Raw genomic sequence first — 259,190 nt, 5'->3', positions numbered from 1 at the left:
AGCTGTACGCGGCTCGCATTTTTTTCCCATCGAAAGCGAAACGATGCACGATCGGAGTGTCACCGACGCCGCGCCGCGGCCGCCACGGTTCCGCTACTTCCGGCTGGCGAGAGGCGAGGGCGAGAGAGAGCGGAGGGCGAGAGCCCGCCGAAAATCGCGTTAGCGCGCGTGTTTTCGCGCGATCCAATCCGCGGCGGATTAACCAACCGAGGGAAACCTCGTTACTCTTCGAGCCGACGATACCGCTCTGTTCATGCTCTCTTTATCCGATTCCGTTCCCACTTTCTCGAGATAACGCGCGCAACCGCGCCGTTTGCGAAGAGCAGCTACCGTTCAGGCGGCTACTGTCGGAGCGTCGAAAATACATTTGCGAAGAAGTATATAAAACACAGAATCGGGGTATATATTTGCATATATGTATTTAGTGATCCTTCACTTAATAGAGATAACGATTAACTGATTAACAAGTTAATTAATAATGCTGATTAATAAGTTTTACCAACACGTAAATTATTTAAATTTATATTAAAATTAATTTGATAAGAATAATTAATTAACTTTCTCTTTACAAAAAGATTTATTGAATTTTATAATTATTTCAAGAATTATTCATATCTGTATTTTGAATCCTGCAAATTATATTTTAGGAATTATATAATACACTTTTCTATTAGATATTATTCTTACATTTATTTTCAATATTTCATTCTAAAGGTGTGAAATTGCGTAGCCTTAATAAGTCGAAATAATCAAAGTAATATTAAGAAATTAGGGAAAAACAAGAGTTAATCTCATTCTTAATCGATATGTTCGGATCGTCGAATCGAACGAGTAACGGAGAGCCGTTGTAGCGGATCGTTCATTAGCAATTAGTACGAGACTCAAGCTATAGAATAGAAGATACATACAATATTTTATATTTTATAACGTTTTAAATGTTTTGTAACGGTATCGATACACGTCACCTGTTTCTCGCGACGCGCCGCGAGGCTTTGTTTACCCAAGGTCGCCGCGCTAGCATTCGTACGTCGGAGCTCGAGCGGACAAGTCGCGATGCGCGACGCGTTCCGTACATCGTCGAATTCCATGTCGAGCCCGTATTGGGAATCGAAGCCATCTAAAAGAAGAAGAAGAAGTACATCGTCAGATCGACCGTATACATTACGCTTCGAGACACGATTGCGATCGCGCAATTGATTCTTACAACGATTAACTGTAGGGGCCGGTATCATAGTCTCCGATTAACGTGATCCTCCGATTAAACTCACTCTTCGTCTCTTTCTAGGGGGACAGTTAGAAAGAGATGCAGAGTGAGTTTAATCGGAGGATCACGTTAATCGGAGACATGTGATACCGGCCCTTAGGACTGATCATTTCAGAATTGGAAATTCGGGTAAACGTATTAAAACGACGGCTATTTATTGGAGCAAATATCTCGCGCAGTTTATCAATTCGAAGGAGAAAATTTACAGATTGTTGTGTTTCATCGTGATTTTTACGGACGCGCGATAACCATTTCCTTAAATTTCCTTAGTCGGTTGGCTCGAGATACCCCTCGCGCTTTGAAATTCGCGCTGACGCTGAGACGCAACTCGCCCCTCATTTCAGATCAATAGATCATATAAGCGTGAAGTGATACGCAAATCGCCGTATCGAACGCGAGTTCAAGGAGAGTCGTTGTGCCCGTAGCGCATCGTTCATTATGCCCGTTCTAGACTGGAGGATGAGCTGACTCTCGGCTCATCCGAGTGAGTGGTGTAGACGGGTAAAAATCTATAGTTTATGTATAGTTTATGTCACGTACACTATAGAAGGCGGATGAGCCGAGAGTCGGCTCATCCTCCAGTCTAGAACGGGCATTAGCAATCAGTGCGAGACGCAAGGTATAGAAGGTACTTATACGCGACAAATATTTCGTAACGGTTTTGATACCCGTCGCCCGTTTCTCGCGACGCACCGCGCGGTTTACTTCACACTTCACAGTAAGGTCGCCGTGCAAATCATTCGCGTGACGAGACTCGAGTCGGCGGATGGCACGCGACGCGCGACGTTCCGTGTCATTATTCTTGGAGACGCGATACGCGATCGTGGTGAACGCCTTTCGGTAGACGGTATTAATCTAATAGCGTTTTTCACTGGCAGAACTGGTGCGCACTCAGTGCACATTAAAGCCGTTGTACACTGATTTAATCTCTAATATTTAAAGTAAAATGCAAATATTTCGACTGATAAAATACCCAATGGATCCGTTACCTAGAAATAAATAGGCTGGAGCAGATGAAATTAAATATTTAATCCTGAATGAAACCTATATGATTATTGATCGATTTATTGCGCGCTCGCGAGGATGCATATTTCATGTAAACAATAAAGATTAGAACGAAATATTTAAGTGCGTATATATAATTGTGGGCAATATTGATAAGCATATTGTCTGGATAGGGAAAATAAGTTATTAAATTAGCTTGGTATACGTTTTGTCTTTTCTCCTATTTTCTCTCAAATGTATTGCCAGGGTTAAATATTTTATAAATCAGGACAAGAAAGCGATACTCAAATATTCTTTCGAAAGATATGCATGTATTATACATATAAATAATACATATATTAAATAAATGAAAAAAGAAAGAGGAATATAATGAAAATGATTATTGTATAATTTATTGCATTTACTCTTATACATATTTAATTCGTCCATTTTATCTTAATCTTGCCTATCCATGCATCCATATTTATCAATAATTTAACGTTGCAATACTCGAAACAAGAAGTAGAAGATTTGAGATCGAATAAACATTTTATCACGGGACACAGAATTTTGTTATTATATATACGCGTTACGTTTTATAATTACTAAATTATATTAAAATACTTAATATATCAAAATACCATATACGAATAACAATAATTCTGGTAGAGCGTGCAAAACGCCAGCAAGATATTTACAGGCATCAATATAAAAATGTATTAGAGAAAAAAATCATATTGACAGAAAATCTTGATAGGAAAGTTTATTATCCGTTTTCAATCTCGCGTCATCTCTCTTGTCGAGCGTTATCAACTGTGTTATAATTATATAAAACTTTAGACGTTATACGAGAAGTAACGGAGTAAAGTTTTTCTCTCGCGGGCCTGCTTGTCGAGCATAATTCGACACTTTTGTCATTATCATTCGCCGCATTCATTATTTCCGGTAAACGATCTCGCGTCAATTGGCCGCGAATCAATATTAGCTGCATATAATACATTTTAGCGTTGATTATTAACCTGAATCAGAAATTCCCGAATTTATCTTGCGGCATAAAAAAATATCATTTAATCGTGCGCACACAAACCGTCCAATTTTGATTAAAAAGCTTTCGGTTGATACAGCATGTGCAGTATTTATATAATTGGTTACATCGGGTATTTTATTATATTTTAATTATGCAACATTGCGATACTACAGTATACTATATATAATACAATTATAATTTAATTATTACGTAATTGAATTTAATTATATGATACTGTAGTGTTGCGCACACAAAGCACTTAAAACATTATATTTACTGAAATTTAACGGACATTTTGAAATAGCATAACGTTTACTTTCTTATAAATAATTTTATAATAATCAGTAGTTAATATTTAATATTTGAAGACAATTTCGTATCAACACGATAGTGTAAAAATGTATGCGTAGAGAAAGAGGTATATATCAATGAAATATAAACGGCGATAGACGTGACAGAAATGATCGAAGAAATGATCAAAGTTGAGCAAAGTATAATTTCTGCATTCGTATAAGTAAAGGACACGATATTCTTTTTGACTATAATAAGAAGTAATAAAAGGGCAGATACAGTTCTCATATCCATATAAATTATATTACGTATAAATTATAACAAAATTACAAATTATTGTTAGACGATAATTCAGTCGCCGTGAATTTATCGGTGTCAATGGAAAGAGCATTAGGAAAATCATCGCGAATAGGCGGTCTCCGCTTATTTTCTTATCTATAATTAAAATCCGATAAGTAAAGAAGCGGAAACAATTACGCGATACATCTAGGTCAAACTTATTTAAAAAATATATATATGAAAAGAGCAGGGGGGGGAAAAGTTTCTCCGCAATATCCGAGTAAGATTAAAATTGCGCACTGAGATTACGTCGCGCGAATTAATAGGATCGCGTGTCACGTGTAGGAATATTCTATCGTTGTTAATTTAATATATTACATGTATTTAACACAATCAACTCAAATCAATTTCAAAAACGAAAGATCCGTTACCTCAGTATAAAATAAAAAATTATTCACTCACCGAAACGATGTGCAGCAGCGGAGTTGTAACTATATAGTTGTAACAACGTCGATCTGTAACACATAAGCATAGGAATTCGAATTATAACGGCGTCCAGAATATTTAAACATTATTGCATATCGAATTCCACATTCATCTTTCAAACAGGTGCTCGCGACGAGATTATGTACAATTTTTTCTACAAATTTCTTTCTTTGATAAATTAGATTTAGTTAAGGGTAAGATGCTGAGGAAATTACGAAAGGAGAGGGACAAAAAATTGAAAAAGAGGAAGGAATTAAATTAATGCCAAAGATAAAGCTGTGTGATAGGTTATGTATAAGTTTTGTAAATGTAAGCAGATAGTAGATTAGAAAGGTATGGATGGACGTGTATGGGAAAGGATTTATTTTGTAAACCAAGTCCCTTCCTGGCAATTGTAAGCTGAAGTAATGAATTCTAGAAATCTCTTTCTTTCGAGCTTTCGTAAGATTTCGTACATAAAATTCCTCTCCTCTTTAACTCTCATTCATGCCGAATTAACAGTTCGTATAAATCGGAAGAGACCAATAATAAATAATGTGATAAATGATTGAATGACACTTACCCCGAGGTTGCTCCGCCGTTGCCCGACGCCTCCCAGGCCTCCTCCTCCTCCTCTCAGGAGATCCCTCAGGTTGCACGATTACGCAGCACAGACAGCAGTCAGCACGGCACGGCACGGCACTCGCGAGAAAACACGCTCGATTATGTCACCATTCATCTGTAATACCTTTCTATCGTTGGAAACAATTACGCGATACATCTAGGTCGAACTTATTTAAAAAAAAAAATATGGAAAGAGCAGGGGGAAAAATTTCTCCGCAATATCCGAGTAAGATTAAAATTGCGCACTGAGATTGCGTCGCGCGAATTAATAGGATCGCGCGTTACGTGTAGGAATAGATAATTAAACAATTAAACGCTAATACTGGTCCTTCCGACACGATCCGTTCGGTCTATCCGGCGGTTCTTTAGAAATATCGGTGGTCGCTAAATGAATAATGGGTCGAGATATCTTTTGATAATCAAGATCGAATCTTCGATCAGAATTCTCGATCGAGCAAGCAATGACAATCCCCTTCGATAAATTTCGCGCGCTACTCCGCATTTGGAGAACCGGTCAGGCGAGACCGCGATAATCGATCGAAAGAGCGAGTTAATTAATATCTCGATCACGTCGACAACGGGCGTTTTTCCGCGGATAACCCGAAAAATGCGCGTAACGATATACTCATTATAACACTTTCGTCGCAACTTTCGGCATTTTATATCGTGCAATGCGGCCGAGCGACAAATGAAGCGAGCGATCTGCCCGATTACTTTCCGCCGGAAAACGTTTCGTGAGGAGAGGGGGAGGGGCAGAGGGGAAATTGGGGAGGGAAAACGGGAAGGGTTATCGGGAGCGTTAATGCGCTCCCGACATAGTAACGGGCTGGGAAAAACGCGGCCGGCGGTAATATCGTATACGCAACAATTTTTTATAAGTTTTGATTTATAAACCGTTTGATGTGTGTATCGCGCGTTGCGCGAACGAGCGGGCATTTTATATACCGGGATGCATTACTAACGTTTTATGTGCACCCTCTCACGTCTCCCCACGCGCCCCTGTCCCGCGCGCGCGCGCGCTCTTTGATCGACGGGAGAGAGGCAGAGCTGATGGAAAAATGCGGCGTGCATAACTTGATTATAGACTGTACACACACACGTCGACGTGTACGCGAGCAGCGTTTTTACGCATCCCCGACGACGGTGTCGGTGTGGCGGCCGGCGCGGCGGTGGCGATGCCGGGGGTTGGGCGCGGGAGGGAGAGAGAGGGAACAGATATTATACCGGTATCTGACGTCACGATGAAAACACTCGTTTCATTTGCTCGCCGTAAATACCGGACGGATTAAATCAATTAGCATCAATTTCGCATGAGGATCTTAATCGCCGGCGGCGACGCCCTTTGACGCTTTGAGGCCGGATTTGTTACACAGCGATCCGATCTTCTCTTTTTACTCGTTTTTTTTTTATATATTTATACAGCTCCGCGTCAAATTTATCCGCGCGATGTCGATGCGAAATCCGTGGAAACGCGGATGCCAGCGGGGCGGAGGGGCGAGGGGAAACGAAAAAAGCGTGCGGAAGTTCGAGTCTCGAGCGATGTAAATGTTTGAAGAGTTAATTGATATAATTGAAAAATTGCGTTACTAGTGGAGCGTATATGTTTTAAAACACGCGTAATATTTTCAGAGTCAGCGGGAAATTGAACGATACGCGCGTTCTATAAAAGTATTTATTATAGAATCCCGTCGTGTATAAAAAATATATTTTTAATTTAATATTGCAGAAAATATGGCAGGAATACCGTAGTTTCAACATAGATTTTTTAAGTCTTGATTTTTTTTATTTATTATTATTATTTTTAATAAAACGTGATATCGGCCATCACTTTTCGTTTATCTTTGCCCTCTATGCTTTATCGGCAACATTTTACGGACACCTTGTGGAGCAAGTTGCTCGCAATTCGGAAAAATTGTTACGGTAATTTTTGTCATTGCTGCAGCATCCTCTCTTTTTTTCCCATCGTCTTTCTGTTTTATCTTTATATTATCTTCTTGTTCTACCTCATAACACATTACTCGCACTTTTTCCATCGTGCCGCTATATTATTCTTCATAAATTATCTTAACTGCGTTGTGTCGCGATATTGATCTCGTCTCGAAATTTCCCTGCTCTATAGTTTAAGTTTCGTCGCTCTTGTTCTCTTTTCTTTTCTGCTTATCTCTCGCCGACACTTTTTCGAAAAGTGTCGAGTTAAATCGCGATATTTATCACATTTAACGAACGAAGATACCAATAAATTAAATATTATTTTACTTGTCCATCGTGTCGACAAGTACAAGAAAGGAGCGAGAGAGAGAGAGAGAGACGAGAAAAACTAGCCGTCATTGACGGCGCTCGTGAACGTCACTGCAAAATAACGGACTAGCCTTTTAGAGTTTACCACTACCACCGCCGCCACCATCACCACCACCACCACCACCACCACTTCCGCAAAATTTATTAAATGATTTATTTGATGTTTGCCATGCCGCGCGCGTGTACGCACATACGTGTGCGCGCGTATATGTGTGTGCGTGTGCGTGCGTGTGTGCGCGCGTATCGAGCGGGTGCCACACAACCACCCACACACCCCGACTGTCCTCCCTCACCCCCGCTGTCCCTTTCAGCCACCTCTGCGTATATACCCTGTGTGCCGGCCTGCACCATCGGCAGGCGCAGCCGAGCGTCCGCCAATTATTCAGCAAATGTTATAATTGGCGCATTCCATTACGCGTAATGGATCGCACTTAGCGGCTGCCGGTGTGATTGGGGCTACAGAACCGTAGAGAGGGAGAGAGAGAGAGAGAGAGAGAGAGAGAGAGAGAGAGAGAGAGAGAGAGGGTGATGGCCGGTTGGCAAGGAGGGTGAGCGGGGGGGAGCAGAAGGAGGTGAGCCCAATCTCGATAATACGACCGTAGTGAAGGATACGACCTGACGCGTGCGAGATACCTGAGGATAGGGGTGTACCGCTCGGGATTGATTTGCCACGAGCAACAAGATAGCGATGATCAATTTTCAAGTAAGCCGATGTACTCGAATGCTTCAATTCGGCTTGGTGAATATGTTAAAACGATCAGGACAAAAAGAATACGTTGAATGCAATAGTGTTGGACCAATTCCATCGTTTGCATGACGTTCTGACTAAAAGGGAGAAGACAGATTTTGATAAGACTTTACATTTTTAAAAGAGATCTCTTTATTCGTTGGTGAGATTTGCAAAATTGATCGTGTACATAGAAGCCCGCGTGATTTTTCTTACATTTTTAATTGGTGTAATGCGACTCGATTATTTTAGGGGTTTACCGACAGTTATTTGCTCTACTAACTCTAATAATATTCACATTCCCATATTCGTTACACCCAACGAGTTTATCAAGTATCTAATAATTCACATGATTTTATGTAATAATATGTAATAGTAATGAATATGCAGTATATAGTAGTGAATTAACAAGTTCGCTAATTTTCTTCTTCACTCACATCGCCGCGTAATCGTGTAATAAGTATTCAATTATCCAACATCAGCGTGAATTCTTTACCTATAACAAAAGCTGCAACACGAATCTTCTCTCCTCCGATTTTCAACATGCTCGAGACGCACATTTTTCTCAAAAAGTTTAGGTTTGGGAGAATAAAAAAAAAGTATCTTTTTTCTCGTACAGAGAAAATCTGAGTGAAATTAGTTTCGCTAAATGCGGAACCATTTCATCAATTCTCCATATCCCAGATAGATCTCGCGCGCGGTAATAATATCCGCAATTAGAAACGTCACGCGAGTGATTCATGCGATCGTATATACATACACGCGCGTAACGCTCTCACACGTACGCGACTAATCTTCGGCCGGTTACGCGGTTTCGTCCGATGAACGTAGATTGGATAGCGGGCCATCATTTACCCGGAAACACACACGGCGCAGGAGCGCGCCGCCGCTGCGGTACGCGCCCGTACACCGTGACAATTATTAGGATGGCAATTACGGTGGCGGCGGCGATACATGCGCGAGGCAGCTACCTACCTACGTTTTGCACACACATACCCACGCGAGCGCGGCGCGCATACATTCCGCGTGCACCCAGAGCGAGAAAATCTACCCGAATACCAGGAAACAGACTCAGGTGCGCTGCGCCGGCCGGTATTGAATTTATAATTCCATTAGGGACCGCGCCGTTCCCCGATCATTTTCGCGTCTTCGCCTTTCACGGCACCGACCGCCACGTGCCGCCGCCGCCGCCGTGCCGATCGAACCGGTCGTTTAGCATCTCGCACTATTTTCGGCCTCGCTGCGCAAGTAGAATTTGAAAATTCCACGTCTCTCCGCTGCTCCGCGGTTGACTCCTTCTTTCGAACTCGATTAAAAACGTAATTTTAAATCACGTAAAAAGAGACAACTGTCTAAAAACAACTTATTATTATTATTTTATATTATTATGTTCTACAGTCATACTTTTTAAAAACAATATTGCCGATTACATAGTTTCTTTTATTTCTCTTCTATCCGTTCTTCTATCAGTTATGCGTAAAAAGTCTGTAGTTTCCATAAAATAACAATCTTCTGATGCTTTCTGTATTTTACGCTTTTGATATTTTAATTGAAGAATCTGTTCTCAAATTATTTTGTTATTCGTAACACGTAATATCTCAAGTTTTTGACGATACGTATTTTAGACAGTTTGGAAATAAACTTCTTCGTTTCCGCGCAATCGGGATACAAAAGGATTATAGAAAATAAATTAGAGACCAACGGGATAAATGAGATCGATGGCAGTCGAACCGATATACCGTCGCGCTTCTAACAAGCACGCGAACGCAATCCCCGCGTCCGGGGGGGGGGGGATGAAACGGGGGCAAAGCGAGAGGGAACGAGTTTTTCCCGCGGGCGGGATTACGTCTATCCTGTATACGTTACACGTGAACCAGATATGTCGATCCGATCTCCCCGCCGGAGTCGGAAGAGAACGAAGGAACGGCCGCGAAGTGGATTCGAAAATTGAAAATCATTGCGGCTCCTGATCCCCTTAGTTTCGCCAGACAACCTCAATAAATTCTTCGCTCGCCCTCGCCGCCCGTGGCTTTATTCTTTATAAGGCGTTATATCGGGGGAGGATCCAAGGAGGGTCTCTCCTCCCTTCGGCTCTCTCCACCCGCGTCCTCCTCTTTGTCCGGCGGGTTGAACCTTTGCATCTCTCATTTTAACGACGCATACGTTATTACCGTCGCAAATTGCGTAAACGTTAATGTAATTTATACCATTCAAGTTTTATCGAGAAGAGTGGTTGTATCGCTTCATTTTTTACTTATGCCGAGATAAATGATAGAACCGTACATTAAGACAGAGAATACTAAGCTAAAGAGGTCGAGCATCGATGAATAAAACAATAGAAGAGAAATATATGTTATCCATTGAAAGCTTGCAAGAAAGTTTTCTCCCTTTTTTTTTTATTTTGGAGCTTTAATCACGTTAAAACGTTTTCTTTTGAGAGGGAATAAGAGAGTCTGCGGAAAAGTTAAGAAAGATACTGGAGAGCTTTTAAGATGAAAATTGGAACATCAATTTTTTAATATTCTTCTTCGTCTGTTAAAAAATAATAGAAGTATGTGATTAAGTTGTTCAGCATATTAAAAGCAAACGTAGAAGAGATCCATCGACGTAATCTGAATTATTATTATCATATTTGTTATTTTACAATTAGCGCGCAACATTTCTCGATAATCAAAGATGCCGTCATTAGCGCGGAACTTTAATATCACGGGTGGCCCGAAGCGAAAGATCGAGCAGTCTAATAAACAATTGTCTTCGTTCGCGGCGTCGCGCGCGCAAAGTGGCCTTATTTTTCCCCTAATTCCATCAGACTGAAAGTGGCGACGCGGCGGCGCGGCGAAGCCCAAGAAGAGTAGAGACAGACACTCGACGGTAGCATAGAGCTGCTGCTGCTGCTGGTGCCTCTGCCTCTGCCTCTGCTACTGCTGCCGCCCCTGCTGCTGTTGCTGCTGCCGAGTCCTGGAGCGCCACGTTTCTCAGCGGCTTTGACATGCAAATTGCCTGACAATGAATTTCGTAAAACCTTTTACCGCGGAGTGCGCGCTTCGGGGGTGGCGCAGGGGCGAGACGGGACGAGAGAGAGGTGAAACGGAGCACGCCCTCTTGTGCACGACCCTACGCATACATCGGCGGGGGTAGGGGGAGGAGAGAGGGATGGCACGGGAGAGAGACGCCAGACGACGTCGCGGTATTAATCACTGTCTACCGGCGTCAGGCAGCTTCAACCATCTTCTCTCTGTTAAGCGTGAATCTCGTGATGCTCGAAAATCAGTTACTCGTGCCCGATTAAAACGAACCCTCCTTCTCTCCCCCCCCCGCGCGCGGTCGGATTGAGATTGATCCCGGTATCGCACAGCGAAATGTCATTTTATCAGAGATACCGATTATAAAGAAAAAAAAAGGAATAAATCTTAATCTGTTGTACTGTGTGCTTAACTGCATAGTCTTCATTTAATATCGAAGACTGTGAACTCAATTTCAAGATTGCGCGAAGTAATAGAATCTTATTTGCGGTCGTCCTAATTAACTATTCCATGCTGATTCCGATATTTAAATAAAATGAAAAGGGGGCGTCTCTTCTTTTCCATATATATATATTAGGATCTATTATTTTCTTTTGTCAAATATTTTTCGAACATATCGTTCGATCGATCTGTACCCGCACGCGTAGGGATTCAATTTTATTCGCTTTCCTTCCTCGATAAAATATCACAACGAATCTTCGCAGGAACCGTCTTTCGCGTCAACAGCTATTTTATTCGCATGGCCGCGAAGATCGTGTTCGCCGTAAAAGAGATACTCCGCGCACGTTGTCTGAATTGTAAAAGGACCACTAAGCGGTAGCGCGCGGAGAAGGAAAGACGGAGTATCCGCAAAATCCGCCCATCCCGTTCCGGCGAGTTACGAGGAAGGAACGTATCGGGATAGGGTACGAGGGACGGGGGGAGGGGGAGGGATCAATCGGATTTTTCTGCGAAACGCCAGTCCGCTCTCTCCGCGCACAATGACGCGAGAGCGACGGTACCGGCTCGTTGAATCCCGGCTAGCCGCGTAATGGGTATCGAGAGACATCGTTAAGCGTCGATCGCCTCTCCCAAAGTGGCCCGGCGCCTTGATTCACCCTCCCCTGTCCTCCTGACCTTCCTCACCCGCCGCTTTCTCTGTCTCGTCTTTCTATCTCGCGCCACCACTGGGCAAGGGTGCTGTAAGACTATGTCGGTGCGCGTTGGCTATAGATCGCGATGGAATCCGCGGAGATGGTAGTGAAGGGGGATAAGGAGGGGAGGAGGAAGTGAGGAAGGAGCCAAGAGCGAGAGACGGTGCGGAGGCGGAGAAGGGAGAGGAGGTTAAGGAAGGTAGATGCGCGGAGGCGGAGAGGAATGGGGGATAAACCATGATGTCGTTGATTAATACGGTTTACCAGTAAGTGTAACGGAGTGTGCAGAACACGCGCGTCCGCCACCCTCTTGCGCGCCCCCTCCCCCCTTCCCCCGCAGCGGCCGCTCTTCCGTCTTCCAGCGGGGCGGCTGCTGCCTTTCCTCTCTCTATCCACCATCCCCGTCTCCTTCGCCATCGCCACCACCACCTCCGTCGCCGCCGCCGCGGAAGCAGAAGAGCTGCCCTCCCTTCCACCCCCGGCGGAATTCGTTGCACCAACCGGGAGCCACGTGCCGATCAATGGCGTCTTGCCGCTGGTTGGTCGAGCCGGGAACAACCCCCTCGCTCGCTTCTCCGTCTCGCCCTCCCGCGCCACCGCCATCCTCTCTCATCTCCTTCCTCCACCGCTACCTTCTCCTATACCCCTCCGCGTACTTTCTCTCCTTTCTTTTTACTCCGCGAGAAGACTCGGCATGTACCCTCGAGGAGGGTTGATCCCATAAGAGAGGGCGAGCTTTTCTTATGAGGAGCATTGATTGCCAACACCCCCCCTTCGCCCTCCGTCGTCCTCCCCTCGCCCCTTGCCGCTACCTTCGCTGACTCGCGCCCCTTTACCTTCTTTCGCCCTTCTACCGCGATTCGTTTCCACTTCCGCGAGGGCCGCGTCTTTTCTCTCTCTCTCTCTCTCTCTCTCTCTCTCTCTTTCTCTCTTCTTCTCTCGCGCCGTTGCATTATTTCTTCCACCTCCTATGTTTTTACTTGGTTTCTACTCGTCGCGGGTCGGTCCTCGGCTGTTCTCAGTTATGGCACAATTATTTGTCTATACGGAATCGAAGGAGAGCGCTTCTTGATGCTCCGATGCCATTGGCGGACGCGAGGATGGGGAACTTATTGCGCCGAGATCGAATCGCGGAGCGATATCCGCGATATGCAATCTTGCGGTAACGTGCTATACAGCAGCAAAATAAGTTACGGAATCGGAATTTTCGGGACGGAAAATCGGACGGATGGAGCGAGATGCCGGGATAACTGAGTTCGGATACCCTTACGGGAGCTCACGTATATGGGGAGGAGACGGCTAAAATAATTATGCGAACGAATGATTTATATACATCAGGATTCATCACATGAGAGAACAAGTTTATTCGATATATCGCTACCACAGTTCTACACAGTTAATCCGCTACCTTATACTATACTTCTCATTAGACTATCTTTGATTAGCACTGGCTATTTATCGGGAGGTAATATACAGGTCTCTACAAACAACTACGTCCGTTTCGCTTCTACGCTTTCCTTTCGCTTCGCGAAAATCCAGTGGGATTACGACATAAATGGAATTATCGTTATCTCGTCGAATTTATCGCGTAATTATCAAACCAAATCCGTTCCGTGATCATTCCGCCTTCTCTTCTGCTCGTTCCTTGATCCTTGCGCCAAAACGACGGATTTTATTTGATGAATTACGATACTCGCAAACGTAGCAAAGATCTGAAATCGGTTAATATTGCCGGGCGATCGACGAATTTTTTTTTTATAAGGCATATAAGAGTAGTAGCCAACTCGAAACGAGTTTCTTCGCTTTACCTATAGCCGGGGATTAAAACCCACATAATCTCCGTGAGATTAATTAAATTCAAGGGATATCCAAGACGTTTTCTCATTTTCTGACAGAGCAGTATCGAAATCTGAACCGAGATTACATCGGTTTCAACTCCCGCACGTAGGAATTTTACGATGAATGCACACTCGAACCTGTCCGCGTGGCTTGAACGAATCGACTGGTCGAGTATGTCGAGCAATTGAATATACAGCGCATCAGGCACGTGTTGGTCCGTCGCGTCTTCTTACTCGCGTGGAAAGAAACGAAACCATCCGTAAACACTTTGCTACACAGTCTCCGCACAAGTCGTTCTCGTCCTTGTTCTCGCCGCGCGCACGCGCGCGCATTTGTTCTCATTATGTACAATACAAACGTATCGCGACGCGTATTAGCCATTCCAAATTCAGAAAGTCAGTCAGAAATCTGGCTCCCTCCTCTCGCAGAATTTTTCTTAAATGCTCCTCGCTATGATTAACGGATTCGCCAAACTTGTTACGATACATCTGGAACTCAACGATTTTCATACGTTGTAGATAGTGAATAGTGGCGATACAAACTATGTCTGGGTCGCAAGTTAGGGCAATAAATAAAATATAAGTTTCTGCATAATATGGAGATTTTAGACGCTATTGCTGATTACATATGTGAGAAAAAGTTTTATGTGTCTGAGAATACTACGGAAGATTATTGTAATGCACCCCCGCCTATTTACATCGCTCGCGGATATAACAAAGTAATCTGCAAATTGATAGTGCTGCATTATTCAACGGTTTATTGCATATGCAATGAGTATTAATGGTATCTTGTTTGTTTTCCATTTTTATTAAAATCCAAAAACGATAGAGAGCCGATTAACATCGGGAGTAATCACAAACAATCAATTGGTAACTTTTAAAGAGAGAGAAGCGCAAATTAAACGGCACTTTATAGAAAACTTTGCAAAATCGATCCCGTCTTCTATTATATAACTAAAAATAAAGTTGTTTGTCAAATTTGTCGTAAATGGAAATTTCTTCTAATAATCAACGCGTTGTGTGAGCTGAAATAAGTTTTCATCAGGATTGCGCAAGTTCTTAACAGAATTTGCGCCATGTTTATTTTAACAAGTCGCAATCGAAGACAATATGAATATACAGTTTGCAGTGTTTGCACGAGCCGCCTTACCGAGCCAAAGTTATCACCTCGTAGCATTGTGGTTCGTTAATTCTTCGTCGTCTTCCGGAATTGGGACCCTTAAACTCGCCTGAACTATCACAACGTCGAAACTCAGAAAAGACTTTTTTTCCGTTTAAAAAAATACGAGAAGATTAAAATGCAATTATAATAAGGAAAGCACTTACACAAAGATTGGCGGTGTAACATCGATGAGTTCAATTTTCGACGCTGTACTCTCGAAGAATTTAAATCATTATTAACTCAATGAAATCAACAACTTAGAGGGACTAAATTTCGTTAAATCTAATTTTGAAAGACTACTTCTCCCGGTAGTATTTACTTCAAAGAAGTTAGAAAAATAATTCTCCTTATATGAAAAAACACAGAAACATATAACATTCTATATAAATATATTTATAACATCCTATACAACATTCTTCAGCTTCTACATAGCATCGAGATCCGAACTCACCGAGATTGCTATATCGCTGTCTAGCTTCGACTTTGCGACCGTCCGATACGCGTGGAATATCCTTTTGCGACTTATATCTCGCGTCTACGAGACGATTCCGGCATTCGTGGAGGCGATCCTAGGGATCTTCCTTGGTGGTGGGTTGTATTTGATGCACCACGCCAGGCAGGTGATGATGGTGGTGATGCTCCGGCCGCCTGGAGAGACCCAACAGGGGCGGGAGCAGCGGCAAGGGCAGAGGCAGGGGTAACCCTCCGGGGAAGCCGGCGAGGCCGCCGAGGAGAGCCGAGGCGGTCGAGTGTTCCTGAGCTTTCCTCCGGAGCTCGGCCAGACTGTTACTTCGATGGAGATCGGTGGCGCCGGTGCCGGCGGCGCCGGGTTTGCAACAGCCGCAAATTGAACCGGGCCAGCCGGTCGGCGACCAAGACAACATTTCCTGAAGGCTGCTCGGCCGATGCTGGTCGCTGGTGGTCCACAACGATGGCGTCGTCGAGGTCAGCGATGTCGACGCGCTGCTGACGACTTTGTTACCGAAGAGCGGTGGCGAGAACTGGGCGGCCAGGTGAGGCGAGAAGAAGATGGACGTCGGCGGTTCCACCGGCCTGAAGCCCGCGCCTATCCCCGTGGTACTGAAAGTTCGACGAGAGGGAAAAATGAATATAAATGGAACATAAAAACATAAAAGGACATAAAGGTAGCGTTAAGAACACGTAATATACGAAACATACGACAAAGTACAAATTTAATTTTTAAATTTAAAAATGGTTTCGAGTCGAATGCGCTTCTCTCGTGTTTAATATTAGAATCGCTGACTGGATGAATTTTTAAACCTGGCAAGAATAGGAATAATTTTCCACCACATTGAAATGTTCTCGTTTTATTATCGAAAGTCATATACTTCAATGGGGAATTTAATGCAAAAATGTAATGGAGTTTGATTAAACATTTCGATGTAAGAGCTTAATTTTTTTTTAAGATTAGAACAAAGCGATCTCGTCCTCGACTGATATTTTAAAAATACGATATACTTTTTGTTTCAAAGTGACAAAAGTATATTATTCCGTCTTTCTTATTTCGTAATTTCTTAAAGTAACAATAATAGCACAATTGACGCGCACTGATACACGTAGACACAGAAACATCTCAATCGTCACGCCGGAAACGATCCTTAACTCGTCCGCGAATTAACGCTATTTCAAGCGGTGCGATTATCGCCAAAAGGACGTCGCAATTTCGCGCGATTCCAACTACCGGCGTATCAGCGTAGCGAAAGCAAGAGACAGACAGGCAGACGCGAATGAAGTGCGAGAGAAAGACGGAAACCGAGAACGGATGGGGTAGGGAGAGAGAGAGAGAGAGAAAGAGAGAAGGAGCCGCAGCCTCACAAGCGCTAATCCGATTAGCACGCGCGATGTTCCGCATCCTCCGAGAGGAGCGGAGGCTGCTTTGAGGCGCTGATGATTATCTCAAATATTAATCGCAAATATTGTTTAATTAATGTAACGAGCTCGAGTCGGTACTCGAGTCGGAGCCGAGATCAGGGAGAGGGGGCGGGGAGGGAAGGAGGAGGAGAGGATGGCGGAGGACGCGCGGGGGCGGGCAGGAGTTAGGGCAGGCAGCCCACGGCATTTAGGTCGTTAGTGGGGTGTGCGGGGCGACGGGGGCAGGAAAGACGCAGTTCGTCGGCAGGCCAGAGTAACGGATTTCAGGTGGTTGCCTGGGGGGAGGGGTTGAATCGGGGAAGAGGGAAAGGGGAAGGGAAAGGGGTGGTAAACCGCAACGCGCGCGGGGGCGACGGCGACGGCGACGGCGGCGGCGAGAGGAAGAGCCGAACCGCGGTAAGCGCGATAATTAGCGGCAATTAGCCGCGTAGTCTACCGTGCGCCTTGCTTACGTGCGCTCGTTTACTTGCCGCGCGCGCGCGCACACACATGCAAATGCATACGTGCACACCGGTGCCACGCGCTGACGTGATGGACGAAGCGCGACTTAGTATATCCTCCTATGTTATCGACGCGTTTGCCTCGGCACTGAGTTACGGTGTCGAGTTACGGTGTACGAGGGGTGACGGCTGAAACGCAGATTACCTCTCGCAGAAACGACGTAAGATTAGCATCCGCGCGCCCCTTTGGGACGCAAAAAATTATTGCGAGAAAAAAAAGAAACGCTAATCATTTTTAAGAGAAAACAATAATAACTTAAGATAGAATGAGATTTTTAGACAATCAATTTTGCATTAATTTTACTATATTCTCTATTTATAAAATCAAACATGGACATTATCAATTACGACTGTGATATTATTCGGCTATAAAAACAAATTGTACATATACGAGCTACATATTAAATGCAAATTTAAATTCTTACATCTTTCTAAGTGGAAAACATCAAATCGATAATTTAAAATATTTTTTTCTATTTTCATTATCGAGCCCGTTATTCAGTCGAACACGTGTGATCACTTTAGTTATTTTATTTAATATTTATGTGCTCCATTTTACTTATCTAGTTTTTGTATCCTATAATCGCTTCTAGATAAGTAACGACGTCGATAACTACGATATTACCTAGACGAGGTCGCGTTTCCCGCGTAATAAGACTCCATTAAAATCTTTATTTAAAATTCAATAACATTAAACGCTTTCAGCTCCGGCGGTAGCGAATATAGCGTGGGAGTTAAAGCGAGTAATAAAAGTGATAGGGCACGATTCCGAGACGAATGTATTATCGTGATATCGTTTACACACATTGCAATTAACTAGTTTTTAAAATACAAATTTTAATGGATAGAGTGACGAACTCTTTTGCATTCGTATTATGACCACCTCAGCTGAGTCGATCTTTTGATTCGGAAGGGTTGCGCGTCGTTTTATCAGTTGAATACCAGGTGCAATTTCTGAAACAAAGTACCTGCTTCGCACCGGGCTAACAAGAGTAACGCGTAATCAATTCTTACGCAACCTCCTAAGAGAATCGCGAGACAAAAGAGCGATCTGGCGACGAGACAACGTCTTTGCGACGCGGATCCGCCCCTATACAGTAGCACGAAGTCAGTCGCTCTTAAAGTAGCTAGGTAGAACTAAGGTAAGAAGGAACGCAGAGCTTACACCCTCCTCTCCCCCGTCCTCCGCCCCCTTCGCCCGCGACCCCCAGCAGGAGCTTCGCCGTTCATCTGAATAAATGATGGGGATATATTTACGGCGAGCGGTTTTAAATAAATTACAACTGCGGGGACGACGAAGGAGTATCTTCCTGCCGTTTCTTCTTTACCTTTTCCCTCGACCTCGGTACCAGTCCCACCGTCCCCCCTTGAACCCTCCCGCCTACGCTCTTCGTCGTTCTTGTCGACATCTAACGTGCCCTCCTCTCGCAAGTATTACGCGTATCTGCTATACGCGTGTGTTTTTCGGCATTTTTTGTTCCCGGCCTCCACGTCGATCCGCAGAGAGAGAGAGAGAGAGAGAGAGAGAGAGAGCGAGAGAGGGAGAGCCCACCGTCGTCGTCTCGGGGATTATAAACGAATGCTCCGTCCCCGCGGAAAGAGAGAATCGCGAGCGGGATAAATCGCCCCTTTTCGATTCTTCGGACTCGTGCTCCGGCTCCCTTATGCACGCGGCCGATGAAACGCGTCTCTCGTAGAAATATTTTATGTGGTACAAATATTTTTCTATATTTTCTGTGCACACACTTACATCGAACTTTCCTTTATAATATCTCAAACATTGATAAAATAAATAGATATTTATACAAACAGATATTTTCGTAGAACATAAGAAGAGAGATATCAAAATGCGTTTTATCATGGAAAATTGTTTTATTTATTTATTTATAAGTAAATTATTACCTATAGCATTTATAGAATATTTATGTAAAATCATGTAAGTCCATAGACGAAAGAAACATATGAAGTTATTGCTCTTCCATAATACGAAATTATATATTAATGTGACTGGCAATTTGCACATTTGCAAAAGTCAATAATTTCGAAACACGTTAATCCGCTTGCTGCCGGTGCTTCCGCGAAATTTCCGCGAAAAACCGTCGCCAGCTCTTTAACCTTTTTATCCGTTGCAAACTCTTTAGCTCGTCGTCTCGACGTTTCTTTCCGTTGACATGCGGAGTCGTAAACGCGAGACGCCATTTAGTTTCACGAGACAAAAGTCCAGAGCGAAAAGCGGCGCGTAACGCCTCGCCACCCCCGCCACTATCGCCGTCGCTGACTCCCGTGGAAGCTGCAGTTTAACGAGGCGACGATTATCGCGATTATACGAGTGGCTATATGATGACGACGCGCGGGAGAGGTGAAGGGGGAGCCGCTGCCGGGAGAAGAAGCGGCTTAACCGGTGGCAGCGTCGGGGGCAGCGATGCCGTCACGTAGAGTGGTTTAATGGCGCGTATCGAGCATCCGGCCGGCGATGTTCAGCGGCGCTTGCACCCACTTATTCGTTGAAATCGTCCGAGAGTTTATAAGGGGTTGGGGAGGGGAGGTAGAGAGAGAGGAGCTCAGGAAGGAGGAGGAAGATATTTCCTAAAGACGTAAATACAAACGAAGCTAAGAGCTCACCTCTCGGCGGGTGGTCCGAGGCCCCCCACGGTGCTCGGCGGCGGCGGCGGCGCCCTTATGGGGGTCGGCGGTGGCGTCGAGACGCCACCCAGGGACGGCTGACTTGGCTGGGGCCGGGGACTGACCGAGGCGGAAGTCGTGCTGGGGCTCCTGGAGCCGCCGCCGCCGCCACCGCCCCCGGTCCCCTCCGCCACGGCGTCCTCCGTGTCGGCAGCGCTGCTGCTCGTCGTGGTGCCCTCCGGATCGTTCCCCGTGGGACTCGGGCCCGCCGACGAGGACGTCGGCGCGGCCAAAGCGGAAGATTCTATGTTACCGCTGCCGCCACCGCTGCCGCCGCCACCGCCACTACTCCCGTTTCCACCCTCGCGTTTGCGTTGCTCCTCCTTCAGTCGTTCACTCTTACGCCATTTCGCCCGCCGATTTTGGAACCATACCTGAAAATTACGATCGCCGCCGTTAAAATAGATTAACCTTATGCTTAAGCTTCAAGGAATCGATAGTGGGAAGTGGAAAGCGTAACTTTGATGCAGAAGTTTCTGCTTTATAAGTAAAGTTACTGAATTAACTTTTTTTTTAAATGAGTCGATAAATTTTTTTTACACAAAAAATATATTGCTAATATTCAGTTCGTCGTTAATTGATACATAAATGTAGAAGAAATATACATTCAAATCTGTTACATTATCTGTTACACACTCACCCCCTAATATAACAACTTTTGCCCCGCGCTTTTATTTTGTATCTTTAATATATGTTTTATGTCTTCCATAATACAATTTTAGGATTACACTAAATATGAATAAATATATCATATCGCGATATACGTGCATCCAGGGAAGTTAAACTTCTCAAAAGCCAACTTCGCGGAAGTTTGCATAATTCTCTGATTCAATTCTCGACATCTCAGTCATCTGACTGTACCGCGCGCGCGGACGAGAGGGTTAAGTCTCGCGAAAGTCACAGAAACGACGGACGAGAGGCAGACGGGTGATGGAGAAAAATGAGACGGACGGTCGTACCTACGGCACTCCGCAACGTCCGCAAATGTGCAAGGATAATTGCATGCGCGGGGGAGATGGCATTCTGAGGCAGAGAAAAGCACGAGGGTGCGGCAGGTTGGTTGGGCGAATGTGTGGGGGGAGGGGAGGGGGTCGTTGTGGGAGGCCGGGGGCACTTTCCGTCGTGCATGTTCAACGAGCCGACAGCAACCACGGCGGCCGAGTGTTTTTTAAAAAGCTCGAGTTCCGCTAACGAGGCTAACTTGACATAATACCGGCTGAAATAGACTTTATTACACCCAGCGGTTCTCCGCCGCTGACTTTTGTCCCGACAATGGGTGTACGATAACTTGGTACTGGCGCGGAATCCTCATTCGGCGTGCCGGATACGTCAACTAGTAAGTAAAACGTTATTTGTAATCAGAGCTATGTTTTATAGGACGTAAAAATTAGTTGATTCGAAAAATTCGTTGCCCAGAAAATATCCGATGTGCCATATAAAGTGATATTGCGTTGAAAAATATAGCGTAAATTTCATTGGACAACTGCACGGTTTTCGAGGAAAATTATTTTGAAAGGGAAAGATTGTGCAAAATATATTTAAGAAAAGAACAAACTACGGATTTCATAAAAAATAGTCCTTAGTAGGAAGAGCTGAAATAGGATTGGCACATCCTATCCTGTGTAATGGGTCTGGAAAATGATTATCTTACATTCGAGCACGGAACTTTCGCAGGAGGAAGCTCGGAAAATGGTTTAATAAAATAAATACGATGGGCACGACTCTTCACCGCCACCTCGAGCATCGCGGGAGGATGGAGGATAGGGCGGCAGCCGGGGAGATATAATAATATCCTAAGGGTTACGGGGGAGGAGGGGCGAATAATAGCTGGGAACAAAAGCCATGGTTCCGTAGGGATCACCGTCGTTTTCTCTTCCACCCTCGCGCGATATTTCCTCTCTCCACTTTTTTTTCAATACAAATTTAATCTGAAATTCGTTGATAATGGGCGTAAAATGTTTTTAATCGGCCGCACCCTCGTTAAACGAATGTGCAATGTCGCTCTTTGTCGCGGGATTACCGATCGCACGTATCATTGTGATACGCTTTTTAAAACGGTGACAACGATAACTACTGATTAATTCACGGAAAGCTGTTTTTTCAACAGCTTGTAAATTGAAAAATGTTCGCTCTTTAATAAATTCACGTTTACAAAAATTTCCTTCTCGTTTCTCAATTCCCGAACGCAATTCGTGGATTCAAATAATTTCGTCAAAACTGTCGTACACAGATAGAGATACTAATATTTTCATACTGATTCATACTGATAAACTACTTTTCTCGAGGCACTCGATCCGCGGTTCGTAAAAATGTTCTGCATTTTATAACTCCAAAGTAGCGTAGATAACTACGTGAAGAGAAGTGAAGAGTTTCGCGAAATCCAATCGCCGAAAATAGGAGAGCCAATGTAATCGGCGGTGCCCAGCATCCCCGGTCCAGGGATCGCGTCGCGTCGCACGAGCGCAGGTGCGAGCGGCGTTTGACGCGGCGCGGCGCGGCGCGTCTAATTCACGCACGCCGGTAATTGCCGCCTCGCACATGCATGCACGTACGTGTGCGAGCAAACGTTACGCACACACGTACACGCGTTGCGTGTGCGAGGAGATATATACGCACGCCCGCCGTATGTGACGAGATGTCGTATGGTACGTGCCTCGACGATACAATGGACCCTCCTTCAACCCTCCCCCGCCCGTCGCCCCTCTAGGAGGTTCTAATTGGAGCCTGGAGAAGAGGACGGGCGCTACGTAAACGCGCCTATTTGTCCATTATTCCAGATTCCCTTTGTCTTCGCTAATGAAACAATGAGTCTGCGCCGTAATTGCGTCACAGTCAGACCAACCGCCTCTCTCTCTCTCTCTCTCTCTCGCTCCCCCTCTGTTCCTCATCCGCCTCCCTTCTGTCTCTTTCATTGTCATGTGTACACACCGTCGTCTCTCTCGTAAAGATTGCAGCCTTCTCGGCTTCGTAAATCCGCACAATGCACGCCAGGCTGCCTCTTAGACTTTGTGATCGAGGATCCTTCGCGAGTCAGGATATTAATGACGGAAGGGCGAAAGCGCCGAGATACAACTCTTTCGGGTTTGTCAGAACACACGAGCTATGTTCTACACTATGTGTAATTATTAAAAAAAAAAAAAAAAACGTTTCGTGAAATATAATTATAATAGAAAATCGAATTGATAGTGTTACAAATACAGCCGGAGTTTTGATTATCGAGGTATATTTGAGTTGGAAATTGCGAAAGCTGTCAAAAGGTATCGTCCGAAACTCAACGGAGATGCATGTTGGCGTCTGCCGAGAAATCAAAAGCCCGCCATTGGTAATCAGATATCCTCTGCAGATGTTCCGACAGGATTTTAGGCTGGAATCGCTGTTACGCTGCAGGGATTCTCAGCGCGAATTACCGCGGCGTGAGTAAATATGGCCGTGAGGACGTAGTCGGGAGTACAAAGTAATCCCGGAGATTACCGGCTTACTCTGTCAGAAGATTACGTCAGGTCGAGGGTGTCAGCGCGCCTCTTGGGGGTCCAGGGCTCCTCCTCCGTCCTCCCATTCTGTCCGATTCGCCCCTCTGTACACATACGCTCTCGCTTTTGCGGCAACACACCGTACCAGCCGCAGACAATCGATCATAATCGCGAACTTTTACAGATTTTCTTTTTAATTTTCAATCAGTTACTGAAGCCCCAAAACATTTTCATCCTGCGACTAAATCTCGCGTGTTTCCCGTCGCGTAACATCATGCATAAAATATACGACGCGTTATTTTTCGTACGATAAATTATAAATATGGCAAATTTTTAAAACCCGGGAGTGGCAAAGGACAAAAATCGATAAAAAAAAAAATTGTCGAAATTTCGCTTTGAATCGCGGAAATCCGGTTTACGCATATTTTTCGCGATATAATCATTTGGATACTAATGGATACGTAGGCGGGTAATATACATTCTATTGTGCGCTCCCTGTGCGGAAATATTACGCGAAAAACGTAAAGCGCGAAAAATGTTCTCGGAATTTCTCTACTTAGCGCTCTACGAAGGCGGACAAAAAATTACCGGGTTGCCGCGCGTAATTTTCTCATCGCATTAAAACGCGGAATCCAATCTCAATGCGCTGAGACGCATTAAAAGATTAAGCTCGCTGCTGCCAATGCTCGGGACGCGAGCATGCGAACATTCTGTGAAGTTTTAATGCACGTGCTTTCATGTTATCGAATAAACGTGATTATACAACGTGATTAGCATACTTTCAAGTAACCTGTTTTAATATATCTTTAAATATAATGCACAGTGCTTCTGATGCCATAAATTTATTCGTCTCCCTTATTCTAATGGATCCTTCTTTTTTTTATAATTTTCACCGGATTATAGACATTATTACATTACATGCAGCAAGATACTTTATGAGAACTGAGAAAATAAAAGTGAACAAAGTAAATAATTATGTTAATGATAATTCAGCAACGCACCCGGCTGCTTTTTGTGTACTTGAAAAATATTCATAATCCGAAAAAAGAATCTAATTCAGGTTGTAGGATCGCGAGACTTTATGGGATAGTTGTAGGACAATTGGATTGAAAAGTTCGGCGGTGAAAGAGAGATCTCCACGTGTATCATTATCATGCTCACCTGCACTCTAGCCTCCGTGAGATTAATCTTCATGGCCAGATCTTCCCTCGTGAAGACGTCCGGATAGTGAGTCTGCGCGAAGGCGGACTCGAGTTCCTCCAGTTGCTGGAGGGTGAAAGTTGTCCTGTTTCGGCGCTGCTTCCTCCGCACGAAGGAATCCTCGCCAACTCCGTGCAGTGCTGGGTGATAGGCGGAGTAACTAGTATCTGTAACAAATCCGGAGAGTACTGCAAAGCAGTTGTTTATTTCGTATACGTTTGTAGAATATCGCTTCTGTAATTCCTAATTGCTAATTTGCGCGAATTTCGTTTTCCACGCGAGGATCCCGAAACACAGTTAGTGTCGATGAAACAAGTGATAACGACTACACGAGTCGAGCGATAGTAAATCGATATAGGTACCAATATAAATATCAAAAATATTTCGAATTAATTTTTATTTCAATTATATAATACGTTAATTATATAGCGTTAATAGATTAATTATATAACACGTTTTTATAATTAATGTTAATGATACGTGTTGCGACGATATAAAGAAAGTATTTTCACTTCAGAGGGACGAGTTCGACGAAGTTTCGCCTTTTAATTCTTGATAGATTCGAATTTGCGAAGTTCCAGGAGAACTTAGTTCGGTACTCCGCATATTTGCCTGTGCTTGACTAGGGTTTGCGAAACTCGGTAACTTCGAGAAACTTGTGAGTTACTGACAATCTCGCGGAATTTTCAAATTTATACGGCAAGCGTTATTGCAAAATAAAATGATCAACATAATTTCGTGCTTTTTCGCAGGGAATTTGGGATAGTTTACATTATTGCTTATTAATGCAAATAAGTTGTACCATTGGATAATAGAAGAGCCGTACACGGTAAACGTAAATTAATTCAATTTAATTGAATTCAATTTAGCAAGCGTATAATAATTGAATTCTTCGTATCGAAACATCTTTCTCAACATCTTTCTGCCGTTCGGAACTATTAATATAGAAATTCGGATATTTCATCAGAAAGGTCATAGTATGATCATTTCATATTCGATTTGACATTTCAACAGAAATTTATTAATACGTAATTATATTGCCTCTGCGTATTATTTTGGTACGACCCCAGCACGCATATTTTGTCTCGCCGTTGCAATTACGCGAGCAGACAGGGCGCATATTAATTAAAAATGTTCAGGGAAACGTGGTTAACTGTGATCGCGCGCGCGCACACGAAGGATCGAAAAGTGTAGCGCCGATATAAAGGCATCGGTCGGGATACACGCGCATACAACGAGACGCGAAGTGGGAGCAGACGTTACGAAGCGCGGCCGGAACCGCTCATCAATGATGCAGAGCAATCAGCGCAATTAATTACCGCGGCGCTAAGCCCCGGCTTAGCGAAAAACACAAATTAATTTCCTAAGCTCATAAAAATTCATGCCACTCTCTCTCCGGCCGTCTCTCTTTCGCTCGCGCGCACAATGTCTCCTCTTCCTCCTCTCTTTTACCCTCTTCCCTTTATGTCTCTCTTTTGCTCTTTCTCTCTTTCTCTTTCCCTCTCTCCCTTTCATCCTTTCGACACAGAGGATGATAACGGCGATAGAAGGAGAGAGAAAGCGAGATAGGGATAACGACGCATGATGGTGTTGCGCCATCAACGGTTGCAGAGCCACATGGTTGCATCCACAGAGGCGCATCGAGATGCTTCGCCCCGATGCCGCTGAACTTTCATAACTGTCACGGACGCGCAATTATACGCTACGGTCGCCGCGATCTCCCGTAACGTTTGCAAGATTAATATCAAGGATCCGCGAGGATTTTCGCTCTAAACCACGCACGCGAAAATAAACGATTCGGGCTTTCCGGACCGCCGGTATTTTATCAGGGCGTTTAACGACGTTGCGGACTCGCGGATGCACTTAAAACTTTGTTTCCGCTCGCGCTCCCGTCTGCATGATTATCGTGCCCGATACGGATTTGTTGTAATATACGAACGGTGTTGTGTTTGTTTGTCGCGTAATTGCCTGGAGAATCGCCGTTTCCAATCAAGAAACGACAATTATATAATACACATGATCCGATAATATAATTTTACTCGGCATATTTTGCACGCATGTGGAATATCTTTTAAACGACACTATTTGATTGTAAAAGATAGAAGAGAAGTTCTTTCGTGCGTAATGTCGAATTGACGAACCACGAAGCTGTACAGTTATCTTGCGAAGTATACACCGTAATATAAAAAAAATTTTTCCCGATTCTCGGTGTATCGATAAGCAACGACCGTCGTTGTTGCCGCGGCTGCAAAGAAAATGAAGATAGAGAAGCGAATCGGGTGACGACCGCGGTGGCTAAATAAATTTGCCGGTGCCCCAAACTGAAATCCACTCAAGATCTTAGATTAGAGTCGGTCCGAAGAAAAGCCCGGATCCAGACAACTCGTACAACTCATCGGGAGTCGGTCTGATCCAATTTATTAGTAGTATCCCGAGTACAGAGGAGAAAGAGTGAAAAAGAGAAAGGGGGGGAGAAGGAGAGAGAAAGACCTGGCGACTTTTGCACTCGGGACGCACGTGCAATTTCTTTTCGCGACACGCTTCGTTGTTGTTGATTTTGCCTACAGAGAACGTGAAGGAAACGATCAATTTTTCGCGCAAGGAAAGCATGGGACATCATTAATTCACGCGTTTTTTACAAGAAGCAAAATCTCATATCTTTTCTAGAGATAAGATTATAAGATTTAATAAACTCTTAATGTATAGAAATCATTGCATAAGATTGCTGGATTTCATTCCCTACGTGTAGCTTTTATTTTTTTAAATTTACTTATTTAAATTTTTTAGCATAACATATATGACATAGATATTTGCACGTGTAATCAGTTGTTTTATAAATTAATTTAAAATAAGTTGAAATATATAATATAAAAGGATTTCAATATATGTGTAAAGATAAATCAAAGATGTAAAAATCAGGCTCCTTTAAACAGGAGCTTCGTCTTCGAGAAGAGATCGAGTTAGACTCAAAATTTAATTCTGAAACTTAATTCTAATTTTATTTGCTCCGTCTACGTTGACTTTGTATTTTTACATGCGTAGGCGAGCAATTCAAAATTATTCCAAACGCGCGTCACGATCCTCCATGATCGCCCGTATCCGTTGCACTTGCGGACTGCAGGTCTCGAAGGCACCCAGAGAAGAAGGGGGGGGGAGACCGGTGGTGGACCCGTGGAAAAACTACACGTAGAGAACGAAATCTAATGACACCCCGACCGTTACTAATGACGCTAACGAGGTAGTTAGATGTTAGAGCGAATGTCGGTGGGTCTGGACCGTGGGCCGAGGGAACCCACTTACCGACTTATCACGTAGTTACCTAATCTGTTTATCCCAACGGGGGGTAGAGGAGGCCAGAGAGAGAGAGAGAGAACGGAGAGATAGAGAGCTACGAGCCAGCGGGGACCGGGGGAGACAGACGAGGGGGCAATCGGGAGCTGGAAGGGTGCCCGGACGTCCCTGAGGACACCCGTTCCCCCGGACCCCCAATTTCCCCCTGTCTACCTCGACGCCCTGTTCGATCATCTACCGGAGAGAGACCGCTGCGCCTCCCACATTTATGAGCCTCAATGGGTATTGTGTTTTAAAGAGAATATAGAGAATAGGGCGCGCGTCACACTTCCCACGTTCTTGGATTTGCTAATAGCGATTTGGGCACAGAGTGAAATAAATGGTAATGATTTTTGGGATATTTATGTATATTTTATGACAGCATAAAATTGATAGAATAGCGAAAATTGATTTTTGATCAAACTCCCTTCGTTGCTTTTGTTAGATTTGCTCGGATGTCAAAGTCAGAATTGTAATATGCTACTGCATCATTGAGCTAAAACAAATACTATATTCCTACGAATAATGTGTGTGTGTTGATAATGAAAAAAATAATTAAAACAATATAAGAGGACGAGAAAAAATCTCTTCTTGTTGGTATATAAATTTTTGATAACACATATAGCGCTATTTTTATCGAAATTACAAGTCGCTCCGTATAATCATAAAGTCGTAATTAATAATAATTTATAAAGCCTGATATTGTATTTCGTCGTGATTAAAAATGAAATTTTCGAAATCAGATACTTTCCGTTTCAGTGAAATCCGGAATTAGCGAAATAAATTTTGCAACCATAATTCGATAACGATAAATCACCATCGCTGGCCGGAGACACGTCGAGAGAACATCAGGTTGCTTGACAGATCGCGCTGAAATTCGTCATCGGGAATGGGACGCGACTTGGAAAACGATCGGTGAATAGGCAAACTGTCGTCAAAGTTCTGGGTAGTGACTCGGCTCGACTGCCGGCGGGACGCGGTTTAACTGGAAGTTGGCTCGAAGTGCAAATTAAGTTTAGCGGCCGTCCAGTTTGTAGCGTCCACTTTGCGTAACTCGGTCTAGTCGGTAATGTAACTTCATCGATGTGTTCCGCTAGAGCAAGTGCCAGTACAATCAGTCTGCTCCCCCTCACCTTCCCCCGAGCCTCTTTCCTTGCTGTATACCCGGTGTCTCTTTCTGTCTCGATTACGCTGTTCTCTCCATCATGTTTTCTTCCCAGGATTTGTTTTCGCGTTTCTTCCTTCGCCTCTTTCGTGAAAATAATCTCAATAACGTAGAAATCTTTTAACAATTTATCAATGTGAAAGTGAAGAAGTTGAAAGAGAAAAATGATCGATTATTTGTATATTGATTCGATTTACGTATATAATATCTAGACACTTCTCTCCATCTTTATATTATTTGTCCCTAAAGTTTTACATGAAAGTTTTACATATAATTTTACATAATTTTACATAATTTTACATAATTTTTCGAAAGATTGCTGTTCGAAACTGCCTCCTTGTTTTCCTTACTCAGCGCATAAATCTAAAAATTTCCCTGTAACATTTTACAGCGATTTCGCACGGTATGCCTTTCGCGATCGAAAGTCGACGAGGGGGCGAGTCGCGAGGTAAAAAAGAAGAAGATATCGCGTGTGTGCGCGCGCCCGCAGCAGAAGAAATCGAATTTTTACTTACAGGGGTGAGTCGGGGCGAAAGGATACTCCAGGGATGGTGGTAATCGCGGCGCTGGGAGGCCCGGGGGGCAGTGGTAGCAGAACATGCCTCCGGCCCTGGCCACGCCGCCCCCCGGCCCGCCGGCCCCTCCCGCGCCAGCACCCGACACCTGCGGTTGACTCGACGGCTGTTGTTGCTGTTGCTGCTGTTGCTGGTGGTGGTTATTGTTCGGCTGGTGGGCGTGGACCGCGCCAATCTGCAACCACCCGTCAGTGTCAGTTGATTTCATGATCTCTTCCGTGGTAAAAAAAAGAGAGAGAGAGGAAGATCGCCACAATCGGAGGTTCAAGCGAGCTTTTTTTCCCCACAATTGCTCCCTTTTACATCACAAAATAATATTTTCAGGAATGCGCTTCAATTTAAACGTTACTCCTGCTTATCTTAATAGATCGCTAGGATAGAGTTCTTTGCCTTCAGTGGGGTTTATTAAAATTTAAATATTAGATCCAAGGAAGAAATCGGTAATTTGCGATATGTACTGGCGTAAATAAGGCTGTTGTTAGATCAGGCTTGTGAAGAATTACTGACAAATTCTCCTTTCCTAAAATAAGTTAAAATATAAAAGGAATTTAATATGAAAAGACCAATCAGAGATGTGTAAAAATCAAACTCCTTTATACAGAGCTTCGTCTTCGAGAAGAGATCGAGTTAGACTCAAATTTAATTCTGAAACTTAACTCCAGTTTCACTTGCTCTGTCTACATTGACTTGATAAAAATTCTAAACATTTGAAATTAAATAATGGACACGTCTCTAATCGTCTTATGTCATGCCCACCCTTCCATCCGGTCAGATTTTTCTGGACCCGCCGGGGGAGTATCGCGATGGCCCTCGAAAAGCGCAGCATCGGGAGCCACTTCCGATTTCGCCGTGCGACGCGCGGATTTTCGAAAGCGGGGTGAAACATGATTAAGAGGGAGCGCGACAGCGGCGTGCTGCAGCGGGGTGGGCGGTTATACGAGGGGGGCAGGCGGGATGCTGGGGAGGGCAAGGGCGCGGAGGGGAACGGATGGGTGGCCGATTACGCCAATCCCCATTAGAGGGATTGTAAACTCGCGTAAATAAATAATGTATATATCGGCGAGAGAGGAGCGCTGCACGCGGGATGAGAGAGAGAGAGAGGGAGGGAGAGAGAGAAGCGGCGCGACGCGTAGAGGGCTCTTTGCCTAAGCAGGCATCGGTCGTGGAACTTAATAAACGGCGGAGTTATCAATTTATAATGGGTCGGCATGTCGCGCATGCGCGTGCCTACGGGGCCCCGCCGTTTCTCTCTCGTTATATAACGGCGTGCACGCGAGTGGCTTTAGAGAACCGGTGTACACTAACTATACCCCCGGTCCCCCTCATCACCAACGACCACCCTCCCGCCCCCGGCCGCCCGCGCCCGCCGTTAGCCCCCCTCCCGTTATCTCTATGCGGCTGTTTATCTCGCTCGCTCCATCACGGCGTCTCCCCTTCAACTCTCGCTTCTCCCTTTATCCGCCACTGCTGCACTGTCTCTCCTCCTCTCTTTGCGGCTCTCCGGTACGAAGGGACAAATTGAATTTTAGATCATGGCGTGTTCCTGTGGGGTCCGCGAATAGAGAGGGACAGAGGGAAAGAGAGAGAGAGAGAGAAGGGGAGAGAGAAGCGCAGAGGCGGACGTCGAGATGATACTAATTGAAATTTGAAATTGATATTAGCGAATTATTACCCCTCTCCCGTCGTTCTGCTTGGCCCAACGCAATTACGGCCGCGTGTCGGGTATCAAAAGTAATTGCTGCCAAACTTAACAAAATTCGAGCAATTCTCGTTTCGGCCGTCTGACCTCCGGCGAAAACGACGCGTCGACTGTAGTCAGACCCTTCCCTGATACATATACGCTCATACGTACTGCTACGGAATATACTTTTAACGTGATACCAAATCGTGTTAGTTGTCCGCGCTAGTAGGTTCCCAATAAAAGCAGACACTATTGACGCATCCAGCTCAAAATCAGATAATAAAGCGCGCCCTTCAATGCGCAATTTCAAACAGTTGCATTATTTTCTCGTCTTAATTTGGCAAATTTTAGATATTTAGATACCGGAAGTATATTACGAAAAATTAAATTATTGGAAGGAACGGGCTAATTATGAGCCGAGCGTCATAATTCGCTCGACTCATAATTATCATTACTGGAGCCTCTACTTCGATTTAATTAAATTATTATTTACATATGTAGTATAAATATATTTTTTTCAGTTACCATTCGTGATTATATATTAATGGAATAAAGCATATATTTCTCGTCGAATCTAGGACTCTAAAAATTAAAGAAGATATATATTTGTTATCTTAAAAAAATCCTGGGTACTTTATACGGGTGTCACTTCTAATTCTATATTTTATATGTGTATATAATACATATATAATTATATACTATTAAATATATAATATATACATTATATATCTATATATAGGGCCCGTATATAATGAATAAGTATCAAATCCTGTGAAAAACGTGTGCCAATATGTTTGAAAAAATTATAAACATTTCATCAAAAGTACCCGACAATTAATGGCGAACAAGTAACCGATTTATCGCAATACCAATAGCTCGAGGAAACAATCGCGATCTGTTCATTCTTCGTGCCCCATAAATTCGTCCGCTGTGGGTGGCGGTGCTATTGGTTTTGCGTTTGCCGAGAGTTAGAGGCATAATGACGGGACATACGCACCGACAGAAGGGACGAAATGTAGCGAGGCTAATCCGCGAGGGGGAACATGGGGCCCGCGGGTGTCCCCGCGGCACGCGATGGAACCTCGCGGGGGCTTGCGCTCGCCGATCTCACCCTCGCTATAGCGCCCTGGCATACGCGTCTTCCTCTCGCCCCCCCTCTTCCCACCTCGTCTCTTCTCACCCCGCGCGAAATAGGGTCGGCATGTGGTCCTAGAGTGTATTTGCGGTGTTCAACCAGCCGGGCGAAATATTATGCCAGTGTTTTATTGTGCGATCATCCCGACGGCGGTGCCCCACTGCGCGCGAGGGCGAAGGGATTGCGGCTACGAGTGTTGCGGTGAGTGTTTACACGTTGGCACACGCTGTCGGATTTGTTACACGCTCGTTATGCGAGGCGCGTTCGCGTTTACCGGAGCCGATTCTGAAGGAGGCTACAACGGCATTTAGAATGAAGAGCGACCGATTACGAAATAGAATGGAGAACTCTTGCGCTGACCCCCTCACTAATTTGTCGCTGTAACACGATATTATTCTGAAATTCCATTACATAAATATTTAATGAGTTGCAGTTTAGAACATCGCGAAAGGCACAAATTAAACATTACGTAAGGTAGGCTCCAGATTAATTAAAAACTGCAGACGAAAGCAGCTGATTCAAGACACGCGATAATTAATAGTCCAATTTGCGTATGTATTTGTGTTGGAGCATTAAACGCACGTCATCCGGGGAATAATCTTACGAGTTAGTATCGTTCGTGATAATATATAATGCGTTAATGAAAGTTAAACCGGATAGGGGCGTATCGCGCTTTAGGGGTGAACAAAGACACGGTTCGGTGTGCCGCGCGCCGAGTGGGTGTCGGATAGCCGGGTGTTTAGATTCCGCGCGTATAACACTGCGCGCTCATTAGAGCGCGGCGCTAATTGCATAATTGGTGCCGGCAATTACGAGCAAAGCGGTGCCGCATCGGGGCTCGTCGGCAGCGGCGGCGGTCGGTGACGTCAACATCCAATAATTCGGCACGCGACGACAATCGCACGCTTCCACCGCGCCATTGCGCAAATAGCGGGAATCGCAATTAAAAGCGATAATTCTGTAATTAGCTTCCCGTCGGCGTCGGGTTCTCTTTCCTCTTCCCGCTTCCATGCCAACGCGAACGCGAGAGACACTCGATCTGCACGCAATCAAATATTCAGGGATGCTTGATTCTAATAGAATTTTAAACACTGTTACTCAGTTAGTGTCAAGTAAAACAAATATACGTATTCTTTTCTTTGAAAGGCTGATACTTTGAAACGACGCTGTTGTACGCTGTAATAAATTAAGGATAAAATCTTTTGCACTAACACAACAGTGTACATAATATTAAAAGATATTTCTGGCCAAGCCGGTAATAGTAAAAAAAGTATAATGCCATGCAGCAATAAATTTTAAATTATTACTTTCGTGATAGTTAAACGACGGACGAACACAGAATAACTCGACAAATAATATTTTTCAGATTTTTTATTATTTTATAAAAAATAATTCGGAGGAACTGGAAGACAGCGTGGCATATTCACGAGAGCAAATAAACTTCAGTTTCCGCGAAAATAGCGCTAACTAATATGTTGTTCCGTGTAGTTGCCCGTTCTCTTTTTTCTCGAACCGAGAAACGGCGGATGATGGTATCAATGCAACATCGTGCGCATCATTGTGCATCGCGTGCGACGCGGCTGGCCGAGCGGCCGAGCAGCCGCGCGAGAAATTCGTGGAGCATGGCTGCAACAATTGACGTCGCAAGTTACGTTGGAAAACTCGCCGGCGAAGAGTCTCTCTCTCTCTCTCTCTCTCTCTCTCTCGCGATTAACGAAGATTTCATTAGGGACAATATTGCGGTGGCATCGGCGGCGCTCGTTGACCGGCGAGCGACGCGGGTCCCGGGTTTCTTTATTGGCCGGTCTCGGGGAATAAATTGGAGGGAATTAATTAAGCGGCACAAATTGGATGCAGCGCGTTAGCCCTTATTCGTGGATGACACAATTTAATAAGTATCTTCTAACGTGAACCGAGAGGCGTGGAGAAAGAGAACCGCGGGCTCCGCTCCGGCCCGCGGGCCCTTCAAAACGAACGAGAGCATGCGGGACGGAGATGTCGTTGAAGAGATGATGGATGTCATCATCAAAATTATGATGCGACATTAACATATTTAATAAGATTTAATACGAAGCGACTAGAGTCGAAATTCTTGTAATCTTAATTATACAATAACGTATACAATGTATGTCTATACAAAAAAAAAACATATTGGAAAGATAATTTGCAAAGTATAGTATGTCTATATAAGTATAGTTTGTATATATAAAATTGAACTAAAATATTTATTTGTCAGTTTATTACACGACTCAGTTTTTGTGCAAAGTTCGCAAAGTGTTCTCGTGCTGAAAGATGTAGAAAAGCGTGTATTCTCTTGCTCATCTTCTTCTCTCTCTCTCTCTCTCTCTCTCTCTCTCTCTCTTTCGTTTTTATTCGCGCATAGCTACCATCAGCGAATCGTCTTCAACGAAAGGAACTTTAATGCTCATACAGCAACAGCAGCAGCAGCAACAATGCGTCGATCGCCGCGGGTCAAGAGGGAAGAGCGTGTCCCAGAATGTAATATCGTGTCATCCACGATATGATTGTACATTGGCTCCTTCGATAATATTACGGCATGGACGGTCGCGGGGTTAACGGGCCGCATTGTCGTCTCGTCAAAAAGAAATCGAGGACGAAACGAGCTGTGGGTAAATACGCCGCGGCCGCCTTCTCGTCTCAGCGAGAGCAATTAAAGGCGAGTGACGTAGACACACAGGGTATCATAGGCTGATATTCGATTTTCTTTTCAATTATATGAGCTATATATAATATATAAATATATAGCATATACATATAATAATAATAAATAATAAAATAATTAATTATAATAATAAATAATAATAAATAATATATAATTGTTGTGTAAAATATTTTATAAAATTCCTCAAATTTTGTTTGTCATTCCGATTACGTGTATATTGATCTTGAAAAATTTCTGATCTTGGAAAAAAGAGGAAAACGTTAAGTCCAATATTCAGTCGGAGAACCCACGAACGACGTGAGAGAAACGCCACGGGACATCCTGTGCAGAGAAACGAGCTCTCGCTCGCTCGTTCTCCACGCGACGGGATCGCTCTCGCATCGAGCATCGGTGTAATGTACTTTGGTTAAGCGCATCGGAGCATGCTCGTCGCCGAGTTAACGCATTTAATGGAGGTTAACTTTGCATATGGTATTGCTCCCCCGTGCCGTAACCCCTTTACTGGCGCGGCGCACTCGACGGTATCGAACGCGCGACGCCGGCGTCCAAACTAACCGGGAATTATGCGATACAAAGCGGATAATTACGAGGCGGCTTGATCGATCTTACGTACCCTTCCCCTCCCTCTCCCTCCTCCTTCTGCCGCCCTTTCCCGCCTTCTCTCAGTAGCTTCTTCGCCTCATCTCCTTCCCCACGCATGTAATAATGTAAAACTATTCGCGCCGCTGTACGTAAACTTTCGTAAGTGCGCCCTGAGCTTGCTTCTCTCGTCCTCATCCTCCTCCTATTCCTCCTCCTCCTCGAAGATAGCTTCTTCGGTATATCACTTTGCGAACATCGCGGCAGACACGCTCCTCGCGCAGAGACGTGCATGCTTAACATCGGAAAACGTTGTGAACGTTTCCGTGGCATTTTATACTCCGTCAGTATATGCAAAGCGTTCGATAATAGAATCTACTATCGCGCGTTTGGCGAACAGGCCGCTATTTCTGCTGCTGAAAAAAATGGAAATAATTTCTTTTTTTTTTTCGTTAAAATTTAATCGTGCTTTTCCGCGGTTCTTGGAGCTCCGAGAGAGTTAATCATTAAAGAAAGCTTAAAGAAAACGCTGCAGTTGCTCTCAGATTAAACGGATTTGTTTGCATAAGACAAAGCGTATATGTGATTCCAATTGAAATCGCTGGGCCGGGAAGGGTTAAGCGGATTACCAAGCGACGTGATATTATTGTACTATCAAATTGTACGCCTTGATTTAATCCGTTCATTACCGACGGTATAATGCTGAACAGTCACTGGCTAATAAAATTATTATTACTTTATCATTGAATCTAATCTACCTAAAAAAATATGAAGTTCCTTTTAAGCAGTGTTGAAATAAGAGTTTGTCGCGTAACTCTGAAAGAAAGTTGAGAAGAACCGATCGGAGGCGGAAGAAGAAGGACCATGGTGGCTTTTAATAAATTTTTAAACCTAAATTAGGAGCGATTTAAAATAACGCCACGCATATATATCGGCGATGTAAAATCGTTTTCGGCAAGGCCGAAGCGTGAAAGCCGCAAATATAGAATCCGGGTATCGTTATAACTCCCATGTTAAATGTGTAAATAAATTAATTCGACCGAATTGAATAACTGATTATAAATTAATAGCATGTAATGAGCGAACCGTAGCGACGCGATCCCTATGCCATTTGGAACGACGGGCGGTTATGTGATACCAACAACAACAGCATTAAATAATAAATACGGCCGTTAAACAGCAATCATTATCTCGTGCATTACGCAGGGATCCGTGAAATCTCCGAAAATAGTTATTGCAATGCGCCCGCAGATTAAAAATAAGAAGAACCGGCGGCGGTCTGCGTGCAGATATCGCGGTAGAGAGATAATTGGAGTAACGTAATATACGTAATTAGCGGTGATATTAATTTAAGAAAATAAAATCGCGCCGCTCTCATCAAAATTCCGAGATATTCCCTTATCGGATTTTAATATTTACCGAACAATATAAATACGGCTCATAATGAGATAGAAGTAAAATACGTAAGTCGGGTAGTAACGGCAAGTTTGTTTAGGAATACAGAATTAAAACCGTTAAAGTTTGCGAGCTGATCTACTTCTAGATTGGAACGAAGACGGGAGAGGAGGGGTAAGGCGACTTCATTATAAGTATGATGTAAGCATCACAAGAGATTCTCGTTATCGAGTAAGAAAATGGAACTCATCGCCGCGATTGAATTTGAACTGATTATTGATTTACATTGACTCTGCTTTATACCGCGTCGCTTCCTCCTCCGAGCGCTGGTCTGTAAAGACAAGTTTTAATTGAAAGTTGATTAAGACTGCGCCGCACCGTAAGTTTTACAGTCTTAACTTAACTTGCGGTCCCGAGATCGTAACTGAATCTCTTTATTCGGGCCAATTGCCGATTCCAAGTTTAATCTCTTCGGAGACGGCACTTTTAAATCGTCGTAGATGAAAAGACAAGTTAATTCTAATTGATTTCGATTTATCGTATCTTTAATAGAAAATGAGGCGCTATTAGAAAACGCGTTTTAATATAACAAATATGCAAAAATATTATAAAGTTGGGTCGAATAAAAAATCTTTATTGTTAATTAATTACTGGCGAAGTAAAAGTTTCTGACTTGATATGTAAAAATATATTTTTAAAAAGAGTAAGTGCAGGTATGGAGCGTCGTTGGGCGGTTTAAAAGATTAATATTATTTTCATACACTGTATCACACCCAGTGGCAGTCAATCACGAAGAGCTTTTTGTGCTGGCCTCTCCCGATCTACAAGGACCATAAATGCATGCCACGGCATCCGGAAACGGAACCTTTCGACCCATTCACCAGGACAAAATCACGTCCGGTCGCCCTTTCTGCAGGGATATAAAAGCGCCATTCTCTCTCTCATTGAAACGAGGGTATCGGTACATGACGAATACATGCATGAATACGGAAACAATCACGGCGAATATAACACTCCGCGATTATCCGACGTAATTATTTCATTATAATTCTATTTATGTAATTATTTCGTTATAATTCTATATTATAATTCTACCGTAATTATCCAAAAATATTTTATCGCAATTATTCCATTGTGATGATTCATAAACGTTTCAATTATCCGCGATTGTAATTTCGACGACGCAAAAATCGTCTTCGTTCCCGATGATTTCGTCGTGAAAAGGGCGACACGTACGTCTCTCGGAAGTTGCAAGCGGTGAGAGATGTCGAAAAGGGTAGCTAATTCAAAATCGCGCTTGTGCGCCCACTTTATCCGATAGCACTCTCTTCTTCTGCTCGTCTATCTCTTTCTTCTCCCCCCTCTCTCTCTCTCTTTTTCTTTCTTTCTCTCGTCTCTCCCGACACACCGCAGCGCAGGTCGACTCCATTTGACTTTTCGCTCCACTCGATTCCACCGCATTGCACACGCCCTTCTCGACGTGCACACTCGAGAGAACACTCTCCGTCCCCCCCAATCTCTCTTTTTGTCGCCCTTTTTACAGAAAGGGGAGAGAAGCGACCCGTGTTTATATCCTTCACTCGCACGTTCTCGCCGTTCTCTCATTGCCTCTGCCTCTTTCTCTCCTTTTAGCTCTCTCTGCTCTCGATTTACAGAGCGACCGGCGGTTTTCGGTTTATTTCCCGCTTATCCACTCGACATTTGATTTATTCCGTCTATCGCGCACCGCGCTGCGGGTGGTGCGCTTCGATTATCACACCACCGATTGTGGAAAGAAACGTATCGGCAGCGCAGCCTGATGAGATTATAGCTGGACGCAAATAGGCACAATAAAATGATAGTTATTATTCTAACATTTCCCCCAATACTGTTAAACTTTTTCGACACATGTTGTCTTGGTATTCGAGAGATGTTGCTTTTACCTTACAAAAAAAAGAAGAGTATTATTAAAACGCAGAACAAATATCTTCACACAAAAGGTTCTTGTCAGAGTTAACAGAAGTTCCATTTTATTTTGTATTACATAAAACAGCGATTTGATAAAATCCGACGAAATATACGAGCCAATGATGGGGCGGAAATGACGGGGGCGTCTGCTGGTCGGCGGAACACATTAACACGGTGCCGAGCCGAAAGCGGACGAGCGCGAGCACCGAGACGAAGAAGCAGCATCGACGGTGTGATTGAATTAATCTGTCAATTTGCCAATTACACGGATGAGTTTGTTTGGTGGCCGCGGCACGCGGGCGCGTCTCATCCGTTCATCGATCGCGAGCGGATCGGCGGATTGGTTGGATTCAGGGTTCTCCGCGCGCGTGTGCGCAGCGTGAAGTCGCACGGTGGCGTGCGACGCACGTGCGTGCACACCCGCGCGTGCACCACACCAAGTCCTGCGTGCGTGCGTGCGTGCACACGTACGCGTGCACTCGCGCGCCATACGTAACCGCGTGGCTCGGTGCACAGATTCAACGAGCTCAATTGGCGCAGCCGAACGCAGAAGAGGAGGAAGAGAAGGAGGATCGTATTGATTCTCTGGTTACGCAGACCCGCGACAGAGCTACGACGAGCCTGACTTCTGCCTCGAGCAAGAATCCCCGTCGGCCTCCGCTCGAGACGCTGTATGCGCGCGAAAAATAAAGCCTTCACAATCGCTCCGACTGGATGCCGCGAGAAGAGGCAGGAGCAAACGTCAGGTTCACCGATATTGAATCAGGAGCGCGGTCTGATTTCCCATTCTTTCCGTAAATCACATTCGTCCAGATGAAAATTGTCACCAACGCTAATCTTTTTCCTTAGAAAAAAACACGAATATTCGAACGTTCAATCACCTGTATAATTTATCTCTTATATATTGCAAAAACTTGTATTTAGATTACCGACTTTTGCGAGCGAGCGTGAGATACACCAAAAGATGCCACGGATCATCGCCACCCTATTGTAGGTCATTGCACGCAAGCACGCGGCATTATTGCATTTGCCGCGGCAAAGTTATATCAAGCCAAAGTTAGGTTTGTTCCGAGACGAGTATCGTCGGTCTCGCGCACGTCTGCGTTAGAAAGAGACCGAGCGGATAGACTCCTAGGCGGTGTAATATCACTCGATGCGCGAAGGGGGGAGAAGGAGGAGGAGGAGGAGGCCCGAAGCCGCGGGCTGCGAGAGGGAATAGGGGATGCGCAGTCGAGGGTTTCGTTTCCGAGCCCGGCTTCGAGCCCCGAGGGCACCATTTCCAGCGGAACCGAGAGCGCGCGCGAGCCGCGGGGACGCGGGGATCCCCGGATCCCGCCGCTATTCCAATTGCTTCCCTGTTTGATATGCGCCAATTTCATCCAATATGTCGCGCCCCTTAGACGACTCGATTCACCCGTACTCTCTGTACCGGCGAGCTTGCGGTCGCAACGTCTTTCTCCTTCGCCCGGTCCAAGTATAAAGGGTAAAAATATACGGGACACCCATTCTTGCGTCGATCTGATGAAATCGGTGAAATTAAGCATCAAATTAAAATCAAATTATATAAACTATTACACGTATATTTTTATACATTTTTATATCTCTTTTCCTTAGCTTTATTTTTCTATCTGACAGTTTCCCCGTTTAAAAAATTTTTTATACATGTAAGATTTTTTTTGTTATTTGAATCTTTTTCTTCCCCCTTTACTTCTTTGTTTCTTTTTCTTTCTGATGTGGGCCGTACCCTTACTTACGGTATCTCCGGCCGGCCGTACGCGAGGGAATCCCCGGCGTGCGGGATGATCGCGGGTGGTCACGTGCTGCCGAGTGACCACTCGCTCTCTTCCTCGATGATACTTGTCGCGTCGTCACGTTTGAGGTCCATTTATATTATTTATCGCCCGGCTTTTCCGCGCGGGAAGGATCCGGCGAAAGGCGTCGGCGAGATGTCCGGCGCGTGTTTATACTCGGCGCTCTCTAACGCAAACGGATGGCTACGGGGCGACTGGCTGATCCGATTGCGTACGGTGGACGGTGGCGTTTGAGGTAAATTATTAATTTCACGCTTGACGATTGCGTCTTATGAGATATATCTTTTCACTATTTAGATCTTCCGAATCGTTTTTTATCGTCAAACGTGTCCTCTTAAGTTCTTTCGAGCCAACTTATTAATGCGTAATCATTTTCTATGGTACAAGTACAATACATTTAGAAAAATTAAAATTTTCAATCTGTCGTCATGTATTTTATCCGTGATTATTTTTTCGTCTCTCAACGCGATAAAGCTTTAAGCTCGCTTTCTCAGTTTCAGCCATTAGACCGTTAAAAAGACAGAAATCAGGTAACTGTAAACAAATAAGCATTTGCCGATACATTCGCTAATAGCCCTCATGAATCATGCATCAGATATACCATTGTCGTGCATACATTATTCAACAGAATCGAGCGACTCCGCGCCATATTTCCGTGAGATTCATTTTTACGAATCTGCGGCGCGCGGGAAAGCACGTGGAATTATCGTTCGTTCAACCGCCCGTGCAATCGTCCACTTGCATGCGCGCGCGCACGTGGACGTGTGTATACGCGTACGACTCCTCGTATTTGTATCTTATAAACCGCTACTGCGGATTTGGCGCTTGTCCCGAACGTGCAGTTTCAGTCAATCCCGGACGGCGTGCCGGATAGATGATAAAGTTGCGCCGAGACGAGAACTGACACAATAATGTGCACGAGCGTGTTACACCATTTGAAAGAGGAACGGTCCTGCGTCTCCGCATCGCGGCCAAGTTGCCAAATTCGCGACGCGCTTACAACTTTGCCGCATAGCGCATAAACCTCGTTTCCGAGTAATCTCATATTCCGCGAACTACCCCGAGACTCGCGAGGATCGTTATGCAGTAAACATTTTTCCGCATCTTCCGAGAGCGTACCGGAATTTACGTCGTTATTCTTATCTTTCTCTGAAATTTCTGTAGCTGTTCTTTACAGAGCTACAGAGGCACCGCCGTGTATTTTCGTACGACTGACGCGCGTTGTGGAGTATGAATAATTGCTACATTAAATTTCGAATGTCGAAAGCTTAAAAATCGTCAAAAGATCGTTCATTCTTATTTATTTTAATATTTCTACATTAACGTGTTCGATGCATTTTGTATAAGAAATTCCATGACAATACGTCTAAGGCTACGGTCAACGTGACGCTACAAATGCTTCGAAGCATTCCTCTTCTCTTTTCTTTCAATGAAGAAAGAAAGAGAAGAAGAACGCTCCAAAGCATTTGTAGCGTCACGTTGACCGTAGCCTAAATTTTACGTGAAATTTTAACGTTACTATCATCGAAGCCTTGCGTCGGTGTTTGCTCAAAGTTGACGATGACTATTGCCGAAGCATACGAAAATACTACGTTAAATCCTTCGCAAAATCACGGGCACTACGGCGACGACACGCCGAACGATCATAGCCACCCCCGGAGGCGCGGAATGGATCCGGTCGAGAGGAACGGCGCGCGCGGGGGTTAGATAGGGTAAAGAGGAAGCTCGTAAAGAAAGCGCGCGAGGTAACCGGAGAGGGGGATGGAAGCAGTCAGTCAGGTAGAGAAGAAGCCGGGAACGTGCCGGGAATGTATGTGGGATCCCCGTTACTCGACTGGACGGCCGTAGAGAGCCCGGGTTCTTCGCTCCTTCCTGCACCCCCGCCCTCCCCCCGTTCGCCCCTTATACACCATCGCGGACTGTGTGCAACTCGCCCGGGCTCGCTTCTCCTGTATTATTGCCCGACCGTAAATTTCGCCCGGAAAGCGATTTAGCGAGGAAGCGGTAAGGATAAATCTTGAAAAAGTCGAAAAGCGTAAAACAGGAGCCGCCACCGCCGCCGCCGCCGTCGCCCGCAGCCGCCGGAGGCTGAGGGGCAACGGGGAGAAACGAGAGGAAGGCAAAGGGGGGCGAAAAGAGGAGTCTCGCGCTCCTTACCCCGATATATATACCGGGTAAACCCTCGCGATCCTTGCTCTCTTCTCACCTACCTGTCCCTCACCGCCACTGCAACCGCCCTATGCCCGTATACTCCCCCGCGGTTCCCTCTCTTTACCCCCCTCTCCCCCCTCGTACGTTCGGCGCCGCCGTGCCCCCGCATCTCCTTTCTCTCGGTCGTTTTCTGCCCCCGTGCACCTCAGGAAAAGGATGAAAAGGAGGCGTGTCCGCGCGCGCGAAAAGCGCGTGTGTGCATTTCTCGTCCGTAAGCGCTCCTCCGCATTACATTACGCTCCTTCTCGCTGTCTCTCTTTTTTTTTCTTTTTCTCTAGTCTCTGTCGCGCCTCCTCGCCCCCAAAGAAAATTCCCTTTAATCATAAGAATGCGCGTTATTTATTTACATCACGTTTAATACGTGGCCCGTCGACGCGAGAATTTCGATTCGCGGGCCATGGTTTCCTCCGTTATTGCCACCTTTATATCTCGAACGTCGTCCTCGCGATTAAATAAAAAAAACAGCGTCCCAGCATGATCCCAGACTCTGGGATCACCCTTCTTCTGCGGATCCTCCGCCACGAACGAAAAAGTTACAGATATTTCTGCATGAATCCGTTCTTATTGTCACATTTGTATGAAAATAAAATTATATAAAGATCTTTATGTCTCGGACAATTTCGGCGCGGAATATCCGGGAAACGCTCGCGCGCGCGGTGCGCCGATCGAAAAACAGCGGTCGGTGGGAAGCAGCGACGGATTGCGGGAGTCACACCGGCGGCGGAATGCCGTTGGCGGTAAGTGAAAATTGCGGGCACTTTGATCCTCGCGAAACGGAGAGTCCTCTCTCTTTCGCCGTATTTTTTCTCTCCCTGTCCCTCTCTTTTTTTTTCATCTTTTTTCCTTCCTTTTTTTTTCGTCCCCACGCGCAGCTTAATGCGATTTGCAAATTCGCGGCTCGGCCATCGCGGCATCGTCGGCCCGGCGCGGCGCGGCGCGGCCGGCCGGCCGAATGAATAAATGATACGCGCCGATTCGGCCTATTGCGGCATTATCCGTCGTCGAATTCGCTCCTGACGCGGCCAATTATTCATGTTCGCGTGGCGCCACTGCGATTAAAGGTCAATTTCGATCCCGACGTTCATGAGAGAGCGCGCGCGCGCGCGCTGCAGAAGATTCCTCTCGCACAAACATTCCTTCCATTAAATCTGCCGGATTCGCGAACGGCGACGGTGGCGGCGGCTCGCGACGACGGCCGCCATGATTCACGGCCGTAATTAGATCTTTCTTCCTTTCCGCTCGCCTTTCGTATACTATGTCGACAATCGGTTGGTTTATACGCGCGTTAGATTGCGGTTAATCGAATTCGATCGCGATCAATATCTTAGGGGAAATATTCGCGGGCGAATCTGATTGCGGTATAAATAACGTGCTTTATGTATTGCTTTATTATGTATTGTTAAATCGATTGCATATACCAGCAGATATCAATAAATATACTGTTCATTATTCATTGAAGGCTATATTAGAATTGAGGAAAAATTTAATATGATAATTTTCTGGGTGAGACGAAGAGTAGAAAGAAAAGAGAGAAGTATCTTAATTGTGAAAGGATCGTTAAGTAGGGGAATGAAGATTTATATATTTAATATTGTATAAATAATAATTACTCTTTTATTTAATGATAATTGATAAATTTATTACTTTATTGTCACAGCTAACATTTAAATAATTTAAGAAAACAAACAATGCGCGTAAAACTATTTACTTTTAAATACATAAAAATATGTATGTACAATTTTCCAAATTTATTTACGAGATTTTTCTGAAATAATTGATTGAAAAAATATATGATACGAAAGATAAAAAATAAACAGAAAATATAGACAATTTTTACGATCGATTAACACTACATTAATATATTAACTATTAACAAATTCTTAATTCGATAAAAAATAAAAGTCTGCATCGAGATGCGCGTAACGTATATCGAAACGAGAAAACCGATGGAATATTTTTTCGCCAAGAAGGTGAAGTTTCTATATTCTCAAGACGGGCAGAATCGTTTTCTTCGCCCCGCAAGAGAGATCGGCCGCTAAAATAAAGGCGAGCGATCACGCTGAATTGACATTGATATCGAAAGGTGAATCACGCATGTAGAGAATGCACGATCCAGCGGGCGGCGCGGCGGCCTCGCGAGCGTCCTCATCCTCCGTTTATCGCCAGGCATACATATGCGCGTCTAGAGGAAGTCACCGCACGGCGTAGAATAAACGGTCAGTGACGCGCGGTAATGGCCGACATCCTAATCCTGGCCCCCTACAGCTTAATGCCATACACTCCGCAATGATAATGCCGCGTGTGCTTTTTGTCATTACCAGTACGAGCCGTGCTATCCCGTAATGAGCGCCGCCGACCGTCCGGGCTCCTTGGGTAGCGCGCTAGAAATTACGAAAAGGGTCCTCTCTCTCTCTCTCGCGCACGCGCGCTTCTCACGATCTTAAAATTATATTTCACGCTTTACATAACTCGGAATAGAATTCCGTTTTCTAATCCAACGTCTCTTCTCCTCTCCGGGTGAAAGACCGCGTCGAGAAAATATTTTCGCGGAATTAGACACGCAAGGTGTTTCCCAGAACCAACCTGCTCTTTACATTTCTTTAATTACAGCCGGAGGTAAAGTTTCCTTTTCGTACGTATCTTTTTCTAAGAGCTTAGCGCGCCTTCTCGATCTTAAATCTAGTGCATCGTGGAAATAAAGTTTCAGATAAAACTTTTATTTTAAAATTAGAATCTGTGGAAATCTCTCGTTGGAGAATCGAAAATGAAAATTTTATCACGGGGTTTATAAAAAACCGTGAAAACTGGAGGAAAGACACCGCGTGGATGGTCATTGATCGGTCGCTCGAAGACTCCGCGTCAGGAAAAAAAAATGTGCGGGTAGCGAGCGAGCGGTTATAACACGCATTTTGTCATCGTAAGAAGTGACGTCACGGGTCCTGACCCCCCTCACTCTCCCTTCCCCCGTTGCCGTATTCGAGAGCGAGAAGACGGCAGAAGAAAGAAGGAGAGGGAGATCAGGGAGGACGAGGAAAGCGTACCCGCAGCTGCCGCCCCGTGGCTTCCAACACAATAATATCTAATTAATTTATTAATGAGGTTAACTTGGCAGGATTGGACTGGCAGACAGCGCAAGCCGGCGAGCGCTCTTGGAGCAGTTTAGCGTTAACGTCTTCTCCTCTGCCTCGCTCCACGTCGGCGGAATGAATTAAGCTTAATCGGAGCGAAAGTGTCGGGCGCGTGTGCGAGCGTCCTCGAGCAGGGCCGCACGGCCCTTCACCCTTCTCCCTTCTCACGTTCTAGGCTAACAATTCCGTATCGCGCATTAAGGCCGCTTATCGCGAATAGAAATGTCGGAAGCAGCGTATAGATAACGTTCCGTCTCGTTGATAATGCTCCGCGAGCCCATGCATAATTCGTAATAATAGCATGCACGTCTCATTTTTTTTTTAGATGTAATCACGGGACATTTAGTGCTAAAACGGATCAAGTCCGGATCTCGTAAGATCAGCTTTAAATATGAAAGCGCGTATACCTAAAATATACTTCGTAGATTACGGACCAGATTCATTCTAACATCGGATGCGTCGTCTATCTTTTTCCCCCTATCCACTCTTTTTCTTTTTATTTTTTTATTAATTCAGAAATGATATCATAAACGCGCGGTTCAACGGAGCAGGGCACGGACCAGGAATCGTTCCACGTTAAGTTTCGACCGGGGCTTCTCCAACGGCAGTCCGTAGACAGCTGCCGCGCGGAGTCCCCAGAGGGATTCACGGCGGCGGCTGACGAAAACGAGCTCGGACAGCCGCCCTTACACCCATCATCATCGTCGGCCTCTTTTTCTTCGTCTATCCCACTGCTTCTCTCTCTCTCTCTCTCTCTTTCTCTCTTGCTTCCTCGCTCTCTCCACCTCCGTTCCTCCCTTTGCCTCCCTTACGGTTCGCGAAACCGTTCCCCGCCATTCCCGCTTCCCCGCTCGGCGGCAGTCCCACGCAGTTATTACGTGACCATAAAGAGCAGTCGCTTTTCCGAGGACGATATCGTATTGCGCTTGTCGCGTCAAATTCCGAGATCGCACTTGATTCCGGAAGTAACGCCGAGAGGGAGGGAGAGAGAAAATCCGGGACATGTCGGATAATGGGGCTGAAAGTCGCCGATAAAACGAAGAAGGAGCGAACGCTCGGTTGGGTAACGACGAACGTAAGTTGATATTTCATTTATTTAGGCGGATTTAAAGAGTTACAAAAGCATATGTGATATAACCCAGTTTTTCTTCATTCTGACATTTAGACGTTTATCAAAACAAGAAAGAGAATAAAGTCTTAAGTACAGAACAATTGTACAAGTTTTACGAAAACTGACTCACATTATTTTGCCATTAAGGTCTTTCATTTAATAGTGATTGATCGAAAGAGAAATATATTGTTGGTGATTCGATCTTGATTCAATGAAACTATTATCTCATGTTGGAGAAAGAAATCGACTTCAAATTAGTATTCACGGGATTAAATGCAGCTGATAGCTTGCAGGGTAGGTTGGAGGGTGCGCGTCTAGAATAGACGGTCACCTGAACGTGCCGCAAATTCTAATCCTATTACGGCAAAGTCTAGTTCAAACCTAAAACGGAATTATCGGCTATTCGGGTCTAATGCCGTAATTGCCACATATATCCCTGGATTATAATGTGATCGCTGACAAGTTTCCGCCGTGACAATTTAAGCGCGTAACTCTCAACAGATGCCGTGGGGTCTTACAGTTAACAATGTAGACTACGGAGACGGATTTGTATTGGTACATTGGTAGGCAATTATAGCTGTCGTTTGAGATCGACATCGTCTCTTCTTAACGTTAAAAATAATGCACGACAATACACTGAATGTTGCCAACTTCTATTTGTCGCCACGTTTGTAAAAATGAACTTAAATGGCAAAGTAATCTGTTTAATTTCAGTGTACAATACAATATTTAAGGCATTCTATCGTATATTTTTTAATAACTTCCGACTTCACTTCGAGATATTATATAATTTCTGAAGTTATGAAGAGAAGAACAGAACATCGAGATTATTTTTTCCTCCATTCACAGAATGAGAAACATAGTTATTACTACTATTCTCTTCCTATTTTTTTTATCACGTTTAAGATCGAATATCCCGGTACTTTCCGTTCTTTAGATATCCTAATACATTAATGCATATTATACGCTGATCGCATCGCGAACTATTTATGGAAAATAGAACGGGGAACAAATCGCACCAATTTTCTACTCAAAGCTTTATTACGTCACGTACTAGTTCGCATACGGTACTTAATAGTTAATTTTAAATTAATTCGATGATCGTCGAAAGTTATTTTTAACATAATTTTTTCTGACTCATGTGACAGTCGAATGCTACGCGAGTCCCGCGCGATCGTACACGATATGAAATAATGATAATAATAAATCTTTTTACACAAAGGATTTTTTAAAAGACGATATAAAATGATAACAATAAATTTGTTTACAAAGAACCGTTAAAAAAACGAAATTTATACATAAAAGTAAAAATATATAAAAAAGAATGAATAATATAAGTCTCACAAATGTAATAAAAAATATCAGATTTGCCAGGGAGAAGCAATCTTGAGCGAAGCGAAAAGCACAAAGGAAATCTATCGATATCACATTTGTCTCCATTATTTAACGTGACGACATAAATGTGTTTTATGGCATTCATTACGTTCGTCCACTCTACCCTAGCAGGCCACTTATGTGACAGAATAATTCCGATCGACTTTGAAACAGCGATCGAATTTAAACCTCTGACGCATTAATAATTTCTCAGCGCGATTATCGTTAGGCGTTACATGTAAAATGTAATCGCGCGCGCACCCGTGTTGTTAAGCCAAAATGAACAAGGTGCGCTTAATAACAAAGCCATTTAATTTAACTCAACGATTTATGTGAAATAATTAGTTGTTATCCGGATAAACGTTCTCGTTCTTTTTTCCTAAAACAAGATTTTCCACTTAGAATTTGAATTACATTTTTCAACGCGTCTCCCCGTGTCGTAAAAACACGTTGAACAACATTGCTTATCGCAAAAACTTTGTCAATATGTAAATGCGCGGACGGGATTTAAGTACGTATATTACTTCAAAAGCCGGACGTCCGAAATGCGTTAGTTACAGATAAAACAGTGCTCTTGCTTGTAATCATGCCACTATTATTCAATTGTTTCAATCTCTTCGTTATCTGTCACGCTGACAAAATGAATAATTTAATAAATAGCGCTCGTGTTTCATTTATTTATTTCAAGTATTCCCGAGACCGGTCGAGAGTGATTTAATAGGTATACATGGTAATGAAAGCGTCAGAATACGTACAGCATTTAACAGTGCGCCGACAAGCTATTACTTCGTCGCATAATTATAAATTGCATATATATATATATATATATATATATATATATATATATATATATAGATCGTATATATATTTAGGATTGCAAAACACATCTTTTCGTTAAAAAATCATAGCTATATAAACTCAACAATCGGGCGGAAAAATAATTATAATTAACCATTACTTTCGAAAATGTCGCAATCGGCATCATTTACCGATGAAAAAATTCATGTTACTGACCAATTTAATTATAATTATCGAATAAAAATATATATTATTGCATTAGTAATGATATAAATTAATGCAACAGTTTCTTCGGTCGACTTCGTACTCGTTCAAGCGCACTTTGGGCCAGTTTCATTCACGAACCGATGTTTGTTTTTCGATATCCCCGATGAAAACAAGGGGCTTACCTTGACCAGGGGCGGACTGTGCGCAGGGGGATGATAGTGTCCCGGCGATGGGCTCGCGGGTGGCCCCGCGCCCCCGGGCGAGATGGCACTGCCTCCGGGGGTGAGAATCCTGGACTCGTGGCTGAACAACACCTTCCCGATCTCTTCCGCACCGCCGCGGATCCCCTCTCCCCGCGAATATCAGCCGGTCGACGGACGCTCTGGAGAGTGCCCGTCTGATCTCCGATTGATACGCCGATCCCGCCACTTCCCGCCACACTTTCCCGACCTCGTGTCGTACTGTTTCGACTTTGTCCTTAACTCCGCATGCGTGTGCTTCCGCAAATCTCGTTCGGGGGTTCAACTTGCGGGATCACGTTGGCGATACCTTCCGGGTGTATCGCGGCGTTTAGATCACTGTTCCGCGCTTGTCGTAACCAACAATTTGGAGTAACGAAAAGAAACACTTGACGTGCCCTGTGCAAAGACGAATTAGGCGTATTTCTTTTTATCTAATATTTATTGATAAAATGATCACGAGATCGTCGATCTCGGTGAATTCTCGCGAGTTCCGAACGATGAAGCGAGGCGACCTGTCGCGTACGAATACGTCGGACTTCTGCCAAGAGTATAAACAGCCGAGAGTTTCGCTTCTGTCATGTGTATATTTGACAGTCACACGCGATAGGAACTTAACGAAGATCACGATGTTCTTTCGAGCGACATTGACGGATGGCGAAAAAACTTATCGTCAGTATATGTTAAATCAGGACGAAGCGTATCGTAGGAATCCTGACGAAGGCGCGACGTTGATAGAAACACTTGTAGGGAGAAACCGAAGGAACGTTTTTCTCTCTCTCTCTTCGAGTAACACTTCCGCGTAAGAGGAGAACAAGTGAACGAATTCCTACGTGTGTTTGAGACAAACCGTGACTGGATCTTCACGGAATCCTCTTCGGAGCGACAGCTCAATGGGTATCCACGCGACCAAGGCGGAATCCAGGGTGAAATTCCGATGCATCAGCCGGGTCGAGTAGGAGTCAGCTTCACGTGGTGCTTGATCTCGTCGTTTCTCGTGGATGAGCACGCGGGGAGCACTGCGACAGCGAATGACAGGACGGGGACTTCTTTTCTTTCCCTTTCTCTCTCTCTCCTCTCTTTCTCTCTTTGCCTGCTCCGAATACCGACACGCGAGCCGCAAGGCGACAGGACCTCCAAGCCGATAGTGCGTCGCGTGACGACGACGTGTCGCGGCCGCGGTGGAGTCGCGGACGGTCGCCGTTACGTCGCGGGCCGCGACGGGAAGCGTGCACGGCGAATAGGCGGAACCACGCGTGCGCCGAGCACGCGGCGAGGCGTGGTCTACGCACCGTCGTGTGCACCGCTACCCATCTCTTTCTTCCGCGCGCGCCCTTCGCACCCTCCGCCGTCGTCGCTTCGGCGGCGGCCGGCGCGCCTCTCCCCGACGATCGTCTATTCCGCGAACGGCGGCGCGACGCCCGATGCCCTCCGTGCGCCGCCACGTGGTTTTATTGGCCAAATAACGCGTACGACAAACATCCCTACTTTCATCCCTCTCGCCCTCCCGTCCTCCCCGCTATCCCCGGCCCCGTCCTCCCGCGGAGCAGAATCTCCTGTCAGTCCTGTCACCCGCCGGTGTGTCGTAACAACTCTCCCTCCCTCCCTCTCTCTCCTTCTCTCTCTCTCTCTCTCTCGCTCCTTCTCTCCACCTCGCGCCCTTTCGCGGCTGCACGTAGGCACTTTGCGCGAGAAGAGAGGCGATAGTCGTCATGGTGTAAATCGCGTTTACCCCAGCCTCCTCTTTGCCCCTCACAAGTCCATGGCGATCCTTGGCAGAGCGCGTGTTAGCCGCGCGCGGCTTCTCGTTCTCTACGCGTTCACACGCTCACTCGTCCTTCGCGACCACCGCCGCCCTTGACAATAACATCCACTTTTTTTAACGCGATTTGAAATGCGACTGGGCACGGATTTAGAATCGTGCAGACGATTAGACTCTGGCCTGATCATTATTCTTTATAAGATAAAAGTAATATTGGTGTAATTGTTTCTTTCAATTTCCGTGAGTTTGTATTAAAAGTGAAGGGAAGAAGTAGAGGAGGGATGGATTTTTTGAGATGTTAATAAAATTTTTCTTCCGCGATGTTGCGTTAGAACATCGAGGGGAATTAGAATTATCGATTAATAGCTCACAAATCCTCGTATAGCCACCGTCTGACGGGACTACTATACGATTCACTTTATGCGGGCGACGCACAGGAGTAACGTAATTTCGGTTTACATTGCCCGTACAAAGTATCCTTTCCAGCTTGATCTCCCCCCTTTGCATCGTCTTCCCCTTTTCCACGTCTGCGCCGATTCTGATATCATTCGTTATGTAATATCTTTTTTTCTTGGTAGCCCGTTTCGATTCTTCTCGACTCGAATGACTCGATAATTTACGAAAATTATTAAATCGCCGCCAGGGACCAGTAATTATAATAAATATATTAATCTCGGTATTATCTGCATCTTTATAACCGCCTTCCTTTCGAGTTGAAAAATATATAAAAAATATTTGACCGCGCGTTTCCTTATATTTCTTTTTAATTTATTTCATTTTTATTTCACGCCCTACGTAGCGTAATTTTAAGTACAGTTTTAAAGAGTGATTAATTACTCCAGTTGTCTTAAAAATTACGAGAACGGCTGCTTAAAAATAGATTCAACGCTAATGGAGAATTACGATGAATTTTCCCGTTATGGACGGCGGAGAGCGATCTTTTTTTCAAAAGTATAAAAATAATGAAATAATGAAATAAAACAACGTGTGTACGTGCGTTTATACCGAAACGATCTGTGTAACAGATATCTATTTTGTAACCGATTAAAATTAATCGAGAGCATCCAGAAATATCCCTCTCAAAATATACATAGGTGTATAAATGCTGCAAATGTCGGTGGGGCTTTTGCAACGTTAATGTCAAAATTAATCTTAAATCAAGCCTCCGTCGCGCGTTACGAACGGCGGGCGAGGCGATAATAGACGTTTCCATTATCCAGGGGGGGAAAAATAACGACACCCGCGCGCCGAAGATTTCCTCCAACCCGTTATTAATGCCACGTAACTACCCGCATACCCACTACTACAGCTTCCCGTCCTGCTGGTTCCGCGTTACTCGGCCTCCAGGGATGGCCGAGAGTTGCGACAGGAGGTGAGACTGCGAGCGATGGGAAGAAGAGAAAGAGGGAGAACTCTGAAAAAGCGAGAGAGAGAGAGAGAGAGAGAGCAGAGAGAGAGACAAAGCGACAGGCTGAGTTAGGAGAGTAATCGCGTTACGTGGTGACTGGATTACACCGCGCCACGTTTGCGAATTGCACGCCGCGAACACACGTGCATCCCCCTCCGGTATAAGTAACCACCCCGGGACGTCCAGCCCGTTTGACGTGGAGAAAGGAAGAGGGCAAGAGAATGCCGTAAAAAATAAATCTTTTATCCTAGGATATTTCTTTCTTCTCATTATTCACTGGCAGCTTTCTTTCGCGCGGCTATAAAGCGCGCTGCGAGGACATTTCCGCGCGAAGCGCATTAAGCGAATTCCCGTCGTTTCACGCGGCCGGAACCGCAACGGACGCGGCAAACTTTCGCGGGGGGGAAGGGAATGACGCGTGTCGTAAAAGAGAGAGCGGGGGGAGAGAGAGAGAGAGAGAGAGCATACGCGGGAGAGACGTAAACGCGTTATTCGTTTACGTGAAAAATAGATTTCATTCTCGCGAGTTTACAGAGAGCACCGCTCCTATCGCGTTAAATTTTCACGACGGGCCCTTTGACGAATTTGGAAGTCGACTTTTTTTTCCCTCGTCGCGGTGTCGCGGTGTCGCGCGAGTGAATTTAGGGCCTCGACAAAAATTAATTAACGCTCTGATCGGTTTCTATTCTTATCGGCGGTAGTCATAAGAAGAAATATTTTCCAAATGAAATTTATATGCACGGTTGAAAGCCATCTACGACAGGTTTGTAAAAAGCACTTTTTAAAACGGGCGACTGAATTAACGAATCGAGTTTCGTCATTCGACTTCGTCCATTTTTTCCGCTTCTCTCGCTCAACGTCTCTTGCGGGAACAAAGATGAGTGATTCAAATTAATGAATCGCTCTTTCCCTCCACGTCCTATTTTTCCTACAACCTAATTTAGTATCCTCGTTGCTTCACACCGCGCGAAGGAGAGCACTTGCTCTCCCCACTCCCGTTCCCTTTGCAAGGACTACGGTGTTCCTCGCTCGCGGTTAGACGAGCTGCTGCGCGTCTCGAATTCCGGCGACGTTGGCGAGCGGGCGGTGCGGAGGTTCGTTTAATAAAATAACCTTGTTACCAGTCCCGTGCTAGGGGGTGGTGATGGTAGCCTGGTTGGCGGAAGGACGGAGCGGAGGTAAGGAGGGGACCAAAGAGAGGGCGCGAGAGAGGGATCCGAGACAGAAGAGCAACGCTGCGAAGCCGCCGGTGTGACGGGCACTGACATAACGCGGGGGTGACGGGAGAGAGGGTACTGCGCGCCGTCGACGAGAAACGAGAGGGACGGGGGAGAGACACGGCGGGGGTACTAATACATAAAGTAGCTTAAAGTAGAAAATTGTGGAAGCGTCGTGATGCCTGGTGATTGCGTTACCTCCGAGGCTTTGATTTAAAATGCATCGGGGGGGGGGGGGGAGACTGGCACCGGTGGAGGGAGGAAAGAAGCGAGGAAGAGGAAGGGAAGTGTCCGGGGGGAAAGAGGGGGGGATCGCGCGGGGTTGCTGCGAGAGCGAGGGTGTGGACGGACGGATCTCCTGCCTGGGAGCCATGTTCCTCCTGCGAGGAACGGAAGGGGACACAGTGGAGGGTGGCGAGGACGGGGGAGGGAGGAAGAAAACGAAGAAGAGTAGAAGGTGGCGGCGTCGGCGGCGGTGGCGGCGACGACGATGATGGTGGTGGTGCCCACCGATGCCGTAGAAAGCTTCCACACATCCACGAGGAGGGTGCTCCGGAGGCTGAAGGGGGAGATAGTGGGAAACGACGGGGGCGAAATTCTTTCGCGGACGATCCTGCAACGTGCCGCATCGACTGGCAACTTTGGCCCTCCGATGTCTACTTTGTTGTTGCTCTTTCCATTCTTTCCCGTTGCGATGCCTCGGCCCTTCCCTTCCACTGTCGGAGGCGCAATAATCTCTTATTAGGTCAACCCTCTCAGCTCTCTCGCCCGCGATCTCTTTTTTTTTTCGTCGCGAGAGCGAAGACTCTCCCTTGCGTAAATTTGATCGTTAGCACGCTGCTGAATCTCTGCTCGAAGCACTTTATCATATCTCTAAAATGTAGCTATAATTTAATTATTTAATAGAACTGTAAAATTATATACATATAGTAGTAACAATGCCGAAGATTAGCGAAAATATTCGTATGTATCTTATAACGTAATTAAAGTAAACATTGAATTTTCTCTATATTTTAGCCGATAAACTGAAAGCGTGACTGAAAGAGATTGAAATAATCGAACTTTAGACGACGTCGATTTTATTTTAATGCGAAACTTACTAATAATGTAATCACCAGATTTATGCGAAAACGAATTATTATTACGTAAGGATAGTTATATTATGTAAATAATATAATGTGTACCAAAATATCAAATCCTAAATTTTGTAGGGATGCGACGGCGCGGCGCTTCGCGTTTGATCGCCCGATAAATTCGAGTAGCCCAACAATATATCCGATAACTCGATAAATTCTAGAACTTGCGAACTCATGCGCTTTAGATTACTCGATAAGTCCAGATTACCTGCTAATCGTTTCGGACAAATTGAATTACATCGGGTGCTCTTATAGAGAAAGAGAGAAAGAGACTGATTGTGAGAGAGAAAGAGAGAGGAGGAGAAAGAAGAGCGAAATAACGTAAACTTCGTGATAAACTAATTTGGTCGAGACGGCGCCGGTGAGAGATAAAGTCATCGCGCTTTAAAGTAACGGATTGTTTAGGATTTCCGTGAAATCGGTTTTAACAAACGCCATCCGTGAAAAGTCGATGTTAAAATGGCTCGTCAAGTCGGACGGCGTCTTTTTAATAAATTGAACCCTCGAAATGCGATTACGTGTAAACACCCTGTTTTAAGGGAGGAAGGGCACGCGAGGGGACGATGCCTCGTAACACGGCGCGAGGGCTTTCGTGAGTGACGGCAGATAGACAGCCGGAGACTTCGGAGTTTCCCGGGTGATGTTACGGGGGCGAACTCGGGGGTGACAGATGATTTAGCGCCGATATTCCCCGTGTCAATATAACATCGTAGACGGGGAATTACCCGCTCGAAGTGGGCCACACGAATGTCCTCGTTTTCCCATCGTCCCGTTCTTAATCCAGATACAAGAGCGACGTGAGTTAATGATAATTTGATCTTAATTAAATTAATTTCCTTTCGTGCAGCACGTTAAAAAGCAACGCGTGAATGCTTCTAGAAACGATAGATACGACATATTTTAATATACCTATATCTTAACGTAGGTATACATATATTTATATAATATAATTAAATTAAATAAATATGGTATAATTATAAATTTAATTAATATTATATCCTTGCGTTTTTAATTTATATGTATATATATATAGTCAAAATGTTTTCTCTCTCTCTTAGATTCTTTCTTTCTCAAAATTAATAAATAATGCATCGTTTGAAATACAAATTGCAAATGAATTAGGATCTTTCGCGGGAAATATTCCCACGTAAAAAAATTTCGCTGCGCTGACAAGTTACGCTATTCCTATCGCGCTGTATGGGACCTGACGGACGCGAAATCCAGAACGAGAAATCGACCGACCGGCGGATGGACGATCGGTGTCGAATTTGATGAATCTAGTTTGTTAAACCGCGAGCGGGATTCGAGCCGGGTCGAGGGTGTGGGGTGGGGCTCGCGAGGGGTGTGACGAGGGTAAGAAAAATGACCGGCCGGAAGAGGGAGATCCTTTACCGGTGGAATTCGAGTGTCAATCCATATCCCCCTTTTTCCTCTGATCCCTTTTATCCTCGGGGACTTGGTCATAGGCGGGCGAGGGCGGGCCGATAGGAAACGGAAAAGAAAAGTGGCGTCTGATCTCGGAAGAGGATGTAACGCGCGAGGAGTAACAAGATCGTGAAGGATGAAGACGAGAGCGAAATTACATCCGGGAAACCAGGCGACGTCATCGATATTGACTTCGCCGTTTACTTATTGAATTCACTTTGACGCGTTGCTAAATATCTGATAAAAAATAAGCGAAATATCAAAATGGCTTAAAGTTTGTTTAAAAAATTTTGAGAATTATAATAAATCCTAAATTATATAGTATTATATTATATATAACACACTATATATAAATCTTGATGTTTATAATAGATATTAATTCTTTATTTTTTTATATTCCCGCGATTGAATTTGCGCTTAAATTTTACGACAAAATAAATTCCGGCCTCGAAAGTGTATCGCGAAGACCAGATATATTGCGAATCTCGTTGCGCGCCTCGCGAAGCGAGCTTGAATCAGGATCAAATGGAGATTTTCGGAGCCTGCCGGGCGCGTCTAACATCCGCATCGATATTGCGGCGCAACGTCGAAGAGGGTAATTGATATCGTTGAATCCGATCGGGGGTGCGTTTTCGAGGTTTGACGCGGAGGAAGATCAGTGCGCGGGTTCGATGCATTCGCGTTAATCTCGATAACTCGATCACGTCTTTCTTCTCCTCGTTGTCTGTCCGGGGATTATTTCAGGCTCGATTTTCCGCCGAAATCGCGTACACTTCGACTCTCGCCTCGATTACACTACGTTCTTCCGTTCTTTTTTTATTTTTTTCGCCGACGAATACGCTGCTCGCGTACAATACTTCCCCAACTCCGATCGGGATAGATCTACATTATTATTTTTTGTAACGTGTAAACGCGTCTCGGAAAATGTAACCCGCGACAAAGTTCCTAATTCGTTTTTTATTAGTGGTGCTTTCGATAAGGATGACTTCTTATTCGCCGAGAATGGGTTCAAACTTTATAATCACCGTTCTTTGTAGCGCATTTTACACACGAATGATTGTCCTCGTCACTTTTTCTTAAAGATATCGTATCGGATATGATAATCTCGCGGAGTTTGAGGGCCCTTCTATCGCCAATCCAAGCACTTTCCGCGCCCTATGCACGCCCGCCCCTTGCTGTCTCATGGGCGATGCAGACCGGCTCCGCGGAATTCTTTGAAAAACTACTTCGTAAAATTGGGGACGCGGCACGAGAAGGGAAAGGAACGAGAGGCGGCCGAATGAATAATAAATACGGTTATCGTTTAGTTGATATTTTGAAGAGGGGGCGCGGACGGAAATTCCCCGCCTGCCTTTCCTCTCCTCGCCGAGGGATCGGAGTGAGAAAGGGATCAAAGCGGATCGGAGATGAAGGCCAGGGGAGATCCGTCCTCTCGTTACATTTCTGCGCTTCAATTGCTCGAGATAGCCCGGCCGCGAATCACACGGGCGGCGCGGCGCCGCGCCGGCGTATCGATAAGCGCAACAATATCAATCACAATATTATTAAACCTTTTAGTGTAATCATATTACGAGCATTGTTGCGAGGTCGGAATGTTTCGTTGTTTCTCGCGGAAAAAACAATTAAACAATTCGCGAAAGAAGAGCGAAAACAAGATGGAAATAGTTATAAAATCATTATAATGAATATCATGACAATATCCGAACTTATTATAGCATTAAAGAAAATCATTAGGGATGTTGGATTAGTGGAACTTGAGCAAGATGAAAGAAACGCATAAAGTCCTACCAAACATTTTGTTTTCATTGAAGTATAATATTGAAGAAAATCATTAGGGATGCTAGGTGAATAGAACTGACTGGGCGAGATGAAAGAAACGCGTAAAGAGCTGCTGAACATTTCGTCTTAATTTTTTTCGGTATTAGACTTATTAATATGGAGTTTTATATGTATATAACTCTATATTAAATTTATGTGTATAGTATTATATTTATATTATATTTAATAGAGTTATATAAAACAATATACTAAATAATATATTAAATTATATCGACTATGTATCTTAATTCGTGAGCCTCGAGATCCATAACGAAAACGCATCGGGGGTAGTTTCGCTCTCTCCGGTGTATAGGATGGCCGGGCGATGGAGCGGCTAATAACGATAACGATGCCAGAAACGATAATAGAGTTGGGGGTTTCCGCGGTTTCCACGGCTCTCCCAGGGCGCTGATTGCTGGTACTGGTGCGGCACTCGGTTTCGCCGTCGGGATGCATGCGAATGCATTCAGGCATTCAGCGCGACGGCGAAAGCCGCTGTCTCTCGGCAATCGCTACCGCGCTGCCGCCCGCCGAAATGCAAACCCCCGATGCGCTAATTTAAATACAGGACATCCCAACCCCAATCAAATCAGTCTGAGGTCAATTTTTATTTTACGTAACAAACCCGCCCCATCCTTCTCCTCTCTCCGTTTAATTCTTGGAGCAATTTCCAGACAATCCTTTTTAAAAAATTAACATTTTAAATTTAAAGAAATATATTTGTTTCATAATTTTCTGGAAGTTGTATTTAAGAAGAAAAATACGTAATGTGGAAAAATACTAAAGTAACGAGATGATAATAATTAAAAATGTAAATGTCCGTTAAGAGAAGAAAAGAAAAGTAGGGAACGTTAATGAAAGGAAAGGAGGTCCAAAGGCCTCCCCGTCGCCGTCGTCTCGGCCTCGGCCTCGGCGATGTATGCGCGCGAGCGCGGGCGCAGATGGAGGCCGTAACGAGTACACAATGCGATGCAAATTGGTTAGACTCGGTATGCCGCGCCGGGCCAGTCAATCGCCCGGTCGGTTGCCTCCAGTCGCGGCGGTATCGCGCGATGGTATTACTAACATCGCTATTCTATTATGACGTTACGACTACCCGAGCAGCAGCAGCAGCAGCCAGCAGCGGCAGCAGCAGCCCATTACGATGCCGGCTCCCTCCCCCAGGCACTCGATTCGCGATAACTCGTTAACTATAGCGGTCATCGAGACTCTCGCCGGAGAGAGAGACAATACTGGAATGCCCGCCCGCGGCCGACTTCCCGATTGATTCTCGTTACACCGCGTTCGACCGATTCTCCCGCTTCAATTGGCGGTCCCAAGTTGGAAACTCGGCGCTTTTTAACGTCCCTGACGATACCCCCTTCGAGATATATTCTAATTATAAAGCTCCGATAGTATTATTTACATTCACGGCAATTTGGTATAAAAATAAATTGTATAAAAATTTTTTTAAAATCTTGTGGAAATATTAAATGTCACGTTTGTGATATGAATCATCACGTCAATTAGAAAAAATCTACGGTTCTTCTTTTAATGATTCAATTGAGACGCAAGAAAATGTCGAATTCTATTGTAATCAGATGCAAAAAGTCAACACTTCTCGAGCATGCCAAATGTTACTCCAAATTTAAAATCCAAATATTTTCTTTCTTTATCTCGGCTCATTATATTAATTTCCTTGAGAAATCTTTCTTGTGCGATTTCTTTGTATAATAGTCGTATAATTGCACTATAACTATATTTAAATATTAATATTAATTTAAAACAGCAATATTTTTGAAGAACACGAGACTTATAATAACATATACAATTCAATATCATCTGAAAATTAAATTTATTTAATAACCAACACTACATCTCCTTCGGAGTAATTACAAAATAATTTTCATGTTCTTATCATATTACTTGAGGTATTTTTAGCACATATAACTTTTGTTTGGTTATTTCTTTCACAATACACACTAACATGTTACGAATATACTGTATCAATTACAGGAACATTATCATATAAAAAATAAAATATATATTATATAAAAAAATACATACAATGTATATATGTATGTATGTTATATAAACGAAATATATGTTTGGTATAAAAAACGGAACGTGTATTTTAAATTACTAGGTGAAGCAATACTTCTTTTTAGCTGGCGGTCTATTATCTTCGTTGTCATCCAGATTGTATCTCTTTTTACTCGATGTATCTCTAGATGTACCACTGGTCGACTCTTGAATCTCATTAGCTCGCTCTTCATCGTCGGATTCATCTTCATCCTTAATGTGCAATAGAGAACTCATAGGCTCGTTGAAGGCAGAGAGCTTTATCGCGGTCATCCCGCTATGAAAAAGAGTTCAGCTCTTTATTTCTAACAGTCTAATTTCTTACAAACAAACAAAAACACGTGTTCTCATATTACGTACTTGTGTTTACGATAAAGCTCGTGGAATTGCTTGTAATTATTCAAATTGGCAAGCTTCTGTAGGAACTTTTCATCGTGGCTGATTATAATCAACTGGAAATTCTTCTGATGTTTTGCTCGCAACTCGACCACTCTGCAACACATATGCGTTACATTACGTCATTTATAGTTATTCAATTATTTTAATCAATTGTTCCTAACAAAAATGCATACGTACTTAGTTAACGTATCCGCTAAACTGTTCGCGTTTTCTTCATCCAGATTTGTCGTTGGTTCATCTAACGCGAGAATGCCGCAATTCTTGCAGAACGTTTCTGCCAAAGCGAGTCTTATAATTATCGACGCCAATACCTGTGAAAAATTCGGATATTAATTGTAATGTGTGTGTGCATTTCACTGATCATGTGTGTGCTAATTGCCCGAATTCCAATTACCTTCTGTCCAGCACTGCAACGTCCTCTCATATCCATTTTACATCCGTGTTTAGTTTGAATCAATTTGTAGTTGTAGTTCCTTTTGTTGGCTCCTTGTTCTGTAGGTTCCGTGCAGATCTCTATGCTGCTTGTATCCGTGCCCTTGTAAACGTGCTTCCACAGCTTTCTCATTATCGTATTGACCGTCGACATACGCTCCTCGTGGTATTCGATCATCGCGGTATCCAATATTTTGTTGTAAGCTTTCAGATTAGTTATAGTATCTTCTTGAACCTAGTAAAAGAAATTATGCAAGGCAGATTTAATATTCAAAATCACAATTAGGATTTTCAATCACTGTAACAAGCCGATATGAAAGATATTATAACGTATATTATATTTCGCATATAAAATAACACTTACTGTTAATTCAATGCACTTTTTAGTATAATTCTGACGAGCTGATCGGTATTCCTCTTTTCGTAATTCATGCGTGTACTGTTTGATTACTCTCTCCAACTCTTCCTGATTTCCCACCGCTACATTCCTCTAAAAATGCGATTGAGCAAATCGTTAATTAATATAAATGTATAAATCTTAAAAACAAGTTATAACATGTTACTTACTTGTCGAAGTAATGTTTGCTTCTCGTTTTCCAATTGCTCCCATTTCTTCATCATTTCCTTATAATCCATATTTTTCAGTTTTTCGTTCAATTTTCTGTATTGCTCTCTCAAGGTTTCTAGCGTTTCCTTAATTTTACGTAACGTAAAATTGTCAAGTAACTCTCGCTTTTTAATTTCTTGAGAGGCAATGTCCTCCTTCAACTTGCTTATCGTTTGCTCTACGTCGTTTTTCTTGTCCATAAGTTCCGTTAGCGAGTTCTTGTAAGTCTCTATCTCGCGCTCGTAGTTTGCGAGTTTCTCGAGTACATTGCTATTGACAAAAGAATTGACCTCGTCCGATATTTTATCCAAATCAGACAAACGTTTGGCATTTTCGGACACTGATTTCCTATCGGCTTCTTGCTTTTGCCAGTTCTCAGTCTGTAAAAAAAAGAAAAAAATTTTTATCTTTTATGTTCCAAATGCTCGCGTACGATATTCTTAATTTATTTTATTAACAATTATCCCATTCGTAGATATTATGAAAATTAAAACTTGGGCCGGTATTTATAAGTCAGATTTTATTTCTAGATCGTCTTAAGTAATATCTTAAAATGTTAACACGACTCTGATTGGTTTATGACATCTCAAGATTGTACTTAAGACAGTCTTTAATGTAAGAACCGACTATGAATACCTTGGTCTTTTCCAACTGCCGACTTCTGGAATCCAATTGAGTCTCAGCATGTGCCAAATCCTTCCGTAGTTTCTCCACCGTTTCTCCTACGGTAATTTCTCGCGCGTACAAGTCGTCCTGCTTATCCTTCAAATGTTTCAATTTCTGCATATCAGAATGTATTTTTAATTGCTCCTCGTGTAAACCATTATACGTCGCTCTAGCGTCCTGCAATCTCTCGGTATGCTTGCTCAATTTGATTTGCAATGCATCAACATTATTACGAATTTCTTTAAGAGATGTTTTCAAAGACTCTCGCTGTGCCTGCGCTTCTTCTATAGTCCTTTCGGTCTTAACTCCTACATATAGAAAGAAACATCAATTGATAATCGTAAATTATTGAAATATCAAAACAACATTACCAGCATTGGCCATTTGAATTTCCAAGTTTCTGACTACTCTCTTCGATTGCTGTATTTCATCTATGCACCGATCCCAGAATTTAATATCACCGATCATATTTTTATACAGTAACAACTTCTTCTCAGGCTCTGCCTTCGACGCTTCTAGATCCTTAACGGCCATTTTCGACTGCGCCACGCCGTTCTTCATCTTCTTCAACTTTTCCCTAATTGAACGAAAAGTATATTAAAATTTATAACTTTCAAGTCTCAAGTTTTATTAATATAATATACAATTAAGCTCGCTCACTCTAATACTTTCAAGTCATTTTCTTCACATTGAATAACTTTTTCAACAATAGGTTTCAATTGCAACATATTATCATATTTTTCCTGTTCTGTCGCTAGTTCCCGCTCACACAGCTTTAAACGATCAGGTTGATTACGTATTATGTCGCTTTCGATTTCTTTTATTAAATCTGCAACTTTATTTTGCTCCTCAAAATTTCTATGACACAAAGGGCAACAAGGATCCTTAACGGATAATTTTTTGACATATTCCTTGTAGGCTGTAGCTTGATAAGCATAGATTCCTCTCTTGTCCTGAAGATCCTTTACTTTAGTAGATTGCAGTAACAAAGTCTCATCGAAATCTTTATAATCGCATACTGTAGATATTTTCTCTTTATCGTCTAAAAAAGAACAAAATTTTATGTTACAATTAATTAGAAAAATTTTATAATTTATTACGATTATAAAAAGTATATATATATATAGAATTTCTTACTGCGCAGTTCTATCGTCTTTTTCTTAATGTCGGATTCTATGTGCCGTACTGTTGTCTCAAGAGCAGTAGTTTTACGTTCTTGCGCTTGAATCTCTCGCGTTAACAAATTTGTTTCTTTTTCCTGAAATTTACGATCACAGTAAGATTTCACAAACACACAACATACATAAGTGAAAAATTAATCACATACCAATTTCTGATGAACACGTTCCAAAGTATCTTTCAATTTCGTTTCTGCTAATTCTTGAATATTTAACAATACTTTGATGCTATCTCCGTGCTTTTTCTTCAAATTCTCCAGCTCATCTTCCTTAGCTTGTAATGCCGACTTTTTTAATTCAAATTCCGCCGTTAACGAGCTTAATTTATGCAAAGAAGAAATTTCGTCGTCGATCGCGCTTAAACTTGCTTCAATCTTATCCCTGGATTTTATCTTGTCTCCAATATCAGCTTTAACGGAATTTACATCCAGTGCGTTGCTAAGTTCGTCAATTCGTTGCTTTGCCGTTTGAAGTTTTTGTTCGAGGGACTTTAACTTATTTCCCGCTGCACCAATCTAAAGTAAAAAAATCGATATAAATTACTTCTTTAGAAACTAAATATTTCAATTATAAGAATTCTTAATGAGATATTATTAACCTGTGTTATCTGCTTTCGAATTGCGTCTATTTCGTCTCTTATCTCTGTTACTTCGTTTTCTTTAAGAACTTTCTCCGATTCGATCTTCGAATAATTGCTACGCAGCTTATCAACTTCCTTCTGTAATTCTTTTTCCTCTCTTTGCATGGTCAATCTATTTTCCTCTACCTGTTTCTCTAATGTCCGCATCTTTTCTTCCAATCTTTTTGTACGAGCCTTCACCTCTGCACAAAAATATTTTTGCATGATTTAGCAATACAGAGAGAAAAAGAACGAAGCAATTTAATTTCGACAAATTATTTGAAATTGAGCTTATAAGTACCTATTTCAGATACATCTGATTCCACCGCATCAAAATTCCAAGCTTTCAGTGCGTCATTTAGCAATTGATTGCGACGAATCATTCTTTTTTCATGATCTTTTACTTGTTGTTTCAATGTGCCTACCGTTTCCCTTCGTGTCGCTAAAATATTCGAGATCCTATTTCCCTTCTCGGAGATACCTTTGACCTCGGCTTCATTCTGGAAGCAATAAACCAATATGTAATATATACGAAGATACTAATAGCCATAGTATCTATTTATATGTACAAAGATACTAGTAGCCATAGAATTTATTTATACCTCTGTAATTTCGAAGTTTTTTTCCTTCAGTGTAGAGTCATATGATTCCACGAGCTCCTTCAATTCCTCTGTCGTCCCATCAAAGATGTTTTTTATGGTTTCCTTCAGTTTGTCATATCGATCCTTATGCATATTGTATTCCATCTTCTTTTTCTCTGGAGAAAAAAAAAAGAACGGTTTTGTCTCTTTATCTGTATATTAACGAATTTTTGTTTAACTTACCTTCCTCACTCTGGACATTCTTATATTCCGAATGAAATTGCTGCACTTCTTCAAGCTTTTGTTTCACGGGGTCGAGTTGTTTATCAATATCGCTTATTTTCTCCTTTGCGGTATCCAACCTTTTCTTTTGATCCTTGAGTTTATTCTCTTTATCCTCTACTTCGGCTACTAATACTTGGGAAGTCTTTTTCTCTGCCGTTAGACTTCGAATATCGCTTTGTAACTCTTTTTGAAGCTTTAAAATAGTATCCAAGGCTTTGCTATATCTAGTACTGTTAAATATATCATCAAATCTCTGCTTTAACGTTTGCCCCGAGTCAAATGGCCAATTAAGCTCGTCTTGGTGGCAAAATATGACATAATTCAAGATCGATTTTGAAACGCCCAACGCCACACCAATTTCCTCATCAACGTTAGCACATCGACTGGTTATCGAGGCTTTCTGATGGGCAAATAAAATAATTGAAATAAAAGAATTCAAATAAAACAATCTACAAAACTAGTAGACAGTAAATATTCCAAAGCAGACCATTCACCTTTTTCTTATCTCTGCTTATTGTAGTCAAAGTACTGTCGAGAGTTTTAAAATTATTCCTTTTCCCTCCTTTCGACAATTCAATTGTTCTGGCTACTATATAGCTTTTACCTTCAGAATCGACTATTTCAGCCTTGACCATGCCTCTCACCTACGACAATAAATCTGTCTTTATTCCTAACACCCTTTAGAATATTCAAATAATAAGAAATACTTAATGATCACAAAAGTAAAAAATCCCAAAAGATAGAAGGCTCACTCAAGCCGAATAATTGAAGATTTAATATGTATTCTAAAAGAGCAATAATGGTTCCAATCTAAATTCTTATATATATATCCAAATTATTTGATTATCTAACATTATATGCTAAAGATAGAGTAAATATAAGAAGCAAGTAAGATCCAACGCCAAACGTGAAACAAAAGTTATATTATATAGTAAGGTAAATCTCTTAAAATAATTACAAATGTTTCGAGCATAAAGTTTAGACTCTGTTCAGTCATAATGCTAGAGTAGAATAACTGCATTCATAATTTTGTACACACTGAAGACAGTCTAAACTTTAAGACTAAAAATGTTTGTAATTAGAATTTCAAATAATTTATCTTACTGTGTAATATAACTTTTGCTTTACCATCGACGTTGGTTCTTACTTGTTTCTCATATTTACTTTGATTGTACATCTCTTTGATTGTATATCTGAAGAGCTTTAATTTTTGTATAATTATCATTTGTATATTATCTGTATATTGTATATTATCATTATTATTTGTATATTGTATATATTATTTTGTATGATATATATATATAATTATGAATATATCACTTAGAGCCGGTTGTTCCAACTTGTTGGTCAGCTAACTAATAGTTAAATCATATGTCCATCTTTGTCTAATGTAATGGATAAACAAAGACATATATATGATTTAACTATTAGGTAGTTTACCAACAGGTTGGAACAACCGGCCCTTAGTATATATAGTAATATCGCAATCATAATGCAACCGAGAGAGTAGACAAATCATTGTATAATTGCAGCTGTCGTACCGAGCCGGTCGTCGTCAGCATAGGATCATGTATGAAGGACTTCCCTTTGTCCGAGCCCGGTGGAAACTCGCTGGTCATAGCATACTTGAGTGCCTCTATGATGGTCGTCTTCCCCGTGCCGTTTGGGCCCAGGATAAGAGTCAACGGGCAGGAGAAGCGTATCAACGCGTCATCGTTATCGTCGCCGAAATTACGTATGCCGCGAACCGACAACCGCCGTATTTTGGACATGTTGGTCGGCGGTTGCCTTCCCTAATCGAGCGGCGCAGTTCAGCCGCGCCCGATATTCTTCGAAATGGCCTCTGACGCGATTCCCCGTTCCTGCAACTAGAATCGACGTTCGTTTTACGTCTAATCGGACGTTGAGGTGACGACACACGCGCGAGAAGTGGAATAACGATTTTACGTGTGCGAGAGACGACTGACGACTCCCGAAGGTTCGAAGGTACTCGAGATAAAACGCGCCAAATGCATACGCAGCACGAAGCACGTGTGGAAGGGATGCGCTACGGTGCGTTCCGAAATATCCTGAAATCCTACTTCCTACTGAAAATCTATAGCATACGTAACGTGAACTATAGATTTTCAGCCTTGTCGGCTAGATTTTGGAACGCAAATGTGTTCGTTTGTCCTCCACTTCCGACCGTCTCGTCCTCATTTGTCGAATGGCCGAAGTTTGATTGGCCGCAAGAAAACAAGGACTCTTGAGAAAATGAAGAAGAACAGACCAGTCTAATAACACATCCACGGACGATTACGTCATTTCCGACCCGGCGTTCTGCGGCATATTCAGCCCCCGCCTCCGATGCTGCGTGCTGTTCCGCGCGGTCGTCCGAGTCTCGTGTTCCGACGAGGAGGCCACAGTTTTCAAATTGTCTTGACAAAATGATAGACTTTCGCATGAATTCGGGGAGTGCCGACGCCGACAATGGGGGATACAGCAACACCAATATACCAGGTAAGTAAAAGGGTCTCGGAGTACCGCACGGATATTTTTGGAGCCGTTCCAAACTTTTTCATCGCGCAGTCTTGTCGACCTTTTTCTTTTCTTCGTGAATAACAGAAAGTTTCTTTGGACATTGATAAGCGGGGCGTCGACTACAATATAATTGTGTATCGCCTAAAATTGTATCGCGGATGATTATTCGCTCATTTAATTATTTGAACCCACAACGAGGTGCGTTCCTAACCTCATTGTTGCCTACGAATCTACAGTCATAGTTTCTTTTTTTAAATATCAATGACAATTATAATTATAAGACTGTCGAGAAGGTATACATTGCGTCAATGTAAGTCGATGAAGAATGAAGGCCGGCACCTGTTTCAGAAAAGTAAAAATAATCTTTCTCGTTACATAAAAGATGCGTGCGAGAGCAGTTTAAATAATAATTGCAGTTGATGAGATACAAACGTATTATGAAGGATAAATAAGTTCACATTTTACGTTGCTTATACATTAAGATACTTTTAATTTTATTTTTTTAGTTACCTCGCAACAGGGTTTGGCTTCGCTCAGCCCGTATTTGAATTTTGACCCATCATACCTTCCCGTCAGTCAACCGGAATTTATATTTCCCGACGGCGCCGTGAAGCAGAGGGGCCGCTTCGAGTTAGCTTTCAGTCAAATTGGAGCTGCGTGCATAGCGGGGGCAGGGATCGGCGGCGCGTCGGGTTTGTACAGAGGCATCAAGGCAACGTCTATCGCTGGCGAGACAGGCAAACTCAGGAGAACACAGTGCGTCTTCGTCTTTTGCATTCCTATTTTTTGATGACTTAAAAAATTGTACATTGTGTTGTATCTTTTCCTTCTAGATTGATCAATTATGTTATGAAGGGTGGTGCCAGTATGGCAAATTCGCTCGGTGTGATAATGATAATGTATACCTGCGCTGGAATAGGTCTGACTTGGTTAAGAGGAACCGACGACAGTTTGAATACAGTAGCTGCAGCTGCCACGAGCGCTACGATATTTAGATCGCCTGGTATGAAGCGTTGATTCTATGCATGTACATGTTATTGAATTTATTAGAATAAAGTATGACGTATATTGATTTTTATTTTAGCCGGTATCAGGAAAGCTGGTATCGCCGGTGCTGTCGCGGCAGGAGTTGCAGTGATGTACTGTGCCTGGAATAACGGAGGCTTACCGTTGCATCGTGTGAATAGATGGAAACATGCGGCGTAAGAGTGTGTACATATTTTAGCAAAAGGTTTAGCTAAATTACAATTATTTCAAATATTTTTGCCGTATATTTCATTGCTGCTACTGCTGCAGCAGTCAGTCACATAGACACACAGCATTGGTATAATGTTTAAAAAGTTGGATTTTACATATTTACAAGCTACATTTATATATCTAAAAGGTACCGCGATAAGAGCACATACTAAAAACATGTATATTATTTAAAATGTTAAGATTTGAAGTAAAATTGTACAGAAAGATATAATTTACAAAATGCTGTCTTACTGAATTTAGATAATGCAACGTGAAATTAAAATGTTCAACATGTACAAATGTTCATTCATTAAGAGTTTCATTTACTTCTGTTGATACTGGTGTCTTCTCTATAGAATTTTATAGTTTTAATATACATATACATATATACATATTTTTTAGTATATGTATATAATATATTTAAATATATATATAATATATATATATATATGTATATATATGTGTAATGAATAAATATATGTAGGCCCTACATTGCGTAAAAGTATTTTAAGCAGGAACTTATAATGGAATTCTAGAAATAGATAATTATTAAATTCAATAAGAGGTTAGATAACTATAAGGTAATTTAAATTGATCAAATTAGACTTAAAATACTGTTACTAATTTATGATATTTTATCACTGCATACATTAAATTTTATAATTTAAAATATATAATAAGAACAATATTTTATATGATTTATATATTAAATGTTATAATTGAATAATGCGATAATTTTAAATTTTGTTGATTGAGATCGAGATTTATAACTGTTACTATACATAACTACATAACAATATCTTTTTACAAAGTAAAAAATATCGTTATTGTATGAAAAATATGTATACTACACATGTACAACACACACATTAGATTAATAATAGTGAAGTGAAATGATTTGAGAATTTTATTTGCTCAAGTTTAGAGAAATCTCCCTTGTCTCCAATTCATTCAGTACGGTGCTTTTGCAAATAAATTGTTTTCCAACATGAACTGAGGCCAAGCTTCTATTTTTGCAAGTTAGTTTCAATGCGCGCTATAAATGAGGTGTAAAGTGGCAGTTAATTTCGCACAGGAGTACCAAGTTTAGTAAATAGTCTAATGTTATTTCTCGTTCTTTCTTTTTGCAGGTTATAACAAATTGACCTCCATAAAAGACCTCATAAAAGATCTCCGATGCGTTTTCATACCTTCACGTTACCTTGTACATAGAAAAACTTATCGACGCAAATAAATTATTGAAGCCAACACCGCATGTGTACCTTTAAATAAACGGACTGATGTAACATATGCGTACATTTACGATATTATATCGAATAACGGTAAACTTTACTTGCAAATACGAATACTTTTCGATACCGGATACACGTACACTTCTGCGAGATCAACAGTGGTTTTATTTATTATGTGGACAATGATTCCCAGAAAGGCGTTAATCTTATCAAGGTTTATCTCACTATCAGGTCTCCGCATGTTACGGAAACGGGAATTTCTATGCCGATCAGAGCGTATTCGATCGTGTATATGCGCATACGTATCGGACAACTCGGAATATCTATCTATAATTTATCAGCGGTTGAAAAAGCGAAAAGTTATTCAATAGAACAAAATTAGAGAAAATTATTTATGTGATCAGCATAACGGCGTCGAGGAATAAAGAGTGTTGCACATATCGATAACTAGAGAGAATAATGCGAGTTTCGTGGACACTGTTTGCAAGGTGATTTACGCGTGGCCGATATACGTTGCGCAGGTAAGAAAATTAATGCAATAGGCGGTTGTCTCTATTTAAATGCACACTCTTATCTATCTAACATTGCGAATGCATCTGTTAATTTCAATGCATTCCGATGTAAGTATTGGATCTCTCCTGATAGTTGTGATGTGCTCGAAGCGCGTGATTCATTTTATACATAATCATTTTCTCGTATTTCAAAAGTGAGAAAAATATTTGAGGATTAGTCGAACCGAGAAATCTCAGACCAAGGAAGATAACAGGAGTCACTTCACTTATATCGGGATAAAAATTTCTTCATTTACCGAACAAAGGGTGTGCGCGATTTTCAGAGCGACGTGTTAAGTCGGCAATAATTGGTTACCTAATTAACGAATTAATTATCTGTGAAAAGGGAAAGAGAGATAGTACTCGTTGCTCGTGGGACGTTGGTAATAGGAGACTGAGCTCACACCCGCGCATTGAGTCAATATTTGACCCGTGGGATCCACGACCGTTGTCGAACATCGTCGAGCCGCGATGACGAAAGAATATTTATGAAAATGTGCGTTCTTGTTCAAACAAGAACACACGTGCGCACGTAAACGCTTGCGTATACAATGTGTTATTGCACGGAGGAACGCAAGAGATATCCAACGAAAGTAGTCGCTTCGGATTCTCCGACGCCGATGGACGTGTGATTCCGCGTGAGATTTGAGAAGAGTTAAGTTTCAGAATTAAAAAATCACAATTGTCGAAGCTTCCTAACTCTCTAACAAGTTTCCTTATTTTTACAATCGTTAACTTATATCTGTTCCTCGTCATCGAGAACAAATTTGATATCGAATTAGAAAAAAAAACAAGGAATTAAATATCTCTAATATTTTTTTCAGAAATTTAAATATAAATATCGCCTCGTTTATAATTCTGTCTGTAGAGCGCGGATCGAAAGGACTTATTCTGTTTGCTTTGAATCTCAAGGGAAAAAGAGAAATTAAATTTCTCTGTTACTAGAAAATTAATAATCTTTATTACTTTCTTATCTTCCTCTCTCATTAAATTCACAAAACACCGCTATATGTATTCTCAAATCGCATGCATACTGCATACCGTCTGCGTCCTGCAATGTCGTCGGAATGTTCAGTGTTCGATTGCATCCCATAAAAGAGGTGATGCTAATTAATCCTAATTAACACCTCCGAGTCTAGCGCCGGCTAAAACTAGCCAGATGGAGAATGAGGAGAGTTTTATCACCTCCGATCGGCGCTAATCAACGTAAGTGCGGTCGGTCTTTCAGTCAGTCTGTTATCTTCGATCCTCGCAGGTGCACATTGCATATTCGAATTGTTCTCTATCGTTTACGTGCGTTTGGTTCCGCCATTTATTTACAGTGCTCAAGTGTGATTAATGGCCCGACGAGGGTACACCTCCCAAGCCTCGTCATCCGCTTATCATAACAACTCGCGTTGGGAACTAGGGCAACGAATTAATGTTCCCGCTAAGTAACGTGTTTTTTTTTTTTTTTTTTACTTTATTCTCTTAAGTTTTTAACTTGAGTTTTGAAAACTTGCGTTCTACGAAAATCGTGCTTCTTTTAATATCTTGTGAAGTAAAGCATATACAAGAAGAAAGCAAATTTATTCTTGAGATAATTCATATGTTACCCAGTTTGCAAGTCTCGTCTTCAAGCCAGTTCTAGTGATATTAATTTTAACGTTTTTAGCTATGTTTAACTAATTTTACGTTTTTTCCAGATTCGTAATATCAGCTGTAATAAAATGTGGACAGTGTTGAATAATTCAGTCAATTATCGATAAGCGTTAATTAGCATAGTATATGGGACTGATGGATGATCTTTAGTCTGGCAGTGAAGGTACTACTGGGTACTACTGCGAAAGCAAAATACAGAAGGTACTACTATACAATAGATTTACATTTATTATATCAGTATCAAATTTTTGTATGATAAGGGCTTTTTGATCTACCGCGATATCGGAAGAAAGTGAAGAATATCGTTAACAGACACAACACTGATCTGAAGACGATATATTAATTTCGGAGTTGCGGAGTTTAACACACGAGACGTTATATAATGTTTTTCACGTTATTTGCAACGCTAATATCGCGGAATCTACAATGAAAACACTGCTGCGTCAATGATGGAAAACTGGACGCGCGAAGTTCCAGGCGTGCGCACGATGGAGGTAGATGAAATTGAGAGGCCCTAATCCGCTGAAAATAGATCTGTCGAACATGGAGATAGCTTCCCCAAAATATTTATGCCGTTCTCAAGTTATTTTGCGTGTTTTACAAGATTCCTACGTGAATCTTTGCGTCATGTGTTTTCTGTCTGCGCGCACTGACGAATCGCGATCGTTACGTTCCGGTTTCTTGACGAGCTCGAAGCTCAATTAAATAAACTCGATTAAATAAAGTTGAACACGAAAGCAGGAATCAAAATTAGCAATCGTTGAGTCGGTCTAAAATTATATGATTATAATATAATAATAATAATTTTAATTTAAAAATCTATAATTTATTTTTTGGATATATATAATTCGTCGATCGTAATATTTTCATCGATGATGGTCGTGTCTTTTTTATCACTCCATGCGATTATTAATTGCTAGCTAACAAAATTAATTGTCTTCTTCCGTGGTAGAAGTATGCATCATTATCCTCCATGTTTTGGAATAAAAATTCATTCTAATTTGGGATTAGGATGATGTAAGAAAAAATGACGTTTTTAACTCTGATAGATCCATAAATCTGTAAATAAAAAAACCGGACGAAGATCAGGCTCGTAAAAATTTATTTTCTCAATCTTCCAGGTAAACTCATCCCACACGTCATATACAAAGCTATAATCACATTAAAATATGAATAGAGGAAGAATTTCTTTTCATGGAGGTGAATAAGATGGATGCTGTGCCAAGTTGCTTCTTCTGACTATCAACAACATTTTTCAACGACGAGCAAGTGGACGGAGAATTCTTTCCTATTGACAATCTGGAGGCCCGAATTAAGGAGCAACTATGAATTCGAAGCAAGCGGAAACGTGGCTGGCGATATTGTACACCGCATCCATGGTGTTCTCCGTCACGTCTGTCGTATCGCTGGTGGTCACATGGCAGAATTGGCTATTGACGCTAGACGGTTGCATCGATGTCAATTGCGGCTGCATACTCTACGGCATCAATACATTTCGCACGTTCCTCGGCGGCGACGAGAAGCTGTGCCACTTCGCCGCGTACGGTCTCGTACCGGTCATCGTGATCACCCTGTGTCTAAGCGCCTATCACGGATACAGGTGTTGCATACATAAAAATCTGGATGATCCTAAGCGAATTAACCGCGGACGAGTGTACGATGACGACAGGTGCTTATCCCTCTCATTTGTCATCTATGCAAATTTCTATAAAAATTGATTCGCTCGAAGTGATGATTAAGAAATCCTGTTCAGATTCAGATAAAGTAAAAAAAAGCAAACATTTATTTTTCTCTTAAAATACGAGACTGAAGGCTAAATTTTAATTAAAGTAGAATCTTGTTAAAATATATCACGTTATCTCGAAATTAAAAAAAAACTTGGTTCGGAGAGGGAACAGAGTAAAACTTTAAGTCACATATGTATCACTTCTCGTTTTTAATTCACAATTATACGTGTATGTTTCTTTAATTAAATTGTTTTAATAGAAGAAACCTTAACGGACACGTCGTAGTGGTTATAAAAAAAAGAGTTGCCTTTAAATGGTGGATGCCTATCGGTTTCCTCGCAGCGTTCGTCTGCTGCCTGTCGCTCGCCCATGCGGTCGTGATAACTGACGGCTACTACAAAACTTGCGAACAATACAGACGAAATCTCATTCAACTCTTGGGTTCAGGAGGCCGGGAAATTCAAGTAAGATGAGCATCTTACTTTTCCTCCAATGTTAAATAATTTTAACGGCTGGTATATTTAAAACAAAAAAAATGCAATTTTTGAAGATTAGGACTATTTATCTACTGTAATTTGTATTTTGTTGTATAGGCAATCCATAACAGGCTTCCGTGCGGTGCGATTTTCGATTTCATGGATTATGTTCAGCCAGATAGGAATCACTGGAGTCGCAGCGAGATGAATACCGCGATCGCGCTTCAGCTCGCGATATGCACGAGCTGGTTCAATTTCTTCGCTTGGCTGACCGCGTGCTCGATAAACTTCATCATGGCGAGGAAGAGGCAGCGCAATTTAGGAGAAAAACTCTGCTGTTGCTGATTCCGAGTGACATCCTCGGTAAAATGAGCCGAACGCGACAAACTTGACAGTATTTTTGTGAGAAACGTAATAGAGATTTCTCTTTAAAGAAATGTGACAGGACGCGGGCGTATATGATTAATGCTCGTGTTAATAGCATACATTTTATTTATGTATTTTATACAGAGATAGTGTCTTCAATAATTATTTTCCTCGTATGTCAAAAAATTAAAGACTCATCCGCTCTGCCGTGGAAAATAATCGCGTCCCTCTCATATATATTCTATGTAATCGCATTCTCTTTATACATTTTTACACAATTTTCATGACTATATTATACATAACATTGTGTACACATTGGAACAATATTTTTGATCATCCTAAGAGTAAAAGTCCTGTTAAACTTAGCATAAACGAGGGAGAATGCATGATCTCTTTTATACCGTACACCTTTTCCGAAACACAATAATTACGTTATTAGTTACTCATGATAGATGGTAAAGGAAAATACTGTAACACACCTGTTAGTGCAGGCAGTGAAATTCAAGTATTAACTAGTCAAGTATCCGTAAAACTTTCCAACACACACGATTAGGACATTTACTTTATCTCCTGCGCATGTACACACGAGAAAACACGTAGAGAAAAGAACCTACAAACCAACGATATAATAAATAACAATATATGAAAATTTAAAGGAGGAATGTATCGTATCTACACTACGCACGTAGACTCGTAAGAATTTATATGTATAATCAAATAATATTCTTCTTAGGATGTTAAATTAAAAATGCTCTCGGCTTTCTTAGCACCCTAGTTCGTTCTATTTTATACACGGTGCACAGAATGATGGAGTATATTATTTTAAGGCTTGGAATAACAACGAGGTTCTCCCGTATGTTCAACAAACACACTCAAAATTATACTTCTCGCCGAATTCGTCGCGTTTCTCATATCGGTTCGCCGGAAATTTAACGTTTAATTTTCTATATGCATAGATCACTCTGACTTCTGTGATGGCGGCATTAAAAATCGCTTTTAACTTCCTATAGATTAGATCTCACCGTTACGTGATAGGAACTAAACAGAAGAAACAATTTCTCAGATACACTATCCCTTACATATACAAATACAATTGACTCTGTTTATCTTATAATACTATCAGCTTTTATGCTACAAAACAGCAAAGACTTTGCAAGCTTGAACGCTACTCGATAAAGGAAGGCACCTAATTATATAAACTAATATCTACAAATTATGTTACATCTTTATATATATGTATATGCGTGTGCATAAAAACACGTAGATTATAAACATTGTTTTTTTTTTTAATAATATTGTCACATCTTTTTACACTGAATTAGATCCTGTCTGTTGATTAAAAAGGCGCAGTATATTAGCAGTATATAAAATTTGATTAAAATAATTTCCAAAGTTATGTAAAACGTATTAAAATTCAGTTGTTGAAATCGAATAATTTAACAAATACAAATGCTCTCTCAATGTGAGATAAAAATTAATATTAATATTCCTACTAGTACTGATACACTAAGTACTAGTATCACGTCTACTTTTCATACATTTTATTTAACAGTCTCGATCGTGATGACAATCGCGATTATTAGTGTTCGTTTTTGAATAATGTGTCGATGAACCGTGACGTTGTCGGATTATAAGCGATTACTTAAAAAGAGACATAGCCATTTTACACAATGTATATGTTAATCGAGACTGTTAAACAATAAGTCAGTCTTACACGATAAGGCCAATTCTTTAGGCGAGCCTGTGTTTGCTTCTTTACGATAAATATTACAAATCACTTCAATGCTATTATCTGCGCCTTTGTAACACTGATTTCTGTAAATGATCCATTATGTTAATTCTTCGTAAGGAATACTCTGTTATAATCTCTTCCCCGTGAGACCATAAATATACGATAAAAATTTCTCCTCCTTTCATCAACGTTAGACTTTGCGACGAATTGCGTTGACAGATACATATATGTATATAGTGTACAGTGTATGTATATATGTATATAGTGTACACACATATATAATACAGATTAACTTTCTTAGAAAAATTGCTTTGTATGAACTAGTAGATTGTACTAGTAGAAATCTACAAATTTTTAAAGTACAAACGTAGTGAAAAGACTTAGCTGCAAAAATAGATGCACGAGCTTTCTTTACCTACTTTTATTTCATTTTTGGTATCGAGCTGCCAAGTTCCACAACCTGGTTTTATGTTAAAACGTAAGTTGGGAAGTGTCTGTGTCTCTCCCTTTCTCTCTTTCTTTCTTTCTTCCTTTCAACATTTCAAAAATCAACAGTTTTCTTTAATATAATGTCTTTTTTCCCATCAATTTCTTATGGCTATCTGTCTTGTTTGTGTAAATCTTCTAAAAATGCAAAAAAGTAATTAAAAAGTGGTAGTATATGAATTAATACTTTCCGACATTAGTGTAAATCACGTTTTATACAATCCCATCCACACGTTTGTCAGTTAGGCATGTGTATGTATAAATATATCTGCTCATGCTGTATGCCTTCTGATATAAACATGCGCAGCTACTTGCTGCTATCACATCACATTGTAGACGTTTGTGAAAAAAAAAAACGCACAAGCGCCAAAAAGACGTTGATCGTGTTCCACATAATTTAGTTTAATCAATTCAAGGACAATTTAAGCGTTTAAAAAAACGGCTTCTAATAAATATTGTAGCATTAGATATTTGGTCTAATCGTAGAGCAGAAAGCGTTAGAATATTGATTTTTGTAATCCTCCATAAGAGATCTAAATAAATTACATTCCTCTGTCTTATATCTTTTCACAAACGCGCATTCCGAAAACAAGTGAAACAGGCATAACTTTTATTCACTCGGAATTTCACTCTGACGTATTTGCGCGTCCGAAAAGCTCTTAAACGCAAAGGTCTTCTGTGTATATGTACAACCTGTATATTGATTTTCTAATTGGAGATTTATTATGTGTGTCATTTTTACTGAGATTTTTTAAAGAGTTAATTAATCTCTTGCTAACGCTATAGTGTGTATGTATGTATGTGTGTGTCGGTGTGTGTGCACGCATTCACAATATACACATAATAAAACTCTAATCAATTAAATTAAATTTTGCGGTGTTTACCGGTGTTTATCGGTATCTCTACGATATACACAACGAATCAATCAACTATATCATATCGATGCTCTATTTGTTCCTGCGTCGCTAACAAACGGCATTGTTGTCGACTAGCTGCTAACGGGAACCATCTCATTTCAGGTGAACGGATTGCTCCGCCTCTTCAACGATCCGAATCGCTTCTCCGACGCCTCGCGGATCACCTCGAAGGGCGCTACCTTCGCCCGTCCCGCCTGCTTCTCCTCGTTCTCATCGCTGGGGAAATCCTCGAAGCTCATGTTGCTGAAACCGGCGGTCGCGGCCGTGCTCTTCTTACCCTTGGGCGTTTTCTTGTGGCTCACCGACTTGGTCTTGTGGGACGCCTTGTACGTCGGCAACACGTCGACGGCGTCACCGTGGTTCTCGTTGATCAGGTGATACTTGGACTTGTCCGCCTTGGATTTATCTTTCTTGTTGTGCTTCGGCGTGTCGTCGTCCGCGACGACCAGCGGCTCGGGCGACATGGGCGATATCATGTCGGACGTGATGTCCACCTTGGAGACGCTGTTGACCGCGTGCACGGTGATCCTGGCGGTATGCGTGGTCGTTTGAATCGCGTAGACGGACGGTGGTTGCGGCTGCGACGGCGGTGTGGGTGTCAAGTGAACGACGCTGTTCTTTGGGGACTGCACGACGCCGCTGACCGGCAACACCGTCGTTAACGCGACGTTGTCCACGTAGCTCGGCGACTGCGATTGTGACAGCGACAGCGACTGCGACAGCGACAGGGACGTTGGACGTTGCTGCTGTTGTTGTTGCTGCTGCTCGTTGAGCTTCAGCGAGGCGAACTCCTCGAACGGGATCGACCCGAAGAGGTCCTTGGACGGTTCCGCGCTGACCGTTGGCTCGGAGTTCACCGTCACCATGCCGTACTTGGACGTGCACGCGATCGTGCTCGAGTGACTAGCGTAATAATTGTCTGGTACCGCGTTGTGGGACTGCAGCGGAGCGCAGTTAGCGTAATCGATGTACGAGCAAGGGCCCACCGGGCTCAGGAGCGACACGGGCTGAGTCGACGTGGGATCGACGCTCGTGAAATTAGCCTGGGCGCTGTTGAAGGGATTGGTGAACCCGCTGGGGCTGAACGGGGAAGAGCCGAAAAGGTCCCTCTCGGTGTTCTCTTCCTCCTCGGCAATGCTGACGTGAGGGCTGCTCTTGATCGGCGACGACGCTTGGACCGGTTGATGGAACGACGCCGGTTCCTCGAAGATGGTCTTGCTGTTCGCGATTACAATGCTCTTGGGATATTTGCAGGGCAACGGGGCGGGCTTGACTGGCGCGGGTGTGGGCTTGCTCTCCGTCACGTCCACGAACACCTCCGTCGGTATCGGCGAGCTCGAGATCGGCGTCACCAGGTTCGAGTTGTGAGGCGAGTTCTTCGCGCTGCCGGCCGGATCGACATTCCTCGGTTCGCTCTCGCGACTGTCGCTGCTCTTCCGCGAGCTGCTGGACCTCGGGAAGGGCGCCAGGGCGAACACGTCGTCCTCCACCTTCCAGATGCCGTTGTTGAGCGATTTGGACTTGGACTTGTCGTTGTCGTTGTCAGACGAGCTGTCGCCGTTGTTGAACAGCAGCGGCTTCGAGCCGTACTGATGCCGCACGAAGGGATCGCCGTGCGACTGCTCCGGCTTAGACTCGGGGTCCAGCTCGTCGTCCAGCAGCAGTGGCTTCTCGCCGTACTGATGGCCGACGATCGGGTCCGCGTCGATCGTCGGCAGCTGTTGCTCCTGCTGCCGATAGTGATGCCTCCTCGGCCTCTTCATCCTGTAGTCGTCCTCGTGCGTCGCCACGGATTCGCATTCCGCGTGATACGCGGAACTACCGCACGTACGCACGCTCTCGGAGATGGTCTCGTCGTGCTTGCCGCGCACTCGGCCCCCGTCCTCGTCGTCCTCGTCGTCGTTCACCTCGCCGTCGTTGCCCTCCTCGTCGTTCATCGCCCGCAGGTCGCTGGCCGAGCCGATCGAGTCGTCCGACTCGTACTCCACGTTCGTCGCTTTATCCGCGTTGCTGTCGTGTTGCTGGGCGGCCACTCGCCTCCTGCGGTTCAGCACGTTCTTCACGCGCCGCCTCTTCGTCTTCTTCGCCCGTTCCTTCGCCTCCTTCGCGCCTTTGTCGCTGTCGCTCGACACCTCGTCGGCGTTGAACGCCAGCTTCTCATACTTGGACCGATCCTCCGCCGGCGCGCGAACGAACGGCGGCGAGACCGGGCTGGATTCTGTGATCAGGGACGCCTCGTCGTCCACGCCACCGCCTTGCTCGACCCCGGAGTTCCACTGCGCCAGCGGCACCTTCGGCCTACCGTTCGTCGGTTTGCCTGCAAAACAGAGGGTCGCGTTACGTTAGTACGATCATCTGGAAGACGTTTCTTTAATCATAAGTATTTTCTGTTAACTTTAGAACTAGACTAGCACTGAAAGTTATCACTGAACCTCCGTTATCACTGTAAAGCGTTACTTACCTATATTCTTTTACTTTGCAAAACATCATCAGAAATATACGACTCGGTCTATGATAGGAAATATCGACCGTTTCACAATTTGAGAAACTTTTTCTTATGCTATGCAGAGTATCCCAAATCTTATAATGAAGAGGCGCAAACTGCAAATTCGCCGGGAAATTTTCAGCATAGTCTGGGATACTCTGTACATATTTAGAAGATTTTAATACACGCGTTTTAATGGTCCGTATATTAATACGATAAAAAAGCTAAAATTACATATGCATTTGACTCTCAATAAGAAATTATATTAATATTCTCCCTAAGGTCATTTCCTTAATTTACTCAACTCTCTAGTTCTGTTAGTAATTCTGTAGTATTATAAAAAATAATTTCCGTGAACTGTAGTTGTATTACAAATTTTGCTTTCAATACTTTTAGATTATTTGAGACCTCCTGATATAACTGATATGACTGACTTTTATAAAGCATGATATCGTTATCTACAGAAGAAAAAAGAATCAGAAGAAACGGGAAATGTCTGATTAGGTCTGTTGCAGACAGTGCACTTTACTGAGTATGATGTGCATTGATACTTGCAGTTTTACCGTAATGAGCTTCCAGAAAAAGGCAATGTTGTATTCCTCGACGTGGAGAAAGTAGCACAATATACATATTTTAGGACAAGCTATTGTTAGTACCGCCACCAATAGGTCTGGAACAGTCCTAATCAGGTTCAGAGGATTGAGGATGAGTGTTTTGAAAAACGCAGTAATGCTCTGAGTGACAGGTTCGCCTTTAAAGCCACCACGAGAATGCACCCGTATCCCTTGGCGAATTGCATTCAGATCGTTCCCGTGTCTCGCACAAAGGGGCAAAGTATTGCTGCGTTTTCTGCCAGTAGCGTTCAGAAAAAAACAAATACTCCGTATGCTAATTTACATTTTATTGCTGCAACATTATTTGTCTTAATACAGCGAGAAAGGTATTGTCCAGAGATGTTTGTCGGCCCCCTATAGTGCTCTCAATTCGCAAAACGGATTTCTCTCTCTTTTTCACACGAGTCTCGCTATAGACGAAGGAGAAGCGTGCTTGTATTCGATGATGACTGATGTGATAACAAGTTCTTTTTCTTTTTGCATGACATATCAAACTTAATTCACCGTAATTAGGGTTCTCCGAGATAGTACATTGTCAGAGACACTATGGGAGGCAAACAAAGCAGGACAAGATTGATAAAGAAAGATTTTTCGTAAACAAACGATTCGAAACGGAAGAAGGGCTTGTGCCTCCCAAACTCATTAGGTTGTTCCAGACATTGGACAGACAAGAGTACAATTTCTCGTAAGCCTTTCTCTCACAGAGAAACAAGCGCGTTTATCAATTGTCGTCAATTGTCTCCGCCTTGCCGTACCTTGATAGGATTTGTGACACACACGCTCAAGGAAGAATTAACATTACGGCGATTCTGGTAATACTACTAGCGCCAGTGAGAAAAAGATACTCCTAAGTTCGTTGGACTTTTTGCATAAAATTAATTCTCCCCGATATAATTTTTTAAAAAATATATATATATGTCGTTATATATCTGGATTTATTACTCTGCTATGTAGAAACTCTATTAGGAGGTATAACAATTATAACAAGTACGTACAATATTGATTAATACCTATAGCACTTGTTACAATATATAAGATATGTTATTTGATATAGACATTAACGCATTTTGGACAGATACATAGGACGAGTATGCAAAGTACGAAGAGTACACAACACAGACTGTAATTTTTACACTTTTGAAGAAGATAAAATGATGTAATTTGGCGGTCCTGCTTTTTTCAATTATTTCTCTTCCAAGTTACAGATATTATACAATGCTAAATTACATCATCTTATCCTGAAATTTTGTATACAGGCCAAACAGATACAGTTGAAGAAATATTAGTTGTACCAAAAAGAAACCCAAATTAACGAATACCGTGTGAAAGCGGTGTAATTGAGATCCGATGAAAAGAAACGAACAGAGAAGAAAAGGAGAAAAAGAGTCGTGATGAGAGAAATGAGGACGAGGAAGAAGAGCGAGAAATGAAAATAATCGCTAAATATTATTTGCCAGCCACTGTAGTATTACCATCGCGCGAAGCAGATACAATCTTGTGATTTTTTTTTAAATATAATTACCCTTAATGTACGTCTGTATGTATATATTCACGCATAGCGCAGAGAATCGTCATTTTTTCTGTGGGAAGGAAAGGTTCGCGCCGATACTTCCGCGCACAAAAATAAATCTTCGTACTCGACAATATATTCTAAAATAAACGATCTTTCCGAGTCCCATTATCTTTGCGTTAATACGCCACGTTTCGTATTAATCGCGTTGCGTATAATTCTCTTGGAAATACTTGAAACCTATTCTTCCCACGTTCTTCCTCTTTCATATATGCTATATAATACAATCATTATGACACATAATACGTTTGCACGTATATGTATATGAGTAGGACAAAATAGTGTACCTAAATTTTGTATATCACATAATATATAACATAATTTTTCATATATATATATATATTGCATTATTTATATATATGTATGTATGTGTGTGTTTATTTATTTATATTTATATCTATATGCATATGTAATATGTAATTTGTTCCTCCTTTTTATCGATACATTCACTGTTCCGTACGGAAACACTAAAAATAAAAGCTAATTCCGTTTTGTGCACTACATATCATAGGAACATCTATTGTAAAGACAAAATTTGTTTTATCCTATATGTTCATCATATTTTCAACAATATTTAATAATTACACTTTTTATAACATAATCAATATATAGCATATTTTTCGTGTCTAATGTTCGATGTATTATCCTTACGCTGTAACTTACTATTTGAGGTAAGTAGAAGTTAATATGTAATTCACTAGTAATAATCTACCATCCCTTTCTCATTTAATTGAGCATAACTGAGCAGATTTGCATCACAATCTCTTTTCATGTCGTTCATATCGTTTTATCAAAACAGTAACGAAGCGTTTTAACAAGTGTCAACGTAAAAGTAAATATTTTGTGAATTATGAATGCTATTAAGCATAAAAAAAATGATTCAGATAAACAATTATGCATGTATTGCATATGCGTGAAAAATTTTAAATAATTACACGACAATCTTTCGTGAATGATATTATGAGTAGATATACATAAAAATAAAGTTAGATCTATTTCCTTTCGAAAGAATAATTTGTGCATAGATTACACTTTTATCAATGATCTATCCTATTATATTTAAAAGATAAGATTTGTTCAAAATAACGAGAGCGCATATAATGAGTTTTTGAAGTTCATTAGTTAACTAAGGCATTTTTTCATTTCCATTTATACGAATAGCAACTTTAAGCTTAGTAACTTATCACACGTCTTTGGTAGATCAGACGGTAGTAGAAACCCACGATTCTTTTATTTATCTAAATAAACATTCTTAAAAAAAAGACATTAGTTCCTTTTAATTAATGAAGCAGTGCAACAATATGATCAACAATATTATCAATAACTGATTATGTATTATATCACAAATCAAGTTTCACATGTAATACTAATTAAAAATTGAGAGAGGAAACATTTATTTTATACAGTACTTTGAAACGTTACTTCTTGCATTGCGTTACTTCAAAATTCTATTAATGAAAATTAAGAATTATGTACATGGAAGTGCAGAAAAGCGTAACATGCTGATAAATCGTCATTTCAGCATTTATCTACATCTATTGTCCACAAACATTTTGTATAAATACATTGCTATTTATAGATGATCTTATTCAACGATCATTCCAATTGTGAGCAATCGAAATAATTAAATTCAAAGATGAAAAAGAATTGGAAAAAAGAGCAATTATAACAGATATTATTTTCTATAACTGTAGGAATAACACTTTTCTAATTTTAGCTGAATCGTTCTTCATTTCTGTCATTGACCTATATTCTCACATGTGTTATTGTGATTCAAAGGCATATCCATTTTATAATCTCCGTTGAACGTCTCATAATTTTTACTATTTAAAGATTTTGTCAAATATACAAAATTAAGCTAGAAAAGAAAACAAATATTGTAACGTAATTAAAATAAAACTAATTAAGTCTAATTCTGTTACTGAACGGAACTATAATGTTCTAAATTCGTGATCATCAAACATATCTAGCATTTCTGATCTTTTCATATTTATATTCTGTATATAAAGCTAAGGTATGAAATTTTGGAGATAGTGGTGTCTTAGTTGTATAACAAGATTACTTCTAGTACTTTGTTTCTTACAAAGTAATTCGATAATGAATTAAATGTAATAAAGTATTCGAAAAATTAAATGACCGAATTACAATATCTATATTGTAAATTACATCTATAAAACTTTACTTATTCATCGATATATAGAAAATGAATGTCACGTTAGATTAAAATAAAGCTATACATATTCAACAATTTATATATACAATATATATATATAAAGAAATCTCTTCAGAATTTTAAATGAGCATTTTTTTAGAACTTGTCACTTGATAAACTAAGTATCGAATTTTATAAATGCCTTGATATATTTGATATACAACTGAGACTGACCGAAACCGATGAAAGACAATGGTCACAACTACAGCTTAAAACCTGCTACCTCACGTAGCGACGATAGCAAAAGTAAGAAACCAAGTATTAAGACAGCGAGCAAATGGCTTTCAAATCAAGTATAGATTAATAGATTAATGTAGGAACAAGTGGAAGAAAGATGATGAGAAGGACAGAGTGTAAGAGGATTTTATGCATTACCTCCAGCAATAGCAGCAGTCTTTGACCCGATTTTACTCTTCTTCCCTGCTAAGAAAGAATTAAAACGTTAATAGATACTTCAGTCTTGTGATGACATATATACGTTTGTATTAATTTCTCAGACGTAGAACTTTAACGAGAGCTTACTTGGCAGGCTAAAGGGTGCAGATTCAAAGGGATCTTCCGGTAACTCTGTATACGTCATAACAAGGCTTTCGCGACTTTTCACCCCACTGATACTGGTATTGCTCCCTCTTCTTATTTTGTCAAATTCAGCACCGAAGATATGATCTTCCGTTAACTGATTAAAAGGTTGTACATCCTCAAACGGATTCCATGCCGCCACATCCGCACTCAACGATCTCCCTTCTGATCCCATTAGGCTTGAAAGTTCGCCCTGATAAAAATGTAGGCAAGTTTTTAAGTATTAATTGTTCCCAAGCGACACTCAATATTTTAGTAGTTACTTGAAGATGAGGGAGTATTACTAATGATAGAGTGCAGTGCATAAAATATAATAATATATAAATATATATATAAACGAGATTCTAAATATAAGAATAAAATCAAATTTCACATCTCTTGTAATTTACTTTATTTTATCCAAAGAAATTTTCATTTTACCTGTATTACGAATAATTTTTCTATAAAAAAAAACTTCGTTATCTTTTCGCGTATAATACTAGACACAATTTTAAACTATAGAAAATAGAGAAGTCAAAACAGAAGTCTGTCTCAATAATATAAATATGATTCGTATTTTGTAGGTAACCAATACCGTTCAACAAAAATAAACATAAAATTGTGCGCTTTATGTACTTACAACACGTACATGCGAGGCACTAGTTGCTATACAAGGCCTTGTATCACTTGAAAGTTCCGGTGGTGTAGTCGTATCATTGGAACGTGGCTTGACCGAAGCCTCATATGGCGCCAAGAATTGAGTGGTTTCAGTTGCGAATGCTCTGTAAACATCGAAATATAGTCACTATAATATAAATAACTGTGTCTTGACGCAAAAGAAGATTCTGATCTCTTAAATCTTTCGTACACGTCGGCGCTAATTTAAAAGAAATTTGTCGAACATTCAAGTCTCGTAAGTATCGACTTTTCGTATCGAATTTTCGTAAAAAACCTGCGAATACAATGTAAAGAGAAGAAATAAATTTAAATAGGTCTTACTTGTTAAAAGCGCTCGTGTCACTGACGTTTCTCCTGTGACGCGAGGACGACAATGTCGGACTGTCAGGCGGAGATATGCTCGAACTTATATTCTGACTCAAACTTTCTGTCTTATTAACCGGCTTCGGCAAAGCCGGCGGCGTCACCGTCGGTGGAGTCGCCTTGTTAGGCCCCGTCGAAATGGACAATTTCGACGGTAATGAGGTGACTGGCGGATATTTGGATGACGATGGATAACTAGGGTTGGACAGTTTCGGAAGAATCTTGCCGGGCTTAGGTGCAACGGGAGGTGGTATCTTGGCGGGCGGCGGCATCGCTCTCGTGTCGTCTTTGAACGGATCCGGATACCCTGGAAAAGCAGCAATGTGATAAAAAGATCACTCTCGATCATTCTTGCTTTTACTCCGTGGAACTTAAGCGTGCCATTATTTAGGATTACCTGACGGCGGAAATAGAGCCTCCAAATTCTTCTCGTTTACGTTCGTTGTAGCTCTCGGTGCCTCGTGCTGCCTCGAATCGAAGTAAAACGCATTTTTATCTTGAACGGTAACGGGTGACTGCTGAGTTAGAGGAGAGTGACTGATCATCGGGCTCTGCGATTGACCGTACTGCGACGGTTGTGCTTGCGACTGACCGAAAGGAACACTTTGACTGGGGGTGCAAACATGTGGCGATACCTGACAGAACGAAATGATTACGTTAATCAAGCATTTGTGCCAAAAATATCTAAATGTTTTCGTATATTTCAAGCGGAGTGTGCTCGCGACTTGTTGACCTTACTTGAACGTAAGAGACAGAATTTGCCGGTGTAGTTTGCGTTTGATTTCCTTGGCCCGATATTTGTCCCACGATTTGACCACTCAAACTGATCGGTCCCGTGCTAACGGCTTGCCCCTTCGGTCTTTGTCTCGGCGTCACGGACGTACCCTCGACCGTCGTCGCTATAGGCGTGGGTTTCGGCGTTTTTACAGATGCTGCTCTTTTAATATTCTCGGATTCCATGGGTGGACATGGCAATGATTCTATCGTCGGGGTTGGGACTTTCTGTAAAGATAAGATCGAGAGAACAGTCGTTACGAAACGGCATGTAAGAGACGCATTTCGTATAAATTTGCTAGTATATATGTAAAAATATTATAATCTACGTACATGTAAATTTTGCACAGGACATTCTTTGCCTTGAATTTGAAAAGCAACTGCGGAAACTTGATAAATATCAGGGCGTATGTCAGGATCTGGCTCAAGCATGTACCGAATTAAACAATGGAGAGCTTTACTATATCTATAACATAAAAATATTTTATGTACACATCTAATCTACTTAACTACTTAACACACATATATAAGGCTAAATCATATTGTTCTTCTATCATTTTATTCGTTCGTTAAATAGCTAAAGATTCGGGCAATTTGTATCGGCTACGTGACTTTTCACATACCTCGAATTATCCGGTATAGTGAAATTCCCAGATTGTATAGCAAGCGTGCTCTCGCCAAACGGTAGTGTAAAAAAGCAGAGTTTATATAACAGACATCCTAAAGCCTGAAAGACAGGATTCTGTGTAAAAAGACTCGCAATGCTGATAAAATTTTTCAATTTTATTTATATATTGCGATCGTACGTGTGTGCGACGTATATAAAAACACGTAAGTGATATACGTTACCCATATATCCGCTTTCGTAGTAATAGGTTTTCCGCAGTACATGTCAACCATTTCAGGTGCTCTGTAGCTTAAAGTGGTATATTTCTTTATCTCCTCCTCAACCACCGCGGCGCCGTGGACATTGGGATTGAGAACTTTTCCCGTCGCGGACCCAAAATCACACAGAACGTAATGACCGCTGTCAGCGAGCAGTATATTTTCCACCTGTCGCGAGACAATTAAATGTAGATCAAGATATTTCTGACGGCGTTATGTAATGCCCATTAAAGTAGTTCACCTTGAGATCTCTATGAATTATGGGAGTTTGACAATGATGCAATCTTGATACGGCTTCGCAAACGTCACAAAAAATTTGTAGAACTTCTGATTCACTGAAACCTGTTTGCAACCTAGAAATAGGAATAGGAAATTGCTAATGTATGCCATAAATTTTCATATCGTTAGATAAGCAATTGGCAATATTTTGCAATTAAACAGAAGTGTGACATTATATATATGCACATATGTATATACAGATATATAGGAGTAAAATTGTCTTAATATTATAAAAAAGTGTGATAAAGAGAATTATTTCTAACCTGTTATTCATCATTTGGAGAACTTGGGATTTACAGTAAGGCATTAAAAGCAGAAGTTCGTGTATTCCTCCAGTGGTGTGAGTTATGCTACTATCTACATATCCTATGATATTTTTATGACCGCTCAGGTTGCTCTGTAAATAGAAGGAATTCATTCAGTCTTTAATCTATGTAACCAAGATATTACATTTCTGTAAAAAAGGGGCATTAACTTAGCGCCACTAATTATCACTAGCATTTCATTATTCACGAAGATACTTACAGCAATTTGTATTTCCCTCTTGCACACATTGAGATCATGTTCATTGTTGACATACATCCGTTTAAGTGCATATCGTCCACCTGAGGATTTGACCAAAAATACAATCGCAAATCCTCCTGTAAAATAACAATTGCGCTATATGAGGCGAGTGCACAGCAGAAAGGGACAGAGAAAAAAAAGAAATATGCTAATGTTCATCACTTAATTATGTAATCGATATATGTATATTAAAAATTAGATTAAAGAAAGCAAATTAATAATGACTAGAACGAAAAAAAAATGAAAGCTGTAGGATTACTGTGGAACACTTTGCCGCGTTGTAACTTGAACACAGATACAATTACAAGCGTGGCAATAAAAGATATGATATCCGTGTTTCCAGTATTTGAGCTTTATCTCAAAGTAAATTTACTGATTGGACAATCAATTTCTATTTGCCAGCTTCGGATATATCGACACGTAACAATAAAACTTTATCGTCCGATATTCCAGTGCACTGTTTCACAAAAACATTTCTTGAACAAATCCTGAGGCCGCAGCATTAGCTAGCCAAAAAAACGGAGCAACAAAGCTGATGTTCCTTGAGAAATGCGCACTTCACCGTCAACGTATCAACGACTCCTGAGAACTAACGAGCTCAATGATGCCTATCAAAGTATCTCAGGAGATCTCTTCAGCAAATCTCGCAGCATTGACTGTCTGGAAGATGATCGACCGTTCATTCCAGGGTGGCAAAGGACTCCTGGGAGCTACCTAGCTTAACGATGTCCACCAACCACCCACTGTCGGTGCTTATCCATGCTCACGAGGACGACCGGGACGGAGAGGAGAGGAAAAAAGCGGAACCGACCAGGCGGGGCGGAGAGGGCGTTCTAGGTTGCGGTGCAAAATAGAACGGAAAACAGAGAGGGAGGGGGGCGGGATCCACGTCCACCGGAGGCTGAAACAGGAGCACGAGGGCGGGAACGAGAAAAGTATGGTACTTGGGATCGAGAAACGATCCCCCCCCCCCCACCGAGACCGCGTACCTTCCGCCAGGACCTCCTCGACGGTGACCGTGTGGCGGCCCACGACGAACACCTTCCCCAGGTAGCTGTTGGGCTCCTTCGACGTGTTGTCGATCTTGGAGAATAGCTTCTTCATGCTGGCGCGCTACGTCCTCGTCGCCGACGTCGATTTGACATAGGGGACCCCTCGCGCCGCGCTGCGCTCCGCTCCGCCGAGCCCGCCGATCACCGCCCCCGGAACGGCACGGCACGGTACGGTACGATACGGTACGACGGCACGGCGATCTGGCGCGGCGCTCTCTCGCGCGGCTGGACCTCTCCTCCTCCTACTCCTCCTCGGCCACCACTGTCCCCCTCGAGAGAGAGAGGGAGCGAGAAAGAGAGCGCGAAAGAGGGAAAGAGCGAAGGCCCGTTCTCGATTTCTCGCGAACGGCGCACGTCGCCGGGCAACGCGGTCTCCTTCCTCGCGATCGTCAGCAGGTCGGCTCGCACCGGGGCGCACCTCAGCCGAAGGATATCGCCGCGACGGTGGTCATGATAACGGTGGTCGTCTGCGTGTCATACATCAACTCCGCCGCCGCTCCTCGGTCGACATATTCGGGCCGCGGGCCGACTGCGCAGCCGCGCCTCCGCAGCGGCGACGTCGGAAACATATGTGCGCTACTTCCGGCCGAATGTCAAAACGCCGTGGTCCGTTGCTCCGGTTCCTCGCCGCTCGGCGTCGCGCGCCAACCGGCTACCGTGGCGCCGTCGTCCGCGAGATCGGGCCGCGCGCGGAAAGCTCGGATCGCGTCGTACGAGGATCCTTCCCTCTCATCGGCGTCGAGATCGTCGGATAGAGAAGCAAAACGAGGGAACGGGCGTTGAAAAACCCTCGAGACGAGTCCTCGACTCGAAAACGCCGCGTTCCCTTCACCTTCTGGACGGCGTTACGTCACCGCGGGACCACGTGACCGAGCTTCGCACGCTCGTGTTTTGTATCTGCGACGCAGCAGAACGTTCACCTTTATTCGGAAGCTCCCCCGAGTCCCCGAGACTGCCAAGTATGAATTTTCAGTGTTCCCGCTCTGGATCACTTCTCCACGCCGGCGATAGCGCGCGTCGGGACCGTTAAATTTCCGTTCGCGATGTTCACATATCAATTTTTCCGTAGGAACCGGAAGAACGAGCCGTTTGAAGCGAGTCACCCGCGAGACGCCGACGAATTAACGCGACGAGCGTCTCTCGAACGGCGTCCCGTCCATCTCCCGATGTTTCTTTGTTTTGTCGATAAACCGCACCACCTGGACAACAATCACGGTCGACCGGGCGTCGACACGGTCTCGCTGGACTCGCTGTGACGAGACGTGTATACGCGACTGAGCGACCAACCACGGCGTCTGCTACACCTGCGCCGCTTGGCGTGCGCGTGATTTGTTGCCCTGCAACGGCTGCAACGTGTGACCTGTGACCTGCGAGCGACGCTTCGCTGTGCCTGCTTCGTCTGGAGGAAAAATAGTGGGATGAGGAGAGATGGGTGTTCAACGTGTTCGTTAGAGCGGAAGGAAGAGAGACATTCGTGCTTCTGTTCTGTCACGGTGACTCGTAGCTACGAGCGAGCAAGCGCTAATGAAGTGAGGCGATGAAGTGGGGCGATGACTCTGGGATCTCGTTTCGTTTGACAATATCGTTATATTGTTATAATTGTTGCGCGACGCGCAAGGAGACTCTCTGAGGATAGCAACGGTACTTTGTCTTCTCGCTCAATTGAGAGCTAGGTAAGTTCGTCCTTTAACTCTTTCAATTTTATTAAACGGCATATTAGATTGTCAATTTTCAATGTCTATTGTTGTTTTCCACAGTGTGGGAGAGGCACAAAAGAGAAACGTTTGCTTTTGTTCGTCGATTTTTCTTATGATGCATCCGGTGTTGCTGTTTCATAGTTCAACGTTGCATGAGAGAACTTTTCGAGGACTCGGACCTTATTCCTTTGGGCATTTGTGATTGTAGGAATCTGTATATGTAAGTCTCTATATTTTGTCTGCCAAATCTCTAATCTGATACATTGTATATCGTTTGATTTATTTGCCACAGCAATCGAAAGGTAGATAAGAAGCATACATCTTCATTCATCATGAGCGAAGGTGACGACTTGGATATTCTGGCCGATATCAAGGCTCTGGATGAAGCTTTAGCCTTGTCCGCGAGAGAGAAATTGCAACAATGTGTTAGCAACCAGCAATCTGACGCGTCATCGGACGCCGAGGACTCTAACAACGATGACTACGTCGACTATCTCTGTACGAATCGGCATATCGACAAATCTCTGAACGCTTACGAGATTAATACGAAGTTGATCACGGGCTTGACAATAACCAAGAGGAAATTGACCGCATTGTTGGAGGAGTGCGAGCAGAAAATAAAGCTGTTGGACGAGAAAATAACGAAGGCCAAGGATGAGTCGAGCTACGGTAACAAATTGACGATCATCAACGCCGGTATGCCATATTTCAAGGACAAGAATTACTTCAGCGCTCCCAAGAATTACGACACCAAGTTGAAGGAGGCCCGTGGCGAGTTGTTCCTGCCGTCTTTGAGCAGGACGTGCCGTTGGTCAGGAAAGGACAGAGAAACGCTTTTAAACGCCATAAACAATCAAGCTATCGAATCGGTACTGTGCGGAGAATTCAACGAAGAGATCGACGATAAAACTAAATTGGTGATCCCCAGAAATTTTAACGAGATGGTGGGAGCGGTCGGCGAGAGAGAGTTCGACTGGTATAAAATCTCTGTCATGGATTTCGACAATAGGCATACACCGGTTGAATGCCGAGCTATGTGGAATGTCTACCTGCATCCCGAGTTCAGGAAGGATGAATGGACGAGCGCGGAGGATGGTAAACTACTGAAGTATACGAGAGAATTTAAGTGTCAAGATTGGGACGCTATTACGCGGAAGCTAGGGACAAATCGTAGCGCGTACCAATGTTTCATTAGATATAACACTATTAAGAAAGTGCCGTCGTCCGGGCGTCCTTGGACCAAGCAGGAGGATAGACATATCGCAAAAGTTATAGAAGCGGTCCGCGTCGGTGACTACATTCCCTGGTTCGAGCTCGCCAATCACATGCGGCACAGAACCAAGCAACAAATTTACGTACGGTGGATGTACAGGAAATCGCCGCATTTGAGAAAAGGTAGATTCACCGTCGTGGAAACGTCGACTCTCATGAAAGCGGTGCAGAGATACGGCACGGACTTCCCTAAAATCTCAAGCGCCGTAATGCCGCATCGAACCTCGATACAACTCCAACAGCGTTACCGCACGGTGTTGGAAAAATGTTCAAATCTATGGACGGTCAACGATGACGTGGCGTTAATTAATCTGTACATAAAATACAATAACAATTGGTCCAAGATAGCCACGTATTTTTCCGACAAGTCAAGAACACAAGTGCGACATCGATATACCGCGTTACTGAAATACGTACAGAAAGGTGTCAGTCTCGAAAGTATACCTAGACCGTATATTATGTTCCCCGGCAGGAAAATATCAATAAATAATAAAAATAAGATGTCCAGTAGTATGTTAAAAATGCACAATAAACTCGCATACAGGAAATACTTACAGGACAGGCAACAACACACTGTACAGATTTATGATATTCAATTAAGACTGTATGAAACTTTTTGTCTGCCACTTTCAATTAAATGTAATAATTCTGAAGAACTTGACGATACCGAACAGCTTGCGCGCGACACGAAAAAATTATACAACACATTGACATTGTTAAACGCCAATCTTGATATGCCGGATCTTAATTTTCTGAATTATGTACAATTGAATAACAGAGAAAAACAATATTTAGTTTCTTTAAAAGAACACATGAACATGGTAAATAACAGACTGCAGAATGATGAACTAATAGAAAAATTTAGAACGCAAATGTTCGGTCAATCAGAAGATAGTGAAAATGATTTCTTTATACCGCCACTTCCATTTGAAGGATACGTAAGGACACTAAAGACCAAAAAGAGTAAAATTAAAAACACATCTATAGACTACGATTTAGGTTTCAACGAAAAATTTCTTATTGATATCCCTACACATTTCTCTGTAACTAACTCTATACTTCCTTTTCTCAGTGTCGAGGAAGAGATGCAATTTTACAAATTTGGTCAGTTTTTAATAAGTGATTACCATGATTGTGACCAACAAGATGTGGATTTATATAAATCATTGAAGTGCATCTTCTCGTTTGCTAAAGAAAGCCCTTCAAGTAAAGCTTCACCGGAATGTAGTAGACCGAATGCGAGTTTGGAAGATCACGAACAATCGAATAAGTCGAAGGAAACTACCAGTGTTAATGAAGACGCTGAAAAAGGGGACACGAGTAATGTAATTCTGCCGAATCAAGCGACTTTATTAGGTTGGAAGAATTTGCTCCTTTGGAAATTACTGTACGACTATCAGAACGAATCTGGTCAACAATATGAGTTCGGAAATGAGCAAAACCCAGAACCAACAACGACAAATTCTCGACCTGCGCAAACGGAGAGCGCCGAATACCAGCTACTGCGAACTCGCCTACTGCAATTATTTAAATTTCCCATTAGTTTGTCGAACACTATATTGCAAGTGCAAGGGCCAGAAACGATATTTGTAGCAAAGTCGACCACAAAGCCGACTGTCGTTCCGACTGTTTCAACTGTTTCAAGGAAAAGAAAACATAATAGTGCAAAGTCTGTGCTTAGTCTGCAACTAAATAAAAATGATAGCTTAGACGTTCCGGCTGATAGCGATTCTCAACTCAATTCAGGCGTCACAACGCAAAAGAATTTTGAAGTATGTAGCTGCAGAACGACTCGCAAAAAATACAAAATCACGAAATAACGCTTATTCTCGAGATCTTCAAGTGAATACGGAATCAATATAGGAAGCATTAAAGTTTTATTTGTCTGCAAACATGGTACATTTTTTTTACTTAACATTTTCGTTTACAGTTTCTTTTATATTAAAGTAAATGGGCGTAGAAAAAAAAAGACTAGCTTTTATTTATTACAAATATAATCTTCTGAAAATAACTCGTAATGTATTACACAACTGTGATAATTAACAACAGTGATCTGGAAAGTTTAGAATATATATATATATATATATATATATATATATATATATATATATATATATATATATATGCATGCGTACAAACACATTATCTATAATTTGTAAGTAGGTTATAAAATTACATTTATAGATTTTACGAAGGCCATAAGAACGGCTACTGACAAGTGTAGTTTAGACAAATACGTGTAACGTAGAAAAATGTTTTGTTTTGTTTTCTTTTTTAAACAAATGCATGTTTGTCGCGACCTATTTACAACCTGTGTAAATAATATCGAGAAACTTGTACTATTTGTAAAAGACGTTAGAAAAAATGTAGCAATGAGGTTTATATAAGAAAATATGTTTTGTATATACCGAAGTGTCTCCTTTTTTTTTTCGTTTTTACCATAACACAGATGTATTTTCTTTTGTTTCATTATAAATACTCAATATCGTTTCTTAAAATCAGCGAAACTAACGCTAATAAAGCGATGCAATAGCATGAAATGAGAGATCCAATTTATACATACATACGACATATATATGTACTGAACATTACAAATCACATACCACATACTTTTTGTAACGAGTGAACATGAAATATAGATTACTAACAGTGTAAATGGGACACATAATATACTTTGAATGTATTCGTTCATTGCACACGTTAAATCCTCTAGTAATTTTACGTAAAATGATATGCCTTTCCTTTTTCTCTTTTTATAAGTTTTCTCAGTAGATTTATTTTAAATGCATCATCATATTATTATACACGACATGATGGTTAATATTGTCTAACAGACATCTATTGGAAGAAATGGTTTTATTAAGAGACACAGCACAGCAGTGTCTCGCGCCAATGTTATTATACACGACATGATGGTTAATATTATCTAACAGAGATCTATTAGATGGAAAGGAGAAATGCAGATTTATATATCTCACATGCAAAAAGTATCTTGTGTCTCTAAGTTACACTGTATGCAAATAATTCTCATTTAGCTGATATACATATAGATTACAGCTTACATTTTATATTTTGTTAATATCCAATACCTTGCAGCTTTGTGTAACTTATCAAGTTTTTATAATGATTATCGCTCAGAAACTATTTCTTTTTCGATACTGCCGAACTGCTGTAACCTGTCACGATTACCGTGCAACCGGCTGTAAAAACGCCCCATAAAATTAGACTCGGTTCTATTTTACTGACTAAAGACCTAAGGTTGTCCAGAATCAATTTGACTGGTTCATTTGTGACTTTGAAGCCCGACTTCTCCTGAAGAATCTTCATTTTTGTCAGATATTCGAGAAGCGGAGGATGAGTTTGGCTGAATATTGGGAAATACTCTCCTATTTTTTCTCTAGTCCACCAAGCACGAGTCGATCTGTATGCACGAGAACAGTAGGAATAAATTAATACTATTCTAGTCTATAAATCCAATCACACGCAATCACATACATTTGAAGCACATATACGTTATATGTATATATTTTATTTATAACAGATTGTACTCACGTTTGACTCCATGACGTGTAACGATAATAATAAAGACTAGCCCTAACATACTTCGGCGGTTTGTCTCGAAATGGATTCTCGACAGTATTCATTAAAGCCAGTACCTCGGGCTGTCCGCTCAATAAACGATAGGCTAGTGACATTAACCATGGATTTTGATGATATGTACCTAAAGCAGCGAACCACATTTGCCAATCGAGACGAGGTTGGTGAGGTGCTGCAAGAAAGAAACATTGTTAAAGAATTTGTATCTTTTACAACGTGTTAGCTTATTAACAAGCTAAAATAATGTATTAACATAAAGAGAAACGCTTAATACATAAATATGTGAAAATATCTCACCGACAAATGGTAGTGAGTTGTTAACATTTCCTGGTTTATATAAAAACTCATATTCCTTCCAGGGCCCGTCAATGCTGTCGCTCCCTTCTATCACAACTTCAGGTCTACCATCGACTCCCGTCATACGACGAAATAATCCGTAACTATTTGCTATATGAAGATGATCCACTTTCGCATGTATCTGCTTTAGGTCATGAAGCATTGTCAAGTTGGTAGATTGATGCAAAGTGGAATACGGTACCTGCGAGCACATTTACCTCACACTTTATATCCATGTAACATCTTACGTATTGCGCTGAGCTTTTAGTAATTATAAACTCGGGCACGCTTAAAGCTGCCTGATGTACTTACAATACTTATAACAAAGATCCAGGCTATAGTTTTGATATATAAAATCGTGGTTATCACTGTTATTGTTGTATCAAGTGTGCCTCGGTGAGAAGCTATAGCAGTGACTATCGATTCGAATGACGCTAATGTGAAAATTGCTGCACTGATGTAAATAGAAATTGGTATCGCGTGAAGTAGAACATAATCAAATTGCTCTGGTGTAAATGCTATAAAAAAAAGATGCAATTATGCAAACGATCAATACAAACGCTAATTGTAAGACGACACAAATTATTACTGGTTATTAATAGGATAGATACGTACTGATATTAGATTCAATGGTCCAGTTCTCTGTTATCTTAAGACCGTAGTAAATATATGCTTGATACAGCACTCCTCCGTAAATAAATATAGTTACAAATGTAGAAAAATAATTCATAATAGAGGATTCATTGTCTTTAGATTTTTGTTTGTAAAAGAACTGATCGTCCAGCAAGGATATGCATAGACAAATGGTAAGGAAATTAAAGAAATTGTAGTTTCCAGTAGCGATAATGCAAACTTGTAGAAGCACCTAGAACAGTAACATTAAAGTATTGTTAAAAAAAAAAGCCAACCAATTGACCAATCGACATAAGTCTGTAGATGTTCTGTTACAGCCTATTGTAGGCAATTATTACATACCTGTAAGTAAAATGCTACTATTCTCACTTTTCTGTGCGTGAAGAAAAATAAAATTGGTACAGCAAGCTCGATGACGTTTGTAAAAACGTTGGATAATCGAAGGAACCACGTTGGCAGATGATGCGCGTACCATGCTAGAGGAGTTGGTATACATTGCGATTCAAAATGGACATTTAGAGCTGCAAAACAAAAACAAATAACAAATATATCGTAACCAACGTATATAAACATTATACATGTTAGATTCAGTGAAAACGATTTTACCATCTAAGCTCCACCAAAGCGGACAGCCTGAAGTGAGCTTCACTACTCCGCTAGCAAACATGAGGCGGAAGAGCAGCCAACGCACGGCCCAGAGAGACACGCCGTCGGTCGGCGTTCCGCGGTAAGGATACCAAAACGGTGCGATAAGTATACATAGAAATCCAACCTCCAGTAATAGAACGTCCCTACAAGTTGAATGCATACGCAAGATTTAATTATCAAGGAATTAAATTATTATGGCTGAGGTCCACTTGACACTACAAATGGTTCGAAGCGTTTGATTGACCAATCAGAACAAAGAATTTTACTGATTGACCAATCGAGAAATACTTCGAAGCATTTGTTGCGTCAAGTGGACTGCAACCTAAATAGTCAGGCAGCTAATATATTCACAAGAGTATAAACATTGAGTGATGTATATTTGAATTACTTTTTAATTGTAGTACACCGTATTCCGTATTCGTGAACAAATGTTAAGGATTGCAGTAGGATTGAGAAATCTAAATATAGATTACAAAATAGTATAACTCACCATTGGAAGAACATAAATGTTTGACCAATTTGGTATAAAGAGTAATATAGGGTCCATAGCCCTGCAAATACTGGCCCAATACAGAATTTCTGCGTGACAAATCTGAAATCAAATATAAATTTCAGGCATTAGCAACTCCACTACGATTTCATGAGAATTACTTATATATTCATGAAATATAATAGAATTTATGAACAGTAAAGGCCTGTACGTTTTAGCTGAACTTCTTGCACAGTACAGCTTTTCTCTTTTTCTCTTCAATGTAAAAAGAAGAGGAAAGATGCACTGTGCAAGAAGTTCAGCTAAAACAAACAGGCCTCGAGTATCACTTCTAAACAGATTGCATTTTACAAGTATTCCCATATATAAAAATATCCTTTAATCTTGTCATTTGCAAACGTACCCTGCGAAGGAGAGAACAGTTCCGAGGATAGCCAGCACGTCCAGCATATATTCAACGTTCAGACCGAGATACGGCGCCAGCCACAAGAATGTTGGCTTCTGCTTCAGCTTATTGAACAACGTCGCACGTGCCTTGAGATCCATCTGCGTCCTGGCTGGTAGGATCCCATTGTCGCCGTACAATCCTGTTTCATGTATTTTATTAATCAATAACATCGCAATATATTGTATCTCAAATCTCCCAAAAGTGGGAATTTACATAATAATAATAATAATTTATTAACTTCAGCTTAAAACGCCAAGAAGTGGGATTATATATCCTAAAATGAACTCTGTATTTCTTTTACGCTCCAAAATCATGTTCTAAAATTACAATCGATTCGCGTAGGCATATAAAATTCCGTTACGCAAGAAGAAGCGCAATCGAATACGAGCGAAGGAGAGCTGATGGAGTACCGTATTGCGATCGCTAATCAACATTTATCGCTCGTTAACGTGGCACGAGTATCAAGTATCAAGCGGTTCCCCGAACGTTTGACGCGCGAATAACGAGGGGAGTCTCGCGTCAACGAGAAGAAGAAACGAAAAGAACTCGCGAACGTACGGTCGGCGTTGGTGCTTCAGCCTCGGTGTTATGCCGAGGCATTGCGTATGGAGTCCGCTTACCTGGAATCTGCACGTAGAAGCTGAGGAACGCGAACAGGTATATGATGCAGATCCCACGCAGAAACAGATTACGGGTGTATCGTAATTGCGCCATAGTCGCGATCGCGAGTTTTATGTGAGAAAGTCCGCATTTAACGGCGCGTAACGCCGGGGAGGTAACGCGCGACCGAACGCCGCCGGGTCAAAAACGCGACGCACACGCACACAACAATGTCGATGACGACACGCACGAACACGGGCGAATCTGGGGACTGAGCCGATGCTGCGCCGATGCGATCCCACTACTGATCCCTCGCCCCCTCGCGACGAAGACGAAACCCGCCAAGCCGCCTCTCGCCTCCCGCCGCCCCGTGATAACGGCTTTCGAAAGCCACGGCCCTCGGCTACCGCCGAGGATTGGATGACGAGGCTACCTGGAGCGCGCTTATTGGCTGTCGGATTAACATAAATTTACAGAGAGAATTAGGAGATAAAAAGTAGCTTATCGAGCGACGTGGTTGTGCAATAATAAAAATAACGATAATTTATAATAAAATAACGATATTTGATAAATCTTCCAATTCTCAATTCCCAATTCTCAATTCTCAATTCTCAATTTTCAATTCCCAATTCCCAATTCCCAATTCCCAATTCTCAATTCCCAATTCCCAATTCTCAATTCCCAATTCTCAATTCCCAATTTCTAATTCCCAATTCCCAATTTCCAATTCTCAATTCCCAATTCTCAATTCCCAATTCCCAATTCCCAATTCTCAATTCCCAATTCTCAATTCTCAAATAGCTCATATCTGAATTTTCCAGAGCTTCTAGCGCAAAAACTGTCCATAGGATAAGGTTGGGCTTATGGAAACATTTCTTCAGAATCAGGGTGCCGTCACATGGCAGTCAGAAATTCGGAAAACGGAATCTCAGAATCATTCTGATTGGTTAGTCCCATGGGGCACAGTACAAGCTTCATGGGGCTAACCAATCAGAATGATTCCGAGATTCCGTTTTCCGAATTTCTGACTGCCATGTGACGGCACCCTCACTTGAATAACAACATATATATTCAAATTTCAGCTAATTCGACCGAAAGCCAATTTCCATATGTTTTGTGCGGGGTCCTTTGATAATGAAATAAAACGAAAATAAAATAGAACAAATATAAAATAAAACACGTTATTATTATTAAAATATTAATTATAAACACGTAATTAAACGTTGGATAGAAAAGAAAAAGATAGAACGAGAGTTTGAAGCTGCGTGAAACGAGCCTGATAATTTATAAATCGCTTCATGCGCAGCGGCCCTTAGCGTGGCACTTCCAGCTTCCGGCGATGCGCATTCGTCGTTCGTCTCGCGTCATTTCCGGAGAGAGCCAAGTGGCGCCTGGTAGAATCTGGTAGAGTCCGCGGCGCGTACCATATTTATCTCGTTTCCAGAGTGGTGTGCAATAACGCGAGGGGCAAGAAAGAGAGATATCGGTGCTCCGCGTTTGTTCCCCTCCCGAGTAATTTGTTTATTAAAACGAGCAGGAGAAAGCTGCGAGAAGAGAGGACGAAATAATGCAAGGTGTCAGCATGGCCGAGCGACTCGGTTTGGAGCCTGAGGTCCGCGAGCTCAAGCTGGGTCCCAGCTTCACGAGCAACAGCTCCAAGTTTCACACCCTGAAATGTAAGTCTGACTTCTCGAAATTGCCGTAGAGACAGGCGGTAGGGACGGCAATCTCGATATTCTTCGTTACAATTTATTTCGAATCTACTTAGAGAATCTAGACCAGAGAGACAGGAGCAAAGCGAGAGGATCTTTAGGGGAGAATGGTGATGCTCCGAGAATATATCTAATCTCAGAATGTATCTAATCCGTATGACTCTTCCAGATGATTTCAAACCTGCGAGCGTCGACGACTCCAAGGTAGCCAGAGTCGACGTGGGCTCGGATAACACGATAACGGTCACCGTGCCACATCTGGATGGCGCTGGCACCCCTCACACTGTGTTCAAGGGCTCGCAGAGGCCATACAACAAGGAGTACGTCCTGATCTTCGACAAAGTTACCGGGGAGATTACATTGGAGAAACTAGCCGCGAACATCCAGGTTAAGAAGACGCGGTACGTTTGTCGCAGTCCGTCGTTTTGTCGTGTCACCCATGTATTACGTATTACTGTGTCCTATTACAAATCTTGTTTCTCGCAGAGCGGAGCCGAAACGCAATAGCAATAACAATTCCATGCCCGTTGAGGTTAAAAGGAGCCCCACGTATGGCAGGGCGAATGGAAGGACCAAAGTTATTAGTGGAAAAAAGAGGGAACCTTCGCTGCAGCTGCATCCTAAACAACAGAGCCCTCAACGGACATCGCCGTACGATAAAACAAGTCCACCGACTATAATTGTCAATAGGTACGTATCATTAGATGTATTTTTAAATCGAGATGTAGGAAAAGTTAAAAAAAAATTTATTTGTTCCATGTTTCTTGCTAAAAATTTTTTGTATCTTTGTTATCGTTGTTCACTGCTTGTTTAAATTCTTTTTTTATTTTTTCCATGTACAATATTTAACATTTAAACATGAAATTATTGAATGTACTGTAACATAATTGAATGACAGCCCTTCGCCTGTGCAATCGTCGAGTGGACAACCGACCTTGGCCAGTCTGCCAATGATCGGATCCGACAATGATGACTTCGCGCTGTCAGCAGCAATGATGCCTGGGTCTTCCTCTCAGACTGTAGCTTCTCTATCAATTCCAATACCAAATACAAAATCGACTACCTTGGAGAGCGATTCTAGTTCAAGCAGTTCGAGTTCTGATAGTTCAAGCAGCGATTACGAAACGGAAAACATCTCAGTGCCAACAGCAATTAATGGTAAATAGAAAATATTAATTTTACATCATTTCTCTGTGCTTTTTGCACTTGTAAATTTATCGAAAGCATTTCTAATTGTCAACTCTCTGTTTGAAGTTATATTTAAAAATGCTATTTTTTTTTAGGTAATTTAAATGGCACAACTGCCTCACCCACATTGTTCATGTCGGACAATCTCTTAAATGATGATCTGCAGTTATCTGAATCGGAGTCAGATAGCGATTAACGGTGATATGCTGATAGAACTGAGAAGAAATGTTCCAAGGAAGCCGACTGTATAATTTTTGTTCTGCGGTATCTCTTTGTTAACATATCGACGATTTTATAGATTACGATAATTCATCGGATTTCTTAAAATTTTTATACATACATCGCCATCGTAATGCAATTGTAATAGGTGCAATTATTTTTTTACAATTCTGAAGAATAAAATCCCTAGATTTAATATTTTCAAATGACAAACTAACACTATATCAATGACGAGTATTTATTTGGAGAATAAAATATATATGAATAAATAAAATGCTCATATAATATATAACTGACTTGTATATAAATCTATATAAAAAATATATCTAACAGATGTATTGAATATCTTTCTAGTTTGTAGATAATTGTAAACCTATCTACTTTTCGTTTGCTCTATGAAGATCTAAAGCGCCCACCCTTAATAATGTAAATTACAATTAAATAGCGTTTCTTTCTGTAAAGATTGTATATTGCGATCTACGCTTTTTTACATTTAATAGCTCTGATAATCGAATATCAGTCTAGCCAGTTGACTACGTTTTCCCAGGTGATTGTTCCTCAGTTTAAGGCAACTCTTATAAATACTGTCGTTGAGAGCGTCGTCACATTTGACATCTCTGTATCTTATCTTCAGTGTCGGCTCTATCGCGCGAAATACGTGCATGTCGCTGAACGACACGTACATTTCAAACAAGGAAGTTACAGGACTGTGCTTGGTAAGTTTCAGTAGAGTGGCAATGTCCTTGTCCGATCGCGCTAACGGAATGTTCGCCTCGACTGTCTGCCGCACTGAAACACATTTACGCGAAAACATCAAATTTTATTCATATAACAATATATTCAGGCTTCATAAAACGAGTTGAAGACATACTTGCGTTGTAGTCTTTAATGTAAAACGCGATATTGTTGTAGTTATGCTCGTCATATTTTCCATAGTTGCTATTGACGTCCACTTCGTCGTGAGTTGCTTCGTTTGGATAAATTATATCGGGATGAAACTCGATGAATGGAATCGGGCTGAATATCTGATAGCGACTAATAGTGTTCATTCGAACCTGGCACAGAATAACGAATTAATTGTATTCGAAGTAATTACATATAATATTAACTTTAGTGTATACGCGTATTTATTTACCCTGTTTAAATAATCTACTTTCAGTTTCGTTCCCGTTTCTACGAGAAGAACCAGACTCTCCGACGAGAACTTCTTCGCGCACAAGTCGGTCACGGCGATCTTCAACATCGGATCCAAATCTATGGAAGTTACATTGGCTGGCAATCGTATTGAGAGCCAAGTAATTTTAGATTGGTCCTTTTTGTACTTCTCGTTCAGCATTGATATGAATGATTTTACTTCGTGATAAACGTCGCCTCTGCCTTTCGACGGTGAATCTGAATTATACAAGAGAACCTACAAGAATAATATCATATATAAATGTATAATATTTTAATGTTACTTACTATAAAATTGTAATTATTTATATAATACAATATTAAAAAAATAGTATATTTTAAAACGTTGTACCAACCACCATGAGGGAGGTCTTGCATTTCTTTTCAATACAGTTTTGTGCGTAGTGGTCGATAAAATTTAGCGCGTCCTGCTTTCTGCTCAGATCAATGGTGATAATTATATTAATTCTCGTATTTTCAGTCACGTAGGGCACGGGTATAATTTCTACTTTTCCTAACGGCTTGCAGATCTCAATTCGTTTCCTTATTTCCTTGCCTGTGGCCACTTCGCTGAATATCAAGTCGAGTATATAATCCATCCCTCTGGACGCGTCGAATCTTTGGTAGCCATTCAGCAATCTGACAAAGCTAAGTTTGTTATCGTATCTGTTTACAATATTGTCCACAGCTGTGTTTATCACGTAATCTATGTCGGATTTTGTGTCGCCCTTCAGCTCCTGAATGTTAATGAAGTCGGTCTCGAAGAAAACGTGAGATGCGTTGAAATAAGACCAGCGTAAAACGTCAAAGCGTCCTAGAGGTCTATTTCCAGGTTGATTTCCAATGGGCCATGATACATTACGTTGACTCGGCGGGCCCAAATGTGCAGTCGCAGATATTACCTTGCGTATATCAGTAATCTGTTTGTGAACTTTGATGGAATTTATCTGAAAGTAATGTGTTACATAAAAAAACTACATATTTTCGAATTCTGTAATAGCCTATGTGCAAATCATTCATTTTGTGCAAAATGCTTGATACGCTTATATATTATTTCAGAAGAACTCACTGCAGCGAAATACATGTTAAATTTATAAATGAGCATGTGATCGTAGACGGGATATACGGAAAGCGAATTCTGGAATTCGTTTTGCTCGGTCAGCCGGGCGAAATCTTTCTCGAAATTAAATGTGGGCGTCAACCGCGTAAATGTGAAATTTCGTCCTTGCAGATGATTGACGCAGGGCATAGAAGTGGAATGGAGGATGCAACGACCGAAATTAACATCGTCCGAATCCGAATATGCATTCTTCACGCACCAGTCTAGATTATTTTTCATTTCTCGTATAACAGAATTACTCAGAAGTATACCGGATTCTGAAAATGTAATTTTAGCTTCAGTTACTTATTGATACTAATCGAACCTATTGAATTGTAAGTCTGTATCGTTTACCTAGAGAACAGTAGGTATCAATTTCGCTTTGAACGCCTATGTGAACGTTTTGGCTCACAGTTATTTTATTCGCGAACTCCACTAGGCCTCTTGCATTTATATAACTCACATCTTTCGTTAGAAAGTAATAATCGTAGCTCTCTAAATAGTTGTCAACGATGTACTTCATGGCGTGGAAAGGTTTCAGGATGCTCCTCGTGTCGGTGAACCCCACTATGCCGGGGAAAGAGACGTTCGGCTTGGTCCCTTCTGGTATGGAGATGAAGTAGCGAATTTTATCTACTATATGAGCAATCGTTTTGTTCAGCGCCACGTCCCTGCTGTGCAGATGCTCGCGGCTCGTTATAACGCCCACAAACAGTTTCTCCCTGATCCCAAGCTCCGTGGAATAGTATCTCGGGCGTACAAACGCTTTCCTCGCTTTCTGCACCGGTTGCGGCTTGCTGTCAGTGTTTATTCTTGGCTCGTAAGGATCTATATCTTCCAAGGTATTCGAGGAATGATCGAAGGACTCCGCTATGTCGTGCTGCCTGTCAACGTCAATCGGTATCAACAGGAGACTGAAGCTTAGGCCCATGCATATACCCATTATCAAGTACGCGTTGTTCCAACAGAGCGAATATAATATTTTAAGTAGCGCCTTCATTTTGCTACGTTTAAGAGACCTCTGTTCTTTTTCTTAGATTGCCTTTTAGAATAATAAAAAGAATTTTGGCAAGTCGCTTAAGAGACAAGTTTCTTCTTTATCTTCAAACATGCTCCAGAATAGGTATACGAGAGATTCTGAAAGGCATGACACTGTTTAGTTTGACAGCACCTACAAATAAATATTGTTATAGATTTGATGTACAGTCAATTTAATATTCATAATAATGTATTAGACTGTTATATGTACGTGTGATACTAACTTTTATGTCTCTTTATCAAAATCTCATGATAACCTTAACTTTGTGATGAGATTCAATGTACAAATACTCGTGCATCACTTTGGATCACTTAAAATCTTAAACAATAATCAAAGCATAATCGTCTGTATCACGTTTACCGATTTCATGTATGTACAATAAATTAGAATTAAATAGCATTAGCAGAGAGAGAGAAGGTCTGGCATTAGTTCGCGAAGGACGCGCGTTCTCTCTCCTTCTCTTCTTTCTGTCTACTGTTCGTACACATCTCCATGTGGAAAGCAGAAGCCAATCAGAACTCGGGCTGGTAAGCAGAAGGGAGCGTCCCGTTTGACCACAGCGATTGACCACAGCCATTCACAGCCCCCGATGGCTGGAGTTTCCCCCTGAACCAACTTTGTCCATTTACACAAGACTTTTTAATTTTTCTTTAAAATCCCGAATAGCGTATAATCTTCCACAGCAATTTTTGTTCTCCTGATACTTTGTCTATGTTAAAGATTGTTAATTTTAGCGATAATTTGTGTAAAAATTGAAACCACAACTTGCAATAGTTAATTTATTTCGTTTACAATAATTATGCTTAACTTTAATTATAATGTTACTCTTGATGTAAATAAAATAAGAAAAATAAAATTGAAGTATTTTACAGAAGCAATGAAGTATTACCTACTTATTCTGCCCTTCTCTTCTTTCCTTTCCTTCCAAAAAATAATTGAAAATTCTTTATGTTGATAAATCAAGAATCTATGTTGATAAATCAGAAATTGAAAATTCTTTATGTTGATAAATCAGAAATTGAAAATTCTTGTCGAGTGTTGTAAAATCAGATTATGTGTTAAAATTTTTGAATTTTAATTTCCAGGAATTACAATTTCTGTTTAGTTCGTGGGAATATATGAGAATAGGAGTGTGAGAGAATATTTAAAAGTCATTTGCCTTGTATCAGTAATGCAATGTGTTTTATTATGTATTTAAAAATTACAAAATATACATTATTAGTAATATATACATAAACATAAATACATATATATAGTACTTATGCCTATTATTTTATGCTTAGAGATTCTCTAGTTCAGGGAGCCTATTACGTATCTTGAAACGAGGTGAAAAGTGAGAGAATTCACTAGAGTATCTACGATTTCATTGGTCAAAATCTAATAAATTTGTTCACTTTTCGCCTCGCATTTTCACCTCATTTACAAGTGTTCATTCTTTTAATAAACAAAGATTGTATCAATCTTTACATTTTATAATAAGGCTAACACCAAGACTAAATAGCTTTTTTTACTAATTACCATTTAATTTGATATAAAGCAAAGTTAAATAATTAATTAAAACATTAATAATTAATAAAATATTAATTTCTAAAGAGAAATAGCTACCACCTGTAGATTTGCAACTCTACATACGCTTGCATACAAATGCTTGCATAACTGCAGGCGTTGATGAACTTCACATCGCTATTTCGATAATGTGGCGATAATTATATGTAAGATGGATGAGAAATAATGCTAGCTATAATAATAAAATATATACATACAGATCACGGTGATACAGATTAATCAGAAAATCGATTGAGAATTTTTATAAGTAAAACTCGTTTGCGTTCGTCATTTATTGATGTTACTCCTGTCAAACTTCACGTGTTCATGTCGATGCGAGCACTACAAGTATCTTGACGTATCGCTTTTACATTACATTCGCTTTTTATATGACAGTGCACCTACATGACACTCATCGTGTGATGCTCCATGGAAAATTCGTGCGAAATAGCGGCGACGGTACGCGCGAATCGTGAGCGAAACACCGTCTCTAAGGATGCCCGTGATATGACGCTATGCGAATTATCCTTTTCATCGTATTTTACATTGCGGCTTATGTGGCAAGAATCGCGATTGGTGGCGATATCGCCAAAACGATACCAGGTATCCTTGGCATTAATTACTTGAACGTACTAAATTCCTCTCGAGTGATCTTTTCATTGAACAGTAAAAATCTGAACAGGTTTTATATGTACAAAGAAAGGGGTTACTTACTTTTTGCTTAAACTAATAATAATTTTCACGCATGTTCTCTCAACATCTCTTTCCTTGAACATTCGTAGGAAGAAGCATGAGATACGTTTTCAAACAGAAAAGTGAAACAGCGCGGAGCGGAGTGTCCAAAATGCCTATCGACGATGGAATAATTCAGATGATAAATAAGCGCAACAGGCAATCGTTAATAAGGAATCAAATCGACGATTTTCCGCGAAGCAGAAGGAACAACTTAGAGCGAGTCAAGCGAAGTTTGCGAAAACGGAAGAAATGTGCAAAGAAGTCGGATCGCAAGATCACCCGTCGTCGAAATAACTATGTGGACGATAATGATATCAACGAGCAAAATCCCCCGTCGAACGTAATGAAATTTCCCATTTGGCAAGTCCCGGAAGCAACAGTTCCCGCAATTAATTCTGATTCTACGACAAATCCGACGATCATGGAAACAGGGATGAATGATCGATCGTTGCTCGCGTTTGAAAGGCCGCCGTCGCAATTAGAGAATTTAGACTACGATCGCTCTGTAAATGAAGCTACATTGCCTATCGCCGATCCAAATTCACGGAGATCATTTGACATAAATGTCTCCAATAAAGACTTAACATTTTCCAAAATCGCAAATCCGAAATCCAAAATTAAGGTCGACGTAAGAAGTCCTGTCTTTGAACGACTAAATAATAAAATGTTGCTTCCTGAGCATTCTCAAGGATTTCAGAAGCAACACGATGCACATCAGAGGGATTCTTCATATAACGTTAAAAAAGAACCATTCGATGATCGTCTAACAGGCTCTGACAAAAGATTTCTACTCGTACCGGTTTCTAAGAATCTGTACGTTTTGAAGGACGTCCGGGAGAGTCCTCGAACAGGAGTGAACGAAATAATTGTACCTAAGCGATATAAGCTGTTAGAGAGAGATAAGAACAACGCGACGTCCGCCATTCTCTCGTTCAAGGCTCATATGCACCATGATGTGAAAGATGTAGGTAGAGCTTATCTTCAAAGAGGTAATCACCATTTATTTGACCACGACGCGAATTATTTCTATCCTACCCTTGATCCTCGTGTTCCTGGAGAAAGTGCGAATCCCACGGAAAACCCGGCGTCTTATCCTGACTTTTTGTATCCGGGTATCGTCTTTCGGACTCGTTCCAATTTAATCGACGCTACTCCTGAAATTTCCGACGAACAAATTGTCTCTCCCGTTCCGGATTACGCGAACGTTTCTTTCGCGGATAATAATTTGCGTGACGGAATAAATTCTTACGATTCGTCGGCAGTTCTATCATCTTCTTCTATCGATATCCCGAGTGACGATGTATCTTTGAAGGAAAACGCAAATGACGGTCAATCGAGTGTCTTGTCCGCGACGAAATTAGACGACGAGATGAGTCTGTTTCAACAAGATAGCGAGAGTTATGGAACTTCTTTGGGATACAGCGAGTTTGGTATCGAATTGACAACCACGGATTTCCGAGATATTTTTGACACGCGCGATGACGGGATATATACGCCAGCCACTTTTGAAATGTACTTAACTAATGATAAAGAGGTATTTGCTGTGTCACAAAAAGTGGGAGACGACTCTAAATTTTCGACAGGAAGGAACGAAGATGAACCTGTAACAGACTTTGTAGATAATATCTCGACTGTCTTTGACGCGTCCGCGAACGAAGATAATACGTTCTTTCCAAATATTACTTACACCTTCGTTGATAATGCTGAAGACGTTTCGAATAGTGAAGATATAGATAAAGATAGTCAGGAATACGGAATCTCGATTCCTGGCGAATATAACAATAAGAAGTCAACTTACTCCGACGATTTTGATTACAATAGATCTAGCGATGTGGATTTGTTACTTAATGCAGAAGATTACGTGACAGCTGCACCAAATATCGATAAATGGTCACTAAAGAAAGCGCAATCTAACGTAGAGAACTCGCGCGATTTATTAATGGCAATTAAACCATTGTCCTCGGAGCTGCAGAAGTTGTTGAACGCAGTTAAGTTAGTCAACCGGAGCCTCAGCGACGTGCAAAGTAGACTGTGCGATAAAAAAAACGTCGTCAGGACCGAGCGAGAGAATAAAGATAGAAAAGTCACGAATATCGCAAATCTAACTAACAAAGTAGATCGCTGCAATTTTGATTCCTCCTCAGAAAGTTTTAACAGTCAGTCGTCGAAAAAGAAACGCATTAAAACCAAAGACGGAAGTGTTACAGGACGTGATGCAAAAATTAGAAGGAAAACCAATGGTCTCTTCTTAAATAAATTGACGACACCGTTTTATAAGCGCGAAAGCTCCATTACCAATTCAAAGGTACAGAGTGACAGAAACTTCCTTAAAAAGAGAAAATTGAATGAGAGAGAGTTTCCCAAATCAGGCGACGTTGAGAGGCGCAGACTGCCTTATTCGAGGTTTAATAGGAATCTGAAGTCTCTGACAAAAAATTACGAGATGAAGCCAATTCGACAGCTTATCGGAGCCGGATTGAAGAGGATGAAACGTACAACGATGTCAATTGCAAGATCGTCGCGTTTGATGAAAAATTATAAATCGAGCAAAAATAATTTTGCTGGCGGGCGTACGCAAAGTCAAGGAAATAATCAAATAAGCAGATCAATAATTCCACCGAGCAATACACCTTCGACGTTTCCAGATATATTCACGAATGATAATTCAGCGCGTTTCTTGTCAGATCAACGAGATCCACAACTCAATGTAAAGAGAGTAATGTCGAGCGAAATATCTAGTTCTGATAAAGAAAAGAAATTTTCTCCTACTGATCCGCAGCTTTACAGGGAAGCGACAGCTTACCTCGATATACTTCGATTGTTGAGCAAAACTGAGAAACCTTATGTGGGGACCACGCAGTATCCAACAGAATCGTTGTCACCGCCAATCTTTACGAGCACAGAATTTTCTGTGTCCGCGTTAACATTCTTGCCATACCTTACCGAGAAGTTTACAATTACAACTTCGAGTACGATCGTAGAAGAAAAAGGAGCCCCCGAGATGACCGAATCATCTTTATATGCGACAGTTACTGATTTTGGATACAGCGAGGACTACGAACGAAATTATACGAGGATGAAGGATTACGAAGATATAACTCCCAGAATTTCGGAAATTATATCGTTGACGCAATCGCCGGTTACGTTGAGTGCTTTTACTATAACGATGCCAATTACGTCGCCACTATATTATACGACGGAATTAACAATCCTTCCGTTTGATGAAGCTGCAATCTCAACCACTGAGAAAATGACTATAATATCACCTGTCGCGATCACTACTGAAGTAACTGAGACTCCTATCGCAATTCCAACGATAGAAACTCTTGCAACCGAAACTGCCATGCTATTAACTCCATTTTTAGAAGGTATGACGGATATTACTATGAAGATTACGATTCCTGCGGCTACTTCAATCGAAGAGATGCCCGCATCAATTAAAGCTGAAACTGTGACCACAGAGGAAGAAACTGTGGAAGTTACATCGACAACTTTGACGACGGAAACAATGCAAACATTCTCGACTGTATTATTATTCAAGAGTGTAGAAGCAGAATTGACAATTGAAACTACATCTTCTACCGTGCCAGTTTCAACAACTCTGACAATTACAAAAGGTTTTCAAACTACAACGTCAGAATCTACTTTTGGAGATACTTTGTATAATATTACTACAATCGCAAGTTCGCCTATTTTTGAAAGAACGGAAACGGAAATTTTAAGTACGTCGACAGAAGTTACAATAACCACGTTAATACCGGAGGACGAGAGTCCAGTGACACAGATCGAGAAAACTATAACCGCGGAAGAAACAGCTACAGAAATCCCAACAACTATTGAAACCGCAACGGCTACTGAAATTGCAGTAACTACTACCGAAACTTCAACAACAGCTACTGAGATTTCAACGTCTGTAGAAACCACAATAACCGAAATGGTAACAATTAATAAAACTTTAACAACTGAGGAAGCGTCAACATCCATCGAAACTTCGACAGCCAGCGAAATACCAATGATTTCGACTACGTATATTACAACTGAGTCTGTTACATCAGAGAGTACTACGTCGTCTATGGCAACGACGTCCCCGAAAGAATTTTTTCCAACATCAATTCTGACTACTTTCGCCACAATTTTTACTACGGAAACAACTGAGAGCATTTTAGTTTCTTCGACGCCTGTTACAGCAACTTCCGTTGAAACCACAGTTTCTACGTTGAAATTAACCATGACCACGCCGTTACAGACGCTGATTACAAATACGACGCTAAGTGAAACGCCGTATACTACAATTTCTAGCACGTTCTTGACTACGACCGTTCCAACCACGTCATTGAAAGTAGTAACAACAACGCCCTTATCACTTATTACAAGTACGATGTTAAGTGAAACGCCGAGCACTACGCTTTCTACGTTTTTAATAGAAGAGACTACAGCTTCCTCAATACTTACGACGTCTTCACTTGAGGCACTTCAAACCACGGCTGTATTGCCAATTCGTACAACGGTATCTACAGTCGAAACATTTATGACTACATCATCTATCGCGGTATATATGACAGAGAATGCGACAGTTTCCGGTACTACTGCTAGCACAATCACAGCAATGATCTTCGAAAGTACAATATCTCCGGTCATATATTCTACAGTAACAACGCCTTCTATCACTAAAATTCCAATTACGACGCCTGTTATAGTGCATACTGGGACAACGGCTTATGAAACTACTTCTCCCTTAATTACTTCATCTTTTTTAACAGAGACCATTGAAGGTACGACGTCTTCTATAAAAGAATATGAAAAAACCAAAGAGTATGAAGAATATTACTATAAAAGTACAAAAGAAAAAATAGCGACTTGGGTTACAGAAGAAGTCACTATCGTAAGCGAAACAACGCCAACGACGTATTCGCCGTCGTTTACTACTCCTTTTTTTATTGAGACGACTGCAGAAACAATTTCCCTCGCAATCGAAACAATTACTCTGCCCACGATAACCGAAGAAACTGTATTGACTGAAAAAATCGTTACCGTTACTCCTACAACAACGATTGAGGGAATATCGACACTTTCGGAAGTTACATTGATTTCCACTGAAACAAGCACAGTGTCGGCAATAGAGACAAGCAGTTTGGTGTCCACAATAGCTCCGACTACTACTGTTTTGCCTCTGGAAGAAACTGCCACAGAAATTACGAAGACAAGCTGGATAATACCGACGACTGAAAAACCGGAATATTCAACGATCTCAGAAGCTGGAGTCACCGTGACGCTTGCTCCATTTTCCGAATCTATTCCATCAATAATAATTACGTCGGAAACGCTTGCCACTACGCCGGAAGTTATTTCTGTATTGCCAAAAACTGTATCAGAAGAGTTTACGATGTCAACGACTGAAAGTCCATCGGTAACATACGCTACAAAGAATTTTACATTATTTATCGGAACAACGACCCATCCCACTGTTTCAATTTCGGCAGCAATTACTGAGGAAACGTTAGAAGCTGAAACGGAATATTACGTAGCGAAAGAACCGTCCGAAGAGGAGTATGAAGAATACGAGGAGTACGACACTGAAATCCCGACTGGCAAGTGGTATTATTATGACGAGTATGAAACCACGACGAAGAAAAGGATCACTGCGACGGTAAAATACACGAAACTGCCTAAAGAAAAGGTAATAAGTCTGCCTTATGTCACAGGTACAACGACTTCGTATGAAATAGAAACTTCAGAGTTTACAACATACTCAACACCTTCTGAGATTATATTGACTTACACTAATGTGACTTCAACGGCGGAAACTACTTCGGAAACACCTTATACCGAAGAAGAAGTTACTTCTACCTTGGAAACGTCTGCATTAACCATTATTGAAAATGTAACGACGGTTGAAGCGAAAACTGAATTTACAGCGTCGACCGCGAGCGAAAGGACAGAATCAACAACGTGGTTAACTTTTGGCTCTACTGAGGAATACACTCTTCCCCCTTCGACGACTTTCAAAATCCTGACGGAGCCACTTGAATACCTAACGATTCCGCCCAAGTACACGGACAGAGAACGCTTCACGCAAATATGGCGCGAGGTTACCTTGCCAAAATTTATCACAAAGCCTAAAAAAATTCCGGAGATTATATTGGAAAAGACTACGGCTTCAGAACGAGTTTCGACAGAGACTGAGACAACAGAGACCGCGGAGAAGTTGACTTCTTTCTTCGTCTCATCGGCGTTGACGACATTAACCGAAAAGGAAGCTTTTGAAGTGCACACAACGACCATGAGTACTGTATTTTTTGAAACAGAAGGTACTGTCGAAACCGGTTACGAAGTTACCACTTTGGCGATGACAAAAGAAGAGACTATCACACCGTTTATCACGTCCGAAGCTGAAATTGAACTTCTATTCACCACGACGAACGAAACTGTTGAACGAGAGGAAGAGAAAGAACAGTTACTGCGACGACTCGATCATCTCAAACAGCACGAGAGAGAGATGGCGGAGAGAGAAGAAAGGCTGAAGGAGAAGGAAAAACAGTGGGACATGGAAAAAGAGAATCGCAGGAAAATGATGCAGCGTGAGAAAGAGAAAGCGGAAAATATTACAACAGTGACTGGTACAACCGAAGGCTATGTTACGACTACTGTCGCTGTCTCGATCACATCTCCCGTCGAGACTGTTAGTACAACAAGTTTAACTGTATCAACTACTGAGATTGAAGCCATATCCCCTGGTCTCTATATTACTACGTCGAGTTTAGCCGAAGTTACCACGGTTCCAACTGAAACAATTCCATTTAGTATCATAGGAGAAATCACATCTGTGACATATACTACGGAGGAGACGGAAAAAGCGACTACGGAAGGAAGCACATCTACGATGTACATCACAGGAGAAACAGAGGAAATAATTATACCTTACACTACAGAGGAAATCACATTTGTTACATACGTTACAGAAGAAATGAAGGAAGTACAAATCACGGACTATGTCACTCGGACACCGTGTATCACTATCGTGGATTTACATGGCTTCGGTTTAGCTTCAATTGAAACTACAACTTCTTATACTACCAAAGAAATATATACTGCAAGTTACGTATCTGAAACAACTCCATTCAGTACCACAGAAGAAGTTACATACGCGACGGAGAAGACGGAGGAAGCAACTACAGAAGGAAGTACACCTACGACATACGCTACAGAGGAAACAGTTATACTTGTGACTACTGAGAGAATTACACCTGTTACGTATTTTACCGAAGAGATAGAAGAAGTGCAAATTACGGATTATGCAACCTTGATGCCATATGTCACTACATCTATTATAGATTTGTATAACGTCGGCTTGGCTTCAATTGAAACTGTGACCCCTTATGCTATCGAAGAAATGTACACTACAAGTTACGTAACCCTTTACAGCGAGCCTTTATTCGCTTCATCCACCGTTACTAGCCCAATTACATTGGCTACCGAAAAGTTCATTACGTTACCCATTGCTACGTTTAGTGAAAGATTTGAGGAAGTCAGTGTAGTTTCAGTTACAACTCCTACTTGGTACACTACAGAAGAAACGTACACAGCGATTTATAGTAAGCCTTTATTCACTTCACCAACATTAGAGTTTACTAGCACAACTACTTCATCGACTTTGGCCGTTATCGCGACTACAGAGGTAAAGTACGACGAGGAAATAGAAAGATTAAAGGAAAAATTGCGCAAGAAGGAGCGCGAATTAGAAGAGAGAGAAAGGATTTTACTGGAAAGAGAGGAAAGATTGGAGAAAGATATAATGGAGTTTAAAAGATACATAAAAGCGTTTGAAGAGAAAATAACGTCAGTTACACCATCCCAGAAATCGACTGTGCTCACAAGTTTATCAACGCCAGTGCCGCCGACCGAAATGACCACTATAAAAGTGCAATTAACAACTCAGATTAAAGGGGTAACTGAGAAGAAAGAAAATCGAACGACTACGAAGATGGTAACTTCTCGACAGACAGAAATGGGAGACATCCAAGAAAATAATCGAACAAAGTATGTTTCTGAAGAAGCCGTCACACAGAAAGAAGAAGAAATCGTGACGAAACGAGTATGTTTGAACGTTTTGGAAAATACGACGATTCCTTTAGATAAACGAAGAAGGAATATTGTGACCAAAAAGATCTGCCTGCCGTATTTTCCCGCGAAAAACGAAGAGAGCAGATCAGTTGGTCGATTAAGCAGAAGGCTTCTCGCTTTGCAAAGTACAAGAAAAATTAAAAGACCGAGGTGGAATGTTCCATTAGATTTTCGATGTCGCAGAAGGGTGGAAGAAACTACGCGTAAGATCGACAATCTGCAGCTGTCGCACCACGAATGGCTAAGCAACGAAACCACGAAGCCACTGCAACACTTTAAAGGTTTTATTAGGATCTACAGAAAGATGAGAAAATTTCCAAAGAAGGTTGCAACCGTTATTGACACGCGAGGAAACACGACTAGCGATTTTCAAGATAAAACCTCTCTGTATGAACAACGTGTTCTTGATTATCATGAAAGTATCTTCCAACCGCCCGCAACGTCTACGTTGGATAAGGAACAGAGAAAGAGAAACTTCAGACATGATTTAATTTCCGCGAGAAAAAATAACTTCCCCATTGACGACAAATCGAATGTTCGAAAAAGAGATGTTTCACCGATAGAAAACGATGCACGATTTTGGACAAAAAAAAGCATGGCCGATAATTCGAGTCAAAGAGCAACAACTGCGACAGCCGAAGAGGACGGATCTTACACGGTAAAAGTGCTACAGCTCAGTTACGACGAGGACAAACAAACGCATGAAATAATATCTGCAAAACCAGATGAAGATGAACTGACAGCGATTATATCTGAATCAAATGATGACAATTATGTAACTGAATTTGGGAAGGACAGGAACATTACAACGCCATACTATGAGATTGAAGAGGAAGATAATCTAAAAGAAGAAGACGATGAACTGACAGATAAAACGGAGAAAAAAATGGAAGAAAATGAAGATTATATCGAGGATATGATAGACAGTATGATAAAAAGATCTTAACTTTTCAAATGTCCTAATTTCTATAATATCATTTGTTTATTTGTTTTTTTATTTATATTATAATATCATTCCGCTATTGGCATATATTTTATATATTACTTTCGCTTTCAAGATTTTATTGCAGTATTAGAGAATCTATGTACGTATATCTTGATGTAGCATTCGATATTATAATATAAATATCTCTTTTTTAATGTGTAATTTTAATATTATAGATTACATGAATTATGAGGAACACGAAACATCGACGTGGACACACAATGGGAAATTCTTAGACAAGAGAGGCAAAGATAAGAGAACGACAGAAAATGAAAGACAATTATTGGATCAATCGTGGCCTACCGAGCAAAGTACGACATATCATTTAGGCGGCACTAGATTTTGGGAACTCGACTTCGTTACGGAACCGTCAGCCGTATTACGTACGACGGTTGACAAAAGTAAACCCACTGACGTATCGATCGCCAGGACGACTTGTTTCGACGTTGTTCTTAAGAACGAAAGAAGTAGCGAAGTAAAGTCTAATGTATCTTATCACAAACGAGACGTTTATAACAGTAGGACGAGGAAAAACGTTTATAAAATCGAAAAGCGAAATGCTAGTCTTAGAAACGTTACACGAACTAATGCGTTGCGTTACAAGCTGAGAACAAAGCGACCCGGAGTGAAGAAATTAAAGCGCGATTCTCAAAAGTTGAACGGATCGAATGATTCCAAGCGAAGTTTCGGGGAAGCGAGAACGATGAAATTTAACGATTTTCGGCGTACCAGCAATGAAGATTCAATAACGGCGAAGACCCGCAAACTGTGCGGCGTTAATGCGAGCAAATTGAAGCGTCAGGTTGTCAAACACCAAGATGCTACAGACAAACATAAAGAGAAGCAACCAGCAAAATCGCGAACATTACAAAACACTAATTTGCGCTCTCTTCATAATACGGATAATTGTGTCGCGAATAAAAAGAATAAATATCATAAGACGACGACGGCCGCGAGTCCTCGAGTAAAAAAAACCAACGACAAGAAGAACGATGAGATAGCAACGCATCTTAATACCACTGGCCGTAAAAATAAATCAACATCTACGTTGCACGAGAGAAAAATCCATAATTGCTTTAAATGCATCTGTGACATCGCAAGCGCAATTAACGACATAAAATCTCTATTAGACGGAACGAGCTTTCCGTTGGACGAAATTAAGGCGCTTAATTGCAGCGAATATAAAGAGACCCAGGATAAAATGGTGATCTCGATGGACACCGACGCGGAGGAGGCTAGAGAATTTCCACAACCGCATTACAATATCGAATCGCTCAAGGGCCAGAAATATATCAAGCTGGAAGAGCTAGAGGATAATTTCAACAGCGACTTGGAATTCGACAGCGGTATTTCCGTTTGCAAGCTTCTCTCCAAGTATTCGATATCGAGGTGTAAAAATAAACGGTATAAGAGAGGATTTTATTTTCAGATCACGATGTTGTTTCACTACCCGGCGTTAATCTCAATTTACCCTGTAATCAAGACGGCGATGGTATCACCTGGCTGTCGAGTGTCAGCAGACCGAGTTACACGTGGAAAAGAACGGACGGCATCGCGGTCCTCGGTACAATAATACGTTACATCGTCCTGTCGCGTTCGAATCGAAAGAGAAATTTCGGCGCGACGGAATTCACGGGAAATCGTTCGTTGTAGGTTTCGTGGCGGAGAACGGCGATCTGGAATTGCGAAACGTGAACGCGAAGGATACGGGGAACTACACCTGCGTCATGACGTACACGAGCCCCGACAATGAGGAACCCGTGGAGACCGCTTACGAAATCCATTTGCAAGGTGCGAATCACTATGATTACCGATTGAATACTTTCAACGAGTTTTGAAGCGGCAAACGCTTGAGACCTCGCCGAAACTAAAAGGGAATCGTCTTTCGCAGTTGTCACGCTGCCGAGGCACGTTGTGCACGGCGAGAGCCGTTATCACGTACCATCTTGCGACGAAAGGGACTTGGACGTCCTAGTGACGTATCTACCGCTAAAATTGAACAGCGTTATATGCGAAGCGGATGTCTGCAACGCTTACGTCCTAACGCCGTCTTGCTCCCGAAGTCAAGTTGGTTTCTTTACGTAAGATGAGGGGATTTTCTCGGATCTTTCAATTTTGATCCACTAATGTGTACTAATTTTTATTACAGATTACAGTAAATATTCTACTAGTGCCATCGCATATCGTTAAACTGATGACAATAGATCCCAAACGCTGCAATGTTTTTTGTCTTAAAGCCATTCAGGATAAAGTCTCGTTGATACTGAGTAAAAATTTACAAATCTTCCTCGGGAAGACCAGTTAGTTGACAAATATATACTTGTTTTACTGTCGCAACGTATCCTCTGCTTTCTTATAATGTGCGGAAATCAATTTCACATCTACCGTTATACTATATTTTGCATTTTCAAGCTCCATTACGTTATGAATTTTTTAAATTTTCTATTCGAAAGATATTTCTCTGTGATAAAATAATTTAGGAGTATTTAGGGAATTATATAACGAATATAATTCATTTTATCGTAGAGGAGAGGAATGTTGCGACCTTATACAACTCACAATACATCTCTATAGAGTTCTTTAACTATAGTTATTTTCAGATTGCCGCATTACGAGCAGAGGCTGGTGCCGATCGTTGTCGAAAAGTCGTCGTTCGCAAGACGGAAGCGAGGGAAGACCGATGGAAACGCGTCCGCCGGGGGATCCAGCAACGTCGGTTTGTTCTCCAGCTGTCCAGCGGGATACGGTCTTCGTGATACACGTTGTGGTACGTGTTCATTCGCAAGAATCGGAAGAATAAACAACGATATGATAACGGCTAACGAATTTTTCCAGTTCCTTGTAACGTGGGCACTTATAGCGAGGACGGAGTATCGCACTGTAAAAAATGCCCGCCCGGTACGTATCAGCCGAATCACGGTGCCAGAGTTTGTCGCACGTGCACTAATCCAATGACGAAAGGCTGTTACAATATGGTACAAATCTCGACTCGCAAAATATATGTATAACATATATTATATAACATTTCAAGTATAAATAAATAAATAATATTTCAGAATTATTAAAATTATCCCACGATATTTTAGTTTCGATGCACTAGCGTGGCGTGTCATTATACATAAATTGCTTTCTCTCGCAGCTCTGGAATTCTTTCTCCGCTATAATGGTAACTTTGGCAAGTGTTGGCGCGATGCTGTCGATATGTGTGCTGCTACTATGGATAATTTGCTGCGCCAAAAAGAAATTCTGCGTAAAGCGAATAGCTGGTATTGTCGCCAACGAAGACGCTTTTGAGCCAGAGGTAAAACTACGATGCAGCATTAGAATTCAAACGAGAGATGATAGAAGACTAATAGTCGATTTTTTTACTTTACAGAAACGCGTAGAAGAGCAACTGTTAATTAAGGATGCGAGTGACAACGAAGATCAGCAATGGGACAGCGAGAACAGAGTTAAGAGAAAGAAGGGAAAGTTTTATTTAAATAAAAAACGCCGAAAACCGAACGAAAGAAGAAAATACGACAAGACGCATGTAAGAACCGCTGAATATATGACAAATTTTTATTGAAATCCCTAAAAAAATCTTCGTGTATTTATTATAAATTTAATAGAATTGAAGATTATTATTGTCTGAAGTAAATTTCGTTCTTTATTTCGCTATAGGCACACGAAGACGAATGGGGATCGCATCGTATAAAAAATGCTCCGATTATCTGCCCGGATTCCTATCAGTCTCACGAAGATTATAACAACTGTAAGCATCCATTTTATATAAAACAATACCGTCAGTCATCACGTATTCGTATGTAATGTAATGAGTATCAATTTTATGTAGATTATCCAAGACGGTCGTATCGTAAAGGACCGCGGCTGCCAGAACGTGATTTTGATACATGACAAGAAACGCACGTACGTGAAAGAAAACGTACTGCGAATAACGCGAAACAGTCTCGTAATCTAAAAAAAGCTTGTAAGATATTCTAGGATCAATTATTAATTTAAAAACTATATAACATTCATCCGGTTGCAATGCATCTACTTTTAAGATATATAATCTATTAAATAGCATATATTTTAATTATATCTATTGTATTATGGAGACCGTATGTAATAAATAATATGCATAGTATACGAACGCGAAAAGCATTTCGAGATATTATGTTACGATTATATAACCGTATTTCAATATATATTTCTTATTCTTTACATATCTTATCTGATTATCTATAAATTCTCTTTATCGTTCAAGTCAGCAATGATCTCTTTGGCATTTTAGAAACGTGATTATCAGCTTATTGACTAGCAGCGCGCAGGGAAGAAAACAAAATTAGTGGCAAAGTAAAACCTAAATACTTGGTCGTGCTACAGATGCAATATTATTATTAACTGTAGAATTAAGTTCACAACGAAAGTGACATATATAACAATTTTAATAAGCTTCTACATCTGATAGACATTTGACCAGATGTTAATAAATTGTCTTTATTACAAATACATACATTTCCTATTGCATTATCCTAGCGTAATCAAATGACGCTCGCAGCATCGGTGCAGGATACCATACTCTAGTGCAACGCAGGTAATCTGGAAAAAAAAACCAGAGTGACAATTAGAGTGACGTCAGAGTCTGTTCGTTAACTAATCAATATACGTCGCATTGACGTGCATCAAGGAACGAAAGCCGAGGGATCAACTACAAAATACCTGACTCGCAGGCTGACACGCTCGACGTACCAGAGGCTTATTTCAGCAGCTGATGACGGACTATGAGGAAGGGGATGGAGAATCCGCTGCCGCAGAAGACCATGAACATAGCCAGCAGCACGTGCCTGTTTTTCGTGCTGAACGGGAAGTTCTGCAAGTGAAAATGTGAGAGATTGAACGTAGTGCCCCGTCAGAGTTGCCACGCACCGCGGGATGTTGTTACGCAACCGCGCGAATTCACGTCACTCACGTGTCCGGGAACGCCGTCGTAGGGATCGTGATGTCCACTCCTGCGAACCGCGCTCGTCGTGAACCTCCTCACCGCTTGCCGAGCGATCGCGCTCGCCGAATTTATCATTTTTGACCGGGACACTCGACGAAACTCGTTTCCACGCGACGCACTCGTGCAAAATGGCGGGCCCCGTCGTCTGCTCCGCCGCTCCGCCTACGGCCAGGGTGGCCAACTGCTTGGAAACCTGGAACAGCACTGCAGCCAATGGATGCGAACACGCGCGCGATATAAATGTTGTCCAATCGAACGACACACTATCTTACAAACGTGTATCGAGCGAATAAAAACGGAATATTGCACGCAAACGCAATTCTTAGCATTTAACGTATCTTTATTTTAATATACTAATCGCTAAGATAATAGAAAATTAATATGAAAAAGCTTAGAAATATATAAAAATTATAAAAGTCTCTAGATGCAATGGGGAATAAGCTTTTCTATACCCTAATGGCGCTTTTCTTCGATATTATTGAATAAAAAAACAATGTATTTTAAACTTCATCACTATTGATTGCAAAAGAAATTACGTAATTTTGTACGTTAAATTTGTTTTCTATTTGAGTGACGTGTCGTCGATGCAATATTCTGTGCAGTAGTTTATTGTTAATTATTAATTGATTATTATTATTAATAATTAATGCAAATTAATAGCATTATTCTATTAAATGGACTCGATTAAACGTACGATGAAAGATATTCGTATAGCCGCAGCAACAATTATTTTATACATTATTTGCGTCATCGCGATGTCAGGTAAGATAATAGATTAAAGAAAAAAAGATAACATAAATTCTATACACAGTAAATAAACACGTCGCTCTTAATAAGTTTAATATAGCCATTCGAAATTTTTTGTTACTTTGTTTAATCTGAGAATATTTCGAAAGCTTGCCGGCTTGCATATAATACATTTCAAGATTAATTAAAGTTCTTTGTTATGACTAAAAAATGCTGTCTATATTTGCTTTTTAATCAACACAAATTATTCGTCAACATCGAAGACAAATAAGGAAGGAGTGGATAAAGTAAAACGTAGTGTAGCAACAGCTGCTCAGTTTGGAAACATTTATTTCTGTACGTGGGCGAGAAATATAATTGTGGGATATTACAGAGAATAAATTTGCCATTTTAATAATCAAAAATTTATTTGATGCTTAATTAACTTATTTAAGTCCGCAGCAAATAATTTTTCTTTAAGCGATACGGGGTTTTGCAGCTGATTAACGCATTCATGTGTACTTTATTACATTATCACTATTATCAGTATTATTAATTAATACATACTTTACAAATTAATTCGTAATAAATTGTATAAAATAATTTTTCATTAGTCTTCAACCCTGTGGATCAAACGACTGTGAATTTTTGTAATTGCACGTTACACCTATTGCACATTTTTCATTAAATTATTATAATACCTCAAACACGCATGACAAATCAACAACTGCAATATTATTTATTCACGAGAATGCCGATAAAAGTTGATGTAAATTCTCGCATCTTCAAATATAAATATATCAATGTATCAATAGTAGTGCGAACATCGGAAATGTCCCGATAAACAACACAGCTAATTATTGCGTAATAAAGTTCCATTTAATTAATTAATTCAGTTGATCCCGGCGTGCCTGAGTATCGCCACGGTATTCAGAGTAATTTATCGAACAATAATATCGTGTTATCGCGAAACAATCCAATCGCATATATAGCCTTTTGTGTGTTCGTCGCTTTTGAGAAATTACAAATGACTTTAATTAGCGGCCATCGCAAATTGTCTTCGGCTATGTAGCTATATTATTAGGCAAAATATCGGACACGGGTATTTGGATCGGCGTGCCGACAAATTTAACGCTAACTCACACACCTGAAACTTTGCTCACCTTTATTTTCTCAAAGTAAGAGAGCGCAGAGGCCAGGTAAAAAAAGCAAATTTCAGGCGTAAGAGTACCGTCAAAACACACGCCGGCGCCGGCTCGATGATCGTAGCTAAAAAAGGTTATTTCCGTTTCGCTACGTTACGACGTTACGGCGACACAAACACACCTGAAACTTTGCTCACCCAACATTAAAAGTACGGGCCGAGCAAAGAGTCAGGCCCGCCTGTATAACGCCCAACATTTTTCCGTTTCTTCAGTGCTCCTCTCTCTCTCTCTCTCTCTCTCTCGCTCTCTTGATCCTCCTCCCATTGACGTTGGACGCAGCAACAACGGGTCGTATGAATAAAACAGAGCGAACGCTTTTTGTTCCCCGCGCCGAGGTAAATGTTTCAAACGAGGGGAAAATATTAAATTTTGTTCCGTGTTCCTACTTTAAAACAAAGACTCTCGTTTACACTTTTCTATGATAGAATAAGCATCTCTGGGCTTCGCTCTTATAAGTTATACTAGTTATAGGATTCAATCATCCGCAGATAGAATGTCTAAACTATTTCAGAAGTGAAAATTGATCCTTTCGCAAGGATTTTATCGTAAAGTTGCTTCTCCCAGATGCGTGTATTATGCGCTCGGCAATATTCGTTCTTCCTCGGATAAGAGACACGACTCGTCAGATCTGCAACAGAAAAAGAGAAAAATGTAATTTTCAGGTACAACGACGCGACAAAAGATGTATTGTTATGATAAACTGATGATTTTTTTCTAAGACACGCAATAAAAATATTCGCATCAAATAGCTGTAATTAACGTTTATATTAAAACATATATCATTTAGCGTGATGGCTATAACGTGAGTATATTCCACTTCCGCGTATTTTATTCACTGCCGCGGTGGTTTGAACGTTTTTTAGTGCTCCGCCGCATAAAATACACGCCTAAGCCAAATTAAAATTCGCTTTAACGCGCAAGTTACGGCGTCGGTCGCGTCGCTCTGTAAAAACGCAACTTATGAAATGACTCGCCCACACGCGCTTCCTCGGTCCTTTTGTCGCTTTTCTTTTTTTCTCCTGCGCGAGGGATAACGATAATAGAAGCGCTGGATTTACGTTGAAACATTACCGAACGTAACGGCTATTATGGGCCGCCGCTCCAATTTGCGGCGGTGTTTATTCAACGTTGATTCAACGTTCATTTTCAAGCATTTTGTCAACGCTGCCGCACTCTGGTCCAGCTCGGAGCCCGAATTAAAATTCGTGTCACTTCTTCGCGTCGCTCTGTTAAACGCGATTTATGAAATCCCCCATAGCTCCCCCCAGTCTCCCCCCCCCCCTGGGCGCGTTCTATCTCGAACTTTTCCGTATGCGCGGCGCAGGGCGGAGAACCAGCGACGAGAAGAAGGCACGTGAACGCGTACCCGACGCTGTTCCACTCATGTTCATGAAAGGCGCCCTTTCTTCGTGGCACACGGCGCGCGATCCTGCGATGACTCGCACGATAGCGAGAACTCTCGGAGGAGGAACGGAACGGAGCCGAACAGAGCGGCTTAGGCTCCTCCGTGAAGAGGAGGATAGAGAACGCTTTCATTTGGCGTGCATGCACGCGCATATACGCAGAAGAGAGGAGAGAGACGAGGAGAGAGAGAGAGAGTAGTGATCATCACTGCTCTCGTGGAATGCGAGCATCAAGAGGAGAGATAGAAGATTACGTCAGGCTCCGGCTCCATTTAAATGCCCGGCATTGCTGAAATTGGTCCGCGGTGACCCCTGACTTTGGGACTCGTCTCGGTTTCTTTGTCCGGGCCGCTCTACCCCTCTCGCGCGCAGGACGTATACGCGTGAGTATATCCCTCGGTACTGAGGGACGGTCACGGACGACGGTGATGATGAGAAACGGGGAGAGAGAGATCTCGAAGGGAACCGGCTGGAGACAGAACGAAAGAGAGAAAGAGAAAGAGAGAGAGAGAGAGAGAGAGAAAAATAAATGTCCCGCCGGTTATCGCCGGTTAATCTGAAGTCTCACGTCAAACCGGCAACACGCGAAGCCGACTGACGTCTCTCCGAAAACGAGAAATGTTCCAATTAACGAGATTTTCGCGCGCGCGAGAGGAATTTTCTTCCTTCTTCTTCTTCTTCTTTTTTTTTAATCTCTTCCTTTCAACTCCGGTTCGCCGTCAACGCGAGAGGCGGCGGCGTTGTCACCGCGGACTCGCGATGTTGACTCGGCGCGCGGCAACTTTCGGGGTAAGGCATTAATCATGCAAGTCGGGAACTTACTTGCGTATGATTCGGTTGGGCAAACAACGCACCGGCTTGACGTTGAATACGCTGATGCCGGTCGCGCCGGCATGCGGCATGGCATGGCACGGCACGCCGCGCACAACGGGCAAAGGATTAATATTCTTTTGCCGTCGCGCGCGCGAAGAGTCGAGTCGTCGTCGCCGCGCGGAGAACGCGCGTTTGTTATTCCGGCTGTCTCACTAAAATCCACCGGCCGGCTATATGATATTCCGCGTATTTACCCGCCTTGTACCTCTGTGCACATGCACCTCCTGCCCGGCCGACCCGTTATTTTCCGTTTAGATACGCGGCTCGGAATAGATAAACAGACGAACTCGCCAGAATAGCGGAAGACGCGCGGCGTTATTTTAATTTCCAACCACTTCCGCCGGCAGAAGCGTGTACGGCTCTCGGCTCGACTGTTTGCCTAGACAACACTAGGAACTTGTACCAGGTACCAGGGTGTGCGTGGATTTCCGTTTTAATGACAGCTTCGCGAACGGATTTTCATATCGACCTTCTTCTGGCGATGATTTAACTCGCGACTGTCATCGCGACAGGAAGATTGTTAAAATTTCATACTTTATCGATATTACTAGCTACGATTTTGTCGACCCAGAAACGCCGACTTACTTTTCCGATTAATTTCCGATAAAAGCATGCACTTTTCAGCCAAGCGTCTCCAAGTATCGTAAGAGTATTTTAAGAGTATCGGGCTTCGGCTCCTTACAATATTTCGCGCATACACACGCGCGCGCTGAATCTCGGCCGTCGAAGAGAAAAATCGCCGTCCATCGAGACATATATAGATCCGATAAAAGTGTCGCTCAAAAGGACACGCACTCCGGAAATTCTTTGAGAATCGCGGTCTCAGGAGCCTCCTTCGTCTCTCGTGTGCTCGGCGAAATCGCTATCGAATTTCCTGGTGTGACTCGGTCGCTCGATCCTCCGCTTTTCAACCGAGAGACCCATCGATCTTCCACGAGGCTATAGGGTTAACGGATGCAAACAAAGGTGATGGTTTCGCATCCTCCTCTCAAGATATTCGTAACGAAATACAGAATTTATTTTCGGGAAACCCAAGAACTTGAAGCAAAATATCATCCACGAGTCGGTATATCTTTAATAAAGTGATAATAATACTTTTATAAAATTATCAAACTATTTTATTATTTAAAAAATTAATCGAATAATCAAAATTAATAATAAAAAAAAATATTAACAGGCCGCGTGCCGGCGTCAATCCTCGCTAATCCCCATTGTCAGTCCGATTCTCGATTCTCAAGTACGCGCGCTAGGTTTTGCATAGGTGTTGGATATAACGAGAGCGATGACCGAAAAGCGAAACGGTCGAAAAAACGCTTATAAGCGGGTTTGATGGAACATTTATCCTGACCCCCCTCCGCAACCCCTACGCGGGATGATCGATCGACCGTCGTTCGGGCGGCGGGAGCGATATTTTGCGAAATATTTTCGAGACACCATTTTCCGGTTCGCTGCGTTACATTTTACACGCGCGCGTGTGGCCGAATTTATATCGTATATATTCGGCAAAACAATTGTTCCCCGCGTGAACGAGATTATTTCTGCGCCCATTTAATTTTCGAACTTCATCAATACCCGAAGATTGCCTTTTGATTATTGTTGCGCCCGTATTATTTGCACATTTGCATGCTATTACTCCCCGTTATTACGACTCCGTTTGCGATACACGTGTTTCAAGTTACAAGACCCGCGGGACATATTGCGAGGCGTAATAAAATAATGTTCTAAGGGCGTATATTTCCTTGTAAAAACTCGGGAGTAATTGTTCCCTTCACAAAACTGTGTGTTATTAAGTCTACCGAGATATTTGAAGTAACTTGAACTTTGACCTGAAATTCAGAGGATTCTTTTGTAAAATATCACGCGGTAATTTCGGGACATCCTGTATACAAAGGCGCTTAATGCGCATCGGAAATAGCTGTCCGTGGGTTATGTAACGGTATAATGATGCACGTTTTGCCAACAAAACCGGAGAGTTAAGCTACTCCGTTCCGTGGTTCGTTCGCGTTCATAAAAAGGATCCGGAGGAAAGGAGAGAGCGAGAGAGAGAGAGAGAGACTGAAACTGAGACGAGCGCAAAAAAGGGCGTGCCGGCGTTTGACAGGAAGTTGACCCAGCGTCCGGTTCTAATGTATTTCCGGCCGGTTACGGCTATCAAATCGCACCGAGTTTGCGGTTTCGCCGCTCTATTTCTTTTCTACCTCTCTCTTTCCCCGTTATAATCGCCGATCCTCGCTTTTCGACCGTGCGCGAATTAACGACGTGTAAAGACGTCGTTGAAAGCTTTATTATTGTCATTAGCGTCTCTACGCTTTCATTCGACCGAGGCGTGGCGACGGCGAACCGTGCAATTCCGCGGAACGCGTCGAGTATTTTATTGAAAATAATTTGAGTGCGGTATTCGAAAGCTCTTTCATCATTAGTAATCGATTGTTTAAATTAAAAACATTCGAGTGGGAACGGTCGTTTCGTTGAAAAGCGAACGAGGAAATACCAGATAGCGGCCACCTGGGAAATCGGGAAAGGGGATCGTGAATCCATAATCCCACGTTTTAAAACGATAGGAAATTTACTGCTATCTGAAGGATCGATATATAAGCGCAAAACTGCCCCCGAAAGCTCGTAAATCCAAGTGAAACCGGTCACCGTACGGTGTGCTTGTTGCAGAAGCTGAGAGACGACGAAGTAAGAAATCATACGCGTCCGTATCGACACGCGCGCGGAATGAAATGAGGATAAATCTCGACGATAAGACCTAACGATCTCCACCCCTAAATGCGTTACAGTCATGCTACAACCATTTGCAATCTCGCGAGCTCGTAAAACAAAGAGTAGCGGGATTGCGGCGGTTAAAGTCGACTGCGCTCGCGAAAAAAGGTCCGTTAACGAATCGATTGAAATGGAAATCGATTGAACAAGCACTCGCCGCTTGTTATTCCCCATTTCCTGTCTCTCCCCCTTCTCTCTCTCTCTCTTTCTTTCTCTCTCCGTCTGTCTTTCTTTCTCTCATTTAATGCGATTCCTCCTTAACGCAGGTAGTTTCGCGAGGCAGAAATCGCACCCTCGAAATCTGGAAAATAGACAGGAGAGAGGAAGAGAGAAAGAGAGAGAGAGAGAGAGAGAGAGAGAGAGAGAGAGAAAAAGAGGGGAGGCAAGCGGAGGATGAGGGATAATTGTATTGTAATTGCATCCTTCGAGCTACGTGCGCTGACGGGAAGAAAGAGAGACGCGAGAGAGACAGAGAGAGAGGGAGAGAGAAGCGGAACCGCGTCGGAGTCGAGCCGAGTCACGGTTGACCCGATTTTTTTTCTCTCCGCTCCGGCGCGGCGGGAGTATACGCGCCGGGTTCCCGAACTGAAACTAATACCCGCGATGGCGGCGGTGGCAACGGGCGAGGGCACGGGAAAGACGACGCGGAGGGCAATGGATCTAAAGTGGCGGTCGTCATGGCGGAGAAAGAAGAGAGGAGGTCGAGAAAGGGGGAGAGAGTCGCGGACGGGGGGGGGGGCGACGCGGCAAGATGAGGCCGCGCTGGTGGACCTATTATCCATGGGGTGTCCCGCGCGTGTAATTACTATCGTAATAGCGAGCCGTGTTACCCTCACCCCGAAGCGCGTGTATCATCCGTTAAAATAATCCCTTATTCCCCTTCAGCGAGCGAGTCTCACCGAGTATCGAGGAATCCCTCGTACGTCTTGGAACCAATATTTCCTTGATTAAAACACGGAGGAAGCGCGATGGCTCTTCAATTATGAGATCGAAGGCGAAAAGCTCTCTCCGTAAACTTCCGAGATCCAATTAGCTAAAAAATTAATAATTTATTCTTATTGCTATTAAGATTTAATATTGTGGGACATTACTACTTGTAAAATGTGGTGATAATATCTAGTAATTATTATACACGATATATCAAGAAATAATTTATAAAATATGTAAAATTTATCCCTTGGTTTAACTTCGCTCGACTTTATACGGGAACTTTATATGGGAACGTGTGGACGGAGTCAACGGTCAAAATTGCATTGTGAAAGCGCATCGTAATTCTTTAATTTCCTCGATTACGAGGCCCCCCTGCCCCTATGCTGCCTCTATTGTCGCGTCGCGCTCCGAAAATTCCTATAAAGAAAGGGATTAGCGCGACTCCGCTGGCAACGTTACTAACGACGCCGCGCGCTTCGCCTCGCACATGTGCCACTGCTCTTTGTAATCCGCGACGAGACAAGCGCCGATCGATAAGCGTGTTATATGCATTAGGAGGCCGCCGTTGCCGGTGCAGCGAAGGAAAGTGTTCCGCTCGACGACGGAAACGTCGAGGGAAACGACGAGGAAGACGAAGAGCCCGCGAGAGCGTGTGTCCACTATTTTCGCGCGAGGGGGGGGGGGGACACGATATCATCACGTCAGGTGGACTCTACGTTTTGTCACGCGACGTTGCAGGGAAGAGCCGAGAGGAGTCGCGAAAGGAAATAATTTATCTCTCCATATCCTTTTTACAATTTTCTTCTTTTTATTAAGTGAGTCATGGCCGTTTATGATAACAATCGAGTAAATAGAAAATGTGCCACTATACGGTTGGATCTTTTGTATCTAATAGTAATATTATTCGCGTGAATATTTTTTTTTTTACATTTTTGTCGCTCAGCAAACTACGCCGTTATACTGTCGCTCTTGAAACACAGTATCAAGCTGAAGCTAGAAAAGTACAATCACATAAATAAATTGATAATCAATTTAACAACACCGAATATACGTATCTTTAGAACTACTAAGCAAATTGTTAAATAAAAAAATGTACATAAATTTACGTGAATAATATTATTAGGCACAAAAGATTCAGTTCGACCATGTAGTGACACATTTCCTACTTACTTGATTCTTCTTTTTAAATTCACGTCGCTGTTAGGAGAAAACCGACTCCGAGTCCATCGGACAATCGGTGAGCGAGCTTCTTCATAAAATATCCAGGGAATAAAATCCACCGATAAATAAGCAAGTTGCGAGCAAAAATAGAAAGGGGGAATTTGCAGATCGATGCTGATCTTATTAGCATTATTATTTACGATGCTGCGCGAGAGGATTCTCACCTGGCCGGCGATGATGTATACGCTTTTGTCTTGTTTTCGCGCGCCTCGGACTGTCCCCATACGGGAGCGATCGATCGATCGGAGACGCGGAGAGGAGACGGAAACGAATAAGAAAAACGGCGCATCCGGCCGTCCGGACGACGCTAAAGTCCGACGACGCCATTTCAGCGTCGCGAAATAGATCACCCGGCTTATCCGGCTTTATGGCCGACGGCGAGCATCGCCGAGTCGTGGAAGCTTTTTCGCGCACGTACCCCGCGAGTTATTTCAACATAATCGCTCCGCGAACTGCCGGATGAGGAGAGTGAGTGAGAGAGAGAGAGAGAGAGAGAGAGAGAGTGTGGGTGGACTAAGAATCCGCTTCAGGAAAATATGATTTGCTTGATTCACGTGTGTTCTCTTCCCCCGCAAGAAATAATACGACCTAGATTACGAAATTCTGCGAAATCGTCCGCCCGCTCGTCACCTCGTCGATCTTCTTCGGAGATGTTTATCACCGCGATGATATCCGCGTTTGATGTGCCAATTAATGAAACACGCGGGTCGGCGCCGATAGAAACGAGCTAACGCGACGCGCCTTTACGTGCATTCGGCGATTCATGCACTGTTAAACGTTAAAAGACGAAATTTAAACCAATACCTTGAGTTAAATAACATTTCGTTATTTGTAACTACCATGTGTGTCGAAATTTATTATTTTAACACAAAACAGTATTAATTTAACTTCATTAAGTTTAGTTATTAACGACATGTAGAGTAGGAACAGTGGCGACCTATAGGAATGGTTAAAAATCATTCCAAATGAGTATAATTTGGACACTATGAAATTACAGTGTTAACAGTGTTACACTATGAAATACAGGGTACACAAAATTACAGTGTTGCATTATGAAATACATGTATGGTTCTCAGTATTTTTTTTTTTTTTTACGGAAAGACCCTTCCTCGCGCCGTTAGGCAACTTCGGGGAGAGGATAGGCGGTCCTCAGAATTCGGGACGCGTAATCTTCGGCGTAGCGATGCTCTCGTAGCGACGTACTCGAGGGTCGCTGAAGGGGACGTAGATTTCATTGTATGCACGACGTAATCGCGCTCCTTTGATGCGACACAACGTCGGGGAGCTCGTCTCAATGCTCCACATACTGAAACGCGCAATCGCCGGCTTTCGACGCGCGCGCGGGCGGAATGGCGCGTCCTCGTGTAAACCTCTCCAACCGACGGCGACGATGCGCTGGCACCTAACAACGCGTGTATCTATCCCAAACATTGTGCCACTTTGTTGTGCCATCACGTCGCGTACGGACCTTCCACACGCGGTTCCTACCGCGCGCGAGCGAATTCCGCACACGTAGCGCAGCGAGCAGTCATACTACAGAATTAGACCGCCTCGTTGAATCATAACGCAAAATGCAGCCGAAGATGACGTTTCTCCATTTCTCTAACGCGAACGAATTGAAAATACAGTCCACAAATGTTGAGAGACAAATTATCACGAAGTCAACTGTTATATTATAAAAGAAATGACTTTAAAAAATATTTCTTTTTTTCAATGCGAGGAAAGAAAATGATTCGAGCAATTTAGCAAATTTCGTTAGCATTCGCGACGTACGCTTCGCAAATAAATGATAACGAACTGGTTCAATAAAATGTAACAAATTAAAAAATAATAAGAAATAAAAGCTATAAACTTCCTAATTCCTTTTTAATATCCCTAAATGTCTTTTTTTTTTTAAATCATCTTAATCGTACATGAAAAATTTGATCCCCAAGAGACCCGATTGCAGGCTGCATCACCGGCTTGCATCACCCGTAGGCCGGCTCTGTGATAAGTGATAAGTCTCGTTTGGCGCGCGGGACGTTGCGTCATCTCCGTCGTACGCAATATTTTTATCGAAGCCATTCCGCGCGTCCGGCACATTCCCGGCTCACTCTTCCCCCGGGCTCGTTATTGTTTTTCCTCGTCGTGTCGCGCGTCGCGTCGCCATCCCGCCGCGCCGCTTCCGCTCGGCGTATATTTTCAAACGCGCGCACCCGTAGATTTTCCAGGATTTCGTAACGCGACGTTATAACGGCCTGACGCAATCGTGTCGCGCGGGAGAGCGAGGCGGTCCCAGAGCCCAGAGCGAGCGCGAGGTCGCGTGCGTGAGTGGAGAGTGTGGAGTTGTGGAGAGACGTACCTCCTCTCTACCTCACCCCTCGGCACGCGGAGAACGATGAAGCATTGGGGAAAAAAGAAAATCACACGCACGAGCCGCGCGTCGCGTCGCGTCGCGCGGCGTTTCGGAGCTCTAGCCGCGCGCGCGGAGGTAACAACTCGCGACAACGCCGTGACCACACGCCTCATGCACGTGTGGCTGTATAAATAAGCTTTATGACGTCATCCCGCGCGCGGAGAACAGCCGGCAGTGCCGGCACGATTCCGCCGCGTTCGTCCTCCCCGGCCTCCGCCGTTCCTCTCCCCCCCGTTTCGCTCTCTCACTCCGTTTTTAAGCTCTCTTCTCCTTCGCGTTCCTCGAGCTGCGCGCCGCTGAATTGCGTCGTTCGCTCCGAATTCCCCGGGCTCGAAAATGCGGCGGAGGACGCGCGAGGAAGCGCGTCGCGGCGTTTGCGATAACCGACATTCAATGAAACGTAAAAATTGGGATGTAAAAAAAATGAGAGACTAAACGAGATCGACTAACTCGAAGTTGATTCTTTCTCGGTAATTCTTTATGATTACCCTCATAATACATAATTATTGTATTTATTAAGGGGATCCTATAGCAAAAATAATTTTTTTATATAAAATCGATTGCCCTATTCTAGATTTTTGCACTTTAATTGTGTAAAAGAGTTTTGCAATTCTGTAAAGCCAATTCAAATATTTCTTCTAGTAAAAAAATTTTGGCAAAAATATCACTATAGAATCTTCTTAACAAAATGGGAAAATCGACAAAATTCATTATCAGAACGATCTGCGACGGATTATCGTGAGATTGCAGAAACTTGCAAAAACGTTCTTTCAATTTGTCTTCAACTATAATTCTATCTGAATTCCATGTTAATATATATAACTAAGATTTAAATTCCAGCTCCTCTCAATCGTCGAAACGTTTAATGTTAATGATTTAATGAGACGAGACTAATAATAACCGCTTATCAAGAGTGATTCATTAAGAAAAGATCGCGATAACATTCACGTTGGAAAGAACGGTTTATTTGTTCCGCAACATCCTGCAGAGCCCGTTCTCACACCGATGGCGATGCGCTGCTCATATTGGAGCGGCGCAGTAGATAATCGGTCGGAATAGAGTCTTACGTAACGAGAGAAAACAGATGGGCCGCGATGGAACGCGGGTACTCTCTCTCTCTCTCTCGCGAAGAAAACGGCGAAGTGCGAGGGAGGTTTGCCCGTGGGATTAAAATATAGGCTGCGCTATATACGGACACGGCAGTAAACCCATACGTAAATAACTGTAACGAGAGGCCCTACATCCGTTACTGCTGCGAATAAGCTTTACGACCGGTCCCGCGCGCAATCCGCCCGTGAGCAATTCCCGACGATTAATACCTTTGGCATCAAAGTCGCGATATCGCGACGTCGCGTTCGGAATTTCCAGCCATTCGTACATTCGCGGAATCGCCGTAAAACGCGCGACAGACGGCGACTGTCGAAACATATATCCGGAATTCGGCGCTACAATTTTTTTTTTAAAGCTAGCAGAATAATGCGGCAGAAAATAAAGTGTTGCAACCCATTAATTTTGTTCTTGTTTATCTGTTAGTAGATTGATCAGTAAAATAATTTAAATATCTGCTAATTTAAAAAATGAAACTATTAGTGAAAATGTTGGAATTTAATTTGAATAGATAAACTAGATAATATATCTCTGAGCACCCTGGTAATTTATGTAGCATTAGTTCAAGGAACAATATAAAGCTTCTGTCGGTTAAATCTTTTTGATTATAACGGTAAACGGTCGCAGTCAATTAAAAAAAGGTCTTGAAATCTCTTTCCGGGCGCGTATATATCTCACGACATAATGGGACGTATCCGCGTTATACTCCGCGTGGGCTTAGTCAAAACCGTTCCGCGCAATTATCCACGCAATTTATTCGCGACGGCACTTCGCGTCGCTTAACATAAGAATATCGGGCGAGCGTGCAAGCTTGCCCCTGAGAGCGAGAAAAACGAGTGGCTATGAAAAGTTTAAGGGAACGGGATAAGGGGTGTAGGTACGTATAGCGACGAGGGGAAGGCCACCGCCGGCAAATCCGCGATAAGTATGCGCAAAATGTATGAGAGATTTCGCGCACGGAGCGGATATATGCTTACAGAGGACCGAAATTCGAGAGAGCGCGACTTAAGCATCGCTGCGCTGGCGGAATACCTGTCGTAGAATTTTTTATACAAGACGTGGTGCAAAATAACAAACCGTTCCTTTCGATCTTAATTAGAGAAACTTTAACTCTATATATACAGCCTTGTGGCCAAAATTATTAGACACCCTCATGATCATTATACCGAATCTAATACCAGGAGACTTTTATTATTTAAAATTTATTTAATAAATTAGCTTAAAGAAAGTTGTTGAAGCTAAGCTAAGCGGTTTTATTTCTTCCAAAAATAAATGTTATTTTGAAAAAACTTCAATTTTAAATATAGAGTGCCTAATAACTTTTGGCCAAGGCTTTATAAAAACAACGCTTGTTACGCACGTGAGACGTCGGAGAAATTCGAGATATTTTTAAATCGAAGCGGAATTAAACTCGCTCGCTACTAAAAATTAATTATTTTGTTATTGTATCAGTAATAGTTATGTCTACTTTGTGAACTTTCAATCTGAAACCTATATCTGATGGCGAAAAATGTCTAGAGACATTTAACTTTTCTCCTTTCTCTTTCATCTTCTCAATCTTCGAAATATTTCTTAGATTGTACATTCCTTTTTACATTTGGGCTCGCATTCATTCTATACGTTTCGCATCGCGCATCGTTCTAGACCTGTTAAGGAGATAGGAAGCTACCGTGGGTTAGATGGACGCGCGAGGGAGGGGGGGGAATGAAAGCGAAACAACGACGGCGTTTAGAACGTTAGAGATGATGAAGACTGTAAATTGCTGAGAAAGGAGGTGAGTGGCATGCATCTCTCTCGACTCGTCGCGACACAATAAGAAGGGGAAACCGACGAGAGAGAGGGACGACGATGGTTAAAGAACCGGGCGGTGGGGGGGGGGGAGGAAGGGAGTGTAAAACCGTACAAAATGTGACATTACCGGGGACAAGCGATCATTAAGGCCATCCCGTGGCTAAACAAAGGGATCATTGAGAGCGACTTAAAGCGAGGCTGCAGGCAGTTTGGAAACTAGTCCGCTCAGTCGCTCGAACAAGCGAATTGTACATCGCCACACTTTCACAGATTTTCTCTCCTCCTCTCGTTCCTCTTTCACTCGTTCTCTTCCCCCCTCCTCCCCCCCGCCCACTTAGCGTCCTCCTTCCCTCCTCCTTCGCTCGCGCGCTCGTTCGCCTTTGCACTTCTCCGCATCGATGCACTTCGACCTTTGGACAACGGGAACATCTCCCACGGGTGCCGTGCGGGTTTCCATTTTGATTTCGAAGTTGAATTGATCGCCCGTTCGAGTCTTAACAGCGTTCAAGCGCTATTTTCCGACGAACGTTGAATTTTCGCTCGGGAAGAGGCGCGTACTATTTTCCTGTTACCGCCCTCCATTTGAAAAATGACAGACCTTTCTTATTGTATTTAATTATGTTCTCTGCTAATCAAAGATTAAAAATTACAAGTTATCATATGTTTATCTTTCAGACGGATTTTGTCCATTTTAAAGCTTTTCAAGGAGAAACGTAATTCGGAATCGCGAGCATTTACGGTATTGCGTTCCGTTAAAAAATAAAAAAAAAAAGAGAGACTATGATAATAATCCCCGCCATACTCGCTACAGAAATAACACCCTACCTCGCGCGATACGACGCACGGTGGCTTAGATTTTCATGTACCTACATTATCCGGCGCGCCTCGCTATCAGGTTCAATTGCATACCGATTGGCCCGATATTATCGATCCTCATACATCGAAGAGACGGAGCATCACTCGAGCTCGGCGTAACAGCGTATGCACATCCCCCTTCCCTTCCTTTCCCTTTCCCCCCTCTCTCCTCGGGGGTAATCTCATTTCTTACCGACAACGCGACGAGATCGGCGACGGCCGAATGTTGTTAACGTATCGTCATTGAAATCCGATTACATGCTCCGCCGCCGTTCTCGTGCGGACAAAAAGCGGAGGAGAGAGGGAGGAGAATAGAGACAGAGAGAGAGAGTGGAAGAGTAGGATGTCCACTGCGAAGCGCGCGTAATTTTCTCCCTTTCTTCCCCTTCTTTTTTTGCGAAACTTTTTCCTTTTTACACGAGCCCCGATCGTACGGTTGCAATCCCGGGGAATTTATTTTCTCGCCGATCGGCGCCGGGTACAAGGGTGCGCGCTTCGTGGTGAATTTACGAGGGGACGTACGCGCGGCGGCGGCGGCGGCGGTTTCGGCCCGAATCCCGGCCGCGGATGCGACCTGTCGTTATTTCCTTTTTTGCCAACCCCGGGTGGGTTGACGCCGGCATCGAAATCAGAATTTTATTACGGACAGATGTGTGTGTGTGTGTGTGTGTTTATGTGTGTGCCTCGGTGGTTCTAAACCGCGTGAATCACCGAGAGCGGGGAATACGAATAATAAACCGAGGCGACACGGTCAGAAATCTCGCGCCGCGAGAATTATTAAGGGGTCCGAGAAGAGAGAAAGATCCGATTATCCATTTAAGGGGGAAAAAAATAGAAAAAAAAAATTAAAAATCCGCGCGTCAGACAGACGAATAATTGCTTTCGAATATATACGTGAAAATTCGATCTTTCGCGATTTGTCTGCCGGCGATACCAATGAAAGGCCAACAAATTGGAAGCCATAGAGTCCCGCGAGGATCATGAGTGCTGTAATCGTAACCGCACACACATTTCGCTTTATTGAATATTGAATATATTTTTGCGTTATTTGCGCACTCGTTCGTGATGCGGTTAGGTGTCTCATGGCGGCCGTAACCGAATTTACATAGGGTGGCCGTGGCCGCGACGCACCGGAACAGTTATCGGCTAAATAAACTGGAAAATGGTCCTGGCTCGCGGAAAATGAACTTTGGGGAAATTGCCGCCGGTAGAGCGCCGGGGCTTAATTGAATATATCGAGTTAATTAAGTATCTGCATTCTCATCAATATTAATATCATTTATATTAATCAGGTAGCAATAATGGGTAATGTGGGACGTCGCGCGCAGGAGCGTTTTACCGGCGTTGTAGAAATGATTACTCAAGTCGCGACAATTAATTGCGTTTTGCGGCAATCGAACGCCGCGAATGTATTAGATCAATTCCGGCATCTGCACAATCGCATTTCACCCCGTACAAATGTGGATTACTATTATAATACAGATCCGGTTTAATCAAGAGAGAACAATATTATCTATGATCCAATTCTGATTATTCGTGGATTTCAACGTTCTAATTCAATCGTAATTACTAATAACGTAATACCTGAAATCGTATATTGATAATGTGTAAACTATTTCGGATTTCTTACTGTATTCCATATGGTGTGCTCGATTATCGATTACTGTCGTACATATGTATGATCCTTGCAGTATTTCCTTCACGGGCTGCTTTCACGTCATCTAAAACAGAAAGAAAATATTTTGTTAATTAATGAATCGAGGTAAACTAATCGTGCGACGATTCTCTGATCGTCTGAAGGAATACTTAAACCTATCTCCGATCGTAAAAGTCTATTAAGAGCAGTTATAGAACCGTTAAGAGTGATTATTTCTTTAATAAACATTATAAATCACTGAAGGGCGACAACCATCAATTATCGTTAAAAAGTGCTGCGGTGTCACGACTGTTCTGATTGACCCTATTAAATATTAGACCCCCGTGGCGCCGGGATCTGTGTCAAGTCTCTCTCTCATCTGTCGAAGAGACGTAGGCACAGCCACATTCCGGCCGAGTCATCGCCGTAACATCATCGAACGCCGCATTCGGAAAAAAGAATATCCTCCTCCACCTACGAGTAACGCGCGCACGCACACGCACGTGCTGCACAAGCAGCGCATCCTGCGCTGCGCGCTTAGAGAGTGTTCCCCAATCCCCGCACGACGCGGGCGGAGAGAATCGACAATTTGACGGATCGATGACCGTTCAACATGCCGGCGGACTTGATCGTCTCTCTCTCTCTCTCTCTCTCTCTCTCTCTCTCTCCTCTTTCCCTCTCGTCCCCCTCTGCCTCGCTGTATGTACATTCCCGCGGGATTGCGCGGAGGCGTGAAGGCATCGCCATTATTTATGAGGACCGTAAATCACGATCGATCGATCCGTCAGGTCGATCGCTCGCGCGCGCGCGCGCGCGCGTACTCGTCAAACGCGCTCCAACATCGGTCTCGTCGTCGAGGAAACACTTTGACGAGAGATGCCCGCGTATGATGCAACTATCACGGCTATCACCGTGACGCTAGTGGAATTATACCGGGGCAAACACAATATCGCGCGTGCGACATATCCGCGTATACATGTGTGCCGCGCGTACATATGCATCGGATGTACCTACGTCTCCGCCGACACGGCCGAGATGTTATTCTTCGTCGAACGCGTCACTGTCGCTCGCTATTTATCACAGTTTATTACCCTCTACCGAGAATCCGAGAGGTAAAAGTACGAAAGAGACATGCGCGAGACTTTCGAGATTGTCGTCGATACAGAGTTATACGCGCGATACAGAGTTATGACACTTTAAATTATATATCGAATAACATCCTACCTATATTAGAAAAAAAGTATAAAGATCTAGAAAAATAATATCTATATTTGTTTTTTTAATTTTACCAATGATCATTTGTGATCTTTCATCAAGTGTCATTAGCTCACGCTTCGTGACTTCTTCTTTAACAAATAATCTAGTTAAATTGATAATAAGAGCGGGACGGTTTTAAAAAGCGAGAATTATATAATAAAAAATAAATACTTAATACAAATACATAAATACAAAATACAGACGTTTCGATTTTAAGATAAGAGAAAAAAAAATAATCTGGCAATCTCTTTCTTCCTTGCTTTCTTCGGTTTTCCTGAGGTGTCATGTGTCGCCAATTAAATCATCGTGTCTTTATCGCGTCTAATTTGTATGGCGCGACATGGCTAAAATAAATAGCAGCGGGGAGAGACAAAACTTTTTTAAATTTTACCGATTAATTTGCTATGCTTGGCTTATCGCGTCTTGCCTATACGTTTTGTTCGTTCGTTACTCTCGTCCATTAGGTAAAGGCTTTCTCACATAGGATGGCTCAGATTCCGCAGCGTGGAAAGCGCTGTTGCGAACGATATAGAATTCTTGATTAATAGGTGTTTCAGTACCAGCGATTTACGATGATTATGACACCGATGACACCGCGGAGATATACAGTTAATTGCTTAATAGGTGCCGTTTACATCGTTCAATACGCCTTCGGCGATCAAGTCTTCGGCTTTTCCCCGATCAATAAAGCTGCAATTAGCGATAATACACGTGATTTTTCTCGATTAACATCTTGCGGTGGAATAATTGCGAGAGCGCTAAATGAAATTGCGGCGATTGAAATTATATTAGAGTTTTCGAATAATAATGAATCTTTTCGTGTCACTCGGCGGGCTGAAAGTATGAAAAGAAGCTTTTCTATGCTGCAATTTGCAGGGGGTAACGATCATTATAACACTTAAAGCTCTCGTGAATAATGGTGGACGTGCTTAGTCACGTTTTTCTCGCAAATTAAGATAATGCGAGTTTTATACATCACTGGGAATTTTATGTATGCACACGGGGGTGGGGGAGGCATTAATACCATTTTGCGTCGCATTTTAATTGGCGAAAAAGACCGTCTCTCCCGTATATCATGTTACAATATTTTATAATAATTATTTTATATTGTATCACTGCGACTCGGTTGGCTTGAAGGAAAAATAAATTTTATTCAATTACGAATAGACTTTTCTTTGATGGAATTTTTATCCCAAATCGAGATATGTTACGTGCTAGGGAGATGGCAACGTTGTTGAATGAGATCGATTTTAACTGAGCAAAACTAGAAACTTGGCAAAGCGTAATATCATTTTCGAATTTCGTTCAATCTAATTCTGCAGAACGTGCGCGAATTTTTCCCGCGTAAGCGAGCAAACTTAAAGAGCGGGTTACTGATAGATTGCCTGACGACATGATGAGTTTGAGGGAATTTTATCCGAGGAATCTGACCCAGATTCATCCCTCGAAAGCTACAGATTATGGAAATCGTGTTCTAACAAGCTTGTTAGCTCCAGCGGAAGGAGAATGCACCGACGGTCGATTCGTTGTACGTAGCAGTAGTGGCAGATTTAATAAACGAAATAAACTGATAAACGTTGTAAGCAAGTGTAGGAAATAAGATTTAACAAAAAGAACAAAAGTAACAGGTTTTTAACCTTTTTGTTTACTCTTTTTGCACGTCAATTTCCCCGTTGAGAGATCTGTTGCTCGTAATGTCAGAAAGTGAATAAATTGATAGGAAAAAAAATTCTAAATTACTTCCTGAAATATATTTCTCGTAAATATTCGTTGTGCATCAAGATATCAAAGGAAGAAGGATATTAAGGGCGCGCACACCTGTACTCGGGTTCTCCAGACCGCCGCTCGCTCCGCCATCTCGAACGGTCCTTCCAGGAGGAACCGTATTTCTCGTTCGAGGGAATTCGGGCCTTCCGGTGCGCGCCGGTGTGCGTATTCCAACGGTCCCATATTACTTAATGCCGCCCGCACCTGCCTCCGAACAGGTGATAGGGCCCCGGGCCGATCGCCCGTCGTGTTCGGGGCACGTGCCTCCTCGCTGCAGAAACGTGTCGTTACCGAGTAGCCGCGTATCGCCGGGTACAATCGAATTGCCGTAAAAAAAAGACAAATGGAAAGATCGTACGGTCGAGACGCGTTTGTCTCTTTATAGCTCGGCCGATTCGAATCGATCCCGGCGCGAAAGGCCTTTAAACATTAACTGCCGTCGTATGTCACTTGCTTCCGGATAAAACGGCGACTCGTATATGTATAGTAACGTACAACGTAACGTATTGTCCTACAACGTATCGTATCGTTTGTGCGCGAACAAGGCGTCGTCGCGCGAACATCTAACTAGAGATAAGTGCAACGGAATGCAGAAGAACGATGGTTAGCGTTAGAAACGCGTCGATTATATAAAATGTGCTTGGAGCGAAGTAAAATTGTTATCCACACGAGATTCGATTGTTTGTCCGGCGTCCCGTTCCCCCGCAGCGTTCAAGTCCACATAAATTCACATTACGTCGGACACTTTAAGAGATCCCATAAAATTAAAGCTGCGACACGGTCGGCAGCGGAGCGGCGTTTCGCCGCGGCAACGCGCGCAATACTAACTAGTGTTTTTCCTCCTTGAATAACCAACTGGAATTACACGAGACGATCGTGGCGTCCTTGTATGCGACACCCACATTGCATTATGCTGCAAACTCTCGCGTTCTATCGCGCTACGTCGCGCCGTTATCCTGTTTTCGATCGGCGATCGTTGGACAATTTATTTCTACACGAAGCTTTTGACAAGCGTAAAAAAATTTTTTTTATATCGAAATCGAGATGTAAATATACGAACGTGAATATATATCTGTCTATTCAACTGGTAGCATTCACAGTTGTTAAATAACGCTGGTGTGTCGTTGCGTAAAAGAAGAAAAGTTACAAAAAAAAAAAAAATGTATCACAGTATTTCTCCAAGTGATATAGGCCGTTAAATAACGGCAGCGGCATAAATGCATGTCGAACAAGTTGGTTACATCGAGTAAGGTCGGCGTATTACGCGCGACAAGATTATCCGAATATATTTACGTAATATATATTTACGTAACTAATGTAGTAATGTAGCTCATACACAATCGCAATAACGTCAGTCAAATATTTGCCGAATGATATATCGCGCGCGTCGTCAAGTACTAAAAGCGACCTAAACGAAACGGCTTCGTGCGAAAGAGACATTTTACGCAAGTCTCGGAGATTAACGAATGACAAGATCTCGAAGCCGCAAGAGGCCTCGGCTGCTGCGTTCTCTCGCGAGAGAGAAAGGCAAATAAAGTAACGACAATCAAATTAACAGCGCAAATCTCACGCCTCACCGCTCACTGATTCATTGCCTATGCACCGCGCGCTCGCGAGCGTGTCTTTTGCCACCGTGACTATATATCAACAATGTATCCAGGTTGGATATAAATACATATGAATCATACGTTACGCAAACTCGCAGCTTCGGAAGGGCGTGCCCGGAAGGTATTGTTTGCCGTTGTATCTCTATATCGCGGTTTTCTTCGCCCGCAGCTTTCGCGGAAAAGTATATACTTTTGTAGTACGTAGTCCGGTTATCCCCCGAGAGAAAGAGAGAGAGAGAGAGAGAGAGAGAGAGAAAGATATCCCGAGTAAGCTTCGCGTTATTTCAGTAACATCTGCCGTGCCTATTCGTGTTGACACGTAACTGTCACACCATATGTTTACGAAGCAAACAGTAGATTTTCAAATAAAAACGGTGATTTCACTAGAAAAGGACAATTCCGAACATACGTCGCTCTTTCTTCGACGTATATATCTTCAATAGCTAATCGGTTAATGTAACAATGAAAGCAAAAGATCATCGAGCAAAGACGCGCTAATGTAAGGTGCAGCAGATAATGAGACAAGGAAATGTATCGTGGGTGGACTGTTAATTCTTCTCGGAATGGGAGCGCAAAATTAGTAAGGCGAACTATTATTGCGCGGCAATACTCGGATACGCCATAACGTCAACTTACAATCGGTTGCAGGATCCTATTACGTAACTGGATTATATAATAGTCTTCATTAATCAACAAATCTTCTCTCCCGCGACTCGACGATCGGAAGGGAAACCGGCACGCTCGTATACTTTATATGGAGTTCTTGTCTCAAAGGTATAGGTAAACTCGATTTCAGTCTATAAATCGAAAGCATAGTCCGAAAGCATATAAGCCAATTTCAGTTCAAGGGGGCAGATTCCTAATTCCACTCTTACTTCCGCCTTCAATCTTGTCCACGGCGTTAATTCCAGTTTCTATTGCAAGAAAAGGACGAATTCTAATTCAGGAAGTTACAGCGAGCGAGTTTTTCGCTGTCCTAGACAGCTTGTTAACCAACAGCGAATTCTGCTACAAATTCTTGTCAGCAGTTTGCGAACTTCAGCGGCTCTTCCCGGTACACCGCCACGAAACGGATTCGTATTTCATTGAAACGAATCTCGTATTTTCGCAAATCCCACTTCCGCGAGTTTCCGTTATTAACCATTTGCCTGCATATTCTTTTCGATATAAATAGATAGACCAAGTATACGAAAAAAAGTATGAATGCGGCTTTATAGAAGTTTGTTTCTTAATAAACTTTTATTTCCCGTGAAGTCGGTCAAATTAATGCAATAAGGATATTCCAAAAAGAGAAGCGAAGAAAGAGAACCGAATTGAAGACACTTTCCTTCACGCAAAGATAAATTAAGAGACAGCGTGCTTTAATACACCATAGAATCTAGATGCAAAGCATCGTATTACATTTATCCATTAAACGGCGGTCCTCGTAAACAGGAGTGCACAAAGGATTAAGAACGCTCGGAGCTTCGTCGCTGGAGAGTGGATAAGCGCTTAATAATAAAACTTATTAAGTGATTTTAATTTTAAGCCGCGCAAAAAAGTTTTAATTGCTCGAAGGTACGAAAATAATTGCGTTAATTGAAATTAAAGTATATCTTATGGATATTTATATTTATATCGAATAAAACTTTTCTCGCGGAATTTCCTTCCTTCTCGCCGAAGCTTAAGAAATAAGAGCGCCACATGCATGCACGATCGAGAGTTTTCATGGTTAAAAAGAAGAAAAAAACGCTACAAGCAATCTTCCCCAAGATCCGTTAACGCGGACTCAGATTGGTAATTGAAACACATTTATTACACCTCACTTACTCGCGTTACTGACAGCCGGGATTCAACCGCAGTTTTTACTTCAATGCCGAAGTCATTCATTTCGTCGTCGCACAGCCGAGTCGACCATTTCCGAGCACACAAGCACAACGCGGCTTACACGCCTTTTCTCTTTTTCTCTCAGTCTCTGTCTCTCCCTTTCTCTCTCTCTTTCGCCTTTTTTTCTCTTCTTTTCCTACTCGAGCTCTCAAGATACGAAACTAGACCCAAGCAACCGTGGTAAAAGGGACAGGCAGTGACGCGCAATTGCGGGATGAAAGAAAGCACGGGCGTTATCGCCCAAGGACGCCGAGTAACAGAATATCGGCCGATAGAGTTACATTCGGTATCCGATCTACTACGAACCCGATAAAGCGGCCCGCTCCGGATCCCCGCGCCTTCCAGGAAATCTCGCACTTTTCTTGCGGAATACAAATCAGGCGTGAAAGACAAAACGGCGGAATGTCAGACGTGTTTCTCCAACCGGCTCGGCGAGTGCCACGCGAATTTTATTAATGTATCTCGGCATCGCTACACGCGATCCTGCTTAACATGATTTTTCGGTCTCTATCAAGATCTTCGTGTTATTTTCCTTTTTTCACGCCGTTTTCAAACACGTATAAATCTCGCCGTTCTATCGCTTTCGAATGCGCGATATTCTCGGCGCGCCTCGGATACCGCATTTACGTGCACAGGCGCGTGAATCACGCGCATCGACGGTACGTCGGCGTTACGCAACGCGTAATCGCGAGCGGGACGAAACGTACACGCGTGTAACGGACACGCACACGTCGAGATAAAATGTATGCGTGTGCGTATGTACATTGTACCGGCGTTGTAGATCGCCCCGTTTGTTGCGATGCGTCGTTTACTCCCTCGTGTAATGGCGACACGTATATTCGTCGTCGTCGTCGTCGTCGTCACACGCGCCCGCAGGCCTCCGCTCGCAGGCGTCATTACCGTTTTTCCCTCCTTTTGTGCTCCGCTCGCCGTGAATCCCCGACGACGAGAGCTCCGGCTCGTCAGGGACACGCTTATCCGAGTGCTTGAACGCCCGCCTCGCGCACACTCGCGGCGCGAGTGATTTAACGAATTTTCTTCCACCCGAACTTCGCGCTGTCGCTGGAGAAAAAAGGAGCGAAAGAATGGAGGAATATGAGAGCGGAGGGAGAGCTCCGAGATAAATGGCGAACGGCGATGATACCGGTCGCGGCGCGTTAATGTATGCGATCCTCGAGAGAGAGAGAGAGAGAGAGAGAGGGACGTCAGGTCTTTCAATCACACTCTCGCGATTTGGCGATTGTTCGATTCACTCGAAGAAGCGGGGCTTGTATTTTCAGGAAACACTGCGAATCGAGTCGAATACGAACGCCACTTACTTCGAGCACCGTGACTGCGAAGCGCGACCCGAACGTTCCTACACAGTATGCAGATATATTCCTCTCAATGTCGAAATTTATCTAACAAATAATTTCCCGTCGATTTCCACGTCTTTTCGCCGGGACGGCGAGATCCGTTCCACGCACGATTCACCGTCGAACGATCGATTCGAACGAGCCATCGTCGTCTCGTCGTCATCATCGTCGTCATGCGGGGAAGCGCGCGAAATCGCGCCACTGAGGAGGACAACAATGAGCGACTCTGTAATTGTCGGAACGAGAGCGATCGAGCGAAAGAACATAATGCACGCTCTGTGCTTACCGTGACGAGCGATTCCTCCTCGTTACGCTCATGGACCCCCGTGAATCACTCGACGCGCGAGAAACGGCGAATTAGCGCCGCCGATAGACAAGAGCGTTAGTCACGAGGATCGTTAGTCACTCGACGGGCGCTCGCCTCCATGCCTCTTGCTGCCTCTCCTTGCTTTAGAAACATCGACGCTTTCATTTCTCTCGGGGTGAGACGGAGAAGATGCGTCTAGGAGGCCAGGCAGGGCCGTAAATCCGTACAGAGTATCGTTCCGGTTGAACGGCCGGCGCCATCAAAACGTTGCTAAAGTCCCCCGTTTGCTTTCTATCCGGACACGCCATGTCGTTTTAATCTACGTACAATCGAGTTTTTTTTTGCGGGGATAAAGACTTTGTCCAATTATTTTTGTATACGGATATAGAGCGTAGAGATATGAGAAATACATCGATAACGAGCGTAGGTGCCTTTTAAGGGGACTTAAGAGCTGACGTAGTCACGCTAATAACGTTATTGACTAAAGAATAATACGATATTAATGATAAGATAAATGGGTTAATTATAAAATTGGTCAAACCTACTTGAAATTTTATAATAGATACTAGCATATTTTTGCCAATAATAAGTTACTGCATTATTTAGAAATTAATTTGAAAGTAATATTTATTATCAAAAACCTTTTTCGTGATGACAAAGAATATACTATTATAAATACTTGATGCTATCGCGAGTGAGCCGATCGCAAACTGTGACGATACGTTGTTCATCCCACATGGTTCATGGAACATTCGGTTACCTGGACGAAAGCTTTAATAATAGTATGAAATCAATGTGTAGTTTGAGTGAAATGTCAAGGTTCCATATTATCGGCTACAATAAACCGGTGCTTTACCGAAATCAGTATTTCATAACAAAATTATTTCTATATAATACTATCACCCACACATACTTAAATATATATTGTGACAGAATCGATTACCACGTCGTAAAAATTGTATTATGCCCAAAAGAATCGGTGACGTTAATTTAATTGATTATCAAATAATTTACTCTATCGATCATTGCGGAGAATCAATTATAAGACGATTATTAATTGCCGCATAATCGCGCAACACTGCAAAATAACGTGATGATCCCCTCTGAAATATATTCCTTGTGACCTCGATCTATGGCTTCGCGCGTAGGTAGAATCCTCCATCTCGAATTTGTCCGTCGTGAGCTAGGCGCGACCGAGTTTATGAATCATCGTCAAGCGAGCCGAAGGGGATACCGCCGCGCCGCGCCGCGCCGCGCCGCGCCGCTCCAGGAGGAAACGTCGGAACGAGGAGACGCGGACAGATAGTAGCTGTATTCCGTTTCGCGAGCGGAGTCATACCGTGAGAACGGAGAATTACGTAAGACGCCATCGCGCGGCGAAGATCGTCGCAGTCGTGCGCAACCGCGTGCGAGAACTATTAAAACGCCGACATGGATCCAGTAATACGATAATTACAAGCCTTGTCCACGCGGTAAACGCGTGGGTGGCCGTAATCGTTCGTACAACCGCTATTTATGCGCGGCGTAATCGGCCCCAATCCGCTCCGTTCGCTTTTCTTACTTACGTTCCCGTAATTCCACGGCGCGAGGAGTCATCTACGAAGTATTTTCATCCGCTTCTTGCACGCGGATTCCTGTATACGCCAGCCGCTCGATCCCGCTTAACAAAAACCGTCGCAACAATGGCATGGGAAATCGAATGACCAACATTTATCACCTCGGTCTTTAGCGCGGCCGATCTATTAACGATCGCCCGCACGATTTCGTCATTAAAAACTCTCGAAAACTCTCGTGTTTCGGCCATTGAGGATCCCGTGCAACGAATATATATACCTGGCTGGCGGGAGAGGCGCGCGATCAGGTGAAACCATTTTAGAACAATGCTTGTTCCGCATCGGTGCGTGCGCGACGAACAAAAGAGGCTGACACGAGAGGAGAGAGGAGTACGAGAGGTAGGGGGAACACAACGGCCGGCGCAGCGTCGAGGGAGGGAAAAACGAGAGGCGAGTAAACAGGATGATTGAGAATCGTCAGAGGAACCAAGACATATCCCAGTCGAGTTCCTTCGGCGATTCTCCCTCCCCCCCTCCTCCGCCGGGCTCGGCTTTGTTTTCCACGGTGTTTTCCCTTCCTTTCGGCCAGTGTGCGGCCTGTTTGTGTGTACATATCGTTAACACTCTCTCCCTCCTTCCCACCCGCCCTTCTTTCCCGGCCGACTGTCACCAATCTGTTCCAACTGCACACCGCGTGTAACTCGAGGTACACTCCTCTTCCTGTCGTCCTCTTCGTTAGTTTCCCGACTTCCTTTTTATACTTCCCCCCGCCCCCCCTGTCGTCCCGCGTCACCCCCGTGTCTCATGCATAACGTAAGCTTATCCCTTGCCTTTGTGTCAGCCAAGAACGGAATATCCCACCGGCCACGAGAGCTCGAATTGTAAACGCAGGTCCGGCCGGCGGCTTCTCTCCCTCTCGTCTGCTGTATATCGTCGCTAACGAGACGGACAGTCCGAGCCGCCTGGAAACGTCCGTGTGTGCCGCGTCTATTCTAAGACAATAACGCCGCGGTATTATCGCGCGCGGCGTTATCACGATGAGACGCGTGCACCAGTTTCGTCGCTCCGCGCGATCCTCCGCGTTGCTGCAGCGCGCGCGCGCGCGCTCGGGTGTCGTTACAACGTGTCATGAGTTGCGGGTAAGGTTGATGACGGATAGCGTATCGCTTTAGTAATTGGAGTACGAGTGTTACGCTCCTTACGCGGGCGCTATTAGAGACGTTACATCGGATAGCAATTTCCGCGGAAAGGATATCGATCTCCGCGCGCGCGCACGCCGACAAAGTAAAAGCGAGGGTGCGAAACGATTTTCCGAGAGCTATACTCTCCTCGAGCCCGTCACATTGACGCGGCTATAAATTTCGCCGGAGGTAGTTTGGCTAGTTAACGCGCGGGTTGACGTATCTTCCTCCTCCCCGTTCGAGCCGCTATAGATAGAGCTCGAGGAGAGAATCGGAATCGTCCGGAATCGCTCTTCCAGGCGTTATCCCATCGGCAGCTTTCGAGCGGGTCATAATCCACGGAGTTAAACCTCAAATTACAGCGCGTGAAGATCGCGAGCTGGCATCTCGTGGCCACCGGCCCCATCGTGTAAGACCATCAGCACGGAGGAGGAAGAGGCCAAAAGGGTTAACGGCCCGAGGACTTCGTCGGCGTTCCGCGAATAGGATGATTGTCTCCGCCGTTGTCTGGTGCACACGCTCACAATCGCACGCACGCACACAGACAGGCACACACACACATACACACGCACACGTAAATACACACTTTTATCGCACGCTCGCGATGCTCTCCTTTCGAAATCTTTGTTGCGCGAGGAGTATCAAGGACCGCGCCGTTACAACATTTTTATGGGCCATGTCCTCCTTCGCTTCGTCCCTTTTTCCCCGCCCTTTTCCCTCCCTCTCGCGCCGCGAGGGCCGAAGACGACTGTGAGGATTCATCCGGGCTCGTTTAGATAGGAACTCCTCCCCCGATTCAGATACACCGAAATTGCGCGAACCGACGAACATAACCGCGGCAGTAAAACCTTCATCGCGCTTCCTCTCCCGCACCTTCCGTCGCTCTTTCCTCCTCTCTCGGGCTCTCTCACTCGCTTCTCCGTATATCTTCCTCTCTCTCTATAGTACACCTCGCGATCGTCAGTGAGTGCCTTTACCCTACTCCGTTCTCTGCTTCCCCACGATATCCTCCTCCTTCGCTCCACTCCGCTCTTTCATCTTCTTTGTCCCCCCTAGCATCCCGGGATCACCTTCTCGGGTTTATACTTCTTCCTTTTCGCGGCCCCGAATATCCTCCAGGAATGCCCGGCGTCTTTCATACGCGAGATGCCCAAGGTCGTCCGTCACCCGGAGTGAGTTTAGCGCGCTTTTCGCTATACAGAACGTCCTGCATTTTCACCGTATTACTTTTTAATCCCAGCTTCCCCGGACACTTCAGATTTGATCTTTTTTTTTACGGGAATGCCTAACCTTTTGTGATTTTCGAGAAATTAACGGCGAGAAATATATTGGCGAGCTTAATTTTGAGACTAGAGATGATAAAGTCCCGGCAATTAATTATCTGATATAAAGCGGACTCAAAAATTCTCAAATCTGTGTTTCGCGTTGTTTAAACGAGCCCCTTTCTCCTATTTTATGTCTCAGACGTGCCCGTAAACTTCCAGCGAGATCCTAGTAAGCTGCCTCGCTATCAATATCTCCTTCCAAAGTGCGAAGGCATGCATTGCCGCCTTAATCCAGGAGGGAGATATACACGTTACAATATGTATATCCCCATGGACCAGTAACGCATATTTGTCCCGTGGCGCATAACTCTCATAATACTCGTCTCGACAGCCTAATGGTACTACATACATCATGCATATACTTCGTATAAATGTATTCTACGTGTACTTGAAGTTTGATACTCCACCTATACGATAAACTGATAAACATAGTATTTAATACTGATTAATATTAATATCTTACATATTTATCCCAAACGTTACTGGCGCGGAGAGACGCGATTATACGAGACGAAATAATATATCTCGAATCGGAGCGAAGCGGATATCAGCAGAAAAGACTGCTCCGCTTGTTATTTTTTATTAGGTATCTGCATAGGATACGAGATTTTTAACGAGAATCCGTACTGCGGAAAAATGCTTTTCAGTTATCTTTCGAGCTATCTGTTGAATAAATATCTCATTTCGTTGATTATTTGTGGTTTCGTTGAAATAACAAGCTCGATTGTTGCTATTATGTTCCTTTTTAATCTCAATAATATGTTAATTATTTGAAAGCTTGTTTACAATAACTTAAATTCACTCAATTTTAAAACTAACAAACCAAACCGTAAGTTATTCGATATGTTTATATAATTAGGATTATTATTCCTGTACTTTGCTACAGTTGCAAATAATTTAATACGTTTATTTATTATTTAATTATTGTTTACGTAATATAAGTTTAAAATAAGTTTAAAATGTCGTAAAACATCTTGGACATTTTACACAGATTATATTTTGTATATTCTCGTACTTCTCAGTGCCCTTGTATCTCATCTTAAGACTCAAACATAGAACGAAGATCAGAAAGTCTGATCGGGCTTTGTACGAAGGATGCAACGGGGTCTCGGGTTTCAACTCCTGGACGCGCGTTCTGTGGTCTTGCTTTCGTAACATGTGGGCGAAGATCGTCATAAAGGCCGCAATATAAGGCAAGATTTACTAACGTTACCTCAGAAAGTACCAACAATTCTACAGCGGTTTCTCCTCTATGTCCTACGTGCAGCGGTTTATTTGTTGTGTAATTTTTATTTCAACATTTCTAATAACATTATGTTTACTTTTTTACGAAGATATCTAATGACAGTGTCAATATCAGATATGATTAATATGCGGATCTCTGTTTAAGAGCGTAAAATATTGTATTGACTCTTTACATATGATTATCTCTCGCGAACTATTATCCCGCGTGCGATATCTCTATCAACTTTAGATAGGCGTGAAAACGATTCAGATCACCGCGACGTCTGATACCGAGCGGGGCCGAGCTATCAATCACATTATTTGGTCATGCTTCCCCCTTATTAGCCACGCTCGGTTTTATTCGCGAGTTGCGCGAACTCTTGCACGAACATCGAGATCTACCGCGATCGCTCCGCGAGGATTCTTCGGCGCAAAACACCGGAACTCTTATTGTTAGCTGGTTCTCACCCGGGGAAGTTGCTCGCTCATCTTCTTGCCTCCGCAACACCGCGCGAGAGCCGTAAACATTATTATACCCGAACTAATTGACTTTGCATAGGCCACTCCTCTCCTCGAAGGCGGTCACCAATGACGCTGTAAAACCGTCGCGGTTTAAAAGCAATTAACGCTTTTCCTCGAGACACTTCCGTTCCGCGATTGAGGCGAACGTTTCGAAGACTTTCGAGATGTAATATACCGTCTGAAGAATTCTTCAGATAGATGGCTTAATGACATAGTCATCTTCGCGTTAGCAATCCTGCGTGAATTTTTCTCATTTTTAAATTGATGTAAATATAAAGATAAAAAATATTTTCGCCAAATCCTGGATAATTATATTTATCTAAAATTTTGTATAATTATACTATCTAAATTTTACAATACGTTTGATAATCGGTAATTTGAATGCACTTTTCCAAATATAGCAAAATAAATATAAAGCGTACTACAAGAATACAAAGTAAATATTATCAATTTGGATTGATGCCAGCAAACTCGCGTCGGGGTTACTTTGTTCCACTTGGAACTAATGATATACGGAAATCATAAACGTTCACAGTCACGCTGTATTTACGATGATCGCGTGACTTCGCGACGAGAAACTGTGTGCGAGCGCGTTACGCGCATACGTGCGAGCGCGTGCGCGCCTGTGTGCGAGCGCATTTTCTTTTTTCGTATTCAATGAGAGGCAGGAGCGAGTGGCACGTGATAAGCATAATATACGCCGTCGACGATAACTCTCCCGTGCAATTATGTAGAACGAATGATTCACGCGCAATTAAGTTCAACCGAGTCAATCAGTCACCCGTTTCGCCTTGGCCGCGACGGCCATCGTGTCGCATATGGCGAATCAATCGCGTCGTCGATAAGTACCGAAATTCGCACGCCATTCAGGAGAATTGCGGAGGATATCCTCTTGCGGATGATAAATGTAGGCTGAACTGAAGACATCGACGGTACAAAAGTCAAGGAAGAGAAAGCGAGAGAGTGAGAGAGCAAGCGAGAGAGAGATAGAGAGGGGGGGGAAGGAAGAGAAAGACAGAGAGAAGGACGAAGAGAGCCACATTTCTCGCCAATTCAGCGAGTTACAAGTCTGACGTCATCGGCTCGACATAATTCGATTCAATTCGCTTAATTTTGCGAAAATTGCCAATCTTCCTCACTGCGTTACCGTCTAGCTCCTTCGTCTATCTGCTCGCCGTCTCTCGTGGAGAGAACCTCCTTACATCCCCTTTCTCTCCGCGGATTCGTCCACCACTCTCTCGCACGAGAAGCATTTATCGATCACGGTGTACACTTCTTTTCCCTCTCCCAACCGCTTATATATGAATACATCACACGAGATTCGTTCTGTCTCCACGTGAGCGAGACGAGCTCTCGGCACTGGATAATCGCGTCCGCCGTTTTAGCACGGAATCTTTGCAAATCGATAAGCGGACAATGGAGACGCCATGTTTTAGTAATCATTTGGGAGATCACGCCGCGTGGCATCGTTTGTGCAAATTGAATAAGTAAAACCGGCCATCCGGCAACATCTCCGTTTACCAGATACGTATAAACAATTAACTGATTGAAACGTTCCAATATTGATATATAATAACGCGTGAAATATAGTTCCTCGATGGAATTTGATCGGTAATGCTTAATGATACCGCGCGGTCATAGATATTGTATCACGTAATCCGTCCCGTATTCGTTTCAATATATGTGGCGCACGGAATTGCATGAATCAAAGTATAGCCAGTGTAAATTTAACCGCCGCGCCGCCGATTGCGTACTAACAAATGCCGCTAATAAATAAAGTGACAAAAAAAAGTCCAACAGTTCGCTCGCATTTTGCATCGCGCGATGTATCACAGTTATTTGAGTTGTGTAAATCGATAATGCACACAGCCCGACATTTCCCGATGTAAATATTTTTCTCTTCGACAAACGCGCGTTGTAAATTTTTAACGTTCTGCCGCTTACTGGATTTCACGCTAGCAAATCCGTGCGTATTTTTACAAAGTTTTCATAAAAATGTATAAGCGTGATCAATAATTCTCTCTCTTAATTTCGGTCAATCGCTCTTGAATCGAAAAAGAGAAAAGGCACGTGACGTTAAATTACGATAAAATTCGCGTCCTCAAATAAAATAGAAAAATTTCACTCGTGGTCGAACGAGAGACGGTCTTTTCACCTTCCATGGAATCCAGTTTTCGGTGCATATTACCTTATGAAATTCGATTCGATTAATTTCACGTGACTCCACCGTTCGCGATAACGGCTCTCGTCGGCCGGGTTAAACGTCCTGATGAAAGCCGGCCGAATTAGGCGAACGAAAAATCGGCTCGGATGGCGGCAGTCATGCATACATACGTGACAGTTCGCGAGATAGAAGGTCGTCGTGGAAGTCGCGCGCGCGCTCTCTCTCTCTCTCCGGGCCGCTCGGGTAGCTCGAGGAAACGCGAACGAGGCCGGGCGAGAAAGAGAGAAAGAGATTCAATTTAGATTGGCAGTGTTTCTCTTCCTCTTTTTCAAATATCTTTTGTCGGGTCCGATAACAATGAGAAGAGGTACCGAGAGCGAGCGAGCGCGGGTGTGCGCGTTTGCGGCTCTATTGAGCGCGCGTCTTTCGCGCGCCTCATCGCACCGTGTTTTTCTTCTTATTCAATCTTCCAGTCGAATTGATAGGGTTCTCACGAATAATGACAAAGCGTGCTAGCCCCGGCTGCCTGGCATAATGCCTCCCAGCCCCGATTCGGCCGCGCACGCGCGCCCATATACTTAGGCATGGATAAGCCCAAATGCACGGACCTGCACAGTCTGGACGGAAATGTCTACGATTCTGCGATAGTATCTCTTGCCGATCGCTAATTTCTATTAGCTTCGATTAACCCACGAGCGCAGAAACTCTGATTACATTGCCAATAATGCTTATCTTGAATACCGATGCCTTTTGTATCTGCTTCGAAGCAAACATAATCGAAAATCGTATCATCGTAGAGGTTGTATTTAAAATTTAAATACAAAACATTTATACAAATTTATGCAAATTAAAAAATTTTGAGAACTTAAATAAGAGAATAATTGCTTTAAATATATTTTAACCTAACAGTAAAACGCGATAAATTGATAAAGATAAATTACCCGTCCAAATTCGAGGCACAATATTCATTGTCTTTTCATTTAAACAAAGAGAGAAAATTTAATTACATCGAATTAGCGCCGGGCCACGCGGATGCAATGAAGGTAATCGTAATTAAAGTTACCGAAAATTTAAAGCCATTACGCGATTTGTCGCGTTCAGATAGAGGAGAGCGATGCGTCGGCGGCTAACCGTTCGATTTTTGCATTCCCGCGGTGCAATAACTATGCGGTGGCAGATGCAAATTATTCGTTGAAATTGTAGCTCGAATAATTGCCTGAATAATATGAAAACAAGGCGGCCACGTGCGATTATAATATGACGCCGACTATAATAAATCTGGCACATTATTACTTTTTCGTTTAATTATCGACGCTACATTAATTAAAGGCTTTTTCTATTTATGCATGTCTATTGTTTTCATAATGATTTCGCCGATCCACTTAAATATTCATGTATCATTATTTACCACGTGGTACCATGAGAATCGCGTAATTCCCCATTAAAACTGATTCGCATTATATTACGCGATGTATACCAAATGGTTTACAATTAGCCGACTCGTCGTAACAATCGATGCTTGTCTTGTGTTTAAATTTTCATAATTTAATTTACACGCTTGGTGCGAGCTTGTAATGTTACAAAATGTAGAAGATACTTATATAAATCTTTACGTAACACACACCAAGTGCAAACCACAAGTGCAAAATCACAACCATATAAACCAATTCCCATTCAATAATTGATATAACTCGACGTGAAGATAACAATTTTTGAAGGCAACAATATAAAATGTACGATGAACGACATTGGCATTTTATCTTCCCGTTCAAAATGTAAGTTTTATTGCACGGGGTACTTTTCGCGAGACCAGAAAGGACTCGCGAATCGCCCGTTTCTTTCTCGAAAACTCGGAGAGAGAAGAAATCGATTTGCGACCGTACAGCGCGCGTCGATACAATTTCCCGTGGGGTGCTGTCGCTTCTCGTTTCGCGGCCCTGCAAGCAACGGCTGGCTGGTCGTAACTCGTGGACCGACCGCGAGCAGGAAGCACGAAGGGAACCAGTGGATTCGAATTCCTGCCACATTTCGCGCACGCAGCTGATAGCGGCGCCCGCCACGCGAAATAGTCTCTCGGCGCAGCAGCGGAGGGAGAGAGAGAGAGAGATCGATCTGGCTGCGACTATTTTCTCTCTTTTCCCTCCCTTCCTTATCTCGAGAAATTATTATTTTACGAACGGCTGCGCGGCAGCTGACAACGCGCTCGCGCGGCCGCGCGCGCTGCAAAATAATCCCGAACGGCGAAAGATCGATCTCTCCTGCGAGTATTCTTGGAGACGTCCCGGGAGATTTTTTTCCTTCTATCGCTGACAATCGCGCAAACGGGTTACGTCCCGATGGTGCGCGGGCGACGTGGTGCGCGCTGATAATCGCGCTTTTTTCTCTCTCTCACGTAAAACTGCGTTTCCCAATTTGCATGCAAAGATGGCGGTTGTTTACTTTATTATCACAGTTGTGAAATTTAATTGTAAATTTGCTAGAATTTTATGCGGCCGCCCGGCGGCGCGGAAGGGAAAAAGTTTTTAATCTTGCAACCTGAGTTTAACAGAGATATTTATGCACGTTGCACACCCCGGGAAAGTTATGCCGGCATAAACAACGCTCATAAAGGTGGAACGCAGCTTTTACCTGGATTTTAATCTTCGTGCATCGTGCTTAGAATGTAATTTACCGCAAATAACGTTTTTCCTCACTCAATAATTCACGTGGCCGCGATACTTTTCGAGGATACAACTTTCCGGAATTCGCTCCGGCGGCGTTCGGCGGTTAAGCGTAACTTATAAGATTCAACCAGCAAGCAACAAATCGCACGCTTTAATTATTATAATGTATGTGCGTTATGGTATTATAATTTCCATATTGCGGCGCTAATTAATAATTAATGGTGTAACACGTGTTCTTCATGCGGAAAGTGCCACAGAATGCAACTGCGTTAATTAGGCTGCAGTCGCACTCGTGCGGTCGCGCGAGTATTGTATGTACGGTGTGCATAAGCCTTTAGCGTGTATTTTTCGGACGTCGCGGCCGCGTGCGCGCGGCGGCGCGGCGGTTAATTTGCATTAATTCCAAGGGCCCGCCAGGACTCTGCGTTCAACGCCTTAAATCTTCCTTTTTTTTTCCGGAAACAAATTCAATTTAATCCAATTCAATTCGCGAGCCGCGCTACTCCCTTCCATCCTCATGCAAATCTTTTCCAAAACGCCCTCTCGCGTTCCCCGGGCATCCGAAAGACTCTGTTGCATAGCAACATATACCTTTTGCATTGACCCAAATTCAAATCTCCGAAATACAGAATATTGTATCTGAGATAAATAGATGGCGATATCACGCATACTTCGCGAGTGAAAATTCGAACGGAAATTGTGCATATAGACATTGTCACTGGAATGCTCGGGTGATTTATAATTGAGAGATAATAGCCCCCCCCCCCTACTTGTATAGACTTTTCACCTCGATTTCGTTGAACGTCGCCACTTTTGTCGCCGGGTATAGCCCGTAACGTGTAACCCAGGACTTATCGCGACAAATTGAAAGTCGGAGGCGCGATTTAAAGATAATGGTAACCATGGCGCGCTCGCCTACTTACCTTTTTGGGTCGAGGCGGGATCGATAGACCGGCTTCCTCCTCCGGCAGCAAACATCGCGACGCTTCCGACGTGGATGGAAATTTCGGCTCGGTTCGCGAATTTCCTCGGTCACTCAGGTCTATCGATTGCCGGAGACGAACTACATGCCGGCGCATGTACACGCCGCGCCGCGCGAAAAGCGCGTTACCGCTCGCTCTCGCGTGTAAGCCGAACGTCGGATGTTGCGCAACGATCTCGATGTGCCATGCCGCGACCGGCGAGATAGGCGCCGTCACCGTGCGCACACTTTTGCAAATAATTACGCTTATAATGTATAGGTTGACGTTACACTTCCGTTAACACCGGATGACGCAATGAGTGGACGAAAGGAGTAGCCGCGCGCGATAATCGCGGCGGAACTTTCGACGAGGAATCGCGACGGGGGATAATAGAAATTTTTTGGGAGACCTGCGATTATACGATTACAGAGGTAAAAGAGAAACGAGAGCACAGTTTCTCAATGGGAGACGCTAAGAGCTACGTTGAATAAATGTCGCCGTTGTTGTAATTAGCAGCTTGATGTATATAAATTTCTGTAAGCTTCTTTCCCGTCCGAAATAAAGAGGATTTAAACTTCAAAGGGCATTTTGTGCCTGAAAGTAATTCAGTAAATTTGTTCCCATCGGCTCGTCGCAAGTTTCAATAACCGTGTCTTCAAGTGCTTTTCTTACTTGATAATAAAGACCTCAAAGGGAAAGCACAGCACCGTTTGTTACAGCAATAATAAATCTAGAACGAGGACAACCCATGCCACATCACCGGTCCGCGAGGATGAGTGTCGTACATTTGTATACGCGTAGCGTTTCCTTCCCTCTACTTCCCTCTACAATTCCCAGAATAATATTACTCGTCCTCATTTCAAAGCCTCGGTATCCCATCCATTATCGGGAAAGTTGTATTATCAAAAGAAAACCGTGCACGAAAATATTCAAGAAAGTGGAGCCGCGAGTATAACAAAGCAAAAATGCTTCGAGAAGACTGCTCGATGCCCGGATATTCGCGCTGTAAGTAAATCGAGGTTGATTACAACACGAAATTTAACCACTCGTCGCGTGCACCGTAAATTACTTCCGCTCGCTCCAATATGTCTAACTATGTTCTGATGTTTAGTGCAAAGTGCCGCGACCGTGTTTTTGCCCGGGAATTGATGCGCGCATCAATTAGTAGCGCCGTAGTCTAATCCCGGCGAGTTTCGCGCGCGCAATTACGGCCGGTATCGCGCGACATCGACGTGGGACACTCGCTAATTCCGCGGGTTATTGCAAATTTACGAGGCGCAAGAGGGAGATTTCGGTTCGTGAAGTTTTAGACGCAACAAGTAACGGCGGGCGGCGTTACATCAGCAACGCTTTTACTTCGCCAACGGAGCCGCCAACGGTGCTTCGCGAAAGAGAGAGAGAGAGAGAGGGGGGGGGAGGGGCACGGAAATTTTTGGTGCGAGAGTGTCAAAGGGATTACGGCGGTAATTCGATAACACGAGATACAAACGAGCGCGGCGAGGATAATTTCGCGAGAGAGCCCCGCGGTAGACTTCGCAGTTACGAAACGTTGCATCAACGCTGATTCACTCGGAACGGCGTTTTCCACGCGCCGTTGGGAAATCTTGCTTAATTTCCACGACACAGAGAGCCCGATTGTTTCGCCGGGTCGCAGGTGAATTTACGTTAGGCTCCTAATCACTATTCATTAGTTTCTCTCCCCGACACTTCTTCCTTAGCTTCACGTTTCATTACGTTAATTACAAATTCGCGATTTGACATGCAAAGTACGACACGATACGCACAAGAGCCGTATTAGCGCGTCGTTAAATAATTCAATTACGCGTGGGATCCCATGGCACGGTTTTAAAATGCGCGACGGTTTTAATTACCACCTACCGAGATTTTTCCATCTGTCGATTTAATCGATCGGGCATTAATTCCTACTCCCTTTTTATTTTAACAATCCCTGAAAATTTGACCTCGACGATCGAAAAATAATTCGCGTCGTGCAAAAATCTCACTTGAACGAGAATTGCGTGTTATTAATGAATACTCGTCGCGTAGCGTATATTTGTTCACGCCGATATCTAGCAGGCACATCATCCCGGGGACAGAGAGGGAGAGAGAGAGAGAGAGGGGAGGGGGTATGGGAAGAGGGGATGAGTCAAGCCGATATATCGATCCGCGCAACCCTCTTTCAAACACCTTTTTCAGCGGGAACAAAGCGTTTCCAAACTTCGATCCGAAGTCGCTGGCACCGGTCGGGCTATTCTCTTTCGCGAAACGAATTTCCCAGAACATCCTCCACCACACGGGCGCACACTCTCACCCGGTGACGTTAACACACAGCTAACGGAGAGAAGAAGAAAAAAACCGACGAGAGACGCGAAATCGCATTGACATCGAGATTGATTACGTTAACCGGCCGGGGTGATTAATCGCCGGCCGAAAAAATTTTGGGAAGATCGTATAGCCCCAACGAGAGCGTGTCGCGCTATACGTGTCTCTGCGAGAGACGTAACACGCGGGGATCTCTCGTCGATACTACCACCAGGTTGATTTTGGACGTGGCGATTGACAATTATTGTTGGGCGGCCCCCCGTCAGAAATGAAATTTGAGGACGTGTCACCGGTCGGACGGGGATTTTCCGCGCTTTCGTACGCGATCTATCCACGGGCAAATCTTATTGATTAACGCCGCCGAGTGATGATGACGAATATTCCTCGTTAACAGGCCTCTGGTATTAAATATTAGATATATACTCGGCATTTCGAGTGCCACTGCACCAGAGCGTAGAGCGCTCTGGGATTGCTGGCTGGCGTGCACGTCGCGATCGCTCCGACAGGTCCAAATATTTCGGTAGGCAAATATTTTCGCTGCACGCGTCGCAGTACGGTGACAGCGTGTTGCATATTTTGGCACAAGCGTTCGAGCGCGGAAAGTAATTTACTGACAAGAGAAATCGCCGCGAGAGAGATGTGCACACTCAAAAAATTCCATTACGTATACTACAACAATCCCATGTAATTAAATATCAATCTATTATCTAAATCTTCGAAACTTTCCTTCTAAAATTTTATTCGAAATTAATGTGGGAGATAAATACACCGTTTTTCGATCAGTCAAAACATGTAAGACTCTTCTCTTTAGAAGTGTATTTGCCGTTGCGTTTCAAGATCTGAAGATAAATCGCGTCGCGTGTAACTTCTCTCGTTTGCTATCGCGAATCTCGCCATCGGCCTGCGTTACGTTACGCGTCAAAAATGCGGAACACTCGTCATCGTCCTCGAATGGACTCGCTGGAAACTTCCCCGCACAGGCACGAATGCCCTCTCCGCGAGTGCCGGATCTAGTCCCGGATTCGAGAACACAGATACAGACCGAACTTTGGCTCGCTGGTTCAAGCTTAATCATGTATTCATTCCGAAGTGACAAGGGCTGATACTCTATTGGCGCGATAACACGAGAGTTTCAAATCACAGAATTTCTGACAGTATATAGCATCACGAAATCGACGCGCACGAAATCTTCCGAACGATCAGAGAGAGAGCGAAAGAGAGAGAGAGAGAGAGTTAGAGCCGGATCAATGTTCTCGAACAATGTCGGCGAACAATTATCGGTATTTGAAACGATTTAAGAACATCGCTTGTGTGCGTGCAACAGCCAGCGGCTGTGCAAGTCGAGCTAACTCCATATCTGTCCGCCGCGCGCCGTCTCATTGTCGTCAATGATAATATAATTTACGATGATTAAAGATACTGACAAATAACTGGCATCCGCGTAAGCACAGGCGGGTTTTGTTTCGTCGAAAAACGAGATACGTTCCTGCATGACAAACGTGTACAGTGTCCATTAAAGTTATTATACGTTTATGCTCCAGAAAAAATGTGCTCGCACACGTCATTAGAGAATTACACACTTGCAGATACCGCGATTCAACATTAACAATACGAAGCCGCGTTTCGAAAGTTCACTTTTTTCCTTCTTCACGGATGACGTAATTAAACAGAAACACAAACTATAAAGAAGTGGGTCTAGTGCCAAAAAAGGGGATGAAAACGGAGCTAATAAATGAAGAAATACATGTACTATTCGCCTCAGAATCATTGCGACACCGTCTAGCTCAATTTTTTTTTACACGAGTGCAAGAGATCTCGCGTTAACACCGCGGGGAAGATCGCAGCTGGCTGTCAGTGACCGAGGCGACAGACAGCGACAGCGTCACGAAGCGAAGCGAGGAACCCGGGGGAGTCCGTCGCACGGGGAACGCGCGGGGGAACGACCGAACCGAGCGCGCAGTGACGGTGACAGTAGTGCCGACAAAGCGGATGACGAGGCGAACCGACGTGAACCGGCGACGGAACCAGCGGAAAACGCGTGACAAGGTGACCGCGTCGCGGTACCGGAAAGCGAGTGCCCCCTTCCTCCCCTGTCCCCACCGTCGCGTCGCGACAGGTCCGAAAGCGAGGGGGGCATCATCCGTACGTCCGTCCGTCCGTCCGTCCGTTCTGTCCTGTCCAGCACCTTCACCACGATCCCCGAGGTTGAATCGGGTCGTAGCCGTTCACGGACCGGCTCACTTTCGCGTCGCACTCGCGTCGAATCCAACAAGTTAAAGCGCTCCTGACGTCAGACTGAACCGGGTGTCCTGTGCGCGACCGGGTCAACCCCCGGACCGCTCTTGCTCCGCCGGGACCGCGCGCGTTCTGGGTCCTGAATCTCCTCCTTTCCCCTTTCTTTTTTTTTGTTACATGAAAAACGGAGCACGGACGCAACGTAAAACGGTTAACACACACCGGGGTGCGCGGCGACTTACGTACCCGTAACGTACGTATTTCGTCCCCGAGGTCGCTCGGGACTCAGGAAGAGAGAGACCTCCTGAGTAGGATGGCAGTTTAAATGCAACTATGCTTTCTCGGGTTTGGGTTGAGCGCGCAGGGTCCGAGTCGGCCGTGTTCGGTGGCGCTCGGCCGCTGTCGGATCTCGTCGATATGCCCATAGACACAGTGTATATGTCTATGGATATGCTGTGCCCATGCTACGCTATGCTTGTGCCTGGTTGCCCCCCTCCCTCGCTCGCTCTCTCTCTATCTCTCTCTCTCTTTCTCGTCTCCCTCTCCGTCTCTCTCCTTTCGTCTCCTCATCACTCCGTCCTCATACGTGGCCTCCTTGTTCCTCCATCTTGCTCATCTCTCCTCGGGTTACTCTTGGCTTCTTTGTCCCCTCTTTTTCTCCTTCCCACGTAATCTCCCCCGCCTCGCTCCGTCTCTCTTTCGTTCTGAACTTCTTTCTTCTCCTTCATCGTCGCGTCTCGCTTCCAGCAACGGCTCTCTCGGGCCGGCGATGGTGACGATGTGTTGGTCGGAGAGCGCGATAGTGGTGGTGATGGTTGCGGTGGTGGTTGTGCGCCGATGCCGGCGTGGTGGGGATGCGGGGGTGGTGGTAGGTGGCAGACCGGTGAGACGAGAAGGCAAGGAATGACGGTAGTAGAATGTAGAGGATAGCAGCGCGGGTGTAAGAGGGGGCCAGAAGGAAGGCCCCCCCTCCCTTCACCCTCTTGTACCCGGAGCGGGGACGGAGCTTGCGACAGAGACGGTCATATGGCGCCCGAGTCAGAACGGGGATGTCTTATGTCATTCTCCTCGGCGATAGTCTAACGGGTGTCGCGTGGCGTATCGCTCCGCCGAAGTTGCTACAATTGCAAGATTTTCTCGAGTCTCTCTAATTTTTTCGAACTTTAATCATACGCGCGAGGTAAGGTTTTAAGTGCAATCGCAACATCTCGCGAAGGGCGTGCCAAAATTGAAATAAAGAAAGAAGGAAAAATAAAGCAACCGAGATATATAGCGACCGATGAAAAGAGCCATTGTTTCTATCGTTATGCTCTTTTAAACACAGACGTAATTTTCTCTCTCAATAATGATTCGAATAATATTAAAGCCGATATTGTCATTCTATTGCTGTCAATTAATCTTCCCCATCCAACTTGCAAAAGTCTCGCGAAATTTTTCGGGCTTGCCCTGATATCCCCTGACTCTTCTTGGTTTCCTCCTGACTTTCTCGATTTTCCTGACGCCTGACAACGCCGATTTTGCCTCGTCGTATCACCGCGCAACGGCTAGGAGAATCCCTTTCTCCCGCCTGTACGTGTCGACTGTCTTTACAATACTATTCACTCGACAAAGAGTCCTGATGCCTATTCATTCGCTGGATTTGAGAGAACCGATGTTATTAAAATTCAACATCCGTCGGAGCAGGGGCCGCGGTAACTATCGATTATTCAGTTGTTTGTTGGAAACAGAAGATGTTTGCGGGGGAAATGGAATTAAAAGTCAGTCGGGTTCGGAACAGTTTTCCTCGGGATTTCCGACAACCGCATCCATCTTTCCGGCTGTACATTAGGAGCACTATAAAATACGCGCTTTTAACGCAAACTCTCTTGAATACGAACTCACGTCAGATGTTATATTACCTCTATCAACCGAATATTAACTAGGATATTACAGATTTCCTCTTTTCGCAAAGAGAGAGATAGATTGAGAGGGGAGAGGGGGAAGAAAAGGAAAGAGAATGTTGCGACTAAAAATTTTGTAATTTATAAGCACCAAGTTACTATTTTCTTTCGTTCCAGTGAATTAAATTACCTCCGTTGCAGTATAAAATTTCGCTTTACTGGCGTGAAAATATCAAATAGTATTTTGCATACTGAACATTATGTAAATGTAAGGGAGGTGTATAACATTAAATAGTTAAACCACAAGACATAAGTTTTCCTAGAACCGCCTAAACGAGCTAGGTTATATACAAAATTCATCAAGGCGCGATATTTCGACGCTTTCCCCCCCACGAACAAGTGTAGAAATTTTGAATATGTGGTATGCGGTCTGCGTAGTTCGCGTTTATATAAATGTAATAAAATGTAAAACGCAAACTAATTGAAACTATACAAGTATGTATACGTGATTATAAAATTAACTGTCCGATTCTGTACGGGGCACGATAATACTACGGTTATCTCGTAACTCTATATCTACCGCTTTGCGCACGTAGAAATGCATATCAACCGCAACGAGATCGAATGCCAAGAGATTTGTTTCTTTGACCGGTATAGTCGGGCGCTTCTCTCCGCTCACGAGAATCGTGCGAATCGCATCCTCGAGTTCCCAGTACGATTGTGGAAGTTTACGACTCGCTCTCGGCGATAACAGACGTGCCACAGCAATCCCTTTGCGGTTTATCGCGCTTTAATTTACGGATCTTATCGTCGCGCCGTCGCGCGCGATATGAATCAAAGAGAGGATCGCTATCCCCCCGGCCGATCGGCGATGAATGAAAACATTCCCGTGGGAATGCGCGACGGGCTGTACACCGCTCGTTACGCCCGTTTAGAGGACGCGCAATTTAATCGGCACCGTGCGTGACGCATATGTTCCGGCAGTTGTTCCCGATTACGAGACGTGGATGTTATCACTGTCGTCTCTTGCTGCCCGGCCGTCGTTAAATTGAACTGCTAGTCTAGTCGGTGCAATTGACCGGCAAAATGCAATACGCCGATTAGCATGGATACGACGTGTTTTATTCTGCCCCGGAAATTCGGGCGATTCCATTTGGCGATGTATTTCCAAGCGCTACATTATTCATGGCTTATAATGAGACACTTGGATATACACGTAATAATAAAACGCGGAGCGTATATACACATATAGCGCCCGCGCACATTTCATCTCGGTACATCGCGCTCGTCCGAAATCGTAATACCGTAATACCGTAATTGAACACGTGGCGACGGTTTTTCGAAGGAAAAAATAGCTAGGGCGAATTTTGAACAGAATCGCATGGCATATTATTATGTAAATTAATTTATAATGCGGTAAGAGAATAATATACGATATATATCAGTCCCGTATTCATGGAACGTTTGATTTACATAAACCACATCTCATTGCGTATCCAAAATGAAAGTTCTGCAGTTTCGAAATAATGAAATATCATTTGAACGCCCATCATAATAATTACGTAATTGTATGTTAAATTAAATGTAGAAATGTCGCGGAAAAATTAAATCTCTTTGACGCAAATGTTTCTCTCACACGTACCCCCCACACATGTATGCATTGCTCTCCATATGAATATTTAACAATTTTTTGTCTTTAATTTCCAGTGTAATAACTACTTCCATTTATTTTCATATAAATGCAGATGCGATATATTGCAACACCGGATATTCGCTGAACTTTTCAAAAATTACGCGAGCGAAATATAAATCCGCAAAAAATTTTCAACCCGCCCTGCGATTCGAAGGACCAATTGCGATCTGTATATCGCCGCGAACGAATTATTAAATGCCACCGACAGCCTCGCTGCCGCGAGGCTACCGCGTGCCTACGTTTCGGATAACCGCATCGACTTCTCCGTTATTCGATAAGGCGAGCTTTAAGAGAGAAAGAGCCGTTTCGCTTGCCGCGACGTTACGCCTCTCCTCGCCGTGATTACTCTAATGCACGACGCGGGAAAGAAACGGGAGAGAAAAAAAGGAAACGAGAGAAGTTTCGGCCGCGCGTGCTCGAGAAGAGGAGAGAAAAGTTATCGCACCCGACGGATTTTCAAAGTTGGTTGCCCAGTTGCGCTAATCGAACCCAAGCCATTTCTGGGCCGGAGAGAAGCGGAGAGGAGCGGGTCTCCGCCGCCGCCGACCCCGACGCCGCCGCCGCGCTGACGCAGAGAGATGCGTCATCTTCGGGATCTCCCCCGGCGGTGCACCCGCCTGAATTACCATGCTGAAATTTAATTGGCGCCGCGCGCGCGCGCACGAATATTCCGAGGAAGAAGGGGGCAAATTAAGAAATTTTATTCGATTTGTTGCCGTTTTCGGCGACGATGTCGTTCAATTGAACTACCGTTGCGGACCGGTGCCAGAGAATTTTTCTAACTGAAAGCATTAATTTCATTGCGTTTAGATTCGCAGGGGAAGAAAAAACAACGGAAAACTTTTCAAGTATCGAATCCATCGTTTTCCCCGAGAATAAAAAAAAAATATATTTTTTTTTCACGCGTTAAGAGATCAAGTGGATAGTACTTTATTTTTTTAACGCTTTGCTTTTAACGTTTACTCATCTCTCGGTGAAGGTAGCTGCGGCCCTGATCGAGCGTGTCGACGTGGGTTGCCGGCGAAAACTTGATAACCTAGATTTTGGCGGTCTCCGGGCAAGAGTTAGCACACGCGGAGACTCATTACGTAACTTTTGCGATCGATCGTTCTGCCGCGCGCGCGGGACGCCCGCACGCTCTTCCGGTATGCATGCATGCATGCATGCATGCATAACGCGTGTATGCGTGCACGCGCATATGCCCTTGTATATGCATGCACATAACACATCCCACACACACGCACACGTTGTCGCGTCGTGACGACGAATTGGATCGTGTTATCGTGCCGCTCGCTACCGGCGGCGTTGTAGAGACGATAAAAGCGTGCGTGCCCGGAGTGAAACATGCAAAGACGCGCTTTATAAAGTTCCGGCGCGACGCCACCATTCTGCTCTCCCCCCAACCCCCAACCCCTCCGCGAAATGAGACATTCAAGTACTCGCGAACATCGTTCCCAACCGCCACCCTATACACACGCTTTCTCCGTGCCCGTTTTTCCGCGCGTCAGCGGACAACCTTGCCTGAGCGTTTTGCCCGGAATCTAGGTAAACGCGCGTTCCCCTTTTTTATACAAAACGACTCTCTTTCTTTCTCTCTCGCTCTCTCTCGCAAATACTTGCCAAAGCAGCAGACACGGCTGACATCGAGGATTAAGCCGAGATTAAACGGACGCCGTTGCCGCGAAAGATCTTCGACCGAAGGCTGCTGGTCGTCGAGAATTCATATACACAAAGCCACGATAGGGAAATACAGAACACCTCTTTCATGCGTGCTAGATGTTAATACGGCGGTCTTCGCGGTCCAGCAGCTCAGTCAAGATTACTGAAAACGTGTAGCGAGACGGAATTCTCTTTGTAAAAAAATTTTGGTAGAAATGGAAGAGAAATCGTCGATGTCTCGACGATCGGTTTACTGAAGAAGAAGAAAGCGAGAGCGATGGAAGGCGCGATTGATGCAATCGTTGCGTTATCGCCGCATTATTGCGTTCGACAAGTTTACACGTCGTTTCGCCTAAATCGCAACAAACTGTCCGTCTATCTATCTGGCACATCTCACGCGGTAATGCTGGCGCTGCGAGCCGTGCGAGAGGGTACATGTATACCTCCTCCGCGTGCGGGGCCCTAATTGAAGGTTTGCCTCCACGCGGATATCGCGGTCATTTACAATTTAAATGGCGTCTCCTTTATTCATCGACCGTCAGGCCTCGTGGTTCCCCGAGCAGCTATCCGATTCCTCGAGAGAGCGAGCGGCGCCCTTCCGAGCGCGAGGTCGACCGAAAACGCAAGCGCGAAATAAAAAAAACCCCCCATAGCATTTCAGGAGGGTGGGCGGGAGAGAGGGCGAACGCGCGGGCACCGGAAATTCTCGAGTGCCACGATTGTTCGGTCTCGGTCGAAAACCCCCGGCACCGGCCGAAATCGAGTGCCCCCCCCCCCCCCGGTTTGAATACTCTCGATAATCTCGATCAACTTTCAAGCACGCGCGACTGCGCCCGATGCGTTTTTAATCCCTTAACGCGCGTATTTTTTATTTTCCCCAGGATAAGAGAGCTGAAATTGTTAAAAAATAGTTTCTACCTCGCCGCAATACGGACATGCTAACGTCAGCTTTTCAATTCGGCCGCGAGTTTTCGGTGCCGTAAGATTCGATTGGCTAAAACTGTTCGATAGCCGAACAATTTCGAGTACTGGAAAGACTATACGCTTGCGTCAGTCTGTCGAGGATACTCGAACCCGACGCGAACACTCTTGAAGGGAAGAACTCGGATCCAACGCGACTCGCGCGCTTTGTCGGTTACACGCATCCGTATAAAAATGCAAAATAACGAAACACGACGGGTGCAAAAAAAAAACTGGAGATACGCGGAAGCGATAGGGAGAAATGTCGAGATGGAGACACGTGGAGGAGAGGGAGGATGAGGACAAAGAAACGGGGAAGCGAAAAAGACAGGGGGAGGGGAGAGCAAGTGCTCTTGGACGTGAGTTGGAAAGATGGATATTCTTTATGAAAGGATTTGAGGGACGAGCAAGGAGGGCTCCTCGGCTTGTCCTTAAACCATGAAAAAGCCTCAAGTCCGAAAGTTAAAGCCTGAGTTCGCGAAAATGAAGATCCGACCAAGTGGCCTTGTCGCGAGGGATTTCCGCGTTTTTGTCGCCATGCCTTTCCGTACTTTATCCACGCGATTAATCAACGAGTTGCCGAGCGATTGTGATAGTTATTTGCGTGTCATAAAATTCAATATCTATAATCTAAAGCGCTCTAATCTTCTCACGTATTTTTGTATTCTAATTTCTAACACACGTTTCTCATCTGATTTCATTTTGTATTGCGAAATAATAAAATACATGAATTTATACCAATATTTCTTTGTAATTTATTTATCCTGTCAATTGCTATCAGACTTTTTTCGACCCTCCCACCGTCCCTGATTCCTCAAACACCTGCATGCAATTTTGAATCTAGGAGGTAAGACGAAAATCATTCATGGCGACTCGAAAATTGACGTGATAAATTCAGGTTTGTACCGACACGACGGACGGACGGAAGTTAACTTCTCGGCAACTTTTTGCTCTCCCGTCTTTCCACGATCTTTACGATGTCCCGCGGACGAAATCCTCGCCTCCTCGTCGCGGCTATGAAAATTGGATTTATTCGAGGATCGATAAACAGTCTCATAAATCTGTCCATTATCGTCCCGTAAAGTTCTCCATGCGAACCGCGGGATCTGTCATGCACGCAGACCGTGCATGTCTATCTGCGATGCGCTATACGCGGTGTCCTAAAACCGTCGATCTTAACTTTAATGACAATCTCTTTAGCTAAACTCATAGCGCCGATCTCACAAAATCGGAAACTTTCGTCTCAACTAAATTTCATATAAAATCCTACTTCTCAGATTATTTCAAGAAAATTTTAACAAAATATTTCTTATTCATAATTTAGTTATAAAGATATTGGAAATTAAAAAAATTACGATAAATAATCTGCCTCGACATTTTTTAATAAAAAAAATTTAATGTAAAAAAAGTTGTCATTAAAATCAAGGACGGTAATTGTGAACACCCTCTATACAACGTTCTTCTTCGTCAGGGAGGAAGCATCGTGTACTGAGGAATTGCTTGAGAAAAGGCTAGAAGGATCGAGAACTCGAGAATTAACGTGGCATCTCAAAATGCTGAGAAGATTCTCGACACCGTCTATATGCTTCCTTTCGCTTCATATCGACGGCACGAAAAGTCGTCTTCAGCTCTAACCCTTTAGACCCCTACGTTTGGCGCGGTATAAAGAGTACTATCGACATTTCGCATAAAAGTGTCAAATTCGATGATTTCCTTTATACGTGAACCGTTATCAATCGTTAGCTATTAGTTTTCATTCTAAACTCAGCAATTAAACACTTATTCTATAAAATTTGTTAAATTTAATGCAATTTGTTCCAAAAATTTTGATCTTATCGTTTATTATTATGCAATTAATTATTGTTGATCTTTTAATATTTATGCGTTTAAGGTTGCCTTCTATAAAGTTTTTCTATAGGGTAATATTACTATCAGAATGGCTATTATTATCAGATAAGTATTACGAGAAACAAAGGCACGTTTATAATGGTGTTTAATTAACGAAATTCTTTATCAACGCTTTTTTGTAGCAACATGCTGAATGAATACGTTGTAGCGAAGATAAAAGTTGAAAGCCTGGAAGTTTGGAAGTTACGATCGATAAGACGGTATTCTGCCGCGGCGTAAAATTAACCGAGTAAGTTGCAAATCGTAACTTAAAAAGTAATTAAATTGAAGTAGTACAAACGAAATGAAGAAACAAATGTTATCATAATAGATATAACCCAAATACGAGAAATATACTTTCAATTTACTATCAGTGCTCTTCATCCTGCTATTTCAATCCGAATGATGCCGTTATTGTATTTGTAATTTATTGATTGCGAGTGTTTCAATTAGAGTTGAATTGGCACCATTACCGTGCCATTCAAATTCGCCGACTGTCAGTCAACTGTTCGTGTTTTTTCTTCCGTAATAAAAAGTTATTTGAACGTGTTGCAATATTACGCGAATCATATTGTTAAATACATTTCAATCCTGATGAGAGTTAGCGGAATTTCGTGTGAAAGCGACGTGAATGAGGGCGAATATACCGCCGATGATGCACCGTAATCCTAGATTTTATTTGCAAATAAAATAGAATCAATCCTACGAAGCTTACTTTATCCGCGCGAGAATAGTACGGCAAATATTTGTTATTAAACGATAATACAAAGAATAGATTTGGCTAGCGCGCGCGCGCGCGCAGCAAAGCTTTAAAAAATTCGAACATCTCACCAGGAAGTCGGTGAAGTGACGATGCGCGAACGTCTTCATAACGGAAGCGGAGGCTGAGGGGACGCCGGTTGGCGAGGATGGCTGACGGAGGATGTACAGAGAAAATCTCGGCGGAAATCCTTCTCGTCTAAGCCGAGACCGGCTCCAGAATCCAGAATTCTCAATTCCGCGGCGGAGTGTGCTGAAAGAAGCATGAGTCGAACGTTAATTTGGTGTCTGCGCCCGACGCATCGGCTCTTTTTCCTTGCCCTTTCCTCTTTTCGTCTCCCTTGTCTCCTCCTTTCTCATTCATTCACCATTTCCTCTCTCTCTCTCTCTCTCTCTCTTTCTCTCTTGCTCTCCGACTTTCTCCGTTACAGTCGCGACGTGGACCAAGTGCATTAAAATAAATTAATTTTCATGAGATTTTCCCGTAGCGAATGGCCGTTACGGGGCTTAAAATAATAATTCAACGAGCCGCGTGGACGACGGAATTTGCATTTTGACGGCGCGGCACGCTTCTACGAGATGCCGGCGAGAGCTAACTCGCTCGACGAAGGGATGAAACCAGTGGCGGATAACCCGGTTTGGGATCTTACAATATACAGAAGTCTCACACGATATACACACACATTACATGTATAAGTTTACCCACACAAATATGGATATTATATCAATAATGCAGAAACAGATTTTTTGAATAAACCAATTCTTAAATAAAATTTACTTGTTAACAATTTTTTTTATAATAGACTTCTCAAATCATAAATTCTTCGAGAATACAACTTCAGAGACATTTAATTTAATCGTTAAAACAATTGTTAAAGCAGCAATGTTTCGAGGAAAAAGATACTCCAAAATTTGAGATTACAAAATTCGTCCTTTCATTTCTTAGAAATTTGATTTGCTTTCTTGGTTTTTGTGCGAATGACGCAAAATATATTAAGGCCTCAGAAAGCTTTCATCCGCTACTGAATGTGTGCAGACGCGAGAAAGAGAAGAAAAGAAAGAGAGAGAGAGAGAACGGGACCAGAAAGGCGAGAAGATCGTGGTTCGAGAAATGGGAAAGAAAGAAGAGAGTCGGAGGAAGAGACGCAACGAGATTCTGGCAAACGCATTTGTTTTCGCTACGTGGCTACACCGTGACGTGACGATGGAAGTGATAGGCATCCCGCGGATGTCACAGTGTAACAATAGTGTATGTGCATGCAGCCGCACATACACACGTTGTTACACGTGTGTGCAATACAGGTAATACGTAGTGTGATGTTGTGTCGGGTTCTTTTTGCTGCGCAAAAATATATGACGAAAATGGACTTGGTGCATAGATATGGTTTGCGAAAATGTAGCCCTTTGTTGACGTGGATACTTGTCAAAAAAATTGCTAAATTCAAATGACACTAACTGGAGCTTTAGAGCAACAGTTGTTTTTTTATATGTACATTTTTTTGTAAAATATATATAAAAATTGTTTAAACGAACACTTTTTTGTGAAAGTGATATTAAAATGCAAAATACCAGGTATGACGTAAAAACATTAAAAGACAGTCAATATACAATACCTAATATAAATTTAACAAGAGTGACATATTAAATAATTTATCGATATACAATATAAATACGATTGTTAAAAGTAGTAATGATTTTAGCCATAATTATATGCAACAAGACAGTCTTTGCAATTCTTTAGAGAATCTCTGAGAGATTATTTCGGATGTAACGTAATGTAAAAGCTATGCGCTCGCAATGAAAAATAAACTTTGCGACCTTTCAAAAGGTATCCCCCGACATTCTTTATGAACGGCGGAACGAATCGTTTTCGTAGCGCACAACCGGAGGATGCCAGCCATACGTATTCTTCCTCAGAGACGACAGTTATCAGACAGAAAACAAAGGAAGCGTAACGATGAATAAAAAGAAACCTTTATCCGCCCGACGTCTCCAATCCCTCGATACTCGGCAGAAGCAATTATACGCAGCTGGCGCGGTTGCGACGTCGAATCGATCGAGCTCGATTCGGACGATCCTATGAATGCCGAATAAAATCGACCGGGGACTAGCGACGGGGTCACCGCGATATCTCAATATACCAGATAGCGTCAGTATTTTCCTCTCGTTATTTTGACATTAATTGACGTTTCGAATTAATTGACCCATCGTCTCTCGATATCAGAAAAAGACGGTATATTTCTTAAATGCGCATCAATATTCACGAGATAGGAATTCCTCTTTGTGTTTAAATATATCGCTCGAGATTTTGATTAAATCGTGAACTAGACAGTTGTGTAAATCGATATAATACGACAATGATAGTTATAAATCAAGATTAATCCGTACTTTTTTTTAAAATAAGTTTATCGTTGCACGTCAGAGAGCGCAATATAAGCGGTATTACCCACGGAATACAGAGGCATACTCGAGGTAGTTACGCGAGGAGAATCAGCATCGGGGATCAACGGCGCCCAGAGAATCTCGCGTTTCCCCGCGATTCGACACGCTCGTTTTCCTCCACGGGCACGACCCAGTTCGCGAAAGGGGAGTCACGACTAGTTACCATCTACGTATCTCTACGTGCTGTGCTGTGTGTGTGCGCCTATGAAAATCCTCTCCTCCTTCCCCTGTTACCGCCATAATCGCGAAGAACGCGATCCGCGAACGTGTTTTGCGCTTAGCGTCACGATGCATCGTACATATGCAAGTCCGCGGGGAGGCAGGAACGAGGGGGGGAGGGGGGATCGAGGCAGGATGCTGTAAGGCACCCCCGGAGAGTCAACGACGCGACATTAGAGGATGGAAGTTTCGCAATTTGTCCTCGGCGCAGCGCGGTACTCTCAAAATGCCCGAGTGGAGCAATCAGCCTCCGCTATCCTGGGAGTAAGACGTACATTTCTTTCCTTTGTCCCGGACACACGGCGCGGACACACGGCGGAGAAAACCGACGGAATTTATCCCGGCCGTGCCGCCGCTGGCTCGGCCGGCCGATCGTCTCTCTCGTAAGTGAAGCTCCGCTAGCCGGCCCGTAATTTGTACCGGCTCGATACTTTCGTATGCAAATCGTGGGACAATAAGGTAGCGTTTCTCTGCTCGCTGTGCTCACGACAAAGTTCGCGAGCGAGTTTTGCGCGGTGCGTTCCGCCGCTTGCTGTTCTATTTCTTCTCGATTGCGCACCACCGTTATTACCGTTGTTTGCCTTCCTGATCGCATTACCGCATGAGAATAATGAAATAAGAGAGGAAAAAATAGGTATAACGCAAACGAAAAAATTGGTAGGAAGAGAAGTGTACGATCGCACGCGTGTTCTCGATAACGTAAAAATGTGTATCGTATATGTTACGCTTTGCTGCGCGCGGAATTTATCCAAATCGAAAAGAATGCGCATAGTATATCGTTGATCGGATCTTCAAGGTTATCCGAACGCTCTTGGAATGTTCCTGTCGTTGGAAATGCAGTAAGCCTCTAAGGTCTACAACAACTTCCAAGCTTTTAAATCTTCCAAGAGATCTTCGAAACTTTTAGTATTTTCAAGATCTTCGCAACTTTGCGGGATATTCAAGACCGCTGCGAGGTATTTGTACAATCCTTCAGTGACGTGACATTTCTTATCATAACTTTAAAAGTGTTGACACTTATCACGTTATGTGATAACGATTTAACTCGATCAAAAAGTTATCGTAAAAGTTATCCCTTAATTCTATTAAGTAAACGCTCCAATGGTCACACATGCAAGTGTGTTATATAAATTACTGAAGAAATATCAATTATTTTCATTATGTTATTATTTGCTTCCTCACCCTATTCTTTGTTCTGCATAGTAAAAAGAACAGTGCGTACGTCTTTAACAAGAGAAAAGATGGGATAAGATATTACAATACGCTCCGAGGTCATGCCTCGACGCGACCGCGACGTCGCGAAATCGATCGAGTAGCCAGCTTCCGAGAGCGCGTCTGGTCCAAATATTTGCGGGAGCCGTTCGTGCGGTAGGAACCCATTGCACTTCCGGCGGGGCGTGTAAAGCGAGACGCCAGCGAGGGGAAGCCAAGCGCGACGCAGCCAGCTAAGATTTTCCAAGTTAAAAGGTTAGGTACATCGCAACACACACCGCCCGGCCGACGCTGTATGCCTTATGGATTAATCCGGGGAGGGTCACCGTTTGACTTTTGGCAATATTTAGACAACGTGGCAGTTTAATGGATCCGCGAGAAATGTGTTTGTTCATATGCAGCGAGACATGATCGATTCGATATCACTATGCAATTTCGACGTTAGCTTGCCTGAATTCAAATGTCCACTTGGTGTTTTAAACATTTTTAAACATTTATCCGTTGCAAACAGAAAAGCATAACTAAATCATAAATGTTGCTGTACAAGTATATGTATACAATTAAATAAAACTTTTCTGAAGAAAGGAAAATGATTTTATGATTTTTATTTCTTCTTTCTCAAAATTCCTCAAGCTATATACATATGTATATATTACAAGTATATAACAACTTCAGCATACACATTTTTCAAAAATATAAAAATTCTGTGAGGAATATAAAGACATGAAATGGTGTGAAATAATATTCGTGAGTTTTCACTGCCGCGCTTCTCCTATAAGCAGGATATATGCGGCAGATTTCTCTGACGTGGAAATTGCATTAATACGATATTTCACGTGTGATATTTCAATGTTGCAACGTCCTTTTCTTTGTTTCGCAAATTATTATAGATAAGTACGAACAAAAGATGAATTATTCTTTCAAAATTTGTTTATATTCTTGTAATTAAAAAAACGTTAGGAGCTATTTGACGTAAAATAATAGTCTGTGTTAAATAAACAAGTAAAAATGCTCGACATTTTTCTGAAACAGCGATGTAATCTTCTTCTCTATTAAAGCATGAAAGTTTTCGTTTGGATTTCGCAAAGAATGATTGATTACTTCTCGATACTTGTAGTCGGGCACAAAAATGTTGAAATTAATCGTAATTTGATCACACACAATGAATCTTATGTAGCTCCTATTTTCGGTAACATATCTAACAGCTTTACTTCAAACTCCATTTACACGCACATGTGAATTTAAAATATAATTCTTTCAAGAAAAAAAAATAATCTTATTTCAAATATTTTCACATTTTCCATTAAATCTATATTGTTATAATAAGCTTATAAATAAAGAGGAATTAAAAAAAGTTACCTTTTATTTGAAATATAAAAAGACTACTCCTAAAGAAATTAATGTTTAATAAAATGAACCGGCCTCTCGAAAGATTAATGAAAGGACTAGAACATGATAATACGCTTTTAATTATTGCATTTGCATGCTGTTCCGAGCTTAATGCCGTTTGCCGCGGCAGAGAAACATGCGAGATGCTCATAAAGGATTTTTACCAACAGGCGCGAATAGATTTAGATGCTCTCATTTAAATGGATTTCACTGTACAACGAAAGTTTTATGACGCGTATCAACCAATTCTTCCACCTCGGCATCTTTCGAAAATGTTTATCGCGAAGTTATTCCGAGGATGGAACGAACGGCCCAACATAAGCAAACTTTGCAGCGAAACAGCAGCTGATGCTGACTTTAGCTGTTGCTGTTAACCTTCCGCGGATTAATCCGGCGATGCCGTTTGTGCGGCTGAGATTGTAGGAAGAAAGCTTCCTCCGGCAAACATGTCTTGGGTGCAGTTTTAGAAGATGACCGATTTTTATAAAACCCAAGAAATACAAGATACCCTCGCTCTTGATAAATTTTACAAGATTTATTGGTTTTTTTTTTTTTTAATAAAAATCTATATTTTTCAACTTTGACCCTGAAATTCGCGAAAATTTCGCGAAAGAGAAAAATGTGAGAAAAGAGTATTTTCTCACTTGACGTTATTTTAGAAGAAGAAAGAGGATAAATAAATATTTCTCGTGAATATCCGTTGGACACGAAATTTATGGATTTTATTGTATTTTCATGTCGCACCTCTTTTTTTGCGACGCGATCGTTGCGCGAAGCTGCGATTTATGGTATTTGATAATTTTTTCGTGACTGCAGATAACGGCTTAAAGTGAAAAACTCATTTTTTTAACGACTAGGGAGTCGTGGACAATTTATTTATACATATATATCTATCCGAGTTTCCGACACAATTTTTTATTTAAACATTTTAACTGCAGTGACGCTCTTGTACACTATTCATACCGATCTCTCTGTTGGGGCAGAAATTAATTACTATTAAATATTCAATTGATAATGATAGAATATATCCAACGCAACAATTAATTTAAACATAAATCATAATCAGTATTATTAATCGCATTAATTCCGCTAAATTTACCTTTGAATACTCTTCATGAGCTGTCGGTTTCGTCACTGAAAAATCATCGCAATTTTCGCGATTCTATTCGAGAGTCTACCGTCATCCCACACTTTTACACAGACGATCAAGCGATAATTTAAAATCATTTTATCAGCCTTGCCTTCTACATTGATTTTGATTTCACTCGCGCAGTGGGAAAAGGTCGTATTTACGGATAGGACAGATGAAATATGCAGAACTGGCCGGATGTTTTTGGTCGCGACAGCAGCTACTACATTCTTATGCGGCTCACGGGCAGGGATTTGTATACACTCGACTCCAAGTACCGAACATATGGCCCTTTATCTAGGGCTTTATCTAGGGAAACTATACACCGTCCTTTGGGGTATGCGGTATGCACAGCTTAAAGAGAATACTTCGGAATAGTTTCACATAGAACGACGTTTTACAATGTTACCGTCGTTTACGTTATTCACGCTACGCGCTACCGGTTTCGATATGCCGCGCGCAGTTATAAAACGCTGCGCGTATTCATTCTTTTGTCGCTATTGTTATCTCCCTTTGAAAGCACCGGTAGAGCTAGTTTTTACCGAAAAACATATAACAACGCGCAATGCAAAAGCTCTTTAAAGGAGGAATTCTCTGTTTTTTTCACACTGCAGCATATTAAGTGCAGTTTTCCTCTGTTTCGTAATACCTCATTTTATCTCATCGCACAGAAAATATATTATCATTTCTATTTATACCGCGCTAAATATATTTAAATATATCTTAAGCGAAACGAATAAGATATATACTCATTACACTTCTGATCTCAAACAACGCAACCTTCAAACGTCAACGTCCAACGTGGCAGAAACATGTCTTATCCATTAACGATTATAAATGCTGAAACCAGCGTTGTTTCCGGCGCTTACCGCGCTCATATTCTAATGGTAGATTAAGTCAACGTGTATCACGAACGACGAACTGTAATGTCCGCGCGGTATACATAATATGTAGACGCTGTAGTTCACAGCGAGCGCGCGCGCACCGAACGGACACGATATACACCTGCGAAATGTACGTAGCTTACATTTTAGCCGGCGCGTAAGCCTTATGTTTGCATCTAAATGTAAACTTAGTTTGCATAATCTCATCCAGCGGTGGTACACGTGTTCGTACTTTTAATTTTGCAAATACCGTACGCGGCTTACACGCCTCTCCTCTCCTACGACCGCGACGGTAGAGAACTCGGCCGACGCGCCGTAATAAACACTTTCCTCCCCGGCGCAGTATATCCTTTCCCCGTCCGCATAAATATTTCAATTGGATTTCGTTTTAATTAACTCTAAAATTGCACGGCGGAAAAACCCCGCGCATGCGACGTGACGGCGAGAAACTTATCCCCGCGTAATACTTGCACTTCCAGCCGGGGTCCATCACGCGAGGCAGGACGAATATTCGTACGAATTCTGCTGGTACCAATATTGATTCAAGAGAAAATACATTTTACAAAGATATATTGGAATAAGTCTATTATTTTAAGCCTAACACGTGTGGTTAATAATTATTTTATCTTTTATTCCATGAAGGAGATTACGTAATTTTGCGTGTCGGATAATGCAGTTACTGATTATGTAATAACAAACTGCTCAGAATTGTTAAAAATATAACAAAAAAAGAGAGGACAAAAATTGAAAGATGGGAACATGCTCTTTGTAACCGCGAACGAATGTATGGAAATATATAATATATAATGGATATAGAATCGCGTGGTCGTCGTATCTTTAGGCGAATTGTCTTTGAAAATTCTCTTTAAGATAAAGAGGAGATGTTTTGAGCTTCTTACTTGGCTTTTCTTTTTCGCTGTTAGTATGAAACTTCGCGTTTGGGCACCGACATCTGGTACGACGATGGTATTCCAGTATCGAAACCAGTGTATCCATAAGTCTTACGGAAAGTTGGCAGGCTTTACCGCGATTCCCTTCGTCGTAATTTCCCATCTATTATTTATTTGTCTTCCTCCTTGCTTTTGAATCTTTTATCTTGAAGGCAATCTCGCTGAAATCGTGTGCATGTAACAGCAGCACTATGTTTAGATTGTCTGGTTTTTAGGCAATTTTAAGATAGTTTTCTCGGATTCTCTCTTTTCTCTTTATTCCAGCAAGAATAATGTTTCGCTAAACTCGATAAACTTTATTAAGCTTTTAATCACATTTTCGTTGAGCTTGAGCATCTCCGAAAATTTTTTTCGATTGCTTTTTAACACGTGCAAGTGTTCTTTCGATACTTTTGTGATTACGATTGTATTTTGCAATATTTCCAGCAAAGCTGAGAGCTTTCCAATAAACGCTAAACCGTATTTTAAATGACACTCCACATTAATCACAACTCAAGAGAGGATAAAATCCACCATTCAGTAGTCGATAATGTTTCGTGTGATGTAAAATCCGCATCATTAACACTGAAGCGCGCTTCAATTAGCCCGCCATAAATTACCGCCGGCGGGATAAAGGATGGGGGACATTAACAACGTTTTTCGACGGATGCGGTCGTCGTATTTCTTCGGGCCAGCGACCGTAACCGGGCTAGTCGTTCCTGTAACGTCCTGTACAGAAGCAGGACTTTAATCGAGATAGTCGTACCAAAATTCTAGAAACGATAAATTTCAGATATACGAGATAAATTACATGCGGGTAGAAGGTCCAACGATTTCCAACAATTTAAAATAAATTCTTCGAATATGGGGGACGATGTGTGATCTACTGATCTATAATAGTACTTTTCTTTCATTTTAGGTTACTATTTATTTTTTTAGATAATCATGTTATTTTTGAAATATACTTTTTCAATCTAAAATTCTCAGATATCAATAGTCTTCAAATCGAATGTTTAAAAATTATCCAACAAATGCTGTTCAACATTTGTTGGATAATGACGAGACAAATTGGATAAAATGTAGAAAGGACGAGGAAAGAGTGTCACTACAGCAATACGCCTCGGGCAGGATGCCTGACGGTCATCACCAGCCCTATGTATTAGGCGTATACATACATCTCTCCCTCGTCTTCCGAGCTTCACCATCTATCTTTACCGGAAATAATACTCTCTCTCGGGAGAATAGTCGATACGAGAACTAGGTTTTCGGCTTCGGAAAATCGATCACGACGCAGGGCATCGCGACGCGACGCGCCGCGCCGCACCGGGCCGCGCGGAACTCAGAAAGCGGATAAAATTTTGGCCGTGCGTCAATCGGCTCCCGATTTAGACTTCGCTTGTGAAACGCCGGCTAAATCCATCTCGAATCGAAATGTTTTGATGGCAGACTGGTTGCGCATATAATGTTTTGCTTTTGATAAATCCATCTGGCCGTGACGGCTACCGCGACGGCTTTCGCGAGCGTGCCTGAAAATCATTGCCGAACGCTGTTTTATGCCGGGCTATTTCGCGCTCAACAGCCGGGGGTTGCGACCGTGTGATTTATCATCGAAACATCGTTCCTCGGGATTTCCGCCTGTCGAGATTTCGTAATATCACTCAATTCAACGGTTCTCCACACGGTTTTGACAGAAACAACGGTACTTATATATTTTCCAACAATCTACACATTATCTACAATCTATCGATTTTTTAAGCTCAGGATAAATCGTACGCGATTATATTTAACGCGATTATGTGAAGTATTTTTTCACAGTGAGTCAAAGAAGTGACAACGCTATCCGACTGACGCAGTCAATAAGACTCGAAAATAAAAGCTCATAAATATCCTATAGGCAGGTAAAGGCCGTGTAAATCTAGCTCTATTATAGTATTAATAATGAAATGTCTCGTGGCGCTTTATTGCGACACCTGATTCAATTCTCTTTCTCTTGACTACTCGCCGTTGTAAATCGCGATAAAGCGCCCCGTACGAAATGCAATAATTTCAATCTTGTTGGCTGAGCGAGGTTCTCGCGGCGTGTAACATCCGCCGCGATCGTTCGCGAAAGTCGTCGGATTAACCGGAAATTTCGCATAACGGCGGTATAACTATGCGAGGCCGCCGCGCGAAGATGGTTACTAGTAATTGCAGTTCGGAGTCGTTGAATGTGCGTATCGAGTCTACGGCTAACCGCGTTCCATGGCATCGCTTTCCTCCGCAGATAAGCGGCGCCGCGGCGGAAACTTCGACGCGCATAGCGGTGTCCCGCAAGCCACGATCCGCCATCATATTGAACTACTTTTGCCGAGACAAACTTCGCAGTGTAATAAAAGAAAGGTCTCCTCGAGCAATTAGCGCTTGAAAAAAGATTAATTGAAGACTTTTATTATAAGAACTACGAGAGAAATTTATTTGTCTTAATGATTAAGAAGAAAAGAAGGTAATTATTATCGGTATTATCGGACTACAATTTTATTTATAAGGTCAACTTTTATTTCTGTTCAAAATACTTGTTACAATTACAGAACAATTGTGAATTATAATAAATTAATTATAATATAAATTCATTATAATAAATTAATTATAATACAGTTTTATAATAAATTATGAAAATTATATGAACTTAATCCGTTATCGTTTCGTACTGCTCTGTTTATTTATCATACGTTAGACACATTTGTAAAATCATTTTCCCTGCAGAAGTACGGTTATTCCTGTATGCGGTATATAGCGATGTCTCTACATCATTCTCGGCGTTTCAATTACACACGGTTGTGCGTGTACGCGTATACGCGGACGCGTTCGCAGTTGCACGTGCGCATGCATAAGCTGTCATATCCAGAGAAACTGTTTATTCGATTCGCATCCGAATCGTCACTTGCACGGATTTTCATATCTTCCTTACTAAATAAACCGCCTATACCCACAATATGTGCTTTACGCGCATTTATATCCGGACTGCAGCTGACACGAGAAAGGAAATGCTACTTTTAATCAGGACCACACGTTTGAGAGAGAGAAAAAAAAAGAGATATAGCAGTGCCAAAGAAAATACTGATTCGACAGTAAAACCTTTTGAAAGTTTATAGTCAGTCAACTAACTCACCAAGCTTTACGATTCCTTCGTAAGATCTAGATATTCCTTTTTTTCCAGAAACGATAAGCATGCAGTGACGATATTTCCTCTTCTCTCGGAAACTTTGAATCAATGACGATGCATCACGCGAGATCGCCGAAACGATATAAAAAGCAGATGTTAGTTTCCGAGCGAGAGTCCGTGTGTGTTTAAAAAACAAGTGGAGGCGGGTTTACGGGGCGCGCGGGCGCAGCGTAGCACCAATTGCGGACAAATATAACTTTCCAGCTGCAATAGGTTCGCCAGATTGCGTACACGTGAGAATCAGAAAGCTATTCCCGTACGGCGATGTATACATAAATAGAAAAGGGCGGTGTTGCAGCGCAAATGTACAAGCGATATGCAGCGCACGCCGGTAATGCCCCGGCAAGCGCGAGTGGTAATTTTGAAAATGCCTGTCGTTATTAGCGGAATTTCGGAGGAAGTTATGCGTATACGCGTATGCATTAACATTGATTGCACTGTTGATATTGCGTTTCGGAACGATGCATTCTGCGCGTTATTCCATCGCGCGGTATAAAGCGCCGAAATCTTTTTAACGTAATTTCCACAGCATTGCGGCGTGACTTAATAACGTTTCAATTTGCGGAGTTTAACTGTAACGTTTCTCTTGACGTGTAGGTCAATCCAGGGAACGTTGACTTTCCTGGTCTAAATTAAGAAAATGAGCCTGTTATCGATATGTAAAATTTGCCTTAATAGATGAAAAATGATAAATCGCGCAATTCTCTTATCACACTTTTACTAAACTCGTATAACGTTCGATTTGTTTTATCGGAGTAACTCCGCAATTTTGCGAAGGGTAGCGGAGAGATAGCCGAAAATCGTGATTTAACAACACAATATATTTCAGTTGCCCGAGACTGTCAGAAATATTGTCCGATGAAAAGATAAACTGCTGCATGCCGCATACAAATAATAAGTGGCCGCCGGCCATGTTAGCGCGAGAACGATACCGTTTGTCCTATATTGTCCTATATGCAAGACGAACGGGCAAATATAATACATATCCAATTAGTGGCGGAGTGTTGCGCCCGGGGAATAACGAGCTACCGAAGGAAACCGAAAGTTTTCCGGGTCGCGAGGTTGGGAAGGAGTAGGGGGGAGGGGGAGAGTAAGGGGATAGAGAGGCACAATGTGCCGTGTCGAAACGTTATTCCCGCGAGAGTCCCCCTGGGAGCTCGCAGACGATAAGGACACAGCCGAGTGGTGGATGGTTACGTGACATTTGAGGATTGACATTAAACCGGGAGGTGGCGGCCGTCGTACGCTGTCGCAGCTCTTACCGACATTTCGCTAATGCCACCGGGACCCGCCTTTAAGGGCGGTTTTTACGAGAAAATCCGGCGGTTTTAGATGGTCGTATTCTCTCTCCTGCCCCCGGCCCTGCAGGGATACGTCTCACCGCACCGGTATAACCGGAGCGCTCGCGTCGGAGAGAGATGCTGGGAAACGACTCGGCGGAGAAGATATTGCGCCGAGTTTTGCGCCGATGTCTCGCGACTCTGATGTGCATGCCCGCGGAGAAACGCAATTTGTCGGATAAGCGGCGTGATTGAGCGCGTCGCGAGATCAAAACTTCTGACCTTAGACCGGAGCGCGATGCTGAATCTCTCCGCCACGTCGGATAACACAACTCGCGAAACGTCTTCTCTCGCAATTTCATGAAAAACGCGCTCAGTTTTTAATTTCACTGATAAAGAAAGAAAATTACACACAGACGCAAATATTTGCCACTACGTATTTTTTTAAAAATTCTAGAAAGTCTCGCGTTTTTCTGGAAAAGTCGCATCTCCGAGAAATACGTCTATCCTTGATTAAAAACCTTTAATTAGATCATGTAAGATGAGTTTAATTAACTGTATTCACGCTTATAATATTTCTTATCTTGCGAATTACCAATTAAAGCGAACGATATGACTTTTATAAATTAATCTTCCTTACTGTAATTTCTGTTAATTTCTAATAAAATGTCAGTATATAAAAGAGGAATTAGATTTCGCAACCGATAATACTGGATTTAATTTTAATATACGCAATTATCTGTATATTATATCCGGATGCACTCACAAACTCGTTTATTGCGACAAGGAACGATCTGAATATAAAGTATTTTTAGATACACGTCTGGATCATTTCTTTCCTTGCTGGCAGCTTATGAACTTAATTTATTTCTGTTATCTATGTACATTTCCGCATACTTGAGATGCTACCGTTCTCTCTCTCTCTCTCTCTCTCTCTCTCTATTTATCTATCTTTCTCTCTCGAAATACTAATCGCGACGCGATGCAACGCATTGCAACAGAATTGCGATAAACTTAGCAGTTTATAATAGTTGCCCGAGGATTTATTGCAAAGCAAAATGTTATTAAATTTAATTAAACTTGAATATAGCAATTACAAATCTCAGGCAGCTTTAACTTAAGGAAATCCGTCGTATTCTGCATTTTTCGTTTAGAAATCCTCTTTTGCATCAGAATTTAAATCACGTGTACGAAAGTGACATTTTAATGCCTGTCACTATAGAAATTTTAACTTCAATTTTAACGACGGATTCTTCGAATATGAAAACGGTTTTTAATTTTCGATCAACTTTCGCCAGACATTTCCGTCATAGCTAAACGCTCTCTCGCTCGCCATTCTTCGTCAAAGTTTATTTACGGCAAGATACTGATGATATACAAAAAGCTCTTGAAGCCATCGTACGAAAAGTGAACTCGTCCTTGGCTCTACGCGCGTTACGAGCGTCTTAAGCGGTGCTGGCACGAAATTGTGTAAAAATAAGTTCACCGGGGTTAACAATCCGCAGGACTGTATGGCGCTCAGACAACGAGCACGGGTGCTATTACTCTTGTTACGAGCGACAGTAAAACGACCAGCACGACCAAGCGAGAGGCAAGAAGAGGAAGAAATGCCTGGAGCCGTCGTCGTCGTCGTCGTCGTCGTCGTTGTCGTCCTCGTCGTCGGGGAGGAAGAGGGAAGGACAAAAAGCATGCGGTTGCTCGCCGCGCCGATGTCGAAAATTTGTCGAATCGACGAAGAGGAGCGAGCGGAGACGATGAGAAGCCGCGAAAATCGCGCGAGGCATTTTTGAGCGGAACGCTTAAACGGAGAAGAACGTCAACGCTATTTTAAGCTGTTTACAATGCCGGTCTGACACGCACGGCACGGCACGGCTCCGCGGTGCGCGTGATCGCTACATTAGACATATGCGGGCGGCGCGGCGGAGCGAATACCGGAAGTGCGCACGTGTCTACTTTGCATTTACTGCTGCGTTTCTGCGTTTCGGGAACAAGAGTTAAGGGAACGGGATTATGTATTCCGATAATGTCGTCGCGCGTTTTCGCTTAGCCCGTTTAAATAGATTATTAATGGGGCACGCGGCTTATCCGCCAAACCGTCTCGGCATTAACGTAGTCGTCGAGAAGTTATTACGTCGAGCATTTTATATCCGAGGGATCGCGCTGGCATTTTCTTTCAGGCCGCGTGCTTTTTCCTCTAATTTCTCCCTGGTAACGGACGGAAAACAATATACCTTTGTTCGAGATACTGCTATTATGTTTCCGTGCATTTTATTCCCACGTTGATATTTCCCCTTCGACTTTTTACACATTTCTTAGAATTTTCTTATAATAACGCGAGAGAGGAAAACAATGTCTCTTTAGTAACTTACCAGCATTGACTTGCGACCTAATTTCGATCAAACGAGAGATTAAAGCTGCAGAGAGATATTTCACATGCAAATTCTTTAACGGGAAGCAAATTTTTTTCTTTACGAGAATGATAAGAATATTTTTCGTGTATCCAGAGGAACTTGCGTAACGTCGGAGGGGTGTATAGCTTTATCGGAAGTGCATACGGCTGAATTCACGTTATACATCGCAGATTCGCAGACAAAAAGCTTCGGCTTTGCGAAACCGCACGCTTGTATCTTCGTGGTTTCGCGCGTGCTGTAACGGGGGCAACTCATGAAATTCAGAATCGATCGTCTCTACTCCAGGTAATCGGAGAAACGTCGCCGTTCTTCAGATAATAAAATTGCAAGGGCGAAAGGTAGACGGGAGCCCGTCGTAAAAGCGACCGATAAAAGTATTATGTTCCGCGAAATTATATAGGTATTGCGCGCGGCCGCGGCGGAGATTCATGCGTGTGCGCCGGTCACGGAATTTTTAAACTCTCGCTCAAAGTTTAAAGAGAGAATCGGAAATCCCGTAACGTTCGCGGAGTTATGTGATTTTTAGAACGAACGACACGGCGCGATACAGAAACAAAATCCACGAACGGAATAATAAAAGGCCACGTCCCAACGAGGATGACAATAACGATGCATTCACGTAGTATGATAAAATCGATCGTCGATTTTAAATTAAATTAAATTAAAGAATACTTATAAATTAAATAAAAAACGAGATTCGGATTAGAGAAACTAAAGGGGAGAATTTAAAGAGATGAAGAGATGAAGTTCGTTCCTTTTTTTTATCTCGAAGATTAGGTATTCAACTTCAAAGAGAGAGGCACGAGTTCCTTTCCCTTCCTTTCGAATCACCTACTCCCTCTCTCTTTCTTTTTCTACGGTCTCTTTCAGCCGCTCGCCTTGTCCAATTCGCTCCGCACGTGGCAGGGCATATAATTGCACCGCGCCCTTTGTACGTAATCTAGCCGAGGAGGGCTGTTATCGCGGCGTAACACCATAATTTCAATCCTCGCGAATATATCATTTCGTTGTCCCCGGTTACACAGGGCGGGCAAGTAGCGCACGCGTTTGCCAACGTGCGCGTGCATTCCGCCGTGGCATGACTATGTATAGACTCCGGGACACAAGCGGAGCTGCCGGCAACGCTAGCGCCCTACGGAATACCCGTATGGAATATTGAAAATCGATTAGGGTATCAGACCCCATCAAATAAATATGTCGGCGCGCCCTATCTCTCGTCTGCTCTCGCACCCTCGTCTCATCGTCGTCGTCGGTGCGCACCTTCAGCGTCGCCTTCAGCAGAGGCGTTTGCGCTTACGTTACGAAGTACGGAACGCCGAGAAGTCTTTTCCCGAGACCCCGTGTCGTATACACGTTTATTTCCAGGCTTCGCGCTAACTCGGGAATTGAAATCGGAATAAGCTATGAGCGAGCTCAGTGAGCTTCAATAGTCCTAAGCCGTGCATTTGTACTTAAAGTGATCTCTTCAATTACGATAATACTTGGTGCACTATTTTTGGAAAAAAAAACAAACGTTTTATTTTGTTACTAATAACGTATAAAATCACCACACATTTCTTTTATGGAAGCTCATTGTTTATAAGATATGAGTTACGACGATACAGATTCGTTTGCCAATAATAGCGAATATAATTATATCGACGCAAGATTCGCAAAAATTATATCACTTGCCGCATAACGCGATACGAAATTTTTGGGGATAGAATAATTTAACAGAAGAAAAGAAGGAAAATATAAAAAACTGACTCGCGCGCTAACTATATCAATTTTGCTTTTATAACTGGCACAAATTCCGCGCCGTTTACGACGTGTGATTTACCGGGAGCGAAGAAGAGAGAGAGAGCTAGGAAAAGGGAAAGGGAGAGAGAAGAGAGAGAGCCCAATAGGCTTCTTCGCAGTCTCCTGTAAATCTCCCTAATGAAAGTCTCCAGAGAGAGGTTCCTGCAGGATCGTATTAAACCTGGAAAGCTCTGCTAAAGAACCTACCTGGCAACTCTTGTGAGACATCGCGTGCGAGAACATCTCGGAGTCGGCGTTTCCTTTCTCGGTCGTAGCTTCTTATTAAACATTCTTGAAAAAAGGTGAAGTTCCGTACTATTCTCGAAAGTGATAGTAACGTCGTTCGCAAAATTTAACGGGTGAATTATATATCTCGTAATTCTATCGCGTAAAATTTAACGGTAATAAAAAGTACCATGTATATATTATATTCTCTTATATATTCTAGAAGCCTTGATACTTTAAATATAAATAACATATAAAAATAAAAATATATATACAGACAAATTGTGTACTAAAGAGGAACATGGATATTCCCATATAAATTAATATTAAAACAAAGCGTACGAAGAGTAGGAAGCAGAGTAGCGCAACAAACTAAATGTTGAAGTCGCGACGCCTACTATTGTTTGCGATTTAACGAAAGAGAAAGAGAGAGACAGAGAGAGAGAGAGAGCACCAATTTTAATTCAATCTAATTTAACGATTAAATCGAAATTGCAGTCTCATAATAATGACTTTAGAATAACGCGGGGACAAAGGGGAAGTGACAAAGACCGTCGGCGCGCTCGGATGCAAGTAAAAGCGAACTAATCGATACGAGCCGCCGTCGCTCGCGCGGATAGATATAGGCCAGAGTAAACGAACTTACTCGACCTAACGAAACATTATTACGCGCCCCAATGAATTCGATCAGTTTCCGACATTGCATAAGCCGTCACCGACAGAAGAACAGCGGCGGACAGAAGCTGCCTACGGAGAGAGAAACGGCGCGGTGCGGCGCGGCAGCCTCCGCTCTCTGAAGAGAAACGCGAGTTATCGATGATTCAGAGCCGGCCGGGCCGCGCCGGCCGCTCGGCATGGTCAGCCGGTGTTTTGAGCGAATACAAATGCAGATACGCTGCTTGATGAGAACAGATGGGTTCCATATGGACTTGCATACGCAGTTGCGATTTAGCTCACGCATGGAGCTGTCAGGAGTATCGGAGTCCTTTGTGCGCCTTTATGACGCGATAATCGTACCGTTACGAGCAATAAATTTAGTTGTCATGATCATAACCGCTTGTAAAAGATACACGCGTATCTATACCATTACTTTTATCAACCGCGCAGCTTTCAATTGCATAGATTAATTCCTTTTACGGCGGAGCTACACGTTTGCTTTACATTTTTATTGGCAATTTATCGAAATGCCGTTGCGAAATTAATCGCGAAACAGCTTGTGAAATGGCCTCGTCCCAAATAAAAATTTCAAAGGTTACGTATTTTTGAAAATTAATATCTCTATAACGAATGAGAATGGTTTACCTCCCTTAGAAAGTTCAATAAATTTGAACGTCGCCTCATGGGAAAACGATATCAATTTGCAAAGTAACTGGAATTTAAATTTTACATCGCCGGGCGACGCTCGACGAGAGAGAGAGAGAGAAAGAGAGAGAGAAATTAATACTTCTTTCGCGGACAAAGCTTAAATCGTTTCACCGTCTTCTCTGTTTCCCGGAAAACGTAAGATCTCGCGGGTCTTCCTTGCTTTTGTGCCGCGTACCTCGGTCTCGCTGCGGTTTCACGGGCGGCTTACGCGCCATTCTCATATTCCCAAATCCGTGCATACGATGCGGTTGAATTTCAAACTAGCCGCTGACAAGCCGCCCTTTGTTTCGCGCCTCGTACTACACTATTACGCTATGCGCATTAGCCGGTTCATTGTTTTTATCATGAGGCCATAGCGGGCGCACGTTAACTCCGAACACTTCCGCGCGCCTTCCATCTATTTATGCCTCGGTTAATACAAGATTTATACCCCCCGACAAGTCCGCCGACATACACGGTGGTCCACTGAACTTTCGTTATCTTACGCAACGGGTTTATTTTCAGCCTCGAAAAAGGATGTTCTACATAAGACCTAATAAAAACGCCGAGGTGCTCGCACGTGCATTAAGCGAAGCGTGTTTTTTCAGAGAACGTCCCTTTAAAACGGAGTAATCTTTCTCTCGTGCGAGAGAATTCATTTAGATTTTTAGATTATAATTAAAATAATGTTTAATTAATTCGACATCTTAATCTACCAGAAAAAGTATGATTATATAAAACTTGGAATAAAAATCGTGCATTAGAAAACTAGTTAATTCTTTAAAAATCTGATAAAAAATATAGTATACGGAGGTAATCTTTCGAGGAGATAGAAATAATCTTTAATTAAAAATAAAGAAGGAAGACTTTCGCAATATTTTCACGTCATTTTTTTCAAGTCAACGGATACTCGATCTCGGATGAGGTGTAAAAGTATCCGTTTAAAGGGCACCTCGTAAATCGACTTATCCTGCCGGTATCAATTAAAATAAAATATTTGATCGGTCGTGGGGACCGAATTAACGGTGGCCGTAGGACGATTACGGGGACATGTACGGCGCCAGTCCGGGAGGACTAATGGAGTTTCAAAGTCGTTAGCCCGATCGCGTTGTCCGTATCCCTGGCGCGGATCGACTCGACAAGACGAGAGGGACGAGAAGCAGGGGAAGCGCAAGCGAGCCTAGTCCCTACTTTGAAAGGTGATAGGTGACAATTTGAAGGCGAGGCGAGAGGCGAGAGACTCGACTCCGGCTCGCCGGCGGTCCCTAGGAGACTCTTCAATTTCGCGAAGAAGACCGGAAGTATATCACTCAGCGGCCCGGACATATTGACACTTCGCCCGGAGCAGGCTTGAGCTACGGCATGCCTTATTAAACCTCGCCGGCTAAATTATGGCAAGGACCATTCACCGCCAACGTGGCGTACTACCGCGTCGCTATATCCAGCCCTTGCTCCCAGCAGCCTTCATCGAACCTTGCCTGATCTTCAATATACCGTGCTCGATTTTGTATCCGACTACCAACGAGCTGCTTGTGCTCAAATAGCACGAAGGAGATATCTTTCAACTTGTCGCGATATTATTATTTTCTGCATTATTTTTCCTGATTGTAAAAAATTCCAAAAATTATATGACGTTGTTACGCTGCGTTACCGCCTACTGTTTGATATATCGTAAATTATACCACAAAAATTAATATAATTATTATATAATATCGTAAATTATATCAATGAAATAAACATAATTTCTTTTTTCGACGTGCCGTTTAAATAAAGTGTACAATGACATATATATAATAGACGATCAATAACGCATTAAGCTTTCCATATCCGGAATTATAATTACTTAATGAAAGCAACGCCTTTATAGGAGCGGAAGGCCAGCGAGCTTATAATACGTGGTAAAAGCTCTTAACCAGCTACATTCGTGATATTGCGAACAACAACCGCGTGTATACTGCGTGCATTGTATCGTTAAAGGGTTAAACCACAACATTTATGCCCCTCGCATTAATGTACGCTTACAGCTCCGTGGATGCGTTATATCGTTACGTATAATTAAAAATTTACACTGCAGTAAATTTCCAAGACCCACGTATACACGTTGAAGCATGGCATACCACTATACATTAACACGCATAAGTAAAAAAACATTTTTCCGTTTGAAATAATATTTCTGGAATATAAATTGCAAGTTCCGAACATCGCGTGGTGCATTCACGTTCGTTACCTCACATTTTAATTTTACGCTTTGCAATATTAATATCACAGCCGGCGGCGATAAAGATAGCCCACGTCTGCTTCATATTACGAAAGCCGACGAGAGGGAAAAAAAAACAATTTTTCTATTATACCTTAATAAACGACAGACGTAAGCTAAGTGGCACTCTCGAAACGAAGCTCTCTATTAACCTATTAACCGGAGCAGAAATGCTATTATTCCGAATTATCCGAATGTAATTGTCGATAAAGGAAAAAAAATTTTCTCGCCCATCCTCTTTGTGGATAAAAATTTAATTAGACAAATACTTCGAAAATTAAGATAAACTATTTTTTAAGTGGTTCACGAGAGATTAAACCTCTCATTCTTTCCTTTGGTAGCACGCGTGTCCTTTTCTACAATGATCGTTTTAATTGCAATAGCCTCGTATTTGGGGCTAACAACTATTACGATTAATACGATCGCGACCGATGATTCATCGAATAACGTTAATTTAGCTTAATTAACGTTTTGGCGGGTTTAGCGGTAGTTTGTGATTAATACTAATTTTAGAGTTTAGCGTTTAACGTCCCCACGTGCGTTGAATAACATTTAATTCGGCGCCACGAATGCTAAACAGCAGTAAGTAATTGTGTAGCATAATAATTATCGAAATATGTATATATGTATGTTAGACAATTATCAAATCTAGACAATTATCATAATCAAATATAATATAACATACAAGTATATTGTAACAATACAACATAAATATAATAATCCGTACATAATAATAATACATATGTATATTATACATTATTATTATTATTATTATATAACAGTATTATTATTTTCTCTGTTGAATTATTTCCCTAAAGTTCATAAAATGAGGGAAAATATATAGAAAGAGAAATAGAGAAGTTGTAAATTTCCGGGGCGGTAACATAAATCGACGTTAAGTTTGGAATGTGAAGCGCTGACCTGTAATTATCATACGCGGGATTCCGGTCGATTCCCTTTATCCCGTTTATTTATAATACCCGCAGGATTGCGACAGAAGTGGTACCGCGATGAATTTCGAGGGCTCCATCCCGTTTTCGAGCACAAGCAGGCGTCACGTTAAGTTTCGACGCGTAATCGCGCGGCTGGAGCTGCGGGCGCCGCGCCGTCGACGTTATTATTTTAGGACGATGAGAGGGAAGCCCTGAGGGCGACCTTAAGATTACCTAATCGAAAGTTTCTATGGCTTCCGACACGTGCCTTGCCAATACGTCGAAGCGAACGTGAGAACCGCGCTGATATGGCATTCCGGGAATATATGTCGGGTTTTCGCCTCGACGAATAAAAAAATTAGAGCGTGGCAGGCACGCAAATAAGTAAAGTATAAAAATAATTGTTCTGATTTTGGTCTCTATTTTTACTGTTCGGTTTAACAATTGCCGTATTAATTATTTATCATATTGATAATAAATTCAGTAGTAATAAATATTATTTTCTTAAATTTCATTTCAATTAATACTTTTGATGTATAATTTACTGCATAACATGAATTTTCTCATAAGTTTTATAGCTATGTCGCGGATAAAATTCTTCTCTCTTTATTGCAAAATATATTTTATGCCTCGTGAAGAAGAATTCAATTGGAGCATGGTTTTAAGATAAGACGCGAGGGCCTTAAAAGAGAGACAATATCCTTCCACGCAGTTAACTTTTAAGTAGCCGATTGAAATGAATCTCAGTTGCCGAAGAGCATTTATGGATGAATCCTCAGTTGCCGCGCGATCAATTATGAATGAAGCCGGTGCTCTCTTAAAAGCCGTCTAAAGATCTCAATTTTCAGATGGCCGATTCTAGTTTATTACACAAGAAACGTACTCGCAATTATCAGCGATAAATGAACACCGTTTACGGTAAACCGCTTCATTTCAAGCTAAACTGCGATACACTGTATATCAGGCTGGAGAGAAATTCTGGGTGAAAATGGATACGCTCGACAATGCTACTTGAACGAGCGTATATGCGTCAACGGATGTGTGTACAACAACGACAATAATAAATCACGCCGTATGAATTACACAGGGCGGAAAATTAGGTTTCGTAAATATCGCGCGCGCAATCAAAAACCGATGGGTTAAATTAAATATAACGCATGATGATTAATCACAATAATAGATGACCTTCATCATGCGGTAATAACAAATAATTTAATTCGTGTGAAACATTATTTGTAAGCGATAACCTTTATTTTTACTCGTCCGGCTATAATCTCTGGAAATGCGCTAATGACTCGTGATAATAATGATGATAATTAAGCTAACAAAGCAGAGAATGTATAATTTATTTTATGAAAAGTACTATGAAAAGTATAAGAGGAATTTTTGTCGAAGACACGTGTTTAATCATCGATAACGGCATGCATGTCCGTAGTGGCCGGGTAATATAGCGTAATCGTCACACACGGACCTGGCATTATCCCGCAAATGGAATTACGACGATTTTCGAGCGGGCACGGAGGAAGGAAAACAGACGTGACGAGGAAATTTAACGGCGGACACGAGCCGGTTAAGCTCCGTTGCAAACGATCTTTAGCGTACCCACAAATTAGCGAATCCACGTGACACGCAATTTCAATCCCCGATACACCGTGTAATTCTGTTAGATTCCTCGTACACAAATCCAGAACGCTAATTACCGCATTTTGCGTGCGTTTGCTCCCGTTATTCCCCACGGGGTGTCCCCGTAAAACTCGATAATCTTGCCAACCGATGCGAGTTTCCGCGATATCACGGAAGAAGTCGAGAGCCTGTTCATCTTTCTTATTAATCTTAAATGAGAGATTCAAGATTTTCAAGAATATTTAACACAGAGTTATTCATTTTTGTAGACGCAGAAAAAATTACTCGTACTTTTATATCTTTTCATCGAAACATGTGAGAATAACATCATGAAACGCTGAGAATAATATCATTATAGAGTGTTATAACTTTTTGAGTCATGGCTTCTCAATTTCATTCCCAATTTCTTTCTCTTTCGATTTACTTTCAATTTAATTAACCAGATAATGTAACAACGTATCATTCATAATTTCATTTCCGTTCCTTAATACCTCCTTGATAATTTTCCCTTAACCCGGTTAATTACATATATTTCGACAGTTAAGTCGCAATGTCGCGTCGTTAGCCATAACTTTTAACGAAGCACTTCCGGACATGCACCGCGCGCACAAGTCGAACTTCTGACTTATCTTGCCCAAAGTCTTAAGCCTTAAAGCCGCTGTACCGGTTTGCCCGAGTACTTCAAAGACACTTTGTATCTCCCGGACAACCGGCGGTGGCTCAGCATAATAGGCACTTTAGACATGTGCCTGTGGAGGGAGGGGCCGGCCCCTGAAAACGTGCTCGAGTGTCAAAGGCCGTATAAGGTATTAAAAGAAATAATATCAACTTTATATAAAAAAAAAGTATTGCAAATATGTATATATAGTTCCTCCCCAGCAATTATTCGTTTTATTTTAAATTTATTATATTATATTCCTAATTATCTCTAAAATCTCCCGCAACTACCGTGTAATACTTCAATAGCATATTTCAGAGATTAATTAAAGTGGAAATCCTGATGCAAAGATATCAAATCACGATAACTTTCAAAATTGCTCCTTGGTATTGTGATGGCGTACCGCACACACATATTCAGGTCGATAATCATGCTTTCATGCGTACTCCGATTCGCGACGAAATATTTATTGGACCTCGCATTATTATACAATGTAAACTCAATTTATCAATAAGTGTTAGATGAATAGATCATGATAAGTTACAACAGAATTTGCGTATCATAAGAATAAAAATATAATTATTTTTAATAAATTATTTGGTTAAATAATATTTCCTAACTATAAATTAATTACTGTTCAACTTTTATTTATATCTACAACATATACATATGGAAAAAGCTCAAAATATTATTTTCTAGCATCAATTTATGTAATATTTAATCTTGGAATAATATAAGAGGCCACAATGTAGACCTTAAAATCTACTAAAAGAATGGAAAGAAAGAGAAAATAAAGTAAACCAACAATATTCCCTATTTATATAGTTTTTAATATAATTTATTTTTATTTCATATAAATAGATAAAATAACGTACGTAAACCAACAATTTCCCACTTATATCTTTTTTATAAATATAATTTATTTTTATTTCATATAAATAGATATGATGTAAAAACAGCTTTTAAGAAAGTTTATTGTCTAATCTTCTTTTGTGATAAAAATACCATGAAGAAAAACAAATAAAAGCTTCGTCCCCAATATTTTATATCTTATAAAAGTTACAGTTTCATTCCTTTTTCTTTTTTTATTTGTCATTATTTGTTTTATTATTTATTTAAGCAACGAATTAAAAAATGTAATCAATTGTAATATATTTGATATTAAAATTGACTAAATAATATAATTAATTATCATATCCTCACTATATTGTTTCAACTGCATTTCCTAAAAATCTAATTTGTATACACACGCGACATATTTTCATACACATAATAAACCGATTAATAATTTTATGTGTTCTAAGATTAAATATTGTCCAGTTTATTTGTTCCAATCCATTCGTCTCGAGGCAATGGATCTATTTCACATTTATCTGTAATATTGTAATATCTGTATATCTTCTTAACTTGATACATGTATATATGCATCTACGTGGTAATACAGTTTTGCTGGATCCATTACCTCAAATTAAACTAAGGATTCATTTGGCCACTCACCGATACACGATGCGCAACGGCGGAGTTGTAGATTACGTCGTAAGTACGTCGATCTGTAACATACAAATGCACGATCCAAATTAGAGCATAGTTCAAAGTAATTAATATTTCAAAAAATAATATAGTTATCCTCGTATAAAATAATTACAGACAATTTTGCAAGTAACGGATTAAATAATCGTATAATATACTCACCCTAGAGTTGCTCCGCCATTGCCCGATGCCACCCTGGGCCTCCTCCTCCTCCTCTCTCGTTCCACCGCACCGTTCCTTCTTGTTGTGGAACAACAATGATACACAACACTCACTCACGAAGATAGAGCAAATTACGATCGCGCGTTCGCTAATCAAAATGATCGCGAGATACTTTTAAACGGCATTCTCGACATTAAAAAAGTTCGATCACAGAAAGTTGCAATCCGATCGACACATTACATCCGATGTCTCGTAAATTAACGCGCGACGAATAAATGACATTCAAAATTCAGTATTGCGTAACATTTCGCACACGTCTCGTGAAATATATGTACGCATTATCGATGAACGCTCGATCTATCACTCGATACGGTTGCATGTAATTACTGTAATTTAGGACGAATTAATCGTGGAAATTAATCGCATAGACCAACAGTCTCTTAAGCTACAACTTACATCTATCGTAACGCTTTGATCTATCGTAAGCAATGGAGCCGTCGTAAACCGTATATCTATGCCACACATTTTTCTTCGCACGTCGAGAAAGCTGACAGGTTAGGTTATGTTGTAACGCCAGACAAGCGTCGTAATCGTAGAATCAATTCATACGACGAACGTTACGATCGCTTACGGTGAACATTACGATATATGTAGTTGTAGCTTTAATAATGAACGATCGCGTCTCGTAGGCGTTACTCGTAGTAAGTACACTTGTCGCGATTGTGTCTCAAAGGAGAATGATAGGGCGACTAGGGCGAGTAGGGCGACGGAGGCAGTGCGCGGCTCGCGGCACGCGCCGCGACCTATCGGCTCGAGTCTCGCCGCGCGAATGATAGCAATGTGACGGCTTATTGTGACCGCGCGTAAACAAAACGCTTTAGGGTAACGTACGGTGTACGAAAACAAGTCGAGCACGTGATTGAGCTATTCCACGAAACGTTTAATATCGAATTATAAGATAACCGCCAAATTATTCTGTCTTTTAGGTATATCTTGAACTTCGAGAAGGGGTGAATTATATTATTGCACATTATAAATGTAACGTTCGTTTAAAGAGTAAAATCTACTTTGACCAGAAAAGTATTACTTTAAAATAATTTACTATAAAATAATTTATAGTAAAGGATTTATTATATATTTCTAAATTATTTTAATGTACTTTCGGCCCAGCTTTCATCCGAAATAAGTGAAACTGCATTTTAATAAGTAACAATTTAAGTTATGAATTTTTTCTATAATTTGAAGATTATTGCGATAATATGAAAACTCTCGACATTAATTAATATTGGTAAAATATTAAGATATACAGTGAAACATCATTATTACACATAATTATTTTAGTTTTGATTAAATCGTTCTACCCTTTCTGAAGTATCGCGCTGTTAAAAAACAAATTGTTACAAACTATTTCCTTTCTGTATTCGATGTTAAACGATCTTGATCGCGATAATAATAAAAGAGAATTACAAATTATCCAACTTTACGTACGCGAACGAAACTACGAAATACAAAGTCAGAACGAGTATAGAGATCACGCGCTGACCCACTATTACGCTCCGGGAAATAAAAGGAGATGGTAGCGCGTATCGGATTAAAGCGGTGAATTCAGCAGCCTGAACAGCAGCCACGCCGGCAGCTAGCAAGAGCGCAAGCAGGCATCTTAATAATCCTCGCCGTTCCACCTTCATCCCTGAAATCTTCCCGGGCGGCGCGGGCGCCGCGGTATTTCTATTGTGTATTATCGCGCGCGCGGTGCTCGCTCTCGCTCGGTGTCGGACGCGCGCGTTCCGTGTAATATCCAGACGCCCTTTAGCGAAATAGCGATATGCTTTATGGTGGCCCGTAACATTTATCGCGGCCCGAGCCAAAGAGCGAAAGAGCGCGAGTAAATTAAAGGGGGAAGGACGGCGGGAAGACGAGAGAGCGAGACGGAGACGAAAGAGAGGCGGGTTATGTCCTCGTAACTCGACATAACTGCACGCCGACGTTATACGTATGCTAAACTAGAAAACGAGGCGGAGAGAGAAGGAGAGAGAGAGAGAGAAAGAGAGAGCGTGAGCACCGACGGACCAACTCCCGTTCATCTCCGCGTTTCCGCCCTTCATCCCGCAAAACTTCACCCGCTCCCATCAGGCAGGGTTGGGCGTTGAATTTCATTTCGCTCCCATGGACATCGCGCAGTTTTTGGTAGGGGCTTTCAAAATGTCTGCCGGGGTGACACCATATAGCGGGAAAATAAATGACGATTCCGCACAATCGGGGAAATAAAGAGACAATATTTTCCGTTAAACTTTTCGATGTGGAACAGAAATTCCATTTATACATACGTTGCTGTTTTCATTATAGAAATATTTTTGAAATGCGCAAGAAATGTTCTCAAAGTATTGGTTAGCTTGAAACAGCTGAAACGATTTGTTTTCTTTCTCATAAAAGCCATCCATTTCGATAAGGCTCGTTACGGACTGATTGTTCGGAAAAGCGTTAACCGGTATGGTCAATCTGCCGATAGTAAAGCGCATAATTCGGTTTGTAAACTCGCCCCGCGCGCGCTTGTATCCCGGACCGTAAGTGCAGTCATCAACCCCGACGATTCGATGGAATGTTTTGTTGCCGAGCGCGATTACAGCGCGATTCGTCGATGCATATTCCATGGCGACGAGCGCGAACCGGGCTGTGTGCCCCGTCGCCGCCGACGCCGACGCCGCCGCCCAGCAGGGGTGTTATAAAATTTATCCTGGCCAACAGCTGTCGAGTCACCTGTTCAAACAGCCGTGGCCCGGAGCTATCACTAGCCCATGTCGGCAACCCGGCCAGGTGAGAACGACCCGCGTCGTTACGCACTTTGTACGATATCCTTCGAATTTCGAGGACTCAAAGGTTTACATTCATGGCTCGAACGGAAGGTTTACGTTTGTAGAACTATAAACGTTTGTTTGAACGTTTTCTCGAGGGTAGCACGTATCGCTATATCAGTCGTATAATCGGCGTTAGAAATAATTCGGGTGCTCTTACATTTTTGCCTTAAATATATTGGATCTTTAAAATTTTGAAAATTCAGATTTTCTTATCTATATACTTGCGCGTTTTTATAAGATTCAATTTATATCGGAATTTCTTCTTTCTCAGTTGATTGAAAATTATATCCGTCTCGGTACTCTTGTTAAATGAAAATAATTTTAGTATTCCTGCGGTGCACGTTAAATGCGCCAATATATTAAACGTCGATAACGTATGATGGTATTTCGACCTAAATTTTAACCGTATAATGTTCGGCGAAAAGATGCATTTAACTTACACGTGTTGCCCTCCGGGATGATTCGTAAAACACGCACGTACGGGGTAATGATAGGTGAGTACGGCGATATCGGATCGCGGCAATTTATCTACAAAGTCAACAATTGCGTGGAAAGGATTAATATGTATTCCCGGCGATCTTCATCGTGAAAATCTGACGTGTGTCGATGTAGCACGCCGCGGCGGCGGCGGTTATTATCAGCTGGCAACACGTGCCAGGGCCACGTGCAACGAGCAGATGGTACACAGCTACACCTTGCAACCCTCACATACAAACGGGCTGCTTTACCTCGGCTGTTAATAGCCGACGAATGCTGCGGGTGTCCGAGAAGTAACGCGGACAGCAGCTGCCGTCCGCGTCCCGCGCCGATGAAGCGCGACAGAAGAGTCGTTCGATGCATCAAAGCCGATCAAGCGCAAAATGACGTCTTCCCACGAATAGCTGCAAATTGTTGGAAATTGTCGCGCAGCGTGACGTTAACATAATTTCCACCACTTCGATCTTTGGAATGACATTAAAGGATTTCGGATAATAATTAACTTTTGTTTTATAAATAAAACATAAGTACCTAATAAATTTATATTTTTTGCGATGGCTGAGTAATATTTAAATAAAACGCTTTTTGTTGTCCTTCTAGATATCTAGATAGTTCTGTAAATTATATGGGCTTAATAAAATATTAAATAAATCAAGAAATGTTTTATGATTTTGTGATATTTAATAAACAAGTATTACTATCTTGTCTTATCAGTTTTAATAATGCTACAAGTCGGTTTTCCCGCCATTAAGAAATATATCAACCGTGATTATCGTGATTGACCTTAGGAAACGTAGAACACGTCTAAGATAAGTGAAGAAGAGTGTAAGAGTCTACTATTCCTCACTTCCAAATACCCGTTACGAACAGAGGCGCGATATATCCCATCGATGTACTGAAGCGGAAGTGCATTTTCGTATCAGCCGTCAATATCCGATTCGATTACATCAACCGGGCCAGTCGGCGAGAATGCAGCGAATCAGCGCAGCGCGGCGCGACGAGAATCGCATGTTTCTTTCTTTTTTTCATCAATCGCGTGGAAAATTTGACGGAGCTTGCGGAAACAGCCACGAAAAAGCCACGAGGAGGGGGGAAAAAATGGACAAAACGATGTACTATTGCGCGCGTCGGCCGAAACCGAGAAGTCGAAACTGGGTCTCGACAGCGATATACTCTATCTCCCCCGCTCATTCTCTCGTTCTCGCGAGAAAGTCAATTTTCGTTACAGCCGACTCTGGGCACGGCTCGATAGCCGAGGGTGAAACGGGTCGGAGATGAACAAGGGCTGGTAGGAGAAACGGGTAAAAAAGAGGGTGAAATCGGAAAGAAAGAGAGAACATGAGAGAGAAAGAGAGAGAGAAGGAGAGAGAGAAAGAGAATGTGCAAAAGACGGAGATGAAACATGCCAACTTGCGTGAGCAAGAATCATAACTTTTACCTCTGGGCGGAGATCGGAGTGCCAAGCGGGTTAATTAAATTCGCTCGATTAATTAGGTTATTTGTCGACTGCAACATCCGATTTGGGAATTAATACGCGCGCGGTGATGTCGTGTAATAAAATGAGAAAATAAAAACTAAATAAAGCGTCGGTATTACGCTACACGCGTGTGTGACAGATGCAACACGCGATTTGCACATTTGCCGATAGTAAATCCGAAAAGAATGCCGGAGACGAGAGTCGAGTGGTACGAGGAGGTGTTCCGCGCGTGCATCGTTTTCTATCTCCCGCTACCACAAAACTCTCGTCGATTTGATAAATGACACTATACACTATTCTTTTTGCTAAGTGCATAAACGTAAAGTAACTTTCTCATCGCGTTTCTCATCTTCCTAAAAATACCGTTGAATACGAGAAGAAGTTTGAAGATTAATCTTATAAAAGATAAAAGAATTTCGAATAAAAGAGTAACACGACAGCGAGAAAGATGTGCGCATTTAAAGATTAAAAACAGACGATTAATGATAACCTGCATATTGAATGTAAATTCAAATTTGCGTCGCGAGATATCTGTAAGTTGAAAGAAATTTCTTTCCGAATGAAATCTCGACTTCCAAATGAACCCCGCGCAATCATTTAGACGCGAGACGGTTAACGGTTAATGCCTCTGTGTCGGCTGATTTTCTAGATGATGGGCGAACGAAAGCGTCGCGCGCTGGCGACCTTAGCTCGCAGCGATATCATTCCGCAGAAACGATAGCGTGCCGGCGCACCCTAAACTTAAATGAAAATTGACTTCTCTCGACGACGCCGCGCGGGAACACCCTCTCGGCCAACACGACGCCACCCTGCCATGCCGGTCGGAGGGCTAGTTACATCAGGCGAATGATTACGCTGCGTGTATGCCGTTGATGCGCGCGAGCGGGCGCGCGCGCGTGCGTGCACCGTACAGAAACGACGACTCATAGATAATTACCGTCATTAGCACCGGGAAAGTTACGATACCCGAAATACCGTCTTGAACTTGTGCCGCGCACAAACGGCGAGTTTGTAATCTTGCAATTAAAGCGAGGCGCGATAGCTTTTAAATGATAATTAGCGCTGATTAGAAAGAGAACTCAGCTTCGTGCCCCGCGATATTCCGTTGCCGCATTAGGAAATTACCCCGGTCTATTTGATCCGTGCTTTCGCGAAAGCACCTCGTTAAATATTAGTCTATTAGCAGCTAAACGTGTCGCGACGAAAGTTTGTATTGTATTTCGATCGTTCATGACCCGTTTTATCAATTAATTTCAGTTGTAACTTAGATTACTTATTGCCTCTTTCTAATTATAGTTCTGAAAGGAGTGCCAAAAAGAACAGTCGAGATAAAGGTTAATCAGCCGGATATCAGCGTAAACTGGAAATTGAAATTGTAGCCGAGGACACGTATAACAGCTTTTTTGAAGAAAACATTTAATATTGTTAAACTATTAAATAAAGAGCGCAGTTTAAACAATCATGATATAAAATGTAACAATGTTGCATTATAAAAACCTCCAATTTATGTTCACTCAATTTAATTGCAACACCCTAGATAATTTATATGCAATTTTAACAACGATATAATATTATGTATTATACACGCTAGTACTGACAACGTAGAAAATCATTTTATCTCTTGGACTATAACTTTCGCCCATTTGCTAATTAACTTTACATACGGGATGATTCTAATTAAAACTGCCATAATATATAAATAACCGATAACGAGTCTCGTTTCGCAAACGTGGTTTTGTCTCCTTGCGCGTTGTTAAAAGCCGCTTATCTCAAATGCAGATGTATGCATTATTTGTCGCGCATGTAAAATAACGTGACATTAGTACGTTTAAAATTTATTTAAACGCCGCACGCATGTGTGACGGCGTTACAAGTTTGCCGCATAAACGCCGAGTGCGTAATCCGTAATTAAAGCAGCTCATAACTTTTAAACGTTAGATAACAACGGCGCCGACTATCCGAAAGAGCCTCGCAGGGCTTTATGCTCGCCAGGCTCGCTTCGGAAGCCCTAACGGATCGCGCGATCTGATACTTTCTGGAATTTTAGATCCCTTAAAATTTAACGAAAGTAGATTTACTTAGCTTTAGTCATCGCTAGAAATTAAACGAATATTAATTTCGATGTATTATTTAACTCCACATTTTAAGTGGAGTACGACAAAAAATATACATACATCTTTTCATAAACCGGTGCTGTACGATTATCCGTAATTGATTTTTCAGTTTAAATATATATCGGCATATTATTTTTGAGATTTCTGAAGTTAATGGGACCGACAAAGAAGATTTAACTAATTTAATGAGACACTATGCTGCACATCGGGAAATCGGATCAACGACGTTCGTTAGGGAAGTAAAGTTTTCAAAATCTCATTCCGTCCGAGGGCCGTGGCACGCGCGGCGTTATACTCGGAAGTAGGATTTACCGTCGCGGGGGCTTCCTCGCGGATAGCTGGGCGAGTCACGAGTCACGAGGCGTTTTCGACGAAGAGCAGCGAGGATCGAAGTGCGGTCGGCCGGCCGACATGGCAATAAACAATTACTTAAGGCACTGTTACGCGCGCGGCACACCCACGCATTAGCCGGAGTAGAATGCCGCACCCATCCGTGATCCGCGTGGGTTGGGCTCGGTACCTCCATTAGTATATACGTCCCACACCTTACGACGTGGTGCGTGTTCATGTCGGCCGCACGTGTATACGTATACAAGCCGGCCGTGTTTGCCATACGGGCGTTCACGTGTCTTCGATTATACTAGAGCCCGGGGTGATGCGCCTCTACCGTTCCGCACTTCTCCCCATCGCTCTTTGGAGGACGCAAGGATATACAGCGTCGCGTGCGAGTATCGCGCGTTACGAGGTTTCCTCTCTCCCTTTCTCACTCACCAATGAGGAATTGTCGATCGGGGATCGTAGTGCGACTGCAATGGTAGTACGGATCTGATGCTGTCGACGAATGGTTTATCGGGTCTAAGTAGAACGACCGTATCTACTTGTGTGCGATTAGGTCATTCGCGACTTTTATAAAGACACATCTTTTTATTTTTTTGACATTAGATAAAATTATTTCATGTATTATATATATTTTTATTATTAATTGTTCGCTAATACCTTTGTAAGTGTTAATAAATAATTTACATAGCGAAATAAGACGATATATGTATTTACTAATATCGATATTCAGTAATTCAGTCTTAATCTTGATAAGATAGGATGATAAATGAATTGAGATACGTTTAGAAATACCTAATCGCGTATCATAGACAGAATAACTCGAGCACATTAAGTTAAGGGAAATCTAGAATATTTACGAGGACGCTTCAACATTTCTAATACTTCCTAAAAAAGAGAACGTATTGCAAATCAGGATGTCTGGTCGCCCCATCTGAAGGCGTGCAAATTTTATCGCATCGCATTTAGATCCGCTGCTATGGAGGAGAATAATAATATTATTCTAGAGCAGATGTTTTTCCACATTCGTGCTTTAATATCAAGTAAATAATTTTCATCGTCGTCTTACATGCGCGATTAGAGATTCAATAAATATCAATCTTACATTCGTGCAATTTACCGCCGTGGTACGTCTGATTAAATATTCCATGATCTACCATCAGAGCTTGATTTTCACGGGAACGTGCGGTTGACACGTATTAAATTTATCAGCGATGCATATCGAGGCGCGAGACGTCGTCGGCCGGAGTGCTCGCGCATAATGCGCGAGCGCCGATATGACGTGAGTTTGTTTTACGTCAAATCGGCATCGTCAAAAGAGCAAATGTCACGCTATTTCCACCGCATAATTCACGCGCACGCGCGCACAAAGTTTCGGAACGAAATCGGTTATTATTTTGTCGGCCGAATTATCGAAGCTCGCACGTCGCCGAATAGCGCGCGGGCGCCACACCGCAATCCCTCGTTCTGTCTGATCCTGGTCGGATTTTGTATGGAAATTCCCGTACAAAGGCAATTAAATTCATTTTATGAGACTCGAATCTATATGGAATCGTACACGCCGGTTGTTCAATATCGGCCAACACCTCTGGCAAATGTTATTCACGTATGATAAATTTGTTCTGAATCGAAGTAACATCGAGTAACTTGGATATTATGGAATTTCAATCTTGGCATTTTTACGGTAATTTTAATTTACTATATAAATCCTTCTTTGTTTAAAAATCTTTTATAAATAAAATCCTGTATAGATAAATTCTTTGTGTGAAAAACCTCGATACTCTTATTTTTCTTGAACGATAATCAAAAATGTGAATCCAATAAAAAGCAATAAAACTAAAACTTCAGGATCGCAAACATTAGAAGATTGGACAGAGTTTAATTATTATTTAAGAGTAATTATGTAGAAATTTTAAAAACGTATATATATTACGTAGAATAGAAGCAAATACGTTTCCCTAACAGCTTTTCCCATTCGGGTCGGCGCTAATTACACTATTATTTACGCCACCGGAGGTTCCTAAAAATTATTAGCTACAAGCTCCGAGGAGCATAATCATCGTCACCGCCCATGATTATAATTAACGCCCTCGCACGTCCGCAAGCTCATGCCGTAAATTTGTCCCAACCGAACGCGCCGCATTTCCTTGCAGAATTACGGTCGGGTTCGGCGAAATCTTGTCGGTGCGATTATCTCGATAGGTTCCGCAAACCAGACGGAAAAGGAAGGAAAGTGCGTCGAGACGTGACCGCCGGAAGGCGCCAAGTCGATACATTTCCGCCCGTCTGTGTCGAGCCAGCCACTTCTCGAGCGAGCGAGCGAGCGGTCGAGTTTGCCCCTCTCGAACGGTGGACAATCCTGTGGGCGAGGGCCGTCCGTTACACGCTTACGTGCTCACGGAAGATATACACGCGCCATTGGCCATCCTTCGAGTTACCGTCATATTAGAATCAATATTTGGGCCCCGTGTACACCGTATGACGCGACGGTGTGGATCGTTGAACCGAGACGTCCTAGACCTATCGCGTAATCTCCTGGCATGGCAGATAACGTAATCCGAACTGTGAAGAATGACAGTCATTCCATGTTGATAATCGAAGCGTGAATGATTATAAGCTGCACTGAACTAAGAATGAAAACACAATGTAAACGGTGCGGAATTGGAATAGATGCATATTAGTTTCTTTTTCATTCCATAAACTTCTCCAGTATTCTTTCGCCATTTCACGAAAGGTCGAAAGGCAATTCGATAGACAGCGAGGTAATGCAAAGTTCTTGGATGACGACTGTCGCCGTGGATTACGCGGGGAAAAAAACGCGATAACGGACCTACATTCCGCTGGTATACCGTCGTGATAACAGCGTTAAAATACGGGGGCCCCCAAATATCAGCTCTGTCCTGTGTGAAATATACACCTGCTCCTCTCGGCATATTAATGAGAGGCACTCCGTCGTGAGTCACGTAAGTGCGCACAAGTTACCAAGTGCCAACGAGCCGAGTGCCCGCTATACAGATCGCGGGCAATATGCATAATGTACCGTCGTGACGTGCGAATGTATCTACATTTCATTTCGCGCGTCCAATCGAGACGTCCCTACACTATAATTTAGCCCGCTAACTTTTGCGACAAAGCGCATAAATTCCGACAAACGCGCCGCAACCTGACGATCAGCTGCCCTCGTTGCCATTAAAGCGGCTTCTGTAGTGAAAATCTACTAAAAAGCAAACATGCTAAGAAGATATTAAAACAAAGCTATTAAAAATTGGTAAATTAATCTTCAAAGAAGCGCAGTACGTTCTTGTGAATTATTTCCTGAATTAGTCTATAACGATATCATATAAAAGATTTTAATCAAATTACACGTTTTTCTAAAATTGATATTAGGATCATTAAATTATTAATAATCTATAGTACTAAATATAAAATATTAAATTGTTAATAATATATACAGTAGGTATGTTAAATAAATTAATTTTCTATTTATTCTTTCTATATGCCTTTTTCATATTCTTTACGGAGCATTTTTCACTGAGTTATCATATAAATATTAAATGCATCACGTGCGAGCATAAATTCTCCACAACATCCAATTGAAATGATCGGTTTGCTCGAAATCTACATCACTATACGCGACTTCGCCCTTACATGAGGCACGACATCGACAAACGCGTAATATGCCTATTGCCTGACGAATAATATCGGCATGAGTATTTTGAGACGCTTATTCCGCGGCGATTTCACGGACGATCGCATTGGCACCGGCATCAGTATCGATAATAGGAGTCCTTGTAGTCCGTCTCTACCCTCTCGGTCTCACGTCTCGCGCGCCTCTTCCTCGCCGTGTCCCGCGAGGGAGTGCCAGGAAACGCCGCTATTAGCCGCCCGTAACTCTAGCCTCGTCCGTCCAAGGATAATTGCGCGAGTTAATGGCTCCTTTTTCTCCATGCTTCGGCTCGTGCATACGGAATACGTCGCCAGCCAACGGCGGTTTCACATATGTACGCCGCTATTGTTTCCTTTGTTAGCCTCCGCGAGGTATCTGTCGCGGTTGATCCCGAACTCCGAAGAAACGTGCTAGGACCTCACCGACATGCTATTCTACTTCTCTACTTAATTATAAAAATCTACACGTAACTCTCTATGTAAAATCGTGCAGTTTGGTGCACGAATAGATTTCGAGTAAATAGAATATCTCGAATAAGATCTTTTCGCGACGTTAAACTTCTTGAGAAGGTCATCGATGATCGATAAATTAGCAATTATATGCGCTGCTACACTTATCGAATGCATCTATTAATGAGAGAGACTACTAATGAGACGCGAGAATTAATATTACGTCATTTAGCAAATGGTAGACCGCCTATATACCTGTATATTTGATGGCGTCTACGGTGCAGGTAATCCTGCGAGCTTTGCCGATCGCCTGTTTACGTAATGGCATCATTACGTAAAATGGATTATAGATATGTTATACAAACGTATCCCTTTTGATAGATTAATTAAATGCATAATTATTATAAGTCCCATTTGCAACAGTTAAAAGTATTGAGAATTCAAAGGACATTGACGAGATCCAATGGCTATAGACTCAAACAATAAGAGATTCTTGAAACTAATGGTTGTTATTAACGAAGATTGAAATGGTGGCTTAGATAACTTTTATAAAAAAGATCACGAGCGTATAAAAATCATATTATACATTTTACATATTAAACATTATGTTATATGTATACATATAAGTGCAAAATTATATATTTGAATAAAATATTTTCCTAAAAGTAATGCAGTGGTAGTTAACATTTTAAGGTGTCTCGATGACGATATAATCGGATTACGCAAAAGAGCTGATAGCAAAATGTAATACAGTTAGGGTGCGGTCACATGGACTGATATTTTCTGCGTAACGAGTATCGCGTAACCAATCAGAAACGCGAATATGCATAACCGAAAATGCGAAACGCTTCTAATTGGTTACGCGGTTACGCGTTACGCGGAAAATACATGCCATGTGACTCCAGCCTTATAGAGTAACAGGCAGGCAAATACGAAATTTCTGGGTGGTAAGAGGAGTTAACGCGGTTTAGATTAGTTACCGAATCTGATACGTCCATTGGCCGCAATTGTGTAAATACATAAAGGGCCCGGGAGATGCGCGAGAGAGAAATATTATCTCGAAGCTCGGGCAACCCCCTTCGGATTACGATTCTCGATGGTCTCGTTAGCAAAGATCTTCGGATTATGGAAGGCTCTGATTGGAGTGCCGCGGCTACACGAGACCTCGCCGTGTAGTCGCCCGCCCAAAACCGGTCATCGTATTACCATATAGATTCGCGTCGATCGTTATGCGCGCAATTCTCCGAATCTACGAATTCGAGTAATCGCAATAACGCGTCTCAATCAGCGTTAATCCGCCGTCAAAAAGAATTCGCAGTTTTAATGGCGGAGTTTCGGCCGACTGATGTAAAAACATAGAGCCAGTTCTTCGATCGGGCACGTTTACAACGCGTATCGCGCATAGAAATTATATGGACGGTATTTGTTGTCTGTCGATGCTAATATATTGATAAATTTGAACAGCTTTCTAATAAAATTTAATGTTAATTACAATTTGTGTCTACACTTGAAATGTAAATAGTCCGGAAGCGAACAAAACAATTTCGAAATGACATTAAAACCACTTTGGCAAATAATTCAAAATTAATATGCTTACTTTGCATATTTCTGGGAGGATGAAAGTCACGTTTGGCATTATAATCAAAATCATTGTTTTCTATCATTTGTATCAAAGAGATGTGAATTGTTTATTTACTAATTAATCAAATTTATTTAAATTTATACACCTAAATCTGTACAAAATAGGATTTTAATTTATTTAAATCTGATTAATTAGTTTTAACAGCCAGAAGAGATACAATTACGATATAATTTCATATCTATCTGTAAATTTGCATTTTATATGACAACACAAGTTTAATTTAATATAAATACGAGAGATCTTAGTTTTCATTCGGATTCAGTTCTACTGATACGTTTCAGGGCGCGCGAAGTGCATTTTAACTTCGCTGCAATTATCAATATGATAATAATGAACTCGAATTGCAAGATGACTTTCTTTGTTCGGCGAGAACTAAACTTAGTTTTTGACGCTCGAATCATTTATCGCGAACGAGTTTCCGAAAGTAAGAAATTTTAGTTTAATTGATGACCGTGTTCCCTCGAAGTGTTCCCGCCCCATACCGGCCGATAGAACATTATTTAACTCGCTTTAATTAGTTCCGATCTCGCCTCGGGCTCTTAAATCGCCTTTACGAATTCCACTTAATCCGTGTATGGCGGATGTATTGCGGATTGTGAGGGTGAGAAGAAGAGAATGACGAGAGACCGGGAAGAAAGAGAACGAGAAAGAGAGAGAGAGGGAGAAAATATTAAATTGGAGGTGGTTGACTTTTGTTCCTCCGTGACAGCGCACACGTTCATCGTCTGAAGCATAACCCTTGAACATAACCGGGGAAATCACTTGGAAAATCCTCAATGAATTCGCAATGAACTCGTGGTTGGCCCCGCACGTTCATACGTTACGACACCCTGGAATTGTCAACCCTCTCGAGCTCCTTCGCAGCACTCTTTCTTCCCTGCCCCGTTTTCGTCGCATTTCCATTCTCCGGCATTCTGTACTTTGCGCGTTATACTTTGCGTTATTCCGTTCTTTCTCTGACTCTCGTTCTTCGTTAATAACTTGAATGCTCAACGGCAACAACGCCAGAAACGGCAGAAACGGGGAAATCTTATAATCCAATTCTCTCTCTAAACTTGTGAATATCTTGAAATCAGTATATTATTGGACAATTCAATTATTTTTATCACAAAGTAATATTAGATTTTATAAAAATCCAAAATCGAGTCATTGCATCGTTGAGATGAATAGGTACATATTAAAACATCTTTTTTTCAGCGTTGTATTTATTTATGACGCGTACCTATACGTTTGAATGCCGAGTGTATTAAAGGCGCAACACGAATCAGTAGAGCGAACGCGATTTGTCAAAGGTGATCCTGTTTGCAGTGGAAAAATATTTAAAAGTGGATACTCGAAAAAGAATATTTGCGGAGCATCGTTACTTTACCGAGACGAGACGACGACGACGCGCACAGGATGAACAAGCGATCGTGCAAATCTCACGAAAGTATGTGCCAATATTGTATCTTATCGCTTGGAAATTATAGAACATTTTATATTCATACGCAAATAGAGAGAGAGAAATCATAATATTAAAAATTTACAATATATGTATCTAGAACTTTAGCAAAAGCACAAAATTGTTTGCTAATTTCCTCTGTTAAATTCTCGCCTTTCCTTCGCAAAAAAAGTCTCTTCTCACGTACATTTACTATACGGAGTATTACATGTTATAGTCGAAAAAATTAAATGGTATGTATTTACATGTAATTACAGTTATTACAATTAAAGAGCGATCCTTCATCGAATATACATATTTTGTTCGATGCATTTTTATCCGTCTCACAAGCACTTCGCACGTATTACGCGACACCCTATATAGCACGTGCCGTTGACTACATGGCCAACAAAAGTTTTCTTCGGTAGCTCACGTAATTCCCGCTTCTCTCTTGCCACGTCTTTTTCTTCGCCGCTCCGTCTCATATCTTCTCGTTACCATATCCGCGCACTTTCCGCCTTCTATTCATTCCTTCCCCCGCGCTCACCCCTTTCTTCTCCTCGGCCTCGCGAACGACGTCGTTAATCACTACCTATTTTAATACGATCCAGCGGCGCGTCACGCCTACGATCGAAGGCATTACTATTAATGTTTGATCACGGGCACCGGCTGAAATCATTTTTCTAAAGCGCCGAACGCACGATCAGTTATAAGGGCGCCTGTCTGCCCCGCGCGCGATCGTTAGTCTAAATCGAGATTTACATTGATCGAGGATAGAAAGCCATTGTGTGTGCCTGATAGTAATTGATATGCCCGGCTTTCGCATGCTAATCAAGTTGCCTCGCGTTCGGCGATTGATAAGACAATATGATTACGCCACATCTCGTCGCAATAAAAACCAACCGTGCAGATTATTTTCTATTTTTCCTTTTTTCCATTTTTTTTCAAATATCTATTTTGGAATAATTTAAAATTTTACCTCAATTGCATTTATATAGAGATACGTGAAAATTTTATGAAATTTTCGAATTGATATGCTCTTTGCTGAATGCACTAAGGCTACGGTCAACGTGACGCTACAAATGCTTTGGAGCGTTCTTCTTCTCCTTCTTTCTTCATTGAAAGAAAAGAGAAGAGGAATGCTTCGAAGCATTTGTAGCGTCACGTTGACCGTAGCCTAAATATAACAATAACAGCAGAACCACTGTGCAGGATAGCAACTCCGAAAAGATAAAAAATACACGTTGCAATATAACGATGTCGTTCGCTTTTTTTCATTTTTTTCGGGCGGATGAACCCATTTTTTATATTTACGAGTTCGCGTGATACCAAACTTTATCGTGCAAGAAGAGAGTGTGTTCGCGCACTAAACGCTTGTAAATTATACGTTCGTAATTTGCATCTGCAGATGCGAGATACGCGACGAATCGATAGATGCGAGATCGCGTTTCGGCGTCGTCGTTTTCGTTCGGGGAAAGAACACGCGTAATTCGGGCAAACACTTTGATCGTCATTACTTTATTTGTCGATCACTTTCTTGAGAAGTGGCCGGGTTAGCCTGACCGGCTGTCGACGAAACGGGCAGTTATTTCGGTTAAAAACGTTTTACGGTACGCGTATGTTGATTTATGCCGGTGCCTCGAAGAAACGGAAGAAGGGCGACGCGCAAATTGAACGAGCGTTTAGCGATGCTCCGCCGAGCATGGCCGTCTCGGCAGGGTCATGTCAATATTTAAATTAATCCTCGGCGCGAGCGCGAGCGCGAGCGCAACTCAGCTCCTCCGCGAAATTATCGTTTCTCACGTCTTTTTCCTTTTCTCGTCCTACCTGCGCGAACCCCTTCCCCCCCCCCCCTCGTTCCTCCGGTCCATCGCCGTCAAGAGATCGCCTTCCGGCATTTCCTATTTTCCTCACGACATCTTCTCTCTCACGGCGCGTGATTAACTTCGTCCCCCTCGCGATCTCTTCTTCCGAACGCGAGTAAAGAATTTCCCTGGATATCAATACGCTGCGCGGAAACGTAAGAACGTATGAATGCGGCGACCGCGGCTTCGACGTCTACCGCCAAGTAGGGTAAACTCGGGTAAGATGGCTGTAGAGGAAAGATGGCCCAACCCATGTTCATTCGATGCTTCATGGCGAACTAGATTGAAAGAACATAGGTTGGCCATCTTACCCGAGTTTACCCTACACGACGGGCTTAGATGAGAGAACAGAGAGAAGGGCAAACTTTATCTCTTCCCATATTTCGTATTTGCGCGGTTGCCCTTGCCGCACATACCATCGTGTCGGCGTCGACTTAGGTGTGCCATCTGCGAGAAATTATTTCCGCGATATCAGCGGACTCACGCTCCCCAACTTCATCTCGCCGGTAAATTAATTCAACATTTCACAAGTCCTTTATAGATACAGTCATACTCCGAAATATGTTTTTGTAGCGAAATAGAGGAAGCTAAACTGTTTCAATATACTTGAGATAAGATTATCCAGAGATTTTATCTATATAATTCTCTTTGGATAACACCTATATATCGTGAGGAATAGTTTGATGAAATAGTTTGATGCAATGCAGTTGTAAATTTGCATTTCAACATGTATGCAAGTGTACCGATTTAATGCGACGGAGCTAGCTAACTTTTCCCCGAGGGAAAATTTGTCAACGAAATTGGACCGAAAGGAAATGCGGTAGTTTCTGGAAGATATACGAAAGTTTTGCGATAAATTTTTTGAGAATGCCGGATACATAGCGCGCAGAGAGGTAATGCATTAAGTTCGACGCGTTCGATTACAGAGCTTGCGTTGAGGAAGTTTCCGCAGCGATTTTCACTTAATAAGTCAGGTTTGAAACTGGATTAAACACGAGTTAAGGACGGATTATAAAGTTAGAATTAGATTCGATCTGGCTTATTACTGAAGATAGCGCGGCCTTTTGCATTTCACGCGAAAAGATACGAATATTCTGTAAATATACCAAATTGTATTAAATAAATGTGATATATAAAATTAAATTCCCCTTGCAAATCGTAAATTGTAATGTTTACGACATTATATTATATCAGAGTAATGAGTAATCGCTTGAAAACCGATAAAGCTTATAATTGACCGGGTAAAAGTATATAAGATTCTGCGATTTTCCGCAATCGCTTATGTTCAACAGATTTGCATTCGATTGATGATACATGCCATGCAGTTTCGCCTATTTGATAAACATAGTTTAGCAGGCTATAAAGTTTCGCAAAGGTATAGTAAATTGGTTACATCTAATATACATGTTTTAACTGGATATCTCAGCATTTCCACTGAAGTTGTTAAGCAACTTTCGAACACTTCACGACGCAGCCAGCATTTTTATAATCCCGATCAAGCCGCGCGGCGCGCCGGCGCCGTTTCTACGATGCAATCAAACACGTCGAATTTGTCGTTGGCCCCGCAGCTAGATCCCATCATATATATAGACACGTACAACTTCGCTTGCCTGTCAATCGAATTCCGACCCGCTCTCGAATCAAATTACGCCCATAGTTTCATCTTGCTCCCGTATTTATTTATTGCACGCGACCCCCTCGTTACTTTTCTCTCTCTCTATTAGCGGAAGGTGAAAAATTATTTTCGATAGATACACTCGCACAATGAATTTGCCTCCGTCATTGCGGTAATCGCGGAAGCGAAATAATATATCTTTATGCTTATTATTCGCCACGCACAATTTTACAAGAAAACACTTACGATCCTGAGTATCTCGAATTTAGTGAAATTTTGCATAAAATAATTAGATGAATAAACGTTCTCGCAATTTCTTTTTAAAATAAGAAAACGATTTAAAATTCTTTCATTTAAAAGGAATCGAGTTACGAATAGAGTAAAAAATAATTCCTACAAATATTAAAATCATTTTTTAGAATTTTACGGTATTCGTTTTTTTAGATGCTTCCTCGAAGATAAGTCTTTAAAAATAAATTAGGGTGCGGACCATCCCTAAAAATAAACTATAGATACCTAATGTAATTGATAATACGACAGAACCAAAAGGAACCTTACTTTAATGAGCACCGGTGCGCGGTGCGAAAATTAATTAACAGAGCTGAAAATTTTTCTCTTGCGAGTGCTTAATTTAAAACGCGATTCGACCTTTTTAGGCCTTTTTAGCCGCTCGAACAAACCGACGGCATCTTCCCGAGAGATAATTTCGGAAAACGCTCGCGGAGGTTGCATAAACTGTTTTAGCGTTCGGTGGCGTTCGGTGCAATGTTGTTCGCGTCTATTGATCGAAGCTCACAGAGGCATAGAGTTACAGGCCACTGGCGTCGACCGTCTCTCTCTCCTTGTCTCTCTTCACTATCTCGCCTCTCTGTCTTTCTCTCTCGCCCAGTCTCTCACCCTCATCTACCATAGCTTACCCTTTCCGCCCCATTCTCCTCTCTCTCTCTCTCTCTCTCTCTCTCTCTCTCTCTCTCTCTCTCTCTCTCTCTTTCTCTCTCTATTCCTTCGCGATCTGTCTCTTTCTGCGTATTTGGTCCTGAACTATCCGAATTCCATTTCCGTCCAATTACAATTCATCCCCGTTTCAAAGCGGCAGTCACGCCGCGTTCATTTCGCAAGCGCGCGCTGCCGCTAGGAGCAATCATTTCTTTTCTCTTCATTTCGTCTCCCTTCATCTCTTCAATCCGGTCACACTTCGCCCTTCGTCTTCTTCTGGCCGTTTACTGACTGACCAGTACCTAATGATAGATGTTCGCGTTTCAAGCTAGTCATAATGTATTATCTTCATTGTAATATTATTGAAGTTATACAAATGCTTGAAAGCGCAGTATCATATTTATGATATTTAAATGATTAAAATCGGTAGTTACAACAAAATGTAATATAACACCACATTTACCGATAAGCGATAAATTAATATTAAATCAGTAAAATACATATGTTATGTTAAATATTGTGGATGAGAGAGAGAAAGAGAGAGAGAAAGAAAAACTTAAAGAAAGTTTATATTATCTCTAAAATTATTCCAAGTATTTAATTTAAACTAGGTGCAGCGCGTTTTGCGCACAGACATGAAATCGTGCACCTGTGTGATAAGATGAGAAGCATAACTAAAGTGAAGCGGACAGTAGAGCGAAGTTTAAGGAGTTTTGGATGTGAGGGCGAGTCCTTGCGAAGAAAGTTCTCCGAGGGCGGGGGGGGGAGGGAAGAAACGGTGAGAAATTAAGCAGATGCTCAACGTTCAATGCCATAAGAGACAATTTCGCGACATGGATTTTTTTTTCAACTTCAGTAACGACATAAGTAACTGGATCTTCATCCTCCATTGCACTTTCGCTCTTCCAGCGTCCAAAGTATAAGGACGGAGGTCCTCCAATACTTTTGCCGAGCGATGCTTCGGGCGTATCCATCCAGAAGAAAAGCGTTCTTGAGCTACAAGACTCCATTACTCTCATTAGACCCCGTGAAAGTGCCTTTTTTATGCCCCGATAGCTAATCTCTCGGCGATCGATAAGCTTTAAGACGAAACGGCTCAACGGCGTATAAATAAGCGACTATAAATAACGATTAATTTTAACGCGACAGCGTCTCTTAATAATACGTCCACTTGTGCTCCATCAACTGATAAATAAAAACTAACGGAAAAAAATATTAAAATAAAATCTTATTTCATTCACTGTACACCTCCCCACTCGTAGCTTTTGTACCAATTATAGCTCGTTTCTATTTTTTCCGAAAGCTTTGACTCGGTACGCTTTGTACTCTGTTATTCTGCCATGCGACGCAACGGCGATATTTTCTTTTGTATCCGATGTTTGCGAATGACCGATGCTGTTGACGTTTCTTTGATCACTGCGGTTTCGACAGGCCCTTGACAATTATTGCCTCCGGGTATATCATACCTCGATAATGATTGATTAATGACAGACACCATCAAACCCGAAATTGTTCTCGTTGTAATTTATGGAACGAATTTAATATTAGCTTTGCATATTCATTTTTGAAAATCCGTACAAATACAAGTTCTTTTTCAAAAACATACTCATATGTGTATAAAAAAAAATTTGACAAAGTAACTATAACTAAAACAACCATATTATATTATTCCAATTTGTTTTTAATATGTATTTAAAGAATAAGTATTTAATATAGGAAAAGTATATAATATTTAATTTACAAAAAGTTACGTGGAACGAAGACGAGTATTTAAAATTATTGCTAACACAAAATTAGAAAGATAATTTTATGCGGCGTCTAATTAATTATCGTACGAATCGGTCAAGGAGAAGAATAAAACTCTCGATTGGTTAAAGTGATCGTATCATTTCGTCCTTCGTTTTTCACGTAATACGTAACGCCTCATCGCCTTTAATAACTTTTGATCATAATGGGCAGGCAAAAACTCCCGTTTCCTCCTTTGTTTTTTTCCGTTCACAGGCCAATTTATCGAGGACGTATCGTTTCGGCCAATCATCCAATTAAATGCCCACGCGGCCGATTCATTACTCGCGTCTTTGCTGGAAAAAAAGAGGCGAGCGGAGAACGGCGTTGATGGGCTACCCACGTATTCCCGGACGATGTGTTGCCCGGATGATGATGCGCCGGGCAGATTATTGACGATGAAGTATCGCGCGCGGGTACTGTCAACCGAGCCGGTGAATTATCGGCGAGCCTCTCGCCTCTCAGGCCGCAAATCGAGGTACATCGTTCTTGCCATCGGCGGCATAAACGGATGTTCTGCGATATTCGTATAACGCGTTCCGTATTGTACGCGCATTTGCGGCTGGCTGCGGCATCGCATCCGCACTCGCCCGGTTGGCTCTCGCCATCAGCAAACGCGCGGTTTCTGATCGGCGTGTCGACGCATCGCCTAACACGGCTGGCAATTAAGAGATCTGAATCGAGACTCGTCGTTTCGCAATCGTCGGCTTTGACGATACCGGATGGCACCACCGATTGGCCTCCTAATGCGTACGCCGAAGGGTTTGACGACCGCGAGAACGAGGCGGCGAACCGTAGTTGATGCCTTTTGAGATCTCAAGCGCGATAAAAGCGTTACACGATTGTTCGTCATTAGCGAGATTCATCACTCACCAAGACTGATTTACTTGTTGTTAGAATAAATAAAGTTCTACAGAATTGCGCAATAGAATTAGATATCAGAATACTCCTAATTTTATGTTTTTGCTTAATATATATTTAAACTCCATATAAGTACGTGTATCATTTTTTGCTCGTGCGCCAACGATTTCCAAAAATATTATGTAGGTGTAATTTTATAGCTTTATACATTGGCAATATATGAATCTATAATAATTTATTGTACTTACATTTTCGATGTCTGGTTGCCTGATTTTGGTCGACTCCGATGTTGATCCGCGAAATCTGTCAACAAAAAGGTTAAATAATTAATAAAACCAATTGATAATAATATTCGACATAAAATTTCGTCAAGTCTAACAGAATTATTTTGTTTAGTTAATAATTATGTACATTTCAATATCCTCTACAGTCTACACTGAACGTAAAATCTGTTAAAAATATTGTTAAAAATATAGACACAGCGCTAATATCACAAAAAAAGGCAATAAATGCATTAGGTTAAATACTGAGAAAATATTTAACTTTCAACGTTCTTTTATTCTATAGATTTTCACTTTAAGCAGTGTCCTCTTTAAGCAATCTAGAGATTATGTGTGATGAATTGATACAGCTCCCGTACCCGCACTTCTCGCAGATACAGTTGCCAAAAGCGAAAGACATTAAAATTTAATTCAAATAAAGCTTTCCGCGGTGCACTTGCGAATATAGTGATGTTTAAATATTTATACGAATCTCCACAGACTGCTGTCATAGATTTTGTGATAAAACAATGGAAACACGAATGTGTATTTTTAAAATATATCTCGACAAAATTTTACTCTCTTTCTGTCGTACCTGTTAAAATAGATTTATAACTCTTATTAAAAAAATATAAACTTTGATTAAATATTGCTACGTATTACGATATTTACGTGTTAAGTAGATTAAAATCGTACAAAGTTAATGTATCATCCCCTGCTCACTTTTTCCCTTTCTGGTAGGATTCCCCAGCATTTTTTCTATCCACAGAAAACGATATTTTTAAAAAATATAACTGGGTCAGAAAAGAGCGTCTCGTGCTCTTTGTTTCAGCTTAACACAAAGCGTCTTTGTACATTAAATGTAAAAGGTATATTAAAGGGTCGTAAACAGGACGAAACAGTGACGCCTGACATTTACGGACGGATCGAAAGCTGCGCCTATCCTATATTTTCGACAATATCACGAGCTCATCCTGATGTATTGAAATCATTAGCGTGAGTAATAATCCATATCCAAGTGCCTGACATTTCCTCCTACACATCCTACTTATTTGTACTGACAATTGGACTAGCAATCGGACCTTCGCGGTTGATCCTTTTCCTCGCGCATATGCGCATCAATAACAATCAGGGACTTAACTGGCCGCATCGGGCGCCGCGCGTTCAGGGACACTTTTTGTTTGTACAATCTTCCGACCGCCGATCTTCGTCGATCAATCTACCTCTTGCCGGCCATCTATTCTATCCGTCCGCCCGCGGCGACTCGGAGACGCATATAAAAGGACCGTGGTGGAACGCGATACGAAGCAGTGTAGCACGACGTATGTCCGGTTTCGCGCCGATATCCTCTCGGGCGATCGTTCTCGCGTAACGCGTTACGTACGTGTATAGGACCGTTCCCTCTCGAGCGGCACACGTGAGATCACCCGTTCTCGGTTCACTGGCAACGCTATAAAAGATGTCGCAGTCGGAACAGGGCGGCAGTGCGCAGTACGAGAAAGACATGTCCGCGTCCAAGAGCAGTTCGATGTTGCGCCTGAATCAGGAGGGCCGACGCGGCTCCGCCGACTGGCAGGACCACGGCGACACCGACTCGGAGGTCAGCGAGAACGACTTCCTCACTAAGGGCGCCTTCCTGCTCACCCCCAGCCACGAGCTGAGCATGGAAAAGGCCGCCACCATCTGCGAGAAGATGAACTTCCGGTGAGCGCATCACTTCGTGGCAGGCCACCTCTCGTCGCCGCTCGGGACGAGGATTATTTCCCGGATCTCAAATCGCTCGACGAAAGAGACGTTAAACCGGGCGTTGTACCCCGATAACTATGACAAACGAGCTCCAAGTGTCGTCGGTTTTCTTAGTTGCTTTATCGCGCGCCTTGCATGGCACTCACTGATGATTGTGTTCGACAAGTTTATCATTATCGTAAAAAGTTACACGCGTCAGATTTGAGGACCGTACATTAAACATTTTGTAATTTGATTAAATTCTTGATAATAATTCTTCAGATTGATTGATCAAGACATGGTGAACATAGATAATTTTGTTTTATCGTCAAAACTACTGTAACTTCCTCCGTTCTTTAAAACAAGAGCAAATATCGAAACAACAAAATACATTTTTCAAATTTAGAAAAACAAGTATTTATAAACGGCTATTTACAAAAATTAATTATCTTATATCATCGATTATAGTTTGTTGAAAATAAATTATGAAATTTTATGGAACGCGATAAGATATTTATGCACAAGGACAGATTTATATCCAATTTTTATTTTGACTAACTTGTGGCATTAACATCGACTGTGCCTCGTCTAGATTACTTCGGCCTTCACTCAGTTTAATCCGCAAGAGAGTAAAGTACTTCGGGCCCGAATCGGATCTAAAAGTAGTTAAGTCAGTTGGCGCGTCGCGTGAAGTAGTAAAGGCAGTAACAGGTCCGACAATAAATCCATTAAGCCAACTGCGTCTGATGCTGTGCGCGAACGTTTTTTGCGCATCGACAATGAGTTCATGCGTGACAGTGGCAAAAATTCATTCGCACTCGTTGGCGTCAAAGCTATACAGAACGAACTAACTGTTAACCACTTAATTATTCTATCATGTAAATACAGAAATTTTTCATAAACTTGGTGTCATAGACTTTTATGTGAAACTTTTCCTTATTAATTTATATCATAATCAAAACAACTTTCTATTATGTGATCTAGAGGTGCATTTTCTTTGACGAAGACCGCCACCGGCATTCTCTTCAAATTCAGCAACATCGAGGACTTTCAAGCGGTGTATAAAAAAGGCTTTCACAAAGTGACGGGTGCTCGTTTTTACAAAAAGGTAGATACTCCGTACCGATGCATTTTGGCGGGTTAATTACCTCTGCATTTATGGAATCACGGAAATATTTCGTCCTACCGATAAATAACGGTTGGCAAAGAGTAATTCTGTCACAAATAATTTCACGTACATTAGCGTTTTTATATACTTTACATCCGGGAGTGTTGCATTATGTTGTACGATTACTTGGGAAACCTTACTAAAGCTAAAGCACCTGACACAGAGAAATACCTTATAGCGCTTCTGCAACTAATCTCGGGATCTGCATGGATTCTACGCTCTCGTGGCACAAACACATGTTGCAGATATGCAACAAAGTATAAAGGGTGCTTTACGACAAAAATATTTTGATAGTGATTTACGTAAGCAACTTGATATTTAATTATTGCGTTACGTGATTTAAAGCTGACGATTGTAGAAATCGCTAAATATTTGCTCTATTCCCGCTTGTAATTTTTTTTTTCTAAAATATAATTTCGCAATTCTTGTAACCGTTTTTTAATCTTTTCCTAGAATATAAATTTGACGAATGATGTGCACATTATAATTTGTAATATATAGGTCGCTATACCGTGTAGACCGGCGAAGATCTTCACGGTCTACGTTCTAGATGTGCCCGAAGAACTGCCGGAGGATGATATTAGACACGCTCTCTACAAATATCGATCTATCGTCGAAGTAACCAGGCTACCCCTGAATACGGGAACTGTTTGTGAGTCACGAAAATGCAAATGCTTCTTCTCCATATTTCTCATACCGCGCGTCGCTCTTTTCCGGGGGAAAGCTTCAGCCCCTATACGCGTAACAAATATATACTGCTTCTCCTTTTACGATTTCAAAAATCTTTTCGCTTACATGTATGCATATATATATATATTTTGCGTATGTAACTTTTAAGACATAATTTCAGTAAAAAATTTATTTTTGCGAAAAACCGTTCTACTGATCTGTGTTATTCAATGTCTCGAGCAATTATGTCTCTGTACATACGTTTCGCATAACGTCAACAATAGATTTTGCAGTTGATTTTATATTTCACGTATATATTCGCGTTTCGTACACGCGCGCATATTTATAATCGTCATTACTTTCCGTGACGCGCGACGCGTCACGAGCTTTCTGCCTTTCTGCAATGCATGCGATGAAATGGTGTGTTAAATAAATCAGTGAAGGCCATCAATGACAAGCTAAAGAGCGACGCGCAGAATCTGAACGAGCCGCCGACGATTTATACGGGGCCACCCGTTATAAGGGTTACCCTGGCCAGCGTGGAGGAGACCTCGATGCTGCTGAGCCGTGGTTTGGATTTTTATGGGGCCACATATTTCCCCACCGAAACGCCCCATCCAGCCGCTCAACCCCTCGCAAAATACAAAAACAACAGGTGGGAAGTGAATTCGTTCGTGCATGCTTGCTCGTGCGACGCGAGCCGCGCGTGATTCATTGAACAAATTCGCGTGGCCATGTTAAAAATTACGCGCAACACCGATATCGTTCCCGGCCGATATTTATTGTCCGATATTTATTAACTATCGTCGCGTCGAAACTGCGCTCGACAATTCGCGGTATAATCGCGGTTGTTTAAAACACTTCCGTTACTTCCAAATTATACATAGGACCGCTGTTATTAATTCACCCGTACAATGCGATCAAACGTGTTAAAAATGACTTTATAATGAAAAGACTTTTCACACGAGATAAGTTGTTTGTTCAATTTATGAAGCTTTTAGTTTGATGCTCGGCTAATGTGATTTTCTCAATAAGAATCATCTATCTGTCGATGTTTCAAAACGTAGAATTCAAAAGAGCGAAATATAATTCCTACTAGCCTAAAACGCAATCTCTTCTAAAAAAAATAAAAAGTAATGATAGCGCCATTACACGATCCGCTCTTCTACTTCGCCGTAATATCTTTAATGGAACATTGCCAATAAAATACAAAAGGTTTGCGGGCATTAGGGGAAGAACGATTCTTTTTAGAAAAAAAAAAAGGTGAGAACCCCTTTCACGTGTTTCGCCATTGCAGATGGATCGAGCTGGCGTCGATCGGCACGGGACAAAGAGTGAGGGACCTACTTCCGGTCTTTGACAACGCGGGCTTCAACAAATTGCCACCTCCGGCGAGCCGTGTAATAAAACCGCAAAGAAACTGACACGTCCCCCGTCCGGCACCCCGAATTCTTCGGCCGCCGCCATCGTCGCGATCGATAACGGCGACGAATCGAGGGAGGCCGCCACCGCGAGGACGACGTTACGACCCGACGACGGCGACACTGATGCAGACTACCTCGATCGAAATTCGGACAGTGGCACGAGGATCCGCTTTGAAGATCCGCGATTTCAACGCGACTCTAACTCTTCGTCGATCGCGACGTGTGAAAGAACGGGGTTTGCCGCCGTACGTGTACGAGATAACGCACAAGAGAAGCGAATTGTAAGGAGATCACGTATTTCGAATCGAATGAACAATCGAATAAGAATCTACGGAGGGACTTGACGCAGAGACGCACACATTGTTTTTCTTCTTTTAAACAGAATGACTCGGCTATTTTATCTGCAGAGAGTAGACATGTACATATACATCATGCGAATACTAGATTCATATTTTCCTCAGTGTAGATACACGCAGCTGAACAGTATACCTACTGCTAATGTTAATTTACCTGACAAAAGCGAGGCGTGGAAATTCGTGAGATTGAATGACGAGAGTCTCGCCCCTTCAAGCGGGCGGTGGATACGACGCGTTGGACAGTTAAGCACATAATAATACGTCAGCGCGTGTCGCACCCTGCCTCGCCCTGTCGTTCCATTACTCGTGGGAAGGATATTGTTTATATCACTCGCGCCACGACTCGTATAAAAACATTAATACGTGCGTAGTAACTTTAACGCGTCACACTAATACCCGACATCAGCTTCGGCTCGTCATAATACTCGATCGAGGAGAGACGTTCAACGTGGTACACACCAACTTACATTTCTACTGATGAGTATTGAAAAATTTTATTTCCGCGTATGTACGAGCTTTCTAAGAGACTTTCTATACAGTTATATATCTCGAAAAAGAGAACGCGGGTAACTGAGTTATCGCGTGATATATGTGTTAAAAGCGAATAACTTTGACTTATTTCATTCGCTTTATTCGAATGAGAGAGAAATCATATCTTTCTGTATCGCTCCGGACGAAGTGAAATACGAGAAATTTTTCCTTCAGATATATATTGTCCAATATAATGTCACGTACTTTTTCGGATTTATTACGAATTTAATAAGTGCGTGAGAAAACTCTTCTAGCTACACGTAATATGGAAGAAAGACTAATTCCGAAAGATTAATTTAACTCTGCTTGTTCCTCTGTATTATACAAACGAAATCCGGTTAGAACGTAAAGTTCAGCCCATATATCTTTCAGATGCATATGCGACCGATGGAGGGTCAAGCGTAATGTGTAAGGGAAAACTGCGTTATACGCTCGTGACTCGTAGAGCCATTTCTCGACACGCACACGCACCGTAAGATACACCGTGCCGGTTCGCAGGTCGACGTGATTTCTAATCCCGTCTACCTCGCATGCAGCGAAGGTTCCTATTTTTCCCGTTGGTGGAAAGGTCAGCGCCGCGATATCAAGTCGCAATATATATATATATATACATACTATATGAAATTACCGTTCCTATCAGTCGCCTACTTTTGCGCCAGTCACGCGACTAACATTATCTTAAAACGCACTAAGTCGATCACGGGCCAGAAATTAATCCGCCGCGTCGCGCCGGTGCGCTGATAATCAGGATTTCACGGAGTAAAGTAATCAAATCTTATACAGTGTGGTTCACGTAAGGATTTGAACGTTATTCGATTTATTGGTGCATCATCGTTCAAATACTTTCGTCAAAATATATAGAAATTCAAAATTAAATAAATAATTTGTCGCCAATGACGTTTTTATTGCTTTTGTAAATTTCTAAATGTTAAAATTACTTATACTAAAAGCTTCTTTGATCGCATATATTATATCACATTGCGAGTACAAATGATTGTAAAAAATTACTTTACAAAGATACTTTTAAAATATAAAATATATGATTCTTGTTAGAAGATCGCGTTCACTAATAATAATAAAAAATATGTTTAAGTATAGCTAATCTATTTTTCTAATAATGTGTTAATGACTCGATTTTATAATATCTAGGGATTTAAAAGCTAGTATTTATGTTTATTTATAATAATATAGTTATTAAAACAAGCATATATTAATATCTTTAATTTATGACATATAAATTTTCAAACTTCTAAATGTTAAATATTTTAAGGAAAGTCAATGTATTTGATTGCGTTAGATTAGGCAGTTTAAAATAAACATATGTTAAAAAACAGTCATAATATTTTTAAACAATAGAGATGTGATCGACAAATATACAACATTGCATTAAGGAAATATTATTCATAAATATGAAATATTCATAAAAGAGACCTGATAGACTTTACCGTCGTTTAATTTATGTAAAAGAATGCACGTAATTAGGGGATAACAGAATTTGACGCGGGGAAAAGCTGAGCGAACGAGGGAACGAATTGGGGAAAAACGGTTTTCCTTTCTTCTACGTTCGAGTGAATCGCGAATAATCGTCGGTGCACATTCGCATAAACGTTCGCTACGCTGCGAACTTTTTATTACAAAGAGCGGCGTTATTCGATAATAACGATGAAATTTACTTTGTACACGTACAACGTGCATGCGCTTATTAGGATATTGTATATTATGCCATCCGTTACGTAACCCGTAATATTCCCGTTATATAAACGTCCCGTTGCAATTACGTAATGTCCATACGGATGGGACGTACACTTGACGGCGGATCGCGATATATGTAGCCTTGCCTTCACTCGCGTGAAAGTCGTAACGACGTTATTACCTCCTTATTAAAAGGATTACGATCTGTACCGATATGTCGCGTACTTATTGCTTTGCGGTACATTTATTTTAAAATGTCTTACTTTATACTCGTGCACTAAGTGGCACGTGATTCAGACGAACGTAACAAGATTTTCAAAAATAAAATTTCTCTCCTTTCCTTCTCTCTTCCTCTCTCGTAATTTATATTCAATATACTCTAAGAATTATTTCCCAGTACTCAAAACAATCGCTTAGAGATTGTTGTCCTTATAAGTATCATTTCCTGTGAAATATAATCGTCGAGCAAATACCTCGAAAACAGAAGAAGAGAGAGAAGATTACCGCAACTAAATGCCGCGCGTTTATTTCTGATTATTTTCATCGCCGCGCCGACGGGGGCAAGAGTGACACTGCTTTTAACAAGGCGAGACTTTATCAGGAAAAGAGCTCGTGGAAAAAGAGAAACTTGGCCGCGATGAGTGGTGGTCACAGGAGGGTATAAGTAATTCTCCGAGAATGCTATTACGTCCTGCTGCGCCTTCGCTCGGGGGACGAGGGCTATTTCAACGCGTAATATGAGAGAGGGTGGATATGGGAGGTGGTAAATGTCAGCTATGTATGAAAGAGAGTGCCGCCATAGAGCGAACGTGGCGCGGACAGAGCCGGGTTATCCGCCATGGCGGGATGGGAACCGGGGGTTATCCATGGCCGTGGCAGGAAACTCGAGGGACCGGCGATAAATTGTACGTCTTCTAAAAAAATCTCAGGTAACTTAAAATATCGTACGCTTTTTGTCCTAAACATATGAGAGAAAATACCACCGCAGTCACGTTGCCGCACGGACGACACTGTTCGCTGTTGGCGAATTAGAAATTAAAGAATGAACGATGTTCTCAGAGCTGTACCTTTAAAATGTTTTCAGACAATTTAATAAGCCACAGTAATATATATCTGTATTTAACATGTGCGAATATAATTAGGGAATATTTATATGATTGCAACACATAACAGAAACTTAATAAAATAAATTAATAATACACTTTAATTAAATTTTATATAATAATAATTTGATGACATCATATACAATATGTATAAATAACACTTTTAATGATATATCTGACATTATACGCAGCTATTCTTGTTAATTGAATGTGTTATAAATTTCCATAAAATGCAATATTATATGCGTTGTGTATAAATATTTACTTTATTATTAAAAATATTGTAAAACAAATCTGGGGAGAAGAGAATTGCGGAAGCACCTTGCTCTCTAAAGTGTGAAAAATACGTGGGGCAGCAACTGCCATCAATTTAGCGACTCCAATTTTGATGCAACGTGGATTTTTAGGACAAGTTAAAGTGAGAAACCTAGTTTTGTTAATGGCCGTAACTTTATTTTAGAGGACGAAGCCCGAGCGGGCAAGCTTCGCTCACCAACAAGTGCCATTATCACCGCCTCTCGACTCCGTAACCATAGACTAATTTCGCTTAAAGAGCCCGCCGGACAGTTAACCGGTTTTTTTAGTCTGCATCTCCGCAAATTTCAATTTTACGTGCAAAGAAATTTCTGAAAGTTAAGGACGACGTGTAATTACGTTTCCCCTTTGGCGGCTATAAAGAGATACGGCGACCGCGCAATTGTCAAAACTTTTACCAGACAATCATATTAGAGAATATTCGGCACGTCAGTTTAAAGACTAAAAATCAAATTTGCCAATTTGAAATTTTTATGTTGACCACCTAGGTGCCAATTGTTTAATCCCGATATCATTCTTTAACTCGAATAAAAATAGCAAAACTGAAAAAATAAAACAAAACGATCGCATTCAGGCGAAAAAGCAATAAACTCGATCGAGACGAAAATCACTGTTAAAGCGGCTCGTTCGCCGGAACGGAAAGCGTGTCGAATCGATTAAAAATGTATGCGGAACGTGTGCTAAGCAGCGGATATTCGAGGAAAGGCCTCGGGGGATCAGCCCCGATGGCGCGAGCGACGGCCGTCCGATCTACGCCTATCAAGCGGGCGAAGGGGAACGAGAATCGATGGAGGATCGTAGGGGGGCTCGCTTGCTGCCAGGCAAGCTCGAATATTGCGAGCAACGAGAGGACGGAAGAAAGAGCGAGCGCGAGAGCGAAAGCGAGAGAGAGAGAGAGAGAGGGGGAAGGAAGAGAGAAGGGCGGAACGCCTGGTAAGCACCTCTGAAGGACCATTTCCTCGAAGCTTGCGTTCCTAATCGCATCGGAGTCATCTATATTATTACGAGGCTCCTGCGCATAACCCTCTGAGCGCGCTATACATGGATGCAAAGGTCTCAACCTACAACTGACTTGGTCCCCCCTCCCCCTTCGTTTCCTTACTCCACCAACTATATCCTCCTCCGCCCTTATTACCCGCGGCAAAACTCTCTCCCTTCTCGTTCTATAACCCTGTTTCGATCGTTGTCGTTCTGCGGATCCCCGGGCGCGCACGTGCTCCTGCAGGAGACTACGGAAATTGTCAGCTGTAGTTTTCAAAGTAGTCTCAACCGGCGATCGTCGATTTTCAGCCAATACCGTAAAATGTATGTCTCTTGAAATAAATGTTTTCTGGTATAGGTAGATTATTTTTATTCTCTAACACGTAGACTATTACAGAGCTAATTTTTTACTCAATCAACATTCAATATGTGCAATAATATTACTCTAAACTATTTATTTTTATGGAGATTTTCACGCAAATCTAAAAAGCCTGCAAAAACACATTTATTCAGTTAGCACAGCGCGGATTATTTTCGCGTTGATTAAATTAAACTGTAGTACACACACACGTACGTTTAGAGCGAAAATAACGGGATTAAAAGAGAGAAAGGACGAGCAGATTTTCCACGTCAACGTCGGACAATAATCGATACGCTCGCTGTCTACCGGATAGTCGCACCTGTGTTTTTATTACATTGTAGTTCGCGCCGAGTTTAATTAGAGACTCCGCGGGTGGTAACCAAGCAATCTATCTGTAATGTCCCGCGGCGTCAACTCTCGTTTTCTTCCCATCGACTAATTAAATAAATATAGGACACGCAATGCACGCGCATTGGGTGTTCTCCGATCGATATCGAATTCTATGGCGTGCTCGTCTGATACGCGCACATACCGAAACCGTTTGTTAACACAAATCAAAAACCCGTCGAGAAATAAGAGACGCAGTATACGGAGGGAAGGAAACAAGAACCGTGTTTAATTAGGAATGTTTGTTCTGTAATCAAGAAGAATGTAAAGAAAGCAAGCTGTTAAGTTTATTTCTTAATGTAGTAGCTCCGTGAAAAACAATGTTATAATATTCGAACAAATTCGTGTAAATTTGTTCAAATTTCAACATTTAGGAATTTTGTCCTCGTTTTCGCGGCGTCATCTTTATATAATTACGATCTTTTATAAAATATTTCTTTTATGTGCTATACCTATTTCTTAAAATTATTACGATGCATTTTAGTCCAAAGTATTACGCCCGGAAAAATATTATAAATATAAAATATTTTTTTCTTGATTTACTAGTCACTTACTTCAAAGTGTTAATATCATAAACTGTCCGACAAATTTTTTAGCACGTACTCTCTCCTTATTCTGCCTCATTGGCTTCTCGACTCGCGGGAGACTGTTATTATACTCAACTTTCGAGGCGCATCGTCACGATTCCGCCAGGGTAAATAAGCGCAAAGAAACTGGGAAAGGCCGGAAAACGCGTGAGGGACCAAGGAAAAAAAAAGCGGGATTAGACGAAGGGGTCGCGTGAAGAAATAAGGAGAGCGGAAAAACAAGGACAAGGAAAAAAGTAAGGAAGGCAGCGAGGGAGAAAGCAGGAAGAAAAGGAAGGAGGTCAGGGAGAGCGTCCCCGGGATGAATATTAAAATGTAAAGTTCCCAGCAAATTAATCGCGTTAACGTCAGAGCATTTTCTCGCGTCCATCCTCTATCTCGCCTCCTCCACGCGTCTTTCTTCCTCCAGCTTCCTCCCTAGCTGACCATTCTATTTTTTTTCCTCTCTTCCCTTCTCTCTCTCTCTCTCTCTCTTCCTCTCTCGTCTCGCGCCAACCAGTGCAGAGAGTCCAACTCTGCTGCGCCCCGTTGCTCCTGAATATTCATTAATCCCGCTTTCCTCCGTCGTCCGTCGGAAATGCGCGTCTTGGGCGAAATATAAAAAGAAGAGTAAATCTCCTTCGTGCCGGTCGTCACCTCCGCCGGCACCGTCGGCGTCTTCCAACGCCGCGCCGCGTCGCGACGCCGCGTCCGTGCGAAACGGACGCTTCTCGCGTGCACGATTGCCGTAACGAAATTCTCAACGCGTTTTGCGTTGATATCGCCGCGAGTGTACGAATGCTGGATATACGGCGGATACGTGTGCGCGCGCCTGCCGTAGTCGCCGCGGCGAAATCGCGTCCGGAGTCGCCGTGCGGAATTTACATGCTCATTAAAGAAATGAAGTTTCCAGTTTACGGCCCGGCTTAACGCCAAGACGCCGGGACAGCACGTTTACGGGCTAACCGCGGACTTTAAAATTGCCGGCAATGTGACGAAAAGATAAACGAGACGCGCGACTTCCTCATGGTGATTGCGGTGAGCGACGCAATGAAATTAAATGAGAGATATGAAAGCGAAACTCATCCTCCGATTTACACGATTCGCGGCCAAAATTGAAAAAGGTATATAATTTCCGCTATGATTTCATTTAATAATCTGGGATTATTTTTATTTCAAATTGAAATAGACACGCGAAATGTTAATTTTCCAAGGCGTTCTCGAGAATTTCTTTTAGAGAGAGAGAAAGACCATAAGATCTTTTTTGCGAGTCTCTCGAAAGACGGGTGCGGACCTTTACTATGATGTATGTACTCGATATATACGTTGGCAAGCAAGGGCGCCCCGACGCCGCAAGTCCGCCACGAGCGAGTCCCTGTCGCGACCGATTTACCGCAAATGGTTGGCCGCCAACCATTCCGGCCTCTTCAACCGCCAACTGTTCCAACGAGACATAATATTATCGCTGTGTTAAGTGCATTTACAGAAGTGTTTGGCCGCACGGGCTTCCACCTTGGACTCGGTGTGTGTATGTTTGCATGTGTTGATACAAAGAACACACGTGAAACGTGGGAAACTTTGCACGTATACTATACGAGACAAACTTCGTCGTATCCTTTATATAATCGTTTTAAATTCTTTGAACCAATCGCTGAACTGAATTTTAATTTGCGGCAGACAAGAATAATTTAACAACCAGCTTAACGGCCGAGTGTGAAAAGTATTGAGCTCTCCGCGTTTATAGGAATTGTATATCGATTTGATTTTAAAGCATTATTTACTTATAGCCAATTATTTGTTCTTAAAAAATCGTACTTCCATGAGGTAATTTTGTCAAAGATTATAATTATGTTAATTTATCTTTCCTTTAAGCACAAATCGACTTTAAACTCAGTTGAAAGCTGAGTTCTGTAATATCCTATACACGTGCGTGTTTGTATTACTTTGGATTACAATGACCAGCCGGCGCGAAGAACAGCGACGTGTCACATTTATGAAATCAGGATTGAAATTTATTCGGCGGGATAAAGAGAAGTTCATTATGGGTGTGGCTTTTGTTACTGTCCTCCCCCAATTATAACAGCCTTTGTCGTCAAGTTTGTTAAAAGCCTGATCATGCGTGCGTGCCGCTGACGCGACGACAATGTCGATCGCGAAAATGGGGAGTCGGGGTTAATACGATACGCGTTACTTATCGCAATTAACGTCGATCGGTCAGAAATTTGAGAGATCGCGCACAATTAGAAACGACGTGGTAAAAATATACGTATTTGTTTTATCGGATAGTAGCGATGCCGTCTGAAATAAAATCCTGCGAAAATAGTCGGAAATTATTGCTATCAAAAAGAGTCGCTCGAAATCTATTTTCTTGTCGACTCTAATTTCCAATACGGTTTTCGTATCTTTTTTTAAATTGTACTTTTTGTCGCTATGCGTTGTAAATATAGTTGCAATCTTTCATATTATATCGTCCCCAATATGCTAATGCCATGAATGTGCGATTTGATAAATTTTGGAAATTTACAATTACAGAGATTATTCTGGAGATCAAAATTTTTGAAATCTTTTTGCAGATGTCAATTTTTATTTCAAATTTAACTTTAACTACAAAGTAATTTTTTATTGCTCACTCCTCCTTTAGTCATAAAAGCACATTCATGGTTTTGGTATATAAGAGGGACGATATGTAGTTATGTCATATAATTTTTGTATTATTGCGCTTTCATCATTAATTATATCTTCTATTTTGTTTTCTCGTATTCGCGTATGTCCACGGTATGTTAATATAACATTAATTTTTTTTAATAATTACATCCAACTTTATTGCAAAAAGTTCACCGGCCAAAAGGATAATACAAAGAGAGGAAGAGAGAGAGACGAGTATACGATTGACGTTACTTCATTCCCATTATAATGGTTCACGCTACAGAGAAATAGCATTAAAAGCGCTGTCCAAAGCACGCTGGAGCAGCGTTGCGCATCGGGCACAGGTAGGCGGCCGGCATAGCAAAAAAGTGATTATGTACACGGTCGTGTACCGCTATCGCGTCCCCTTCGGAATTCACCCATACATACTTCTCTCCATAGGAACATCGGCACGTATGCAAATCGCGCGCTAACGTTTAAATCGCATCGCGGATCTGCACCGCGCGCGCGAGAGAGAAAAGGAAAGAGAAGGAAAAAACGAGGCGGGGGAGGGACGCAATGGGGTAGGAAACGAGATAGGCAAAGGGTAGCAAATGAGGGGATTCCGCGGGTAACTCGATACACCGCCGTCGTCATATTTTTACGGCCGCTGAAACGAAACACTTAAAACGCGGCGGCGGCGGTGTATACGCGTTATTACATTTACGCGATAGATCATACTAATTGCGGTGTACAACGAGAACGGCGGTTGCTCGTAACTTACGCAGCCTGGTTACGAGTTTACGAGAGCCGCGGCGAGAGCTCGAATCGCGGCGCCGCGCCGCGTCGGGATACGTCACGCTAATCTGCGAAAATTACGTGGAATTTATTTTTCTTCGGAAAACGTGCCCTCGCCGTTTTCCAACCCGTTTTGATTTATAAATAACCATAAGCGTGCCGTTACCATGGCGAATTGCGCCATGGAATTTCATTTGCGACTGTCGCGCGCGTCCTCGAAAAAGTCTGTCGCCCCCGATGACCTCCTCTCTCTTCTATTTCGTCTGCCCGCGGGCGCGGAAATTTTGGCCGAGCGATCGACATTTGCAAGCTTCCGCGAGGAGGAAATTTGGCACCGATGGATAATAAAATGGTACGTATAGTGCAGGATACAAATGTCTATCTTACAAATAGCCCGAATGGCTCGCATTAGCATTGTTGGACGTTGAAGCATGGTGGCGGATCGAAGGGAGGAAAGGAAGCAACGTCGCGAGTTTATATCTACATATTTCCAGGGAAAGAGCTTGAAATATCTGAGACGTGCATTTCAGTGACGTTATAAATGGCGAAACGTTATGAATTGAAATAAATTATTGCGGTAGTACGTTATAGGCATTTTGTACAGAATCAAGACTCTGTTATGAACAAGGGTAATGTTGGTTGAAGTTTGAATAATAAAACTACGCGAGTGATTTTTGTGTTTAGTACATAGAAATCAATGGGAGAGCCGTTCAATAGAATTACCGTTTCGTTATATAACATAGACCGAATGAGCCGCGTTTATATGGTAGAAAGCAGTAACGCACGTTCGCGACGTGTATATTACGAAAGTTTCGATGCTGACGGGCGCACATGCGCACCCGGTTATACATAATAGGGTTAATAGGTATATATACTAAAAGCTTGACAACCCGTGGTAATCAAAGAGAGTTTCACATATTTGAACCTTCAAGTTATGTGTGTGCATGCAATCTGTCAAATTTAAGAAACCCTCTTATGCGACGATGTGACAAAAACAATAAATTATACCTCTATCCACAAGCAGATCCGCAGTATCATGCTTATCTTCACACACACACAACTTCGTTCTTTAATTGATCTTTTTAACTAATTGTAAGATAAAGTCGATTTTTTTAAATCAAATCAGATTGAATCTTTCTTTCGATTTTAATATTTAGTTTCTGATATCTTATTGTTAGATAATTTTTTAATTGAAATTATATTACGATAAAATAGTAAAAGAAACATTCTGTAACACAGAAAGTACATACATATAAACATTCATTATACATGTGTGTGAATCTTTTAATGGATTTAGGTATACCATAAAAATTGTACAGTCTTTATCATGAAAAAACAATGAAAGAAACTTTATCCTCAAGAAAGAATATTCAAGATAAAAACTATATATAAAAGCAGCGAATGCGATCTGCGATCGCATTATTCGAGAACCGCTGCTAGTCGAGCTCGTTGCAAGATTATAACACGCGTGTAATGCAGGAATCATCTCGATCCATGCGCGCCTCTTATGCATAAAATTAACAACTTACAAGGGGATTTCGCCGGCTGAGTATACAATTGCGAGGCATCAACCAGCTTTATTCGTGATGAACCAATTGAAGCAGCACGATTGTATGCGTGATAATATGCAGTAAGCGGCCACGTCGGGATTTACACACAGACGGGATGAATAACAAGAGGCACTGCGAGAGATGGAGAATCAAGCTACAAACTTCCGAAACGAAGATTCGCTAGTTAGTTAAAATCAAATCGTCTGAATATGAAGATTATTATAGAAGCAAGAAACATGGATTCGAGAAACCCATTATTTTTCTTTTATTATTTAAAGTAATTTTATAAATCGAGTTTTTATTAGAAAGTTTCATAAGGTCAATTTGGGATTAAATTCTTGTCTCTCACATTTATATTTAAAACTTCAATCTTTTCAAAAGTGTCTGTCACAGGCATGTGCACTGATTCTATTTCTGCGGCATTATGAAACCAGAATATAATTGATCGAGTGATATTACCGCGAAGTGACGTGCTCCGACGTAGCAACGGTCGGTCCAGAAGTGGGCTTTGCGATAATTAACCAGTCGTTATAATCCGTCGTTAATTACGTGCGGATATATAGAGGAAAATATCCCGCGTCACGCGACAGCGGGAACGATAATTATTCCGTGTTCCATCATGCAGCACGCATGCAGCCGCGTGTCACGCGCGTAGGCACATGAACGCAATACGTAAACGATTAATTATCCTGCAGCCAGTCGTCTTACGGTCCTCATGCCTGCATTCACACCGTTCGACCATTAGCCTATCTCTATCTGCGACAATGTGCGACGACGTCGTCCGGGTACATAGATAATAGCTTCCGAAACGTACATGGTATACGTCTATGTGCAGATATTGTAATTAAATTCAGTAAATTTAGGTCAATAAGTGCAAAAATATACGAAAACCAATTTTGATAAAAGAAGGATCACTTCATATTTTTCAACGAAACATGTCCTTTTCGTTAAATATATATCTTTATCTATTTTCAAGCATCCAAAATATCATTTTCTCATATTTTGACAGGGTCTCTTTAAATCCGTCACTTGACCTGTAGGTCAAAGTGCAATATTCTGTGAAAAGTAGACCCAGATATTTTCTGCAAAATGCTAACGCAGTTTTTGGACATTTCGAAGATAACAGAACAGGACTAATGTATAAAAATAGATGTTAATGGCAGTGCATACGCGATTGTTGTATTATTGTATTCTCCACGTGCGTTCATGTGGCATAATATGGCTATTATAAGCGAGAGCAACTAATTGTTAGATAGCCGCAGAGCTCGGTATCGTATCATGCATTATGAAGGCCGATGAAAACACACTCCCTGATATACGTTCTACACGAGTAATTTCGGTAATAACGAAACTTCAAATACGAGCGCACTGGTGGCATTCAATAAAACTACAATGGATGTTCTTTCGCGACAAGAGCGGATATTTGGACGCAACATTTGCGTCGAACTTCGAACTGATTATTTCCGTGTCACGACACTTTTGCGAAAAGCCGAAAGAATCGCGCGTTAATTCAGTACCGGGGGGGGAATGTTATCGGCGAAACTTTCGGCGAATTACACGCTTCCTTTCCTGCGCTGTACACGCAAAACTTTCGCGTATTCTCTTCCTCGATAGCAGCCCCCTCGTTTGCCGTGCGACGTGGCTTTTCAGAATCGGCATGCCGGAGGAGAGAGAGAGCACGAAGATTGCCATCTTCGAGATTTAGTAGGCCCCCCGCACAACGATACCGTCGCGACTCGACGTAAGAACTTTCGAACGAACGAACGAACGAACGAGCGGCGAACTTGGAAATTTTCTATCTTCGTGCGTTCGACGTTTACAGTCTATCCTCGGGGTGCGACCGAGGCTACGCCGGCAATAAAGTTTTAATCGACGATGATAATTTATGAGCGCGCCGGAACGCGCGCGCCGCGCGCGGAAAAGAAGATCGAAAGGCGGCTGACTCGACCCTGACTAGTCCCCGGAATTTCACGTGCCGATAACTCACAGTTAGAGTTCGTTAACGAGAAGTCGTCCATTAACCGCGAGAATGCTTTTAATGTAAAGTGGACGAAGTCGTAAAGCTTCAGGCGTGCGCTTGGGTGTGTGCGCCCCCCATACGTAGATCAAACCTCCATTCCCCGGCCACATCGCAACTTCTCGTTTCGCTCCCTTTACGATTTTACGCGAGCGTTCCCGCAAGGAACGCGAGTAGTATCGCCTGCGGAATGACCGCGCCACCGCTGGAAAATCACCTTTAACCGCCATAATAAATGTCTCCGTATTCGTAGGGCTTTTTCGCGGCGCTCGGTCGTCTTTAAACGAAACCCCGGTCGTTCAATTTTAATCGACTCCGTCGCGTCGGTTAAATCAGACCGAATTTTTTTTATGTTTAAATTGCGAAATTCGAAATTCCTTCGCGTATATATTTCACGCGGATTAGTCGCGGAAAAAACGACCAAAGTGCTGTCGATCGTTCAGCGTGGTAATTTTTCATCGTGAACACAAAATGCTCTTAGCACGATTTTTATATTTCACCGACTTGACGAGATCTCACTTAATCTTATTTTCTTATTGAAGAAGCTTTGATCTCGCGACACATTAAAAAAATCGAGAGAACAATATCTTCTTCAATAATATATTTAATATATGCACAATATATATTTCATTTTCTTATTAAAACTCCTAGTTTTTATTTTTAATTGCCAGGACAGATACGTTTCTCATGTGTAAACATAAAAAAATATTCTGCCGTAATATTTCACAATAAAGACATTTTTAGTATCCCTCTGCTTGAACAATTTAATCGCGGGAGCCAAAAGGAGCGTTGACCTACATTGAGCGCACCGCTGAGTGCTGAATACTCCAGTTTATGGTGTTCACGCAGTAATTCGTTTAACGCAGATCAAAGTTCTGCGGCGAGTAAGTTAGCCGGCGTTAATAAATAGTTTAGCACCGAACTGCGAGTGGGCGGCAGTAAATTGGGAAAGTCAGAGAGAAAAGAGAGAGAGAACGAGATAGAGAAAGGGAGAGAGAAAGGACGAAATAATAGCCATCGATAACTTTCGCGCCGCTCCTATTGTTCGATAATGCTCGCATATATTTTCGGAAAGCTTTTCCCGAGACAAAAAAAATCAAGATTTATTGTCCATTAATTGTAAAAAATCTGCGGCATGTAATAGTTTTAAGTACATATTCAAAATTAGTAAATTCTATTAAAAAATATATCTAATATTATATATATAGCATTAGTTATTTTAAGATGCGTACTATTTCTTGCAAAGTTTCATCTTTTATAACTACAGGTGATTCTGGAGCATCTCGCATGATTGCGCCGCATAATTCTGTTTGTATGCTCCCCTACAATTCGCTGTATCTCTGCAATGCGTAATACTGCGCGATCACATGGTATAAATCGTAGGGTCATTTCGAGCCACAGAAGGCCCTAAGCAAATTTGCCAGTTAATGGATATGAAATTTACTTTCGACCCTTGTCTATACCGTAGAACGCTCGATTAACATAACGATTATTATAACGAACTTTCGATACGCTCGTCGTCCTATCGCTGTTTCATACTTCGTTACCCATTCCTTCGCCGTGTTATCGCATCGAGTATTGTGTTACAATTACCGACCCGAGTAACCCGGGCTTCAGAAAAAGCTACTGAACGGCGAACGATAATTTTCATGAAAATATCGTGCAATTTCTTCCATGTATCTTTTCGCCGATAGAAATATGAATATTCAATTACAATTAGAGACATGGGCAACCCTAAAGGTACTGTCCGTTACGGTTTCCGGTAGCAAAATTACAACTGTTCGTAATTAATCGAAATAAAATGTTTGGGAAAAAATGTCTGGTTAAATTTGACTTGGAAAATGGAAGCTTTAACGTCGATATTGTGGTTATCTATTATATCTATTATATGGTCAAATAGCAGACGGATTTAAATAAATCTAAAAAACGATCGCGAGTGAAACAGATTGTTATAGAAATAGATATAATAATTCAAATATAAAATCCAGTTCCATATAACTTTCAAATCGCAGTATAATCAAAATGCAAAAAAAGCAAGTAACAATAAGATAATAAAATACTATATATAAAAGGAAAAAGTGGATATTGGTTGTGGAGGGTAAGGTTTTGATTGCATATGTGTCTCTGAACAGAACTGATAATATTGAATTATGTTGTAATATAAGCGCCATAAACTGCCAACCGAGCGACATTTAAAATAAATTTCAATTTCCACCATTAGATCCGCAGTCCGATCGGAATATACCCTGTATACATCTCGCCCGTTTCAACATTGATTTTTCCTCTACCTCTCTCTCTCTCTCTCTCTCTCTGCCGTTCCTCTAAATATTCTTCCCTCGAGCGAGCGTGGTCTGTAACCTCCGGCCGCGGCAAAGAGAGCGGCATTGTAAGCGGTGCAAGAATGCACGTGTATATGCATCGGGAAAGCGACCAAGAATTATACGCGGACATGCATAAATGCAGCGACATGTGCGCGGATACATTCCCGGCTGAGACACGCGGTGTAATGAAATTCATCGGCGGAAAAAGCGTGAGCAGAGCGAAAGACGCGAAAGAAGGAAAGGAAGCGTGGAAGAAGAGAAAAGCGGAAATACGTGACGAAAGAGGAGGCGAGATAGTCGAAGCATTAATTTGAATTCCGAGTGAATTGAGTGCGGCCGCGCGCTCTCGAGAGTTCATCCTCGGTTCTGTCGACAATAACATCGGCATCAAGATGCGTCTTGCCCGAATCGAACACCTTTATGACATCGTAAATCAATGGACGCGCGTGTCCGTCGGAAGCACGACAGTGCAATCGTGCGGCAATTCTGTCGGTTCCGAGTTTCCGAGGCAACTTTCCGAGCGATCGGTAAATCGTCCATTCGCAATCTCTGTGCACGTACGATATGTGAGCGCCGAATTTCAACGTCCAGCGTTATCCTCCAAAATCCCATTATTTTATTACGCGTACCTTTTCTTTTTACACGGTAAATTTGCAGCGATATCGCACACGCGGCTAACATTCAACGAGATGATTGACAACCCATTCTCGCGAGGGGGAAATTCGATATTAAAGCGTACAGGCAAGCGCCAGCGAAAATTCTTGCATTTCGCCAGTTAGATGCCTGTCAGCGCAATCTCTCGATATTGTAACGCACATATATTTGTATGTTCTACTCTCGCGGTCGTGCCTGATTACCTAGCCCGCTCTTCCTGCGCGCGACCTATCGATTTTACTAAGCGCGCAAGCCAACTGGGTCTACGTGAATTCATCATTAATCCTTGCAGTTCGATTATTCTCGCCATAAGCGCGCTCGTCTCTGATCGCTCCGCTTCAATTACCTCTAATTCCGATATATTCCACCGTCATCCCACTCGACGTTGGCCAGGAGATCGCGCGTCTCTTTTGCGTTCCGTTCCATGTATAGTAGCCGCAAATTTCCGATAAATAATATTACAGCGCAAATATACGTAATTTAAAATATTATAACTTAAAGATTATTGTAAATAAAATCGTAATAATATGCTTGTTGTTTATTATATAATCATTTTACACGCTTTCAAGTTGCAGAGTGTTTATATTTCCCGCAAATTTAAAAAATAGCGTTTTTCAACGTATACGTGCGAGATACACATGTGTATAGATATATTCGAACAAATTAGAATTCGCTCAAGTAGAACGTATCTATGTCAAACAATTGCCTCATCGTCATGCTACAGTACAAAAATAGTTTAAAGTGAAAATATAAAATAGCAGATTTTGCGTTTTTATTTCACAAATTTAATTTCTAAGCTATCCATCTTAGATTGGATTATCATTTGCATAATCTGTCTTGGCTACGTATTTTTAAAACTGACCCTACTGCGTCACGGCCGGCATTATTGTCCGTCTCTTTCCCTGCGAGCCACGACGGCGCGGCGAAGGGCGAAACTACTTCAAAGACACGAGTGCGACACGATGTCGCAAATTAAAGCGGAACGACGGCCAAGAGGCCGCATCCTTCTCCTTACTTCCTTGTTCCGAGAAACTGGTAGACCGAACTCTCCCCCCCCCCCCCCCCCCCTCGCCCCTTCCTCTCTCGTATACCTCCTGCTCCGCAGCCCGCTGGGATTTTCCGGAGACGCGTCAGTGGTAAAGGTCAGACTTGCGTCAGACTAGAGGGAATACCGCGACTAAGTTGATCCGTGATTCACGGAAGATCGATGAACGTCTCGGTCCGCGGAGACGAACGCTTTTTACGAAAGCAGCTCGTGGAAAAGCTCGAGTTAATATCAGTATTACATTCGTCCGAAAGAAATTGCGATTGCTCTTACTATTTTCATCGCTACTCTTGGTAACTTACAAAGAATTACTATACACATGCTGCGATGTGTCTTATCAGTGATTAATATTCGATTAAAGTGACATTCGATTGATATATTCATTTTAATTGTAAGTCTAAAAAAACTAACATCACGTCAAGAACGGTAGCGTTAACGTAGCTTTACGTAGCGCAAAATACATCTAACGTTTGCGAAAATGACTGGTCGAGTTTTCTTACGGGTCTCGCTTCTCTTTTAGCTTTAAAAGAAGAATTCTACGAAGACGAGAGAGGACTAGTCTCGAGGCGATGCGGATACAAGTGTCGGAACGCCGTATAAGCAACGGTGCCGGACGGAGGCTCAACTGATTACTTACACGACAGTGGGCGAGACTGCTTCAAAGACGACGAGTGCACACTGTGTCTCAAATTAAAGAGAGACCGTTACTCTCTCTCTCTCTCTCTCACTTGTTCGTTGCTACCGTCTACTCACTGCATCCGCGAAGCAACCCTCGAGGATACCGCAAGCCTTTGGCCTTCTGCCGGTCCGCTCTAACCCTGCCTTTAAATGTAAGTTGCGGACTTTGCCATGACGTAAGTTTTAAGTGACGTACCTTTGACTACCATCTACCTCAGCTAAGCTCGCGAGCACAAAGAGTCGCAGCCGAAGAGAGAGAGAGAGAGAGAGAGAGAGAGAGGGAAGAAGGGATAGTGAAGGGATCTAAGATAGGAAGCTAGAAGATGCCACAAATTAATACTACGGTATACAAGCGGATAAGGTTTCCTCGATACTGACCGCATCTTTCTCGGACTTTCCGGATAAATCGGTTGCTTGAATCCCGAACGCAAAGAACGATACGCCGCCTATGGGAAAGTAGAAGTTCTCTTACGAAGATGAGGAAATGCTCGAGAGATAAGTATTACACGAACGGAGAGACAGAAATAAAAATACATAGCAATTATTGGTATTCGTATCACAGTTTCGATCTCCTTATTATTAAGTAGATGAAAATTTTTTTCATCGATAACGATATTAATATCTATGATAATCTACAACGGAATTTTACATTTGCCGAACGAATGGAATTTTATCGAATTTCTATAACGATGATGTCTTGTTCTTATTTTAATATATATGTTATAGAAAATGTCACTTTTCTTGTTAAATTATACATTGGAATATTATTTGGGTTATATCAGATATTTGGACCCTTCGCTAATTACTTAAAGTCATTTTCGAATCCCTGCAATATCGATGGCCATTTAGGATTTCAGTATGATTTCATGGAGGTATAACATCGTTATAGCGGAACGTGTCAAAATTTTCACCGCAGCCACTAATTACACGTTTATGCGAGGTTATTGTATCGATCGTTTAGATCTTCTATGATATGCATGCCATGCGAAGCGAAATCGTTTTACAAAGTAGCGTAACGATCGCGATTATCGTGCGGTCACGAAACGCTATTAAAAGTATAATACGTACTGATTTGTTAGCAGATAAGCGATATGGTTTAAAATTCAATATCTGTTATTGAGACACGAGAAATTGCGAAATAAAAAGATCTCCATTCGCTACCGCATTAAATTTTAGTATTATAAATACAAATATAATAAAATATGGATATTATGAGAATAGAGAAAAGCTAATGAATAGAAACATTGAAATTAATGAAATAAGTAAAAAAGTTACATTAAAATTTCTGACTAATAAAGAAAATATTAAATTAATAATGAAAGAAACATTAATTTTAAAGTACATCTCGTTCTCTCTTTTTCAGCATAAGATTGTATAAAATTTCAATGAGAAACACTAACTTGAATATTCTTTCTCTTATGTCTCTATGACTCATTCTCAAATTAAATTGAGATAATTATATATTCATTAATCATTTACATTACAAAGAAGAGTTGCATCAAAAGAGTGAAATAATTGAAAAAGATATCCATTTCTTTACAACTTGTAATCATAAAAATCAATTATATTGCAACAATTTTAACATTTATAAAATAATAATTGTTGTAACCCATTCGAGTAAACCGAGAACCAGATCCTCATCCTTTCATCAAAGGCTCAGCCACGTTGTACAATAATTAAGATCACGCGGACAACGAAAGATGTATTCTAAACTACATCTCGATATTAATATTCGATATCCGTAAAGTTAGTTCATCGGCACGTCGCTCCTCCCTCCCTTCCATCCCTTCTGCCTCCTGCTTTCATTACTCCTTATAGCAAAGCGACGACGCGGAACGATCGATCGGTCGCTCGCTCGTTCGGTCGCCGCGTTTCGGTTGCCAGCCAGCCGGGATTTCCGAAAGGATCGCGCCCAACAAAAATTATTCAGCGTCGCCGGTAAGGCCCACTAGCCTTTCTAATCGACGGTGGAATATCCATAAATTCGTCGCCGGCGCCTTCGTCATTTCGCTCGGCACACGAAGCGACATAACGATAACGTGACCAGTAAAACGGCCATCCGTTGCACATTGCGGCGCCATTATCAGGGACGGTACACGGTACGCGCGCTAACGATTTTCATTTCCCCGTTTTTATTGGCCCGTTAAAAGTTACGCCCCCGCCGTCATTTATGCCTGATTAAAGTTTAACTTGATTCGTTGCGCAACCCCCGCGCGCGAGCCCTTCCAACCTACGCTACGTACGGCCATACCAAACCGCTCCTGTAAAAGCGACCGACGAGTTTTTGCCGACAATCGCGAACTACATACGCGCAACGTAAATCCAGGCAAATTTGCTAGGCGAGTCGTGACTTTATTTTTTAACATAATTAAAAATTTTTTGAGTTTAAGGAGCAGAAGAGAGTAAAATAAAAATGTTCAAAAACATAGTTTGTTCATTTATTAATTGTATTAATATATTTATGTATATATCAAAAGGATATTGTTTAAGCAACCGTCAAATAATTCGCAATCTAAAAAATGTCGAGCGTGTCTATCATTTTGACTCTTTCGCAATTATCTATTCTTGCATATTTAAACGCTGATATCGCGAAACAATTTTTAAAAGTACCGAAATTTGAAAATGCTCTCACATTATCTCAGCACGTTTATCGATTTCGAAATTTTGGCAAAGCCGTTGCTTGGAAAGCACATTAACTCCGTTATTTACGACAGGCTTTGGGAGATGATGGTAGGCTATTAAAACTTTTGACTTTTAGTACGGGGTATTTCGAGGACTGAGTATTCAAGATAATTTTTCTGGAACTAGGTTTCGGGTAATTTTCGCCATTAAAGCTCATAAAATATTGAATCGAATGGATAGCAATGCGATAATATTGATAAAATAACGCAAAGTCGAAAAGATATGTAATTAAAATGTATTATTAAAAACCATAAAATGAAATCTTTCTTTAAAATAAATTATATCCATCTATTTATGATATGTATATATAACTTTGAGATGTACGTATTCAAATAGTTAACTATTTTTTATATCAAGTATAAAATTAATATCTTTTACATTAACACATTTATATGTATGTTTTAAATAATCGAATTGCTGGAACGTGATGAAGAAATAGAAGATCGCCAGAACAAACCTAAAATAGCTCTCGCCTCGTTGAATATATTTTCCTTCATTTTAGCGTAAAACTCACGTAATATGATAAGCTGACATTATCGAGCGAAGATTCTTGCATAGTGGTGTTCGGTTTCGGAAATCTTATATCGAACATCGATAATGCATTAACCGCTAAAATCAGAATCGCGTTTTAGTGACCTCTGTAAAGTTAGCATTATATTTTTAGAATTTCGTTGTAATTGATAGAGTTCTAGTTCTTTTCTAAAACAGTCTTAAAGTAATTGATACATTTAAAAAAGAAACCAACGATTAAATGTAAAAAAATAAACATGCTTGAAAAAATAGGCATTCTAGTGATACCATTTTCGTTATCATAAATTGATAATAATGTTCATTTGGTTTAAGTCATAATATTTTACGATAAAGCTCTTTAAATATTATCTAGAATTCTTGGGAAAATATCGGGAAAACGATTTTAATTCTGGAATAAAATGGAATTTGAAAAATTTCTATCCGAGAAATAAATTTGAAAAATTTCTATCCAAACTTTTTCATTTTTGTTCTTATCATTTCGGATGTTGAGACTAATTGTTAGAGAATTTATGAAAGGAAACTTACAAAACTTATCCGAAACTACCTGTACTTCCGTGATAAAAACAAAGATGGAGGAGATGATTTTTCAGTTCTTGAATAACATTTTTTCAAGTTTCCATAATTTTTCCATAAATCAAATGTCTCTTTATATAATTTCGTTATATAAATGAATTGATTTCACCAGCCGGGATTGTATGCAAATTGGTGTGGCATTTGACACGTGTACAAACGTCGTTCAATATTTATCATTAGAAAGAGATAACGCACGAAGATATTTGAATACGGTTTATATTGGAGCAACAGGTAAAAAGCTCTGGAAATTGGTTAGGCAGGCAAACTCAACAGGCAAAGCGATGGCACGTATACGAAGCGATCCCTATAAATATGTATACGCTTTTAGGCGTATCTTCTTACACGTGTGTTATAATTTCGGCAATGCAGAACACGACAGTTTGAGTTTGTCTAGTCGTATGAATACATAAAGATGTATTTCGTTGCGCAAACCTGTTAATTCGTTATGTATCATATAAATTTGTAATCAACATAAATATTTTCTCGTATTTTTTAAAAAGTATATACCCGCGAAACTGAAAACAAATAAAAAGTGTCTAATATATCCTGTTATATTTTGAGTTATTTGCTGATTTAAATGTATTTCGCATATCACTTTCGGATTAAAAATGAGAGAGATTTTATTATCGGACGTTATTAAAATACCAATAGTATTTTCGAATTTTTCGATTGTAAGTGACATGTCAAACATATAAAACAAATAAATTGCGTATTTATTAAGTACAGTCGTAATTAAGTATGTATTTTAATACGGCTAATTATTTGTTTTAATTATTTGTATATCGTTTCACAATCTTCCACTGTTTCATTCATTATGCGGGACTCGTTGAGCGAGTCACGGAGTTTTGTATTTTTGTCGCGTTATTTTCGCGATCACGTTTCGAGGGGATCCGCTGCAATGTACAACAGTAAAGTGCGCGTCGCGTGCATGCAATTAACGTCGAGTGCCAAATGCGGGCGATTATTCTTTTGTGATGATTAATATGTGCGATCGTGTAATTAACCATGTTTTCTTTTACAAGCGCTGTATTTGTACGAGTGTAACGAATAAATCTGCGAAGAGGAGAAGGAAGAGAGATCTGGAACGAATCGGACGACTGTGAAACAATCCTGGGGTGAACAATATTGTTTGTTCCATATTATGAAATTTCATTCTGAGTGGGTAAAACTAACCTGTCTCACGACGGTCTACGGTTTTATCTGACATGTTTCTTTTACACAAGATTTACGTTGCGACAATAAATACGGATTTACAAATCGGAAAAATCGAATAGAAAAGAAGTATTAAAAATTTTGGAAACTTCAAAGCGTTAAAAAGAGTACTCCCATATCTCCTCCGGGCTTCTTTCCGTTGACCTGAATTCTTTCGGCGAGCCTGTGCGTTTCAATACCGCATCCCCCACGTCCCTCCTCAACCTTCAGAAAAAGTTTTCACCGTCTATTGTACCTTTTGTGTTCTCACCACTATTTCCATCGCTGTATTTCTTGTTTTTTTTTCTAAAAGCACCCCCCCCCCTACACGCAGTTTTACCCGGATAAGAACACCGCCGAGCATCGGCATGCACGTTCTTTTATCTTTCGTCATGAGCAACGTTTCATCGGTCCATTAAAGCCGCATCCCGATTTTACAATGTGCATCTACTCATTCTTAATAAACAGTCTCGCGTTCGTTGACTCCGCGGTTTCCGGTGTCCCAATTTGCGGCTCTTCCAAAATCGCAAACCGCACTGTCCGCGCATTACCAATTATTCATGGCATCGGATGTAGTCGTAAATGCATTGCGCTTTATCGCATGAATGTATAACGATACTTATCATTCTCAGAGTCGAAGTATTATTTTATTTTCATCGACGTAACTTATTATTTATCCTTCGGCGAGTGAAACGAGAACATTACATTTGTTATTTATAATAGCTATAGTAACAACTTCAATCGTTCGTAATTCTAATACTTTTTAATACAAAAGCTCTGATTTATTTTTTAATGTAAAACTAAAATATTCAGACGAAATTACATAATTAATATTAAAGTATTTTATGGGTAATCAATATCGCGCTCTCGTAAATCACATTTTTAATGGCTGCCGCAATGGTAGGGTTGTTCTACTTTTTCCGTGATAAAACGGACGTCGCCTTTTGCCGGCTGGCGGTGCACTGCTTTTTATGCACTCAATGCAGTTCGTCCCAATTTGAGAGATAAAGATGAGCCACGCAGGGGAAATAATGATGTCATATATCCTGGATAGTGATATGTGTCTGGGAGGGTGTATTTGGCAGGCATACGAGTGCCAGCAATATATACTTATATATATGCGCTACCAGATTATATTATGATGCATACATTTGCGCCGAGAAACGCAAGCTGGCATTGCAGCGGAAATGGAAAGCACTATTCCCAAATACCGAGTAAAACCACTTTTCTATAAAAATTATATATGCGAAAAAAAGATAATTATAATATTGCGGAATTAAAAAAATATTATGTATTTGCCTGTATAAGTGGTGTTTTCGAAATTTTGAAATAAACAATTTGTTCATAGGTATAATTCGTACAGATTTATATATTTTTGTATCGTGTAACCCGAAGACGAAATAATCATAAAAATAATTATCAGAATGTTAAGTTATTATTAAATATTCACAACTTGGTATTCGCAATGATATGTCGATTTCCCATCTATCATCTATCAGAGCGCGGAGATAGCCGATGGAGCCGGCGTGATGCCTGATAAATTAGTCGTATGCGATCTACTCTCGTACCGATTGACGCATCTCGAGCGTAGAGTTTTATCGAGCGATGCGATTTCCGCGCGCGGATACAAATGAAAATAGACGTGCGAGGGAGAAAGGAGGAAAGGAGAGAAAGAGAGATGCGACAACAAGGTTATTCTCACGGCGAAATATCGCGCCGGTATCTGAATGCGCCCGTAATCGAGCCGATTGCAATTCGGTCGGAATGAATGGAATAAAAAAAGGGAAAAAAATACCACGCAGAGTCGGGCGGAATTAACCTGGCGCTATTGTCATCCACGATCCGGTTACGCCGCGTGCACCCTATAACGCCGTTATTAGGGCACCGCAGTCGGGAAATAGTCCACGTTTCGAGCAAATGCCCCGGACGGATCGACGGCGATTAAAAATGCCCCAAAGTATAGATGAACCAATTCCCAATTGCCTTATTCAGTATAAATTCAGTCTATAATTCAGGAATAAATGTCTAAGCGAAATGTCGTGCGCGCGATCTGAATCTAAATCGCGCTAGATTCTCGGAAGCGGCGTCCGAGTTCATCAGAGAAACGTGACCGCTAAGACTAATCGCGATTTTATCTGTACTTTCGGTACATTTCCTAATTTCGAGGTACACAGTGGAACGTTTTTTACGCGGGCTTACAAACCTGTATAATTTCACATTATATTTTATAAACGTCTGTTTATTTCATCGTATAAACAAATTTTCAATTTTTTTTATGTAATTTAGAATAATTTTTACAATTATTTAATGCGCATTAATACGCACGTTAAATAGTTGTAAAAAAAGTAGGTTTCTAGAATTCTCTTGCTGATTAATTGCCAGAGAAGTAAAGTTGATCCGGTGAATGCAAATGGAACAGCGAACGTTCGCGAGCGACGTAATAACTCTCTAAGATGTAATGCGGTTTCAGCACAAAATTTACGACTGTAAGACGCCCGTCTTCCATTACTCTTCGTCAATTAACTTAATTATCTAATCGTATAATGAATTTCCCCGATGAAGCTCCGTCAAACGACCAAGCTGGCGTGAGGCGTGGTTAGTAAATCGTTCCTTTGGTATATACGTCGTATATACGAAATGGCCCTGGCAATCATGATTCTCGCAATTAAAGCTTTATCGCCGTTTAGTTTGTGATACCCCTGCCTTAAGCCCCTTTCGAAAATTGACTGCAAAAATACGCGAGGGTGCGAAATTTGCTCGCGTGTTTTTCATTAGTTTAACGAAACCAATTAGCTGTGCTCATTACTTTATAATATTAAACTCAGTACACATCGAGGTGTAAAGAAAGAAAAGCAATTATTATACTTACAGATTATTTAACCGTACACAAAAGCCAAAATATTTACCTATTATTTACCTGCTTATGCATTTGAGAGTATATTTTAACATTATTAAAATTACGTATAAATAACCGCTGTAAATTTTAAACCCTACAAAAAATTCATAGCATTTGTCTTAAATTTTTGAGAACAGTACAAAATAACGTATTTATAAGACGTATTTATAAGACGTGTTTAATGGCACGTACATTTTGTATCTTGTCGCGGCATTCCATTACATCAAATACGGTTGAAAGAGATTTATTTCTCTTTCTTTTATTGCGGACAAGATACGTAAGAATTCTACAATACACGCGGGAAGAATATCTTGCACGTGGATATATCCTTATTCTTCCGTATTTCGCGATTTTTATTCTTTCCACGCTTAAAGCTTTCAGCTCCAGACGAGATCATTGTACCGCCGCATTTCAACGGTAACGTATGACATACATTATGCAAAAGAGGTCACCTGTAATGTGATTCGTGAAAATCATATACGAGGTCACACTCCATTTTGGTTACTTTCGGTCATGGCATTACGGTTCATGTTCCACGCCACGCTCGCAGTGCTTTGATGATTTTTAGCCCTTTTAGATTTCGGGCACTTTTAGCTTTATAAATCTGGCCTACTTTCTCTTAACGGAAAAGTAAAAAATTTAGCACATTTTGGGGGGGGGGAAGTTCTATAAATCTTGTATACATACTATCTATTTCCTAAGGAAAGCGAATAAATCTTCTTCAGATCATTTTTAAAAAGATAAATTACATTATAAAATTCTCTGCTTTGAATTATTTTACAATTTTTTAATTCTATATAAAACCTTAAATCTAATATGTATACATGCATGTTTCTACACTCACCGAGATTGATGTGGTTTTCCCAGACAGAAGCGGAATACCCGATTGTAAATACTTATGATAGAACCCGCAATATTATCGATTACTTCGCGATCGGTGAAGTTTTCAAAATAAATTGTTAGAGAAATGAATCCCTATCGCGATCGATTCGTAAACGCGATTTTGTCTGTGATTCCTGTCCGTTGCGTAAATAGTTTTATATTAATGATGCGGTTGCTTTTAGTGAACCAATAAAATAATAAAAATGCTTTAAAATTTTTCATTCGTTTTTGCAATACTCGATCTTTCAAGCGTTTTTAAACAAGTCAAATATAAAAATTAAACGATACAACTCACTCATGTTAACACTGTGTATCTGTGTGAACGAAACATATAATTTATTTCGAATATAAGACAAATAAAACACTAAATAAAATTATTTCGCGCCTAATATTAAATCGTTCGTTTAATGATAAAAACATATTGCAATAACATAAAGAGTGGTTCAATTTCATATTGCAGCAATTTATTGTTGCTACGTAAATAATAGTCGGCCAATATCACTCGCTATTAATCAAACTTGCCAACGCCAATAGCTACCGGGCAATTTCCGCAGTTTACAAGGCTACTTGTTGGGTTTGATAAACAAAGTGCATGACTGTAAAGATTGACGGAAAGCTTAAATCTGCTGATGCTACGGTAGCAACAGGTAGCGCAAAGACGAAAGTCGAAGAAAATTGTTTAAACGTTCGACCGAGACACAATGCAATCTTTTTTTTCTTCTCTTTCTCCCCCCTCCCTCTCTCTCTCTCTCTCTCTTTTCCCTTATCTTGAATTAACGTGCAACAGGTGCGCTAGTATGCGTCTCCGTCACGTAAGTCAGACAGAGTAAGTCATCTTGAAGTTTCTCACCGACGTTCCTTGACGCGTATTTGAAAACTACCTGCTGGCATATATCTATACCGGCGGCAAATAGATGGACACATTACTTCCAGCTATACGGAGTGTAATCAAACGAAGAAACACACTAGCTTAGAATCGAAGAGTTGATTCTGTCCTCGGTAAAAATGTCTCGGTAAACATATCTTCGGAGACGCGAGCAAGAGATGTTTCACAGAATAAGTGAAGATCTGGTAAACGTAAGATCTGGTCGTGCAATCAGATAAAAATGCGCGTTCCGACATTTTTCTCAAATATTGACTTCGATGAACGTGAAGGGAAACGATTTACCTTGAATAAAACGGAAAGTGGGGCATAAAAGTTTCTCAAGCGCGCGCTTTTAAAACCATCCATGTAAGAAGCGAAGATCGCGAAATATTTTTGCAGTAGGTATCGAGACGAGGCTCGTGGAATTATACGGCTGTCGCGGAATAGCTGAGACTCCCGAAGATTGGCGGTTTGCGAGCAACAAGTTGCGAAGCGTCAATCCTATTTGCCTGTTACAGATAGGCGCGTAAAATTTTTCATTTGCCGAGTGCCAACGTCTTTCGTCGTCCGCGCTCCTGATCTGTTCAAAACGCGATCGTCCTATCACGCGGTGCAACAGGTAGGCACTTAGTATCCGTCTACGATGTAGAATTAATTTTGCCGACGTGCCGCACACTTGTGTCTCCGCTGTCGCAGCAGCCTGCACGGACTACATATTCACGACGTAAGGACGATTCGCATTCTACGATATGTAACGATACAACGGAAATATAACTGAGTTGAGCTCTTCATTATGTAACACAGTTAAATGATATAAAAAAATGCAAAAAAAAATTAAATCGCGCAGAATATCTATCAAATATTTTATCGTCTCTTCTTTTTTTCCTTTAATATAATGACAAAGCTATCTTCGATCTTCATAATATGTTAAATATTTCTTTTATAGTTGGAATTATAAAAAATTTTGTATCATGTTCTTCGTGAAAGTGTAATACAATTTAATTACGAAAATATAATAAATATTTTTTGATAATTATTTATATTCATGTACATTTGTCGACTTTATTTATATTAATTTCTATAACTTAAATTAGATAATTATTGTCGCTATACATATTTATATTTAGAAATTTACGTAATTATTCACTGAATTTTGCATCTATTCTAGCCGAAATATTATACTTTAAATGAAATTTAATTAGATAATAAATTACTAAGATATGCAGAGAATTCAATCAGCACAATGGAATTATGTTCGTTTATCGAATAAAAGAGGAATATCAAAATCTCTGCGAAAATTGCGAGATGGATTGATGAGCCATTTATTAAGTGGCATAATCGTGCAAAAAAAAGTGTTATGGTCGATATGGTTCTTCCTACAGGAAAGTAACGCGCAACAGGTAGCGACACGATGTAACTTACGACATGGATTCCTAATTAGCAGGTTCGCAGTCACCGGGAATCCATTCTCCTGGATTACTTTCGGATTTGCGCGAATCGGACGATAACTAGATGACAAAATGCGGCTCGTGAGTTTTAACGCGAAGAGAGGCGTGTTTGTGCATCGAAAATCCTGGGTATACGATGTCGCCGTCGTCATCGCTTGAAAAATCGATATTACGCGGCCGCTGGTATAACATAATATAATATTCCCACTATCGTCCACGATATATGCATTCTACATGTCATTTTATTCCCGCGATATTGTGCGTATACGTTAGGCAAAGCGTATGCAAACACGATAGTGGGTGAAAACGTTTCACTCAACGTTGTGCATTATTTTCAACCGTTGTGAATCCCGGCTTATTAAAAACGCAGTATGCAACAGGTACATGTAATTTCTACACACGCTCGTAAATAAAGTAACTACGCGGGAGAGATTTAATTTTGCGTAATGTGCGCCTGTTACAGATATAATTATCATTTTGCCGAGGAACGCGAAAAAAGCCGGCATCAGCTCGGGTATACGTAAATATCGACCGCTCGCGCGTGACATGACCCAATTCGCAACAGATACGCAGCATCCTTTTGATGCAACAAATAATACATGTTACGCGCACCTGCGACAGCCGTGACCCGTGCATTCGTCCTGCGTGAAGCTTCGACGTGTTCTGTACGACAGAATTTCTTTAAAATAACGTCCGAATTGTGCGATCCGTTCGCGATGTTTGACTCTTTACGAGTTGCGAAAACAACTCGCTGGGTAGCAATCGACGGGGTAACGTCACTTGAAAAGCGGAAAGAAAAGCGGAGAAAAGAAAAATGGATCATTTACAAGCGAGCACGTCGCACCATTTCGGGGATACACGAGATAAGACTGTCCGTCAAGTCCGTGGTGATCGAGAGAAATTGAGATAACTGAGTGGCGATAAGAAAAAAAAACAAGATGCGGGAAAATCGCGGTCTCGCTCGTCGCAGGAGCAGCTCCTGATCGCAGGTCGTAGGTCTGTCTCTGTCTCGGTAAGCACTGAAGCGCTGTTCGATACCAGGAATGGTTATATTATCTTCCTACCACCCCCGCACAGCTCCGCGTACCCTCGTACCCATTACAAGATGGCCGTTCGTATTTGCAAAATGGCGCCTGCGCCACACGCGAGTAATTCGTCCACCCTGCCTCCCTTCGCCGCGTTGCCTTCCCACGGTCGCTTTTATCCCTCTCGATCCTCAGCGTCTCTACCCTCCGAGGGTGGGAGACGCCGCTCGTCTCTTCGCCTTCTTGCTTCATCCCGTTCTCCGAAGATTTTTCTCCCTCCGCCGGCTCGCACGACCATCTTCGTCGTTCACCACTCCTCCCGCCCCTTCGTTAGATCATCCCGATCTCCCATTCCTTTCGCTCGACCACTCAGACCGCTCTCAGAACAAGTGCTATCCACACCTTCCTCGTTTCTCCTTTCCTCGAGCGTTACGTCTATGATTATTTTGCGGCCTGCTATCAACCGCGAGAGATAGGAGAGGGCTATTGCTTGTCGCTTCGATCCAGCGTTTATAGACGTTCTACCCGTTTATTAGATCTGGATCCCACCTTTGTTATATTATGTCGGACAAAAAGTTCTGCTGTTTACCGTAATAAAAACTAAAATATACTCAAAGTGCAATCTTCTTATGCCTCTATGAAAATACAAAATTCTCTCATTACGGCTTGAAATATTTTCATACGAAATTATATTTTCCAGACACGATAAAAAAAATATTAAGCGTTGCATTTAATGTTTGAAAGATAAATATAAGAATTACGGTGTTCTGTAAACGCTTTATATGTAGATACAAACGCGTTCTACATTCCGATATGTCTAACTTAATTGTAAGCATGTCTGGACTTTGTTTTAAATTAATACAATAGCAAGATAAAATCTGAGGCAGATATTAATATTTTAAATAGAGAACAGGCATTGTGTGTGTTTGTATTATCATTATTCTTAGTCCAGATAGCGGCGTAGAAAATTGCGACATTAATAAGTGGAATATTCCACCGCAGACAAACTGACCTACATCTCCATGGCAGAATATTCCGCGCAAGCTAACGCTACCTATTCCACCATAGCGATATGAACCCATTGTCATTCATAGCTGGGCGATGCAAATGTTTAATGCCATAGCCATTATAAAATGCTCGGGCGTGGAATGTGTATGTTATCTATAACAGCGACAAATATTATAAATATACGAGTATAATAACGGTGCGATTATACCAAAGTGATCTGATATTTCGGTGCCACTGTTTACGTTGAATAAGTAGAAAAGATGAATTCTTTTTAATTTGACTTTGAAAAAAAAATAACCTTCTAATAAATTCGTTGACTGCAAAAGAGAGCACGATGTAGAAATAAATTAGAGCTATTTATCATGGAGATATTACCACCATGTTTTACTCTATTCGAATCGAGAATTATTAACGCAATCGAATTAAGATAAAAATTCGTTTTTTTTTTCGATCGTCGAAATTGAGCTGAAGACTAAGTGAAAGAAGTTTATCGATCGGCACTGTCGCGCTAACGACGCGATTATATTTCCACTCGCGAATATATTCGTGTGCATATATCCGTGTATGCGAATGTGCACGTTTGTATGCAGATAAACCGCAGGAATACTCTGTGGACAAGAGGATTTGTCAAGGGTGCAAACCTGCGTGCGTATGCGCCTCGATAGTTTGTCGTGGCGGGTGGTCGTGACGTTATGATTAACGTCGTTGAATTTCGCGGAAGTTTTATGCATCGCGCGAGTGTCAGCGCTCGCAATATATCTCGCGACTAGTCGTAGAATTCGAGAGCTTCGCTATCCAAACTAAATAAGACCGAGGTTGCGGTGGTATAGTCTTATCCTCCTTTCCCGCAATTTCGTCCTTCGCAAATAACTTCTTTGATTTCGTTTGTTGAGAGCAGAGGAGACGCGACAAGAATAAGATTTTTCAAATGTGTCCATAAGTTGTAAAATAAGTAAAACTTGAAATATAATAATTCATTAACGGTCAATGTTCCATTTTTGAGACGAAGTCTTTAAGTGAGTAAGAAATATGTCTTGCGGTCCGTCGTGATTTTTTTAGATGCTATATATACATATATGCTTTGTTGCATGTATAATATTTATTATATTACTGTAATTATCACGCTTTGTTACGCTAACAACTTCGTTAACTTAGTGGAACGTAAAACATAATTTATTCTATAATCTATTCCATTCACCATCACTCATCCTATGTCACATAATTTATTTTCGCGATAAATCAATACAATATCTCATCGTCAATCGTGTCGCATAATCAATTTGCATTTATTCATTATTATTTCATATATATGAGTGTATTCTTCTTAATTATTATCTAACACAAAATCGATGCGCGTATCTAGCTTGTATGACTAATATAGATTTGAAAATAATTTATAACATGAAAATAATAATATAAATTTATTAATAATAAAAATATCAAATTCATATTAAATGAAAATTTTTACTACAGAAACGTAGTTTCTACTAATCGAGTTACCACCTGATGATCACGTGATAATCTCCGACGGTTATCAGTCCGAAACCGCAGTCGGGCTACTCTTATACCGCGTTGTCGTTCTTTTCCTTTTTCTTTCGCGAGCCATTACACTCGGCGGATCTCCACTCGGAGAGGATCTCGGCGGATATCTTTCCGGAACACAATTAAAGCCCGGAAGCGCGCGAGAGATCCATCCCCGTATACGACGTGGCCGTAACGCGGAGCGAGAGGTGGGTGCCGATAGTGAGCCGCGTGTAAGGGGAGAGGGGGATGAGAAAAGGGGGAGTAATGGTACAACGCCAGGGGTGACTGACCCGAGTTTTCTCGACCCCTTAAATTTCGGCTGATACCACTTGTTGGCGGTATCCAACGCGGAGAGCAACAGATGACACTACGTTTTCATTCGCCGGGAAACCGGATGAGTGTGTTCTCCGCTTATCTGTTTCTCTCGCCGCTGAACCGCCGGCGATTCAGCCGCGCGAATGTACATTGGGAAAAATCCAAACGAATCGTCGGTCGACCGCCGCCGGCGCGATCAAATAACTAAACAGGGTCAGCCGGATGTATAAAGCAGAGTACGAATAAAATAAAGCGAATACTTTGGTTTTTGTTCGTCCGTTTCAGCCGTACTATCTTATCTCCGGCCGCTTAAACGTCCCAATTTATTTTGGAAGGACTAATTAAAGGACTCTCTCGGTGTGAGTCATATATATAGAGCTTACCCGTGCAGTGCAGACTGTTCATACCTTCTGAATATTCAAGACCAAAGTTCTCGGCGTCAGTAATTATAATGACGTTACCATTACTTGAAATACAACGAGGTGAATTAAATATTCACAAATTACCGCAATGTTTCATAATCCTAATTATATTGTGTTTTTGCCCGACCGTAAATAGTATGTGGAAAATTTTTAGCTTAATACAAAATAAATAACT

At 42.1% G+C, this 259,190-nt stretch overlaps 11 protein-coding genes and 1 long non-coding RNA gene across 24 annotated transcripts; 6 read left to right on the top strand and 6 right to left on the bottom strand.

Moving 5' to 3' along the window:
* Positions 1–13,455: 13,455 nt before the first annotated feature.
* Drgx (Dorsal root ganglia homeobox) lies at positions 13,456–51,406 on the bottom strand. Of its 2 annotated transcripts, none has more exons than XM_071790698.1 (5): positions 50,173–51,406; positions 29,871–30,105; positions 24,822–25,048; positions 20,131–20,564; positions 13,456–16,195 (listed from the first exon to the last, which is right to left on the bottom strand). In XM_071790698.1, exons 2-5 carry the CDS (start codon positions 29,953–29,955, stop codon positions 15,685–15,687), a joined length of 1,257 nt encoding a protein of 418 aa, XP_071646799.1. In that variant the 5' UTR covers positions 29,956–30,105; positions 50,173–51,406; the 3' UTR covers positions 13,456–15,684. The 2 variants fall into 2 exon arrangements, with proteins under 2 accessions (XP_071646799.1, XP_071646801.1); XM_071790700.1 differs by having other exon boundaries at positions 24,822–25,027.
* Positions 51,407–60,812: 9,406 nt separating this feature from the next.
* Rad50 (DNA repair protein rad50) lies at positions 60,813–67,895 on the bottom strand. 2 transcript variants are annotated; one of them, XM_071791431.1, is made up of 18 exons: positions 67,771–67,895; positions 67,365–67,691; positions 66,318–66,467; positions 65,782–66,223; positions 65,560–65,714; positions 65,259–65,457; positions 64,937–65,160; positions 64,488–64,853; positions 64,298–64,418; positions 63,821–64,202; positions 63,532–63,737; positions 63,131–63,468; positions 62,455–62,874; positions 62,252–62,377; positions 61,850–62,122; positions 61,633–61,766; positions 61,417–61,548; positions 60,813–61,333 (listed from the first exon to the last, which is right to left on the bottom strand). In XM_071791431.1, exons 2-18 carry the CDS (start codon positions 67,593–67,595, stop codon positions 61,117–61,119), a joined length of 4,116 nt encoding a protein of 1,371 aa, XP_071647532.1. In that variant the 5' UTR covers positions 67,596–67,691; positions 67,771–67,895; the 3' UTR covers positions 60,813–61,116. The 2 variants fall into 2 exon arrangements, with proteins under 2 accessions (XP_071647532.1, XP_071647530.1); XM_071791429.1 differs by having other exon boundaries at positions 67,365–67,841.
* Positions 67,896–68,137: 242 nt separating this feature from the next.
* On the top strand, positions 68,138–70,827 carry Tim23 (translocase of inner mitochondrial membrane 23). Of its 2 annotated transcripts, none has more exons than XM_071791441.1 (5): positions 68,138–68,322; positions 68,850–69,099; positions 69,177–69,346; positions 69,428–69,545; positions 70,710–70,827. In XM_071791441.1, the coding sequence occupies exons 1-5, from the start codon at positions 68,250–68,252 to the stop codon at positions 70,714–70,716; spliced, it is 618 nt and encodes a 205-aa protein (XP_071647542.1). In that variant the 5' UTR covers positions 68,138–68,249; the 3' UTR covers positions 70,717–70,827. The 2 variants fall into 2 exon arrangements, with proteins under 2 accessions (XP_071647542.1, XP_071647543.1); XM_071791442.1 differs by having other exon boundaries at positions 69,428–69,551.
* A 373-nt stretch (positions 70,828–71,200) lies between these two features.
* On the top strand, positions 71,201–78,153 carry LOC139820854 (uncharacterized). Of its 6 annotated transcripts, none has more exons than XM_071791438.1 (5): positions 71,201–71,332; positions 73,048–73,204; positions 74,204–74,672; positions 74,990–75,194; positions 75,324–78,153. In XM_071791438.1, exons 3-5 carry the CDS (start codon positions 74,329–74,331, stop codon positions 75,549–75,551), a joined length of 777 nt encoding a protein of 258 aa, XP_071647539.1. In that variant the 5' UTR covers positions 71,201–71,332; positions 73,048–73,204; positions 74,204–74,328; the 3' UTR covers positions 75,552–78,153. The 6 variants fall into 6 exon arrangements, with proteins under 6 accessions (XP_071647539.1, XP_071647538.1, XP_071647541.1 ...); XM_071791437.1 differs by having other exon boundaries at positions 74,181–74,672; XM_071791440.1 differs by having other exon boundaries at positions 74,125–74,672; positions 74,993–75,194.
* Positions 75,681–91,419, bottom strand: Nak (Numb-associated kinase). 3 transcript variants are annotated; one of them, XM_071791426.1, is made up of 14 exons: positions 90,679–91,419; positions 89,651–89,766; positions 89,389–89,522; positions 89,088–89,199; positions 88,811–89,014; positions 88,585–88,688; positions 88,295–88,427; positions 87,926–88,189; positions 87,585–87,822; positions 87,146–87,494; positions 86,787–86,928; positions 86,111–86,360; positions 85,964–86,011; positions 75,681–81,024 (listed from the first exon to the last, which is right to left on the bottom strand). In XM_071791426.1, the coding sequence occupies exons 1-14, from the start codon at positions 90,791–90,793 to the stop codon at positions 78,806–78,808; spliced, it is 4,428 nt and encodes a 1,475-aa protein (XP_071647527.1). In that variant the 5' UTR covers positions 90,794–91,419; the 3' UTR covers positions 75,681–78,805. The 3 variants fall into 3 exon arrangements, with proteins under 3 accessions (XP_071647527.1, XP_071647528.1, XP_071647529.1); XM_071791427.1 differs by having other exon boundaries at positions 85,964–86,008; XM_071791428.1 differs by having other exon boundaries at positions 86,796–86,928.
* Positions 91,420–91,999: 580 nt separating this feature from the next.
* Pbp95 (proximal sequence element A Pbp95) lies at positions 92,000–96,115 on the top strand. Its single transcript, XM_071791432.1, has 3 exons — positions 92,000–92,414; positions 92,499–92,658; positions 92,731–96,115. The coding sequence occupies exons 2-3, from the start codon at positions 92,591–92,593 to the stop codon at positions 95,528–95,530; spliced, it is 2,868 nt and encodes a 955-aa protein (XP_071647533.1). The 5' UTR covers positions 92,000–92,414; positions 92,499–92,590; the 3' UTR covers positions 95,531–96,115.
* On the bottom strand, positions 95,571–100,785 carry LOC139820853 (lipase maturation factor 2). The gene is made up of 10 exons (XM_071791433.1): positions 100,483–100,785; positions 99,818–100,001; positions 99,415–99,516; positions 98,883–99,067; positions 98,619–98,797; positions 98,259–98,508; positions 97,956–98,161; positions 97,605–97,845; positions 97,263–97,479; positions 95,571–97,131 (listed from the first exon to the last, which is right to left on the bottom strand). Exons 1-10 carry the CDS (start codon positions 100,574–100,576, stop codon positions 96,852–96,854), a joined length of 1,938 nt encoding a protein of 645 aa, XP_071647534.1. The 5' UTR covers positions 100,577–100,785; the 3' UTR covers positions 95,571–96,851.
* A 1,037-nt stretch (positions 100,786–101,822) lies between these two features.
* Positions 101,823–103,924, top strand: Eaf (ELL-associated factor). Its single transcript, XM_071790202.1, has 5 exons — positions 101,823–102,138; positions 102,344–102,575; positions 102,661–102,864; positions 103,073–103,332; positions 103,458–103,924. Exons 1-5 carry the CDS (start codon positions 102,030–102,032, stop codon positions 103,556–103,558), a joined length of 906 nt encoding a protein of 301 aa, XP_071646303.1. The 5' UTR covers positions 101,823–102,029; the 3' UTR covers positions 103,559–103,924.
* On the bottom strand, positions 103,806–107,378 carry Chpf (Chondroitin polymerizing factor). The gene is made up of 7 exons (XM_071790200.1): positions 107,116–107,378; positions 106,208–107,024; positions 105,824–106,131; positions 105,111–105,701; positions 104,717–104,992; positions 104,453–104,636; positions 103,806–104,370 (listed from the first exon to the last, which is right to left on the bottom strand). The coding sequence occupies exons 2-7, from the start codon at positions 106,851–106,853 to the stop codon at positions 104,075–104,077; spliced, it is 2,301 nt and encodes a 766-aa protein (XP_071646301.1). The 5' UTR covers positions 106,854–107,024; positions 107,116–107,378; the 3' UTR covers positions 103,806–104,074.
* A 2,606-nt stretch (positions 107,379–109,984) lies between these two features.
* Positions 109,985–122,453, top strand: LOC139820276 (uncharacterized). The gene is made up of 12 exons (XM_071790421.1): positions 109,985–118,227; positions 118,433–119,624; positions 119,708–119,842; positions 119,932–120,069; positions 120,170–120,345; positions 120,428–120,578; positions 120,869–121,045; positions 121,114–121,253; positions 121,418–121,579; positions 121,655–121,810; positions 121,942–122,032; positions 122,114–122,453. The coding sequence occupies exons 1-12, from the start codon at positions 110,116–110,118 to the stop codon at positions 122,173–122,175; spliced, it is 10,692 nt and encodes a 3,563-aa protein (XP_071646522.1). The 5' UTR covers positions 109,985–110,115; the 3' UTR covers positions 122,176–122,453.
* Positions 122,454–124,310: 1,857 nt separating this feature from the next.
* Positions 124,311–254,290, bottom strand: LOC139821066 (uncharacterized). 3 transcript variants are annotated; one of them, XR_011734173.1, is made up of 5 exons: positions 252,371–254,290; positions 220,676–220,730; positions 173,394–173,574; positions 140,168–140,258; positions 124,311–125,824 (listed from the first exon to the last, which is right to left on the bottom strand). It is a non-coding gene; the product is annotated as an uncharacterized lncRNA (long non-coding RNA). The 3 variants fall into 3 exon arrangements; XR_011734172.1 differs by lacking the exons at positions 173,394–173,574; positions 220,676–220,730; positions 252,371–254,290 and adding exons at positions 159,888–164,645; positions 164,730–165,937; XR_011734171.1 differs by lacking the exons at positions 173,394–173,574; positions 220,676–220,730; positions 252,371–254,290 and adding an exon at positions 159,888–164,685.
* LOC139820390 (uncharacterized) lies at positions 221,987–227,168 on the top strand. The gene is made up of 5 exons (XM_071790607.1): positions 221,987–222,391; positions 223,397–223,520; positions 224,082–224,232; positions 224,688–224,904; positions 225,547–227,168. The coding sequence occupies exons 1-5, from the start codon at positions 222,147–222,149 to the stop codon at positions 225,671–225,673; spliced, it is 864 nt and encodes a 287-aa protein (XP_071646708.1). The 5' UTR covers positions 221,987–222,146; the 3' UTR covers positions 225,674–227,168.
* Positions 254,291–259,190: the final 4,900 nt, after the last annotated feature.

The sequence above is a fragment of the Temnothorax longispinosus genome, chromosome 10, assembly GCF_030848805.1.
Source record: "Temnothorax longispinosus isolate EJ_2023e chromosome 10, Tlon_JGU_v1, whole genome shotgun sequence".
In the NCBI taxonomy this organism is placed as follows: Eukaryota; Metazoa; Arthropoda; class Insecta; order Hymenoptera; family Formicidae; genus Temnothorax; species Temnothorax longispinosus.
This window is presented reverse-complemented; position numbering and strand designations above follow the sequence as displayed.

What these genes read in the sequence shown, in the direction of transcription:
- LOC139820853 (XM_071791433.1), bottom strand. Translation starts at nt 100,576, where the DNA reads ATGGCGCAATTACGATACACCCGTAATCTGTTTCTGCGTGGGATCTGC. An exon ending in ACATTTATGTTCTTCCAATG is followed by an intron (nt 99,068 to 99,414) that starts GTGAGTTATACT and finishes TTCAACTTGTAG; the next exon opens with GGACGTTCTATTACTGGAGG. An exon ending in GGATCTTTGTTATAAGTATT is followed by an intron (nt 97,846 to 97,955) that starts GTAAGTACATCA and finishes ATGTGCTCGCAG; the next exon opens with GTACCGTATTCCACTTTGCA.
- Chpf (XM_071790200.1), bottom strand. Translation starts at nt 106,853, where the DNA reads ATGAAGGCGCTACTTAAAATATTATATTCGCTCTGTTGGAACAACGCG. An exon ending in TTAACATGTATTTCGCTGCA is followed by an intron (nt 105,702 to 105,823) that starts GTGAGTTCTTCT and finishes CATTACTTTCAG; the next exon opens with ATAAATTCCATCAAAGTTCA. An exon ending in CATTAAAGACTACAACGCAA is followed by an intron (nt 104,371 to 104,452) that starts GTATGTCTTCAA and finishes AATGTGTTTCAG; the next exon opens with TGCGGCAGACAGTCGAGGCG.
- Rad50 (XM_071791431.1), bottom strand. Translation starts at nt 67,595, where the DNA reads ATGTCCAAAATACGGCGGTTGTCGGTTCGCGGCATACGTAATTTCGGC. An exon ending in AAAGACGATAGAACTGCGCA is followed by an intron (nt 64,203 to 64,297) that starts GTAAGAAATTCT and finishes GTTCTTTTTTAG; the next exon opens with ACGATAAAGAGAAAATATCT. An exon ending in GGCAGTTGGAAAAGACCAAG is followed by an intron (nt 62,875 to 63,130) that starts GTATTCATAGTC and finishes TTTTTTTTACAG; the next exon opens with ACTGAGAACTGGCAAAAGCA.
- LOC139820390 (XM_071790607.1), top strand. Translation starts at nt 222,147, where the DNA reads ATGTCGCAGTCGGAACAGGGCGGCAGTGCGCAGTACGAGAAAGACATG. An exon ending in CCTGAATACGGGAACTGTTT is followed by an intron (nt 224,233 to 224,687) that starts GTGAGTCACGAA and finishes TAAATAAATCAG; the next exon opens with TGAAGGCCATCAATGACAAG. An exon ending in GCAAAATACAAAAACAACAG is followed by an intron (nt 224,905 to 225,546) that starts GTGGGAAGTGAA and finishes TCGCCATTGCAG; the next exon opens with ATGGATCGAGCTGGCGTCGA.
- Tim23 (XM_071791441.1), top strand. Translation starts at nt 68,250, where the DNA reads ATGATAGACTTTCGCATGAATTCGGGGAGTGCCGACGCCGACAATGGG. An exon ending in CAGCAACACCAATATACCAG is followed by an intron (nt 68,323 to 68,849) that starts GTAAGTAAAAGG and finishes TTATTTTTTTAG; the next exon opens with TTACCTCGCAACAGGGTTTG. An exon ending in GGCAAACTCAGGAGAACACA is followed by an intron (nt 69,100 to 69,176) that starts GTGCGTCTTCGT and finishes TTTTCCTTCTAG; the next exon opens with ATTGATCAATTATGTTATGA.
- Pbp95 (XM_071791432.1), top strand. Translation starts at nt 92,591, where the DNA reads ATGAGAGAACTTTTCGAGGACTCGGACCTTATTCCTTTGGGCATTTGT. An exon ending in GATTGTAGGAATCTGTATAT is followed by an intron (nt 92,659 to 92,730) that starts GTAAGTCTCTAT and finishes TATTTGCCACAG; the next exon opens with CAATCGAAAGGTAGATAAGA.
- Nak (XM_071791426.1), bottom strand. Translation starts at nt 90,793, where the DNA reads ATGAAGAAGCTATTCTCCAAGATCGACAACACGTCGAAGGAGCCCAAC. An exon ending in AGAGGGAAATACAAATTGCT is followed by an intron (nt 89,523 to 89,650) that starts GTAAGTATCTTC and finishes TTCTATTTACAG; the next exon opens with AGCAACCTGAGCGGTCATAA. An exon ending in CTACGAAAGCGGATATATGG is followed by an intron (nt 88,689 to 88,810) that starts GTAACGTATATC and finishes CCTGTCTTTCAG; the next exon opens with GCTTTAGGATGTCTGTTATA.
- Drgx (XM_071790698.1), bottom strand. Translation starts at nt 29,955, where the DNA reads ATGTTCTGCTACCACTGCCCCCCGGGCCTCCCAGCGCCGCGATTACCA. An exon ending in TCACGGAGGCTAGAGTGCAG is followed by an intron (nt 20,565 to 24,821) that starts GTGAGCATGATA and finishes CGTAATTTTCAG; the next exon opens with GTATGGTTCCAAAATCGGCG. An exon ending in CTCGGACCACCCGCCGAGAG is followed by an intron (nt 16,196 to 20,130) that starts GTGAGCTCTTAG and finishes TCGAACTTTCAG; the next exon opens with TACCACGGGGATAGGCGCGG.
- Eaf (XM_071790202.1), top strand. Translation starts at nt 102,030, where the DNA reads ATGCAAGGTGTCAGCATGGCCGAGCGACTCGGTTTGGAGCCTGAGGTC. An exon ending in CAAGTTTCACACCCTGAAAT is followed by an intron (nt 102,139 to 102,343) that starts GTAAGTCTGACT and finishes TGACTCTTCCAG; the next exon opens with ATGATTTCAAACCTGCGAGC. An exon ending in CCGACTATAATTGTCAATAG is followed by an intron (nt 102,865 to 103,072) that starts GTACGTATCATT and finishes ATTGAATGACAG; the next exon opens with CCCTTCGCCTGTGCAATCGT.
- LOC139820276 (XM_071790421.1), top strand. Translation starts at nt 110,116, where the DNA reads ATGCACCATGATGTGAAAGATGTAGGTAGAGCTTATCTTCAAAGAGGT. An exon ending in TTACGAAATCCATTTGCAAG is followed by an intron (nt 120,070 to 120,169) that starts GTGCGAATCACT and finishes CGTCTTTCGCAG; the next exon opens with TTGTCACGCTGCCGAGGCAC. An exon ending in TCTTCGTGATACACGTTGTG is followed by an intron (nt 121,046 to 121,113) that starts GTACGTGTTCAT and finishes GAATTTTTCCAG; the next exon opens with TTCCTTGTAACGTGGGCACT.
- LOC139820854 (XM_071791438.1), top strand. Translation starts at nt 74,329, where the DNA reads ATGAATTCGAAGCAAGCGGAAACGTGGCTGGCGATATTGTACACCGCA. An exon ending in CGAGTGTACGATGACGACAG is followed by an intron (nt 74,673 to 74,989) that starts GTGCTTATCCCT and finishes TTGTTTTAATAG; the next exon opens with AAGAAACCTTAACGGACACG. An exon ending in CAGGAGGCCGGGAAATTCAA is followed by an intron (nt 75,195 to 75,323) that starts GTAAGATGAGCA and finishes TTTGTTGTATAG; the next exon opens with GCAATCCATAACAGGCTTCC.